A 223132-nucleotide genomic window follows, 5' to 3' on the forward strand; every position below is an offset into this window, starting at 1 on the left:
TCGCAGCAATTCCTCCCTTAAACCGGTCGAGTCTGCCCCACGCACAGTTCAATGAACTCTGCAAGGGCTGCTTGTGAGGAATTGAAGGAGCCGGATAGAGATGCTCGTTGGTGATCAATTATATCCATCAATCCATTCTCTGTACCGTTTACGTTTCATGTTAAACCCCCGAACTAAAAATTTTTTTTTAATTGCATTACCGTACACTTGCTCACTGGTGATGGAAGATGGAACACAAATCATGAATGCAATGGCGACAACAAACCTACCATACGATCAACTCACATTTCCTTGAATTAACATTTGCCCCCCCAAAAAAATAAAATAAAAATTGAGACAAGACCCCAAAGCCAATAAATTAAACTTGTTACAAGCCAGCAAATCACTAACGCAGTAGACTGATGACTCCTTGATATAAATCAATAACTCAAAGGGAGGGAAAAATTGTGATTGTTTGGATCAATATTTGTGCAAATATTGTGCTGGACCAATGCAAGACCTATTCATCATAATTTAGTGAAAGATGTGAAACACATAAAAAGAAAAATATCCAGAGAGTTTAGTATTCATTTTATAAGGGTTTGTTATGGAAATATAAAACAAATTATTACATAGAAGCATCATATGAGTTCAGTTACAAAAAAAAAAACATCGTCTTCAAGTACATCTTTCGAGATCATTTTTGAACTATTTGATAATATTTCATTATTTGAAGCATCATTAAGGATGTACACATTCCACGCATCACCAGGGGACTCCTAGCTAATGGTCTTAATGAGATGTGCATCTGGCACGCCTGCAAATTGCAACCATATTTCACAAAACTGCATTAGTGACACGGCGACGATATTAGTCCCATTTTCTCAAAGTCGTATACAACGAATAGCATCTGGTTTTGTGGAAGTAAGATTTGGATGCGCTCCCTCCAAGACTCGCCGGTCAAACAGCGACTGTATTGCCAAATAGCAAAACTAACAGGCAGTTCGTAATATCACATGTTGACAATTAGCACCTTGGATTTTGACCTCGCAACTGACCAAGCTTTGTAATGTCAGGACGACAGAAATGACATCAGGAATTATGAGAATTATTTTGTAGCTTCTCCGAACAACGACAACAAACCGCGAACAAACGAACGCTACGATGTTTCACGTGACAGTTGAAAAAGCGTAAAAAGCAATACTTAAGTGATTGAATTTCTCAAAAAGCACCACAAAAGAAAAAAACAAGAGTAACAGATGTCGGAAAGGAGGATGGTCATCGAAGACAAATGAGGCAGACGCTGTCCACCCTTCTCTTGCTTCCTGGATAAATATTTGATCAGCGCAACTCCGAATGGTATTGATTAGAGTTCTCATTCTCTCTTTTGATTGATCGCCATAGACTGTGATCACTGCTTATATGAACACATATAGATACTCGCCATTATAACCTCTGAATGTTAATTACAATTAACTCATTCATTGCCATTGACGGGTATAGATGTAAAAATATATATATATTTTGAACTATTTCTATTAGTTTAGCATTTTTTCCCCACTTTTGTTAACAAGATTATGAAAACCTTAAAAAAAATGTACATTTAGAACAGATGTAAAATTTGTGCTTAATTGCGAGTTAACTCATGAAGTCATGCGATTAATTACAATTTTAAAAAAAAATACTAATCAACTAACTAAACTAATGAACTGCATGACTTCAATAGTTAACTCACAATTAATCACAATTTTTTATATCTGTTCTAAATGTACAGTAATTTTTTTTCTAGGTTTTCATACTCTTGTTAACAAAAGTGGAAAAAATTATTTAACTAATAGAAATAGTTCAAATGAATTTTTGACGTCTATAGCCGTCAATGGCAGCGAATGAGTCTTTTTTTTATTCAATTCTCTGACATTTTGGGGAATTTCATGGACATTTTATATGGTCACTTTTTGGACATTTTTAGCTCATCTCGTCTTTTTCTGACAAAAATTTGGACTGACATTTTTTTTTTATATTTAACTATTCATTTGTATCAAATTTTTATTTGAAGAATATTTGATCTCTAAAATAAAAATAAAAACAAATTCTTTTTTTTCTTAGGGATCCACATTGGGCCACAGGAAAGGGACTAAAGAGCCACATGTGGCCCCAGAGCCGCAAGTTGCAGACCCCTGCACTACACCAAGACCTCGCCCCGCTAACGTCAGTGCACAGGTATAGAACCACTCATTTTAGATATCTGACCTCGGGAAAAGCCCGATCCCTGACCTGCCCGTCTGCTCCTGCCTCATCTTCCCCTTTTTGTGGTGAATTGCTGTTTTGTTGCTGTTGTCTGTGACGCAACGATGCTCTCTGTAATGTATACAGTCCGTGAAGAATGTATTTCCCCTACGGGGATCAATAAATCTAACCCGTAATCTCTAATTCAGTTGACAATGAACAAGCTCTTGCTTAAAAAATGGTTTCAAACAATCATCAGTTTTGGGAAGGTCAGGTAAGGTCACATCACGTCACGCGCTGATTAATTTGCGCTTCCCGAAGCGCAAGGCATCGATGATCACGTTGATCCCCTTGATCTTCGAGTTCTCATCTTGGAGATGGCGGAGGGGGGGTGGGACCAGGTGTTCGTAATCAAGGACCCTTTTCTCAATCTTTGACTTCAAGCAGGAGACCACAGTCTCAGTCCGGCAGCTGTGTCTATACCACGGCCTGGATCAATAACAGCAGAGAGCCTGTATTGATTATGTACGTAATTGATACGAGACTGGGGGGTGGGGGTTGTCATGGAAGAGAAGGAGAGGGGTCGCGAGTAGCTGCCCTGAATTTGTAATATAAATAAGCACGTGGTGACAGCTGGGAAGTCGTCTTCTCTCCGGTGGCGATCCACCAGGTCTGGATGATAAGAACGTGTATTGTAAGTATTGTAATGTCAAAGGTCATCTTAGGGCCAGTGAGAGTAAGTCTCTTGGAAGTAAATGAAAGTCGTTGTAAATCTGGAGACTCACGTTTGACCCTTGGCTGGTGGTCTCTGTCAAACCCTTGCAACAGATTCTCATTGCACCGCCTCCAACAAGACCTTGGACTAATTAGCAAAACCGAACACGTATTTACTGAGATGGTTTTGACACGCAGGCTCATCACAGCCGTGGTCGAGATTACTCTATCGATTCCCCCCGCTGCACACATGATGCAATATTCCCTTGTCTGATAGGAAGAACTGCAAAAAAAAGCGTAGCTTAGCATAGGGCTAGCTAGCTGCTAGAACAGACACGACACCGAAGACGCGTTCTGCCATTGGCCAAGTGTACGGCGTGGGACGTTAAAGTAAGTTATTTGAAACTAAAAAAGGGAAATCTTTCCGTAGGTGGATGCGGCCGCGTTAGCACGTCGGCCTAAAATGTACACTTCGATATGTGTGCTTTGGACGACATATCGTGTTGATATACGTGCTCTTTAATTATCATATGATTATTTTGTATTTTTCTTTTGGACTGTGATGTGTTTTTCCGGCAAAAGTGAAATTAGTAACCCATTCAAATGGATTCAGGATACGGTGGGTAAATGTAGACGAATATGCAAACGTGCATTTTGTGTGCATATATATATATATTAGGGGTGTGAATTGCCTAGTACCTGGCAATTCGATTCGTATCGCGATTCATAGGTCACGATTCGATTCGATACCGATTCATCTCGATGCGAATCTATAAATTGATTATTGCGATTTTTTTTTTTTACTCAAATTTTGAAAATATTAATCAGTAAACTTGTACATGTACACTGTAAGATTTGTATGAAATTTTATTTATCTAAAAATTCAGGTTGCAGTCTGTTTCATGTTTGAACAGCACTGAAATCAAATATTAAAGCTTAATGTTCCATTAATATAACATTCTTCCATGCTTAATGTGTAAATCCTAACCCTATGTAAGACGTTTTGTTGAATATTCCCATAAAAATTTTTTCGAGAAAACGCTGTAATATCGCGAAATATTGCAGAATCGATTTTTTCTAACACCCCTAATATATATATATATATATATATATATTTTTTTTTTTTTTTTGCTTTTTTTTCACATAAATGCTCCTAATATCTTTGTTGTGCCATTAGCAAGCCAAAAATCTTTCAATAATTGAAATTGATTGAGTGCTTGCTGCAGATAATGTCACATGAAAATCATGTGTTCTAATGCCAAGCTTAGTGGCCCCTGAGGAACCCAGCGACTCAATCACAGCACGTCTCCAGCACTATCCTGCAAAATAATACAGGGGCAACATCCGGCCACAATTTGCCGAGCCCAGAATGATCTCCTTCAATATGGCTTAATCTATTGTAATACAAATATCAAATATGCCACGGCATCAGCAAGAATAGGCCAATATTCAAATAAATATGGTAAAACTGCCAAGGTTATTGATAATTATTGAATATGTTGTAAACAAAATGCATAAAATGATTTGCTTTTGCCCGTGTTTGTCTTTTGAGATATTCATATTTATTCCAAACAGAAATGGAAGATTGTTCACATTTGCAAAAAACTAAAATGACAGAAACATGAAGCACTTGTTCCAGTCTTTACAAGCATCCAAAGCATATGCATTAATCAAGTTCGACACTTTGTCCTTAAAAGGAAGAAAACAACAGTATTCCTTCTGGTGCACAAAATTATAATTAGCTACTTTCCCACCTTTTGTTTTTTGTAGAAGCTATTTATCATCAAATAAAACACTACCTTGACTCCCTTCCAGCACACCGACTAGAAAGAGGATTCAGATGCAGAGAAGTGCCACAGTGGTGTCAGACGGGGACACGATTTTTGAAACAGGAAATCTTTGTCTGACTCATGGCTTCTTGTTAAACATGCTGAGAAACGCAGTGCTGGAAATTTGTTCTTTGGGTGCAGGAATCAGTAAAAAAAAAAAAAAAAAAAAAAGTTAGATGTTGCTATTGCACAGGAGATTAAAAGAGAGGAAGAGAGTGTGTGTTGAAATTGAAATCCAGTAGAGCTCTGAGATCTGCAGACTTGGGTCAAGTAGTGGAGCCCGGGTTTCAAAGCAAACACGGTGAAGCGGCTTTTAGCTGTTATGCTGCACGCAAATCCAATAAGTTGCCAGCAGAAATGAAATCAGCCACAAGTATAAATTAAATCCAAGTATTTAAAAAAAAAAGATGCTTTTTTTCCCCAGCATACCTTTAAGGTTTTTTTTTTAAATCATTTCTTTAAAACAAGAAGACTATATGGACTTTTAAATGTGTTTATTTACTTTTTTTTATTTTATTTTTATTATTATTATTATTATTGCTGTAAATGTGAATTGTCAACGTAGATTATTTTAATCATTTTAATTAGCTATTTTTGTCCTCATTGCTTTGCGAATATTATTATTATTAGTTTTCAGCTGTTTGAACACTTTTAAGTGTTGTGCTTTTAGCAGTGTAAAGCACATTGAGTTGCCTTGTGTATGAAATGTGCTATATAAAGTAAATAAAGTTGCCCTGCGTTGCCTTGAGGGGAGTAGATACATTGTTATGGGGTCACTCATCACTTTCGGCGCATAGAATTTCACTGTAATGTAACCTCGGGATAAAGATTAGCAGAAAAGTCACACAACAGCAACATTATTCCAACATGCAAAAGATGAATTCGAATCAAGCCTTGGCCATGCTGACATCAGGGCAGCGCTCATCATCAGCAATAAATGAAGTTGGAATTTAGATGTTCCTGGGGTTGGTGGCCCGGTGGGTGGTGGGTGGTGTCTGGTCGGTGCTGGATTTCACTTTCCTTTCTTTTCTTTGGTCCTTCCTCGGGTCTCCTGACGGCGGTGTTCGGTTTAGGTGAACGGTATGGGATTTTTTTAATAGGTTTTTGGTGAACTAATGAATACACACACACACACTCACACGCACGCACATTCAAAATAATAAAATATAAATAAATAAATAAAATAAAAAGAGAGAGCAATGATGATGACATGTCAAATCGGTAAAATTACCGAATGAACAATACTGAGCTCTTGAAAAAAAATTAGGAAAAAAAATTTGGGAAAAAAATTTGGAATTTTTTTTTGGAAAAATAAGCAATAAATGAAGAAAAAAATTTTGCAACTACACTAAACTGTGAGGATTCTCAATAGTCAAGCGTCTCCCTTAAACCGCATCGACACGGCTCATGCCGAACGGCCCTTACAGAGATTAAAATGTTGTCCGAGTCAGGACAGCCGGACCGTCGCACACCCTGCTGGGTGCATTGCTCACAGCACCATTTCTCTGCTCACACGGTACGCTGACGCATTGACAGGGACAGCACGTTAACATCCCAAACATTTACTACTGCCAGCAAGCGAGGTGTTCAAATAAAAATATTTTCCCAAATTCCAGAAATGACATTCCCTCAAGGATGTTGTGGAAATATGAGGATGTTAATTATTTACAATGTTTTAAACGTCTGAAAAAGGGCAAAGGGAATCTTAACGATACTATTAAAAAAATAATAATAATAACATAGATAAATACCAAATAAATATAAATCCTCAAAAGCATCCTCGCCGTCCCAGCCACCTGTCCTTCATCCTCCCTCAAGATGGCGATGGCCAGATGGCTTTTGAGGGCCAAGCAGCATCCTGACTACAGCCTCCTCCCCACCCCCAACTTCAGCGCTCCAACCGGGGTCCCACCTCCACCCACTGACCCTAGTCCCCAATCCAAAGCCCTGAGCCCCCAGCACTTGTCAGTGCTGCATGAATGGGCAGTCTTTGAGCAAAACAAATCCCCTCTCTCGTCTCTCTTTGCAGCTGCTTGCTTTGCAGGAAATGCTGAGACGGAGATTTAAGAAACTCTTGTTATGCAATTGTGATTTTAACCCAAAATTGACAAATGTGAGCACTCTCTAATGTGTTTTTAGATATATTTATTACAACCCTTCAAAAAGGCCAAAATCACAAACAAGTCATTGAATCCGATTTATTTGCCATTACGTTGAATTACTCTCAGATAGCAGCCGCGCCATCCTTGTGGCAAGGCAACCAATCGGGCCGGTCCCAATGACAAATTGTCAGCCCCCTCAACGCTCTCTCCAACTGGGCCGCAAGCCAACGAAACCCTGAAGCTGATAGAGGTCCAAATTTGGCCACGAATTGCGTGTCAATTCTCGCTGAAAATGTATGAAGCCAATCTGTTCAAGGAGCAAGCAAGATGAACGGATGAATGGGACGCCGAAGACGAGGACATCAAGCTCGGAAAAGTCAAAGAGATGGTAGGCACGCGTGTTTTTACGTTTAATCCACACAAGTCGGTAAACAGTTTGATGGAGGAATCATTTGACTCTTTTACGTCATCCCCAAAAATGCCAACCGAATTTCGAGCATTTTCACTCATCTTTCAAGGCAAACTGAATATTGTGTACTTTGAATACATAAACATGGCGGGCACCAAATGAAAGATCGCATTCCATTCTTTCATTATAAAACAAAGTATGTTTCTACCTTTCCATTCTGTTCTTTAGTCATTTGAAAATAGGTCATTTGGTGTGACATTGAGCGAAAATTGAAAACATAAGAACACAAGCTTTTTGTGAAAAGATACATTTTCTGCACGTTGACGCTAATATTTTTTTGTTTAAGACGCTGTGTGAATTAGATTTAATGTGACAAAGGCTTTGATCATTCACGTCATCCTTGAAAACGTTCTATTTCATCAGATTGGTCATGTTTCAGTGTAATTCCGTACGACTGGGAGCCCATCGGAAAGAGATACGATGCCGCCATCTGCTGGCCGTAGTTAGTGGGTGTTTGTGATTTCACAAGTCCATTGAGGAGGCAGACTTTCACTGCCCATTGAGAAAAAACAACGTAGTAAACGTCAATTAACGTTTTTGGCGGCATTTATGTGGATTTTAGTATACGTTATTAAACGTTTTTGGCGGTAAAAGAGTTAAGAGCCTGGAGTTAAAGAATAAACATATATAATAAATATAAAGAATGCCCCGTTTGTATTTACCTAACTTAAAGTGGAAGTCAACCGTAAACATTTCATGACAATGATATGTTATATGTGACCTCACTCGTCTAAATGTGATATTTGGGGCGGCCATTTTGCCACTTGCTTTCGACTGAAGATGACCTCACAGTTGCTCATGTCTCACGTAACAACCAATCACAGCTCAGCTTCAGAAAACAAGTGAGCTGTTATTTGGTCGTTGCCTGAGCAACATTGATGTCATCTTCAGTCGACAGCACGTGGCAAAATGGCCGCCCCCTGAGATGGATCAAAATGGCTGCATTTTGCTCCATAACTCTTATTCCACTATTAACCAGAATGCCATATCAAGACAAGTGGGGCTGCATAGAAAATATTATTGTCAAAAAAGATTTGAGGGGGTTTACTTGCCCATCTTTAATTCAATAAACAATTTAGCAAAGTCAAACAACCTCTCGAGAATTCCCTTGTTGACGAGCCACCGACCAATTATCATCAAAAGAGTAATTCGACACAAAAAATCAAGAATATTATAAAAGGGTATTCACAATCACAACTATATGAATGCTTCCTCGCATTTTTTTTTCATGAGAAGTACAATAGCCAAGCAGACAGCAGCACGCACAGCCACTGTACATCTCATTATCCTCTCGAACCTCGCCCAACCGTACCAAACAGCACTTAATGAGCAGTCCGTAATGACAAGAGGAAAAAAATTATAATTTCCAGTGGTTCTGATTGAACAATTACTGTCAAATGTTCTCTCCCCTCCTAATGAGATGAATCAATACGCCGTTCGATGTAAACATCTGGTTTGGTCTGCGCTAAGAGTACACTCAACCTGTACATGAACTCATTCACTGCCATTGACGGCTATAGACGTCAAAAATTCATTCGAACGATTTCTATTCGTTTAACACTTGTTTCCACTTTTGTTAACAAGAGTATGAAAACCTAGAAAAAAAATGTATTGAACATTTAGAACAGATATCAAATTTGTGATTAATCGTGAGTTAACTATTGAAGTCATGCGATTAATTACAATTACGCCCCTAATTTTTAATAATCTTTTCTTTTCTTTTTTTTTTTTAAATGTCTAGGTTTTCATACTCTTGATAACAAAAGTGGGAAAAAAAATGTTAAACTAATAAAAATAGTTCAAATGATTTTTTGACGTTTATAGGCGTCAATGGCAGTGAATGAGTTCAATATTTGATCTAAAGCGCATACAATAGTTACAATACAATTAACCATTATACACGGTTGATTTGTCATTTTAACTTTCCAACATTCTCTTCTTCAGCTTATCTGAAGAGGTTTTAAGAGGCTATTATCTCGTCGGATATTATCTCGAGCCTCGATTGTCATCCCGCGAGATTTTCCAACCTTCCTCTGCTTGTCCACGAACACCCGCCGTTGCTACTTAAAGAAAATGAATGTGCGGCGCAGCGGAGGCGTGAGAACATAAACCTACAAAATGAACTAAATCCAATTACCATGCGCAGGTGCCGGAATCACATATAGGATCTTGAACTCACACGGCGAAAGGTAATTGTCAGGGGATATGAAACCTTACAGCGCAAGCGCCCCCCTCCGTAATACGCCAACAATATAGAATCAGACGCGACGGCATCGGCTCTTTTTCGATTGACTCGGCTCAGCTAACGTCCGTGAAGACGGAAGGTGAGTATCGGCCTCGGTCCAATTCCCCGGAGAGCGGCTGGCCTCATCTCGTGTCTGATTCATGATGCCGACACGTTTGAGGCAGCCACGAGGCTTCCGAAAGGAATCGACACGTGTCGCCGCGGATAACTCATTGAGAATGCAACGGGGGGGCTAAATGTGGTCACCATAGCAACGACAAAGCAGTTTGGGTGGGATTACATAAATATCAAGCCTCGTAGAACGCTAGACAGAAATGCCGAGTCCTTCCGCAGAGGCTCCGCTTTTGAAAAACAGCAGCTGGGACATTGGTGGCGCCAATTAATATTCATGTTATGCATAATCCCAGGTGGCTAATTGAACACACCTGATCGAATCAATCATTTAAAAAGCACAGAATGCAAATGTGGCCGTTTTCAATGGAGACCCCGTGCAAGCATCTACAGAGGGACGCAAAAGTGGAAACTCACCACATAAGTTACCAAATTGTAAAGATGAAGTGAAAATGTGTGCATAGAGGCCACGCCCCAAATCAGAGCATCCACATTTTAAAAGGAAGACAAATACAGGAAGCCCCCCCCCAAGACAAAAAGACGAAGGACATGGATTACTGGAATCATGTCATGTGGTCTGATGAGACCAAGATCAACTTATTTCCTTCAGATGGTGTTAAGCGTGTGTGGCGGCAACCAGGTGAGGAAGGTCTGACAATATCAGTCGTTTTAATTTTTGCATTAAAGTGAAAAAGAAGAAGAAAAAAGAAAAAAAGAGAAAAACATTTTTTTTGCATTAAAGTGTATTACAAACCAACCAATGATCTGTGTTAATTTCGTACTTCACATAGGGATTAAAAAAAAGGGGGGGGGGGGGTTGATGTTGTACGATGTTACTGGTTCAGATGTTTGCAAATGTCCTATTTTGATTAAACACAGAAGATAATCTTCTTTCATGAAGGACTACAGAAATCAGTGAGCAATTACTGTTGATATGCTCAAATCAGAGGATTGGGACAGTTTTAAATTTAAAAAAAATGGCTCCAAACAATGACTCGATTATTAACATAGTTGTCACAATGAATTTGATCATCAATTACTTGTCGATTCATTTTGACAGCTTTCGATTCCAGTGGCGACCTGCGAAGCTCTGGTGAAATCCATGCTCCACAAAATATTGCCAGGTTGGCCATTTTCACTTAGGGGTGTACTCACTTTTGTTGCCGGGGGTTTTAATGGCTGCGTTTTGCGTTCTTTTGTCCAACTGTCATTTCTTCAGTGTTGTGCCATGAAAAGACAGAATTCAATATCTGCCGAAATGTCTAGCGTGTACTCGTTTTTGTGAGCTAGCGTACATTTCTAGCTGCGCGTGAAAAGAGGAAAAAAAAGAAAATGAATTTACAATTAATTCTGCATAAAATTGTTACTGAAGGGACCGCAACGGTCATATCAGCGAAACCCATGAGCAACGTGCATCCCATTCAACAGTCGAACCCCCGGCACGTGGAAAAAATGCCGAGCAAAGCTGAACAGGAGAAAACGAGCCAGTCCATTCGTCTTCGCGGCAGACGGGACGAGTAATCCGACACGACCGCGAAGCGTCGGAAGACTTCTTCGTGCTTTCGCCAACTCTTTGGCTTGTCATGCTTTCACCTCATTTGACTTTCTGATTCATGTCGTAGACTTCTTTAGGGAATATATTTTGTTACAAATACATTCACGGTGAGCCACAAAGATTTTTTTTTTTTTTTTTTTTTTTTTTTTTTGTGGGTATATGACACTTGACGGAACAAAAAAGCAAACTCACCCTTTTCTGGTCCTCCAAGCCGTGCTGCACAGGTCTCCTCTTGGGGTGCTGTTTTGCGCAAACCTCTGCTGCAGCCTCCATCTTCCCATTAAGCGGGCGAATATCCAGCAGCGACGGCAGGGATTGAAATGAAATACCCGCTCAAAGTATTTCAGTCCGCTTCCCCGCTCGATCCGTCGCGGCGAGGCGTGAACATCGATCCCAAAAAAAATGTCTGCCGTCCATCAACTTTGCCTCATCAAACAGGTGACGGCCAATCTCCGAGAGGGTCCCGCCTCGGCCGCGAGCCGCGATGCGCTCATAGCGTTTTTTCCCTCACGGGTTCTCGTCGCGGTTCTTGGCCACGGCCCCGGAGCGAGCGTCACGGCAGACGATGGAAATCAGACACCGGCCGGGTCCTCGTCTCGTCCAAAACCACCGGCACGGCCATAGAGACTTTGGAGGGTATTATTATCATAATCCTTTCTTTTGGACAACAGTCAGTTGATCATCCAGCGAGGAGCACACGGGCGGGCTGCGGATTATACACACCGCTTGGTCTTCCAAGTAGCATCCGCCGATTTAGGGATAAGAACAGCAACAGCGAGGAAAAGCTGCAAATGTCTGCTGTCCGGCAGTGAGCAGCTGCTTGTGTCGAGAAAGAAACACAAGATCGGTTCAATGAAAATGAGGCACCATAGAAACATCTTCGCAAGTTTGTGGACAAACATTTTCCTGCCTAAAGTGTTCTAGCCCAAAACCCATGGACATTTTTGGTCATCATTATTGGATGACTCCATTTTTTTAGGTCACCAACTGAGGCAACAGTAATATTGAAAAATGTTGTAACTTCTACATCAACATGTGAACCGGCACTAATATTTTAATGTTATCATTCTTATGTTGTGTGCACGAACCACGACATTAATTCTTATTCGCATCACGCATTTTTATATGTTTTGATATAAGCTTCCATCCTAGCACTGTGCGTAAAAATGACAAATTCTTTATTAGTGGCTATTTAAGATGACAAGAAAACGGAAATGTGTCTGATTACCTCAGGTGTAGCACGTTTTCCACCTGAAACATGTTAACGACTTTTAGCGATTCTAATCGTTCAACAATTTCACGTGAAATAGCCTGTAACAAGCTTCTCCTTAAAATACGGGGGTAACCAGAAGAAGAAAGGGGGGGGGGGATTTCAAAGTGTTCTGTCGAAGGTTTGAGCAACACTGCAGCATCCCTGCAGAAGATTCTGCGCCGAGCATGTTATAGTCTGGGCTGAGCTTTCTAGAAACTGCTCGAAAAAAAACTGCACACGTTGTACAAATTACGGAGACAAAATAACACCGGACAACATTATATTACTCTCATAAAAAATCACTCTTACCCAGAACTTCTGTGTTTGTTTCGTCCCCTCGTGGAGAAGGTGCCTTCTGCTTGATGCTGTTCTTTCCTCCGGTATGTGAACGAAGCCAGTGATGCGTTGACGTGCTGTCGGGAAATTTTGGGTGGGCAGGGCGGCCAAAAACTTACGGTGTTACTTTAGTTCAAATTTTGCACATGGTTGTGATGGTTTCTTCATTTTTATTCCAATTGTTCTGATTGATTGACCCATTGATTCCATTTTTATTCTATTTGTCTTGGTCGTGAGGGAGACGAAGCCTGCACCCCATCTGATTGGGCGAGGGGCGGGGTACATCCAAGATGGGTCGCTAACAAAGCGCATCCTGATACATTTCTTTAATTAAAAAACAAACGAAAGAAAAGAACTATGCTGTAGACTGGTTCCGTTTCTCATCTTATGCATGCAGATGCTTGTACTTAACTGTACGTACGCAGCCAATGCGAGTAATCAAATCTACCAAGCGTCCCTAAAGTATCCATCAGGGTCCCACACGTTGTGCCTCTCGCCCTGTAAAATGACGTCACTCGCTGCGTTCTCCCAACATCGTCGAAGACGCTCGTTCGTTTCCATGGCGACTTAACGTAAGCAGGCTTTTGGCGCCACTTAGCGTCCAAATGTGAGTAAATTAAGGAGAATTCAAAATCCAAAAAGGGAGAATTGGAGCCTTGGGGGCACCTGCACCTTTTCCACTTAACGCCTAAAATGGCGTTTTGTCATTTATGTATTTATTTTTGACCACGATAAAGTGACCGCTCAAGGACTATGAGACAAAAGCATTTAAAAGAATGATGGTGCAATCACATCACAAATTTTTTTATTATATAACCGTCAATATTGCACATTGACCCTATAAAACAATGATTCCTTCCTTGTACAATTAGGGAGTAGCCAGCAGCACACAAAGAGCAGTAGGCTGGACAATTCAGTCACTATCACCTTATTGGATGACCAAAACAACAAATCCAGTCAAATCTAATAAATACAGGGTGGCGAGGACATGCGACCATTTTCTCAAAGTTGACTAGCCAAAGATACTTCTCTTCTGCCACCACATTTTCAAGATGTCTATATTCACGGAAACAAGTGCACTTGCAGAAGTTGCCGCCTGCCTCTCCGAAGCCACAATCTGCTCGGGTGCCAACTGCCTTGTTACAACTGCTGACCCCAATGCAAAACTGATGCTGGCGGTGAGCATCTTGTTCAGCGTCATGCTGGCTGTGGTCATGTTTTCCATGGGCTGCGCTGTGGAGGCCGAAAAAATGTGGGGTTACCTGAAGAGACCCTGGGGCATTGCGATCGGTTTCCTCTGCCAATTTGGCGTCATGCCTCTTACCGCCTTTGTTTTATCAATGGCCTTCAACCTGCTGCCTATTCAGGCCATCGTCGTCATTATTTTGGGTTGCTGTCCCGGAGGCTCCACTTCCAATATTGTCTGCATCTGGCTGGATGGAGATATGGACTTAAGGTAAGTCGTGTCTGGCTCAGTTGATAATATAAGGTGAGTTGATGTATGGCAATGTGCGGATGTGTGAGCCCATTGTCATTGCATTCGTTATTGGGCCCAAAAAAAAAAACATCACCCAAGGTTTTGCAGCAGTTATTTTCTAGGGGAGTGCCCAAAAAATCGAATCTCATAAGAATCGCGATTCTCATTTAATAGGATTCAGAATTGATTTTATTTAAATTATTTCATACTGCCTTGCCTTTGTCTGTGTGCCTTTAATTGGAGCGCTGTTTATGTTGTGCCCTGTTTGGCCACTGAGGGGCAGTGTGGTTCCACGCGGTCTAATACACTGTTAAGTTGTAGCCACATGAGAGAGTAGAAGGAAAAAGTCACGATCAAGTTATTCCAACAAAAGTTGTTTTTTTTCTCAGCGTGGAGCCGTAACGAGTAGCGCGCTAATTAGCATTAGCGAGTCAGACTGGAGTAGATCATTACAATTCCTTGCACATCTACAGATTAAAGCAAAAATCATTGTCAATCAAAGCGTTTCGAATGAAAAATCGTTCTTAATCGAAAAAATCGATTCTGAATCGAATCGCAGGCCCAAAAAACGGAATCGATTTGTGAGACATTCAAAGATTCCCACCCCTATTAATTTCCTTCTTTCCAGTATCAGTATGACAACCTGTTCCACCATCCTGGCCTTGGGAATGATGCCACTATGTCTGCTCATCTACACTTCCATCTGGACTTCTTCGGACTACATCCAAATCCCATATGGAAAAATTTGTAAATATACAACTTGTGTTTATGACCGGCAGACAGATATCAAAATACCTTCTCGGAGATTCATTTTTTTTATGTGCACAAGATAATTACACTCACTTGACTTGAGATATATTATGGTCCGACTGAAATTGGGAGAGTTTAAAAAAAACAACAACAACAACATAGAATTTGGATTTCCGCAGGTGGCACTCTTGTGTCCATCGTTGTCCCAATCAGTGCAGGGATGTACATTAAACGTAGGTGGCCGCACTTGGCTAAAAAGATCCTCAAGGTAGGAATTTGCATTTGCTTTAATTGATATCATGTTTTCTTGGCCAAATATTGTATCTCTACAACGTTTACTGCATATTGTGTGTTTTCTTCCCAGGTTGGGACAATTGTAGGTTTTACTTCCTTTAAAATTATATCTGTGGTTGGGATCATTCTTTACCAGTCTTCGTGGATTATTGACCCTTCCCTTTGGATCATCGGCACCATCTACCCCTTTATTGGTTTTGGGACGGGTTTCCTTCTGGCCCGTCTCGTGGGTCTACCGTGGCATAGGTAAAAGTGACGGAAGGTGACGTTAACAGTTTCAAAATGTTGCAAAATATGCATTGTTTTTGTTCTCTTTTTTTGGGGGGGGGGGGGGGGGTCAGGTGTCGAACAATTGCTGTGGAGACCAGCTTTCAGAACGTCAACTTGTGCAACACCATAATCCAGCTGTCCTTCAGCCCAGCTGAGCTGGAGCTCATGTTTGCATTCCCCCTCATCTATAGCATCTTTCAGCTGCTGGCGACGGTCCTGTTTGTTGGAGGTGAGCTATATTAGAGTTGCCTTTGTGAGCCCTTGAGGAACTGTGATGTCATTCTCCATCGACAGCAAGAGGGCAAAATGGCCGCCCCCCCCCCCTGAGAACAGGTGGCTTTTGCTGCTCAGAATGCTGTGTTGAGACTCGCACGTGCAACTTTATTATAAAGAAAATGTTGTTTGTTTTGTATTTTGTTTGTTTTGTATTCTGTTTTAAATTGAATATATTTGTGAAATGGAAAACCACTGTGCCCTTAATGCAGAGCTACCGCGAGTCAGCTCTGTAGTATCATAAAATAATGAAAATGCAGAGAATAAAGGCGGCCACTTGGACAATGATCAGTGTTTACAACAATAAAATGTGCAATCCAGTAATTCGCGAGTATGATCAACATTCGCTGTACCTTCGCAAATGTTAGTTTTCGTTAACTATAATAACCTGGGTTCAAGGACGGGAGGTTCACAAGAAAAGCTCTTTTTGGTCACGATGGTAGAGGAACTATTCATTGCAGCTTTTTACAACTTAAGTCTTCAAGTTCTAATAAATGTAAGTTGATCGAAAATATAATGTTGAAATGATGATTGATTCCAAAATTCTTGCATTTTACTCTACAGGATACCAAGCCTATAAAAGGTGCCGTGGTCCGGGATCAACTGAAGCAGACGGTGAATCGCCGTCGCTGGAAGATGGCTGCAAAGAACAAGAAAACACAATGTAATGTCGAAAATAGTGCCTCTGAATTGAATGAGTGGTCAATAAAGGAAAAGAAGATTTCTTCAACAACAACAGCCAGCTCTGAGGTTATGGCTCTGCTCTGCCGACTTTGTTACGAATCTAAATGACCTCCACAAGAAGGGCAACGTTGTTGACAGCTTCAAAGTGTCAACGCACAGCGCACTCTGCAGGCTGGAGTTGTGTACAACAGTTTGACTCTTTTTTTAATTTGCCAGCCATTGCCACTAACGGGGTTACCTCAATGAATGGTGAATATAGTATTAATGTGGTTTTTTTGTTTTTTTTAATTATTTTATTTATTTATTTATTTTTTAGTTATTAGTATTAATGTTTTTATATGGGACGTTTTTCAAACTCAGCAAAAAAAAGAAAGAAAAGAAAGTGTGATAGTAATGAGCTTGCTATGAAATTCTAAATGTCCAAAATGCGATATATGCCAAATAAAAAAAATAATAAAAAAACATCTTTAGGCCATACTGAAATGTCATTCTATAAAGTGCTGACTGTTTAATTTGTTGAACTTGATCAGGCTGAGCCAGTTAACTCATTCACTGCCATAAATTCATAAAAAAAATATATATATATTAAAAATTAGGGGCAAGAGGCGATTACATTTTTTTTATTGTAATTAATTGCATGACTTCACTAGTTAACACGTGATTAATAAAACATTTTTTATCGGTTTAAATGTACAATTAAAAAAAATCTAGGTTTTCATACTCTTATTAACAAAAGTGGTAAAAAATGTTAAACTAAAATAAACTATTCAAATGAAATTTTGACGTTTATAGCCGTCAATGGCAGTGAATCAACATGATAAAAAATACATTTCTACAACTAAGTAAAGAAACTTGTCATCCTTTAAAAAACAACAACAACAAAAAACTAAATGGAATCAAAACAGCTGAATAGCATTTTGAAGAAAGAGCCCTTCAAATCTTTTTTTTTTTTTCAATTCTTTGATTCAGTAGTGCCTTAAATGATACTGTATATATATTTCTTAATAAATTGAGGGCTGACTTCAGGCTTACGTTTACGTGTTTTTTTCTGAGCAATATTTATTTGACTATATGCTTGCTATTACGACTGACAATATGGTTCTAGAAGTGGACTGAAAGCAAAAACAAATCTGATGATTCGATTTGAGATTGAATTTAAATAATAACAAATATACAGATAGCACATGACCAGGTGTTGTCATTATTATGGTGGTACCGTACCACGCCACATGGTGGCGCTTCTTTATTTGTTATGCCAATAAGTCACGCCTTCCTCGATCCGTTCATTACACTTTTTTTAAAGGCTGTGTCCGAATGTCCACCTTTATCCCCAAATGAGAGCGCCACTGCCTCCTACTGTAGTGGATTTGCAATAACACTTTATTCTAGTATGAGAAAAAAGAAAAATAAATGTTACCCTCGGGTGATTTTGCCAGTTCTTCTTCTTCTTCTTCTTCTTCTTCTTCTTCTTCTTCTTCTTCTTCTTCTTCTTCTTCTTCTTAGGATCACTGGGACACATAAACCACTCAAATACGATAAAGTGACAGCTCAGGTTGCAGTCGCTTTTAAATTCAGAACAAAATTAATCATATTTGTTTGACTTTCAATAACATTTTAAAAGGTAAAAAAAAATAAAAATAGGTAAAATAATGATGGTGCAACCACATACTAAAAATGATTCTTTTACAACCACGTGTTTTGAACATTGACCCTATAAAACATAACAATGGTTCCGTCCCAAAACGATTTGCCAATAAACATCAGAGCACGAAGAGCCGCGGGCTAGCCAGTGCGATACCTCATTGGACGACCAAAACAACAGTAAAAGGTTCAATCCAGTAAATTCTAACAAATACGGGCTGACAAGGACACGCAAACGTTCTCTCAACGTTAGCTAGCCAGAGATACTTCTCATCTGCCGCCACATTTTCAAAATGTCTATATTCACGGAAACAACTGCAGAAGTTGCCGCCTGCCTCTCCGAGGCCACAATCTGCTCGGGTGCCAACTGCCTTGTTGCAACTGCTAACTTCAATTCCAATTTGAGTCTAGCGTTGAGCATCATGCTCAGCGTCACGCTGGCTGCGATCATGTTGACCATGGGCTGCGCTGTGGAGGCCCAAAAGGTTTGGGGCCACCTGAAGAGACCCTGGGGCATTGTAATCGGTTTCCTCTGCCAAGCCGGCATCATGCCTTTTACCGCCTTTGCTTTATCAATGGCCTTCAACGTGCTGCCTATTCAGGCCATTGTCATCATTATTTTGAGTTGTTGTCCTGGAGGCGCCGCTTCCAATATTGTCTGCATTTTGCTGGACGGAGATATGGACCTAAGGTAAGAAATGTATGGTTCGTTTGATCATCTTAAGTAAACGGCTCATTTCACCTTTATGTACATGACTGCATGGCAATGTGCAGACGTGTGTGCTTATTCTCATTGCATTGATTATTGGGCCAAAAAACAACAACAATCACAATCACACTTTTTTGGTTCTAAAACAAAATGTCACGTGAGAAGTTTGCAGCTGTTAACTCATTCACTGCCATTGACGGCTATAGACGTCAAAAATTCATCTGAACTATTTCTATTAGTTTCACTTTTTTTTCACTTAAAAAGAGTATGAAAACCTAGAAAAAAATTATTTAGAACAGATATAAAATTTGGGATTAATTGTGAGTTAACTATTGAAGCCATGCGATTAATTACGATTAAAAACTTTAATTGCCTGACGCCCCGAATTTTTTATCTTTTTTTTTATTCATTCACTGACATAAATGTAAAAAATTCATTTGAACTATTTGTTTTAGTTTAAATTTTTTTCCTCACTTTTGTTAATAAGAGTATGAAAACCTATAGACAGATACAAAATTTGGGATTAATCGTGAGTTAACTACTTTAGTCATGCGATTAATAACAATAAAAAAAAATAATCGCCTGATTTTATATCTGTTCTAAATGTACAATAAAAAAAAAAAAAATTCATACTCGTGTTAACAAAAGTGGGAAAAATGTGAATCTAAGAGAAATAGTTCAAATTAATTTTTGACGTCTATAGCCGTCAATGGCGTTGAATGGGTTAATTTCCTTCTCTTTAGTATCAGTATGACAACCGGTTCCACCACGCTGGCCTTGGGAATGATGCCACTATGTCTGCTCATATACACCTCCACCTGGACTTCTTCGGACAATATCCAAATCCCATATAAGAAAATTGGTAAATATACAACTCGTGATTATTACTAGCCGACAGATATCAAAATATGTTCTTAGGGATTTTGTATTTATTTATTTGTTTTTATGTGCACAAAATGAGACAAGAGATCATCTTAAATCCATGCACTCGTTTATGCTATGTCACGCTTGAGTAATATTTCGGTCCGACATAAATTGAGAGAATAAAAATAAATGTCAAATTTGGTTTTTTTCTCAGGTCTCATTCTATTCACCATCCGTGTCCCAATCAGTGCAGGGATGTATATTAAACATAGATGGCCCCAATTGGCTAAAAAGATCCTCAAGGTAGGAATTTGCATCGTATTTGCCCAAATAACTCTACAAAGTGATGTTGACTGCATATTGTGTGTTTTCTTCTCAGGTTGGGACAATTATAGGTTTTTGTTCCTTTCTCGTCATTTCTGTGGTTGGGGTTGTTCTTTACCAGTCTTTGTGGATTATGAACCCTTCCCTATGGATAATCGGAGCTATCCACCCTTTTATTGGTTTTGGGATTGGTTTCCTTCTGGCCCGTCTCGTGGGTCAACCATGGTATAGGTAAAGTGGCAGTTGATGACATAAACAAACAATTTCAAAAATCTGCCAGCAAAGTGCAAACCTGTTCAGAGCATAAGCACATCATATTTGCTCAATCTAATTAATAAAATTTAAAATTTAAAATCATCACAAAATCTTTACTTAATTAATTTTGCTCAGCTCATATGCGCAATGTTTCTGTTATTCTTTGGATTTTGGGAGGCGGGCAGGTGTCAAACAATTGCTGTGGAAACCGGCTTTCAGAACGTCCAGTTGTGCAACGCCATAATCCAGCTGTCCTTCAGCCCAGTTGAGCTGGAGCAGATGTTTGCATTGCCCCTCATCTATGGCATCTTTCAGCTGCTGGCGACGGTCCTGTTTGTTGGAGGTGAGCTTGGTTAGTCAATAATGACCTAATGTGAGAATAATAAAGTCTGCCTGTGTGGAGAAGAAAAAATAATAATTTAAGAGGTGCCTCCACCAACTCACCAATTTTAAGGTTCAAGGACAGTGGTCTTTAACAGGTTATTAAGATTCACGAGAAAATCCCTCTTTTGAGTCACAGTGGTTGAACTATTGATAGCATCACGATGCTAGAGCTAATCATTGCACCTTTTACAACTTAAGTCTTCAAGTTTAAAATGTCAGGTGATTGAAAAGTTGATGTTAAGATGATGATTGATTCAGAATTCTTGCATTTTACTCCACAGGTTACCAAGCCTATAAAAAGTGCCGTGGTCTGGGATCAGCTGAAAGAGAATCTCCATCACTAGAAGATGGCAACGAAACAAAATAGACACACTATCGTGTTGAAAATAGTACTTCTGAATTGAATAATGACTGGTTAATAAAGAAAAAACAAAAACGAAAATTACCTTCACAAGCAGGGCAATTGTCAACAAACATCACAATGAAGGTTGAGTTTGTGTGTGCAACCGTTTTATTCTACTTTATTTTTTTTAAGATGCACCCAATAATAGGAGGTTGCAGTGAAAATAAGTGTTTTTATAGGAGTCATAAAAGGTAGTGGTGTGGTCATTGTTATCACTACTAGCATTTTAGAGGGGGGGGGGGAAAGAGCTTCTCAAATCGTTTCTTTTTCAGTTATTTGACTCGGTTGAGCTGTTCTTATTATTAAAGAACAATTGAGTGGTAAAAACACAACAAAGATAGCAAAATGAGGAATTATTATCTCAACTGTTTCTGTTGTTCACAGCGACACTTTCTGGTCACTTCAAGTACTGTTCATTATGAGCATCATTTCCGTGTTAAATTGTTTTATTCTTCGCATACAGCCTGTTAACCAAAAATACTTACATCTTACAAAGACGTCGATTAATTGGACTACTTGTGAGTTTTATGAAAATAAAGTTGGGCAACTGTCACATGACCAGCCCATGTATCGCCACAGGGAGGAAGTGTCGTCACTGTCAGTGCGCATGCGTGAACCGGCAGGGCCAACTGTTGAGTCACCCGTCTCACACAACTTTACTCCACTGAACAAAAAGTGGCGGCTAATTTGGATTTGGGATCTTAAACATATTTGCCGCACAGATTATTTTTTTTAATGTACACATAGTCTTTGAAGCCTTTGAAGTAGTGCTACACAGTCAACACGACAGATGACCAAGATGGGAGATTTCTTGTGACCGGGGTTTTGTAGAGTTTGGTAAGTCTTCTCCTTGCTTTTTATTTCATGAAACACGCCATTTGAATTTTAGTCGTTTGTTTTTAGCGGGAGCTGATCCAAGCATTTGTATTGTCGTTATGTAGCGCAGAATTTGTACTTGTAGTTCTCGCGCGATTCACGGCAAAATAGCGCTTTGTGGAGCGTTGCCGCTCACTTAGTATAGTAATCGAATTAATAACACGACCATTTGCGTTTTAAATTAATCGGATTTCATTTGTTGCGGGAATGTGCTGTTTTATATAAGTTTTGTAGCAGGGAGAGTTGGGGCGAAACAACACGTCAGCGCGCGTTCGGAAACATCAGACCGAGAGGTCGTAAGCCTTTACAACCCTCTCCTTACAACATGTAACAGTTTAAACAGGGCAATTATGTCATTGTGGTGATATATATTGAGCAATAATCGGTGAAATAGTGCGAGAGTTTCTGCATTTTGAGGCTGTGGACTCATTCCGCGCCAAGGATTTCAAAAAATGTTTACCTGCGCGGGACGCCCGTTTCACTTCCTGTTTGGCGCGTTCTCATTGGCTCGTTCGGACCAAAAGGGCGGGAGCGGGCCGTTGATTCGACGGATTGTCCGTCACTCACGGCCAACTTCAAAGCTGCCGTTTAGTTTGTCCTTTGATTTAAAAAAAAACCTTCTACTTTAAGTATCGTAAAAAAAACAGTAGTAGTGCTATTCTAATAGAGTTATGATGAGTTTTGCGCCTTTACATATTATTCTGGTCAAATACTACTTGCTTTGATTTTTATTTATTTATTTTGTGTTAGGGAAACCTCAACGCATTGAAATCTTAATTCCGCAGTCAGCACAATACATCTTCAAGCATGAATGATGATTAATTAAAATGTAAAATTTGCTTTCCTCTTTTATTCCAAGTTGGATGATGGCATTATAAGCACCTCTGCTTTTGTGAAGTCCTCGGAAACCAAGTGGGAAATACACACAGTGTATCATGGGCCCACTCACAACTCCTAAAAAAGCAGGACAAGCCGGGTCGGTTGATCCATGGACGCCAACTTCCAACCTCAAAATGCTCATCAGTGCTGCAAGTCCGGAGATTAGGAATCGGGAGAAGGAGCTGTGTCCGCGTACTGAATTACATGGAGTTCTTGACTCTGCACAGGTCTAGAATTTTATCATATAGGAATTGTACACTTGTATCAAGACTTCCATGTGCTTCCATGTCATCCGTTTGCTGTTATTCGTTTTGTAGGATGTTGAAAATGGAGATGAGTCTGAGAAAATGTTAAGCAGAAAAGAAAAGAGTTTGGGTTTGCTCTGCCATAAATTCCTCGCCCGATGTCCAGATTGGCCGAACCCGGCCGCCAACAATGAAATCTGCTTGGATGACGTGGCCACCGAACTCCGTATGTCAGCTATTTGTATTAATGTTCAACTAGAAGTCACACATTATTATTTTTTAAATGATGACTTCCATGGTTTCTGTCTGTTTTCCTGGCACAGATGTGGAGCGCCGCCGCATTTATGACATAATGAACGTGCTCGAAAGCCTGCACATGGTGAGCCGTTCTGCAAAGAACCGTTACACATGGCACGGTCGGACCAATCTGGCCCAGACGCTGGCCATTCTCCAGCAGGTGGGCGCGGAGCAAAAGTACTGCCAGCAGATGCAGCAGATCAAACAACGGCTCCTGGAGAAAGAATTTGACTTTGATAGCGACGAGAAGGAGAACCAAGAGTCGATGCAATCGGAGAGCAGCGAAAACGGACAAAAGGAGCTCTTTTTTGTGGAGCTTCCTGGAGTGGAGTTCAAAGCGGGTAAGGTTGGAGCAGTTATTCTTTTTTTTTTTTTTTTTCACCAAATCTTATAAGACTACAATCTGTTTATCGTTGTCCCCAGCCTCCGTTAATAGTCGGAAGGACAAATCTCTGAGAGTGATGAGCCAGAAGTTTGTCATGCTCTTCCTGGTTTCTAATCCTCCCGTGGTCAGTCTGGATGTGGCGGCCAAAATCCTGATTGGAGAGGACCCGAGCGCAGATCAGGATAAGAACAAATTCAAAAGTGAGTCCCGTTGGTCGAAATGAATATTCTGTGGCAGAGTCAAATCGTCGATGGCATTCGAGATATGTGAATTAGTCGTTAATAAGCCCGTGTGTCTGCCTTAATGTTTACAGCTAAAGTGCGACGCCTTTATGACATCGCTAATGTGCTGCGGAGCCTGAAACTTATCGAAAAGGTCCACGTGACGGAAGAGGGACTGAAGAAACCAGCATTCGAATGGGTCGGCCCAAATGAACTTCCTCATGTGAAAGGTATGAAGTAGAGAGGGATATGATTTTTTTTCAGGGCCGATACACATTATTAGTAGTCATGGAGGTCAATACTGATAATGATATTCACAGCCGATATTCACTTTCACTTAAAGGGAAAAAAATATTGCTGTCAAAGTATAAAAAAAATAAATACAACTCTTAACCCTTATTTGAAATGTCTTTAAGCATTGAACAACTTTTCAGATTTGAAAAATGTTTTTTTTTTATCTTAGACAATAGACATTTTTGTTTTAAAATATTATAATAATATAGTCTCAAAAGGTTCAATAAAAATGTAACCAAGTAAATAGCTCCCCATTGTTTTCTATTTCTAAAATTATTTCTAATTTTCTAAATATCTGCAATGTTAAAGTTTCACTTTTTATAAAAACAAAAACAGAAGGTGCCGAGAGTTCCCAGGGTCAGCGGCGTCTCTTGTAAAGTTAGGGTTAGGGTTACATTATCATTCAAATACAACAAACATAATCCAAATTTCAAATATTAGTAAAGGAAGACCTCGGTTCCTAATTTGTGTGTAGTCCAACAATAACATAAACTAATTTGTGATTACAGTAAATATTTTATATTAAATAAAAAAACCTTCGTATTCTTATACAAATGAGTTCATTGATCGCCATCTGGATGTCAGGACCTCCTGTCTAGCTAGTTAAGGTTACAAACTTTCAAATGACATAACATTTGTTTTCACCATTCGACTGTTTCAGATGTGACAAGTGGAACCTCCATGTGTCCACCCAGTAAGACAACGGCGATGGACTCCCGTTCCTCTGTGGAAAACTGTACCAAAAACCTCTTTTCATCACCGCCCGGCGTTAAGCGAAGCTTCACGCGACACCCTTCTCTCATGAAGCTTGCCAAGAGCATTCAGGATGACCGGCGCAAGATCAGCTCGGCCCCCAGCAGTCCTGCCAAGAGTGCCTTCAGTGAGACGTTTTTTGTTTTTATAACAAGACTGCTGTTTTGATTTGCGTATTAACTTTTTTTTTTTTTTTTTTTTTTTCCTTAAGATGACAGCGACTTCCCCAGCAAAATGGCCCAACTTGCTGCTATTTGCAAGATTCAGCTTGACCAGGAATCAGTGTAAGTTTGAGTGCATATGTTTATACACAGGGTTTCCGTGGGCCATTGAAAAGTGCTCAAATTAAGGCCTTAAAATGTATTTAAAAAAAAACATTAAATACAATGTCCGGAGGCATTGACAATTTAAATACAGATGATGTCAAAACATTGTTGTTCATGCTTTATTTAACATATAACATTGTACAAAGGAGTCACAATATCACAATTTAGCAATAATAAATGTGATAAAAATATATACTGAACTTCATGTTCCAAATACCAATTGCTCTGAATTTGAAAAGAACACCAACGTTCAACATAAAACATTAATGCCACCTAGTGGCAGAAAATTACCTCAATACAAATCTATGACTCAAGTAACTTACATTTTCTGTGAGTTGGGTTTAAAGCAACACTACAGAACTTTCAGTTTCTGTTGATTATGGTGGCGCCATATGGACAAAAGTGTATTGTTATGTCTGAAGGAAGACTACATTTCCCATGAGGACAAGCGCATTGCGTTGTTTTTTTTAAGATCACGGCAGCGAGTGAAATCCCGGCCGATGTTGATCCTTGACTTGTCTTTTTATCTGGGTAGCTTCCCATTTCTTCTTTTTGTTGTTGTCTCTACAGACAAAACTTTTCAGTTGTTTTGAAGCTCCTGCCATGAAAGCAGTAATCGTGCGTCAACATTTAAATTGACTTCGGTCTTTGTAACGAATGGGGAAAGGGAAGTGACGTATGCCATAAAGCAGTCAGCACATTTGTAAGTCCTTCCTACCATCCTCCTCAAAAATGCTTAGTGCCAGTAAAAATGATACAGACCCCCTCAGGCCATGGCAAAGTACGGTACGTTCAACTAGTTTTAAGTCGATGTTTCATTAGAAGAGTTATAACAATATTTGATCAAGGTTGAAAAGTTCCTTAGTGCTACTTTAAAGAACAGGATGGGCTATATGTGGTCCGCGGGCTGCTGTTTGCCCACCCTTGGTTAATAATATCGAGATTAGACTGAAATTCAAGCTCCAGCCAGCATCCTCGGCCTCGCGTGTTATTTATTATTCACTTTCTATTTGCACCTAATTGTGTTCCAGTACCAGAGGCAAAGATCCAAAGGCAGTTCCCGCTGAGCCAAACGCAACGGTTACGATGCTCCAGCCAACCGCCTCCATCTCAGCGGAACCGCCTCGGGCGTCATGCTTGACTCCAAACGCGGAGGCTGGCGGCAACGCAAATGTGCACGGCGCCCCGCCGGCCTCCCATTCCTCAGGCAGTGTTGCATACATCCCAGCGCAGTGCTCCCCCCTCATCCCCGTCATTTTACCGCAGCGGCCGGGCGGCGGGCCGTTCGCCGTCTATTTGCACCCGTCGTCCCTCAGGCCCAAAACGATAACCAGACCGCAGCCGACCAGTTATGCTGTACGCTCCATGACCTTTGAGGAAAAGACCGGACTGAGCCCCACTGCCACGTTAGCTGCTAAGCGCCAACCCGCGTCGGGCCTACCGGACCAGAGCCCCTTGTTCGTCAAACGGTTGTGTTTGGACTCAGCTGCAGAGAGGAGTCCTCCCAAAGCCAAACTGGCTGACTCCACCCTCAAGGTATTTGCACTACAGGGTTCACGCGGGTCATTTAAAAGCATTAGAAAAAAATGAAGGCCGTAGGCTGCCAGTTAGCAGTTAGCACCAAGCTAGGTTACCAAAGCTCTGAAAGGGATCTGCATGGGCACTCCCAGACCCCTTTGAGAGCCAAAAGCAGAGAGTGTGCCCGGCTTGTCACTTGATGTGACTCCAAATCACTTGTTCTTTTAGACTTGAGGCTTATTTTATTCAGCAACTCCCGAAGATAGCTCGTGTAACATCATCGGTGTTATTTCTGGCTCGTTGTACGAAAGCTGCGTCACTAATGACGTGTGTCAGTGTAAAACTCAACTAAATAAAGGCATACAACATTGTGCTAAGAAGTCACTATAATACAATTTACCAACAATAAATATGATAAAGATATATTTATATACTGTATATTTGTCGGGACTTGGGACTAGTTGTTATTTACGACAAACAAAATTTGCAGTAGTCCACAAAATGCTTCATGTTCCAATTAATTTGAAAAGAAAAACATACCGTTTCTGTCATCAACATCCAACATGAAACGCTAATGTCACCTAGTGGTGGAAAATTTTTACTCAATGTTTCATACTTCTCTTTACCGTATACTAGTATATCTTCAAAAAACATTATAAATGACTATGAAATTGCTGTATCAATGAATAAAAAAAAGAAAACCATATTTGTATTAGGTCAACTTATTTTTTTATGTTTGTTAATTAACAAGAATATGAAAAACGTATATAAAAAATAAAAATAAAAGCCAACTTTAAAAAAATCTATTTTATTGTACTGCCTATTAATTTGCTCCCAAAAACGTATAAATACATCCTATTTTCAATATTACCAGTGTTCCAAAGACGTATTTCTACGTTTTTTTTAAATGCTAGAGCATACAGAAGATATTGATGCAGCCTCTGAACCAAAGAGAAGGCTTGAAGCAATGATAGTTATTACAAAAACGGGCAGCAGTGTATAAGAGATCAACCAGGGCCATGTGGCAAAAAAAGCTCACCGTTTTAAACTGATTTGTGAATAATGATGAGACTTAGCTATGTTCTAATTCTAATTGCTGCAAAATGGAAACAGTTAGAAATATACTTTTTTTTTTTCTGATGAAAAGAGTTAATATTCATTACTTCCCATCTCCCATGCCTTCCCTTAGCAAAGCGGCGTCCCTCAAGCTCATCTGAAGACTCTGCGCAGCCGTCAGCTGTCCAGCCGGCCCTCCCCGCGCGCCCTCCACCTGGACCCCGAGTTCATCAACACCCCCGGCAGCGCGGCAGCGGCGCAGACGCTGGAGCAGAGCTTGGAGACCTTCCTGGACAGGGACGACAAGGCGGCGACATCTGACTGCGAGGCGGGTTTAACGCCCCTCAGAGCCGCCCCGATCACGCCCAGGCAAATCAACACGGAGGTAACTGACTACAAGACCACTACAGAAAAGCAATTTGGATCCAGACGATTGATTTCTCTGCCCATGTTAGACTTTAGTGCCAGCGGGATTCCTGATCCCGCTCTCCTCGCAGTCTGTTGTCACGTACAAGGAGAATCCGGGCTCAGCAGCAGAAAGCAACAAGCCATCGACTCCAACTTACGTCTACCAAACACCTACTGCCGGTAAATGTCCAAACATGATACTTTTATAAACTGTAAGCAAACATCTCATTATTTTACATACTGTATTGATTTGTAGAGATGGAACGATATCTAAACATCACGGTACGATAAATATCACAATGTGAGGAGCCTCATGATACGATAATTATCACGATATTGTGGGGAGGTTGGCGAAATAAAAAAACAAAACAAGATGCTGTATAAAACTCACGATATTGCCACACACAAAAAAACTAATATATATAAATAAATTTGCTGGTATGACTGATTTATATGAGGGATAATCACCGCAGTGGCCAAAACATTCCTAATTAAAATTAAACTGCACTAATAAACGAACCACCAGAGGGTGCTAGAACTACACAAATGGAATACAGCCTCACCTTGTGTGCTGTGTTTAGTATCGTGATATGATGACGACGATATTGTGGCAATTTCAATATTGCAATATCACGATATTGCAGTTGTCGTCACATCCAAGTCAAGTTTATTTATATAGCCCTTAATCACACAAGAGTCTCAAAGGGCTTCACATGCCCTCAGACATCCCCTAATCAAACCGCAAGAGGGCAAGGGAAAACTCAAAACCGCATCAGGCGAAAAATGAGAAACCTTGAGAAGGGACCGCATATGTGGTAATCCCCCTTCCAGGATGATCAGGCTGCAATGGATGCCGAATGGGCAACAATTTACGTAGTTTGTGATACTAAACAATATTAATTAGAATAGTGCAAAAGTCCATTGAAGAAAGTCTATTGATTTGATTTTGTAGACCAGGGGTCTGCAACCTGCGGCTCTGGAGCCACATGTGTCTCTTTAGTCCCTCTCCAGTGGCTCACTGTGGATCTCTCAAAATAAATTAGTAGTCATTAATAGTTTTATTTATTTGTATTTTTCTAGATAAAATATTATTTACATTATTTCATGATTAAATAAAAAAAATATTATTAAATATTCCCAAAAAATGTGAGAATCTAAATTTTTGACAGAAAAAAAGAGATGGAAGGTAGATAAAAACGTTTAAAAAATTGCCTGAAAATTTCCAAAAGGTGACTATAAAATGTCCATGAAATTGCCAAAAATGGCAGATATTTTTTATATTAAAAAAAGGCAGAAAAGAAAATGTCCAAAAACAAAAGAAAAGCTGAAAATTACCATAAAATAGCCATAAAATGTCCCAAAAGAGGAAGAGAGGCAGAAAATTATCATAAGTCCATAAAATGTCCAAAAATGGCTCTTTTGACAGTAAAGGTTGCTGACCCCTGTTGTAGACATTAGTGACTTAGATTTGCTCAAGCAAGACCTAAGAAACTCTGTTATGCCTGGAACAGGATCCAGACCACTCCCAGTCCAGGAAGTGACTCCCACCAGCTTCCGCCTTCACGGACCCGCCACAGTCACCTCCCCTCTCCTGACCCAGCAGGCGCAACGCGTGCACAGCCCCAGTCCCGCCATCCTCAACTTCACCCTTCAGAACCTGGGTCTGATTTCCGGCTCCAGCCCGGGAAACGCCTTTGCCTCGCCGCAGACCCCCGAGCGGCCCAACGCCGTGCTCAGCCCGCTGGCCCTGCAGCAGCGAGGGATGGTTTTCATCAAGCCGGTGACGCTCCAGCAGTCCCCGGTGGCTCTCATCAGTATTCAGCAGGTACGCAATTAGGTATAGGCCGATAATCGGCCCGGCAGATAATCGGCGCCGATTTTCAGCATTTCATGATCAGCATCGGCCTCTTTTTTTGTTTTGATATATTAAAAACGGTTATTTTTGCTCCGATGGGCACTTTTCTCCTACGTCTGCTCTGAGTCAGCGGCTGTTGACTCCCTGCAGCATTGGCCCGCCCACAACCCCATCTGATTGGTTGCTCGTGCAGCGCTAGCAGCCATTAGCGTTTATTAGCCCGCGAGCTATTAGCAGCTGTTTGGGAGTTAGCGTGCGAGTGAATGGTTAGCCCGCGAGCTAACCGTTAGCTCGCGAATTAGCGGCTATTAGCTCACGAACTAACCGGCTAGCTCTGCGTTAGCCCGTGAGCTAACGGTTAGCTCGCGCGCTAACCTAGTAACCGTTTTTTTAACGGCTATTTGGGAGTTATCTCGGGGTTAGCGTGTGGGTGAATGTTTAGCCCGTGAACTAACAGTTAGCTCCCGAATTAGTGGCTATTTGGGAGTTGGTATTATAGTTGGTGCAAAAGCTGATGGCAAACAAAAAACCTTTAACATGTTGCAAATCACAAAAGCTGTTTAATAAACATGTGCTTGAAGGCATTTAAGCAGTCAAATGCTGAAGTTTTTATTATTTAAAATTTTGATTTAAATTTTTCTCCTGAAAATGTATATCGGCTTCAAATATCGGTTATCTGAAAGCGGAGGAGCGGAGCTTTACGTCGAGAAAATCAAATAATAATAATAGTATGTAGGACCACCAAGAAGTACGGCCAGGTTCAGCTTGCTTGTGTTTCCGCCATGATGTGTGCACACTTAAATTCTTGGCTGTCATCTAAGTGTAAAAATAACATGGCCACTGTTAAGACCCCTTCTTACTTCACCAGTGTCTGCAAACAAAACAATTCACTTTGATATCAGTATGGTCAGTTAAGCTGGAGTCTCTCGTTTGGAATCGAATCCTCTTACGTCACGTAACTTGCACTTCTCGTCTTTGCTTTGGTTGGAGAAACAAACACATCAAAAGCAAAACACGCAACCATGAAACTAATTTAGTGCCCGGCTTAAGTCGAGTCTAACTGATTTATTTTGGTATTTTCTTAGACTAGATCAGGGGTCTGCAACCTGCGGCTCTGGAGCCACATGTGGCTCTTTAGTCCCTCTACAGTGGCTCCCTGTGGATCTCAAAATAAATTAGTTGTAATTAATATTTGTATTTTTCAGATAAAATATTCTTTACATGAATTAATGATGAAATAAAAAATATTAATTAAATATTTAAAAAATATATAATCCAAGTTTTTAAGTAAAGAAAAAAAGATGGGAGGTAGATGAAAACGTTTTAAAAAATTGCCTGAAAATGTCCAACAAGAAAGAGGAAAAGCATAAAATGTCCATGAAATTGCCAAAAATGCCAGATATTTTTTATTAAAAAAAAGGCAGAAAGGTAACTATAAAATGTGTAAAAACAAAAGAAATGCAGAAAATTACCATAAAATGTCAATAAAATTGCCAAAAATAGCCATAAAATATCCAAAAAAGGAAGAGAGGCAGAAAATTACCATATGTCCATAAAATTGCCCAAATTGTCAGAATTTTTACAGAAAAGCAGAAAAGTCTAAAAATGTATAAAAAAGAAAGTACGAAAAATTACAAAAAGGTTCATCACAATGATCGAATGTTTTGCGGCTCCAGGCAGATTTTTTGTTATTTATTTGGCCCAAAGTGGCTTCTTTGACAGTAAAGGTCGCTGACCCCTGGACTAGATAGAAGTGGGTGGGAATGCAGCCGACTCCCGGCTAATCGAAGCGGCTCCCCTCATCTCTTTTGTTGGCCGCTCACTTGGAGTCCGCATTCCACCCCCAATCTGTATTCGAGATGGATAGTGATCTCGCTGGCCATGAAAATGTCATTTCTCCATGTTTTCTCTGCCAAGTGAAAAGTGCCCCGTGATTGATTCCCAATGAAGCCCAACTAACATGGACATTGTCTGTTTTCTTCTTGCTCTTCTAGCCTGTAATGTCTTCCCCCAAAGGAACAGGACTCCCCCAGCACAGCTTCTTCCACACACCGGTCCCCCTCTCACCTCTGGCCACTGCAGCGGGCTCCCCCAGTGGACAGTCGGCCCCTAAAACCGTTTACATCCCTCAAAGGAAGCTGGACGTCAACGCTGAAGAAACACTTTGATGCGTGTACAATGTGTGTACGTGGGAGCACGGTTTTGTTTTTGTTTTGTTTTTCTTCCTCCATTTTTGTGTTTAGACTTGTACATATTATACACATTTACCTCTGGGGGAGGAAAAAAAAGAAAAACTGTGTAGGAGTACAAAAGAGATTTTAAAGCCATTCAGCTCGTGCCACTTAAGGACATTTTTATTTTCGCTGGTGTTATTGTGTGTGCTGCGATTAATTTTGTTTCTGAATTGTTTAATGAGGGAAGCTGACGTCTTAACTTGCGCCTTAATCAGATGGCTGTTTTTTGGTTTGACTGAAAGAGAAACTCGTCGATTGCTCTTTTCAATCCAAGTAATATTTAAAAAATAAAATAAAATAAAAATGAGGAAAACTTTGCACATATGTACATGTTTATGGTTACTTTGTCACAGTGGAATTAATGAGTACGAGAATATTTCTGTTGAATTCTATGTAAACTTAATCAGACATTTTGATTACTTGCTTAATTTATACAGAAAAAAAAGATCATTTCTGACATCCTGCTTTGTATATAAAATGCTAAATAACATATAAAGCATTAAAAAAATAACGTAAGATCATTTGAATTGTCATTTTTATTGTTGGCTGTTTACATAATTTCAATCTTCATGGGGGCGGCGCATCATCATGAATCATTTGAGTCGGGTGTGTCTTGACCTCCGCCGAACCCTTGGGGTTTGATCGAACCCAGGTTAAGAACTACTGCATTCAACTTTGACAAAATATCATTCTGCGGGCTAAATGGGCTTAAGGCAGCTGAATTCTTGTCAAAATTATTTATTGAGGCAATCATGCAGCGATGCCGTTGCCTCAGATTAACAGAAAATCGATGATGTCATAGGCCGGCTGTGCTTTGTTACTAACAACCCGAGGTCATATTTGCGGGCGTCATCATTACTCCAGCTTTGCGATTTCCCAAAAACTTATGAGGGAAACACAATTGTTACATCTGCGGCACCCATCATGGTGGACTAGTGGTTAGTACGTCTGCCTCACAGGTTCCGGATTCGAATCCCAGTTAAATTCATTCAAAGCTTCTGACGTCAAAATCGCATTGCGCTAACGCCCGTAGCTCATATTCAGTCAATTTCGCCCGTCCGGGAGTGCCCACGCTTTATTGTGTGTCGGTAATCCCTAACCCCGCGCGCAGCTGTGAGTCCTGGACAAATGTTTGCGTGGCTGACGGTCAAGGCCTCACTCAGCCTGTGATTGAAGGGGTCAGAGGGCTTGGCTCAGTCACAAGTTATTTTAGGAGGATACTTTCATTGCGGCGTCACCGCCGATGGCGAGATGGACCTTATTTAAGCCCGACTGGAACATACAAACGACGACACCGAGGGACGGACGTGAATCAAGGTAAGGATCGGATTTACTTTGTACAATCATTTATTGATTGATTTTTTTAACATCAGTCCTGTTCAAACTGATAGCAATAAGTAAATAAAACTATATAAGAGTTCATTGATTGGTCTTTTTCTCTGCCCATTAAATGTCAATGTCACATTTTTTTTTGTCATACTGGCATTACAGTCACCACTTGCATATTCAGTTACACATTAATGGCATTTAAAGTTGTAAAAAAAAGAAGAAGTGATTTTCATCTAATGTACGAGTGGTTTAATTCATGTAAAAGTTTCGCATGGACAAGTACAGTATATGAGTGATAGCGTTGGTATGCACCTCTTAATAAGTCCATTGACCTTTTGTATGTAAAAAAAAAGTCAAGACAGAAATGTTCCCAATACTTTTGTCCGTTTACGTGTGCGTTAACAGACGTGAACCGCATCCTCCAAAACAGTCCAATGACATTTATCATGTTTCACGTAGCTACTGTATGTGGTTTTGTTTGTTTGTTTGTTTTGACTTAAGATGCCAAACTGGGGAGGCGGTGCAAAGTGTGGCGCCTGTGACAAGACCGTCTATCATGCGGAGGAGATCCAGTGCAATGGGAGGAGCTTCCATAAAACCTGCTTTGTGTGCAGTAAGAACTTGCTCACTCGCCTCATCATCTGAATGAAATATTAAAAAAAAGAAAGAAAAAGGTCATTGTTCTGTTATGCTTAGGGTTGTTGCTAACTTTTATCACATCCACTCTGGTATAAGTATGTAAATGAAAAAGTGACTGCGTGTAAGTTATTAAGGCATAATCCAAAGAAAACCCTTGTTTTGGGAGTTAGTACAATTTTAAGAATAAATCCAATAGCATATTTGGAAACATGCTGTGAATGATCAAGAGATTCAAAACCAACTGATCGTCGAATCAACTCGGCAATAAACAATAGGAAGGTTGAGTCAGCCTGAGTGATATGGAAGTGATCGGATATATTACTAACGTCACGATGCCGCCATGTTTGGAGGTCACTTTACCAGTTGCAGCTGTCCTGTCCAGTCTTCATATACTTGCCCGTATTTGTTTATCTGCACAAGATTCGGTTGCAAGCACACACGGTTGTGATGACTGGTTTGTTCCACTGGGATGTCTGAAAGGCCTCCGAGATAAGCCCGTCCCCTCCGCACAGTGTTTGTCTTTTCTCCAAGCTTCACCTCGCACTTGCATCTCTTGCTATGAATAGAAATGCAACACATTTAAGTATGTGTAATGGCTTCTGCTGACTGATAAAAACCTGCTGGGTGCTGGCTTTGTTTCACCGGCACTCCAGTTTGACACCACCCTGTCCAGAGACCAGTTACACCGCTTTCAGAGTCAAAATGGCGGTCTTACTTTTGTGAATATGAGATTTTAAGACTATGGATCCTTGTAGTTTGTGAGGATTATTTTGACTTCAAAATGTGAAGAAATGTCATTTGACTACTATAACAATCTGCCTACAAAGGGGAAAGTGCAATCGAACAGAAATTGTACGTAATTGGTCTAAGTTAGATGAATGTTGCACATTTATTATTATATATTTTTGGGGGGCTTATGGTCTTATTGAACATGTCAACATAAATAAAACACAAAGCACATTAGAAGTATAAAATATAAGTTTAATTAAAAAAGAAAGAAGGAAGAAAGAAAAGAGTTTATATGTTCAAAAGTATTACTTTTGTTTAATGAAAGAGTCAAAACCGTGTATTAATACATTTTAGTTCTTAGGCCATCTGAAGATTGTACATTATGCTAATAAATGTAAAAACTTTTTCGAAAATGAAAACGTGTCAAAAGGCTAGCATGTGTCACGTTAGCTACTGCTAGCATGGAGCTGTGGTGGTTTGATTTCGGGTTGAGTTAGCCTGGCCAGCCGGTCTACACTTTTAATATTCTATACAAAGAGTAGAACATTTACGTCAATAATTTCAGTGATTTGAACGATTATAACGATGTTTTGCCTATTTTTATTTAGTCCACACCCTTAGGTTTTGCCTCCTGTTGCTTTAAAAAAAAAAACGGGTCAAGGAAACGTAGCTCAGAGGTAAGCGGGAGGAGCTTTATTCGGTTTAAATAGATAATTATGCCTAAAATATGTAAAAAACAAAATAATACAATTTATCACACTAATTCTTACCAGTTGGGAAGTGCTCACTACAAAGCACTGTGGTCAGGTCATGGTTAGCCTCCATTTCGAACCGTCCGGTTCCACTCTTTCATTGCATTTACACTTTTCTCTAACGTTCAAGGTTTATGGGAAAAACATGGAATGGTAATTAAGTTTCCTTCATAATGGTTGGAACATCCAACCGCGCAACAATTTTTAGGTTTGATTTTCTGATAACTTTGTATGCTAGTCACGGGCAAAAGCAATAATAATAATAACAATAAAAGGTTTTCCGGTGATCACTTTGTCCACTTGGTTTACTTGTATCAGTATCGGCGATACTGTCCCTGTATTTACTTGGTATTGGATCGATAACCAACAAAAAGCAGTATCACACCCCTGACAGTAGTGTATCGGTTTGTTCTGCACACAACAGTGAGCTGCAGGAAGGCACTGGACAGCACCACGGTAGCCGCGCACGAATCTGAGATCTACTGCAAATCTTGCTATGGCAAAAAATATGGGCCAAAAGGTTACGGATACGGGCAAGGTGCTGGAGCGCTCAGCTCTGACCCTATTGGAGAGCACGTCACCCTGCAGCCTGATGAGTATGACGATCACAATGCATTCCAGTTGCTCCATAGTTGTGACTCTTAGATATCTTATAAAATGAGCCATTATTTTGTCTTTTCTAGCACTAAACCACGGCAAACTTCCACAAACTCCACTTCGAACAAGTTTTCCCAGAAGTTCGGATGCTCGGATCGCTGCTCTCGCTGCTCCAAAGCTGTCTACGCAGCAGAGAAGGTGATGGGAGCGGGAAAGGTGAGCAGCGTGCAGCGATTTAATTCAAAATATAAGTCAGTCTCTGCATGCAAAATTATGTACCGTACCAAATGGGCGAAATTTCATCACTAGACGTTGTTTGTGTAAAAGAAAAATGTCAATTTATAGTGTACGTACTGTTTATTAATAACTTGTTTGTGTTCGCAGCCTTGGCATAAAACATGCTTCCGCTGTGCTATGTGCGGTAAAAGTCTGGAGTCAACCACGGTGACCGACAAGGATGGAGAGATCTACTGTAAAGGTACAAAGGTTCAAAATTTCGCATTTGAAAGCAGGCAGAAACACCAAAAACAAAACAACGGAATCCTAATTTTACTCTTCATTTCCCCCTTCCCCTCAGTTTGCTATGCCAAAAACTTTGGGCCAAAAGGATTTGGACTGGGGAATGCCGCCATGTTGGAAGAACGAGAGTGAACACTGGAAGTCGGGAGGATGAACCAGCCTTCAACTAACAATGTTACACCAGAGCAATAGCCTGGTTTGTTTGTAATAAACTACATTTGTACCAAAACGTCCACCTCTATCCGTTTGCGCGGAATTCCACAGAGAGCACACACCTGAATAAGAATACACAAGTTGTTTTATTGAAGTGGTTTTTCATTACGAAACGCATGCAATTCTTACAAAACTTGACTTAGCACGTAGAAAGATCTGAACTCTCCGAGAACACGTTTAAAAAATACGCTTGAGACGTGTGAAACGTAAACGTCAATAACAATTTTTACATTTCTGCAATACATTTGCAAGTGATTTGTTTGACCTCCACAGGTCAAAAAGGCAGCAGCAGGCTGTACAAAAAGCAAAAAATAGAAACACGTTGCTTTGTTTTTTTCCCGCCATCCACTGGAGTGGTTTCACTTCACAATGAGCCTTTAGATGGATTAGAAAAATAAATAATTGCACTGTTTGCACTTTTTGGTCCACATCCACTGCTAAGGTCTCCCCCCTGAGCGTTTACACCATGTCCGTGTGTCTGAACAAGCGCTGGTCCCGGCCTGGCGGGAACTGCTGCGTCCAGTCGATGATGGCCGGTTTGAAGAGGCCGCAGCATCGCAGTTGGAAGAAGGACGCCAGGTTCCTCACCACACCCAAACTAGTGAGAGATTTATGGGCATAAATCGCGACTGGCATGTGGTCAAAAATCGGTGAAAAGTCACATCACTTGCGACAACTCACTTGTATGGATTTTGAGACAAGGACAAGGATTGTCCGTGTTTTCTCGCGTGCATCGTCAAGCTTATCCTCTCGGCAGTGGTCAGTCCGAGGAAAGCGATCTGGCCCAAAAGGGATAGACGGTCAATTTCTGCGACGATGCCACGGCGCGCCGACGAGCGCCTCACCTGGTAGAGGTGCAGGAGCAGGATGAAGCTGGACCAGCAGGTGTGGTACAAGGCCAACAGGGAGATGCACAGCAGCCACGGGGAGCAGGTGACAACGGCAAAGGCCACTCCCACAAAACCTTGCTCCTCATAGTGTGGCATGCAATGTGTCGACCAGTCTGGAAACAGAAACATGTACACATCAAGTCTTTTGAGCGCTGTTGATTTGAATAGTCACCAATGGGAACCCTAACGAGGAGTGCCATTGACGGAAATTGTCGTCATTGTGATTACGACTCACGCGTGACGCAACCGTAGAACATCCAGACGCCCATGAGCGAGAGTGAGAGCAGGAAGAGGACAAAGTATCGATGGTTCCTGGCGCCTGCAACAAAACCAAAAAGGTTTCAAACTGAATTCACTTTTAAGAACCCACGTTAAACTCAACGCCGCTCGGAGAGAACAAAGGCAGACGCATTTTGTCAAATTACTACGGTGTTGATCAGTAACTAACATTGCTGTTCATTAATTATAAATTTCTCCTACAACTGGTTCATCAAAAATTGCTTTTATTAATTTTCTATAAAATCTGATGAAATAATTGGTTATTTATTTATTGTAAGTAATATAAGAAAAATCCTAGTTAAAACATACAGTGCACAAAAATATTTGATTAAATAATTGGTTGAAACTATACTGCTTATCCTCATTCGGAGTAGATTATTTTTATTATTAAAGTAATTTACATACAAATTTGTACATGTTTTCCCCTCTAACGCAGTGCCTCTCAATTATAATTATTTTATGTTCTGCCCCACCATAGAGAAGAAAATATTTCGCATCCCTCAACTCTCCGACACAACTATAAATAATATCATTTGACTGGAGAATTGTTTCAAGTACACCTCTGCACAGAAGCTAATATTCCCTGCGCACTTTGACAATGAAAGCACTACTGCCACCTACTGTAGTGGATGTGCAATTACACAGCAAAATAAAATTAAAATACAAACAAAATAATATTATTAATAAATTCTTGAGGTCACACGTGCCCTCAGCAGAGGCAATAATTGGAAACAGGTCAACACAATAGCCTTGGAAAAAGAAGACTTGGGTCCAAGTAGGCAGAAGTGTGTTTTACCGATGCAGCTGTTGGTCCAGATCGAGTGATGGTCCTGCTTGGCCACACACGCGTCACATCTCTGGCAGTGGCTCGCTCGAACTGGTTTCTTAATCTGAGGCAGATTCAAAGCATTGATAGCAGTTGCATGATAAACTGCTGCTGCTGTGATCAAGCTCTTTTTGCTGGAAGTCTCACCATGCAGGAAGTGCAGAATATACTGGGGTCCAGACAGCCAGCTTCAGCCAACAACAACACATTCTGTCCAGGCAAAGGAACAAAACATTTTTGTTCCGAATGTTTTCCTGACAATTGCAACAACAACCCCGCCCCCACAAAAAAAAAAATTCTGACCATTTTCTTCTCTTCTTCAGTCGCCTTTACAAAGCCAGGGTCAGTCTTGCAGGCACGGAGGTAGTAATAGAGCAGAGCAGTGCCATTGAGTGTGAAAAGAACCTGGACTGCGGCGCTGTGGCCATGTGGGGGCGCAAATGTTAAGAAAAAGTCAATCAGCCCAGCAGGCGAAAATGTAAATTGTGAAACCCGGACGACAATCAAGAACATATCAGCAGCTGATAATATAGAATATTAATGAGAAGTGAAGGCTGCTAAGCTAACTCTTGACGAAAACGAACGACACCCGCAAACGTTCCTTCAGCCAAAGGATATCTGGCAGGAACCAGAGGCACCAAGTGACAAGCATCCAGAAGATGGAGGCCATCAGAGTTGTAGCTGGTAAAAGTGGCTGAAACATGGCACTGGGGAAATTCCTGTTAAGACACGATGAGACACAATAAGTACGACTACTTTACAATTTAAAATAATATGACAAAAGCTATTGATGTGTTAATCCCATTTGTACTCAGCGTTTGTCAGAATTTCCTATCACGCTACATTTGAATATCTCACATAACCTGTTGATGACATCGGTTCTGTATCGAAAGGCACAATCTGTATCGTAGCTTATTGAAACAAAAGACATTTTAAAATAAGACAAATTAAGTATGTCCAAAAATAATAATCTACTCCCGATTTTATACTAATTTTCCACATTTTTGTGTATTAATTTGTTCTAGCTGTTAAATTATAAAAAAAAAAAACTTTATGGACACCCTGTAGATTATTTGACAAGAGCGAATTAACCTTGTGGCCAAACTGACTGCGGCGACCACGCATACGAGCAGGATCCCTTTGAGCAACCACGAGTCTGAATCCATATCCAATATGGCAGCCAAACAGCCAAACATGGCAGTGGTGAGCAAAAACTGAAGAAACACCTGAGTAAAAGAAAAAAAAATTAAGCACAAATGACATTATAAAGATGAAACGTAGTAAGCTTGAGAAAGATATTCGTCCGCGTACTTTGTATTTGGTGACGATTCGTAAACAGCGCGAGTTAGCGCGGGTCCTCTCCTGTTGGACTTGGTTGAGCATGTAGATGAGGAGGGGGCTGTGCACCTGGTGGGCGAGCTCGAGAGGTGTGTGGCCCTGAGAGGGGTCAAACAAAGGGAACAGCGATATGAAGCATATGTTGGTTCTATTTTGACTATCTTTTTGTGGTGTGTGTATCGCTTAAAAAAAAAAACATCTGTAAAGTAAAACGGTATATTTGCAATTTTAATTTTTTAATTTTTTAGAGGATCACTAAAAAAAACACATATTTTGAGGTGCTAGACGGCAAACAGCAACATAACGGATTCCAGTACAAGTCCGACAGTCAGATGAGGCTCCTTAACTCATTCACTGCCATTGACGCCTACAAAAGTCAAAAATTAATTTGAACTATTTCTATTAGCTTAACATTGTTTCCCCACTTTTGTTAACAAGAGTATGAAAACCTAAAAAAAAGAAAGAAGAAATTTTACATTTAGAACAGATATGAAATTTGTGATTAATCGCGAGTTAACTAGTGAAGTCATGCGATTAATTAGAATGAAAAATTTTAATCGCCCCAAATTTTTTTATAAAAAAAAGTTTTTTTTAATGAATTTATGGCAGTGAATGAGTTAATGGATTAACTCAGGAGAAAGCAGGCAAGTGAACTTTTTTTTTCTGCTTTACTGTACAGTAGATGATATGAGTGTGAGGCTTACGTTGATGTTTTCTAAATCCAAGCTGGCCCCGGCCTCCAGCAGGACGCACGCAGCGTCGACGTTGCCCGCCAGCACGGCGCAGTGAAGCGGAGTGTTCCTGTTCACTTTGTCCACGGCGCTCACGGAAGCGTTGTTTTTGATTAAGAAGTTTGTGGGCTCAGGCCTGCAATGCAAAAACATTTAGACAAAACAAGCATTTACATTTATGGACACTCTTAAGAGTCTTCAACGAAATGTACCCAATAATCTTCTGGGCCGCTAACATCAGAGGCGTCTGTCCATTGCAGTCAGGGCCGTCAACTTCCTGGAAGGCGAATGACAAAACGTCATGTAACAAAAAGAACAACCTATCGAGCGTGCCGGGGCGCTGACCTGTCCCTTGGCCATAAAATAAGCGGCGATGGCCATGTGCTGGAAGAGGATGGCCAGGTGAAGAGCGCGATAACCTTCTCCGTCCGCAATGGAGGGATCTGCTCCGTACCTTATCAGCTGAATGACCATGGGCAGGTGGCCCTGTCTGGTCGGACAAATGCAAACTGTGCTTTATTGAACAAAGACAATGAGATCTCCAGGCTGGACGATGTGCTACTAATTAGCATATCACTGATATTCATATTCATATTTGACTTTTAGAAACAGCTGTTAGCAATGACCGAGTAGAAGTAGATGCAAATGGTGTTGTCACCTTATGGCCCAATGAAGAGGTGTAGAGTTCAGGTCTCCTCCAAGCTGGTCAACTATTGCCCCTTTAGAAATGTAATACCTAAAAAAAAAAAAAAAAGCAAAGAAAATACATGTTATATGTAAAATTTACATATCCATGTTACCCAAATCCACCTGCTACAAATTAAGAATAAACCACCATGCTAATGTGCGCAATGATTTGGCATCTGTGATTAAATCTAAACAAATGTCAGCTCAATAAACACTCTAAAAACAGTTGGGTTAAAAGTAACCCAATTATGGATAAAAAATGAACCGATCCACTTTATGGGTCAATTTGACTCAACTTTCTGGTTTGTTTTATACAAAATGACCCAATTTTTTGACCAAAGTAAAGGATCTGACCAATATTATATTATTATATTTTTTACACTAAAAAAACAATTTCTTGACTCCAAAGTTGGGTCAAATTGATTGGTCTATTTTTATAATGCATCAGATTTATATAGCATTGTTCTAGACATTAAAAGACGCTTTACAATGGAATGGATACATCATTCATGCACTCACACATTCACATTGTGCTGGCAGTAAGCTACTTAAGTAGCCACAGCTGCCCTGTGGCAGGATGATGAAACATTCGCACCTTCCATACACCAGTGTGAGCAGCACTGGACGCAATGTGTGTCAAGTGCCTTGCCCAAGGACACGACGACACATGACTTGGGGAGAGCGGGGATCGAACAGCCGACCTTCTGGTTACTGAACGACCGTCTCTACACCCTGAGCCACGGCCGCCACATTTTTAACCCATCGTTGTTTTTTTTTTTTTTACCCAACTGTTTTCATCGTGAAGACAAACAAAAAAGACGATTGCACATGTTCGTACTTCACCAGCTCCAAGCGATTGTTGATGGCCGCCCAGTGCAACAGCGACACGTTCTCTTTGTCCAGCTGCCTGACGTCGTATCCAGCTTCCACCAGCTCCTTACAGCGATCTAAGATGCCAAACCTGCATGAAGTGCACAAAGTACTCATCAATGATATGCCGAAAACTGGTAACACACAAAACAGTGGGGAACATGCAGAAATCTCCTTCATTATTTCACATGGAACTCATTAGCAACATATGCTAAGCTATAACACTTGATCAACAACTGACCTAACATCATGTTGATGTGCTTCTGTAGGTGCTGCTGTTTTGGTTAGCAAAAGAGGTTTAACAGCTATTTAATATTCTAGTGAACAATAGCGTCGACTGACATTAGGGCTGAACAATTTACGTATACTTTTCTGATCAAAATCAGGATTTTTGACAATGCAATCACCACTCTTACCCCACCAAGCTCACCAATAAGAAGCAACATGCTCCTTGAATTGCTATCTAAACCAATCAGCTGCGAGCTGGTTTAAAAAAAAAAAGAAAAAAGAAGTGCATCCACGTCACACGACATTACAGGATACTCACCTACTTATTTACTATGTGTAGCAACATGTACAAACATGGCAGAAAATTACATCTTACCATCAACACATTCATTGTTATGACAGCAGTGAGACAAGAGAGAGGATCTTGTGTTTAGCACACAAAAAGGTGTGGTTCATCAGATAACCTCTCTCATACTTCCTTATTCCCACGAGAGGTGGCCTTTGCTCTACTTTGCTCCATTTACCTTGACTGCAAGAGTTGACTTTTTTTTTGTAGCTTTAAAAATCTCATAACAATTTATTACTCTAAAAAAACTGAACCTAAGGCAAGATTTATAGCACAATTCCTAAGTGAATACAATTGAACCAATTGTATTTACAAAAGTCTTACTGCGATGCCTTGACAATGTCCCAGCTGCTGCTGTCATCCAGGTGTGAGCGTTTCTTTGGCTGTTGACTGATATCCGACGCCTCATCTGCATTGTTGCCAAACTGTCCGTGAAAAGAGGGCACAAACGGGAGCCCCATCGCGCCAAACGCCGCCGCTCTCGGCCCATGACTGTGAGAATGACCCGAATGTCCATGGTGACAGCTGTCATGTGAATGACTGTGACTCTGCAACAATCCAAACAGAAAAGAAATGTGCAAAATCGTTATGTAATCAGCTTCACTGCAATAACCACTGAACATTTCCGTTACCAAGAGTCCTGTAATATTTGTTGCGTTTCCATTTTCCCTTTTTCTAAAACTGATTAATTAAAAAAAATGTTTTTACTCTGCTCATCTTATTAAATAACTGGTTGATTTAGTATAAATAAAATAAATTAGTGCGCTAAACACTTATCACTGACACTCATTTGCTCATGAAGAATATGACATGTGGCTTTGACAAGACTCACTTGCAGGAAACACTACCACTACATTTTAGATAGGTGAGTATGAGGAAGATGCTTCCTGTAATGATTGCACACTTTCATTTTCACTCCACTCATACCTCAGCCGAACCCGAATTTCCAACCCGCAAGGTGGGTGTCAACAGTCGCAATGAGGCACATATAACCACAAAAAGAGTCAAATGTCAGCTAACTAGCTAGCACACAGTTTACTATTGGGCTGCTAGCACGAGGCTAGCGAGCTGAAGCTAACAGTCTGACAGTTGAGTATCAGGAAGGACAGGTTATTGCGCTTTGAAGCAATTTGCAGGCAGACTGGCTCGCCAATTCTAGCAAACTGACAATACGTTCAAATGTGTTAAAACAAGTGACTTAGCAAAGCAAATAAAAAGGTCATACCTATTCATATTTATTATAAAAACAGACTTACATCGCTACCTTTGCTCCAATCCATTTTGTTGTGAAGGAATCAGGGAAAGTTGCTGCTAACGGAAAGGCCAGTGTCAAAATTCTACTTCCGCTACGTGCCTTTCAGAATAAAGGTATTTACTCTATATTAAAGTCGTACAAAGCTCTAAATATAGTCCATTTGAATTTAATAGCATAATTAAGTGTATGTTTTAACAGTCACATGTTTTAATATGTAGGACCATGATTACTATAATTATTATTAAATTAATGACACTTTATTTTGGAAGCAGGATAGTTTTGTTACTTTGATATACACTCCCTCACACCAACCCGCAAACTCTCGAACATCTTAAACCTCATGTATACAACAAATATGTCCACGGTATGTTAGACTCGTGTTATTTATCAAAATGAAGCAAACCAGTTTCTTGTCTTTTATATATTTTACCTAACGAAATCAGACAGCACACACAATATATATATATATATATATATATATATATATATATATATATATATATATATATATATATATATATATATATATATACAATGTGGCGATATAACGTGCCCCTACACGAATTAAATGACAAGGCATTAAAATACTTAAAATTTTAAATGAGAAAAAAAAATCTTCTGTAAAGGTGCATGTCTCCCCTCCCGAATGGAGATCAACAGCGAAAGGGGAGAATCAAAGGCAGTGTTACATTAATTATTGAATTAAGGGGAACACACAACAAGCAAAATTATTGTTCCACCTTTTACATTTTATATATATATGTATTATATTTAGATATTGGAGGCGTATTAAAAGAACACGTCAGGTAATCCGTTAACATTTGATATACGATATAAAAAATATATATATATATATATATATTTAAAACGACGTATTTTCTATTTTGAAGTTTTTAACCGACCCGGGCTGGTGCCCTACTTACATAAGTAGCCCATATATGTAGCCTCTGGGCTACGAATTGATGATGATGGAGGGAAAAGGGAATCGATAAACTCCTGCACTTCCACGTGAAGAGCAGCTGATGGCGCCATAATTCAATGAATGGAAACAAACGAGCCCACCTTTTGCAGTGGTCCCATGGGATTATGAAGGAATCCAGTTTCTACGGCGGCGACATAACCCCAATTTGTATTATTTTAAAAATAATGATAACCTGCCGTAACGTGGGTGAATAAGAAGGACGCAGTAATAAAAAATGAAAAAATAAATAAAGGTGCGTTGATATTAAATTTAGGGTACTTGATCATGATTTAAAAAAAAAAAAAAAAAAAAAAGGCTTGAAATGTTAACGCGTCTGTGCAATATGCCCATTTCGCAGATAGCCATGGAAATTGTAACGAATTAATCATTAATTTAATCTATACATTTTCTATAGCCAATCGCATCTGAAGGTACACCCTCATTGCAGATCATTTATTCATAATTCCAATCCCTTTGCGATGCGGCTCATTGATCCGATTCCTTATCAGTTCTCTTATTGACTCTCATTGGATGAGGGAAGACAAAATACGAATACGGTCAATATGGCGATATGCCCAACATACTAATTTCATATCCTGCTATGTCTCAATGTTGTATTATTCCTTAAAATGACAAGAATTCCATTTCCTCTGATCATGCACGCAAGCATGCGCACGCGCACGCGCACGCGCACATGTACAGATGCACAATACAGGATGAACAGTCAAAGGCGATTAAAAATAGAGGAAGCAGGGTCATCTAGTAAAAACATACAAGGTGATATCGGACAATAGAGAAAAGCTCCTATTCAAAACGGTGCGATTTATTAATGCTTAGAAGCCTCATTCACACTTCCATTTTAGCACATGGGAACACTTACTGGACAACATTTTTGAGTATGTTTCCAGTCTAGCGAACATTTACAGTACTGTAAATGCAAAAAGACTGCTACTTTGTCAAAGCCACCTGCTACATCTTGGTGAAAGGCTTTTTAAAGCTTGAGGCAGCACAAACTAATTTTTATTTTATTTTATCTATGAGCAGAAACTACGTTAACGTTACACAGTAAACACAGCAGCCTTGACATAAGAAAAATTAAATCCTCAATTGTTTTTAGGCACAGCTGGTAATAATAATAAAAATAAAAAAAAAGGTGTACATATACAACTGAACCCGACAGCTGACTGTTTGATCCTAATGAGAATTCTGGGTGCACTAATATGCACTGTTCACAGAACACTTAACTCAAACTCTCCTGAGATATAAACATATGAAAGTGAGAAGACCAGGGCTGATGCAAGTTAATTATGATAATAAAGTGTGTGTGTGCGCGCGTGCCAATAGGGCTGAATGCTGCTGCTGTCGGCCGTTGGAATCTCTTCAGTCACCACAGAAAGGGATCAAAAATTAGTTTCCTCTTTATTGCTAACAGATTGTTGGAAACGTTTCATATCCATGTTTCTATACACAACAAATTCTGTTCACATTTAGTTGAGAGTTCTTAAAGGGATTCATCCGCTGTCGTATAAAACTTTTTTGTTTTGTTTCGAGGAGCATAATCAGTCAACTTTCAATATTTACAGTTCATTTCTTCAGTTGAATCATTCATTATGATAATAAAGCTATGAAGTTCAAGGGCAAAATCTTTTTTTTTTTTTTTTAAAGGTATTCATTGTTCATGAAAATAATGAAGTTATCACATTAATTATAGACAAAACATTATCTTCTTACTGTTGAAAATGGCTCAATGAGTCAAGTATCCCTATAAAGTAAATCATCGTGAATATGAGTAATCGCGCTTCGAGAGGGACTGAGGACCACCTGCAAGGCCAGAGCTGATGAATGGTGCGAGATAAAGGCAGCTAAATTATGTCCTGGGTGAAGAAGACACTCAGATTGTCGGTCAGAGTTCAGGGAGGACAAGAGCTTCTTCATCTTCGGGGTTCAGGGACAGAGCCAAATTACAAGATCGGATTATTTTGTGCCTTCACAAAAGAGAGAGGATCGGTGGGGAGACATTACAATGTGACCCCCCCCGGCTGGTTTTGGAATCCAGGCTGCTGCTGCGGTAAAATCAACTGAGCTTGGCCAAAGGAATGGAAAAAGGTGAATCCAATTTTGTTCCTCTTCCTCTTGCCCGTGCGCGCTTAACATTGTCGCAATATGGGATAACATGATACAGTACAGCGGAGCTGACAAATTGCCTCAAAAGGAGGTACAAATTGCGGTTGTTTGGGAAGAATGTGCCACAAAAGTGACAACAAATGAGTCATCAAATGAATTCAAGTCAGGATTAATAAGAATTTTTAAAAAACTATTGCTTCAATTAAATGATATCACAACCAACCATGCTGAGTGCAAAATGTCAATACGATAATGTAGATATAACCTCAGAGCTGCTGGCTCTCGTAACTTGACATAATATTGCTATGCTGAAATCTTCGAAAATTGACTTCATTTGTATTAATGCGGGGTTAACCCTCTGTTTATAATTGGATGACAGCATGTCAAAATGTTCACCAAAAATGACAGTACCTGTAAAGTAAAAGGTTTTACAATGTTGACCGTTTTCACTCTGACAGCTCGATTGATATTGTTTACTTGGATGAGGCAATGGCGATACCAACATGGCCGTGAATTTCTGTCCCATCCTATTTTATCTCACCAGGCAGTTAATGCTAAAAAAAATTTTTTATTTGGCATCTGTCACTAACTGTTTTTTTCTTTTTTTTCAGGTGGTGTTTCAGGACTCAAGTGCAGGAACTCAGGGAAGCAAAACCAGGTAGCAGGAGTAATTGACAAAAACTTTTTTTTCTCCAAAATTACAGATGATGGTTAGATGGATGGATGGATTGACAAGCCCAAAAAAGTATTTGGAATGACCAAAAATATAAAATTATCAAAGTCCCAAAAAAAAACAAGCAAAAGTAGCAAACTTATACTGGAACAGAAGCAACAACAATGAACTAACAAAGACGGGGAAAAAAATGGCACACAAGGAAAAACATGACAAAACAAAACTAGCCTACTCTGGAAGAACACCTTCGCCCATTTTGAAGTGAGCAAGCCCATTTATTTATAAAATCAGACCCCCTTTGGACCTTGTTGGCTGGTTTTGCCTGAATTTGCATCTGAAAGACATTTGGTTTGATAAGTTGACGCTCACAATCATAAATCTTGTCAAACCAGCCTTCACACAGAACATGGAACTGGTCCTTCCTTCCTTCCTTCCTTCCAAAGCCTTGGCCAAGCCTCACATACTGGTTCAAATGTGCTCCCCCCTTTTAGCCTGTGGGCTTTTAGCTGTCCCATTACTCAGTGGACCTCGGCCATTTGGGTCACGTCTCATCCTTGTTCTGTCTCATGAATGCGTGAAAATCTTCTCTTGACTTCTCCATCATCAAGCTGAGTAAAGTATTCCAAGCATGTGAAATTCAGCAGGCAGATTCGCCTCCTGCTAATGGGAAATTGATTCGTTCTGGACTGCATTTCTCCAATGACGATGAAAGACGGTGGCTTCATTGCAAATCCTGTGAGAATATCAAGAATTCAAATTTGGGTAAGACTCGAGGAATTTGGAAGACTTAACAGGTTTCTTGGAGTCTTGTGACATTTTCTCAGAGATCAGCAACGCTAGAGATTCATTTTTGCCACATCCGTAGTCGTGTTCGCTGTTAATGTGGAGAAAGCATCACCATTACCTTTACCCAGGGTTCACTCTAAAAACAGTTGGGTCAAATATAACCAAAATTGGGTCAAAAACGTTGGCATCTGGGGGTGGGGACTAACCCAATTTATTGGGCTTTGAATGAAACACAAACATTTGGGTCAAAAATAACCCAAATTGCATAAAAATGGACCGATCCAACGTTTTGGTTTGTTTATTCAAACCAAAACGTTGGGTCAAATGAATAACCCACCAAACAAGTCAATCTTTAAAACTAAATAACTCAAATGTTTTGGGAAAACCCAAATTTATTGGGCTCTGCATGGAACACAAACATTTGGGTAAAAAATAACCCATATTGCGTCAAAAATGTACCAATCCAACGTTTTGGTTTGTTTATTCAAAACAAAAATTTGGGTCGGTCAATGAATAACCCACCAAACAACTACATTTCTTAAACAAAATAATTCAAATGTTTTGGGACTAATCCAATCTATTTGGTTCTGCATGAAAAACAATAATTTGGGTAAAAAAATACCAAGTTGGGTCTAAAAGGGATCGACCCAACATTTTGGTTTATTTATTTAAACCAAAAAGTTGGGCCAAATGAATAACCCACCAAACAACAACAACAAAAATTTAAACAAAACAAAAAATTGGGGGTGTGGACTAACCCAATTTATTGGGCTTTGAATGAAACACAAACATTTGGGTCAAAAATAACCCAAATTGCATAAAAATGGACCGATCCAACGTTTTGGTTTGTTTATTCAAACCAAAAAGTTGGTCTAATGAATAACCCACCAAGGTTATTTTTGACCCAACTGTTTTTAGCGTGTGTGTTTGGTTTAAATTTGCGTGAGAGCGCCCTCGCGTGTGGCCGTCAAAGTGGGCTACAGAGGTTAGCTACTCTGCTCTCAGTCTTCCAGAGAACGGCCTCTCTGTGTAGCAGTGCCAGGGCGGTGCAGAGCAGGGAGCAAAGGGGGTTGCTAGGGGAGGGGTCAGGGTGAGTTGGCGAGGGATGAACATCCCAACAACAAAGGCTAGTGGGGGTGATAATCCCACCTAATGCCCCCTGTCTGCACCATGTCTGCAGTGGCAGATTGAGTGCACTCATGCAAAAGGTTACTTGGTGATCAAGTGCTCTTGCCCGGGGGTGGGGGTGGGGGCGGGGGTGGGGTCACAGGCCACATGTCTTCGGTGGCCTCAGCGGGCCGTCGTCCGCGCAGATCAGCGGAGGCGGTGACGTTCCGCAGCAGCTAATTCGGCCCTGCGTGTCGTTGGCGGTCATGCATTATGCAAGAGGTCTCGTCATACACTGCTGCACTCGAGGACAACGTCGTGGCCAGTCAGGGGTGAGACCACATATTCTGGAATGGCGTCGACTTTTTCAAATTGTTTACCATCTTTTGGTACATTTACATCATGCATATCTCGTTCCATAGAAAAAGTTCCCTGCTCTCTCAAGACCTGTGAATGTTTCCGCTGTAATAAGTATGCCAGGCGATTTGTTGTCAGTGTTTGGAAAAGGGGAACACGATATTCACGTCCTTCTGGGTCTTATCCAGAAAGCGCTTTGGCCATTTTTACAGGTAACCTCTTCTAGGGTTAGGCTAGCCTCTAGGACAGGGTTCACCAATTCCGGTAGTTGAGGTGTTTTTAGATTTTTCCGCCCACTAGCACACCTGGTTCATATGATCAGCTCATCAACATGCCTGATACCGATCCTGATCTTTAGAATCAGGTGTGTTGGTAGGCGGAAACATCTAAAACCTGCAGCACTCCGGACCCCGAGGACCGGAATTGGTGAAACCTGCTCTAGAAATCTATCAAGTATTTTTTAGAATAGATTAATCCCTTGATTATTCAATCGATTAATTTACTACGGTAATCTGATTCAACTTAATTTTGCATTAAGTGTATTACAAAGCATGTTTTCCCCCTGATTAGCGTTTATTAACCAGTGATTAGTGTGTTGTTTTTTTTTCGTAAAAAGGGGATTGATATTGTTTGCAATGACCAGTTTGGTCATTGCTTTCCAAAGTAAAACAGATGTTTGCAAATGTCTTATTTTGATCAAACACATTAGTTTGTCTATGAATTGGTTAATTTTGACAGCTCCAGTCAGTACTAACGGATCTTGACATTCTGACAACTGCCCATTTTGCTGACGAATGACGATTACAGTTTGGTTCGTCTTGAAATATTGACGGATTAACCGATGACGGACTTTCAAAATTCGTTGACGCACTCACTTCTGCTCGTTTCTTTCTATATGTACGAAATTGTGGTTTACAGGTCTGCCTCACAATCCTAAACTTTTGAAATGTAGAATTTTTGCCTTAAAAATGTATAAATCAGAATCTAATAGCACTGCCTCGCCAGCCATCAGTGACATGCATGCAGTCAACAACCCTTTCAAATATTGCCGATATTCATAAATGTAGTCACATTAAAAACGCGATCGTGTTTTCTCCTTTGAGCAGAACATTGGTTTGTAATCTGAGCATGATCTATCCGCAAGGAATCTTGGCCTTTTGAGTACAGGAAGTACTTGTATGTGCAGCGCCCGGCGCGCAATCCACTGGAAATACACAAACAGAGGTAAACAAACAAACAGACGCAGCACAAAAACACCGGCTGCTGTATTAGTGCGGTGAGTGGCGTGAAAAATCACACGTTTTATTGATGGTAGAAAGTAAGAAACGTAATATTTGTGACGTGGCATCACCGTTTCGATGGGAATATTCTAATTGCTATGCAGCTGTACGGGAGTAACTTGATCCGCTCACACATATAAACGGGTTACCCTGAATGTTTCAGAAACTGGAATTTTGACTTTTACCCGAATATTGACAGCATATAAACGTAGTCTCTGGTGCCTTATGACTGGCTGACAAAATCGAAGGGTCGATGAATAGTTCGCTATACTTCATTTATCGTCTTTTATTCATTTGCAGAGACCCGAGTTGCAGTCATCCAGCCGGTGTTCAATTAATTTAACTTTCAGTAACAAGTTTCATGATGGCAATGATAAAATAAGTACAAGAGTCATCGAAAAGACTGAACTAAAAACCTAATTACAGTACGTGATTTCGCTACAAGGTCAACGCTATTCCATTCATCTGTCAATGCAAACTTAAGCAGCAATGCTCCCACTCGGGAAAGCGCCAATAGCTCATGAAGCAGCTGAAGATGAACTTTGACTGCAATGTTCTGTTAAAAAACACACAACACAAAATCCTTGATATTTATGTTGTGGGCTCATTAACACCACACCTTTGGATGAGCAAGATAAAAAATTATTTTCAGCACGCTGCACTTTAGTGAGCTTAGCTTTGTTTGGGGAGAATTTGAAGATATTTTCGTAAGTGCAATTTAAAAAGTATGAGCTCACGCATTGAGTTGGTGTTTAGACATGTAGAGTTGCGTTTGATTTCATTTAATTTTTCACACGACCTTCATTATGAGCCACTATACCAACGGCGACGTTCTTATTAGCAAACATGTTTAATTATCCATATGCTAAACTACAGATGATATTTAAATAGCTATGTAAATTAAGTTACCCAATTAGCAGGTAACGAGATGGTCTGGTTAAGGTCCCTGAACACACCTTTACTCAACTCATTCGCTGGCAGCCCAGTAAAAATGAATCTTTGACGTCCAAAAGCCGTCTATGGCGGTGAACGTGTTAACCGTGTGTATGACTAAGACGGGCCGAGGTTAAGCTGAGTTCTTGATGGCGAGCTCCTCTCCAGCTACACCAGTCCAGCATGCTGCGGCTCTTGATGTCAGATCGAAGGTGCTTGAGGGGAATGTGTTTACGGCTGCCGCACCTCTGACAAAGGGAGCCATACATAACGCAGAGTAATAGATGAGGACAAGCCAATCAATAGCCAGAGAGCCCGTTTGACCCACGCTTTAAAATGACAAATCTCCTGCCTTGCGTCACGGAGATTGTGTCTCTGCTTTGCACTGCAGCCAACAGCGGCCCGCAGGGACAGTCAGCCAAAAGAACAATGATGGCTAGGTCTGTCAGGTGGAAGACAACACACAGGTGATGTTCAGCTCTGCATGTGAGACGGAGTGTAAAAAACGCAAATCCTGTTTTTTTTGCTACGACGAAAGCCTTGGTGGGCTTTTTTTTTCTGAGAATTTGTTTCATCTCTGCGTCATCAAGGGTGTTTTGGTGAAGCGAGGGCATTTCCTTTGACGTGTACCTGGCTAAATGTTACGCCTACTGGAACATGTCTAACTATTGGCACAGGAAGTATATCGCGATTGTGGTGAATTTGATTGGGAACTAGGCACATATATTCTGAGTTTAGCTGATGCGTGGTCTATATCATCAAATTGAAAAAAGAAAGGCATACATTTTGGCATTTCCCCCTAAAAATTCCTATAACTTATTTGCTCCCAAAAACGTATAAATATGTTCTATTTTAAATATTACCATGGTCCCCAAAACGTATTTATATGTTTTTTATGTGTTTTTTTTTATGCTAGAGCATACAGAAGGCTTTGATGCAGCCTCTGAACTGAAGAGAATGCGTAAAGCAAAGGTAGTTATTACAAAAACAACCAGCAGGTGGCACAAGAGTAGAAGAGATCAACCAGGGCCATGTTGCAAAAAGCCCCCCCCCCCCCCAGTGTTTTAAACAGATTTGAGAATAATGATGAAACTTATATATATATTCTAATGCTAATTTCTACAAAACGGAAACAGATAGAAAAATACTTTTTTTTTTCCCTGATGAAAGAAGAGACTTATCTTTCTTTTGATAGGTTCCATGTTTTCATAGCAATAGAACACCATATTATGTGGGCCTTGCAAAATCAGACAAAATCCAGTAAAACAGCCGGGAGCAAAGGGGGTTGCTTCAGTGAAAAGGCCTGGGAGTGAATGAGTTAAAGTGAATGAGAGGAGCTTCTTTGATTGCTGGTGAATCAACTTGACTGTGTTCATCCCCGTAATGGGGCAAAACACGGTATTTTTGAAAATACAAAGACTTAGTCTAGCCAGCCTCTGCGTTGCTTTAGACCATGCCTTGTGCCAGACTTGCACTGGGCACGAAAATGTAGTCCTTTTCTTCACAAATTCCAAACTGGAACTTATGTAAGAACTGAGACTTCACTTATATTTTTGGATCTGTTTAGCTTACTCGCATTTTCACCTTTCTTTTACCTTGTCTTTTTTTCTGTAAGTCCCTCATGATAAAATGGCTACCTGACTCCTCACTGTAGAATGCATGTGGTCTGCGTTCTGCTTTCTCATTTCTTCCAACCTGCCTGAGCACACACGCTCTCACCTCTGTTATCATGAGTTTGTGCTATTTGTCTTCAAGTAGCTTGTCCTGTAAATTACTCTGGCCTCTGTCAGGCCGCGACCTCTCGGTCACGGAAATGTGTGCGTTTGTGTGTGCCTTCCTGAGGACAACCAACTCGATGGCAACAAGTAAAGGAAGAGGAGACTAAGTGTTATATTGGGGAAATGTTTGGTCAATTAGAATGAGACCTCAGAGTTTCATCATTCTGCTGCATTTTCATTTATTTGCGATATTAATCGTATAGCAAAAAAAAAAAGTGAAATACAGTGTTACCATTCAGTCTTTGCAGCAGCATTCTGTATTCTCGCTGCCCTCAGTCTGCTCTTGAATACAATTCGTATCCTGACTGTGGCCAAGAGGCACACGCTGAGACGTACATTTTCCATTGTTGGTTGTCAGCGGGTCTCGTTTTGCAGATTTCTGTGGTTCCATTTTTTTTTTCTTCAGGAAGCTGACCCATACTGAGGTGAATGCGCACAATGCGCAGTGGGGGAAAAAAAAGTGTTGGCTCACTAATTGGCAATTTCAAGCTACTGCCACACTTAATAGTTTAGCTTTTCTGGTTATAACACTGTGGTCTGAAATTCCGAATGACTCGCTCACAAAAATAGGCCGCTAACAAAAAATTTACTCGGTTGTTTAATTTCACACTTGATGGGCCGGCAGGCCCTCCAGAGAGTCGAGTATTTGCATACAAACAAATAAAAGTAAAAGTTCCATTACAGAATATGTCCTTTTTAAGATTGTTCTCACACCATTTAAAGTGTGTCTTCTCAAAAGTACAAAATGTATTTAGTGACCAGTAGAGCCTGGACTTGTACCCTAAATTAATGTTCACATATTCGTTCATCATTTATCAACCGAATCCTGAATCAATTTGAATGGGTCACTAATGGTCCCCAAAAAATTAAAATACAATTTGATCATAATGGTCAATAGTAAATGGAATGCACTTATATACTGTAGCGCTTTATCTACACCATATTTTGTCCAAAGAGCTTTACCAAACCTCATTTTCACTTATTTTTTCAGAAGTCAGCCCTACTCCTCAAAAAAAATATTGACAATAATATGTTGAGTGAAAACGACATCACAGTTACTCAAGTCTCAGCTAATCCCAGCTCAGCTTCAGAAAACAGGTGAGCTGTGATTGGTGGTTGCCTGAGCAACTGTGATGTCATTTTCCCTCTACAGCAAGTGGCAAAATGGCCGCCCGCTGAGATGGATGAAAACGTCTGGATTTTGCTGCAGAACTCATATTCCACAAATGTAATATTAATCAAAATGTCATGTTTATACTAGTGAGGTCACATAACATATTGTCAAGAAATGACTTCCCCTTTAAACTAGCTTACTTTAAAGCTGCTCTCTGTAACAATTTGGCCAAAAATATCTTTACAATAGCCTTATTTGACCCTTTATGACATAAACATTTTCTAATTAGTAGAATAACACCTTATCTGTTCACAATGGGTGCTCTTGCAAGCCTCTGGCCAATAATTTTCAGACAGATTTCGGGTTCGAATTTCCCGCCCTGTGTCTGCGGATGTAACATTATGTGTGCGTTGTGCAGTAAAAAAATTTGGTCACAGGTGGCAGTAGCGATTCAAAATTTAATTTTCTGCATCCAGTAGCTTTAACATCCAATGATGCTTTGTCATACACTAGAAAACATGAGAACCCAGAATGTTTATTTTTAAGTTGCTGCTGTTTTTAACGGCTAATTTGCATCTCAGTTCGAGTGACCAGCAGAAATCAGCAGTGTGTAGTGTAATGATTCCTTCTTCTTACATTTGAAAAAAAAAACACCTTTTTTTTTTGGGTACAGTGAAGACCACATATGGCCACAATCTTTACATTGATTGGACAAACAAGACAGCACCACGGCCATTGATTGCAAAATCCACTATTAATGACTTTGCTGGGCCGAGCAGACAATGTTTTCGAGTCACGAGAGGAAGAAGAATAAACATGCGCAAAGACTGGCTGCCTTCGGTGAGTTGAGTTACAATACAAATGTGTTATTCTAATAATAACATATACAGTCGTGTGACTTCAAGCTGGAGTCGCTCAATCACAGGTTGCATTGCTTGATACTGCGGGTGCTGTATGCAAATAGATGTGCTGGTGTTAATGCATATAGCATGCCAGAGTCCTGCTGTGTGATTTTGTTCTGGGGGATGGCGAGAGGGCGGAGGGGGGTGTGAAGGTGGCGGGCGGGCTGGACGGGGGCTCATTCATCAAGTCATTACGGGAGGTGGCTCTTGTGGTATTTCTGCCTGTCCATCAGTAGAGGAGGACGGGGAGACATTCCCAGAGGAGGACACAAGCCCCCCCCCCCCCCCCTGTCCATCTTTCTTCATCTATTCCCCACCTCCCCTTCCTCCCCCATCAAATGCCCCTGCCCTGTTTTTCCTCTGACAGCTCACCTTCTGACTGCTATTACCCCCCCTCCCTCCTCTCTTCCATCACACAGGCCCCCGCATTATCTGCCCCCTTCACTACATCTTCCGTCTCTCCTTTCGCAGCCCCTCCCTCCCTGCACGTTCCCGCTACTTCCTCGTCTTTTTTACATTTCTCCCGGGAGGCAGCCTCTGACTCTCAGATGTCCCCCGCATGCCAAAAATTACTATTGACATTTCAATTCAGTGGACTTTTTTCTCCCACTGCTCTCTGCTGATGCCTTATAGCAGGAGGACATTTACATGTCAATGGGCCAGACAAAAGGGAGGCAGAGTGTGCCCATCTCCATGTCCTTAAGACAGTGGCTGTAACTCCAAATTGATGGCTTCGCTGGTGATGAGAAACCTTTTGTGTTTGCTCAATAGATGAGTAAATGTCTTATTAAAATTGGCTGGCGTTGCCGCAGCAGGACTTGTTTGTGAATACTCCATTTGTGGATCGATGCACGAAAACACAAAAATATAAATCACAGAATAAAGCCAAGTATTGCAAAAGTAGGGGGAAAAAAACTGCTTTTGAGTCCTCATTCAACAGTTGTTGTCATGGACAAAGTTGCTCTTGCACACTTTTGAAACATAATTTTCGGCTGTATTTGTTGACTCAGAACAAGAAAATTGAGTTATTTGTTTTGCAGCTTTACTGAGTAGATATCAATGATTTTTTTTTTCAACTTGGGAGTGAGGAAAAATAAAACAAAGCAGTGTACTGTATGTATGGACGTGGCTTAATGCTGCTTTTATTCTCTGGTCTTTCTGTGCCTCCATGTTGGGGATTGAGTTTCCTGCAGCCAAATCTACACAAAACATTCCGCAGTACGGTGGTGACAGGTGAAAAATAAATGAAGGCTCGGGTCCTTTTAGGTGTATTTGGTCTTGCTGTTTCCTGGTATCAGTGCTGACAGATGGGATGAACAATGGGTCTTATTCATAAAAAAAAGAAAAAAATGTCGAAGTTTCAAGCAAACAAGTAAGAAAATGAGGCTCCTCCGTTCCTGACACCAGTGTGAACATTTCTGCAATTTTTTTTTTTTTTATCAAAACAGCTGAACCTAAGAGCAAATCTTACAAAAATATACAGGTGAATGAAACCCCCATGTTAGAATTGAAGTCATGCTTGAAAATGAGATCAGTGCAATATGAGGACCATTTATACATTTCTGTCGTATTTAACTTTTAAGTATGCTACATTTTAATTTGTTTTAGAACTGTTTGTTCTCAAACATTTATTTAGGTATGATTTTTATATTTGATACATTTTAATGAATCCTTATTTAAGTACAGATTCCTTTTTTCCTATATTTAAAAGCTGTCAGGTTTTGTACGGCGGTTGGCAAAACCTTCAAAAAGAAGTAATTTCATTTAACACAAACAAAAAAAAGCAAACAAGGTACTCGGAAATCCCAAAACACACAAAATCACAAAGTCCAAGAACAGAAGTCAAAGTAACAAACAACTAAACGGAGAACACGACGTGGCAAGGACATGAACATGACATCGACAATGAACCAACAACAAATGAACGGAAGCTGGGAACTAAATATACACATGCTAACGAGACAACGAGAGACACCTGGACAAGACACCGTGGCTGAGGGTGCTGATTGGATGACACAAGAGACCGAGGATGACAAGCACAGGTGGACACAATAAAACTTGACGAGGCAGACAACACAAGGAAAACATGACAACTAAAATCTAACCAAAACCCCAAAATGTGAAACAAGGCTTAACTCATTCACTGCCAATGACGGCTTTAGACGTCAAAGATCTATTTTAACAAGGCTTGCAGTGAATGAGTTGAGATGTAAATAAAATAAAAGTAAAAAAAATAAAAAAAGAGTCAACTTCTACTTTGTGGAAATTCACTTATTGCAAGGGGGCTTGGATCTTATCACCAGCAAAAAGTGAGGGAACACCGTATACTGTATTTGGATATGAATGTAGATAATTTGCATCTTCGTTTGCAAAAGGCTCGAGGTAGCGGTTGATATCACCACCTGACTAGTCCCACCGTGCCGAGGCTTCCCTCTCTCGCCGTAATTATCTTCAAGTAGCTGCATCGCATATGTAAGAGTCCTGTTTTGGAGAAGACTGGCGGCTGCTCATGGGAGGAAGGAAAAAAACAGCCTGGCAGCATTGATCTGCCCTTCTGCATTTAGCTTTAGCATGGGTTAAGTGTTTAGCTTTAATTGGGAGCAAATTCATGCAGGGGTTTGTGTAATTATGCCAAAGTCAATCCCCGTTCCTCCTTAGCGCTATCGAGCAGCTGCTCACTTCAATAAAAGCGGGTGTCAAATTGGCCAAGAGGAGCCGCGGTGTAGATATGTGCGCACCTTCCTGTTTGTGTAAATTATTTAAATCAATACACACAGGAAGGAGGCGTTTAAAACAGTAACTGGTTGGAGGGCAGCAAGAATGCCAAAATTCCCGCTCACCTCTAACAGCCTTCTCGAGCTTGTGTGTCCCTGTTGTTCTTTCATAATCACTTACATCATTATTGATATTAAGTCACAGTTCCTCCCCAAATTCCAGGAATTTTGAACACTTGGCACATGTAGTGCTATGGCGTTCACCGTGACTTATTTTTAGAATCGGTAAGAAGTTGTTTTTTTCCAGACATTTTTTTATGTGAAGACTGAAGAGATTTTTTTTTTTACCTTACTGACACTTTCAGCTGTCACTTCATTATATATCATATGGATTCACGATATTAATACTTCATCCACATTTTAAAAATATGTTTGATAATTGTATTCCAGCTAATGAAAACACCAAATTCGCCATCCCAAGAAATTAAAATATTCCTTGAGTACAAATTACAATTATTTTTATTGTAGAAAATGATCTATTAATATCTAAAAATATCTATAAAATGTAAAATGATTTTCCTATTATTCTCTCATGTGCAATGAATCTATATAATATATGCTCTTTTGTAATTAAACCTCTGAAATAAACCTTTCCACACTATTCACATTTTTTGAGATGCACATGAATGAAACATGAAAAGCCGAGTGAGACCTTGAAGGGCAAATATTTCTGCTGTTGGAAGAGAGTTGGACAAAGATTGCCAACCAATCTGCGTATTTTCCTGCATTTCATGACATTTTAATAAAATGGCCTCCAAATGGCATACTTTTACGTTGCCCTAAATTAGCCACTTTAACATCACGATTTGATTAGATAATTTTTAATCTTCAATTTATGGAATTGATTGCAAACTTGTCAGCGGCATTTTTTTCTTATGCACCATAAGAATATATTCTCTTTTCTACTAAAAGGCATGATTCCCTCAATGTTTAATAACTTTTGTTTTGACTCATAAAGAGTGAGTCTTTGACACATCGTGCCGCGGGAAAAGCAAAATGGGTCAAAGGCGCCATTGTTGCTGATTGAGATCAGCTGGTCACACGAATGAGCATCATCTTGATGTTTTGCTAGGACGGTGTTGCAGTAATTGTGACTTGTACAATGTGCTTTTTTCATCAAGACAGCCCCCTGGCGCACGCACACACACAATTTATTGTCTTCTCTTTTTACTGTGTGGATTTCACAGGTACTAAAACAGTCAAAAGCAAAACATTAAAAAAATAAATCTTTTTTTTCTGAGAATTTTATAGTGTTTTTTTTTTTTCATCTACAGAACCATCCAAAATGTTTCAACTATTAACTGGGGGATGCATGGTTTTGCTCTTATGGACTCGTGTGATCTTTCATGAGTTTATGAACATTTAGTCGGACCTTCTTGTGTAAAAGCCAAGTTGTAGCCTTCATATTTTTTGGGGGAGTTTTGCAGATTCTTGCATGTCTTTTACTGACATTTAGTGCTTGATTGGTTTTTCTCTCTTGGGCATGTGAACTAAGCTTCAGAAAATATGAAGTAAGTAGATTATGTTTGATGATCCACACTTCATTTTTTCAGGATTAGCAACTCCTGACTGTCTGGCTATATGGCTTTTTAATATAGACTTGAAGGATTCAGCCGAGTGACAGAAATGTTGTGTTCAACTCAAGCCAACTTTAGAGCACTTTAAAAAAACAACCATAGCTGCATACAAAGTGCTGTATAAAGTAAAAAAAAATAATAATAAATGCACATTCAAAATTAAATTAACCAAGTGCTCAATAGAAGATAAAATATAATAATTAATATAGTATGTATATAATATACCGTACATTAAGTTGGAATGAAGTGAATGGGATGAAAAATGTGGAAGAACATGTGAAATGTAGAATCTCCCATTAAGAATGAGTGGGGAAAAGTAGGGTACAAAATGGGGACTTGTGGGTAAGGCGTGAATCCTGGGAATGGAAAAAAAAAATAAAAGCGCCCATGGTGTGAATATTAGGAATAGTTTGAAATTGGAACGGAGTGAATGGGATGAAAAATGTGGAAGTAAATGTGAAATATAGAATCTCCCATTAAGAATGAGTAGAGGAAAGTAGGGTACAAAATGGGGAATGGTGGGAAGGCGTGAATTTTGGTACTGAAAGAAATGGAAGCGCTCATGGCGTAAATTGGTGGAATATATTAAAGTTGGAATAAAGTGAATGGGATGGAAAATGTGGAAGTAAATGCGAAATGTAGAATATCCCACTGAATGGGGAAAAATAAGGTACAAAATCGGGAATTGTGGGTAAGGTGTGAATATTAGGAATAAGAAAAATACACCCTAGAATGGCGAGAATTTTTGGAATATGTTAAAATTGGATTGAGGAGAATCGGATGAATTATGTGGAAGTAGATAGATGCCAAAAGAGTGGGAAGTTTAAAGTATAGGAATAACATATGTGTGAAGGCCACAGCCGTCGCACAATTAATAGATTCCTATTTAGGAATAGAACTGTTTGATGCGAGACTGCTGTCTGGCGTAATGTCAAGAAAGGTGTAGTTAGTGATTCACTTCTCGCTCAGTAAAGACACGAATGAGACACTTAGTAACTGACTGGGCAACATAATTGCGTGCATGAGTGGAGTTTTCTTTATTTCTTTTCTTTTTTGGGTATTTTCTATACAGGCGCATTTAGACATTGTATTTGTGCCGTTGTGGGACTGAACACAGTCGACTTGATTCCCAGCCAATCGAAGCGGTTCTCCTCATTCCCTTTAAATTATGCCAAGGAGAGGTATGTGGTCTACATGGCGGAAGCATAAGGGACTTGCTGGAATCCAAAGTATGTTCAAAGGGAACTGCAAGATCTGTAATTGGGAATAATATAAATCTGGACAAAGCGAGTGGGCATTTGGAGGCTGCCTTCCAACCCCGATCGTGCGCCGGGAGACGTGTAACAGAAAAAGCCCTTTTTTCTGGAATCAGGTAACAATCAATTATGGCTCACCTGTTTTCTGGGTTTGGTAATGTGACGTTCACAAGCTGAGCCCTTAAGCACTGTGAAGTCATTTTTAGTTGCCAGCAAGGCAAAATGGCTGCCCTGTGATTGATAAAAAACAGGTAGATTTTTCTGATGAATTCACATTGAATATTACTATTGTAGCTCTCCTAGTTGCACTTAATAGCCACAGACTCGAGTGTTTTTCTTTGACTTCCTCTACTCACTTACTCACTGACATCCACACATCCACCCCGCTACAGCTCCTTCTCTGGCGTGGGTGGCGACAAACACCCAAAAGCAAAGAAAACAAAATGCACAAAAATGACAATGTGGCAGTTACAATATTGGAAAGAAATATTTTGAGTTGACTTCCCCTTTACAGAACAGTTATGGATATGAACAAGTCAAGACGGGAGTCATTAGGCAGAAATAAGATCACGATAATGAATGCCAACTATAATCCGAGTCTTTCAAGGTCAGCACGAGAGCCTCGACCTTTTGTTGGCAAGCAGGAGGAGCAATTAGTTGACTTCCTCCATTCACCGTCCTTACATGAATGAGTGTTGCACGGCAACAAGGAATAATGATGAGTGCCCCTTTCCCAAAATATGCTACCGATTCCTCATACTGCTGTCGACTAAATCCTTCGTCGACGCCGTTCACCAACATCACAATTATCAGAGATTTAATTAGACGGGGAGCAAAGTCAACTTGACCTTTTGCTGCACCTTCAGAATTGCTGAACATCACTCATATTTGCCATCTGTTTGTCGTCCTTTGTCCCAGCGTGCAACTAGCAAGATCGCCGCAAAGCCGTTAATTAGCTACCTGATTGCAAAGACGCGCATTGTCTCAAGCATGTTTGGCGCGAGAGAGAAGCTTGCAACATTGTACGAGCGTCTGATGAGCATTGTGGCAGAGATGGGCACCGACGCGGAGATCCCCCGCCGCCTCCTTTGTGCGAACATAGACAATAATTACACAGACACGGACATTCAATTAAAAGAGGCCGTGCACCTACATGGCTTGTCACAGAAGGAAAAAAAACAGAAGAAGCGCGGTTAATTAAATGATTCAACCGGGGTCTCGAGGCCACGGCGCAGTCAGACCCACAGGGAGGAAACGCTGCGGGCGAGCTCCATCTCGCAGGTAAATAAAACAGAGAAGCCAATTAATAAAACATTTTCCAGGCTTGTGTTTAGTGAACAGATCATTTTTTAATAAGCTTAATTCACACGCGTTTGGAGGAGTCAAATGGCCGAGCCGGCTGCCGGGAGATTAATATGATGATGAAAAGGATCAAAGAGTGTTTTCGCAATGCAGGTCATGTCAGGGCATGTAATGAAGTTCTGAGGACTTTTGGTGTCAACGCATTTGAATTCAGTGTCAAGGATTGCACGGCGAAAGTGCTAACATAACAAAAATGTGGCCACAAGTGGGGCGAGAAATCAAAAGAAAAGAAAATACAGCATCAATAGCTGGAGCAACAACAAATAACCTCATGTGATAGTGGCAGCAAGGATCAGAACCGAAATTAAATGAAGCTTTTATTAATCCTGCAATGAGAAAATATGCAAAGTGCATTTTTTTAAAGTTATTTTTAACACCTGTTACAAGTGATGAGGAAAAAAGTTAGGGATTTTTCCTGATTTGTGTGTGGCCTACAGCCCTGTATCCCCCTGCCCTGAGCAGATCTCCACATTCAGAACCAAAGCAAGAGTAATCAGTAATAAGATGACAATGCTCTTAATCATCATTAATGTGATATGTTTACAAATTGTATCACAAATGAAGTATCTTCCTTCATGAGGAATTATAACGAGAAATGCTGTTACTATTTTAGTTTTGAGAGAGAGAGAGAGAGAGAGAGAGAGAGAGAGAGAGAGAGAGAGAGAGAGAGAGAGAGAGAGAGAGAGAGAGAGAGAGAGAGAGAGAAGCCATAAAATGGTTGGAGAGCCGCAAATGGCCCCGGACCATAGTTTGGACACCACTGCTTTAATGACCTCTCTTTAATGACAGAAATATGATTTATTTATGTATTTATTTATTTGTCAGCGTTCTATCCACCCTACTTGATTTTTTTTTAAACCTTTGGGCATCTACTTTGGATTAATACTACTACTACTACTACTTTATTTGGAGTAATTTAGCACACAAAAAAAACGTTCATCATGGCGGCTTTGTTCAGTAAATACTCATTATATAGAAATGAATATAATTATTTATATTCAAAAATATCAAATGTAAATGTAATGTGGCACTGGCAACTACATGGAAAAATAAAATACTATACTGTATAAGCAAATGCAATCTACATGACTAAATAAGTACAAGCATTTGAAGACCAACCGGCAGCAACAAAATATTTAAAAATAGATCATTATGACATTAATATTGCATGCGATGTGATGAAGGTATTTAACTTTATTCACTGAAAGGACACTGGAAGAGCGCATTGAAATTCACTGCTTGGCGTGGCAAGAGAGAGAGAGAGAGAGAGAGAGAGAGAGAGAGAGAAGGGTGTGTGGATAAACAAGAGTAACACGGGGGTTATGATACTCAATTAAGCTGCTATCAGTGAGATGGAAGCACCTCGTCTGTCGCGTGAAGGCAGAGGTGGCGAGAGAGAAGAGGCCGCCCTTCATGTCGAGTGACTGCTCTTAACTCTCGGGGCAAAAACTGCGACGTGTGTGCCAACTCCAACAGGTGGAGTGTCGGAGTGAGCCCGCGTGTGTGTGTGTGTGTGTGTGTGTGTGTGTGTGCCAGAGGGGGTTTGAGTCACTGGACGACGGGCAGAAAGACTGGCGCCAAATGAGCGTTTCACAGGAATTCCTCAGGATTAAATGCAAAGACCTCCACAGATACTCTTTCACTGTTAGATCTCTGCGGCTTTACTGTCATAAGCGGCTGCTCCGCGCTAAACTTCAGCTCATGTGTATCCAGTTGCGATTAATGATATAGTGGAATGCAGATTTTTGTATAATAGCCCATGAAGATTTGGATTTTTGGCTGGTTCTCCGGCTTATATTTTGGTGCGACGTGTAGCTCGGACTGGCAAACAAAATCCCCGTTCACTACTTAAGACATACTGTACAATACAAATACATTGCTCCTGGTAAAGGTACTACCTACAAAAATATTTACCAAAGTCGTCATGACAAGGCATCATGACATCTGTAAATATTACTGGATAGCCAATAGCCCATACACACCTGTGCAAGCCATTGAAGCCACAGGACGGCCATCTTACTTGTCCCATCTCGCGTACAGACTCCTGTATACGTACAGTTTAAACATATACAGCTTGTAGGCTCTTAGTATAGGGCCGGGGGGGGATTTGTGGCCGGGTAGTCACTATTTTTTAACAAGTAAATAAAAAATATTATATGTATCTATATCTATATATTTATTAAGAAGTGGACGGTATGTGCGAAGAAGAAGAAGAAGAAGAAGAAGGACCTTATCACCAGCAAAAAGTGAGGAAACACTGAAGAAGAAGAAGAAGAAATGTAATAGTCATGGCAATGACGTATCGTTAGCTTAGCATGCGGCTTCTTTATGCCACAATGAGGATTTACAGCACCAAAAGGCGCAATAACCAACCAGTCCACAATGCGACACAGGATTCCAGTTAATGTAAGTCACTTTAGATAAACGTCCATAGTTAGAAGCAGAAGTTTCAAATCCAACCAGAACTCATTTGATGCCGCACATTTGGAAATGGACTCTGAATGCCTTAACGCCACTGTTTCCATCTGTACTGGCTGACGCACTAAGCTCTGGCACTCCTTTTTTGGGAGAGTCTGAATGGCCAAACGGCACATTTGAACAAAGTTCTGAGTTTTCGAATGGTTGGAGTGAAACCGTGTACGCTCAAAGCGTATCTCCGAATGTACCCACAATTAAGCAACGGGTATTTTGAGGACGAGTCTAAGCTCTACGGTTCCTGGTATTTGTTTTTTTGTAGAGCAAATTTTACCCAACAATGCAATTTATAATGGTACGGTCCATGATAGTTTGTGCTCGTCATCCTTGACACCTCTACTCTAATCTGGGAGAGCAATGTTTATAAATGTGCGGGGGTAGATAAATACACACCAAATGAACCAAACCGAAGTCCACCACAAAACTCACACCCACTCCTACACACTCCGTATCTATCTCTGATCCCGGACGAGCGCCCATTTATGTTCCAACCCTTTTTGCATGATTACGACAAAGGGATTAACGTAGAAGTGACAGTCGGATGTGAATAAAAGTCGTATTGTAATCGGGTTTCCACCCGCAACACACACACACACATACAAAACGGCCACGAAAATATCATTGGCGGTAAAACCAGAGCAACTTAAATATGTCTTTCTTCTTCATTATGCTTTTTTTTGGGCCAATCACTAATTACAAACAATACCAGTATGCAAACATGATGTATTATGTATGCTGTTTTTTAAGTACAGTATATGAAGCAATTTATCTCCGACAGTAATCCACAACAATCTACAACATTTCCAGATCAGCCTCCAGCTAATGATGTAACTTGTCGTTTTTTTTCCCTTCATATCTGCGTCCGAACTCCGTGCCTCTCCCAGTGACCTCTTGGCCAATCCCATGTTTTCGTTCACTGGCGATGGCTGAGCCGCACCCAAGCCAACGCCGCCGTGACGCGTCCTCCATCTGGCATCCAGCATGTCCCGCTGAGGGACTCCCTCCTTCCCCTCCTATTAATATACGCGTTGTGTAAGAAAGGGCTGCACTGAATGAATCCGCTTGGCGACATTAATGAGACATTAATGAAGTATTGACCTCTGAGCCGCACTGCTGTTCCCTTCGTCTGTTTTCTGTTTGCCTGCTCATGTACAGTACGAGGCAGTGCTTATCAACAGGCGGCTTTAGTTTCTTGTTTTTGCGCCTATTCTTAACAATCGGCGGCTGATTGACATCTGAAGCTGCTGTGATGTTTTTCACATCATGTTAAAACTAGAACTAGTGATACATTTAGTGGACTGTGAGACTATTACAGACTATTTGCTGAAACATATTGCAGCAATTCAACTGGTCAATACATCAATTTCATTTCAGTTATTGTATAGTATGGTAAAGCAAGGAAGGTGGAATGTAACTTTCTTTCTTCATAGAAAACTTAAAGAATACAAAAGAGGAGAATAGAGTAAGCTATTATTTGTGCCACAATGGAGCTGTTCAGGATTTACGGCAACAAACCAGATTGTAGAATCTCAAGAGAATGTCAAAAATACTAATAAAATGACTCAAGGCTACAAGAATACAAAACTTGAGACTACTTTGTGATAATAATTTGTTCCAAGGTCAAACTGTCACCATCTTAAGACCTATATTGATACGTCTTAGGATGCCATTTTTAAGTAACGTTTTTAACCGTGTCAATCAAAACGGAATCTGAATCTAGAGGCAGAACATTTAATTATAAATAAAGTTGAGTATTAAACAACAAGCTTCTTCTATTACAACATTACATAGAAGTTAATTAGCAAAAGAGGAAAGCATAATGGAAATGTACTCATTTTGCTTTGGAATCGGCATTGTCAGGTAAACAATGTTCTAAATGAGTAAACAATAAGCCAATGTGGCCCATTAAATGTAATTACGGTTATTTTCTAAATGCCAAGTAAATAGAGAGAGCAAGCATGTGGAAGGAAGCCAATGTCAAAAGTGACGCTTTTGTCGGCGCTGATGTAAAGACACGAGGGAAGTACTCATCATTTGACGCAATTCGAGCGATCCACTTGTGATAATCACATATTGTTGGAGGGGTTAGGGGTCAATTCACTCCAAGTTCAATCAGCGCTCCTTTAGAAGTCGTAACGTAAGGAGAGGTGACGGCATCAATTCATTCGGTGGCGCAATAATTAATTTGAAAAATAATTAGCAAAGCCGCATCATTAGCCGGTGAACTTTCCATTCAATTCAATTAGGTTTTACGCTGGCGAGTGACTACATTAAACCTGAACGCCTCACTGATTTACACATGTCTTTATGTGCCCTGTAAATTCCCATTTATGTGTGTGCGGGGGCGCATTCAATTTGACGATGTTAATTTATTTTGCATGCCACGTAATTGATACAGAACAATGTAACAAATTTATATTCTGAGGGATCACACGGGAAGAATGAAGCTGCAGGATTGCAGGTTGACGAATTATTTCATACAGCCAAATGATTTCCAGATTACCGCGATGCACCTCGTCTACAAAAATTGTGTGATAGGGTCCAATTAACTGCCGCGAACGTGTTGATTAGTATCCATGAGCAGTACTTGTACCCAGTTGTGGAATTTTGCTTCAAGAGGCAAGAACACTCAGGAGCTGGTTTACGCCAAGTCGTTTAAGCAACCCCTCATCCTTACCTTGACTCATCAGACCGCATCTCTGCGATGCCAATACCAGCCCACAGATCCCTTCTGATTACAGAAAGAGCAACAGTGCAGCAGGTGAGGGTGTGGCCCGAGGATAGTATGTCAGCTCGACAGGACGTCTTTGCATGCACTGAATGGGTCACGTTCAAAGAGGCGACCGCCGCACACCCGCGCACGGACATGGAGGAATATGTTGCCGACGTGTCTCTGCATACATCAATTAATGTATGAGGGACCAGGACAAACAGCAGCGTGTGCAGCATGCTGAAGGCAAAGAATGCTACAACACCACAAACACCAGGAAGACGTGCCAAGGAATCCAGTCCATCATGAAATACACTTCCAAGAAAAACCGAAGAATCCCTTTGCATGGTTTGAGGTACTGAACAACACCCAGACAAGGAAGTCCTGATTTGAAGACCCTGAGTCATAAAGTAGCTGACGTCTGCCACTCAAGAGGGTCAACATCCAGAAAGAAGCAGGTCCTGATTTCTATAGGACTGGTGGAATGTGCTGACCAACTGGCCCAGGCACTTACGGAGGTTTTTAATCACCTTCCAGACCACGCCGTCGTTCCGGTTTGGTTTAAGACAGCTACTGTAATACTAATGCAGACAAAGTCCACCATTACCATCCTTAAGCCCAGTAGCACTGAGTCCTATCATGTTGAGAAGCTGGTGAAGGACCACATGACCTCCAGACTCTTCCATTCATATAAATACCCTTCAGTTTGCTTAGAGGTCCGACTGCTCCACAGAGGATGCCAAATCTTTCACTCAACATTTACTGTAATACAATCATCCCCCAGCGCCTGGTGAGCAAACTATCCTCCTTAGGTGTTAGCATCCCCCTGTGCAACTGGCTGTTAGAATTCCTCATGGCAGATGGCAGTGTGGGCGAGTAGGGAACAAATACTCCATCACGATCTCCCTGAGAACCGTCTCTCCTCCAGGATGCGTCTCGAGCCTACTATTGTTCAACTTGATTACTCATGACTGTCAGGTCAGATTAAGTAGGAACTACATCTTGAAGCATGTGGGTGACACAACAGTGATGGGCTTCTTCAGACACAACAAAATGGAGGTCTGGTGGAGGAACTTGTCGATCTCTGTTTGGTTTGCTGGCCACAAATTAAGCAATGGACCGCAGTGAAAATTTTTGTGACTTTTATTCCCCCCCTTTCAGAACATTGCAGACAAATGGTGTATGGCGCTAAATCTTTAAAGGCTTTTATTTTGGTTTGCTGATGGAATCGATTCGTCTAACATCATGTGTATATAAACATGACGAATTTGTTGGTTTAAAATGTGTGCTTATATACTAAATTACCGAACAGGAGTGACTTTCAATGACTTGTCATTGTTTTCCCTAACCAAACACAAATGTGTTTTAGATGCAAATGTGTGTGTTTTTTTTTAAATCTCCAGAGAAGACACACTTTTCATTAGGATGTCGAGTATGTACAAATTAGCTCTAAAGTTAGTTTTTCATCATTAACTTCAACCTAAAGAAGTTACAACTACTTCCTTTATATGTCCAAGTGATTGATATGTCCAAAATAAACAACCAAGTACATGTGAGCTGCCTAGTTCTGAAAACTGTGCCTGATGAATGGAGCGGCTAATTCACATAATGACCACCATATCAATTTTCTCAAAACCACGAAGATTCGCCATTGCTCACGCCTCACACACAGTCGAAAACACAATACCAAATCAAATTCAAAAACAGGTGGTTGGAAGAAATCTTCAAATGACACCCACGCTTCCTTTTCCTGTTAGCTAATGCTAACCTCCCGCCGGCTAACTTCTTGACGACTGTTAGCATGTTCATCTCGAGTCTTGACACCTTGAGTCAAGACCCTCAATTCTTATGCTTTATCACATAAGGACAATTTAAGAGCCTTAGATGAATCTAACCTGCGTGTTTTTAGAATAAATGCAAGAATAAGAAAACACATAAAAGCACAAGGAGAACATGCTAGTCTAGTATGGCGGATATGCTAACGACTTGTTTCACCCAAATCTGTTATCAATACCGCCACAAATACAGCAGTAGTATTCATAGTAGTATTAAAGCAGGTTCTTCAAGTCGGCAATCTGTCGTTGCCATGTCAATGACATACTGCGTTCTCATAAGAAGCCAGTTTTTCAAGCTATTTATATATGAAAAAGAACGTTCTAAATGCTCACACTGATATGTGTTCAGTGTGCATATATACAGCATAGCGTTTGGGTTGACAGACCGAGAAGAGCGCTGCCTTCCGTTAAAGGATCATGGCGCACGTGAGTATTTATTACATCCCCAATCCTACAGAGACCGCCTCTCAATGCAGACGAGACGTGCCTGTATGCAACCATGTCTCCCCCTGCTCATCTGCGGCCCGTGTTAATATGATTAGACTGGATTATGGTAATGTGCGGGGGGATCTGGTTGGGTGCGGGGCCATGCGTTGCCGCTCTTGTTTCGGGGAATAGCTAATTGGTTGGGCCGCTTTGATGTTGTGGTGACGAGAGATGGGGGTTGGTGGGGGGGAAGAAAAAAAAAAGGCTGGCAGAGGCGCCTCACAAGTCAAGTCTGTTTTATTTTTGGACTACACTAGATGTGTGGAAAGGAAGGAAACCTGATGAAATCTTTTGAGAAATGAGCTCCAATGATTTTATCTAGGCCTTATTTCTATGCTCTGGTTTGTGTTCTATTTTTTTCTTCTTCAAATGAATATCTCTAGAGGCTGAACAATGTGAAACGCTACATTACAAGCATCATTGCGGCATAGAGTGAAACCTCCATTAGTTGAGTGTCAAAATGTGTGTTTCTCGGGTTCAGTTACGTATGACAGGAAAAAAAAAAAAATAGGAATCAAAAGTTTCAACCAAACCTTGTAAGACTTCTGCAAGATGATTTCCACAAGTGTGTTAAATGCAGTGGCCACCTGTGGTCACTCTTTGGCCACCCCACATCTAGAGGAAAATTTGGATACCTGTGATTTTCACACATTTATGCTTTACCATTGTTATTGAGAATTTAACCTCTGAACTGGTTATTTAGGATGGAAGACTTACTGTATTGTTGGTCTACACTTCTCATGTTAGCAAGTTACTAACAGCCACTCACTCTACCAGTTAGCTATCAAGTACTGCTAATAAGTACAAACATCAGCCAAAACGAACATATAAGAGACATAAAGACTCATATTATCTTACTAAGCACAGATAAGAACGTATTAGCATGAATTAGAATTGGAACGAATTTGAATGGACACTCACTTCGTCATTTCCGACTGCACGCTACGAGCTGAAAGACGAACGGGGGACTGAAAACCGGAAACGGGAAGACGACGCGGTCTTTCAAATTAAAAGCATTCGTTTCAAAAGAAGATATATAAGTAAACATCGCAGATAAAGAATTCTTATCGGTCATTTATAAAAACTACATAATGGAAGAATAAATCCACAAATATGCAAACTCTTAAAGAATCTGCTTTTAGAAAAGGACGTTTGAGTCCTACATTCACACCATCCACAGATATGGTTTCATTAAATAATATGCACACATAATCAGAACCTTGCTCAACATGATTGTATATTGGATGGATTATTTCAAATATTATCAGAACGAAGTATGCAATAAAAATGTCTGAAAAAATGCTGTCAAAACTAACTTGTTACTGCAGTACATCCACTAAATGTGTGTGGCATTTAAAAATGTATCTTTGAGACCTTAACGACGCCAGCACTGCACGTCAACAGGGGCATTTAAAAGAAAGGCTGCATACCATTAAAAGCCGAGATAGTTTCATAAGTAAAAATCTGCAATTTTATTTGCATATAAAGGCAGCTAAATATATCACAATGAACTGAAAAGAGAGGACTAACATTTCCATACAATCAGAGAGCCAAAGAGAGAGAGAGAGGGGAAGAGAGCACGAAGAGCATTTACAGCAGCAAAGTCGAAACTACTATTGGCAACATTTTTATTTTTTTTGTGCTAGCAAGATTGCATTTACACAGTGCAAAATTAGAAAGAAAACAAAAGCAATAAAACACCAAAAACGATCAGATTGACACTTGAAAGGACAACATAAGCATGTTTAGGCAGGCGCATTGTTGGGAAGAAACAGCACCTGATGGATTGTGACTCTGAAACGTTTACTTTTCCTCTCATCCAAAATGAACATGAAAAAAAAAAACCCTGTCAAAGAAAGACCGCCAAAGAAAAAGTGAAATCAATCCTCTGCCCCTGTTAAACACAACTTTTAGTACAGAAATTTTACAACATGAATACTGTATATAATATATATTTTTATACATAAACTTTCCAAATTAGAAGAGGAGTCATTGAATGGGATGGAAGTAACCGTTTGGGCTGTAATTCAATAGCTTTCGGTCCCTGCGTGAGCTCGGTGTTGTCGAGCGGGAAAGTTGGACAATAAATAAGGACTTTTTTTTTTCTTCTCTCTGATCTCGCAGGGGGAAAAAAGTGGAGCTCTAGCTGAGAACATTAAAGCTAGTTTAAGGCAGCGTCCCTGTCAGCCAATAAGAAAAGCGCAACTGACGAGAAAAACTAACAAAAATAATAACTAAACCCAAAGCAGATGATACAACAACGAATAAAACATAAATGGCATCCATTGTCTGGTAAACATAAACCAAACAAAGAAATTGTACAAATTCACAAAGCATCATTTTATCTTACAGATCTGACCAATATTTATCAAGAGCAAGATTGTTTAATCACAAAATCCCCCCCCTGGAAAAGGAGAATACCGGTGTACCCCTCCCAAAATGCTTTCTGCATTTATTGTCAGCAGTGGTACAGAAGATGGATTCAAAATAAAAAAAATAAAAAATTCTTCCCTGTGATAAAAATCAACAAGCTGCAGTTCTGAGATGAAAAGTGACAACTGACAAGAACAATTTTAGAAAGTCTTGATGTGAAATCTGCCAAACATGTTGATTGTGAGTGGCAAATACAATCACAGAAGATCAACACTCCCCCAAAAAACACACACCGATATTCTCCTTTAAGTTTATCCCAAAACATCTCCAAGCCTTTTTGGAGAGGACCAACAGTTTTGCAAAGACACATTCTTATTTTTTATTTTTATTTTTTTATTGACATATTTATAGAAAAAAAATTTCTCATTTCCAAATAACGCCTGCCAACCCCCCCCCCCCCCCCCCCCCCCCCCCCTTTGCTCTGCTCTCAGGAGCTGGAAGGGTTGGGCAGGTCAAACACGATGGGAGGGTTGGTGGGCTGGAAGCTGACGGTGCAGGTGGACGCGTTGATGAACGTCGTGTAGCCGTCCGTCATGATGCCGTAGCCTGCAACGCAGCAACGTCAAAATATGGTCATGGAACGAGTCAAATCAATATTAAATGTGGCTAAATGTCCGTGAAAAGCAAAATGGCGGCCTACCTTCATGTATGCCTCCAAAGGCGTGGAGTTTGGGTCGCACCCTCTTCTGGACCGTGTTGAGGAGCTCCACACAGCCAACCCTCTGCAGCTCCTTAGGAACCCAGTCTCGGAAACCTGCGCACACACACACACACACACACACAAACACGCGGCCGATGAGGTGCAATTGCAGTGTGACAAGGAAGAAGACAGTAGAAGGCCATTGTTAAACGTTAGAATGTGCACTGCAGAACAGTGCGGTGAGTCTACAAGTTCCCGACAATGTGAAAGTAGCCTGAACGCACCGTGTTGCTTCCCTAATGCCTCGCAAGCGTGTATCATACGTAATTCTGCCATCCCTAAGCATCGTTTAAGATGTTTAATGACACCCAGTTGGAGTTTACTGTAAAAGTAATCACACAACAAGAAGAATTACATACATTGGGTATTTAAATACAAAACATTGCGAGTGCTAATGCTAAAGTCAATGGTAGACCCCATTGATATGCTAACAGCAAACGAGCATTGACTTCGATAGTGATATTCTTTCAAATAACGAATATTTACACACAAACACTATTGTAACACATACACGCAGGCAAGATAACACTACTAAAAGGCGCAAAATATTCCCATTCTGTGAAAAACGAGTTCTATTAATAGAACTCCATCGGTAATTTTTTCTCTCATTGTAAGTGCTTGCACGGCACCACACTGCCCCTAAGAGGCCAATATGCAGAACAGCTGATGATGCTATTATTTTAGTATATTCTGAAAATGACATCACAGTTGCTCTGGGCTCAGGTAACGACAAATCACGGCTCAGCTTGCGAATGTCACATGACATGATTGGTCGTTGCCTGATCCCTGAGCAACTGTGATGTCATTTTCAGTAGACAGCAAGTGGCAAAATGGCCGCACCTTGAGATGTGTAAAAAGGAGTGGATTTTGCTGCTTTTTTTCATACGCCACAAACATAGTATTAATTAAAAAATAGCATGTTATAACTAGTGGGGCTGCATAGAACATATTATTGTAAATATCTTTTGGGGGTTGACCCCTTTTAGCTATGTATGCAAATATTCACTTTCTCAGGCCAATTTTCTGGTGTTGATGTCATGGAAATGAATGAAATGAATCAAATGGAGCGCTCGACCATATTTTTCCATTTAGTGCCATTTAGAGAGGGCCCTTAATTGACAGTTAATTTCAAATATTACAATAAAAATAACGAGGACTCCCTATTAGAAAGAAAGCTACTAACCATTAGTGTTAACCTTATAGTTGAAATTTAGTCAAACCCCATTTTAATGTATTCAATGTATGATTAATATATTTTCCTCCAGACAAGCAGCATACAGTATTGATGTTTCTATTTGGTTAGCCAGCCTCCAACCAAAATCGGATCCCTGTGCTTGCTTTGTGGCATCTGTCACCGTGCAACAAAATGGAGTCTCCATGCAATCAAACCCAGAAACGGCAGCAGCAGCAGCAGCAGAAGCAGCCCCTCCGTAGGCCAGGGGGAAGGAAATCACTCAATAAAAGCAGATGGAGAACACAAAAAAAGGAAAGAAGAAAAAAAAACACCCAGAGAGAAAACACAATCAGTCTGTGGTGATAAAATCAACAATACGTGTTTGTTGCTTTCATAAAGTCAAGCAAATATTGAATCATGAAGTGTGTTCATGGTTGGCCGCTCTGCTACTGTTTCGCCAGCTGCGGCTCCTTCGCTTTTACATCCATGCAAATTCGGAACAATGAGGTACAAACCCATTAGACACGCTGGTGGGGGTGTGTGTGTGTGTGTGTGTGTGTGTGTGTGCTGTGATTGGTTAATTGGACTCACCCAGCGGAGGGCCGTGGGTCATCAGGATGTCGATGCCTTCCGGGACCAGGTTCCATTTATCCAGAAGCGACTGACCCCGAGGCAGATTGAAGCCCCAGCCGTTGAACCACGGAGACCTGCAAGACCGCATCGACATCATTACGGCAAAACGTCGGCACTTCATCGGCGCGTGTCCGTAAAAACACATAAAGACCGTACATGAAAAGACGCAAACTGGTAATCTTTCATCAGACAGAATACGGAGTGCGCTTCAAGGACACACGGCCGCCTTCCCAAAATAAAGAGGGAATATGTATAGAGCGGCGAGGTCTTGTCACGCGTCAACATCACACCCTCAGCACCAACCCCCCCCCCCCCCCCCCCATCCCCGCCCCCCCAGATTGATTGACAGCAGCCGGGCCACCTCCGGCGGCTTGGATCAGAGTGCGCAAGCTCCGGGGTGACAAGCTGTGTCTTCCCTGGCAGACACAAAGCGAGCCTCCATGTGGCTGAGTGGCAATGTGGGATGGATGGAAAGTGATCAACTGCAGCAAAAGCATGCAGAGGTTCGACGAGTAACTGAAACGGAGAAACTGAGTAGATGGGGCTTGATATATTGAGCCTTCATTTATCACAATAGTGCTAATGGCAATAGAGAGCTAAGGAAGATAGATGATCCACATGCAATACTACAGGGTGGGGGGGGGGGACTGCATAAAAGCGTGGGCTACACCATATTGATATTTTTCTGATATTTAACATGGACTTGAAGAAATGACACTTATTCTCTCATGAAAAAAAACATTTTCATACATAAAATATATTTTTTTAAATGGCATTTTTTCTAAATATTGCATGAAATTAATGGAAATTTTCTATTTTCTAACTCTTTTACTGCCAAACAACCTACAGTGCCAGCTGATTTCCAGCATTTTCACTCATGAAACTCACTCAAAGTATGTTTCTACCTTATTCCGTTCTTTAGTAATCACCATTTAAAAATAGTTAATTTGAATGACATCGAGCGTAAATGGAAAAAAGCAAGCTTTTTGTGAAAAGATACATTTGTCTTTGACACTAATATGTTTTGTTTAGTGACGCTCTGTGAATTAGATTCAATGTGACAAACGCTTTGATCATTCACGTCATCCTTGAAAACGTTTCCTAAGATCCGCCATGTTTTCATGTAATTTGATACCTGGGATCCCATTGAAAAGAGAAACAATGCTGCCATAGTTAGTGGGTGTTTTTGATTTCACAAGCCCATTGACTAGGCAGCGCTGCACAAGACGTTGCACTGCCTACCGAGAAAAAAAATATACAGTTGACGTCAATTGACGTTATTGGCGGTATACAGTGGGCGTGGACTTAACGTCAATTGACGTTTTTGACGGTAAAAGAGCTAATTTCTAGTTCTTAATCGTAAAACGGCTACAAGGTATCAACCGCCGTCTGTCAATGGATAGACCGATTAGCCAGGCCGATTATCAGCCGGCGCCAATATTCAGCATTTTGACAAATATCGGCATCGGCCTTTTTGAAGAATCATACGATCAATTTGAAACTGTGTTAAGTTCAGGGAACTACTTGTTTAAAATGTCAGTTAAGTTAATAAGAGATGTTGCTGACTGTGCACCTTCTGTTTTTGTTTGAAATTAAAATTTAAAATAAATAATAGATTTAAAAATGTTCCGATATTTTGAAATTTTGGAAAAATATTTACCGTAGAAATCAATAGGGAGCTAGTTACAATGTTTACGTTTTTATTTAACGTTAAAACATGCTAATGACTGGAAAGTCCTTAAACTTTTTGTTAGAATTTTTAAAGAAAGATAAATTTTGACTAAGATTCAAAATCTGAAAAAATAAATACATAAAACTCCAATATTTCGCAAATCATAAAAGCTGTTCAATAAACATATGCTTTCAAAAAAATCCTAAAGTTAAAAGTTATAGTTTGTATATATATTTTTTCAAAATGTTGACGCAAATACTTTTCCCTTTTAGCAAAAATTTATATCGGCTTCAAATATCGGCTACCTAATAGCGGCCTCCGTGGCTTAAAATAATCGGAATCGGCCCTGAAAAACAAAAAAATCTATCTATGTCTACTGTCACAAGTACCGATACGTTGAAATAAGGTTGGTATTGGTACTCTGCTATCCTTTGATTTGACTGCAACAGCCACTTAAAAGATTGCGCTATGTTTAGCATGAGCAGAATGGGAAATGAAGGCTCCGAAAGCATCAATAAGTCCAGTTCCAATGAAGGATGGGTCACCTGGCTGATCAATACTCACTGCAGCACAGAGCATTGTCCAAACAGACAAACTCGAGGTTGCAAAACGTGACATCAATATCTCTATGCAGCTCCTAAATTTAAAAGAACGCACTAAATTATTTAGACGTGTTGGAGGTGGTTCAGAAAGGAGCATGTCACAGCTCGGGTTTGGAAGAAGCGTGCTCGCGTGCGTGCTCGCGTGCGTGCGTGCTCGCGTGCGTGCGCCGGGAGACAAAGGCAGCCTCCCAAGCCCGCGCTTCGATGCGCTCGCTCAGTGGAGAGCTGAGAAATGAGGTTAAAAATTAAACGTGAGGAGCAAGGGGAGCGAAGACCGCAGACTCGACTGATTAATTAGAACTAATCACACAAATCAGAGCTAATGGAAGTCTAATGGATTACTGGGAGGACTAAGCACTTGTGCCCGGGAAATAGGGCGGCTGCTACTGCTGAGGCGGCGGCGGCGGCGGCAGCGGCGGCGGGAAGAATCTTCGAAAGCCGTGAATCAGAGCTGAGCTGACGTGCTCGCCTGGCTACACGCATAAAGACACCAGCGGAACATTTGTCTGACTAATAATAACAAGGCCAAGCTTTGAAAAATGGTGAAACACATTTATTTGCCCTCCGCATTCAGTACATCGTCGAAGAAAAACTTATGAAGAGGGAGATTGTTGCTGGGTCCTTCACATGCGCTGCGCTGTATAAACGCATTCATCTGGGAGATGAAACATAAGCCCCCGACATGAGCCGCGGATCCGGAGGCGAGCCAAAGGTCCTGACAGAATGCAGAGCAGGGCGCCGCAGCCGCCGCAGCCGCCGCCACAACGGCCCCATTGTCAGACGTCGGCATGTGAAATATACCTTCCGCGCAAGTGCATTTTTCAAGCCCCGGTCGAGATTAATGGCATCGCAGTCAAATAAAAGGGAGATGGTTTCCTGGTTCTTAGAATTGGATATACAGACTTATAGTGAAATAAGTCTGTGTCCATATTAGGGCTGGGGGGCGTTAGTGGATGAGGGATGCTGGACCCAAACGCAGGTAAACAGGAATCGAGTGCTATGCGTGCTACTTTTGTTAATCATAGTGAGAAAGGTGAGCAGACAATTATGACTGGATGGGACGTGACTGGACCGGTCGCCGTAACTGGACGGGACGCGAGTAGACTGGTCCTGATTTGCCTCGACTTGACTTGCTGTGGACTTGACTTGGCTGTGACGAGCACGGCTTGGCTAGCTGTGACGAGGACTACTTGGCGGTGACGAAGACTACTTGGCGATGACGAAGGTGACTTGGCTGTGACAAAAACTTGACGCACGAACTTCCACACATAACATAGGCAATGCACCCACACTGACGGGACAAACACAACGGACTAAAGGCACCAACACTAATGAGACACACCTGGGGAAGGGAGGACACACACAGGTGGACGTGGTTAGACATAATGAGACAAGGGAAGAAACTAACCACAGACACAAACAACAAGAACAAACAAAAACCCAACCCCTACAGAACCCAAACATGACACAGATAAATCGACTGAAAATGTCTGCCTCGAAGCTCCGCCGGAACCATGTTTGCGCCGCCGTCCATGTTTCTACGTGGACCTTTTTTGCAAACACACGCAGCGGACAGGAAGTTATTGAGCTCATTGTAGCTAACACAGGCACCTCCAGCCGTTTACTCGTGGACTATTGTTGAAGCAACATCTGTAAGTGACTTTTAAGACACTATTACAACCAGTGGAGGTTGGCGTGGATCTCACTCTGCTTCATCTATCCTTCCTTCCTTTAGTCTTTCCTCTGGTCTCTTGATGTCTCCCTAATCCTGTTGGAATTCAGATGTGCCTGGGATTGGTGAAGGATTCGGGATTTGTAAATACGTGGGTGGAGGTTGGTGTTGGATCTCACTCTTCCCTTCCTTTGAACCTTCCTCTGGTCTCCTGTCAACTTCGCAACTCAGGCAGGACTCCGAAGCATCCGGTTAAGGTGAAGCGCATTGGATTTGTAACAGGTTTCAGGTGAATTAAAGAGCACAACCTCGCACGTACGCACACACACAGTGTAGGGATCATATCCGACATATTTGACTATTTTAGAGCGTATCGGCGACGTCCAGGCTCACCCAACGCTTTTGCATCGTCGCTTTCCATCATTTTCAATGGATGTTCTCTACTTCCTGACCCCCAGTTGAATTGCGCGCGCCGCCTATCGAGATTGATGCCCGTTTAGCATAGGCTAATTTTGTTGGTGCTTACTAATGCTCATGCACAAAAGATAATAAATAATTAGTTATATTCGCTCAATTCAACTCATTTGATGGTTTTTTGAGGGGCGATTATGCGATAGAATAATCACATAAAAGATTCAATAATGAAAGCCCTAGTCCATATATGTCAAAGAGAGAGAATATTTAGAGCGCTGTCATGTCTTATTGACACTTGCCATCTGGATCTTGTTGCTATGGAAACAAAGCCACGGAAACAAAGCAAAAGCGTCCCCAAAAATTTAAAAAAACAAGTCCAAGTAAGAGAATAGAGAATAAAAGAGGATCTTCTATAACTCAAATCGCAGTATTTGGCTCAGACACACAAAGGCTGGTAACCGTGGTAACAGGCACATTTAATGATCCCCCGGGGAATCAAATGGCGGAAATGGGTTAAAAATCAGCCTGCAGCGGAGGTGATGCAGACAGAAGCAATTTAGTCCTCATGTGCAGAACGCCAATATTCAATTAAGCTGTTGGACATCATTAGGACGCCGCCGCTCTCGCAGGGCACGACTCCGCTGTTAACCTCTTTCTGGGTCCCGAGGCAGGCAACAATACCTTGCAACGCTTGGCACCGGAGGACCTTATTGTTTGATCAAAATGAGGCTACAAGGCCACAATGAATTGTAATTGAAAACCGTCATAACAGCAACAATAATGATAAAAAAGCTCAGGTGCTCCCAAGAGCATCGCAATCATTTTTGTTCACATTCTCGCTGAAGGCAGCTCATCCGAGCACGAACCTCACAAACATTTACCAATATGAGCCCAAGAGGACGAGGCTAATAAACAATTCAAAGTTGACTGCGTCTGAGGTGCCATGAAAATAAAAGTGACCTTAGTTAGGAAATCCCGACAACAAAGGCAATACTCATTCAACATGCAGCCATTTTCACTGAAGCAACCCCCTTTGCTCCCAGCTGTTTTACTGGATTTTGACTGTTTTTGCGAGGCCCACAGAATATGGTGTTCTATTGCTATAAAAATATGGAACCTACCAAAAGAAAGATTAGAGTCTCTTCTTTCATCAGAAAAAGAAAAAAAAAGTATATTACTATCCGTTTCCGTTTTGCAGCAGTTAGCATTAGAATATAGCTAAGTTTCATCATTATTCTCAAATCTGTTTAAAACACTGGGGGGGGGGGGGGGGGGGCGTTTTGCAACATGACCCTGGTTGATCTCTTCTACTCTGCTGCCACCTGCTGGTTGTTTTTGTAATAACTACCTTTGCTTTACGCATTCTCTTCAGTTCAGACGCTGCATCAAAGCCTTCTGTATGCTCTAGCATTAAAAAAAAAAACATAAAAAACATATAAATAAGTTTCTTCATGATTCACAAATCTGTTTAAAACAGTGGGGAAAGAGCTTTTTGCAACATGGTTGATCTCTTATACTCTGCTGCCACCTGCTGGCCGTTTTTGTAATAACTACCACTGCTTCAACCGTTCTCTTCAGTTCAGAGGCTGCATCAAAGCCTACTGTATGCTCTAGCAGAAAGAAAACACATAAAAAACGTATAAATACATCTTTGGGAGCATGGTGAGATTTAAAATAGAACATATTTACACGTTTTTGGGAGCAAATGAGTAAAGGATGTAAGGATTCATAGAACTCCAAATCAGATCATTTTGATATCTTGCCAAAAAGCTAAATTGCTAATAGCTAGTGGAGCCTTAAAGGTCGGAAACAATCCTTTATGAGGTACTGATGGAGTAATGGAAATTGATTAGTTCCCTCCAAGTCAAACTAGCGTTAACCACTGGAATACAATAGAAAAAGTATAGTCAAAGTTTCCTTGCTGATGACTCTTGAATATTTTTATTACCGTCATTTCCAGACTATTGAGTGCGCCTTAACCATAATTTTTATTTTATTTTATTATATTGCCATTGTATATTACCTGCTCCCCAAATCCTCCTTTTCTTATATTCATACATTTTTTCACGTTATACATTACACCTCTGCTTTTCTGTGCTGCAATTGAGACTGAGCACAGCCATGGTGTGAGCTCGACACGGGGGAGTCGCTTGATGACTGCATTCACTGACCGTCAAACTGGTCAAACCCACACACAAAAATGAACCCATGAAAATTTCTCTTTCAGGTTAGCTTTCTTGCACATTCCCTCTGTGTCTCTCTCTCACACACACACACACACTCACACACACAGGTGGACAAAACCTTATGGAAAGAAACAGAGGAGTGTGTGTGTGTGGGTGTGTGTGTGTGTGTGAGTGTGTGTGTGTGTGTGTGTGTGCTTGGGTCAAAACACAGATAAGATCAAAACAAGTGTCAGATACACTTAGATCCAGCACCTTTAAAAGCCAGAGACCTGCCGCACCATCGGGTATGACCGCGGTTGCTGGACACCGGAAGGTGTGAAAAATGCTGCATTGTGGCCAGATAACAAGGGTGAGGTGTGTGCGTGTGTGTATTGCGTGTGTAGGACCAGCGATCCATCGTGCCTGGCCCTCTTGAGTCCGTGAGGCCCTGAGGTCAGAGCGGGGGTGGGTTCTAATTGATCAACCTGTCAGAGCCAATGAGGAGGGTCATGTTAATGGGACTTTTATAAGCCTCATGGGGTGCACTACCTGACACTCAGTTGTATGAGTATGTGCAAAGCAGTCCGATGTGTGTGTGGGTGTGTGGGTGTGTGTGTGTGTGTGTGTGTGTGTGTAATCCCAGAGTCCAGGTAGCCTTATTAAAAGGAGCCAAGTGGAGGCTTTTGACAAATGGCCTCTCACCATTAAGGCCACCTTTGCAAACTTTGGGGACAAGGTGGAAAGTGAAGTCACAGGGGTGAAGGGTTTGTGTGTGCGTGTGTGTGTGTGTGTGTGTGTGCACTCTGTCCCTGCACTAATAACCTGTGCCTAGTGACTGATGGAGTGCGGAATGGATGAATCTTTCTGCAGTCATGCTGTCAAAGCCAAAGACGCAAAGGGTTGGCCACCAGACTTAGCCCGCTTAGGAAAAGGCTGCAACCATTAGGACATGTTGGCGCACACGCGCAAGTGCTCCCAGCCACCCCCCCCCCCTCCCCCAGGGTTTGTCTCCATGCTGAGATGAAGCCAGCTGCAGTTTGACCCGCAGACCGGCGACGTAAAACAACCGCTGTCTGAGCCAGCAGATGCTTCGTAGCAAACACAGCTGCTCTCACTGACCTGGCAGCTTCCAGTTATTCACAACGCACAGGTCTGGCGTTCTCTATGTGTGTGCGTGTGTGTGTGTGTGTGTGTGCGTGTCTATGAGGACGAGAAGAAGAGTGTTAGGTGTCCAATGATGTAGAAGGGAACTACAAACTTCAATATTATGCACGTGTAAATGCTAATGCTTCGTATTTAGGGTACATCAGAGCTTTCAGAGAGTGAAACTGCTTTAATGGAAGGCAAAAACAAACAAACATGTTTCTGGAGGTCACACGTGCCGTGCCCCCCCCCCCCCCTCCCGCCACACCCCACCACATTATTTGTGAGCTACTGACATACATCCAATTGTTAAGCAGGTGGGACATGTTTAATGAAGTATATGTAATGCAGTTGCTGGCTTCCCCAAAATTATTTATTTTCTGTAACTCAGTTCTATATATACTAGGGGTGTCAAAATGAGTGAGTTAATTTTGAGTTAATATAAAGTTCCTTTAACGCCACTAATATTTTTTTAACACGCGATTAAAGGAATTATTGTTTCCCACACCATGTTAATACTTGGGTAGGCCACCCAACTAAATTGGCCACCACCCAAGACGTTTTCAAGAAAATTTATGACAAATATATTTAAAAAGGAAAAAAAAAAACGTGTTTCGACAGGATATACCGCATGTAACGTTAGTTCGCCGTCACTCACTTGTGGCTCGCGAGGCTGGAGGACACGTAGTAACAGGTCTGAGACCCACCTCCCGTCCAACCCCCCTCCCATCCCCACCGCCGGAGTCCACCCACCCAAGTAGATTTTATACTTGACCCAATTCCATCACTGTAAACTTAATTTTGTTCTTGCAGTTCCCTTCAAATTATTCCATGGTGGAAGCCATCATTGCTAACCCAAAAAATAAAACCATCTTAACGTATTTGCTCCCAAAAACTTATAAATACTTTCTATTTTAAAGGTTTTAAGTGTCCCAAAGGATGTATATAGTTTTTTTATGTTTTTTTTTTAGAGAAGGCTTTAATGCACCCTTTCAACTGCACAGAACAATTGAAGAAATAGTAGTTACTACTAAAACGGCCAGCAGGTGGCAGCAGAGCAAAAGAGATCAAATAGGGCCATGTTGAAAAAAAACTAACTAAATTACTCCGAATTTAAATGGATTTGTGAATAATGATGAAACTTAGCTATATTCTAATGCTAAGAAGAGACTCTAATCTTTTTTTTTGGTAGGTTCCATGTTTTTATAGCAATAGAACACAATATTCTGCGGGCCTTGCAAAATCAGTTGAAATATAGTAAAACAGCCGGGAGTGAAGGGGATTGCTTCAGTGAAAATAGCTGGGAGTGAATGAGTTAAACACAGCAGTCGCCACCATTTTTAAACCTGTTACCAACTGCACTATTTGGGCTTTTAGTAAACCAAACCCTAAATGAAGCACAATGCTTATTATCATTATTTTAGCCCTTCATCCATGATAAAATGTTTGGCAAACTTTGTAGAAACACAGTATCTTCAAATCATAAACATAGTTATTTTCTTGTCTTCTTTACTATAATTACAAGTTACTCATATAAAAATTGGATTTTAAGGTACAAATAATTGCCGAGCTCTCGTCAATGGTGCAACTACGCCATCTGGCTAATTTAAAGCGTTTGCTTACATCTCACGATAGTTAAGATGACAGCCATAAATCTCTCGTGAAGTCTGATTTGTGGTGATTTTGTCAGGCAATATAACAATGAGCTGGTTAAGTTAATGGGATGCCATTAAAACACAATTTCCTCCTCACCGCATTGATTGACAACAACAACATAAAAATACGTGACTGAAAAGCAAGCGAGGCAGACGAGAGAGTGAATTGGGCTGCAATCAAGCGACCCAGTAAAAGTGATAACAGATAGCGGGCTTGCTATAAAATATAGATGGAACTAACGGCGTGTTCAGCAGAAGACTCACTGATGGCAGAAAACTATTTATGTGAAATATTTGTGTCTGGAGGCTTGTGAACCAAGTGTGATCTAATAAAATGGGGGCGTGTGGAGCACGAAGCTGCAATGTTGCCGGTGTGTGCCTGCTTGTGAACGTAGCAGGTGGAGCTCAGGAGGAGCAGTGAGGTGTTGTGGGAACACGGATATGAACATGGCAGGTCGACGGAAACTAGAAACCAGACGAATAAAAAGAGGAGGAATCTGGGTCCTATTCACCGAGCCCGTATGGGGGCCAGAGGGGGGGTGGCGGGGGCAGGGACCTATTCAACCTGCCCTGAGACACAGGGCCATGGGTCCCATTACCCTTCTCCAGCCCCGACCTCCGTGAACTTGATCCGGGAGAACAATGCGGAACAGGGGAGGGTGGCGGGGGCAAGTGGAGTGAAGGGAGGCAGCGAGGATAATATATCTGGGAAATGGGAGAGCAGGGAAATTCGCTGACAAAAACTGACGGGCCACATTTCATTCCCAGCTTGCCACTAAGGACCACGTTGAAGCCTTTTTTCCCCCCAGAGCAATGTAAATTTTGGAGGGGGGGGGGGGGGGGGTGATGGAATGCATGGGATTTAAAACTGTTTGTTTGAAAGATTCAAATAATATGAATTTAAATGACCTGCAAGGGAGGAGCCAGCAACTTTTCTAATTATTCTACACTGACGTTCAATTGTACACTCAAAAAAGAGTAGGGACAAAAATAACCCAATTATGGGTCAAAAATGGACTGATCTGGTACTTGAGTCAATTTGACCCAACTTTGAGTCAAGAAATTGGTCTTTCAGCGTAAAACAACTCATAAATATTGGTCAGATTCTTTATTTGGGTAAAAAAATGGGGTCATTTTGTATAAAACAACCCAGAAAGTTGTGTCAAATTGACCCATAAAGTGGATCGGTCCATTTTTGATCCATAATCGGGTTACTTTTGACCCAACTGTTTTTCGAGTGTAACTTCCAATTGATCGTATCAACAAAACAAACACTTTGTTCCACTCAATGCCTCTTTATTTTCTTCAATAAATTCCATCATCAATGTGCGTGATCAAAGACAGCTTGAGATGAAAACAATCATGCCTACCAATTTGATTACCCAATCAATCCACATCAGAAAAGCCCTTTTTACTGTAGTTACTGTATTTCTTCTACTTTCTTCTCAGCAGGTTTACAACTATTGATACAAAGAATCAATTGAAGTTCACTGCTTGTTGGGAATTGCAATGTGCCACGCGCAAAGCTTATCATTATCGATAAAGGTTACGACGAGATACAATCACTCACTTAACTTGTTAGTTCTCGTACTAGAAAGCAATGTTTGAAAGCCTGACCTTGTTCACAGCCAGTCACCACTAAAATGATGTAAACCCTCATTTAATTCTATGAGGAAAAAGCTCCAATGGTTTGAACTTTGCAAGCTTACATTTTTTAAGCAACGCTGATAGACCGACGCGACTAAACTAATTGGATGAATCTTTCCATTAGGTCTGTATCATACATCAAATCCAGCCAAATGAAAAGCAGGTTTATAATTAGGCTGCCACAAAGGATTATGTTGTTAGTCGACTAGTCAACGATAGTGGTCGCGATTAGTCGACTAATCAGATTGGATTTAAATCGCAGCTGCTCATATATGTGACCAGCTCTGGATTAAAAGGTCCTCATGGGTCAAAAAAAAAAGAAGAAAATTTTGATATTCATATACAGTATTCTAATTCTACATTTAACTCCCGTTATAATAATAAAAAAATGGTCGTACCAAAAACATTAACAAAGTTACAGCACATTCAAATGACCTTGGGAATGAGATATTGACCCTAAACTTTCAAAAACAGTAGAAAGACCACCGGGAAGTCAATTTCAAAAGGTATGGACATCATCCAAGATTTTAACCCTTTCACCTCTCAGTCGATGGAATCAGCCTCAACTTTCATCCCATCGCATTGAGCAACGTTACATCAAACACACGCCGCAACCTGTGTGCGCTAAGGCTAGCTTCCAGACTTGAGTGTCACCATGTCAGAAATGGAAACGGGCATCAGCCACAACATGCACGCTCCGAGCATATTTCCAAACGCACCCTGCATTAGCCACAGTGCTTCTGTTTGCATCACGGATGACCTGGATTACAGACAGGCAAAAACAAAAACCATCAACTATTGAACTAACTGTTGATCTTTTTTTTTTCTTTTTTTTTTCTCTCTTCTTCTTCTTTTTTTTTTCCTTTAAGAGCTCAGTATTGTTCATTCGGAAATGTCATCATCATTGCTCTTTTATTTATTTATTTATTTATATATATATATATATATATATATATATATATATATATATATATAATTATTATTATTATTATTTTTTTGGGTGTGTGCGTGTGGGTGAGTATGTGTATGTGCGTGCGTGCGTGCGTGCGTGCGTGCGTGTATTTGTTAGCTCACCAGACAACCTATTAGAAAAAATCTCATACCGTTCACCTAAACCGAACACCAGGAGACCCGAGGGGACCAAAGAAAACCAAGGAAGGTGAAATCCAGCACCGACCTGTTGATCATTTTAATCGTTGACGTAGTTGTGCTGACGACTAATCCCAGTAGTCTGGAAGAAAACCAACCCAAATTTACACCCTGCTAACCTTGTGTAACTTCATTATAAACAATAACTACTTTTTAATGTATGACCGCCTTAGTTTTTGTTTCTATAAGCTTTTACTTTTGCGTCAAGGACAAATGAAGCTACAGTGCAATTTTGCATATATCGTTTTTTTTTTTCTTCTTCTCTGTATTTTGAGCAACTTTCCTCTCGGGGAACGAAAGCCGCGGGCTGTCGTAGCGCTGAGAGCGCACCCTGCCTTGTACCAGCATAACAGGCTGACAGTCTTGGCTGTCGAGGTCAAAGATCGGCGGTGTGGGGAGCGGAGTGGGGTGTTGAAGGCAACAGGAAGGGCCGCCGGGTCAAAGTCGTGCAGATATATGCCACTCTGTCCGCAGCTATTGTCTTGACCTCACAACGAGTGGATGTTGGTGAGGGCACTGAGACGCAAGTAGCAACAATAGGCACAGGAAAGCACACAAACTGGTATTGTTGGTCTCCAGGGTTTGTATACAACAAGCTGGGACGCAGACTACACACAGCAGAATGGAGAGCGGATACAAAGACCTAAGTATTGCGATGCAAGCCAATAACAGCTAATTACTCATGTAAAATTCAGATGGGAACTTTCACCGGTTCTTTTAAACTTTAAGGTTTGCCATACTAATAATGACAACCAGGAGACTGCATACTCTCAGTTGGGACGGTTCGGCCTAGCCCAGAGGTGGGCACACTCGGTCCTCGAGGGCCGGAGTCCTGCAGGTTTTGGAGGTTTCCCTTCTCCAACACAGCTGATATATGATCAGCTCATCAGCAAGCTCTGCATAAGCTTGGTAACAATCCTGTTGATTGGAATCAGCTGCGTTGCAGCAAGGAAAACCTCCAAAACCTGCAGTACGCCGGCCCTCGAGGACCGAGTTTGCCCACCACTGGCCCTAGCCCATGTGAAAATGTGTGACCTGATGGTCTTAACTGGTTTCAACTGGATAAGTGCGCCAGTGTGCAGATAGAATATAGAAGTTAAGTAGAAGATAGGAAGACGCCAAGCCAGGACAGGTCACAGCGACACAATGGCCTTGCTCAAGTCTATCTAATTATTAAGAGGTCTAATCTTACAATCACAAGTTGGACTATACCTCTAAATTCCCAATGGATATTACTTCTTGATCTTGCCAAGTCATGGACCATGTCTGCCCTCAACTGGGAATAGTTTGGGGGGAGGGGGGGGGGGGGGCTTTTGCTTCCAGCACAACTGGGTCTCAGTGTATGGCAGCTACGGTGGTTGAGTTTGGTGTGAAAGAACCTCATAGCGGTAACCTGAACCAACCCAATCCTGAAATATCTTTGGGATAAACTACAACAGAAAGCTATGAAAGGGAGATCAAACAGCCAGGTGTGGCCAGGGGTCCCAATATGACCAAATGGAGTATGGTGACCTCCACATATTACCCTATTTTGGACTCGGTTTGAGAACCTATGCCATACACCTGCTCGCTCGCTCACTCCACTCTATCAAATCTATCAGATTTGTGATTGGATAAGCGAGAGTGGAAAGGAAGATGGCGGCGCCCAGGTTTGCTGTGGCTGCTTTGGCTCACTCTAGTTTCGCCAAACTAGGGCTAAACACAGCATCAAAACTGGTGGAATCGTTGACAAAACGCTCAGAAGAACTTCGCAAAAGATATCTATGACCGGCAGTTTGTGTTGTCACTGTGTGGGTTCCAGTTTGGGTCAGTAAACAGGTTAAGAGGTTCTACACAACCTAGGGAGTGCCGTTTAGCACCAAATATTTGCAGAAATATGCTACTTGTGGCGGGAGTCCGCTGTTTCTACTGGCATCTAATTTTGCCACTGACACTTTGGTCTGGCTGCCATCAACGCTGGGGGGTCCAAACCTGAGCAAATTGAGATAAGCAATGTCCTGCTCTTGCCGCGGAGAGCTGTGACGGGGGGTCAGCAGGAAGGAAAGGAAGTGCACCAGGATGATGTTAATGGTATCACAAGTGAGCAGAAGGCTGCAGGTAGACCACCTCTTTGTTTATGAAGCTGTTTTTACCGCTGTGATTGATAGATCACGACACACAATCCACATCTACCTCGTAAGTCTGCAACGCTGTTAGCGTTTTAGCATACTTGCTTGCACGCACAGTAGTTTGTCAAAATAAACCCAACCAGTGATAGGCAAAGTAATATATTATGGATAGATTAATTAATAAAACATGAATCAATCAAAAATAAACGATTTTCAAATTGTCAAAACATCAACACAAAAATATCCGGCGATTTTAAGTCAGCAAAAAAAAAAACATTCTTAGTCAAGTTGTTTTCCACCTTTAATAGCACCATATCAAACCCACGTCTCCGTTTTAAAATCATTGACTGTATGTGGGACTTGATGGCTGTGTTCAGCCTGGTTGTTGCTGAATGCATTACTTATTTATCTGATTCTTTCACTTGCGCAGGAAAACAATAGCGCCAGCGCTCGGTTGGTAACCCGTCACACCGGCATCAAAGAGATCAACGGCCTATCCAGTGACACGCGCACATAACATCAAATCTGTGTTTCAGCACGTAAAAAAAAAAAAAAGTCATAACAATTAAGGTTCATGCGAGACGGCCACACATCAGGGCTTCCTCTGCTGTTCAAATATTTATCCACTCAAATCAGGAGACGCAGCGTGGGACACAAAACAAGATGGCGCCCTATTGAGCCCGGGATTTGCCAGCGCACATCACGACCAAACAGATGGTCCGATTCAGACGCCGCACACAAACACACTGCCCCACAACTTGATTGCTTCTTAGCAAGACTTTTTAGCATCTTTTGTCTGAAACGAGTCGCTATCCGGAGGTCGGGTTGTGGGTGAGAGGTGAGACTCATTGCCATGTACTCCCCCCCCCCCCCCCCCCGGCTGCTAACTGAGCCCGTCTTGGGCTCGCTTCCAGGGGATTGTGATTGCTTTTTATGGCCCGGAGAAGCGTGCCCATGCCATGTATCCGTCCTCATGTTGAAGACATCTGGCTGGCTCTGGGCTACTGTAGTTTAGTTCCCCCCCCCTGCTTCCTCACAGTGCTCCATCTTTTGTTTAAGCACGAATTGCTCGTAATCACAACCAGAGCTCTCCTTCCAAATCGTCAAATGTCTGCACAACGTATACAGAGCGGAGAGACAATGGCTAAATTAGGAAAAATGGGAGACATCATCGCAGAAGGACAGGAGGGAGAAATAGAAGAAACCACCGCCATATTTCTCAAACCCACGCACTCAGCCAAACTGTGAAAAGTTGCGATTGATAAGACATCCAAATCTAAGTGGAAGGTTTGTGAACATTATGGCACAAACTGAGTCTGCATTGTTTCCACTAAGAATACCGAAGAATACTTTTACACACTCAGTGAGACGCAGCACAATTTTGACTGACAATGCCAGAGGTATGAATTCAAAATGTGGTATGTTCCCTCGGACCCTCCACACCCGGGTCACTGCCTCTTCCAGCGTCTCCCCTAGGTAAACACTAACACACTTTATATACTAAAACCAGCCGACATTCCAATAGCTTCTTCCCCCTTGCCATCAATTCCCTAAACTGTTGACTCAAAATTTCAGACTGGCACTTTGCAATTTGGTTATCTGCATCATCTGCACTACTGGTCACTTTATCTTTGCACCATGACCCTCTGCATCATTTGCACAGCTGTCATTGGTTGGTACTACAACGCTAAGGGTACCCTTACATTATGTAAAGACTCTGTACTTATAAATTTGCTTATCATAGTTGCTCGTTACTGCAATATTAGCGTAGCTCATGCTACTGGGGACAAATTCCTTGTTTCTGATTATTGCTTGTGATGTGACTGGAGTAAGTTTGTAGCTGTATACAGCAGTGCATTATACTGAGAGCTCTTTCACAGTACTTTAATAAGCAAGTTGAAAAGGGTAAGTCAAATGTAGCAATTCTTTTTTTTTTTCTTTCTTTTCTTCTTTTTTTTAATTTTTTTTTCTTTTTTTCTTCTTTTTTTTTTTCTTTAAGAGCTCAGTATTGTTCATTCGGAAATGTCATCATCATTGCTCTTTTATTTTTATTTTTATTTTTATTTTTTTGTGTGTGTGTGTGTGGGTGAGTATGTGTATGTGCGTGCGTGCGTGCGTGCGTGCGTGCGTGTATTTGTTAGCTCACCAGAAAACCTATTAGAAAAAATCTCATACCGTTCACCTAAACCGAACACCAGGAGACCCGAGGGGACCAAAGAAAACCAAGGAAGGTGAAATCCAGCACCGACCAGACACCCCGCACCAGAACTCCTCCCCAGCCCAAGAAACATCCAGACCCCAACAAATCCAAAAAAACATAAGATCAGGGAGGCCTCAAGAGACCAAAGGAGAGACCGAGAAAAGGAAGGAAGGACAGACGAAGCCGTGTGAGATCCGCAGACACCAGCCTCCACCGATTCAATAACCTGAGGAGGAAACAGATTGTGTCTGAGTTTCGGTAGATGCTGGTGTGGTGGATCTGGCATGCATGAAAATCTCCACCAAAGAGGGGAGCCGGGACAGAGCAAGCGCAACACCTCAGGGCCCCCCAGGCCGCGGCAGCGCCAAAGGACGACCCCCGGGCCCCGCCAGGGCCACCGGCCGGAGAGCAAACCCATGTAGCAATTCTCAATGAAGTGGTCAAGCTCCAAAACCATTGAAAACATGAAAGTAAAGAAATCAGTTCTAAAGCCTCTCCAAGAGTGTCAACACCAAATCTCAAGTAGTCTCAAGTTACAAAACTATTTATTTATTATTAAGGTGAAAAACCTGCATGCTCGTTAGCAGTAAAGCTATCCATATCCTTTTAGTTCGCACAGGTATTCAGTTAAAGGGCATCGAGCCATTAATTGTGCAGGTACACAAAGAGGCGTGACCCTTTTACAAAGAGCCGCAGAGGCGGTGCCCTCATCATCACACACCGACCTCATGTTTTATGGGCTTACAGGCAAAAGAGACTTACAGTGTGTTTACACAGTGGCATCTCTGAACTAGTATTAATGATAGAGCCACTTAGCATTCCGAAGCGTTGGTCTCAGCCACGCTGTTTGTTTCACAGGTCATTAAATTTATGCCGCAGCCCTAATGTTCATTACAGCAGCAAGCTGGCCAGGAGTCTGTAACGCTCGCTCACTGTCTTTAATCCCCCCCCCACTGTATTCCTCCTGCTGGCTTTCTTTTCGTCTCTCGCTCAGTACATTTGCTTGACAACAATTATTTCCCGTTTTAATTAAAAGAATTGCTGCAGTGGTTCCAGGTCTGCGGCACCAATACTATTTTTCATCCAATTCCTGGTAAAAGTGTGGAAGATTGTTGACACATTTAAGGAAAACTGTACGTTTGAAGCACATTGTTCTTCTGAATGCAGCTTATGCCAAACACGCGTCTGTAGCGCCTTTTTGCGATGCTAATTGGAAGTAGTTAATTCCATTTCTGCAAAAGAAATGAAAGAAAAATAAATGAAAGAAAAAATAAATGGCTTTAACACATTGGGGCGCAAGAAAAAACAAACATGCTGATGAAATCACCAAACAGACCACATTTATACATCAAAAATCCAAGTAGTGTTAAATATTAAATCATATCCACAATATTTGTGTCCTTTTCAATTTTGTCGTCCTTCATCAGGTGCCACCTTGTTACAGTCTCCATAGCATAGGCTGTCAAAGGTGTACGTTCTTTTATCGTTGCTTCGAGCCAGCAATCTACAACCGGTCCTCCAGGAGAAAACAAACCGTTTAAGCAGCAATAATCAAATTAATCCTCTTGTAAATGTAGTGCACTTTGAAGGGCAAGTAAAGACGCTGGAGACAACGTAAAACACTACAAGACCTTAAAAAAGAAAAAAGCCAACGTTATCTGCCTACTTTGAGTTGTGGAATATTGCAGATCAGAGGGGGGGAGGGGGGGGGGAAACTACAGACCAATAAGCCAATTAAAATCTATAAATATTTTGTATTTTTCAGAGGTCATCAACTTGAAACTTTGGACATTGCATTCATCGGGTTGTCCCTTCTGTTCGCACTCTGACCTCGTCTGAATCTCTGCAGAAACTTTTGCATTACATAATAACCACAAACTTGTCATCTGTTCATCGCCTTCAATTTAAAGGTTGTCTTTTTAAGAATTCAAATGCTTCATCAGATACTCTACGGAAAACTCACACTCCAGAGACCTTTGAACATTGCCAACTGTGAAGGTTTCGGCCAGTGAGAGGTCAAACGTGTCACAGGAAAAAATAAATACTGGAGAAGGAGAAGTGAACTTCCTTTTGCATCTGACAGATGAATGATCTGCAGTTCACCAGGACAAAAGGCACATCATTGACCTTTGTCTGTTCTTTTAGAGCAAAGGGCACTTGGACTTCTTTTTTTTTTGTGGGTTTAGGTTTTTTTTTGCTGTGGGAATAAAGGCCGTCAAGGATGATGATTTTGTGCCAAAGGGAGAACCCGCACTGAATAAAGCCATTCACTACACTCAAAAAGGGGAAATGTTACAACCAAGGCTGGCTAAGTAAAAGTGAAGCAAACTTATACAGATGTCATGAAATGTCAGACTGCAACTCATTGACCCAATACGTCGGACATGACAGTCTGCAGAGGTCAATTTTATAATTTACATATAACACATATGCATATATATATATATATATATATATATATATATATATATATATATATATATATATATATATATATATATATATATATATATATATATATATATATAAAACACATCTCGCGATTCGATTCCGAATTTTGTGTCTGCGATTTTTGATTCAAAATGATTTGATTGACAATGATTTCTGCATCAATTCAAATGTGCAAATAATTGTCATGATCTACTCCAGCCTAATTCGCTAATGCTAATTAGCGCGCTACTCGTGTCACTTTTATCAGTCAAAAGAAGGGCTATTCATACAAAAACGCTTCAGGAATGTACGCAGAGAAGCATGTTAACATTACTCACCGGCATATGCTTTTCCTACGCTGCAAAAAACAACTTTTATCGGTATAACTTTTTCCTTCTACTCTCTAATTTGGCTCCAACTTAACAGTGCATCAGAACGCGCTGAACCACACTGCCCCTTAGTGGCCAAATCGTGTACAACAAGAACAACGCTCCCAATAAAGGCACACACAAACAAGGGCAAGACAGTATAAAATAATTTAAATAAAATCGATTTGGGGACATTTAAAAATCGATGCTGAACCGTACTAAATAAGAATCGCGATTCCTATGAGAATCGATTTTTTTTGGCACACCCCTTATATTCAGCTCAACAATCAGAAGAATTTGGCTGTGTCAGCCCTTTCCCATGTTCAAATATGTGATGGAGCTGTCGTCCGTGTGGTGTGGCAGACCGCTGCCTCGCTGCTTGGTGACTGATGTGCACAAGGCCACTGAGGAGAGCTTTATTAGGCGCTGCCGAGGACTCATCACTCTCCCTTTGACATATTTGGGGCTTACCTTGGTGTGGGGGTGGGGGTGGGGGTGGGGTTGGGGGGGGGCATTCAGTGAGCACCCAGTGAGATGTGAAACAGGCCGTACAGGGCACAACAGCCAAGTGAGGAACAGGTCGGCTTGTGTATGTGCGGCTCTAAGTCGTCACTCTGCAAAAAGTGAGGGCGCCATCACAAATCCATCACTTAACCCTCGCATTCACTCAGCTGACACACAGGTGAAAAAGCTTACGCACACACAACCGTGTTCTCCGGCCTCACTGCGAAAGAAGCAGCACACATGGGCGGGCCGGGCGCGCACAGCAACAGAGAGAAAGAGAAAGCATCGCGCCATATTCAAGCGGCAGCAGCTTCCACCGCAATCCATCCTTGTCAACAGTTGTTTCACCATTTTATGCTCCATTAAATATAAATTCATATTCAACGTCAATAAATCATTATCTCATTAATTCTGAAATACTGCTCAAATTAACATGGCACTGCTGTCAACGGAAAATTAATTTCAGAAAAGTTCAGCAAACTGCAGCGCAGCAGTACATTTCTCTTGTAGGGATACTCATCAACGTTCACAATTAATATCGCTTTTGGTCCCAATTTTTAGGTGGCACACGACAGCCCACGTTAAGTTGAAGACTATTTAACAATTTAAAAAGAATTTAAAGTGAAAATGGCATTAGAACTAAAACATAAACAAATAAATAAATAAATAAATACAATTAAGTTGATAATAAAAACCTAAAAGTCGGCAATATTGGCTGATTAGGGGCCACGTGGGCGTTGTCGGCACCAACCTAAATGCACACTTTGGTGACACAAAATACAGCAGAAATTTGAGGAATTGAGTTACGAATGATCTGGTTTACAAAACAAATTGTAGGGGTGCCGTGTAGGGCTGGGTTTAAAAAAATCAAATAATCAATATCAAATGAAAACCATGAATCGATTATTTTAATATTTCTCTTTTTCCCATACATTAATAAGAAAATGTAATTTTAAAGGCTAATTTTTTTGGGTATCTTTTACTCTTTTTTTTTATTTACCATTTACATGAATTTAAAAGTATTTTCTTACATTTATGAAAGACCTGACTTATTACACTTTAAGACAATTCAGATTAGAATCTGTTTAATTTATATTTACAATTATTGAATAGAAAAATGTCATCATGAAGAATTGATGTTCCAAAATGAATCGAAGCGAATCAAATCGAATCAGGAAATTAGCATCGATACCCAGCCCTGTTATGGTGAGGATTCAATACTTGAGTACCCATACAGGTATCTATCTGAAAAAAAGTGGTATCAAACATCCCTAGAATTTTTTTCTCATGTAAAATATGCACCTTGGCTCAATAAAGTTTGAAAAACATTGCTAGTTTAGACAATATGGTAGATAAATAGTCTGCAAGGGCGGTCGAAACATATAAAATATGAACGCCGCAACGACTAAACAATACGCTATGATTGCTAGCTTTCTGGTGCCAATTTTTCACTCTTTTTCTCCCAAGAATACAGTACATTCACATTCCCGCGCGCACACTCACACACTTACACACAGCTGACCTTTACAGCAAAAAATGAATACATGAATAACACTAAAATCTGCAAATGACAAATCTGCATTTGGCCCTCCAGTATCCCCCGAGGTGAGCTTCAAAGAGCAAATGAGGGCAGTTGAATTTAATCTGCTGCCTTTGGGACACACACACGCACGCACGCACGCACGCACGCACGCACACACACACTCGAGCATTTTTACAATGATGTCGGACAACTTCCAATCTATATCATATTTTGATGTAAAACAAGAGTACAAGTTCTTCATTTATTTGGACCTTATACATTCTGAAGTCTCTCTTTTTTTTTTGTCCTTTTTTGCTGTACTCTGATTAAATGTTGCTAGAGAAAATGCCAGATACCAGAAGTATGACTCACTAATAGTGCTAATAGCAGTAATATTCAAATGTGACTGCAGGCTGATTAGAACTGCCCAAATACTTTTTTTACAGCTAATGTCATTCAAAGTCACATTTTTGTGGAGTTTTGAAGTAAAAGAAACACAAGCCATATTTATTGTAAAAAAAGAGAAAAAAAGCTGCGGTGCGGGGGGGGGGGTGAAGGGGGGCGCACCATTAACAGTTTGATCTTGGATCTGAGAGTTAAACTGTGGTCAAGGCCAGAATCACACAATACATAATCTCTTCAGAGAGAAAGCAAGCGGTTTCTCCCATACTTGTACGCCTGCATTATGATTCAGACAGCAGCAGAACGAGCAGGATTCCTCACATACCTGTGACCGCCATAATGCGCAAGGATTATTTTACAAGACAATTAAAGAAAGACTTGGCTGTGATTACTATTGTTGTTATTGTATTTAAACTGTGGAAATAATGTTTTAAAATAGAAATGTTCTACCCAATCTATGACGTTTACCTTCATCTGTAAGATAGCTTTGTGACATGTGAAGCTAAGCTAGTTAGGCTAGCTTGACTTGTGACGCTAACCTAGCTATCATCTAGCTGTCTTCAATGTATGTTGTGAATGAGCGAGATTGTATGACTTGACTTACGACTTGCTTAAAAAATCGAATGAAATTTGGTGGCGACTTGACTGGCTTGATTTTTTTCCAAAGTAACTTTGGACTTGAGGTTCTTGACTTGAGATTTTATTGTGTACTTGCAAAAATGGGACTTTTTTACATTTCTAACTGAATTTTACCCAATTCATCAGATTTCAATAGACAGAAAATATGACACACCCAAAAAAATCGATTTTTGTCCAAAAGATTGTTGCCCGAAGCTGTCAAAAAAAAAAATTATTTGAATAAACCATCAACTGTCCAGCTACAACAGACCTTCAGCTTCACATGAAGAGGTTTGCTCGACAAGGTCATCTACTGCGTGTATGCGTGCGTGCGTAGAAGTGAGCAAGCCTGGCGAAAAGAGGTTGAGGTATTTGGTCTGGTAAGCATCTGTCCATAAACAGTGTGTGTTGTGTATCTTTCATGGCCGACTGCGTCTACATCAGCACATCTATTTTCTGAGGAAAGAATCGAGCCAAAACAAGGACTGATTTGAATGTTTACAATAGCAAATGGTCTTGAGCTATACAATATATACTATTGATTGTTCTATGAACCTTCGCTGTCAAAACTACTCAGAAACATTAGTTTACCTTAAAACAACCGCTGCTGTTTTCTTAAGATGAAAGCATTATGGAAACAACACAGGCCCCAGAACGGAACCCTGTGGAACACCATACATTCCGTTATATAAAAATTCAAGCATGTTTTATAGTTCTAAAACAAATTCAACCCGTATTTCTTTATTGCATCCCTTGATTCTTCCCAATGCAAACAGCGTTCATTAGGGAGGACATGGACATGTACTGCACACACGTCTCACCTAAACAGGCTGTTGCACGCAAAACACGTACCGTTGCACACGACCCAAGAACTGCTCCCACAAAAACCAACAGCTCATCAAGTCACAGGTACAGAACCATTCCCTGGAAACAAGCATGCTACTTACTCTATAATGGGTGAAATCATGTGATTAACTACGATTAAAAAATGTAATCGACTGACACCTCTAGTTTAAATATAAAAAGCAAATAAAAAATATTAACACACAAATCAAATTCTTTGAAACGCTATAATTATGCAAGTTCCTTTTGGATGAAACAAAATGTATTAAATTTGCTATTTTAACATTTTAAAAAGGTGCAAAAGTGTCAATTAAAAAAACTCACAAATTAGTATGAATCTTTTTGTTGTTGTGGAACGTAATAATTGAAATTGTAATTGAATTTCGATTAATGGCACAGCCCTAATGTTGGGTGTTATAACTGCAATTCTATCAAAGAAAGCCACAGTTATTTTAATTTCGATAAAATCTAGGCTTACGGCACATACAACAATTATGCAATAAGAATTTTTTTTTTTTTTTTTTTTTTTTACGTAGCAGCGGCTGAGTTGATACCTGCACACTGTGTATATTACACACTAGACTTCCCGAGCGGTGTTGAATGAACTTGGCTAGCAGCGGAGGACCTCATAGGTCAAGTTGGTGCTCGGCCACCCAGGCGGTGATATGGTGAGCTGCTGATGAAGCGAAGGGTCACTACGTGGCTAAGTGAGACCTCACACCGGACAAGCAGGCCAGACCTCAGACCACGGTGGCATATGGGTGCGAAGGAGGTGTGGAGGCTGAGGAGGGGTAAGCAGGGGGTGGCCAAGCTGTCCGCTACGCCTCTCACGAGACCCCCAGCTGTCACAACAGACACTTACCAGCCCTCACACTAAACAGCCACCAGGGAGGAAAGGCGGCATCCTTCCTTTCAAACGCAAGGAAAGAAAGGTGGAAGGAAGGAGAATAAGAGGAGTATAAGTCGCTTCTTCCTGTTCCTGTGATGTTAGCGAAAGACTAGGATATGACCCACCCCTCAACTAAATACTCCGTTATTTCTCAGGCGAGGCTCCAACCCTGCTAATTATAACTGCAAAAGGATGACCTACATGATTATTTTAAGCCTGGACCAGACTTGTGAGAACCACTGAGCAGACGGTGCCAAAGCCTCGAACACAACACAGAGCAGCACTGCAGGTGCAAAATGAACCTTCTTTCATCTTGATAATAAACAATAAGTGCATCACACATAAACATACGGTAAAAACAAGCAAATGCAACACTTTCCATCCACCTATTTTTATTCGAATTTTCAAGTATTGTGCAAACAAGCCTGAATGGATTGGAAAGGTGAGAAATGTTTTTGGGGGGGGGGGGGGGGGGGGGGGGGGGTTGGGGGGGTGGTTGGGCGGGGGGCAAAAGGCCTTAAATTTGCCAAAAAGTTTTTACACTTGGTGGGGGTGGATTTTTCAGCATTACGATAAAAGAAAAATGCTAATTTTGGCTACAAAAACAAATGTGAATAAACGGTCACAGGACCAGATACCGCGTTGCGCATTTTACGTCTCACGGACATTTTGTAGTCACAAAAAATGGCGGCGGATGATAAAGTAAGGTATGTTTGAAGCCGATGAATAAATTGAAATCTTTCTGAGTGTCTTGAGGCATATGACATCGTCTTATGGTGCATGTCTACTCTGCTCTCAATATTGGCAAAAATAATAATAACAAATGGAAACAGACATAAGTCACGTGGGATTTGGGCATTTTCACTAAATGTACTTTTGTCATTTCAAAACATTTGAGTCAAAATCACATTTTATGTATCATACACATCAAACTCCAACATTTGCCCAGCAATAATATTGTAGGTGCATTATTTAAAAAAAAAAAGATTACTATTTTATTACATTATTTGTTATATATAAACCATTAATACAAGGCAGCTACACTCTAACAAGAGAATTAAGGTTTCAAATTGAATTGTTGACCAACTTGAAAAAATTACTTCAATTGGTAACACATGGCTGAATGAAGTTAGTCAACAATTCAATTTGTAATCTTAAATTGGTTTAACAATTCTCTTTTTTAGAGTGTAGATGGAAGCGGAACATCGCAAACAAATGACAGCGGGCGATTGATGCCAGTGATGTTACGCTGCTTTGTTTCGCGTGTGCGTGGCTTTTGCAGGACCTTCCATTTATGAGTTATTTGCCCCTCTGCAGTTTACTGTAATAGTGGGGTATCATTGGAAGAAATAAAAATCATTTGCCCCATTTTAAACAGTGAAATTAGGTGATTAACATAATAAGCACATTTTGTTTGCGCCGGGGGCAATGCCTCTGTTTGTATTTTGGTTCTATTGCCATACCACCCTCAATGTAGCGGTGATCTCATCCATGTGGATAGTAAACACTTTCCCTTCACAAACACTTCTTATTTTTAACACGCTCCCCAATAACCTGTGTCTGCCGAATGCTGCCTCCAACATTCCCCCAACAATCACACTGCCCTCCAACAAGTTCTTTCCACATGAGAGCCGATTGACGGTGTGCCCCAGTACCGCGCGTATCACTTAACCCCAGTGTCAAAACACAGGTGCAACGTAAGCCCCGGGTGCGGGTGAAGGTCCTGCGCTCATAAAGGAATGCACAAGCTGGGAATAGCATCTTGCATGTAAGCGAGGCCCCCTGACAAGAGCGCACAGAAGTGAGCTGCAGGGAGGGGAAGCTGGAACACGGCCAAACGCTGACAGAAAGGAGGGCACCCCTCCCACTTTAGGGATTTAGAACACAACGGGAAGTAAATGTGACTCAGCGACGATGAAAGGAAGAAGCGGCGAGGATGGCTTTGGGGCCACTAACAAAAGGTTTAGAGTCTTTGGTCTTACCATGGTGTGCCGTATATCCGGAATCCCTTGATGGTGACGTCCGAGTCCTGCAGGTACACACAGTTTGTAAGGAGCGACTGGACATTGTCAAAGTCCTCCGGTTTGAGTTTGGAGACTGAGGGGAAACGGTAGTAATCCTGCTTGACCAGCTCAGCCATAAAGTCCTTATCGAAGGTCAACTCGTGGTTCCCGGCGATTACCACTTTAAACTCATAAGGGAGGCCACCTGGGACAAGAACAAAACAGGGAGATTGGTGAGCCTTAAATGGTAGTATAAGTCATAGTTGAAGCCCGTATCCCACTGAGGGGTGAATGTTTGTGAGTGTTGGCAAGGTTCACAAAGATCGTCAAAACGTTCACCGACAGAACGACAAGACGAAGCAAAACTGTTTAGAGAACCATTAAAACTGTTAAGGGAGCGTTTAGGAAAATGTGAAACCAACATTCGCTGCTAGAGTGGCAATAGTTCACCCTCAGTGAGATTCGGGCTTTAAGATTGAACATGTCACACATAATGTACTTGTATATTCATTTGTAACAATACTGTGCTAAGGAGAATTGTTTGTTTTTTTAGCATCCAATAAAATCAAATAAAAAGCTGTCCAAAATTGGCATTTCAATCAGGGTTTTGCGAAATGCTTTTATAAGCCTTGCATTGACGAACAACAAATAGTTACCCAAGACAGACTTAGGACCACCCCCTCATTTGAATAACTTTTCCTTACTCATTTTATGCTGACATTGTCTACAGCATTAAATAAATAAATATGAGCAGAGCCTTTTATTTATTAATTTATATTTATTTATATTTATATTTATTTACACATATTTTGTATTTATTCTTTTTTTATTATTATATTAATTTTTACTTTTATTTATCTATGTATATGTTTTTTGTTGTTTTTATTTCCATTTATATATATATTTTTTTAATTACATTTTTGAATTATATTTTTTTTATATGCGTTTTTACTTTCACTTTTATTTATTTTCTACTTCTGCAGTTTTGGTCCTTCATGTGCACATGCATGTTGTTTCTGGTGTTATGTAGCTAAATGATATTGGATGTAATTAAAGCAATATGACAAACATACGGCCCGCGAGCCGGATCAGGCCAGCAAAGGGGTTTAATTTGGCCCACGAGCTGATTTTGTAAAGTAAAAAATGTAGTTATGTCGGACCAATTAATCAGCCGGGCCACAATCAAAACATAAAAATTCGTAATTTCACAAGCAATCATCAGAATTTGTACACTGAATTGCTTTAGACGCCATTATTTTACACACAACTTAAAGTTACGGTTTGTTGAAAAAACACACACACAAAAACCATAGACCAACATAAATCGAACATAAACGTGTTGAATACGACACACAAACAACTACTGGTAACACAAATACATATGACAAGAATTTGCGTCCTTATAACTTCATTAACTGCAACAATATATATACAAAACTAGTAGATATAACACGCTCGGAACTCATACGGGCAAAGTGTTGCCGCGTTTCATTTTAGGGACAATATATTTACAGTTGCGCCCCACAATTTAGAGCGTGGCAATATATTTTCCTTCACGTGGCCCCTGAGCTAATATTAATTTGACACCCCTGAATTAAAGGGTAATGGTATTCTGCTGATTATTCAAACGAGTACAGATAGAAAAAAAGAGAGAAAAAAAGCAGTTCATGTGGAAAGCAGCCCACATACCAGTTGCCGTATGACTTCCTTGTGAACAATCCGTCTGTCCCCGTTAACTCCAAACAGAGCCATAGAGGTTACGAGCGCATCTGATGGTTCTGCTTGACCACAGCAGACCACCATCCATCTCAGCAGACACTGGGCGGCTGGAAACGCGTGAACCTGAACTTCATAGCGATGAACATCTATTACTATTCTCATCCCCTCATCATTCAATGTCTCCAGTGACCTTTTTGTGCTTCTCTGTCTGGGTGATTTGTCCACCCGCTCCCTCTCGGCAGCACAAAACTAACTTAATACTTTATTCTAGCCGATTGAGCACTCAACCAAAGGGTCTGGCCTTTATCACCCTTTTGTTCTCCCTTCTCTACATTTCTTTTTCAAGGGACTCCTTTTTTCTTTTCTTCCAACCTTCTTCATGTTTTCTTTTTAGCTTGCTCTGCAAGTATGTGCAATGTGATTTCCTAAACGGGGCTAAAAGTACAAGTCATCTTTAACATCATGTGGTACATTATTTTATGCCGTAACAATGCATATTACCAATGAAACGTAAACATTTATTTATGTAGCAAAATTAGAACCCACTAATTCAGCTTTGAAGCCGTCTTGACGTTAACAGCGCACGATGAGTTTTCTAATAGTCAAATTTGAAGAATTTCCTATTCTGTTTAATACCAGCTGCTCTTAATGAGCCCTTCTCACATCTCCGCATCATAAATTCCCGTCTAAACTTATATGTGAGCTCCATCTTCCGAGTCTCCCAACTCTCCAAGTGGATCACACCTCCACTTAGAAATACACAAACACACAAGCAAATCTCGTCTCCTCACTACATTCCCCAGCCACCACACGGGAAAAGGTGGGGAAACATAATTACCATCAAAGAAATCTCCAACACAACTGGGAATTTGCTCTGCTTTTCATTGCTACCATAATACATCTTACTAAGCGTAAGAACTGTGATACACCTAGACTTGTTTTTTTTATATTCCCTAATAAACTGTAAGATTTATGAAAAAAACAAAACAGCGCAATCTACAATACAGGGAGAAGTGTGTTTTGTTGTTCTATTTAAAATAATAAAAATAATCTAAAAAAAGTTAAATGTATGTAAGAAATGTGATACACCGAGACTTAAAAAAATAAATAAAAATCCTTAATAAACTGTAAGATTTATGAAAAAAACAAAACTGTGATACACCTAGACTTTTTTTTATTTAAATTCCTTAATAAACTAAGATTTATGAAAAAAAAAAAAACAGTAGTGCAATATACAATACAGGGAGAAATATGTTTTGTTGTTCTACTTAAAATAATAAAAATCGTCTAAAAAAAGTTCAATGTATTATTTCGGGGTCACGTGTTATTTGTGACGTTATTTGTATATTTTTATATTGTTGTAATGAGGAATTATTTTTCTACACAAAACATTTGTTTGAACAAATTGCTTCAACATTGTAAATATTGAAATATTGTATTGATATTTTGCCTAAATTGATTTTACTTTACATTATAAGTCTTACAAATGTATAAATGTTCAGTGTACACGTAAATATATTCATAAAAATGCGGTAGACACTTAAAGAGCACTTAATTTCCAAATGTTTTTGTTGGGTCAGAGATGTGAACATTCATCATAAATCATTCATAATGGAAAACAAAACAAAAAACAAAAACAAATAACATTTCGTGTGTGTCAAAGAAAACAAAAGCAATATGTGCACTTGCTCATTTTCTCCATTTGGAGCGGTGAAAACCTGAACATATATGTGTGTTCATTTAAAAACAATTCTAAGGGATGATTTACATTTGCATGCACGATCTAACATGGAGTGCGTTCAAACGCGCACACTGATTTCCTCAGCATGTGGTCTGAGACAAAGGTCAAATGTTAACTGATCCAGGGTGTTAGGTCGCAAAGGTTAAACTGGACACTTAAGCACAGCAGTCGTGAGGTCACGCAGGATGGGAGGAGATTCATTGTGTGGTCCATGCTTGTTAGGTGTGCAATGTGTCTCAAGCCTGTGCCACTACATGTGTGTGTGTGTGTGTGTGTGTGTGTGTGTGTGTGTGTGTGTGTGTGTGTGTGTGTGTGTGTGTGTGTGTGTATATATATATATTAATATATATATATATATATATATATATATTAATATATATATATATATATATATATATATATATATATATTAATATATATATATATATATATATATATATATATATATATATATATATATAATATATATATATATATATATTAATATATATATATATATATATATTAATATATTAATATATATATATATATATATATATATATTAAATCGAGACAAAAACTCAGGGCTAAAATAAATGCATATATGCCAATGAATAAAGGGCATTTAAGCAGCTTAGTACCTAGCCAGTCGTTGAACTTCTTGACCTCGGAGGGCAGGCCCAGCTCCGTGAAGTCGCCCATGTGAAGCAGCACATCGCCGTAGGGCATCTGGATGCCGTCTGTACGCGAGTGTGTGTCTGATACGCACACAAATCTGGTGTGGCCGGCTGGCTTTGCAGTGTCATAGGGAATTGGATCCACCCTGAAAGCACACAGAGTTGTGAATGTCCAAGAATGTCACTTAAAAAGGTGCTGTAACAAACCAGTGAACCAATCGTATCCAATTTTATGCACCTCGGTTGTTGTTGTGTGGAATGTGGATGTTTAGCTATATCAAAAATACAGAAATGATGCCCTAAATAATGTTAATTTCGTCAACGAAAACTAAACAAAAATAATTTCGGCAACACACATTTTTCACTGGACTAAAGCTAGGCTAGACTAGACTAAAACCCTCATTAAGTGGGACGAAATCAGTATGCATTTTCATCGATTTAAGAAGACGAGACGAAAATGTACTTCACTTAATAAAAACTGGACTAAAAAGTCTTGTCTCTGCTAATCTGTCACTGTAAAACTGTCATTTGACACACACACTTTCAAATCTGCAGCGAGTGAGTGCAACATGCTAACTAATGCTGGCTAACTTACTAGCTCATAGCCACATTAGCCACTTGTTGATATACTGTAATTGTGCGTGAAGTTGTTTTTCATCAAAAAGATGAGAGAAAATTTCATGTGAAATAGTTTTCGATTTGAAACATTCTGGTGACAAAAAAATATACAGGAGTAAAACAATTGTCCTGACTAAAACTAGACTAAAACTACAACTAGACGAATACAATGATGTTTTCTTGGACTAAAACAAAGACTAAAATGCTGGATTTATACTCGACTAAAAATGGACTAAATATAATCGTGATGAGGTTGACTAACTATGATGAAAACTAACAAGCGTGATTGAAACTGGACTAAAACTGAGACTAAATTTTAAAATGGCGGATAAAATTAACATTAGCCATTTTAACATCTGTAGACTTTTATTGTAGAAAAATACACATATTTGAAAAAAAGAGGCATAGGTATAAATAGCAAGGAGCTTAAAGAATTTGGTGTACAACACACATAACTCTGGACTACAGAATAATAGATGCGGCCGAGCAAAAAAGACATCTGAAAGAAAGGTGGCTTTACAACAGTGAAAAATGTGTCATTTGCCCTGGAAGACAAGCAACCATTGCGTTGATTGGTGCACAAAAGGAGGGCAACGGCTGCTTTGTGGTAGGACGGCTAAAGTGCTGGTGCATTAATGTCCTTTCAATCCATTTACTAAGAAAAAAAAACACTTAGCCTGAAGTGTGCCTGGAAAAAAAAAATGCTTTTATTCAGAATTTTTTGTTCAATGCGGGCACATCCTTTAAAAAGAAATGAAAAAAAAAAAACATTTTTCCCCCCTTATTAAATGGAAAGAAAATCACAGTGAGTGTAATTGACGTCTCCAATGTGCAATGCTCCAGCACTCTGCCACTAGACCATTATTTCATTAGGAGGGATGTCACTCTGTTGACAACATCAGACACATAATCAACGCTGCAGTCTTCAAGCTGACAAGCGCATGTGTGCGCACACAGGCAGTTAACATGCATGTGAGCACAAACATGGCATGGAAATCGGCGACGGAGGCTGATGAAATCAAAAGGCTGGAGTAGATGTGATTAGCAGAGATGGAAAGCAAACACCGCTACACAAAAGAATTTTTTTTTGCAGGAAAGAGGCGACGGCATTTCTAAGGGTCTAATCAGAGATCCTGTTTTGTGTGGAGCGGAATACGACATGTTGAAGGGCATCACAAATTGCCTGGAATCTGTTGTTGTTCTGCTTTTCAGCTGAACAGTCATCTGCTAGGTCATGTTAATAGTAGTGCAACAGAGGACAAACTGGCCTCCGTCTGCAGTGTGTGAAGCAAACGTGGCGGCTGTAGACACCATCTGTGGATCACATTTTGTGTTTATATGCATAAAATAGCACTTTATTTCAAATTTAAAAAATCTTTGAAAAAAAATCTCCTTTTATTTTACAATACAGAAGGGTTCGGTGAATGCGCATAGGAAACTGGTGGGGTTCAGTGCCTTCAACAAGGTTAAGAACCACTGCTTTACAACATGACTGTTTTACGGCTGGTCTTATCTACAGGTAGTCCCAAAAAATAACTGAAGTAAATATGTTCAATTTACGATAAGGTCATACTAATTCAGTGGGGGGGGGGGGGGGGGGGGTATTACATGTACAGTGGTACCTCAGAGTTTGAATTCGTTCCTGTGAAGTGTTAAAAGTCCTAATTGTTCAACCGCCGGAAAAAAATTCCCATAGGAAATAATGTAAATGCCATTAATCCGTTCCCGAGCTCCCAAAACAGATTTTAGTTTATATTAATTTATATTTATGTTTTTTTACATTTACACCCTGTACAGTATTTAAACAATAAAAAAATACCTTACCTTTTCTGTTGTGGTGTGATGGCATCAGTGGTTGATAAATGCTATGTTAATGCTTGCTTTAGTTCAGTGCTGAGTTTGTGTATTTTACATTGGGCATATTCTTAGACTACTAAGCGGTCTTTGCAAGGGTTGTTTAATGTCAGACACGTTGTTGAACAGCTAAGGGGGGTCCTCGTGCCAGTATTTACAGAAGTAGTCACGGTAGTTACAACTGCGCGATAATCTCCTTTCTAATTCCACTGTGGTTCGTAGCACTGTATGTTTTTCTTTGCTTCCACTGACACTGTTGTCTTTCTTTGGGCCCATGGCGAAGAAAATTGTTGTGGAAAAATCAAAATCTCGAGTTTGGAGCACCTCCGGGAGTATTTACGATCTGACTGGAAATGAGCAGTACATCGTCTCAACTAGCGCAACGTGAGCATTCGGTTTCGCTCGGCTGCCCGTTTTTAAGGTACATTCGTCTTAGCTTGCTTTGCTTGGGTGTTCAAACTCCGAAAATGAGTTCAAACTCCCGAGGCATTTTTTTCTCCGATTTTTTTGGTTGAAGTCCGATTTGTACGAGTTACGAGACGTTCAAACTCCGAGGTTCCACTGTATTGTAAAACTGTTGCATGTAGGAATTTGCTAATCTGTTTGTTGCCCCCCCCACCCCCCCTATTTTTTTCTGTTATCTTCTGGTATAATCCGGTATAGTGGAATTCAAAGGGTTTTAATCTACAGATTAGCATTAGCATTAGTATCTTGTACACACTGTTTAGTAACCCGAACAAACACACACACACATTCTACAGTTTCTCTACGTCCTGGCCATTATAACACCTTGGTGAAGTCAACTACTGTGTTCGATATTGAATATACGGTCCCAGAACATGAAAAGCATGAAAAAAGGGAATTCAAAGTTAATGATATTTTTACTTGACTTGCACAGTAAATTAAGTGGGTGTACTCCAGAATACACACTTAAATACATGCCAAGCCAGCAGAGCAGCAAATGGTATTGGAGTGTTAGCTGCTGATTAGATACGGCACTCTGTGGTGCTTGAACGTCATGCAGTTTTACAGGATTCAACAGTGCTGTTATGGAAGAAAGCTAAATGCAGAAAAGCATGGGATGACGAAACCCCCACATAGTGTTTGCATCCATTTATGTGCAAAGAAAAACAACCTGCGAGGAAAAATAGCCATATTCAATTTCCTCTTTCCTTTGATAAATAACCCATCTTGAGAATGTAAGTAAATACCAAGCAGCCCCTATCAATTAAAGCAGGTCTGAGCCAAGAAAGCGCCAAATTAGTGTTGCAGAGGTTTCACAGCCATCGCAAAGGGAGGGATCGAATACATTGCAATACTGCACAAATCCAGAGGTTTATAATGCAGCACAAATGTCTGGTCGATTATAAACTGATGTCTTGCGGCTCTCGAGCACCAGGTGAAAGAATATTACCCTGTGAAAGACGGAAGTATGTTTGCATGACGCTTTGCGTTAGCATGTCTCAACCTCAGCATGACATCAGAGAAAAGCTTGCAAAGGGGAAAGAGCCGGGAAGAGGAGAAATGCAAATGCTTTCGAGGAGGGCAGTAGCACACTCTTTAATCCAGCATGACATTGGATCTGACAAAAACCCAGAAAGGTCTGTGGCTCCACAAATGCCGACACAATGAAGAAATGTTTGGGAGCCTTCATCAATGAAACGTTCAAGAGCCCACATATCCTCACTTGGAGTAAAAACATTACAATGAAAATTGGCTGATACTCAAAAAATAAATTTGTTACGATTATGAAAAACGTGAATTAATTATCATGCTAAATCCATGCTGGGTTTTTTTTTGTTCCCACAAAATTTGCATTAGTATTAGTAGCTGTAGACAATTTAAGATGAAAATTGTGTGAATATGTGTAGAAATTATTTTATAATTAGTAGTTTAATTAACTTTCATTATTATTAATTAACTTTCATCGTTAACTCAATCACTCCTAGTCATTTTCACTGAAGCGACCCCCTTCGCTCCTGGCTGTTTTAATGGATTTTGACTGATTTTGCAAGGCCGACAGAACATTGTGTTCTATTATTATAAAAACGAGGAACCTACCAAAAGAAAGTTTAGAGTCTCTTCTTTCATCAGGAAAAAAGTATATATCTGTTTCCGTTCTACAGCAATTAGCATTAGAATATAGCTGAGTTTCATCGTTATTCACAAATTGTTTAAAATACTGGGTAAAAGAGTTTTTTTGCAACATGGCCCTGGTTGATCTCTTATACTCTGCGACCTCTTCAGGTCAGAGGCTGCATCAAAGTCTTCTTCTGTATGCGAACATACATTTTGGGGACCAAGGCAATATTTAAAATAGAACGTTTTTATGCGTTTTTGGGAGTAAATGAGTTAAATAGGAAGCAGTAATTAATGTGACAACAATTATTAAGCCTGGCAAGCCAACGGGTGCGTGATTTTAAACTAAACTTTCAACTGAATCATTGAAAAGTGAAAAGAACTGAAAAGGACTGAACTGAAGAGACCATTGTTTTGGTTCCATATATCAGCCGGTAATACAGGCAGAAACCCAAGGAAAGGGAGGTTGGGAGTAGCGCTTTCCACTGTCTGTAGGGGGATATTTAATTTGACTGAGCACACTTGGCTCTCTGGCCTTTAGAAAAATACACAAGCAAACAAGGTCAAAGTTCAGCGTGAGCTCGCTCCTTAAAATGTGACATTAAACTGGCAGCAGATAAGGAGGTCACCGTCTCTGTCGCTCTCTGAGTCGCTGAGCTCAATGTAGAAGCCACATAAGCACTATGATTGATTGCGCTGCTTTGCCATGCGCAAGTTTTGCTGATCAGCCTCCACAGTCTTCATGCAGCTCCGGCTAGACACTGGCCGCTTGCTCACTGACTCTATATTGCGCATATGTGTTTAAGCTGCAACCTCCAGGTCATGTGAAAAAAAGGAAGCTCAAGATTGTCTAAAAAAGAAAAACCTGCCCCAATCCACATCCAGTCCATCCTTCCAACTCGAGCATCTTCACACGCTCAGTCTCCTCATGCTAATGGAGTCATCCTTCTAATGATTTCTTATCAATAAGCTAACCAGACTCCTAAAACCTCTGAGGTCAAAGGGGGGGGGGATGTGAAAATATACTGCTAATCAACTAAAGCTGACCCTTTCATGCATGATAAATAGGATCAAGGCTTGTACACTGACTGGTTCACAGGCCATCACAGAAACAAAAGCATGGAGTGACATGAATATGTAGTTTGGCATTTTTTAAACACAGGCAATCTTACAAATATGTTACTGTTGCTACTTTGGTGAATGACATTTTTAGCAACCGATTGGCTAAATGTGAGATGCAGGTTATACGAATTAAAATGCTGAAAATTTGGTATGGCCTGAAATAACAAGAATTTATTGATAGTTGTGTTCAAAATAATACAGTAGGGGGGTTAAAAAACGTAAATCTTAAAATCCATAGTAAATAATTGTATTTACATAAATTGGGAAAACTTAAAACCCCAAATCAAAACATGAAGAAAAATTAATTATTTTTTTAATTACAGCAAAACAATTTATATGGGGTTATTTAAATAACTTTACAATGTCTAGCATTCCTGTGAATCACTAAATTCATTTTTAATTGTATAACCACTGATTCTGGGAACGATTTCATATCTGTGTTGCATGTTGTTGACCAACGTCTTGCACCCGTGATAAGGATGATTTGACAACATGCCACAATTCTTCCGCAGTTCTTGGTTTTGTTTCATAGACATTTTGTGATATCACCGCACAGGTTTTCTATAAGATTATAATCAAATTATGTGTTTTCATCATTATATAATCATCATATTTGATATCGAAATGTATTCGAAGAAAATATCCAAATTTGCATTATGAAGATATTTGTCAAATTTTATAACTACGAGATGAATGGTCAATAAGTTATGGCTAATTTGCCATGGAGACATTTTAGTCAAGGGGAGGGATTTCCTTTTTTCAAAATGTGTATGCTTCTACGTATACCTACAATGGTGTAGGAGGAGAAGTGATTAAAATATCAGAGGAGGGGGAGAAAGAGGATGTGGAAAAGAAGAGTTTCTGGTCAGTGTACACATCTTGAAAGATGTAAAGTCCAACCTAAAAATGACAACTGGGTAAAAGTGTTTGTCCTCAAAAGCACAATAAATTACATACAGTACATATAGTATACACAGCGGACCCCCATTATTCGCTGGGGATAGCAAAAATTTATGTATAATTGATGCCCAGTGAAATGCATAAAAAGGAGAGGGGGAAAAAAACTCCCCCCAAAAAATGTAAAAAAAAAAAACACTGATAAAATGTTAATATGCATTTTTGATGAAAAAACAGGGGTTACTCCCAAAAGAAAAAATATATCTGTAAAAAAATTTTTTTTAATATATGACTGACTTCAGACTTTCTTTATCACTTGTTCAGTGGAATCGTCAAATCCCAATGTTTCCCATTCCCTGCATCTATAACCTCCGCATCAGTTCCCCTCCCCCTCCAACAGACTCAAACACGCCGCTCACTCATCCACGGTGCAATACCATTTCTCAGAGAGAAGCACAGAGCGCGCCGCTCTTATCTTCTGCGTTTCAGCTGTCTGAGCTAATTCAATAAACTTCAGAGGAACAAAATGAACACAGGAATAACGGATAGGGGATGGCAACTGGGGGAGGGCGTGCACAAGGGAACAGAAAGCGCCAAAGGTGGCAGGCGAGCGAGAACAAGCAAAACAAGAAAACTGGGCAGGAGGAGTGAAAAGTAGATGCAGGCCAGGGTGATTCCAAAAAATGGCTCCGTACACACACAGGTAAATTGCAAAAATCTTTTGATGTTTTAAGGAGAATATGATGCCACTCCGCCGTCCTATTCTTCATTTGTTCAGCCAGCATGAGTTGCCCACATGCCTCCCGTTATTCCTGCTATTATGAACAAGTGTAGCACACAAAGCGCCCCAATGTTGGTAAATCGGCACTAGGAAAACCTTCCGGCACTACGTTGGGAAATAAATTGCTTCTGCTAATGCTCCTTTCATTACGGCACAGGCCTTAATTGTGCTGCTGACACTCTGCGTGGCTGCAGGGCTGATGGGAGGAATGTTGTGAAGACAAGCATGACGTGAACGGTACAGCTGAGCACCGAGAAATAAGACTAGCACCAATAAACTAGTGACAAAGAGAATAACAAAGCTATAAAATATGATCTGAAACGAATATTAATGCAATCACAGCGATAAAGCAAGTTTCACATTTTAGCGAGTTGACAAAACCCTTCTTACATGTTATACAAAACGTGTGGCACAACATGACATTTTGACAAAGTATGACCTCCCTACAAAGCTAATTAAATAAAAAGGAAAATTAGTCAGGCTCCACATACGTTAATGACAACATGTGATGACAAAGTCTTGCATTTTTTTATGTTCGGTTATGGGCAAGCTGTCAAAAGGAAGGTCTTTGGGAAAACTACATCCCAACTTTGTGAACGTTACATTACAATATGGTGCTAAATAGGATTCATGAGACCAGTAGTGGGTATCATTAAATAGTAAATGTTACTCCATTTATATAGCACTTTTCCACCTTACAAGGCCCTCAAAGCGCTTTACATTCGGCTACTCCTTCACCTACCGATGACGCAGCATCAAGAGCAACTGATGGCTCAGTATCTGTCACGGCATGGGATCGAACCCACAAACTCTGGGTTGCGAGACTATACCACTGACCCACGTCGCCCCCAAAATTTATATTTTAACTCATTTACTCCCAAACACATATAAATACGTTCTATTTTAAATATTACTATGCTCCCAAAGACGCATTTATACGTAAAAAAAAAAAAAAAAAAAAAAATATATATATATATATATATATATATATATATATATGCTAAAGCATACAGAAGGCTTTGATGCAGCCTCTGAACTGAAGAGAACGCTTGAAGCAATGGTAGTTATTACAAAAACGGCCAGCAGGTGGCAGCAGAGTATAGGAAATCAACCAGGGCCATGTTGCAAAAAGCCATTTCCCCTTCTGAATATTCACCGATTTGTGAAGAATGATGAAACTTAGCTATCTTCTAATGCTAATTGCTGCAAAACGGAAATAGATGGAAATGGATATTTTTTCCTGATGAAAGAAGAGACTCTAATCTAATCTTTTTATAGCAATAGAACACAATATTCCGTGGGCCTTGCAAAATCAGTCAAAATCCAATAAAACAGCAGGGAGCAAAGGGGGTTGCTTCGGTGAAAATGGCTGCGTGTGAATGAGTTAATGAAACTACTACTACTACAAGGCATGTTTCAAATACTTGTCACACAGCGAGTAGCATGGTGCCTTCCATGCATGACATAACTTACTAATAAACAAGTACAGAGGATCAACATTAGAAAACACTTTAAACTGCCATGGAGCCATGTGGGGAAGTTCCTGGCTTGGGCCACATCATTTCAGTCAAAAGGCGACTTCATCGGGAAATGGTGCCCAGTAATGCTGGGCACCAAGAAAAAGGTTTTTCATTCTCAAAACACAGACCTGTACAATGTCAACTGTCACTTAACCCCACCCACCACCACCATCTCCAATTCCACAACCATTTTGCTGGGCTACCGAAGCAGGTCAGGTGTGAAGGGGGGGGGGGGGGGTGACTTAATCAAGGGTTCTCTTGTTACAAAAGACCCTCCACACACTATGAGCAGCAACATGCTTGTAAAAACAATGGATCATAAAACAGGAATGTCCGACTTAACTTCTACAATGTTTTACCTAAATTCGATTTTTAAGAGGCATCAAAATGATCAGTTCATGTCATGACACTTTCTTACATTGCCTGGCGACTCATGTGCATAGCAACACAGCAACTCCAGACAGCCACTTCCAAGGCCACTCTGTGCTTCATTAGCAATGGAGAGGAGCACTTAACCATCGCTCCACTGGAAACGCACAAAATGACGACGCTTGCTAAATGTGAAGCTAACAAGAGGACAGAGCCATCCACAGCCTGCCTCTGGCCATCTTGTTTTGCACTGTATAGACAGTCAAGAATGGAAAAATGAATTAAGTAATTCAAGTTGTATTAAATCGTTGGCGTTGGGCCAAAACCTTGTACCTCCAAAATGGTGACTTTTCAGGAGACTGCACGGGCATAAGTCACATGTCCGTTTTGCGCCTTTTCAGTAAATTCGCTTAAAAAAAAAATCAAAACAATTGGATGGAAACCTGACTAATGACATCCACACGTGTGGACTAGAAGTATGAAATTTACCAAATTGTGACTTCTGACATTTTGGGAAATAGGTATACTAAATTAGGACTAATGTTGGCCAGAATCGTGAATTTGCAATTACAGTATAAATACAAAAACAGGTGTATTCAAGGATCTTCTCGAAAAGTAGTAGCCAAACGTCCGTTTGCCACTTTTTTTTTTTTAAATGCGTATGCGGAAGACCATCCTACCAGCTCTCTTGCTCATCCGGGGGAAACGCCTACACTGTAAAAATGCAGTGATATTTAATTGGAAAAACCTAGTAAAAGTTGAAGTCGTTGAACTAGAAAATGTACTCGATTTTTTCAAGTCAATCCCGTCGGGAACGTGCAGGCTCATCTTTATCAGTCTTTAAAAAAAATAATAATAATAAATAAAAAAATAAAAAGTATTTGCAGCCGGCCTCACTTGATCGACGGAGGTCCTGTTGCGGCTCTCAGACATTGTCAAAGTACGCGGGGTGAGATCGGTTCGAGCTGCAACGACGAACAGCTGAATCGGAAGCTCAGTGGCTACATGCTACAAAACGCGTGCGCAGTTAGGAACGAGCGTGCACGGGTCATTACGGCAGATAGGTTGGCGGGATCGAGAAACAATCGTTAAGATGATCCACCCGGAAGACGCGGCGACATCCTTGAACACGCCTTTAATTAAAACTATTTCTTCAGCCTTCAAGTTAATGCAAGTTAAGTGATACTTGGCTGTCAAATTCCTCAAGACGGCTATAATAATTTATGCACAGAAATTTAAAGATGACACTGCATTTTTTTTTTTGCCTAAAATAATTGATGCAAGGTGCACTCCTGTTCTCAATGACGCAACCATTTTGGAGTCGGATCCCATTTGGGATGCGGAGAGGGGAAGCATCAAAAGCATGGTATGAAATATATGATGACATTATTTGCATTTCTCTTTGCCAGAGGGCACACGAAAGATGAGATGTAAAGATAACCCAGTAGTGAAAATAACTTTCCCACAGCAGAGTTTGTTCAAGAGCTATCATTTTTACTGCAATCACCTAACGGTAGGATGGAAAGCACAAAATTAAATTGGTTCAAACCTATTTACAGGAAGAGTCGGACCAGAGTGCCGCGGCATTAACAATGACACGTTTAATACAGTGCGCATTTCTTATCAGAGGCAGCCATGCAGAGTAGGAGAATATTTCCATTAGAAAAATGATTCAGGCAACTGTTCAAGCGAAAACTCATCTCTTTTCAGCCCTTTTAGGTTCATTGTAAATGTGCACGGAATCAAGTTAACATAATCCATTCATTGTAAACGTGTGGAATGCGAATGCAGTCTTGTAATCCTGACCTGTAAATGCAGTGTTATACTAATATTATATTAAGAAAAAAAGTATTTTCCAAAACAGTCCTACCAATGCATTGCTCGGATGATACTGGAGTTAGGAAGGAATCCAGCCATGCATCATGCATTTCTGCAGCGTCTGTTACTTTTGTTTTGAAAGAGCACAAAATTGTCTTCTTAATCACTTAACGGGAGACCATTTTGCCATTTTTGCCTTTTTCATTGTCTTTTTGCTCACCCATTGTCAGGAGATAATCACAAAGCGAGTGAGGAGAGATCGTCCGTTAGCCAAACAATCGGGCAAATCAAAAATGAAAGGTAGGCGTGTCTAACTGGGTCAAGAACATAGTAGCCGGACATTATTAGACCTGAGAAAATGTACATGTAAAGTTGACATTCAGTGGTCAGAAAAATTAGATACAGCTGCACAATCGAAAATAAAAGCTGTGCCACAAATGCTCTTTTTACAAGGACAGAAAAGTTTTGCCACGACGACGGACAGTTTAATTGCTTGTAAATAAATAGCTGAGTCTCTGGAGGACGTGTCCAATCATCACGTGTGAACTGAACAATCAAGTAAACCTCGTGTTATCTATTTCTGAAAAGGTGACTGTGAGCAAATTGTATCACATTGAATTAGCCTCCATGCCGAGTTTCTCACCCTCGTCTTTACTTTTCTCACCATACTCTGGTCTTCGCTTCAGAAGTAGAATCTGCTTGCCTGGTTCAAACTACCAGCTCTGCCCTTGGTCACCATGGTAACAAAAGACGAACTTAGGATTGCTTGGTGAGCTGTGACTCATTTTCACGAGACAGTACCGCCCCCTCAAAACAGCTACATTACAGGAAGACTTAAAAGGTGCTTTGGGGAGTTTGTCACTTTTTCACTCGCAACTGCCACCTCTGGCCGAAAGCGTAACTGCGCCTCAAATAAACTTCGTCTGATCTCAAATTTGGGTTGTGCTCAAAGCTGGCCTTTTGTTTTGTTTTGGGCTTTGTTTGTACAATGGTCATCAGTTTTGATTTATGATTAAATATGTCAGTTTACAATATATAACTTTACTAAACTTTAATACTAAGGATCTGAAAAAAAAAAAAAAATCCAACATAAAGTCCATCTTTGCTATTTTTTGTGTCACATGCCTGCCTTGCTTTTTTTTCGTCTCTGTTTGTATTTTGGGCTTTCAGTCTGGCCCACATTCTACTGAAATTGGATTGGAAGCCATTAGTGTCCCAACTCGAAGCATATGTTCCAAGTTGTTGAGCATTTCATTTCACGAGACGATGGCGAGGGGGCTGAAGCAAGAAGAAAACACACACGCACGCACGCACGCACGCGCGCACGCAGACACACTCACACATTGAGTCTGCGCAGAAAAATAAACCAGACCTGGACTCAGTCTGCCGCTCACTTCCAGACACAGACAGGCGTCCCATGATGCCGGCCGGGAACGACCATGAACTTCAGGGTCACATTACAAAGCATTATTGCCACTACTACTGTGACATGCGTGTTTTCATATGTAGCTCATAGAGTGATACCTTCTGTATTGAACAAAAGGCACTGCTGTACTCCATCACAAAATGTAAATACTCCCTCTCGGAAAAGGAGCGGGGGGGGGGGGGGGTGGGCATACGAGGAGATTGTATTTCAAAAGAGAAGCAACCGGCTCGTGACTCTTGAGTTTTAGCCACAACTTTATCCGCAAATACTTTGGATGCACCGAGAGAGGAACCTCGAGCAAGTCGGATCATTATCTCTCAAATATAAACAAACCTTTACTTTTCCAGAGCAGTGTGTGTATTCTATAAGCATTTAAACACGGCGGGGGGAGCGGGTGGGGGGTGGGGGTTGTCTGCGTGTGTGCGTGCACGATCCTGAGGTTCCCAGTCTGAGTTTTAGGATGACGACGTAAAACACTGCTGGCTCTGTGGAAGCCAGGAAACAGCCTAATGCATTTATCCAAACACATATCTCGAGAGAGGCCCCCGTGCCTCATCACATCCCTTTCTAACGGGAAGCTTCACCTTTGCAAAATAAAGCAGAAAAAACGTCAATAAACACAATCTGAATGGTGCTCGTTTGAGACACATTTCGAAAACTGCGTTGAAGTAATTAAAAAAAAGGACACAACAAATAAGCTTGTATTTCCCCCTCGTCCACAAAAAAAAAAAAACATTATCCACACGTTTGCTTTCATTCAAGTCGTCATCCATTTTTCTTTGCATCCATTCAAACGTACGGTCAACTGGTGCGACGCTGCCATTAAAAAAACCTTACATGAAACACACCACGGCACCATAAAGAAACTGCGACAAAACCTGCCACGTTCAATCGCAAAGGTATGAAACTCAACTCTCGAGGGACATAAATTGTGTGAGCCAGCTCAGACGTCCCACCAGAATGTGTCCTGTGCTGTCCGGCACGGTTAGCCTTAATTCAAATGGAGGTATTTGGCCTGATTTATTGCCGCCTGTGCCAGCCATTAAAATGAACTGACATAACATAAACTGCGAGGTGACCTTGTCTCCTTTTCCACATTGGAGGGAGCAACAATCGCTGCTGTGCCGCCAACCTTTCTCACAGCTCACAGGAATTCCAAAACAATACGGCGGGAGCGGTTTGTGAACACTAGCAACACTGGGCACAAGGTAACTGTCCTATTTTTAATCCTGAAATTTAACTACCTTCAGCTTGCTATGGTACGGCTTAAATGTCTTGCATGCTTCAAGTTGAACTGCACTAGCTGTCAAAATTAATCAACAAGTAATCAATTATCAGATTAATCGACAACTTTAATAATCGAGTAATCGTTTGGATCTACAAATTGTCCAAATCCTCTGATTTCAGCATACCAAGAGTATTTTCTGTAGTCCTTCATGAAAGAAGTTCTATGTTTAATCAAAATAAGACATTTGCAAACATCATCAATCCCCCCCTTTTTTTAATCATTATACAAATACGAAGTCAAAATAACCACCAATGATGTTGATAAACAGTAATCAAATGGGGAAAAAATGCTTTAGCAATACACTTGAATGCAAAATTAAAATGAATCCGATTAGTCGATGAATCGATTGAATAATCGATAGATGAATCGATTCTAAAAATATTTGAAAGTGACCTCACTATACTGTACTTGTTTAAATTTGAACCCAATATAAAGCTTCTTTGTACAAAATAAATAAATACTAATCTGCAACCAATATAGTATTTAACGCCAAATGCACCTTCAAAATATAATGATTTTCAAATGTAGTTTTTGGTAAAACACTAAAATGCTAAAGAAGAAAGAGAATCTCGATTTAAGCAGTACATTTTAATCAGTTGCGAAACTTTAAACTTTAAAAACTCTAAGCAGTTTTTACTGTCACAAAAATGATTGCACCAGACCACAATATCAAAAGATTAATAAAACGAGTGCACCTTTCAATGTTTATATTTCCCCCCCCCCAAACTTTAAGTCATATAAATATGACACATTAAGACCGAGCCTCATCTTCAAGCTCCTGACAGGTGTGTCACAATGCACGCGTGTCACGCTTGCACTCACATGTGGACGTGCGGAGGTTGGAAGCGGCTCTGGTTGATGTTGTAGTGCGTGAAGGCCTGTGTCGGGTTGGAGCTGTACTCGTCCACCGCGATGGTCACTTTGCCATGAGCCATCCTTTCCGACGTGTGGACATGAGACGCCGTTCGTTCACCGGGATTCAGCAGCGACGCGTGCAGCGGACATCCTTTGGTGCGGCTCACAAAAAGCCCAGGAAGTCAGTCACCCGCCAGCCGCAGCAGCAGCAGCAGCAGCCACAGCAAACGCCCGGCCCGGCTCACCGACCCAGCACTCGGAACGGCTGCACGGAGAAGAGAAATGACTTTAGCCACATGACACAGGAAGGACAAAATAAAACAACGGTATTTCTTACAGTGAAGTTAAACCCCGAACTGATATGTTGTACTTTATATCATATTCTATTTTTAGTTTTCGGAAACCACAACTGCTTGATAGAAGGTCAAAAGTTCAGTTTTGGAAGTTTGCATCAACCTATTTAGAGAGCTCTTTATAAACGCAAAGACTGTCCAAATGCGCGTGTGACTAACGCACTTTCAAACAATAACAAACTGAAAAAATAATAAGAGTAAAAAAAAAATAATCAGTAAAGAACATTTATCAGTAGCCATTGACATTTAATAAAGCATAAAGCGACTGTGCCATTTCATGACGACAATAAAATCAAGCAACATCCACACAGACCAGCTGAAACTGCCCGAGATAACACAAAAATAAAACTTTCTAAAATCATCCTGTTTCATTGAATCCCATTTAGGAAGCCCTCGACAATTCTTGCATAACTGTAACAGTTTTTTAAAGAATTTTAAAAAATCAATTATTAACGCGTATGAAGAAAAGCAGCTAAAAGAAGCGTGTCCGTGCATCATCAGCACTCACTCACCGCGACAGTTGTGTCTGCTTGGACCCTGAGCCTCCCTCCTTGTCTGACCTCCCTGACTGGTCGTAAAGTGCCCGCTTCAGGCTTTGACACGTGTTTTATACCACAGTCCCTGATGCATACACATCAGTATTAAAGGGGTTGGGAAAATATAAAAAGAAGATTGCCCTCAATTTACAGTCTGTCATCCTTTTTGGAGGGAAATCAACAGCTGCAGAGTTGATTTAATGCTTGCATGCAGTTAGTGAATACGTTAAAGCAAACTGCATGCCAATTCCAACAACAAAAAGATCTGTCCCAAGTCCACAATAAACATTAATGTACGCCGTTAATTCAGGTTCAGCCGAGGATGTGTTTTATGAATTTGGGTTACTATGACATATGCAAGCTCAGTTCTGGCAAAAGACACATTTTTTTCCCCAGTGGCCATTTCATGCCAAGAACAGACTTTTACCCTTCCAGATAGCGTAGTAATAATCAAACCCCAAAACAAAATGTGCAAATTATATATTATTTCTTTATCAACAATACTGCCTCATGAGTATCTCGTGAAATCCTGTCTCCATCGATCCTTCCTGGCCTGAAACGTTTCCATTAATGTCAATACAATTAGATGCACACATCTTATTTTACTTTCTTATTTATAAATGCTAAATACACCACTTTATGTATGTATTTATTTTTGCACAGTCAAGCCAAGTAATTGTGCTTGAACGCGCGTGTGCATTCATGCATGTGTGTGTGTGTGCGCGCGCGCGATCTCGCTGCTCCAACTATCTCTATATTACAATTATATGGCTACTGTAGCAGCGACTAGCCTCTAGCCTAGCGTGCTAAACCTTCTCCGACAGTCCCTTTTCTCGATTTGAATTCTGTTGCCTCGCAGCTCCTCCTCACTCAAACCGCTTAGCCGTGACGCCGGTGCGCGCACATTTTTGTGTCCGTGAAGTGTGCACCGCAAACCGCATCGGGTTCAACTTTCCGGTTGGAAATCACCCCGGAAAAGCAAAAAAAAAAAAAAAAAAGGGGGGGGGGGGTTGACGGCGGCGGCGGATAAATTGACCCTTTCAGTCAGGCACCGCGCGGAACACACTCGCGATGTGTGTGTGTGTGCTATGTGCGGCTACACACGACAGAAAGGTCCGTGTAGTCCACAACTCGGGTCCTGGTCTCCTAAAAAGCAGCCAAAGGAGGTCAGTGGCAAGTCAGCCTCGCGCTAACCTCTTGTTCCGCCGCGGAAATGACAAGCCACCTCAAAACGGCGGCTTTGTAACGCTAACAGCACATTGTGTCGCTCCTCTCCCCTCACTGCCCTTCCTCCCTCTTTCGTTGCTTTCGAAGGCGAGCGGAAAGGATCCGATACCTTCGTCGTGCGGGGTTTTGTGCGTTTTGCGGTGCCAAGCCGGAGGGAGAGCGTCGGGTCGGGGTCGCCCTCTACGCGGCGGAGAGGCAGGGGTCCATGCGGCAGCGGAGAAGAAGAGCAGGCGGGGTAGAGCAAGAGCACGGCGGAAGGTCCGGGCTGGCAGAGGTATTGTGCAGGTAGGGCAGAACCTTCGACCCGGTGGGACCTCGGCTGGCTTCTGTGCAAAGAAACCAGACAAGAGAGCGAGGGGGAGGCGGACGAGAGACGCTGACAGACAAGCGGGAGGGGAGAGGGAGTCAGAAGAGAGCAGCCTCCCACCGACGGTGCAGAGTGTAGTGAATCGCAGTTGCCACTGGGGTCAGAGAGCAGAGAAGAGCAGAAGCGAGCACAACCCCCAGCCACCTCCCGTGCGCGCGCCCTCACCGGCGGGCACACGCGCGCGGTTGCGCGGGAGGGAGGGAGGGAGGGAGAGCGCACAGGAGCGAGTCCCGCGCTTCCCTCGTGCTGCCTTCACTTACAGTCGGAAATCAGAAAGACCTGGTAAAAAGATGATAGATAGATAGATAGATAGTAGGGGTGTGAATTTGTATCACGATTCATAGGTCACGATTCGATACGATTATACGAATCTATAAATTGACCATTGCGATTTTTTTTAAACTCAAATTTGGAAAATAAGAATCAGTAAACGTGTACATATACACTGTAAGAATTGTATGAAAATGTATTTATTTATCTGAAAATTCAGGCTTATAACTGAGCCACTGCCTTTAACAAACAGGTTGCAGTCTGTTTCATGTTTGAACAGCACTGAAATAAAATATTATGGTTTAATGTTCTATTAATATAACATTCTTCCATGCTTAATGTGTAAATCCTAACCCTAAGTAAGACGTTTTGTTGAATCTTTCCATAGAAAAATGTATGTTTAAAAATCGATTCGGCCACTTTTGGAATCGATTTGAGAATTGCTCACTGTAATATCGCGATATATTGCCGAATACATTTTTTTCTAACACCCCTAATAGATAGATGGCAAAAGCATACAGACGTAATATAATGTTATGAAGAAACGGTCCCATTGCAAATATTGTTTATGTTACATTAGGTAGACATCAGCACATACAGGCTGAAATCTGATTGGACATAACATACACACACACCGGAATCAGGGCAGCCAAGAGAAATGCTATGAAATCAAGAGGCTATTAATAAATTAATACAATTCGAACTTTGGTTGTAAATGGGGGTCAGGGTTTCTGATAGTGTTATTTTAGTTTAGGCTTGTACAGAATACCTTGATGGCTCTGACGGTCTACGACTGCTATACAGTGACTGAGTAGCAAAAAATATGCAAGTATGCCCACTCTAAAAATCCTTATAACTGCTTATAGAAAATATACCCCAAACTAACCATCCATCCATTTTCTTATACTGCTTGTTCTTACTAAGGTCTCAGCTGAGCTGGTGCCTATCCTGGCTGACTTTGGGGCGAAAGGTTGGTTGCACCCTGGCCTGCAGGTTGTCAGCCTATCTTATCTCGGTCTAACCAATTGCTACATTCCTATCAGTTGGGGCGTCACACCAAAATCTGGGCCCCCATAATTAATTGTCACAATGCCAGCGCTTCTGCATTTAACCCTACTCAGTTAACACAGCAAGCAAGCACACATTCTCAGCTTTTCAGTGCCCCAGAAAAAGTTAAGCCTTGCTCAAGGGCACCTCAGCCGTGACATTGTGGATACCCAGGAGGAGAAGGGACATTCCCTCCCCCAACCCATATCGCTGTGCCAGTCAGGGAAATCAAACCTGGGGCACTTTGGTCTCAGACCACATTACCACTCCGCATAGCTGCCAATAGAGATATAGATCATGCAAATCAGCTGTGAAAGAGAGCAGTGGCTTGAGGACAAAAAAACGGTTTGAATATGTGGTGCTTTTGGTGCGCGGGTTCTCTTGCACCTCCAGTGGGACTGCGCTAGTTCAGTTTCTCAAAAATGTATTGAATTATTTTAGTGCATCACATATTTTGGGGGGGGGGGAGAATGGAGAAAGTAGCCAATGCTCTTGCCCCTGTGTGGTTTGAATCTTGACAAGGGGGGTTTAAATGTGATAGGCCTCCTCAAGGTTGTAAAACTTTATGACATGGCTTATTAAGCAGGCTATTGATTTTTATCGCATCTAATCTTGTGCAGTATTCAATTATTTTAGTTGCTTAAACACGTTTGTGCTTAGCAGCAACGGAGACCCCTTTCGGCTTCGTGGTCAATAAAGGCACCGATAGCTAAATTAAGTTTCAGTCATGTATTGCCAAATGTATGACTTTATATGTTTAGGACCAACATTTGTCAAGTTAAATGTGACTCGGTGATTGTACGATAATCAATATGGAGGGAGTTGCAGAGCATTATATGGGAGAGAGTGCGACACGTTAGCATGATTTTGTACTTAAACAGTCCTATGAATATTAAAATATAAGGATGGAGTAGTGGAAAGATGATTTTGATGCATCATGGGAAATCCCCTGGACGTTTTTGGCCTTGGACAGCGTAACTCATGGATTCTTAAAGACCAGCATGAGCCAACCATATTGCGGTACAGGTTTTTAGCAAAGATGAACTTTAAAAAAAACTTCTGAGACTAGATCTGGAAGATGCTTCTGCAGGAGAGTGGCTTGATAGCAAGGCTTTGTTTTATGTTTTTCTTTTTGAAGAATCTATCAACAACAAGTTGTGGACTATGGTTCTATGAGTTCATTAAGATAGAACAGTGCTTCATCAGATTTCTAAAGCTGAGAAAAATGATTTTAAATTATAGATTTTACAAGCAGTTATTGCATTAAAACTTGTGACAATCTGCAGTGTGGCACCGCGCCACAGGGTGGCGCCTCCCTTGTTTTTGTTGTGCCTATGCAACACTTTTTTTTGTTTTGGCTATCAATGTATTTGATGCCACGGACGTGTATGCGTATTGTGACGCGTGGTCACGCCAAGAAGCCGACCGTTTTTGTTCCTAGTAATAAAGTAAGCCTGTGGACTTCCTGTTCCTTTTTTGCTATCCAGTTGCGTCGCTCATGGCTGATCAGCAACTGCGCATTACAAACTAGTGTTAAAAATGTGTTCCAGTATTTATTTTTGAGGGTCACCAAACTGCTACCTACCATTGTTTATTTGTCAACCACAACTGGGCACCTCGAGAGACTGCACATTCTCCTCAGTGCAAATGTTGATGTGGAAGATTTCTTCATGAGTTTACAGATACTGTATGTGGGAAAATTCTTCCAAGGCATAGAAGGTGTTATCAGATCTATGATTAGAAGAGAACATGGCTCCATTGGGTTCACAAGTAAACAATACTAATGAGCACCTGTGGGAGTCCTTCACACAACATGAAATGGGCCAACTCTGTCTCTAGACTGCGCCAGAACGCTGCCACTAGGTTTGGGGTAGAAACGGGAAGGTTGCTTCAGGGAGGGAGGGGGGGGGGGGGGGGGGGGTGATAAATGGTTAATTATCAATTCATTCAATTATATATAAATTCTTAGATATCTGACCTTGTTTTGTTAGTTGGATTGCTGAATCACTTTTAAATGAAGCTTGGCCTTAGTTTGTCAAGAGCTGCTTTTTCTGTGATGAAATGATGGTTGTCGGATGTATTAATGAATTGTCCCCCGAAGATCATTTAGTCAAAAATAATGCCTGTTATGTTTGATACAAAAATCACACTTAAGTATCAAAATGAACGATGTTCTCTCCTTTTGTATATTTTCTTCCGGCGGACAGTTTAATTGAATTGCTAGCCATCGCAGAGTTCAACAGAGATTCACATCAGCAAGGGGGGAAAAAAATGAAAGAATTAATTTGTCGGTGCCAAGGCTATACTATTTTTTTTGTAATACACTGATGGGGTTTTTGATGAAAAGAGGCTGCCCAGGACAATCCATAATGGACTCATCTCGGGGGTCTGCCACATTTACATGTCTGCCAGTTCAAGCAGAGCTGCGTTTTTGTAATTTTACTGACAAGCTTCAATTTCCCCGGCCCGTCTCCACACTCGACACCGCCACAACGGACCCGCTAGTCATTTCCATTTGACTTTTCTCTTATCTGCACACACACACACACACACAAAAAGCATTTCCATCAACTAGCCAGCGGGTGTTAATGTGAAAACGGGTTTTAAATTTTATGTAGCGAGGCTACATTTAAACATTTGACCAGCTTCCCCCACTCCCCTGCATATAGAAAACTGATGAGAGATAGGGTGACCAAATGTCACGTACGAAATGGCTTTTGCCATGAATGTTTTATTCAGCCCCGTGTCGCTTTGATCACATTAATACAATACAAAATGTAAATGTTATGCCGAGTGTTTATAATAATAAAAAATAAAAAAACCACTATATATTTTATGACCTTCTCATAAAGGAAGGTAAAATGACTTTCTGTCCAAATAAGGCGAAATGAAACACATATTTAATGGTAGCGGGAAATAGAAGGGTGAGCACTTTCAGCAGGCAGAGGGTGATATTCACTTAACCCACCGGCTGTGTCATTTAACAGCACCAACCCTCACAGATTTATGCCTGTCTGTTTAGCTGATGTCTTCCCCCTATCTGCCATGTAGACAAATAGAATGGAGGCCTTTTTTTTCCTCTCTGAGAGCCCCATCCACTGACGGGTAGGAGTTTGGTTTTTTTAAATGTTAATGCCATTCAGATTTATGGGAGGCAGCGAGATTGCCACTGAGGGTATGCGGGAGCTAGATATACTGTTTATTTCATTGCAAAGCACACAGGCTAAAATGTTTGCCCCGGAGCCTTTGCAGCACTCTAAAAACCAAACCGCTGCTGGCACCAGGCGTAGGTTATGAAATGAGCTGAAAATTCAATAGTCAATACACCATGTAATGGGGCAAGGTGAAAAAAAAATAACCATGCTTGGAAGTTAATTTTATTAGCACACAAAAGTGCTTTTGTCTCGTGGAGCCCAAGGAGGGAAAAAAAGAGAGCGTTTGAGAGAAGAAAAGAGAAGAGTGAGAGAGCCCACCGATAGCCAAGAGTAGTACTTCTCCTCCCATTCTCCTGCTGTGTTGTGATAGACAGACTAATATGCAGGCTCACTTTCGATGCCAAAGGCTAGACCAAGGCCCACAAGAGACAAGTCCCTCTCCGATACGCTTTCTCCCCCTCATGCTTTCCAGCCCTTTTAACTGGAGCAGTGTATAAAGACAACAATATATCCACCTTATTACCCTAGAGATGGAGATTTTGCCTCAAACATTACAAACAATCTGGCTGGCCTTGCTCCCCGCTCCCTTTGTGCATCTGTGCGAAACAATCAATAGTGTATAAATTCGAAGAACACTGAGCCTCGCTTGCTTTCCATGCGCAGTGGCTGCGTATTAAATCACACCAATTGACTAGCTGAAGTTCACGTGAGGACAACGCTTGGAATTGGAGTGAGTCCTCGGCATCTCTGTTAGTGTCTCCTCCTCACTACTGGGGACGACCTCTGCACCTAAGATGGTAATTAAACCGCTGTCGACATCCAATGTACACACTAAAAAAAAATGCTGGATTTTTTTTCCTAACCAACTCGCTAGTTAATTGTTTTGGTGCAGCAGATTGGGTTGAAGACTGGATTTGGGCAGGCTGAGGAACTGAAGCCGGTCGCCATTTGCCTACTGAAGTTGAAATACATTTATTGTGACATTCTTAGAAGATGTTGGTGTCGGTTGGATGAATGACTGGGTTGTGTCAGGAAGGGCATCTGGTGTAAGAACTGTGCCAAACCACTGAATTGCTGTGGCGAGCCTGAAACGGCAAAGTTGTGTTTTTGTCTCATAAAACGACTATTTTATCTGTAACCACAGCTACACTGATAACCTGGCGAACCATTTTTTTTGCAGCTTTAACTCATCTGTATGGAGAGTTTTGACTGCTTGTTGGATCCAAATCTTCACGCAACATGCTTGGTCAAATCCTCAACCCGATGTGTTGGGTATAAATAAACCAGCGTTGGCTCAGTCGAGGGACGGTCTGGTAACAAAATTCAGCCCGGGAAAATTTGTCGATGGGGGGGGGGGGGGGGGGGGTGAGGTTGGACGGCTGCCGACATCCAACAATTACAATTCATCGTTCCTCATCGGCCATTTACGGCAATGAATATTTATTGACCAGGAAACTCCCAAAAACAATTTAGAAAAAAAAAAACATGGATTGGATGTTCTTAATACTGTGCAAGTTGTTACATGTTCTATCTTCTAGAACACTGGTTCTCACCCCCGGTCCTTGAGTGCCCCTATCCAGCCTGTTTTCCACGTCTCCCATAGCCAACACAGCTGAGGATTGTTATCTGGCTTCATGCGGAGCTTGCTAATTAGCTGATCATTTGAAACACCTGTGTTGGCTGTGGGAGACATGGAAAACCACGGTTGAGAAACACTGTTCTAGAACATAAACCGAACATTTCCATAAAAGTTGTTTGCTGCGTTTGAGTTCAGTCTGTATTTAGTTGTCGTGACTTGGTTCTTGTGTTGGTGTTTGTGTTGGTCCGACAGCGGCTTGAGCGCAATAGAGAAGTTAAAACAATGGCACAAAAAGCATGTCAGCAGGTCAGCTGGCAGGGCGGCAAGGGTTGAACTTCCAATCACTGAACCACACTTCGGAAAGAGAGTGACAGAAAGAGGGCACAGACACAGGGTAAAAAGAAATGAACTCGATAAGCGCTGTGAGAGGAGGGAGACAGCCGAGAGAGACACTCAGTGGAACGCAAACCTAAGTAAGTCCCGGGCTGTAGCGTTGGGATCGAACAGGAACATGCAGTTATTTTCCTTCACTTAAGGAAAAAGCAAAGGGCAAACAGCACAAAGTCATTCGACTTCATTTTCATATGAGTGTTCAAGAGTATAAATCGACCTCACAGAAGACAATAGACTCAACATAGCATGGGTGTTAGCATAGCATAGCATGGATGCTAGCATGCTCTCCTGTGAATCTTTGGGTTTTCTCTTGGTACTATGGGTTCTGTGTCAATAGTACTATAATGGTAGGCAGCATCGGACCATAAAAAAAAAAAGTATTTCTTTTACAGTTTTGTTTTTTATTGTTTTTAACTGTCTTATTAACTCCATTGGGTATTAAAACTAACACAGTGCAATTTGTTAAATAAAAAAAGTATTAACTAATAACATGTTAAATAATGAAGAGTTTTCAATAAATTTGACAAATTAATGAAAGTTCAATTTACTGTAATAAAGAGTATTTGTTTAACTCAAACTGAGTTGATTTGAACTCTCAGGCGGTTTATTCTTGAGACGACTCGCTGCATGTACGGCCTTTAAGGCGAATGATAAATTCTTTCGTCTTTGGGGGAAAATGTTTACATGCACTTTACGACATTTTCTCTCCTCAGCACTACAAATTATTTCTGATCAAATGCAAATAAATTTAAATTGCCTACTATCGGTTTCTGTATTACGGCATACTATGTCAATGACTGCTGTGGAAAAAGGTCATTACAACTGCAGCAGTCTAAATGACCTGTGTAATACTCTCCACTGATAATATGTGAGATTTCAATCAATGCTACAAGATATTACTGCAAAATGCTTGGCCCCTCGCACCTCACATCTCTGTGTGGCACGCCACCATGTTGGCTGATTATCACCTACTACCTCTCAGAGTAAATAACTGCATGTGTGCTGGTGTGTGTGCGTGCGCGCGTGTGCTCGCCAGGGCGGAACTACAATCTAGGATGTGTTTCGTTATTCTGTTCCCTGCTGTGGAAGTTGATGGGTTTTCCCACAGAGGACGTGCAAAAATGATCCTGGCAAGTGATTTGCAAGTGTGTGCGTGAAACGGAAGCAGAATTGGCCGTGTGATCTGACGTTGTGTGTCTGTTGGGTGTGTGTGTTACAGGAGTGCTTGAACAGGTGAGGGAGGAAGTGATTCTGATTGAAAACCCAGGCGACACGATCTCACGCTGCGGCTGTTGTTTTGCCTCGAAACTGCCTTCAAACTCATTTTACTCTGGCAGTGTGAGTCGTTTTAATATCTGCCAATTTCACCAACACGATTTCGTCTCTTGCACGTAAGAGAGCTGGACAAATTGTGTTTTTCGTTGAAAAGAAAATAGCGCACAATGTCACCATGAAGAATGAGGCAACGAGTGAGAGCACATCACTTTTATTTTACAATTGTCACTGTTTGTTTCAGATGAAATCATGCGGTCGTTTTTATTCTAATCATCTTGATTGTTAGTGGAGAGAGAACAGAAACTAGATGCAGAGTGGGAAGGGTCTGAAAACCCGTTTTGGAATGTTAAGTGTTTCTCTACCATTAAATATTCATGGTCATCCTGTATACGCAGTAATCAAAGTTAAAGTTTGGCGGGGAAAACATTACGATTAAAAATTCAACGGTCACAACTTCCATTCCTTTGCTTCACTGGGACTTTTTTTATCAGGGTGAAGCTTGTTGAATCGTTCCAGTGGTGTCAACACAAGCAAGGAACGAACACATTTCAGAATATTCCGATTATTCAAATTGTATGATGACATTATCGTCATCTCTTATTTCCTTCAAACCACGGGACGACGCCACATAAAGATTTATATGGCCAAGGGACAGATAAGCTTCTGAGCTCTAAACATAAACGTGTGGACTTTCATTAAGGCAACATCCATTCATGGATGTTTTTCGTATTGTTATCAAAAGCAGTTTATGCATTTATAAATTCCTGATCACAATGTAAATGTATTCGTAATGCTTAATATACAATGTTTCTGGCAATCATTCTTATTAGCGGTAAAAGAAATGACAGATTTATTTCATTTTAAAAAACAGTAAAATGCTGGCAAGCGCAGCAGTCTGTGGTTTACTGTCACTTTACAGCAACATTTCCTTGAACAAGAAGAACAACAACATCAGCAACATTAGTCTAAATGGGAACAGTTTGCTTTCTGCAAGTGCACCCGAAAGCTCTCAGTGGAGCGCAGACTTCTGCCAATGTGGAAAGATTGTGGTCTGCATATCAACACAAAGGAGCCCCAACAAAGAACAATTTAAAGGAGTTATATTGTGCCTTTTCCCCACAATTGAAAATGACACGGTTGTCTTAATCATATGTCTAATACCGCAAGGATCGAGAAATATAGTACATTTAACATCCACTTTTTAAAACCATGGTTCTGTTTCATGGAAATGAGACACATCTCACCCCATCCCCTCTATTGCTGGACAAATGTTCTGAGTAGGGGGGGAGATGCTGGACTGGGGTGAGGGGTTTCTTGTTGTGCCCCAAAGACATCATTGATGGCATTTCCACTATTTGAATCAGTATTTCAACACCAATTACTTTAATCTAAGTGCGCACATCCATATATGTGGCACATACAGCAGACGTATCGCCCAAACGAAAATACTGTCAAGAGTGTTGCGGAGTTTGTGGCAGGTAGAAACACTCAAAAAAGTGGAGGGGGAAAAAGCAAACAGTGACTAGACGAAATCAATTCCTATATCAACATTTAAATTTGTTACTATGCATTATACACGATTTAGAAAAGACTACGAACCTTGTGCTACTCACTATAGCGTTAAAACTTCTTCCTTTCTTTTTTTTTTTAACCATTTCAAGTTTTGCTGATATTTTAGGCTTTCCTAAAATCACACCACGAGATGAACTTGAATCTGTCATGATTCTCCCATCCCCCACTATATCAAACTTGAGTGCCTTAATCACTGGTTAGCCAACACAGCTGTGAGTTACAGTACTTGACCATTTGCATGCAGTTAGCTCGCTAGCTATGGCGCCACTCTCAAAATACATCTTCCCTGGATTCCGCAATTTACAAAACAGCTCGGTGTCTTTATCAAACTTTGCGGACGAGCCCACAGCACAGCATGCACAGAGAACGAGGATCTCCGAAGCCTGTTAGCTCGCAAACTAGCTGGGGGCTAGCACTTTATGTTACTGCGCGGAAAGAACTGTGGGATGTGTAGGCTGAAAAAACGCGGGGACCATGGCATGATTTTTCTCCTTTTTTTTGAAGGGGAAGACTCGCCATTCTCAACTATAAGACTTAACATACTGAAACATCGTATTTACTTACGGTAGGCTACACCCTCTTCTGCTCTGTTTACATGCGTTCTTGCATTCCTTTCCACAAATCTTAGAAACAAGAGATGATTCACGTGCAAATGAAATTGTCAGCTCCATGGAGAGCGTGAGCTTTTCATAAGCATAACCACTGTCAGAATATTTTCAGACAAAGCAGGAGAGCTGGTGGAGGTACTCGGGGAGGAGAGTCCACCTGCCTCTGCATGTTTTATCATCCGTCACATGAGCTCGGCAGTCCGCCTCCCAATGATTTACTGTCTTGCGGAGGCATCGTCACACCACTGTGGAAGTGTGTGTCTGTATATGTGAATCACATGAAAAGGATCTCGGCAATAGAAGGACGCACCAAACTGTATGAATCTTTAGCCCTCATTGGGTCACAAGTGAGCAGGAGTCTATCTCAGCTGATTTTTTTTTAGAAGGGGCCCACCTCCTGGATGCCAGACAATCACAGCAAACAATACAGTATTGTGATTTATTTATTTATTAAAAAAGATAGTATCATAATTTGGCAATAAAACCTTCTTCGGAATTCTTGAGTGTCATTTCTAGCGGAAATGCTGTTCCAAACCTTTGTGAATTTGAGCCAATTTGACCTGAAAAGCAGGAATGAGGTTGTAGATGCAAAGCAGCCTTGGAGCTCCTTCCTGTGTGATTGTTTGTTTTTTTTCCTTCCTTTTTTTTTTTCCTAAGAGCTCAGTATTGTTCATTCGGTAATTTCACCGATTTGACATGTCATCATCATCATTGCTCTCTTTTTTTATTTTGTGTTATTTTTTATTTTATTTTATTTTATATTTTGTAATTTTTTATTTTATTTTATATTTTGTAATTTTTTATTTTATTTTATTTTATATTTTGTAATTTTTTATTTTATTTTATTTTATATTTTGTAATTTTTTATTTTATTTTATTTTATATTTTGTAATTTTTTATTTTATTAAAATTTTGTATGTGGGTGAGTATGTGTGTGCGTGCGTGCGTGTGAGTGTGTGTATATTCATTAGTTCACCAAAAACCTATAAAAAAGATCCCATACCGTTCACCTAAACCGAACACCGCCCGAGGAAGGACCAAAGAAAAGTGATTGGTGGTTTTAATATAAACAACATTAATAAAAGGGCAGTTGAAGAGGCTAAGTGAAGAAACACATTCAAAGGAGATGTCAAGTCTAAAATGATATGCAGCCTCACTAGTCTAAGCACAGTATTCTGATTACTGTTATATTGCTGTTTGTGGAATATATGAATTAAGCAGCAAAATCGACCCGTTTTTTTTTTTCATCTCAGGGGACTTAAAATATAAAGTGGCAAGTTTTGCCACTTGCTGTTGGCTGAAAATGACATCACGGCTCAGCTTGAGAACATCACATGACCAAACTCAGAAAACAGGTGAGCCGTGATTGGTTGTTACCTGCGCCCTTGAGCAACTCTGATGTCATTTTCAGTCGACGGCAAGTGGCAAAATGGCCGCCCGTGGGTGTATTTTGCTGTTTAATTTCGAATTCCATAAACAAAATATTATTTAGAATGCTGTGTTTAGACTAGTGGGCGCGCATACTAGAATAGAAATTATTACTGTAAAGAAAATTTTGGACTTTATTTCCTCTTTCTGCATGCATGTAAATTGCATTAGATTAGAAATTTGAACATTGGCAAAGTTAAGAATGCGATCGTTCAAACATGTAAATGTGAATCTTCTTAGATGCGAAGGTGCACTTCATGTATGGTCTGGCATGTCTGTTGCGCACAGAATGCAAATGTCTCATGTGGTACTGTAACTGTGTCCAGGTTTCCTCTCACCCACTCACAACATCAACGTATGTTTGGCATACAAAGGCAACTCTTCCTCCCTGGTGTCCACTGAATCAGATAGGCAGCCCAGCCCCCAAGAAGGAGATTACACAAATGTATGCAAAGCCTGTAAATGATTTATATTGCAGTGCACAACAAAGGGCTTTATATATATATATATATATTATATATATATATATATATATATACACACACACACACACAAGACCGCTGAGAGAAAATGAGAGCGAGATCCTGACATCTATAGTAATCCTCACATTCACATAGATCTTACCTTGCCACCCTCAAAAGATGAAGTAATGCAACATTCTGGAATGTGAGAATTTTTCTGATAACAAAACTGAAAACAGAAACTCCACTGAGGAAAGCAGCAGTCGTTGTTTGGCCTTGTTTAGACCGAGCTTTTTAAGCGCTTTGGCTTGTGTTCACCGGGGAGGGAAAAAAGGTATTGTGCGCATTTGTGTGTGAATGCTGAGATACTCTACGTGTGTACAAGTGGAAGTTCTTTATCTGGGGATAAAAAGCAGGAACACATTTGAGCTCATTGTACCGCCTCGACACCCTTTACTGCACTCCTTGCACCAAGGATGCACAGTGTGCCCTAACAAAACACAAGGGTAAAAAATCAATCCGTGACATAAACATAAGACTGTATCTTTGTTATGTTTGTTCAATGTTAAGTTTCTAGTTTGTCTTTGAAAGTTATTTACAAAGACCTGTGGTAGATCCCAGCAGTTTATTCTTTTCATCTGGTTGCATTTCCCTTCGCTGTGCTGCTTTCAAGGACTGATACTGTGCACATTTAAAGCGGGACTTTGATAGGCCAAAATAGAAGAATACTACTCTATGAAAATGCAAGGTGTGAGACTGCCAGACATCATTCAATATCAAGGACTAAAGAGAGTTGAAAGAGACTCATCTGTTATTCTAGACTTAGATTTTTTTTCTTTTTCTAATACTCAGGAAGTGCACCCCCAATGACACCTGCTGTTTCATGGACTACATGTGAAATGCTTCCTCAGGTCAGTGGTTCTCACCATGTTTCTCTGTGGTTAGATGCCATTGGTAACTGATGGACTGTGACGACCCCCCCCCACCCCCCCTACCCCCCCCCACCCCCCACATCCATGCAGTGTTACCAGGTGCTGAAGCCATGCTGCCCCCCCCCCCTTATTTTTTCAACCCTGCTCTCCCTACCTCCCCCCTTAACCCTGCCCTTCAGACAGCATTGTCTCGATCAACAATAGAGCCATTGTTACCTCAAGGTGGCGTATTGTGTGGGGTGTTCACCAGACACTGCAGAGGTGACCCTGACAGTGTAGCTCAGCGGGATCCCCTGCCCCAACACACACACACACACACACACATAGACACGCTGTGGTTACCAAACTTTGACACTCGTGGGGCCTACATGGTTCGTTTGTAATTGTATATTTTATTTAATTCATGCATCCATCCATTTTCTATAGTGTTTGTCCTCATTAGGGTTGCAGGTGAGACGGAGCATATCCAAGCTGAATTTGGGGCGAGAGGCGGGATACACCCTGCTCTCATCGCCAGCCAATTGCTGTGTTCTATTTGCACAGTCGTTCAATGTTCGCACTTATACAGTGCTTTTTTTAATATTTTGGCGTCTCAATTCCAAAAGTGAAAGTGGGAGCAGCATTGCCCTGATTATTGATGGACATTTAACTGAATTTCCTTGAACGTTAACGAGCTATTCATAATTTTTTGGTTCTTTTTTTTCTTTTTCTTTTTTTATCTTAAAGAGCTCAGTATTGTTCATTCGGTAATGTCATCATCATTGCTCCTTTTTTTTTTTTTTTGTATGTGGTTGTGAATTTTTTTGGTTCTTAATGGGATGGGTGTAGGGCTGTCACTATCGAATATTTTTTCAAATCGATTATCCTATCGATTATTCCATCGAATAACCGCCAGCCCCCATAACATTTTATTATTATTATTATTTATTTATTTTATTTTGTATCCACTATGCTTGACCGCGAGTTGAATTGAATGGATATAACTACTCGTTATCTTCTGTACATATGCATTATTGAACACCAACAAAATTAGCCTATGCTAAATGGTTAGCAATCACAATTAGCAGTAGCGCACTAGCAATTACATCAAAGGTAAACAAACACGAACCGCTATTTAGTTGATACATACATCAGTATGTATACATGAGCTGAATTGAGGGGATACAACTACTAATTTACTTTTGTGCATGAGCATTATTGAACGCCAACAAAATTAGCCTATGCTAAAAGGTTAGCAATCACAATTAGCATTAGTGCGTTAGCAATTACTATTTAAGGGTAACAAACATCACATTTTCTGCACTTGCTGAAAATTACCCCAATGATGAACAGAAAAAGTCACCTGAAGATTAAGGTCTACCTTTTTAAAATGGGAGGGGGACACTCCTGTGTGAATTTGTACCAAGACAATAATGTGCAGTTTCCATATCCTGTATCATTAATCGAAACGGCAGAATTGACCAAATGTTACGTAACAATCTGTCCACGAACTGATGATGAAGGCATGAAGCCCAAGCTGGCGCTATACTGCTGTCATGGTGTTCATCAAATTTGACTCAGTCACGGGAAGACTGACTTTATTGGATTTGCTTGCGCATTAATGCTCATAAAGCACGGTTTAAAACACCTGCACAATCCACTGACATCAGTGATGTTTACATTTGTTTACATCTGCTAAAATAATGCATGCGATTTTAATTTACAGTCCAAAACCATTGCGAACTACAACCACATAAAAAAACAAACTACAAAACATCCATCCATCCATCCATCTTCTATTTACCTTTGTTATCCCACGTAGTTGTTCAATTTCTTGTGGCCTTGTAGCTGCAGCCTGAGTTTCAAAGACAGCTGCACTGGATGTGCTTCTTTTAGATCAAAAGACAAAAGGAGTGACAGAGGGAAAGGAGGTGAATGTGCAGTGCACAGCTGTTAGTGCTTCTGTTGTTTAAACAGTGACACCTTATGACCCACCGGTTCTGACTCCGACAAAGCCTTGCAAGTGGTTGAATGAATTGGTTTAGATGCCAAGCATATTTGGTAGCTCGCCGCTATGACGGACACGGCGCGGAAGGATTTGCCATAAAATGAAAAATAATAATAGTTCTCGTTAGCAAGATATAGCACTGCAAGTTCCTCCGCGGTTGCCGCCACTGCGCTTACAGCGAACTGATCTATAGCTATTTTCAAAAAGTGCATCCTTGCTTTTGCAATTAGCTTAATTTTAGTGGCACTAATAAACTGCTGATTTTGTTTTTTTAAATAGGTGTCAATACTTGCATTTCAACCCACTTGTCTCTTTAAATGGCTTTCCGACTTTTCAACCTCAATTCCCTAATCTGCTTAATGCAATGGAGGATGGACAAGAGATTTTTCAGTTAGTCACCGTTGTTCAATATGTTTAATTGCACAGGCTTTGAAGAGAAGTTGTCATTATTCAGCATGATATTTTGCCTCGCTGCTCCATTTGGTCTAAATGAGAGCCAATAAAGTGAAAGAGTGATGTTTCCAAAATGTATTCTGTACCTGTTTAATGTGGCGTTAGTTTGTCCTGACAATGATGTTAGCAAGTCATAGACAAATATATATATATATATATATATTTTTTTTTAAAGCCGTGATTGGATTTCAACAGGCTTATGACCTCACCAAAGGGGTCAGAGGGGTCAAAATGGGTGTAAAGGGTGATGTGGGAGGAGATGAGGTCAATGGCTCATTAGAGCTCTAAAACACAGAGCGGGTCAAAAGGCCAGCAGTAGGTCAGATGACATCAGCAAGACATGTCAATGTATTGTAAAGAGGCAACTATTTTAAGTGGACTTCACTATACTGCCGACCTTTGACCCGGGGAAAACACAAAAAGTGATTAGTTAATGTATATACGGTGACATTTGGATGTTATTGTCCTACCGTGGAAAAACAGTAAATATGTTTTAAATGATGCTTTAACGTCGTTATGGGAACATAGCACTCATTAAATAAACACTCCTTTTATAGCATGCCAAGGAGAAAGTGTATTTTTTTTGTCTGTATTCTTTTAAGAATGTTCCTATTAAATTTTGCAAGTTGTTCTTTTCGCACTTAGAATTTTTTTTTAATTTTTTTATTTTTTTGCTGTTTGAGTGTTCTTTTTTAGAATTACATACGCAAAGTTTACACAAAATGCAGTCTAAGCTATTTCATTTTTTAACTAATACAACCACACACGGAGGCCCCTCGCTCAAAATCCAGGCGGGCTTAGTTAGGGCATTCTCACTCTTACCCGTGAGACTCTTTAGTTGCCTGTTGTGGCATCCCTTTGTCCGCGAAGGGAAGAGATATATCGTGAGACTGTAACACTATCAAAGAACAGGAAAGTACCAGCGTAATCCAAGTCACAGAGATAAATTGTCAATGTAGTGCGAGGCAGCCTGCCCGCTTGCAGCTGCTGAGTCGCTGGCAGCCCAGTCAGCAGAGTTGGGATCACCCTGGACAGCAGCGCTGCCATCATTTATATCTGTGCTTTGCGAGATGGATATTGTGACCTGCAAGGAATGGTTCTTTGTTCAGTATTGTAGCAGAAAGTAAGTAACATTTCTAAACGTTAATAGATCACTATAACTTAGCATACTGATTGAATTGATTTTTTTTTTTTTTAAATATTCCGAAGATAATGGCAGGAAATGAAGACTACAGATTGTTTAATTGTCCATTAAGGCATGCTGCTGGCTTATAAATATCAAATTCTAAAAACAAAGCATAATTGGCCATGCTTTGCACGGGGCCCGGGAGAAAGAGAAGACGTGATATATGGACAGATTTTCACTACAGTGCATCGAAGTTTAAGGGGGAAGGAAAGCAGGCATGAGGTTGCTGGGGGGACAAAAACACAACAAAACAGAAGCGACACGTCACACTTCACCACAAAGATATCGTAGGAAGTTAACAAAAGATTTGGTGGTGGTTGTTTATAACGTTAACTTTAAACCAACAGCTATAATGTTACAACAATAACATTAAACCGACCGCAAGCGCAAACTAATGCGGCTAAATTACTAGCTTGTAGCATGTAGCGATAGTAGCTAACCTCGCAAGCCAGATTGATAAATTGTAATTCACTGCAGATCTGTTTGGGAAAGGAGGGACTTGCTGTACAATACTTCAAGCTGATTGGACGACGCGGCATCTTTTTTTGCACATTTGTTTTGACCAATCAACGCAACCCATAAAAATGTCATCTTCCGTCTCGTCTTGGAAAGGGGGGGGGGGGGGGCACGAACATCTTTGTCAGATAAAAATGCACGTACCGCCTCTCGCTGTTCAAATTCAGCAAGGAAACGGTGAGTAATTCTGCGAGAACAGAATTAATTGCTGCGTCCATAGTTAACAAAAATTACCTGGGCAAGCTACACATGGACGTAAACTAAAATTAAAACAAACTATAACAATTAATCTAGATAAAATAAAATACACATCATTTTAAAAAAATGTAGAAGGGTAAAATAATAGTCCTGATGTTTTGTTGACTAAAACTAGACAAATACAATTATTTTTCTTAGACTAAAGTGCTCGAGTAATAGTCGGCTAAAACTTGACCAAATAAAAACAGGATGACTTTGAAGGAATGTGATAAAAACTAACAAGCTTGTTTGAAACTGTACTAAAGCAGATACAAAATTTAAGAATAGCTTATAAAATGAACGCTAGGCCAGAGCCCGAATTTGAACCCCTAACTTCAGAACTATAAGGCGGACGTGCTAACGGCTTCTCCACCGCACCTGATGTTTTTAATATGATTCAAATAAATCAAATCCAATTCATCCTAAATTCCCAAAGAAATTTGTGAATGAGAATCGCTTTAAAGTACAGTTGACCCCCTAAGGACAGCGGATCACACGCGCGCGCACGCCCCCCCCCCCCCCCCCCCCCCACACACACACACTAGGAGCTCTCATGATTACTAAAGCATTTAATAGTATCTGAGCAGCGGGACTGTTTAACAAAGCAGATCTGTGTAGGATGTGGCCTTTGTACAATAGCTCGACTCCCCCGGGTAATGAGGACCCCATCTTTGGTCTGATTCACATTAATTCTATTATTCCCACAGTCTCTTGGATGGCAGGCAGAATAGAGAAACAATAATAATTGCCTGATTACATTTGGGTCTCTTTGGTCCTGTTGACTTCAGATGTGTGTGTGTGTGTGTGTGTGTGTGTGTGTGTGTGTGTGTGTGTGTGTGTGTGTGTGTGTGTGTGTGTGTGTGTGTGTGTGTGTGTGTGTGTGTGTGTGTGTGTGTGTGTGTGTGTGTGTGTGAAAGAGTCACTTTTTTTTCCTCCTTGGCCTTTCAGTGTGTGATTATGTGAGAATGAATGAATCCAGAATACAATTAAATGTGGAACAGTGGCAAAAAATTAAAATAAACAATGATAATGAGTCGAAATCATTGATTACGTGCAATATTTTATTTGATTTTTTTGGGTACCGCGTATATCTATGGGTATTCGGCTTTCCCTCAAATACACACACATATAATGTCTTATTATGTGTGCAGCCATCAAGGTCACCACCACTATTTAGTGCGAGTTTATGGAGGCAAGCCCTTCAGGATAGACACGCTCCCACAATGATGTTATGAATACTACCTGTAACCACTAAACATTACAAATATTATGTAAACACTCATGCATAGGTCTGTTGCATCATTTTAGCAATTAAATTTCTGACCACACGTAACTAGAATCTCACACAGCGGAGTGCAACCTCCTCCAAGGCTGAACTGTTAATAAAAATGAAAAGAAAATGCCCCATTTTATGACCTGAGCGTTAGTTAGAAGGCTGCTTCTTGCTTCATTGAGAGCAGTTTTATGGATCACGGTGACAAAAAATGTTAAAGATAAATTTTTGTTTCTGAAGTGTTATCCTTGATTTAAATTGAATGATCCCTTTCCTTAGTCCCGCCATTCTTCAAGGTTTTGCTGCTAACCCTTTATTGTGTCAAAATGACTCTTTTGAAAAAGGTCGTTTAATTAACAAAGCCAGTAGTGCCTCGAGACCTGCACACTGTATAGGGATAGCCTGGTTGCTAATGTGTCCGCCTCACAATTCAGAGATTTGTGGCAGGTTTGTTCCCACTTTCCATTAACATGCTTCTTAGATTAATTAAAGGCTCTAATTCCATAGGAGAATATATGAGAGCGAATGTTTTTATGTCAACCTTTTTGAAACGTAGAGCTACCTCTTTGGGCTACCAGTTTGACACACACTTCTGAAATAACAAATTTGTCCAAGTTATGTTTAATCTAGATGTTACGCAATCAAGTTTTTTCGAGTGATCAGCGAGTTTGAAAAAAAAAAAAAAACGATAATCAATCACCATGATATCTATTTAAACAACTTTTATATTTAGTCTGCAGTTGAGTGGGGGATCTCGACTGGCCCGGCCCACGATTAGTGAAAACCCACGTATAATTGACACCAATTGAAATGCATGGGGGGGGCAAATGAATCCCAACATTTCTTCAAAAAAACACATGTAATGTCTTAGAGTATTTTGTAGAGCCGATAAATGACGTAATTGGTTGATTGGGCAAATTAAGACATTTCAACCCATCACGGATTTTGCATAAAAATGCAAAATGTTGGTCGATCCAGTCTAGTTGAATAAAATAAAAAAATTTAGGGCTGCGGAAAAAAATCGGCTAAATCGACCACAAAAGTCGACAAAAAATGTCTGCCTCAAAACAGGAGGCAGGGCGATTACCTGAGTAGTCGACGGAGTAATCGATAAATCTATTTAAAAAAGATTTGTTAGTGACAGTCCTATTAGTAATAATTAATCATTGATGTGAAAACACTTACACTTCTATAAATCTTTTCCATTGTTTACATTTTCAAATGTACTAAAAAATGACAATTCTAAATCACGTTACTCAAAGTATTGTAACAAATTCCGTATGTGTTTTTACATATTTGGTGAATGAAGTTGACTTTTATAAGTTGAACTTACAAAACTTCTGTTTTAGAGAATAAAAAATGGAAAATGTAGTTCAATGGCTGGAGAAACAACATAAACCTGAGTTGTCATTGTAAAATCTGCACAGTTACAATAGTGTCCTAAGCCAGTCAATGTAAAAATGAGGATCATAGGACGTATATGAAATGATGATGGTTATGGGAAGCTGCTGTGATTTAGCATGTATTATTCTGCCATTATTATTCATTGTATGCATATAGGGTATGGATGAATTTCAACATGGACTAAAAAAATGAGAAAAAGGATTGCGCTTCATTTCACATTTCTTCAAATTTTCTTAGAGCTACTGTACACTCCACACCCGCCTTTAATTACGCGCCGGACACCGCAGGCCTCGTGCCAGCTTGTGATCAACTCCCCAACGGCCGACGCTAATCACGTCTGGTTCGCGAGCCGCAGAATCTGCAACCAGATTCCCCATATGCCCTGCTACTGCCTTGACCTCACTGGCTGGCCTTTGACCAAAGCCGCATGATAAGTGTCTGTGACCTTTGACCTGTTTGGATAATTAAAGAGTTGTGACCTCGGGCAGATTGGATTGGAAATCTGTCATTGATGATTAGTGAGTTGGTCTTAGGTAAGAGGGCACGGATGAAGGCATTTACTATTTTCAGGAGTGCTCGGTTGTGAGTGTATGATTTCTTATTGAAGGGAAGCTCTTGCTCTGTGTTATTTACAGTTAAAATGCACTCTATTCCACTGTAATAAAAATTGCCTGAAGGTGAGGAAATATATATTTAAAAAAAAAAAAGACAATTAAACTATGCTATAAAGGTACTTACAAACTTAGTTTGCGCCCCTTCCTGTGTGCAAGCCAATCATAGGAGTAAACGAATTGTTCTCATTTTTCAATTGGATTATTTTGTATTGATGGCCTACAGGTGTGTTGTCATACAAATGCAGCTCACCGTGACCCTGAACAGGATAAACGGCAGAAAATAGATGTAGCAAGCAGAATGATTTTTGTGATTCAACAAATTGACAAAATTGTACATTCTTCACTGAATTTTAATATAATCTATCTTTTTCGAGTTTTAATGTCCGTCAGACTTGATTCCGGCAGTGACGTGAGTGACATTCCCATTATTGTGTGTATGATAATGTGGCTAATGTCATCCGCATTACTGAACAAAAGACGCCGTTGCACACAGGCTGAGCCGGAAAGACGATCAGCAACGAGCGGCTCCGGCAGAAAGAATTGACATTCCGCACTACTCCGCTTCACGTGGTTACTGTTGCTAGGGATGAAAAACTTTATTCAGAACGACCAGTAGCAGAAAGACACCATGCGGAAGCTTTAAATTCTGAATGAATACTTTTGTTGGGAGGAAGTGTGCAGCTAATAAATGTAATCTCATGTAAAACATATCTAATATAAATTTAGTTTCAAATTCTCCTTTTGATCTATTAAATATAATTTCTATACCATACAAGTATATGGGTTCGGTTAATGCCAAAATTTGATTCATGACATATTGAAAACACAACATTTCAATGACTCCATTTAAGATATGCAGCTTATTTCCAATAATATCCATCGGTGTCGTGTTAAATGACGGTTGAGATGAGTTCACTTCCCACTAGCACCCTTTGGAGGACCAAGTTCAAATCAACTGATTCAGAGTAAAAAAAAAATGTGAATGTGGAATTCCATTTATATTTTTCTTATCCATAACAATCACCCGTAACATTTGGCTTGTGCTTGCCTTGAACTGTTTTTGTTCTCCCGCTCTCCATCTGTGCCCTTTTACTACATGCCATTCATGCATGTTGTTGCCTCAGCTTCTTCTCACACTGTAGTTTTGTCACCTCTCCATGTTGTTATTTCGTCCTCGAGGCATACCGCACATATTCTCTATTGATAGCACTGAACAATGACTGTGTCTTTAGTATTAAAATATTTATTGTCCAGTTCCACTCCTTTGCTGCACAGATGTGCCAGCGCTGTAGGCTCATTGAAATATGTTGCATTCTCTGTCAATATAGTGTGAATATGACAGATCTTATCCATAGAAGTACAACTGTATTGTAATTTTAATGTGTTTTGAAGGACGCTGACTGGAAAATACGGAAACGTGGAGGCAGTCCTCCAATAAATACGACCACATAGGTCGCTTTGAAAAGGTGCCAAATTACGACCAAGTGTTACGTGTCGTAGTTTAGCGACATCTATCGGCCATGTTAAATAGCGCAAAAATACTAAAGTGAGACTCGAACCCGATCCGCCTCATGCTAACCCCAACCATTAGTCCATGGCGGCGAATTGACATACATTTTAACATTGGACTGTTAGCTCAGTAAGTTAGACGTTAGTCTCCCGACCAGACGATCCGCGTTCGGGACTCAGTTTTGTAATTTTTCGCTATTGAACATGGCCAATAGAGGTCGCTAAACTACAATACGTGATACTTGGTCGTATTATGGTGCATGGTAAAACGACCAATATGGTCGTTATTGTTGGAGGACTTGTTGGAAGCGTGGAGCTACCAATGTGGAGTAAAACAAATTTTGGCTGCCGAATAAGTTTGAGTGTGTATGCATGTTCGAACGAACTCGCAAGTATGTTCGAATGTACTTGTAGGCTAAATGCTAAAAACGTAGCATATTTTTTTGTAATGCCATTAAAGATATTGTGAAAAATGTTAATTTTTCTAAGCATTTGGCCCACTTTATACCAATACATTCAAAAATTAAGTAAAAAACATTGTTCATTCATAACCTTTATGATTTTTTATTGTGTCTGCAATGCATTATTTAGATTCTGTTTTGTTTTTTCTTCCCCATAATGCAACGGGATATTAACCTGCAAATACGCACACCCCTTATGGAAGGAGGCAGAGCTCTGGGTGCTGAGACAGCTGACCCCACACTAGCTCCTGCACTGGTCGACATGTTAGTGGAAGCCATATTCAGAATTTGCATGAGACAGAAGCGCCTCCCCAAAACGGTGCGATTTGAACCACAGTATGACAAGTGGATGTAAAATGTGCTATAATTCAGTTTCCTGTGTCTTGACAGGAGAATGTCAGAGAGAAAAATACTTATGGCACGAAAACTTTACTTTCTCAGATAGTTTTGGATGAGCTTAAGAGTTGACCACATCGCCACGTACACCTCAGTGGGCTCTAATTCATTTGACATTTTCCTGTGGGCTAATTGCTATTCGTTGTATAAAAGAGCGCATTGTGCTCATAATGGCAGGAAATGTCAAGTCGGCATTTAAAGGGGAGGATCCCTCCAAATTGCTTTGCTTCTTAGATGAAAATATAACCCTGCGTCCCGAGAAGCGGCCTTGAGCAACGTGGTGGCACTGTTGACATGTATGATTTGAAAGCTGATGAGGTTAAGCTACTGTTGGTTTCTTCGTGACATTTAACGTGAACTCGCAGTGCCTCGAAACGCGCATAATTTACCTGACACGCCCATTTGAAGGCAAGCGCCGCTTAATAACGAACGATTGAGGGGAAACTTTCATTCTTCCCAAACTTGTCAACCTTTTATTAAACTTGACATACAAAGATGGAGATGACTAACATAACACGTGTAGCTTACTTGAGGTCTTTTATTATTTGTCCATTTGTGCATGTCTTGTGTTTGTTTGTTTGGACCCTCAAAAAGTTTTGATGCTGTTTTGAGTGATGTGAATTTATGCTCTCACATTTGAAAAAATATGAGATGCTTGTTAGTAATAAAAAAAAAAGAAGAGGATTTACTGCTATCTTTTCTATTTATCAAACCCCTTGACGAACAGATGGGAAGTAGTCAAAGTCACGTTAAGATAACCTTGACAGCTAAGAAACCAGAAAAAAAAAGCACTAAACACAAAAAGCACCTGGTGGAAGGATGATGAGAGGGACATAAAGAAGAAGAGGAGACTGGGGACGAAGGAGGAGGGGGGAAAGGAGAGGAGAAGTAGGTGGAAGGAGAATGAATGACATTCGACTTGGTGGCCCACCTTGGTAACCTGATTGTTCCTAAATGGAAGCAATGCTCAAGAATGAAAAGATAGAAGCGGGGAGAAAAATCAATATTTTGCAATTAAATACAAAGCCCTGCTGCAGTGGATCTGAGGAGAATTTGTTATTTATTAAATTCACTCCTCCTCCGCCTCCGCCTCCGCCTCCGCCTCCTCCTCCTCCTCCTCCTCCTCCTCCCCAAGCCCCGTAATTTGTGTCGGTCTTTAATGCATGTGATTCTCTCGCCCTCCTTCTCTCTTCTGCCGTCCCCCTCTTCAAGTGATATGACCTTTGTGGCTCAGAGAAGGCCACGGCGTTATGAGAGAGAAGACCGAGGAAGTCACAAACGTTCTCACCTATTGATTTAAGACCCGTCACCTTTGCGACAGCAGCGCTGGTTTTTGAAAGAAAAGGTAAGTCACTTCACAGCTTGTCTGTGTTTGCACGACGGAGTCTTGATGTGTTCGCCGCAACCTTGAATGCGCTAAAGCAAGTACCTTGAAAAGTTTACGCAAATGACAAAGGCGCCACCCACTTTTGTGTGGAGTCTGCACTCTTTGAAACTCCCTTCAGTGATTAAGTCTCTTTGTTTTCATCCCAGTTCGCCATGTTGGAGTGACATCTTTTTTTTTTTCAGGTAATACAAATGTTACCTTGGTTGTTGAGGAACCTTTCCAACTCCATCTAACAACAAAGACATAATCACAGTTCAGCCTCTGAAAGTTCTTTGAACGATGTATACTTCAGCTTGACACCACCTGATTCGTACCATTACCAATAATTGATCGTTCCAAATTCCCTCCTTCCAAACAAACTCTCGTGTTAACTCATCCACTCACAGCCATTGTCACTGAAGCGACCCCCTTTGCTCCCGCCTGTTTTACTGGATTTTGACCGATTTTGCAAGGCCCACAGAATGTTGTGTTGTATTGCTATAAAAATATGGAACATACCAAAAGAAAAATTGAAGCCTCTTCTTTCATCAGGAAAAAAAAGTATATTTGTATCTGTTTACGTTTCTCAGCAATTAGCATTAGAATATAGCTAAATTTCATCAATATTCAAATTCATGGTGAAAACACTGGCCCTGGCTTTCTTATACTCTGCTGTCACCTGCTGGCCGTTTTTTGTCATCACTGCCATTGCTTTAAGCCACCTCTTCATGTTAGAAGCTGCATCAAAGCCTTCTGTGTGCTCTTGCATTAAAAAACATAAAGGACATATAACGTTTTGTGGAGTGAAGGACAAAGTATTTGTTTTAAAACATATTGACATGTTTTTGGGTTTGAATGAGTTCATTATCTTTGATGATACATTTTATTCACAAGGAAAAGATATAAAAATAGGTATGTAACTTAAATGTCAGATTTCAAAAGCAGGTCAAAGTGGCCTAAATTACATACACAACTTTTGGCCTAAATTACATACACAACTTTTGGCAAAACTGAACTAAAGTGCTTATCTTGAGGAAATGCTTTTATATACACAAGATTAAGATTAAGACTGCCGTATGCTTCCTGATGGACCCACGGGAAAAACAGTCTCGCGCTGAGGATGATGAATATAGTTCTTCGATTGTGAGACTTCAACACCTACTCAGCAGTTTAACAGTCAGTTAATCAGTGTTCCCCACTTGAAAATGATCCTGCACTCTGGCCGAAACATTCACCAGACATGGAGTGCTGTTCAATTGTGCAGACGTTCAAGGACAGACTAATTAAATAACCGATAATTCAATTTACTAAAAATTACTAATATATGCTACATCCACCATATTTTGATTTACAAAAAGAAGACACTCGACCCAGCTTCTGATGATGATCAAATGATACTTGAGGTTCACTTAAAGATTCCATACTTTATTTGAACGTATGCCTCCTCTGTATGTAACCTTTTTAGCACCAAGATCTGCGGTCTGCCAGTTGCCCCGGTCTTGAAATTATGGCACCAGTCGCAGTTACACAGTGTACTTCACCTTCTATTAGTCACGCAATGCCAACCGGACATTTTCATAAATGTATTAAAAAAAATTTTTAAAAAAACAGAACGTAAGAAAATGTCGTGTCCTCCCAAAAGAGAGCATGGTCACCCTAAATTGGACATTGTTATGAATTTATAGTTGTGGTGTTCTGGTTGTTTTTAGTGTTTGTATAACATGTCCCACAACTCATTCACCATGATAAAAATGACAAGGGGACAAATTTGCAACTGTAATGTAGCTACCAGGTAGGCTAAGAGTTAGCTTAGCCTAGTTTAGCTTCTTCTTCTTCTTCTTCTTCTAGGAATACGTCTACTACTTTTACTACTTCTACTACTACTGAAAGACTTGAAGGAATTGTTACTTTTTGTTCATATCAGGACTCCAAGCCTCCTTACAGCTGAGCTACCGTTGATCCAATTATTATTGAAAATTTACAAATGGAGTCTCTCAAAATTATTCTTAGCTGCACCCTTCTTTTGTTAGAAGTTACCTCCAGCTTGTTTAAGGTTTAACAGCAGGTTAATCTGCCACAATAAAAAAAATATATATATTTGTCTGCAGTGATCCCTCACTCCCTCGCATAGTAATAATCAATGCAGTCCAAAGAGCTGCTCCTTGAGTGCAGAAAATATGCTTCCCGACTCTGAATTGAAGTCTGCAAACAGGCTGCAATGGCGATGCGAAGTATTATTGATGCTGCACTGCTGTAGGTAGAAAAAGCTGATCTTGATTTCAACTGTAAACGGGAGATGAAGTTTAACAGGTAAACATTACCGTGGCGTGTAAAGGTCTTGGGTCACTACATATGGGAAAATACATACAGGAAACGTTTATTTGACCAAATGTCGTAAAAATTTGAAAAACAATCCGTTGTCATGAAGTGCTTGGGTGGATGCTCTCTATTTCATGGAGCTCTCAATGTTGTATGTTTTTGAACAGGAATGAGTAGCGCCCATTGCTCAATAGGATTTCCTATTTTAACCAAGCATAAGTATATAAAAAAAAACATTAATTACATATATATATATAACTTTACTAGGGCCCAACCTATATGCATTTTTTTATGCCGATACTGATTTTTGGCAGAAAAAATACCAATTAACGATTAATCTGTCGATTATTTGAAATCACATATAATAAGAATAAACTAAAATAATAAGTGAAAAAACACTAAAAACAAATACTGACTGTTGCATTTTGGCCTCTTGGAGGCAGTGTGGTGCCGTGCATCCATGGCATACACACTTAAATTGAGTACAGAAGAAAGTTGTGATTTTAATTCTATTTAAATAACTCGTTTTTCACACATTGGGAAGAATTTGTGCCCTTACGTAGCGTTATCTCACCTGTGTGTATGTGTTCCCACAGCATTTGTGTGTGGATATTCGTTATTTGAAGGTAAAAACTATCCTCCTGTTAGCATTTGAATGGGATCCTCCCTTTGCTTTTAGCATTGGCGCTAAGCTAGTGATGTTTTAAAAATCAAGCATGTTTTGTATTTAAATATACAGCGGATGTAATTCTTAACGTTTTGTGTGTTTAGTTTTACAGTTAACTCCAACTGAGGTGTCATTAAACAGCTTAAAGGACGCTTGGGGAGACATCAGAATAACCAGAATAACATACGCTACACACTTGCTAGTTGCTACACAAGCAAAATGGTGCATTCATGGTACTTTCACAGCGTCGGAAACTTCGGTTTTCTTCAATAACGTTTTAAGGGGAAAATAATCGGCCATTTGGCCCTCTTGGCCGATTGTTTTGGCCAATGTTTGAAGGCCAATATTTACCCACACACTTACACATGTGACCTCCACAAGCCACAACTCCAGAGCATCAGCTTCCTACAGACCTCCCTCACTAAACCCAAAGGAAATTAGGGGGCTTGTGTTGTTGTTTTTAGTGGAGCTTTTTTTCCTCTTTTTTTTTTTCACCCCTTATTTTCCTCTTTCTGCCTCCTGTTGGTGTATGTGATCCTGACCCGGGATGGCGAAGCAGGTTGAGTAAATGAAATATTGATCCACAGTAGCGTGGCCTTGCCTTCACCTTGTCCCGCACGCTGAATTACTGACTCTTCCGTTCTGCTTGTAATAGGAATTATTACAGCAGGCCGGGGCAAGTAATTACTCGGCATGGCAGAGAGGGCAATGGGGGAGGGGCTGCCTTATATTTCTTTTGAAGAAGTTATTTACTGTGCTTACTTACCCCGGCCCCATCGCTTCCCCTTTCCACTCCTGCCAGCCATGTCTTAAAAATTAATACAGTTTGCTTGACCGTCGTCATGAATCATTGAAGGAGTCAAAACGTTGAAACTAAATGCTGTGATGCAATAGTTTGCGGGCTGTTGAAACTTCCAAACAGCAAAGTAACATTAAGAGATGTGAGAAAACCTCACATTTTGCAAAATTGCACAGATTTCGCAGGCTCTTTCTCCTTTCTTCCACTATTCCGGAAAGACTTTCTATGTGTGAGCTCATCACCTACGCACATTTTTAAGTAAATATGAGTGGCGATGAAAACATTTGTCTCTGACCCGCAGCTGCACCTGTGTTTGATATATGCCCATTTCACTTCATGACGAAGTGGCCGTTTGTTTGGTTGATCTATTTGAGCTACTTGCGTCCTTGCCTTTGCAGCGGTCCGTCTGCTGCTGCCAAGCGGGATGACATCCTACTGCATCAGAATCCCTCTGAAGGTCATCGCTGATGAGACGAAGGAACTCGCGGCGATCCATCCAGCAATGGGACACGCCGACTTAAGAGGTTAGGGGATGGGTGCACAAAAAGTCAACCCGCAGCTTTCATTTACTTTGGACAGGTGGATGTTGAACTCACGGGTGCTTTTCGAGTTGATTAAATCGAACTTGAACTTTGTTAGTAGGGATTCTCCTATTATATTATATTATATTATATTATATTATATTATATTATATTATATTATATTATATTATATTATATTATATTATATTATATTATATTATATTATATAAATAGCCAACATTGTACATTCTTCCCTCAGTTGACCACATTTCTAAAGGAAAATTAACTCTTTATAGTATTAATGTAAGAAATGTGCTGTTTATTATCTCTGCCAAGCTTGAAGATCATGAGGCGGTTGTCTTATTGACGTCTCCACAAATGTTTTGCTTTTAGCTTTGGTGCGTTGTGGAATTTCTGAAATGGAGAAATAATGACATTAGAATGGAATTTGTCCATTGTTATCTTTGTTCTAGGACAGTGATAATTCCGTAGGCACATTTTCGTCACAAAATAAATTTTTCAGACGAAAGTGAAACGAAAACTAAAATAGAAGCCATTCATTGAGACGATAACGATAACTAAAATTGGCTGACAATTTCGTCAATGACTAAAAACGAAAATGGAAACAACACAGTGATGAAAATTCACACAATCCAATCAGAAGGAATGAAACGCGGGTTGGAGAAAATAACCACTGCACTTTATTTAATGTTCAAACATGTTTACATTCATTGTGCGGCTGTAAGATTAACCTCAAGCAATTATGCACTTTTTTATTTAGGTGAAAACTAAGTTTTATTATTGTCAGTTCAACATGTTTCATTGAAACAAATCATAAAGACGCCGTTGTATTAAATGTGTCTTGCGTGTTAAACTACAGTTACAAATTAGGTGTGTTATAATTTTCTGAATAAAAGTTTAAATGTATGCTGGAGGATGCTGTCAATTTTGTCAACTAAAATTGCTCTTTATTTTTGTCGACTAAAATTGGATTAAAACTAAAATACAATCAGATAATAATAAGATAAATTATGACTAAAACTTTAATTAATTTTAGTCAAAAGACTAACTAAAACTAAATTACAAATTCTTGTCAAAATTAACATTGAACATTATTAAAAAAAATTAAAAAATAAAATCCTCTCTAGGTATAACTTTAGATCATAACATTTACACTCATGTTCCCTCCAAAAGTATTGTAATGGCAATTCTTGTACACTGAAGACATTTGGGTTTCAGATCAAAAGATGAATCCTAGACAGAAGTTCAGAATTCCAGCTTTTATTTCATGGTATTTACATTGAGATGTGGTAAACAACTCACGGCAGAGCACCTTTTGTTTGAGCCCACCCACTTTTCAAGCAAGCAGAATTATTCTAACATATTTCTAGTTGCCTTTTAGATTGATTGCTTAAACATTACATAATGCTTTGGGTGATACTTGTAAAAACTGCATTTGCTGTTAAGTAGCTGGTGTCAACGACGTTTACTTATTTCATAAGCCCCTTTATTGAATACACCATCGCTTGTAATATTATACACGGTTTCTGTTGAAAAAGGTTGTTGACAAGAAGTGGACCTTGAGCCAAACACTTTGAAGTCACTTACAAGGTGTCTTGTACTTCAATTACATTTAGCAAACTTTTATTCTGCTGCTAGAAACTTTTGACCACAAGTCTCGTCATATATCCTATTGAAAGGCTCTTTACGTCATCTTCAAATATGTCATCGAAGGGTATTTACTAAAACAAGACCTCCATCCGCGCTGTGGCTGCCTCGAGATCTCGACTGAGCCAATCGTGCCCGACCCATTCTAACAAGATCAGACCCAGCCCTCATAGATTCTATTATCCCACCACTCTATGACATTACATCTCCATTTACCAACCTTAAGCAGCTCCAAGCATAGCTAGGGCATCGACCTTGTCAAAGAGGAGAAACTCCGACCAGAGAGAGAAAGGATAAAAGAGAGAGAGAGAGAGACCATGGGATGAAAAGAACTCCGTCACACGGGCCCAACTGTAGGAAGTGTGCTTGAGCTGATGGCAGGAGATGCGGGACACGGGGGGAAGAGGGAGGGGACAAAAGAGAAAATAGAAAATCGATATTGTGGGGAGAGCAAGAGGATGAAGATTGAAGGATGACGTGGGAGGGATCTCAGGGACGGGGACGACAGTTTAGAGCTGAAACAGAATTATGAGCAAATCCCAGGGGTGACCAAGTTGTCTTCTGAGATATTTGGGGGTCGTCCTGTCCATTTTCTCATTCCTATGGCCTGAAATCTTCCATTTTAATCCATAGACCTCAAGAAGTCAGACAAAAGATCTAATTCTCGATGTGTCTTCAATGTCGTGTTGGCTAAGAATAAAACAAATTGATCACACAGTCGCTCTTCCTGGTCTTGCGTACTTGCGTGTATTGGGAATCATTTCTTAATCGAGCGGAAACATTTTGTTTGCTGCAGGTCATGGATTTACTGGATCTGGTGTGAGGCACGGCGTCAATTTGCGCAGGGGCAGAATAGACAAGGTTTAGGTATTTTTGCAGACCCGTGCAAACCAATCCAGCATGGAGCATTGTAAAACATTTTGCCCAGTTGTGGACCCACTCTGGAAAAATCACCAGCCAATTGCAGGGCACTTAAAGACAAGCAAGCATTCACGCAATTTACAGTCATCTGTGAAAGGCTGGCAACCAGTTTAGGGTGATCCCTGCCTCTTACCCAGTCAGCCATGACCCTAGTGGGGATAAGCAGTTACAAATAATAGATGTATAAATAAATAACCTAGCATGTATTTTTTCTGGAATGTGGTAGCGAGTAAATAAAAAAAATAATTAAAATAAAAACACAAACACCAGAAGAATATGCAAGTTCCGCACCGGGAAGGTCAGCAACCGGATTAGAGCCTTCAACCTCAAATTTAACTAATAACCACTCACCCTCTGCCCTGCCTTTGTCAAAACAATTGTTTTCAAAGATATGAGTGGCATAACAAGCAGACACCCGAGTATGTGGCCTTGTGAGCCTCACGGCTGGAGCACAAGACAATTTACTAATATGTGACCTTGTGAACCTTGAGGTTGGAGCATCAGTAAAACATCCATCCATTCTCTGTATGGCTTGCAATTAGAGTCACGGATGAGCTATAGCCTTTCCCAGCTGACCGGTCGCCGGCCAATCCACATACACACATTCACATATGGACAAACCATTTATTCATACTCCAATTCACACCTTGGGACAATTTAGATTCTTCACATAACCTAACATGCATGTTTTTGAAAAGTGAGAGAAAGATAGAACCCAGGTTGGAACCATGAGACGGACATGTTAACCACTATCACACTGCGCTGGCTAAAAATAAAGTAAAATCCGTGCAATTACTACAGTAAAGTAAAGTTCTATACTGTAATAAATTATATAAATAATATTACATGAACTCTTTTGCTGCCAAACGTTATCCAAAAAACAACCCCTGCGGTGCTGGCCGATTTCGAGCATTTTCACTCATATTTCAAAGCAAACAGAATATTGTGTGCTATGACTACATAAACATGGTGAAAAGAATGTTTCTACCTTATTCGGCCCTTTGGGAATCACCGTTTGACACTAGGTCATTTGAGTGACAAAGCGAAAATGGAAAAAACAAGGAGAAAACAAGCTTTTTTTGTGAAAAGAAAAATGTTCTGCAAGTGTGTGTTTAGTGACGCTGTGTGAATTAAATTTAATGTGACAAAGGCTTTGATCATTCACGTCATCCTCACGTTCTATTTCCTAAGATCTGCCATGTTTTCATGTAATTTGATACCCGGGAGCCCATTAAAAAAAAGATACAATGCTGCCATCTGCTGGCCATAGTTAGTGGGTGTTCTTGGATTTTCACAACCCCATTCACGTTATTTGACGTTATTGGCAGCATTCATTGGGATTTTAGTATTCGTCAATAAACACTATTGGTGGTAAAATAGTTTTTTTTTTTAAACAATAGATTTTTTTATTCTGTCCTAAATGGCCAGGGTAAACAGATTAGTAATCTAATTACTCCGGATTAGTATCCTCCTTGTCAGATGAAATAAACTACAGAGTATATCCCTTCCAACATGCTTGATTGATTTCATTTGACGCACATTTCACCAGATTTTCCTCACTGCTAATCAGTAATCACTGAGCGACTGCACAAGGTTGTCTGCTTCAGTTTTTTAGTATAAGCACCGCTTGGTGTTGGATCACTAATGTAATAATACGGTGGGATTTTCGGGGGGTTCCGTTTCACGTTTTGCTTCACGTTGATTACAATCCGATTTTTGCCCAGTAACCATCATCCCTTCTCGCTGCCATCACTCTTTGCTGTGGAGATGATCAGAAGACTGGAGAGAATTTTGTGGCGGGAACGAATGCGGTGCAGATGCCAAAATACTGTATTTGCTCTCTGGTCTCTCAGCCCTTTCATGTGTCTTGCATCTTCCCTCCAAGGAACCGGGCTGAGGGAAAAAGAGACGCGGGCTTGTGTTTGTTTTACACTCGCCCTCTCAAAGGGAAATATTCATTAAGTCCTCCTTGGAAAGAGAGCTGAGGGGTAGAGAGAGACAAGTAGGCAGACAAGAGGAAGTGCTGTCGGTGTGTGTAAATATGCGGCTGTTTATTTGGCCGCACATTCCAAAGTCTCACCAAACATTATGAAAGAAAATGCGATGGAGTAGAGGACAACACGAGGACGTGGTGAGAGTGGGCGAATACATCAGGTTGGCACTTGCGCGCTTGCCACTGACAGAACACAAAAGGAGAGTTATGATCATTGCACTCACCAAGGGAAGGGGGGAATGCATCATAACTGATGAATGTTGGGCTAATAACCGCTTATTCAATTCAATTTGTGCTGTATTATTGCCGATCTAATCTCATTGCAATGATTGGAGACAACTGTTCATGGTGGTGATGCTTTCTGGTACAACCCAAATCTAAACACATGTAAAGTGGATGGACAAGTCAATACGATTGACACCGTCTTTTATTAGAACTTTAAAAATATATATATATATATATTTATTTATTTTATATTTTATATAAGGCTCTACTGTACAAGTTGCCAGGTATGATAACGATAACCAAACTCGCCTTGTCTAATTTTCTTGAGATAAGATTCCCCACTCAAACAGGCTTTTTTCAGCAAGGTGTTAAATAGGAGGTGTAAAGTGTGCTGTGATTTTTAATCCTTTGATTAAATGTGTGTCACAGACATGTTAAGACCCAAAGGAAGTGTTTTGATTTGCGGAAGAAAATATGTATATTTTTTCCTTTATTGCCTGTCAAGGTTATTTTAGTTAACGAAAAAACTAAATCTAAAATTCAAAAACAATTTCAATAACTTAATAAAAACGAAAATGCTTCTTAAAAAACAAAAACTAACTGAAACTACATTTTATGTTTACAAAGCTAACTAAAACTAACTATAATTATAGCGAATATGTCCTTTGTTTTAGTCTTTGGTAATTAATTTAATGCATGAGTCTTTGGGGATGATTTTAAATATGATTTTAAGTATATTTATTTCAATATTAACTGAAATAAGGACATTTGAAAGTGACACTGAAGTGATGTTTTCATTTTACCATGGCGTTTATTAAATATTGTGCACAAGTAGTATACATTTAGATAAATAAAAATAAAAACTAACTAAAACTAAACTAAATATAAGCATTTTTTTTTAAAAACTAAAACTAATAACAACTAACAAACCATCCTGAAAACTACTTAAAACCAACTAACTAAATAACAAAACTCAAAACTAAAACTCTAATAACCCTCTATAAGTTTAAATCTAGAGTGCTGAAAAGTGCAGTGGCAAATCTATTAAAAATCGATGTGTGACTGAGAAACAATATAAGAAAAAAAAAGTGAAAATAGACTTAAAACCTCAAACTTCAACAGACTCCAGGTGGTCTTGGTGCATACTGAGCATTGACGTGTTGAATTCATTGATCTGTTTTAAAGATTATTCTCTGTAGCTCTTTTGTTGAGTCTCAAACTACCCATTTCTCTTTTTCCTAGAACACAAATGTTCACCAGCTGGTCAGGAGTGGTCTATTGGACTCATCCTTCCAAGACAAATAAAACGAGAGGTAAGAAAAAAAAAAAAAAAGCCAAATGGTGCCATGGTTTGCCATCTCATTAGACACATGCAAGCAGCTGAGGTCTTTGAGAAAGAATGAGAAGATGTCAATATATCGGCATGTGGTGTATGTAATTAACGGGGGAAGTCGATTAAAAAAAATGTATTTACAATAATAAGTTCTTTGCAGCCCCACTAGTCTAAACAAAGAATGCTGATTTGTGGAATGTGAGTTAAGAAGCAAAATCCACATGTTTTTATCCATCTTGGGGGGGCGGCCATTTTGTTGCTTGCTGTTGATTAAAAATGACATCGCGGTGCATAAGGTGCCTTTTTGCTAAAATTTTCAACAAAAATTCAACAAAGTAGGAACAAAATAAATATAAGTAAGCAACAATTAATCCCTATAAATCTCTGCAAATGTTTGTATTTTCAAATAATCACTTCTACAACATTTTTAGGATACCAAGTACCGATTCTACTAGAAATTCTGATGCGTAAATCGTGCCCCCCTTGAAAAAAATAAAATTATTTTAAGGAAAGACCCATATATCCCAATATAGCATTTTTCCTCCCAATACTATTATCGGTTGCCATGGCGACACCTAAAAATAAGGCCAGCTACTGATACCTGGTATTGGTAGTCATCTATCCCTAATATATATTAGAGAATTATGTGACATTAATTATAAATAATACAAAGAAAACACGTGAATGAATTATTTCATACTTAAAACAAACAATTTAACATATTTTACTGTTATTTTCATACTTACTCATGAAGTCACCTATCTGGCAAATAGTATGCTCATCTCTGCTTGAGGTGAGGCTGCAACCGAACATTTGTATTTCCCGTTACAATGCAGAGCATTGGGGGTGCTTGTCTACAAGCATTTTAAAATAGCTGAAGAAAAATGGCAAGAGCTATGAAAGATTTATGTCTCCCATTTCCAAAAATGAGATGGCGTGTGTAGTTTTGGACTTTTGAAATCTAAGGGGTGTCTACTGCGAGCGAGCGGGCGGGCGGGCGGGCGGGTAAGCCCGGTGTATCAACGCTGATCAAAAGGCGCGCCAGCAAGAGCTTACTCAAAGAAGGAAAACTGCAGCCTGTGCTTGTTGTGGGCACAGATGGCACGCGGCGAGCCTGGAGGCCCCGGGCTGAAGATGGTGCGCAATATCAGAGAGCGAGAGAGAGATGTGTGCATGGTGCCGGGGCTGTCTGGAGAGGAGAGCCCCCCTGGCCAATTACAGTCCATCCAAATGAAGGCAATCTCACAACCCCTCCAGGGAATGTTTTGCAAATGTATACCCGCTCTCTCCTCACTACCGGTGCACATCCATCTCTCATGTACGAATAAAGCCGGATAGTCTGCTGCTTGTGGTGGTGCTGGATGGAGGAAGCAGGAGGAGGAGGAGGAGGAAGGAGAGGGAATGAGGAAGACGAGGCAGGCAATCTGTGTGTGTCCTTTGAAGCTTGTCTTATGGCTTTTCTCTGTCAGGTCTCTCTCCGGGGACGGGCTCTGGCTCGAGGAGGCTTCCGTATACTGAAAAACAGAGTTTGAGCATCCAACCTGAAATGTCTCGGCTTATATGTAATCAGAGTATGTGGTATGTAGACCTTGGAAAATACAGACAAACATGGTATGCTATCAACTAGCTAAACACTTCATTAGGTACACCTGCAGTGTCGAATCTAATGATTCTGAACAAAGAGTGATTGCAGCTGTATTGTGAATGGGATAAGAAAGTCCGTCTGTCTGAAAGTGTGTCTGTCTGTCTGAATATCCACAACTGCAGCAGACCCAAAACATTTGTTTCCTCTGTCTTTTTCGGGTTCCTGGATGTCAGACTAGCTAGCTAGCTCCCTAAAAGGTAAACAAGTACCTGGGGAGCTAGCTAGCTAGCACCTGGGGCTAAAGCCAAACTGTGGCAGGGTTTTTACTTTCTGGACCTGGATTTGCCACCTCTGATTCTATTAGGCCCTCAATTGTTTCAAAACATCACAGTCATTGTTACAGAAAGTAGTAAACATGTTTACTTTTCTAAAATTTCAATACTTTGTATTGCTGACTGCTCAAGTGTCGAGTACTCGTGCTGGTATTTGTCTGAAAAAAAGTATGAACATCCCTATTAGCAAATAGTGTGTGTGTCTGCTTCATACTTCCGGTTAAAGTGAAAGTCAACCTAAAACATTTCTTGACAATAATATGTTATACGTGACCTCACTAGTCTAAACATGACATTCTGATTAATATTACATTTGTGGAATATGAGTTATGAAGCAAAATCCAGCCATTTTTATCCATCTCAGCAGGTGGCCATTTTGCCACTTGCTGTCAACTGAAGATGACATCACAGTTGCTCGGGGCTCAGGCTGAGCTGTGATTGGTTGTTACCGGAGACCTGAACAACATTGATGTCATCTTCAGTCGCCAGCAAGTGGCAAAATGGCCGCCTGCTGAGATGGATAAATATGGCTGGATTTTGCTGCTTAACTCACTCATATTCAATATTACCATGATCAGAATACCAAATTTAGACCAGTGGGGCTTCATAGAACATATTATTGTCAAAAATGAATTTGTTCTTTTCTGTAAATAAAAACTTTTAAGATACATAATTTTTTACAAAATCCCTTTTTACCATAAAATGGACAATAGTTGTATATTTAAATATTTGTTTTCCACTGATGCCCTCACCACTATAAACCGTTGCTATTGTGCACAACAGCATCCAGCAAAACAACAGCAAAATGTCTATGCAAATGTGGTCTTTAACAAACAAACAAACAAACAAACAAACAAAACTTCTCTTCATGTGCAGTCTTTTCTGCTGAGGTCATTGGTCAAATGCTCATCTTTAACCAGCTGTATGACTGTGGCAGAACTCTGTAGGCCGTGTTTAGTCCCCCAGTGCAGAACTAATCTGCTTCAGATCAATAGTAGCTCACAGGCAGGGCTGATATGTGCACAACAACAAGAAGAAATGAGGCTGCTCTGCTCTTTTTCCAACACCATTTTTAGCTTCACTCTTCTCCACAATGTGAGGAGTCAAACTGTTTTATTTTTATTTTGGGGTTATTTTGTCTTTATTATTTTAATCTGTTGTTTATTATTGTGTTTGTGCATACAAGAGAGACACGTACACACTCAGATGCCTCTTGGGTGGCATCTCATCCATCCATATATCATGGCTGGCGGAGGGAATGAAACATTTGGGCTCTTGTGTCGCAGAGTGCATTCTTAAAGCTGCACTTTGTAACAATTTGCCCAAAAATGTCTTTACAAAGCCTTTTTATTTGAGCATTTATGACAGATTTTTTTTTTTAATTAGGAGATTAACACCTTAGCTGTTCATAATGGGAACTCCTGCAAGCCTCTGGCCATTAGTTTTCAAACTGGATTCAGGTTCGAATTTCCCACCCTCTGCCTGCGGATGTGACGTCATGTGAGCGTTGTGTACGTAAAGAAGGGAAAATGCAGTTTCATTTTCTGGCCACAGGTGGCAGTAGCGATTCAAAATTAAATGTTCTGCGTTCGGTAGCTTTAAGTGCTCATCCTCACTGAGGCAAAAAAAAAAAAAAAAAGGAGAGAGAAGTGGGGCACCAGACACTTAAGGGGCCTTCATACCAGGACAGTAACTCTCACTTGAAAAGATTGATGTGCATGTCGGCAGTCTTTTCACTCCCCCATTGACGAAGACTGACTAGCGATGAAATTTGGTGAAATTACAGCGCCCCGCTTTTTCATTTTGAAAATCTGGTCACCCGAGGTGTGCTATGAGATTTTCCTCATGTAGAATGTTTGCCTTATTGGCTCAAAAAAGGTTTGGAAACAGCAATATTGATACGAATTTCAATCTTCCAGTAACGGCCACTCGACTGTTTAATGACACTTCTGCGTGGTAACAGCAACAGGAAGTCAGACATTTTCATATTTATTGTACTTTATATTAAATATGAATTATATATTCTACAGCAAGTCTCCACTGCATCCATGGTAATAAAGGCGATTAGTAGATTCATGCACTTTTTTTTATTAGTGCTGTCTGATTCAGCGTGTCTTATTTTTACTCACATGGCCTCATCGCTTTTTTTGCGTTTTATATTTGTCCTTTCATTTTCTCCCCGTCCAATCAAATGTGCCATTTTTTCCCGCCTGGTCACGACTAAATGGCCTTATCTGAGCGCGCCCCGGTGCCTTATGTACGACATGTCAGAGATGATTGTTTTCACATGGCAGGCAGATAGGCAGACACTGCCCTGTGCCGACTCCTTGTCAATTCCCCGAGTGGCAGCATGCGCGTTCACTTTGTGTTATCAGCGGGGGGAGATTGATTTCTGTGTCCATCTTGTTTGCCCTTCCCTTTGTGCTTTAAAGCTCAATTTAGAGGGGCCTGTGATGTATTGACGCGCATTGCTGCAAATTACCCTGCTAAAAGATGCAAGCGCACAAAGCACCAGGCTGAAATGGATAGCGTCTGTCCTTCCATTTGTGCGACGGCGCACCGTTGCCGTTCAGGGGCACGTCCTCGTTGCGAGACGGCGTGCGATGCGGCGCGCGGATGAGGCTAATGTTTGACAGTCAAAACAGCGGCGGCAGCGGCAAAATAGGACGTCAGTGGTGAGTAATATGGGCAAACTATTTTCCTTGTGGCAAAGATTTTCTTTTCAGTCCTATTCGTCTTGAGCTGAGTAACAATAGACTAAGAAAAAAAACAACCATCGCTCTCTATAGCAGAACCCCGCCTCTCCCTCCACACACGCACATGCACGCACACACTTTCTTCCCAAACCCATTCCTTTTCTTTATTACCGCGACAGGCTGTTTGTACACCCTAAACCTAATTAACAATCTTGCTTAATTAAAAAAAAAAGAGGCAATCAGTCTTTACAAGCATAGAAAAAATAATGAGCGTGTCACTGCGGGATGCAGCGAAGTCCAAATAAAAATACTTTTGCAGTGATGTGAGGAAAGTGCCGGCACGCCGAGCTAACCGCGTGTTGTGGTGCGGTCAAAAGGACAAATGAGTTACTGTATTAAACGTGGCTGTAAAAGCGAGCAAGCCTGTATTGGCTTGACTCCCTCACCCGTCAAAACGAAGAGCACAATATGAGCAGCCAGAGGGCTTCGAGGAGACCAGACACGTCTCCGGCATACAGAGGAGCTCGCCGCTAAATGCCAGTCGGCTGGAGTCATTTATCCCCCCTGTAATGTTTCAGCGCCGTTATTACACTCATTCACTCACTGTGAAGTGCGGAGCTGCGAGTTCAGCGGTGTCAGGGGCTTCCAACGCTGTTAAGTGTTGAGTTTTTCATGCTAATTGCCAAACATTTAACCCCCGCTCCTCTAAAGCTGAAAAGACATTTAAAAGGCCCTTTAAAAAAAAAAAAAAAGATGTTTTAATGACTGATTTTGAATGGACTCTGATCTCGGGAAGTTGAAGTCCTCGTGAAGATGTCAAACGTCTCGTCCCGGGAGGATGACAACACGGTGTAATGCTCGGTACCAGCTGAACTTTTGCTATCTATTGAGGGGGCTTCGAAGCTGCCAGCAGAATTCTTGTGTTTTCACATGGAGTGTCCTCAATGTTGACGCTTAGCTAAAAACTTGAGCTCGGACTCGCACCCAAAATCAGCATTTGCTATCAGTGTTGACTTCATGGAACAAGTTCCGAATCAACTTCAACAGGTTACTCATTGTACTTTTGCTGAAAAACACATCATAATCCAACAAATAAAAAAATCCCGTGCATTTATATAGGTGCTTTTTTCACCATGTTGTCCATCGCGCTTTACAAAGCCTCAAATTCACTTATTTGAAAATGTATTGGAGAGTAGGCTACATTAGTTTCCATCTGTCTACTGTAGATGGCGGTATACACCATAGAGATGTGATCCACCAGTAATTTAAAAGAAGAACAGGAAGCGACTGCGCCGTGCGATGACGTCGTGTGAGTTTTCTTTTGTAATTCTTGATAAACCGTAGCGTTTCTTTGCTGTTTTCCATCTAAAATTGCATTAATTAGGAATGTCCCGATCACACTTTTTTGGGTCTGCATTTTATTAAGAGGAGAAAAAAATTATTATTTTTTAATTATTTTAATTATTTAAAAAAAAAATTTTTTTTTAATTATTTTAATTAGTATTATTTTTTTTTTTAACTATCCCAACACCTTTTATATGGTGAGTGGACAGTGGTTAAACTAAGTAAAACATTTCAACCCCCCTTTTTTTAGCACATCTATGAGTTACTAAAAGGGCTATTATTAACCAGTATATTAATTAAATTTTTCACAAGAGCTTTATTTTCGAGAACCTACTGGAGCCGTTTTGAAGCGTGAAACAAACCAACTTCACAACAAACAAACGGCTGCAGTTGAAGAGCAAGCAAGCAAAATGTAGTTAATCGAACCTTATCCTGACTGGTCTGGACTCGCACCAGGCTAGACTGTCGGCTCGGGGGGGGATTTAGCGACCCCGCGAACCCCGCGAAGGACGTCAGACCCTGCTGATTCGCGCTAGGCTAGGCTAAACTAGGCTTGGCGCTGGGGTCCCCCCTCCGACGCTACTGCAGAGTCCCGGCGGGCGCCTCAGCTGCGCGGGGAGCAAACGGAAGGTCTGCAGCCGGATCCGCGGGGAGGACTCGAAGCACGTCCGTAGTATCGGTCGCAAAGTGCGGCACAGCGGCAGGAAGCGTGCAACGCATCTACTGTGTATCCTTTCCGCAATACGAAATGCTCACTTTCCACATTAAAGATGATAATAGCTTATTGTCATCTACTTCCAAATACCTTGGCGCTAATTCCTTGCTTAGCCCCGCCGCTCGATGGCATTAAGCACATCCTGTCGCTGTTGCAAAGTGACGCCATGCCGAAAAAAAAATGAAGTCTCACTCTGTGCCACTGCACAACTCCAGATCTAATAAAAAAGTTATTTAAAAAATAAATAAAAAACTCATATATTTATCCGAGTCCTGATCGGGAGACGACATCCGATTCCAATCGAGTCAGCGACCACGTGATCGGATTGGGACATCCCTAGGATTGATATTCGAATCAATTCTTTAATTAATTCCAAAAAGATTTCAATTTCGTCGTCCTCCCAAACATACCTTACTTTATTGTCCGCCATTGCGTTGTGACTACAAATGTACGTGCGACGCGTATCCGGTCTTGCCAGCAGTTATTCGCAAAACCTATGTAAGTGTAAAAACATTTTTGCAAATTTTGGGCCCTTTTTTGAATTTCTAACGTTTCCACATTCAGTTTTATTTTCGCATTTCTTGAAAATTTGAATAAAAATGGGTGGATGGAAACTCCACTGTCGGCGAGTTGACATGCAACGTGTTAACCCATGCCAATTTGTCCTTTTTAGTTCTTGAAATAACTTACTTTAACTTTCAGGAAAACCCTGGCCAACGCCCCCCCCCCCCCAATTAAAAAAAAATGTAAGCAAAAAACAGCTAACATTGTGTTCTATGTGTGTTTTTCTTAATTGTGAAATGTTCATATAATTAAAACAATATCACACACGTTCTCGCATTAACTGGGCTTGTTAATTACTATGCAGACAACCAAAAACCTAATGTAGCCTCAACGTTATATATCTGTGGATGTAAGAAGACGCCTACATTGAAGCCTTTTACTGCTCAGCGATTCGAAGGAGGACTTACAAAGACGATGTAGTGATTAGTTTGGAAGTCATGTAAATACGGATTCTACCAGAATAACACATTTTCAAAAGCGAAAAAGACCGTGTGAGATTACGAAAGTCGTAACATTCTAAGACATACATGTGAGAAAATGTTTGATGATGATGATGATGATGATGATGATGATGGAGGGTTGGTTCCCAGTCTGTCTCTTTAGATGTGGCTACTCCGCCTCTGTGATCCCCGCTGCTGAATTATTTACGATATCCACTCGATTTATCCTCCTCACTCCATACGTTCCGCTTTATTAATTTGAATTTCCTGAAGGGACAAAAAGCATCAACCCTTTTGGGTAATGTAAGGGTAGTGCAACCTGATTCTGGTTTTCATCCTGGTTTCAAATTTCCATCGTCATCTTGAATCCTGGTGGCAAGATTGTCAAATGTCTGTCCTAAAAAAAAAAAACATGCAGGCTTTATCCAGTCTCCTTTCTTCTTTTCCATTTTTCATCGTCAGTTACTGTAGCAACAGCGGCCAGGGCAATCCGCTCTTTCCTTGACAAAACATTTAAGAACTCCTCAGACTGCATTTTTTTTGTAGCAACGAGTTAGCGCTCGACTGTCAGTCGCCAACTGTAATTTGTTTGTGGTTATCCACTTTCATATAGTTCAGCTCTGTCACTCGCTGTGCGGCTGGCTTCCGTAAATAACGCAAAAAAAACCGTTTTTTTTTTTAACGCCCCTGTATCTGCACCCACTGCTATTATTACACGGTGGCAGAATAGTGTCATGCCATCTCATGATAATTAATGTGACTTTATCTAGAAAACAACTTGAGGTGCCTTAAAGGAAAGTCATAGCAACGTTGCAGCTCTGTGCAATGTGACGCAAGTAGCATACATAGTGGCTCGCGAATGCATGTAAATACCTTCATGAATGCAAATGGCACATTTGCAATACAAAGCAACGAGCTGAAGAAGGTGACGGCGCCTGAACGTCGCGCGCATGCCACATAACAGATGGCCACGCGCCGCCGTAAATCTCCTCACCCAAGGCCAGCAACTCTGCCACGATGTCACCCACTCGGTCACGAAAACAGAGAGAAGGATGATGTGAGAGCGAAGTCAAGGATGAGAGTGCTCCAGGCTCAGTTCGGGTCCAACTGTGATTGATGGACGCGGGTTCGACAGCCTTATTTGTTGCTGTAGTCATAATCAATGCGTTCCTATCAGTGTGAGGCAGAGTATCCATGAGCCCCCGCGGGGATCAACACCATCCCTCACTGCTGCTGCCTAAAATGGCAGGAAAGGTCACAAGCGTCTACGCTAGGGGTGGGATTCTTTGAATGTCTCATGATTCGATTTCGATTTTTGGGTTTCCGATTCGATTAAGAATCGATTTTCGGTTGATAATGATTTTTGATTCAAAATGATTTGATTGACAATGATTTTTGCTTCAGTCTATAGATGTGCAAGGAATCGTAATGATCTACTCCAGTCTGACTCGCTAATGCTAATTAGCTCGCTGCACACGGCACTTTTATCACTCAAAAGAACGGCTCCACGCTGCAAAAAAAACTAACTTTTATTAGAATAACTTAATCGTGACTTTTTCCTTCTACTCTCTAATGTGGCTACAACTTAACAGTGTATCAGACCGCATGGAACCACACTGCCCCTAAGTGGCCAAATCGAGTACCTCATGAACAGCGTTCCAAATAAAGGCACACACAGACAAAGGCAAGACAGTATAAAATAATTTAAATTAAAATCAATTTTGGGACATTTAAAATCGATACTGAATCATACTAAATGAGAATAGATTTTTGGGCACACCCTTAGTCTACGCCAATCAACAAGTGCCAATCAACATATGAACCAAATCATCTCCTGTGTCATTTAGACGGACACGAAAGAAGAAGTGCATTAAGCCCTTTTCACACTGCACTCACTCAGGGTGAAAGAATCGTATGACAACTGCCATAGCAACTAACCAGGAAGTAAAAACACAGATTTTGCTGCTGGTCTGACCACAACTAGACAAGATGTATCGTTCATTGTTGCAAACGAAAGCAATGACTTTGCTCATTTTAAGAAGGGGCAGCAGAGAAAAACTAGTGGCTCGGCGGGAACTTTTCGAGTGTACCGTAAACAAATACCGGTTTTCCAAGCTAACAAACAAAAGACATCATCTCACAATATACATCAATTGTCACTTTGTGTCGGTGTAAAAAGCGGGATTACAAATGATGTACCTGTAATAATTTTCAACAAAAATTAGGCTGTGCTGAAATTATTTTCATTCGTGTACTGGTTCCTCATAGAATTTTGTAGTGTGCTATAACAAAAGCCATATTTTTTTGTATATATTTGTCTTTGATACAGATGTGTATGTTTGGGGAAAAAAAGAAAAGAAATACAGTACTTCCTGTTTTGTTGTTCTTTTTTCAAATTCACACCATCTCAAACTAAATTGTATTCTGCCATCTAGTGGTTAACAGTGGAATTACACCCGATGTAAATAAGAGTTAGACCTAAATTGTGTTATATCTGTACAGGAAAGAAATGTGCAAAATGGCATGACTGCAAACACTCTTCATAAACACGTCCCGTTTCTTGCATCCTCATCCAGCATTTGTGGCAGCCCGACTGCAAGTCTTGATCGTGACACGTGTTCCCCACAAGCGAGGACAGCGTACTCACTGAGGCTCGGATAGAAAAAGGAATCACACATCATATTTTTTTGTTTGTTTGTTTTGGTTTTTAATTCGTGTTCATTTCACATTGGCCAACTTTGTTTTGAAACCGATCGGGATGTTACTATTTCTGTCAGTGATGCTACAGCAAGCCAGTTTTCTTTTCTTTTGGTTTTGTGCCTTTGTTTGCATGGCTAAAACAAAGTTGTTATTATTATTATTATTATTATTATATCATTGCAGTGAATAGGTTACATTTTTAAATAATATTGTTCGCTCCTCCAGTCATCAAATGAAAAATGGGTAACTATTGAATTCAAATGTGGACCAAAAAGAAATGAAGTTCCACAAAACTGTAGGTTTACTTTCCATCTTAAAATGTTCAATTATTCAACCAATATTTTTCTCTGGTTTAGGTATGAGTTCTTCTTGATTGGTCAAAACAGAACCTTTTTTGAAAATTGAGAGCGACTTCGTGGCCAAAGCCAATAAAAGCTTCGCAACTCGACTTGGCCGTCATCACTTGAAAGCGACTCTGGATCTTCGCCCAGCCTATCTGCTCATGTCATGGGCCAAGAAACTTGGAGATCAAAGTAGCCTATTTGCATACAAGCGATTTTAAAAGTCAATTTTCCATAATGTGTCCCCGTCAAATGTAAGCATGAGCAAGTGTTGTTTTCTCTGGCCTATTGTTAAAAATCAATAGCCTCAGCAGGCTTTGCTTAACACATTATTGGATGGGGCTCGCATTAAAGACGTCTATCCCGGCCCTCAAATAGCCTGCGTCGCGTTCCCCCGTTATAAACGCGATCGCACGGCGCTCCCGCGGCAGAGTCTCAATGACGTTAATGGGTTTGTGAGTGCTGTTTTAATTTCCCAAGCGAAGGCGGGGAGAGCCCGTCCTCGTGACCCCGCCGTGTGTTGAACAGCCCTTCTTGAGCTCGACGGAGAAAAACGGCCTTATTAGCCCAGTTCATTAAAATCATTAATAGTCATGAAATGAGAGGCACCGGAGTCCAAAAGGCTTAATGCTTCATCCATATTAATTAGACGCTCCCACAAATCTGAAGTGAGGGAAAGCAGGCTGCTGCAGCTTCAGATACACGCACACACACACACACACACACACACCTGCCTGCAGTGGCGTGACCTCCTCACATCCCTCCCTCGACTGTCACCACTACTAGCCTCCTGTTACCGCTCCCGATTAAATTCCCTTTTAATTAAAAGTGATCACATTAAGAAACTGATGTGCTTAATTAACCGGACTCCGGTGGAAGCGTGTGACGGCTGCAATGTAAAACAGGCAGGAAGAGGCGTTATTTCGCAATCCCCCCCCACCCCACCCCCGCCCTGGCCCCCCTTTTCATCTTTACACAACCCACGTTTCCTTTCCGAGGAACAGCAAATCGATTCCGTTTTTACATGTTTAGTGGTTTTCTGGTCAGATTATTCTGATCAATTTAGTCTCTTTAGTTACATCTAGTGTCAACTGCAGGAAACTACAGGTCTAAATTGCCTCCCAATCTGCCTTAACCTTTAACTCATTCACTGCCATTGCTATAAACGTCAAAAATTCATTTGAACTATTTCTGTTAGTTTAACATTTTTTTCCACTTTTGTTAACAAGAGTATGAAAACCTAGATTTTTTTATTTATTGTACATTTAGAACAGATATAAAAGTTGTGATTAATCGTGAGTTAATAAATCATGGGATTAATTATGATTAACGGCCCTAATTTTTTATATTTTCTTTTTCTTTAAAAAAAAAAAAAGAAAAAATATATTTTTTTTTAATTAAAAACTTTTTTTTTTTAAGAAAAGATTATTAAAAATGAGCGTAGGCGGTTAATTTTTTTTTGAATTAATCACATGACTTCACTAGTTAACTCACAACTGTTCTTAATGTACAATATTATTTTTTTTAGGTTTTCATACTCTTGTTAACAAAAGTGGGGAAAAAAATGTTCAACTAATAGAAATAGTTCAAAGGAATTTTTGACGTCTGTCGACGTCAATGGCAGTGAATGAGTTAATAACCTTCATACCCTAACCTGTTTCCCAGCTCTGGAAGAGGGATCTCCGTCACCGTCACTTTTTGGCCAGCTTCTCTGCGTCCACCAGAGCTGCGTCATTCTGATCCCTTGCCATGCGTGTCCTCCAGTAATGAATTAAGCTTTAATGTTGATTCCTCTGCCAAGAAGCATCGTCTTCAAGGCCAGCAAACGTCCACCTGAGGCCTCCACTCCTTTTTTTTTTTTTCTTCCTATGCAGGTTGTCTGATAAGCCGGTATCTTCTTGGCACTCGTGGGTAAGCAGCCTGTTGCAACGCAATTTATTTATTTTTTCCGTTTCTTTCTCTGTTCTTGTATTCCCCCAATGCACACACAATTGCATTTTTTATTTTTTTATTTGTTCAAGACGTATTGTAGGAGAATATTTTTGATGCTATCTGACTCTCTCTTGTTGACAATGCTTCACTCATAACTTGGGCTGTAACCAATTTGTTCCCTCTAATTTTCCATGCGTCTGATCATTCATAAAAAAAAACTCCATGAGCATTCCTTGGACCATTGGGCCACCTTTCTTTTCACCTTTACCCCCACCTAACCTTTCCCTTTCCCCCCTGACACCCATCCTCTTTTGCTTTCCCTCCTCTCTTTCCCTCCGTTCTCTTGTTCCCTCGTCCTCTGACTGCCCTGCGCTCTCGCTAGCGCTTACAAGTTATGGTTTGTGGCTGCTGAGCTGACAGCGGCAGCACAGGACACGATAAGGCTGTGACCTCTCTGGCCGGAGAGGATGAGATGAATACATTTATGTGCGATGGGAGGTTGCGAGGGGGTGGGCCGCTTGGAAGTCCAACTAAATCGGCTAGATCTGTAACAAGCGATGCGGTGGCGAGAAGGAAGAATTTCCAGTAACAACAGCATGTCCGCAATTTCAACATTTTAAACATGAAACCCAAATTGCATAATTACTTCATAATAAATAGATATGTGTGTGTGTGTGTGTGCGTGGATGTACTACATGAGCTTGAGGGCACTGACCTTTGTGAGGTACATTTACACGATGTATTGAACTCCAATACAAGAGTTGTAGCAAACGATTTGACCGAAGATACAGTTTTGACCAAACGGCATGGAATGTGGCTCATTTAGCCTCGTGACAGGGGTAGACGATGGATGGATGGATGGATGGATGGATGGATGGATGGATATACTAATGTGGCTAGCTAGCTCTTAGACAGGTAGACTGACAGCTCGCTATATAGATGCTAGCTAGTGTAAGGTATTTGGATGGATGGATAGATAGAGAGATAGATAGATAGATAGATAGATAGATAGATAGATAGCGATACTAATAATGTGGCTAGCTAGCTCTTAGACAGGTAAACTGACAGCTCGCTATGTAGCTATATAGATGCTACCTAGTGTAAGGTATATAGATAGATAGATAGATAGATAGATAGATAGATAGATAGATAGATAGATAGATAGATAGATAGATAGATAGATAGATAGATAGATAGATAGATAGATAGATAGATAGATAGATAGATAGATAGATAGATAGATAGATAGATAGATAGATAGATAGATAGATAGATAGATAGATAGATAGATAGATAGATAGATAGATAGATAGATAGACTAATAATGTGGCTAGCTAGCTCTTAGACAGGTAAACTGACAGCTCGCTATGTAGCTATATAGATGCTAGCTAGTGTAAGGTATGTGGATGGATGGATGGATGGATGGATAGATAGAGAGATAAATAGATAGATAGAGATACTAATAATGTGGCTAGCGAGCTCTTAGACAGGTAAACTGACAGCTCGCTATATAGCTAAATAGATGCTAGCTAGTGTAAGGTATATGGATGGATAGATGGATGGATGGATAGATAGATAGATAGATAGATAGATAGATAGATAGATAGATAGATAGATAGATAGATAGATAGATAGATAGATAGATAGATAGATAGATAGATAGATAGATAGATAGATAGATAGATAGATAGATAGATAGATAGATAGATAGATAGATAGATAGATAGATAGATAGATAGATAGATAGATAGATAGATAGATAGATAGATGAGACGTTAAAAACTAAGAGACAATTTCAGAAGTGTAATCAACTCATGATAAACATGACTGTAAAAATAAAAGAAGAAAGATTGAATTTGCTCCTTTTCTGTCTTGTCTCGAGTGTTTGTGTTTCGCTTTGCACTTGTGTGTCCACCAAGGGCATCATTTATCCAGCAGGCAAGAGGTATTAAAAAAAACCTGCTGCCAGGCATTGATGGGTCCACCCGCTGTACCTGTGTGGATTGGGTTCAAAGGTCAGCAGTCACAGGCAATCAGGAGTAAATGGAGCCTGTGTAACTCTAAAAAAAAAAAAAAGAGCTTTAGAACAAAGCCAAGGCCGCCGTTTTGTGTGTGCGCGCGTGTGTGTGTTATCTCTGGACACCCCTATTTCACTCAACCTTATCCAACGTAACAGGATTTATTCTTGTTGATTTCCAAACGTCCGACCTTGCTGACAATCGTTATTTCTCCACCAGATGGCAACCCTCCCCAAAAAGACGCACTTTTTGGTTTTAAATGAAATACTTTGTATGATCGCACTCAGCGGGCACGCTGCCGAGCCTTCTCTACCCTCGTCATAATTGCTCAACATCCCATGTTCATCTGCCGGCTAATCCGCCACTGTTTCGGTATCCTATTGTCTCCCAGCCTGAATGATGACAATCATCATGACATGCGGAACGCCAGCTAAGGAGTTTAGCATCCGGGCGCAGGCCGAGCCTTATTCCAAGAGGAGGGCACCTATCAGAGAGGTATTAAATGCGCTGATCCGCCGAGCTTTAACTCTCTTGCTTCATCGTAAAGCATCATCCAATTTACCAGCTCTGTCAGAGAGAGCAACCAAAGTGCATTTGCATAATGCAGTGTCCTCGCTATGTTAATTCGGCCTCCACTCAGCCGGCTATGAGGATTGTTTTCGACGTGTCCTGTCTCTCTCGCCGTACATTGTGTGCATGAGCGTGTTCCGCTATGCCAGCATGTCAATGACTGTGGGCGATTATGGAGGTAAATGAGGCTCTCCAAAGCCCTCCATAGCGAGCTGCAATAGTCGGCGATACCGCAGGGCATCACAGGAGGAGCAATAGAAGTGCATTACTGCCAAAATCTCATTGCTATCCTCTAGTGAGGGGTGTAAGTTACCGGGGAAAATGTATGGCGAGGTGGTGGGAATAAGGATAAGCCCCTCTGCAATTTCCTTTGACACATGTGATCTCTTTAATTTTCCAGCTGGGTGAAAAATGGAAGACGACTTGATTAAATTCCGCCCCGGTTGGATTCTGATGCAAAGTGGCACACGACTGCACTTTTTTTTAGATGCCTTTGTACCAAGTTTGAATGTGTAAAAGGAGGAAAACTCTTCCTTGGATCCCGCAAAACCGCCGTAGCTCATCAATCATTTAGTGTTCTGTCATGCAGGGCCACGTCAGCGGAAGCCGGCTTTCATCAACGCCGGCACGACATCACCGACTTGACTGCCGGTGCTCCTTTACGTTTGGGAAATATCATTATTTGATCCCGTGATGATTTGATACCTTCCTTGTGGAATGGGGATGATCGTGAGAAAGGCAACAACATATACAACCGACAACTGATATTCTCCCCAAACAATTCCAGGTATATGGCTTTGTGTGTCAAGTATGATGTTTTTCATTTTTGATGAGGCAATTCTTAGGTTAAAGGTTATTAGGCCTCATTTGTTCACAAGCAGGAAATCAAACATGTATGTATGTGCTTATTTTAAATACATAATACAGTGTGTACAGTTTATACAGCTAACCCCAAAGTCATAAAATTTTAAGTAAATATCAATTCAATTTTGAGAATTTGTTGGATGGAAATGACTCAAGAGTGGCAAAAGACTGAAAAATGTTATGTTATGTCATATCATGCTATTGCTATTTTTACATCTTGAAAACCCTTGTCAGAAAATGTTGAGAAAGCACAATTCTTTGCAACATCCTCAATAACCTCATTAGCATACAGTGTTGCAAAAGTTACATAGGCTGGAGCAGTGGACCTCAACTGTTGTCATCACGAGACCAGCATTTTCCTATTGTCACTAAGTTGAGATCCACAAGTACAATATTTAAATAATAAAATCCTATCTATTTGTATAAAAACATGAATTTAAACAATTCATTGAAAAGCTGTGTGTTGTATGTCGGTACCATCATAAAACAAAGACTTTCCATAATTTGTGACTACTCATAATGAATTTGTGACCCAATTATGGGTCCCGACCATTCCAATTCACAATTCGTATTCCAATTTACAATGAGACAATTGGATTTCAATATATTGAGAGAGAGTAGGAAACATTTTAGACATGGATTATTATTTTTTTGTCAAAGTCTCCAGCTTAGCTAACAAGAAAGCTTAGCTAAGAAAAAAAGGTCAAGTACATAGCAGTACCGTACTGTAAAAAGGTTTTCTAAACGAAATCATCAAGTAGAAAAGGCTTTTACTGCCATCTAGTGGAGAATCAGGCTCATCGCCTTTGAAGGCAGTGAGGAAGCTGTAATACTGGTTGTGGTGTGCTGAGGTCACTATTGGCCTTGTGGGAAGGCGGCGGTGGGAACCAATAGGGCCACTTTGAGTAGTTATCTAATTACTAAACACTTTTAGTCGAAGAATATGTATTTTTTTCGAATATTAAAACAGTATATTTTAATTAATAGTTCAATTAAAACAAAAATATTAATACTTTAAATATTATTCAGCAAGCAATAGAGTTCCCGGTTTACAAAAGGAATTACCTTGGACCGTGTCAATCAAAACTGTATAATATTAATATTAAAAAAAACAAAAAAAACGAGTACAGGTTTTGTATTTCATTGGACTGTGCCGGCACGTCACATGTATCAAGATAAAGCACCACATCTTGCCATCTTCTTAAAAAGTGATGGAGGTCGAGTTCACTTTAAGAAGTTTTTTTTTTGGGGGGGGGGGGGGGGGGCACGTGGATGCATCTGTCTCGGTGGTGGTTGTGGTACTGACAGCAGAAGGCAAGACGCGTTTTTCGCCGTCAGCCTTCCAACTTCAAATAGACGCCAGGTGCTGTTTCTGTTTGGAGACGGACAGCTCACCTCACGTATGAACAAACGACGGCAGGTAAGTATACTGCAAGATCGTTTTCCTACCACCATCATCATCATCATCATCATCGTCGTCAATCTTTCACGGGGTGTTTACCGCCATCGGCGTCGCGACCGTCTCGGAATCCTCATAGTTTGGATGCTTGCTATATTGCTGAGCTGAAAAACAAGCGGCCTGTTTTTTTTTTTTGCGTGGTGATGCTATGAGCCTTGTTTGCAAACATCTGCCGCGCAGCTGTCTCCCTGGCCCTGCACCAAGGACACGCAGCTCAGGAGGCTGTTGCGTCGTTTGAAACCAGACTCTTCAGGAACACATATATATATATATATATATATATATATATATATATATATATATATATATATATATATATATATATATATATATATATATATATATGTGTGTCACTCTTTCATAGCAAGTGTATGTTGTTGTCCGGTGAAACTATTTCCGACTTTATTTTTATGTCCTGCTTGTCTTGATGGGCATGCCACAATATTGACTGCATGCATTGTAAAGCTGAGTTGGATGTCCTTCTGAATACCCTGGACAGAATCATCTGTTCTATATATATATATCTATATCTATATATATACACCAGGCAGCAGGGAGATCACTGTGCACTTCTCATCCTTTCTTCTTAATAGGATGTCACTCTCTAATGAAATGGTGTCTTCAAAAAAATTAAAAAACTCTTTAATAGAAAAACGTATTACAGATTTTCAGGATTTTTATTTGGTCCTAAAATGTGTGTTACTAGTAACGTTTGGTTTTAGATGACCAATATTTGCAGTTGTGTAGCGGTCCCTGGAGAAGTGGGCATGCTCTTTTTTTTTTCTTCTTCTTCTTAAAGTTCAGAAAGTGTCCTGTTTTAGAAACGGTGACATGAGAAAAAAAATCATAAAATGATCATGACTTGATTAAGTGCAGTTTGTAGTTATTACTGATAACGAAAGCAGCCTAATATATATATTATATATTTTTTCTAACACCCCTAATATATATATATATATATATATTAGGGGTGTTAGAAAAAATAGATTCTGCAATATATCGTGATATTACAGCACGCAATTCTCAAATCGATTCAATATGCGATTTATGTTTAATCGATTTTTAAAGATACATTTTTTATGGAAATATTCAACAAAACGTCTTACATAGGATTAGGATTCATACATTAAGCATGGAAGAATGTTATATTAATGGAACATTAAGCCTTAATATTTTATGTCAGTGCTGTTCAAACATGAAACAGACTGCAACCTGTTTGTTAAATGCAGTGGCTCAGTTATAAGCCTGAATTTTCAGATAAATAAATACATTTTCATACAAATCTTACAGTGTACATGTTTACTGATTTCTATTTTCTAAATTTGAGTTTTTAAAAAAAATCGCAATAATCAATTTATAGATTTGTATCGCGACTAATCGAATCGAATCGCCAGAATTCACACACACACAAATATATATATATATATATAGTAAATCATTTAAAAAAAACTGTCTGGTTAGACTTCAATATTGTTTTATTAAAAACAATTCCCTATTTTTGTGCTTTGACTATAAAAGTAAACTAGATCATGTAGTAGGTAACTGGCGGCGGGATCGAACCCCCATTGCAATCAAGTCTCCAGTGTATCAGCGCAGAGCGCTTCCCCTGAGCTAAAATTCTGAGCTGCCGTCACAGCTCCAGACACTATCGAAAGGATTATTTTCCCTGGCACGACCCGCCCTACTCTGTCTCTGATTGGGTCAGGTAATCGTTTTTTTTTTTTTCTTATCAAAGCTAACAAACTTCTTTGCTGTGAAGCAGGCTTGGTGAATAAAATATAATCAAATTGACTAAAAGGTTGTCTTTCTTTTACAGGATCTGAAAATGGCTGCCAAAGTCGTGTACTTAACGATTGTGATTTCCACATTCTTCAACGCCTTACTTGGATGTCCAACAGTTTGCACCTGCTCAATCAAATTTGGATATTATTTTGCGGAATGCACCTACAGAGACTTGGTTGAAATCCCAACAGGCTTGCCTCGTAATATCGACACTGTTAGTTGCTCAGCGAACAAGATCAGTTTGGTACCGCGAGGCGTTTTTGACAACGTCACCCGGATGACGTCGCTATGGATGGCCCACAATGAAATCGTCTCCGTCGAGCCCGGAAGCCTCGCGCCCATGTTTCTTCTCCGTAACTTGGACATCAGCCATAATAAAATGGCGGACTTTCCATGGGGGGATCTGCAGAATCTCACCGACTTGCAGTTGCTGAAGATGAACCACAATGAGTTGGTCAGTCTGCCCCGAGATGCCTTCATTCGTCTAAAAAAACTGAGATCCCTCCGTCTTAACAATAACAAGTTCTTGACTATCTCTGAGGGGACGTTTGATGCTTTGATTTCGCTGTCCCATTTACAGATCTTCAGCAATCCTTTCGCATGCACTTGTCACATGGACTGGTTTCGAGATTGGCTGTCAGCGACGACCATCTCCGTCCCCGAAAAGGACTTGATCAGTTGCGCTACTCCGGCAACATTTCAGGGAGAAACGATAATGAACTCGCCGGCTCTAAAATGCGCAAAGCCGAACGTCACGATATGGAGCCAACCAAATGTTGACTCCACAGCGTTGTTCGAGGGCGACGCTTTGGTCTTAAATTGTGAGCATAACGGAAATCCAGAGCCACTGGTCACGTGGAGTATTCGCAGTCCAGCACAAGAACTGAACATGTCTTTTACAGCGGATGGCTCAGCTCAGTCAAGTGACAGGTCCTTATTGCCAAACAATTCAGTCCAGATCTTTAATAACGGAACCCTGATCATCTCACACCTCAGCACGGACCTTGAAGGCAACTACAGCTGCTCTGCCTCAAATGAACTCGGCGCTGCGGCAGACTCGCTTTTTGTCCAAGTGGTGTCTTCGTCAGAAGAAACGTCCGCAACGGACGAGATCACAACAGCTCCCGACAATGCGGCACAACAACCGATTCAGTCAATAACTGGAATGTCTGTTTTGGATTCCGTATCTGACCCGGATTTGCCCCGCGCCGAGACCACCCCTCAGTCTTTTAACGCGTTATTAGGCACATCTAAATGCGGATCGAAAGCTAAAAAAATACACATCTCAAGCCGTGCCTTGAACGGGAGCTCGGACGACACGAATCGCTACGCGTTTGACTTTGGCGTCATCGCCCTGTGGGTGTCAGAAACGGAGGCGACCGTCCGACTCAACCCGCTTCTCATAACCAGAGGCAAGCGGGCAAACCGGACCGCTTTGGAAAACCTCCGCAACGCCACCGCAATCGCTTCGCGGGGATTGTATCTATGTGTCACCACTGACCACAAGGACTCTCCCGTGCTGTGGTCTCTGGTTAAAGAGGGTCTCAGCACTTACCTTCTCAGGGATTTGCGGCCTGGGACGAACTACTCCCTGTGTTTGACCTACAAAGGGGAAGACTGTGAGGTGCAAGTGTTGTTCACCACCAAAAAGAAAGTCCCTAATCTGATCATCATCATCTCAGTCAGCATCTGCCTTCTGACCGTGTCCACTGTTCCGCTTCTCGGAGCGATGTGCTTCCACCTGGTGTACAAATACCGCAGCAAGACGTACAAGTTGATCCTAAAGGCCAGAGACCAGTACCAAACGGAGAGGAACCGGGCCGCCAACATCAACGCCACACCGCTGACGGAGTCTCGGAGGGATATGAACGTCGAGCAACTGGATGAAGGAGAAGACGATGGGGCGACTGAGAGTCTGGACGGGGAGAAGGAAGCAGATACGGAAGAAAGCGTCATCACCGAGACCGCCACTTTGTCTCAGTCGAGAGGGAATTTGGACGACTGCGAGGTTGGATCAGACTTCAGCGATAGACTTCCTTTGGGGGCCGAGGCTGTTAATATCACCAGCAATTAGAAACATCCATCCATCCATCCATCCATTTTCTGTACCGCTTGTCCTCACAAGGGTCGCGGGGGGTTGCTGGAGCCTATCCCAGCTGGCTTCGGGCAGTAGGCGGGGTACACCCTGAACTGGTTGCCAGCCAATCGCAGCAATTAGAAACAGTTAAAAGGAACCCGCGACTGTCATGACAAGTTTGCGCTATATTATTTATTTGGTTGTTACCAACATAACTATGAGATGCATTTTTCAAAAAGCATTTTTAATTCAATACATTTTGTTGAAACTTTAACTCTTTGACTGCCAGACGTTTTCAGAAAAGGGATGCCGCCAGTGCCAGCCGATTTAAGCATTTTGACTGATTTTCAAGGTCCACAGAAAATGTTCTGTATGGACTATGGAAACACACGTACTACCAAATGAAAGATTGGACTTTCATCTTTCATCAGAAAAAAAGAGTTTGTTTCTACCTTATTCCGTTCTTTAGTAATCAACAATAGAAAATGGTTAGTTTGACCCAATTTCGCCTGTGTTGGACCAAAATACGGAGAAATCAAGCTTTTAGTGAAACGATATTATTTCATGCATTCTAGTGAATTTGACACTTCTTTTTGTCCATGAATGATGCCACAAACACCTAAATAGTGCTTTACTTCTATAAAACACTACCACCAAGAATGAAAAAGTGTTTTTTGATAGCAAAATACGTTTATTTACATTCAACAGTGTAACAATTTGACAACAATTTGGCAAACTATTTACAAATGTGTGCAACTGTGGTGCTATTTACAAATATGTGGATGTTTCAACGACAGTTTTTCTTTTTGTAACACTCTCCTGCGTGCAAGGAGACGCAACAGCATTTGCACAAGATTGCCTCTTCGCGTGCGCCACTTTCTTGCCGGCCGTTTTTTTCCGGGGAATAGCAAGTATATACTGCAGTGTCATCAAGTCTAATATCAGGATCATGCTACGGTTACGTTACGGTGGTGTTACGTCTCGCTTCCCCGTGTCCTTCAGTTGCTATACCGGGTTGGTAGGAGATGTCCTGATCCATTTTATCCACTCCATTCATGGTGGCATCGTAGTCCAGAAACAGTGTCTTCTCCGTGATCAGACTGTACCCGCTCCTCCGATGAATATGCATTGGACTCGGGGTACTCTTCATTGTCCGATCGAATGTCCGCTTGTGCAGCTCCGCGTTTTCCGGCGTTAGCAGCGCTAGCCGGTGAGGCTTTATGACGACAGAATAACGGCCGCGTATAGCTTCCAACTCCGGCGAGGTTGACCATCATCATCATCATCAATGTGCATTGGTCGATGCTTTTCGACTACTCTCCATCGCCCGATCGAATGTCCGCTTGTGCAGAAGTACCCGGCCGGCTATTGTGCGCGTTTTCCGGCCTTAGCAGCGCTAGCCGCGCGTAGCCGGTGAGGCTTACTACGTGATAGTAACAGGCCAAAGCTTCCAACTTTGGCGTAGAGCTCGTTGTCATCATCATCGTTGACATCAATCTGCATTGGTCGATGCCAACTCTCCATCGCCCGATCGAATGTCCGCTTGTGCAGAAGTACCCGGCCGGCTATTGTGCGCGTTTTCCGGCCTTAGCAGCGCTAGCCGCGCTAGCCGCGCGTAGCCGGTGAGGCTTACTACGTGATAGTAACAGGCAAAAGCTTCCAACTTTGGCGTAGAGCTCGTTGTCATCATCATCGTTGACATCAATGCGCTTTTTAGTATTGATTGATGCTTTCCGTCTTTGAAAAAAATGCTCAAGCTGAGCTGCTTGTAACCGGTTGCTTGGTCAAGCCATTGTGGCTTGGATCAGCCATTGTCTCCTCAACACTCTAGCTCCGCCTCACGTCTTCTACTGACGCCCACGGTGGGCGGCCCATCCAACCTTGTGCAAAGAGAGTCATCGCTGCCCTCTAGGGGCCAAAACGAGTCTTTGACTAATCAGATCAGCCTGATTCTTTCAGCACAGCTGCCCAAGGCTTTCCTGCACCCGTTTTTGAAAAAAAAAAAAAAAAACATAGGGGACGTCTTTTAACGTCCTCGGCGCCCTTCCCTAGGTTTATGCTAAACGTTTTATAACGTTTATGGCAGTCAAAGAGTTAATATATACGTATGCCGCCATTGTTTTTTTTTTTTTTTACGTCGCAACGCATTCATTGCGTAGTGACGTAGAATGGCGGCGGCTTTCTGCCGAGCAATGTGAAACACCTGTAAAGAAAGAAAGGTAAGCCTCCGTAGCGTTCCTAAAGGAACGATCGAAACTCTTGAATGCGTCTGGGGAATGACGAGAACACGCATGCCGTTTCTTTAGGAACGCTACGGAGGCTTGCCTTTCTTTATAGGAATTTCACATTGCTCGGCACAGAGCCTGCCGCCATTCTACGTCGCCACGCACTGAATGCCTTGCGACTTAAATAACAATGGCGGCGTACGTCTAAATACAGTTTCTACGAAATGTATTAAACTGGAAATTATTTTTGAAAAATGAATCTCATAGTTATATCAGTAACAACCAAATAAATAATATAGAGCAAACTTGTCATTCCAGTCGGGGTTCCTTTTAAGTAAACAATGTACGTTGCTGTTATAAAAAGTGCACTTGGTCAAATAATGCTGCTGTTGTTCCACTTTGTGCCAGTGATGTTAGCGACGTTAGCGTGTTGTGTTATGTGGATGTACTCGAGTCTTATCTGAGGGACCAAGACACTCGTAAACTTGCCAAGCAACTAACTAACTAACTAACTAACTAACGCACTCACTCACTAATTAGACAATCAGGCAGTCTTTGGTGAATGTAGTAGACAGTTAAAATTATACAGTATTTCATGAAAGGAGATTCAAAAAAAGATGGTGTATTATGGCAGTTGTCATTGCTAAGACGCTAATGCTAATATAGTTAAAGTAGTATATGTCACTAAGTGGCGAGTGTTAGCCAACATAGTGAATTATGTTGTTTTTGTTTGTCCAGGGTTCATTAGGAGGTTCGTTAAAGGTTGCGACCGTTTGCTACCTTTAACGAACCCTGACGAAAAACCCACATGCGCTACGTTCGCAAACACTCGCAAGCCTTCGCCGCTCAGTGACCTTCTACCTTTAAAGATAACAAACAAAAGTGGGCTATGTTACGTAACAATAAATGATGTAGCAAATAACTAAATGGCAGTAAAATGATAATGTACTACACGTAATCCATGTATGCGCTATAAGGATATAAGCATTTTACAGCCATCGACAGTGCATACCGCTGTGGCACAATGTTTGTGTGTGACTTCAAAAACATACAGTGGTGTTCAGAATAACAGCACCGTGCTTACAAATATTGAACAAAGCTCAAAATCATTACAATATAAAAAAATAAAAATTCTCACGAGACCTGTGGTATCGGGAAAAAAAAAATGCTGTTTCTTAGGCAAAACCAAGAAATGCCAAGAATACCAGTTAATCATTACCAGAAGTTGGTTGACTATTCTCAGAAAAAAAAAACTGGCTATACAAAAATATCACACAAAAAACTTGTTCAACCAGTTTTCAGTTTTTCAGTGAATCTTTTTGAAAATGAGTTTTTGCTGATGCTGCTATTATTTTTTTCTTTTTTTTTTCTTAGACGTATACACCTTTGAGTAAGTTACATTTTTACCTCCTCACATTTTTTTCAACACACGGCAATTATTCTGAACACAACTCAAATGTACCGTGACCTAATTCAATGCTGAGTTGCTATATGTTCTTGAACTAAATGGCTGTTCAAAACATGCTTTGTTGACTTGACTTATATGTGGGAAAAGTGGATCATTTACTGCAATTATTTTTACTACACCAACATTGTATAAAAACAGTGAATATGTGTTCGGTCGAGTTTTAAATTGTTTCTTACAACCTGCGTTTCAGTATTGTGAATTTACTCTATTTTGCTCAAAAGGTAATTTTGGTCATGGTTTTTTTTAACTGCCTCCTATCGTCTTCCTTAAACTGTCAATTCAGGCATTCAAAAATAACACTTGTGTTTACTTTTATACTCAAACACTTTATCTCAGTAAAAGTTGAACATTGGTTGCTTCTGGAACACGTGTTCGCTTTTTAGTCAATAACAAGGAATTATATCTGTTGCTTAACAATGTACAGTAATGCGAATGTGAAGTGTGCAGATATATTGTACTTTGAACCACTTGGTTTTAACATGCCGTGTTTCACCAAATTGGAACTCTGACCTCATTCCTCCTATTGTCACGCTGCAATTGATCAGTCCTGATCAATATGTGTGTGTCAATATAGAACAACAAAGGGCCTGTGGACTTCTGCACTTTTAGTAGTTTGTTAAGTTGTACCAAGGCCGACTTGTGTATCTCATACATATGACCATCTCATATGTACGACCATGGGTTTACTGTGGAGGCACCGAATGTGGTAACCACAGCAACATTCACTTTCCTGAAGATGAACGATGAATCATCAGAAGCAGAGAAAAGGAGAAAGGGGCATCTGACAGACATATTTCAACATTGTAGTTGCGACATGTTAGTGAATGACAAAGATGGAAAAAAACAAACAATGTGAGAGCAACATTTTATTGTGACAATAGAAGAAAACAAGTTAATAATACATTTCATCTAAATGATCGATGTTGGCTAAAGACATTTGATATTACTGTTTGTAAAGTACAATACAATGTAAGGTTACAGATAAGCAAGCTTGGGGAGTAACGGAATCAGATTAAACAATTTTTTTTAACATTACAGTTACAGGAAAAAAAACATGTAATCGGATTACAGGTACATTTATTAAAAATGGGGATTACTTCGAGGGATTACTATTTCTACGATGAGAGAGAGAGAGACAGAGTGAGAGAGAGAGAGAGCGCGTGCACGCCCGTGCGAGTGGGACCGTTGCCACATGTCGGGGATGTGGGAACGAACTGACTAGTCGTGTTCTCCACACGCGGGAAGTTGGAAAAAGCTTCACGGACGGGAGGAGGAAATGGTGACCGGTATTCACTGGAACTCGGAGCGAAAATTTTGAGCTAAGGGTCCAGCGGCATGCTACGCGCTGTAGCTTCTTGCTAGCTAGCCCGCTAGCCTATAACCATAATGTGAGTTACACCTTCCAAACAAATCTTCATCACATCAATTCACTATTTAAACATCATGCACAACATATACACGGCTAAACTTGTGACTGGGATAAAAGTTCATTTTGCGGTTCTATCTATCTATCTATCTATCTATCTATCTATCTATCTATCTATCTATCTATCTATCTATCTATCTATCTATCTATCTATCTATCTATCTATCTATCTATCTATCTATCTATCTATCTATCAAACTGTGAGGTGCGGTTGCATTCAGTGACAGTTCGAAAACAGCAAATGGCCTTCAATCAATCAATAGCCTATTACACTATAATATGTGCGGGATTATAAATCACGGTTGGTGATTGTAGCACAGTAATCAGTGCCAGTGTGTTCTTGATCAGTTAAATTAACCTTCTCTTTAAAAAAAAATTAAAAAAAAATAATCTAGGGGCCTCAATTCCTCCTGACATTTCCACAATAATTTGCGGCATAAAAGCAACATGTGATGAATTTATTTTTTTAGAACACTGCAAACTGTTCTCAACTCAATCAGTTTTGTCTTGATTCTCGCTGGATGGAGCAGGCTCAGCGGATGACGCCTTGCTGGCTTCCCTCTTGCTGCTTGTCTGCTTGCTGCGTTTCTGGCTGCCGTTTAGGATGCTCTCCAAACTCTGAGTTGTCTGGAAGTGCTTCCTGGAGCCCAGGAGGGAAGGATTGTTGACCAGTGTGTACACCAACTGCCAGCGAGAGCGAATCCTACGACTGCTGCTCGACCTGCTCCGAGAACTCTCCTGGATCCCTGCAAACATGAACGCGTCACGTGACGTCACTCTTGCGCGCTTGCGATATGACTACGCAGTACAGTATGATGTATTCTTACTGTTGTGTCTATATCATCCTGCATACTGTTTCTATGTAGCTAAATAAGGTCACCAAAATTTTAGAACGCTTTTTGTTGGGTAGTTTTTAGTGACCAAATTATAAATTCCCAGAGACAAAAAATGTTGTTGTTTTTTTGGGGGACAACGTTTACATATATTAGTCCATAGTTTATATGGACATTATAGAAGGTGGACAATTAGCATTAATCTAAAACTGATGCCCAAATGTTGCCACTACACATTAGTGTGACATAAGAGATCATCAAGTGTACAATGGAAAATTATTCATTTCCACTTAAAAAGTATGGAAATTATTTATAAACTACAGATAATGCATCTTTGTACACACAAAAAGAAAAAGAAAAAAAAAGTAATATTTACTTTGGGGGAAAAACTGGGAACGTTTTTTCACTAAAAAATTCTAAGTAAACTTTACAAGAAGAGTTTTGTGAACATTTTACTTGTTCATATAAAAAAAAAAGGCACTCTACCACCTAAGCCATGCTTGACTAGCTTTATATTTGGGGGAGGCGGGGGGGGGGGGGGGTTGTTGTTTTTTTTTTACAAACTGGCCAAATGTACTCAAAATTCTCCTTGTAAAATTTACTTTGAATTAGATTTTTTTTTTCAAGTAAATATCACTCCCCATTTTTTTAAACTATCTATGCCAGCGACGAATGACAGGCTAAGCAATTAAAAGCTCTTCCACTAGATGGCAGATGGTACATAAATAACCTGTGTGTCCGCTTTTTGTGACATTTTTGTTTGATGCTCGGCCTATACAGTGATCTTTTTTTCTTTCCGTGATGTAAATATATGTCCATTATATACACTAGGAAACACTAATCTAAAACAGGTGAAAGGTGAGTATGCGTATGGATAATAGTCAACAATCAACATTAAGTCTGTATTTTTAAGTGAAACAAAATGCATAAAAAACATTGCCAAGATTCATACACTCATTATGGGCATGAGAGATTTTATACAAGAGTTGGGAATCTATTTGTATTTTGTGAGGCAGATGTGCTAACCACTATTTCAACGTGCTGCTCTCTTTCTGCATGCCAGGCACAAATATTAGCGATGAACATAGTGAAGATGTGCGTGCTATTTGTTAGGATCCGGCCAGGTTGAGAATACAATTGCAAAAGTGCTCCCATTTACGGAATGTAAAAAAAGAAAACAAGGCAAATTGGAATCATCAAAACTAAACTACGTTAAATTAATTACAAAAAGCTGATATAAAACAACAAACAAAACAGTTCCACAAAATTCAGCAATGATCCAACAAAGACTGACAAGAAATGATGAAATGCGTACCTTCCTCTGCATCTCGTATTTTTTGGCCCACTCGTCCCCCTTCCCGCGATATGTCCAGCAGCAACCCGCAGAAAGCTTTCATCACCGGGTGCGTCTGGCTCACCTCCACCTTCAGAAAGTGTGTGTAGTAGTGGTATGCTGGTGGGGTCCAAAACACACATGGACGCCAATTCAACCATTTAAATCTATATTCGTCTATCAATTGTGCTGTTGTTATTGTTAAGTTATTAACATTGTTTTTCAGTTTCAATTGATATTTTAGCCGTTTTGGATTTAGTTATAGCTGTGTAGCTCAATGAATGGGATTGTCTATTGTATCTGTCTCACTCTCCTGAGAAAATAAGGGAGTGTATGTAGTCTGGTACCTGTCTCTGTCGGAAGAGACAGGCTGATGTATGATTGTTTTTCTCTAATCTGATTTATACCTATGGGAACTCGGAGAGGGAGTAGACTGGTATTCACTGAGTTGTAAACAAATGTACTGTGGGCTGATGGGAGGAGACTTTTCGTATTCACCCACTTTTCAATAAATAATAATGTGCCGGAGTAGAGAGACACAATCTGATGGAACACGGCTTCAGTGTCGTCAGTTTTTGTCATCAGAAGCTTCTGATAATTATAATACCTTTGCAAAGGGACTTCTTCACCAGAATCTCACCATTCAGTTAATTGAACACGCAAAGAGTACAATACAAATATTATCTACTCTAACATTATCAATGAAATGTTTTGCTGATAATGGTTTCTACCTGGGTCGTAGGCTTCTGCAGTGCGGTGCAGCAGACTGATATCGACGCGGCCGAGATGCACGATGTTGTACAACGCTGCGATGACCATTCGCCATATCGCCACAATCAGCCCCACCACGGTGTTGATGAGAAACAGCAGGTATGTCAGAAGGAACAAACTCTCCCTGGCAACACAACAAACACGTTCAGTTTAGTGCTTCCCTTTCTAGCGGAAAATATGGAGCGTGAGGATTCCCTCGAAATGAGCGACACGTGTTGTACCTGTTATTTAAATCTCTGGTGCCAGCATCTTTTTTGACAAAGGCAAATTTAGCAGCGACGTGTTGAAGCAAAGTGACCAGGATGACAGTAACCCACGCAGGCCTGATGAATGTGAAAATGCGTTAAATGTTTGCGCATTGAGAATGAAAACACAACAAATGGATGCATTTTTGCCGACTGACCAAGCCTTGCCAGCAATCTCGAAGACCATTAGGTTCCGCCTGTGAAAGATGGGGATGATGATAAGGAAGACCAGGAACAAAAAGCAGATGAAAAACACCACAGTCTGGATCACCATACCTGCCAAGATATCAGGAGAGAAAAAAACAAACATTTATTTTTGCAGGTCTTTAACATGCAGAGTATAAAACACATTTCAGTACAGTGAACTTCTATACTACTAAGACTACAAAACAAGAGTTGCTCACATATCGTAATAAACAGATTAATATATTTCAAAATGGGAAATAAATCAGATGTTCACTGTAGTAATTGTCATTTGCGCTTCAATGCATATTCGTCGTGAAGTACTGTCAGTCAAATAATGGACTAAGTTTAGGTAAAATGATCAAACATCTGAACTCAGTCCACTACTGATCGTTTGATGAAAACATCTTTAGTCCTGTCTGGTCTTGAAGAGACAATGCGCATTAATCAATGTCGTGCAATGTCCAATGTTGTTTATATGCCCGGTGAGCAACATAAAGCTAATTTTCATTGCCAGTCCCTTGGGCAGATCTAAGAGCCAACCTAAAATGAGACTTCTACAAAAATGCATCAGAAAATACATCAATATTACAAAAATAAATTTCCTGTGCAAGTGATTGTGCTCACAAATCTGTCTCATTCAATGAGAGCAAATTTGGCCTGACTTCAGCCACTGTTTGTGCAGAGGTCTAAGGGCCATTGCTTTTGTTCAAAGCAAACATGGTGAAGCAGCATTTAGTTGTTATGCTGCACAGAAATGGAATAAGTTAAATCAGCCTTGAGTGTCTGATTAAGGTATTTTAAACATTTTAAAATCAGTTTCACAGTATGCTCGTTTGATACTTTTAGAAACGTATTTGATTTATTTACTTTTTAAATGTATTTAAGGACTATTTATGTGTTTAAAGTAGCACTAAGGAACTTTTCAACCTTAATCAAATATGTTCATAACTCTTCTGATGAAACATCGACTTAAAACGAGTTGAATGGTACCCTTCATGTCCTGAGGGGACATGAAGGGTACCATTCAACTGGTTATCATTTTTACTGGCAATAAGCAAGTTTGAGGAGGATGGTAGGAACACTGCCACATAAAAAACTACAAATGTGCTGACTGCTTTATGGGATACGTCACTTCCCCCTTTCCCCATTCGTTACAAAGACAGAAGTCAATTTGAATGTCAACGTTCGCTGGCGTGAGTTAAAAAAGTTACGCAATGCGCTTATCTTCATGGGAAATGCGGTCTTCTTTCAGGCATAACAGTACCGCTTTTGTCCATATGGCGTCGCCATAATCAACGTAAACTGAAAGTTCCTTACACTCTAAAAACAGTTGGGTCAAAAATAACCCAAATATGGATAACAAATTGACCAATCCACTTCATGGGTCAATTTGACCCAACTTTCTGGGTTGTTTTATACAAAATGACCCAATTTTTTGAGCCAAGTAAAGGATCTGACCAATATTTACGAGTTGTTTTACACTAAAAGACCTAATTCTTGACTCAAACTTGGGTCACATTGACCCAAGTAGAGGATTGGTCCATTTTTTTCCCATCATTGGGTTATTTTTGACCCAACTGTTTTTAGAGTGTAGTGTTGCTTAAAATGTTGACTTGTAGTCATTTTGGCAAGATCTGCTCCTGAATATTATTAGCGGTTGTGTTTGTAAATGCTTTAAGGTGTTGTGTCTGCTTCTGTAAAGCACATTGAGTTGCCTTGTGTTTAAAATATTTGGGCTTTATGACACTGTAATAACATTGCAATTACAAAGGTGAAATATTTTGGATCTTTACCCAAACAGACGATTGCCGCTTGGTATCCAGTCAAGCCCATCCAACAGACAACACCCGATTTCGATGGACGAAGGCTCTTCTGGCTGTTGTAGAGGTTGTAAACTTCTCCCTTGTACAGTCCACGCAGATTTAACCTGAAGCACAGAGCACAACGATAGGAAGGGTCATTTTTATATAATCATTCATCCACTTTCTAAAGTGTGTTTCCTCATAGGGTCACAGAGGTGGAGCTAATCCCAGCTAACATTAGCAAGAGGCGGGGTCAATTCCGGAGTGGTCACAGGAAAAGTAGAGACAAACAACCATTCACTATTACATTTACACTTACGGACAATTTCGTCATGAAAGAAACTATCTTACTGTTATGTTTGGGAGCTAGAAAACTAGAGAATCGACACAGCAAGGCCAGAGTTAAGATCTGAACTCTGGTGAAGGAGCCGACATGCTAACCACTAGCCACCATGTTGCTAAGCTACAATACAAACATTTCTTGGTAGCTACAGACTACAATTGCAAGACCTGTGGAGCACCATGGTCCTCATGAGCATAACCAGACTGACCACACAAGACAGAGTCATTGCGCAGAGGTAGCAGACTGAAGAAGAAAGAAAAACACAGCAAAGTTATATAGAATCTCTACCAATCCAAATGCCTTTTTATTAGAATGTCCCAAACCTTCCAGAAGCCAAGTGTAGAAAGTGACGATTTTGACAACCTCCATTCTGTCATCGGAGAGGATGATCCCAAATCCCAGTAAGAGGAAGGCGATGTTCTCATCAATACCGGCACGGACAATATGGAGAGTTGGGACAACCAATACAACTAACAACAAGGCTGTCTGAAAGACAAAAATGCACATGATCCGCTGTGTAAAGACCTAAATATTCATTAATTTATGTCTTCTTCTTTTTTAACACCAGATTCGTGTTACTTGTTTATTTATCCATGTAATCAAGACAGTATATGTAAGTGTTAAAGGTCACTTACATGGTATATCGCCACCAAAGCCACAAATACTGATACAGCCAGCTTTAGAGGGAAATGAAACACTAAAAGAGGAAAGAGAAAAAAAAAAAGGTTGAGGGGATTTGAGAATTAATATTTTTTAAGTAAAAGGCACACACCCTTTTCCGGAATATAAATATAATTCTTAGGCACTTCCAGTAGTCTCTCCATCAATGTTGGTTTGCCAGACGTGGAGGAACTGCAACAAACAAAAACAACCAGTCACGGCTCACTAAGGTTTTAATCAGCAATTCATAACTTTAGAAGTACATTTAAGAATATGAGAGTTGGTTTTATTTGGCGCTTAAAACACATACATTGCCTTCAGCTGATTTAATTGGATTAGTACTAAACAAGTTTCCAGTCACCTAATTGCTGATGGCTTCTTCTTTTTGAGAAGGCATTTTACATAGTCGCTGTAGTAGGAGCTGTCGAGATCCTGGGAGAAAAATCATTCAGACCTTAGTCAAATGTTTTGTTAAGGAATACAGACAAAACAATCTATTTTCTATAACTGTTCTCACCACTGCATGTTTATCTAAACTTCTTATATTTAGATTTATATTGTTCCCACATGTATTTGATATTAATTTATAGTGCAGCCCATGTTCAGAGGGTGGTCATTTTGTTGTATTGCTTAATAGTTGAGATTGTGATTAGATACTATTCTATAAGGAGGTTGTAATTACTAACGCCGACCAGCAGAGGGCAGCGTTCGCTACTTAGTGTGCATGGTGGAAGGGGAGCGTCACATTCTAAATCAAAGAAGAGCCACACACAAGGTGAAAACATTCGTGTATGTATGCTAACCTTATGGATAAAACATCACATTTTGTGTTTTTCAGAAAATCAAAATAAAAACAATTAAAAATGAAATGGGTAGCTACAGACTGCATTCTGTACCACGCTACTCTGATGTCAAAATAAGACCTTGTATGTATTTGTATTTTTGTGCATGTAAAGAAGATAAAAAAAACAAAAAAAAACATCATAGGTCTTGTACAATCCGCTCAAAAATGTTGAGTTATGTCCACCCTGCTCACAAAAAGCTATTTTATTGTAATCATGAATGTTGTTCCAATATATGTTGTTCAGTGTCAGTGATTCAATGTTTTATATGAGCTCATGTTCTCAGTGGACAAAGAGAAGGTGAGGTGAGCGACAAGCATTTCTCACCTCTTCTGACTTTGTTCCTCTGAAAAACAGCAAAGGGAACTGGACGCAAAGATACACCAGGCAGGCCAGCTGAGGCAAACTCGCAAGCAAGGAGTAGAACTTATACAGCTGTGAAAAAAATGGGTCAGATGTGCTATTAAGATGTTGGACCTAACAGAAGAAACTAAACACATACACTTAATGTCAATAATGTGTTACCTCCGGAGTCTTTGGGCAGTCCAACTTCTGCCACAGCTGCACAGCAAAATGGCTGACGGAGAGCAGAGTTCCAAATACATAACCGGCCTTGTGCTGCAGCGTGCTACAAACCATCAGAGGGTAGTAGAGAACTGGATAGTAGAAGATGGCCGTTATCTTCATGAACTCTAAACAAAACATGGACATAACATTAATGTTTCATTTCTTGTCGTTTCTTTATTTATAGAGCACTTTAAAACAGCCGTTGAATACAAAGTGGTAGGCCTACATGGGGTAAAAATGAGCCTAGATTACAATAACAAATAGTTTAAAAAACTAAATAAAACAAGGAAGAGTTTCATGCTGAGCTAAAAGCCATGGGATAAAATGAGAGACATATTTTCTTTGCACTCCAAATGTGCACCTTTGATTTCAGCTGGAGTGTCTTTGGAGAAAGGCAGTGGATCAGGTGCGATCACCAACATGGCCAGCTTGCTGAACAGCAGTCCAAACACAGCCATCGCCACACCTTTCTTCTGTGTCTGATCCAGGAAGTTGCTGGGACTGGGAGATCAAACAGGAGCATCAAAACGCGTCTCACAGACATAATCGGTAAGCAGAAATCAAGCATACCTTAAGATGCTGGAGGATCCTCTTGTAAATCCTTGGCAGAGTTTATTTCTCCTGCTTAGAACTGCCAGAATGAGCATAATCACCAGCTAGAAGCAAAACAAAAACGAAAATTTTACACTATTATTATTATTTTTTTAAATTAATGAGTTGATGGGACTGTAAATCATGGATTTCATCCCATTTGTGGCATGGTGTTTTTTTTTTTTAAATTTTTTTTTATATACAGCTGTCATAATTTGCAATTTTTTTTATTACTCGGTTCACAACATTAGCAAAGCTTTGCGAACGTGCTTTGTGTACTTTTACTTAACTGACTCATTATTTCTACTTTAACTCATTTGCTCCCCCAAAACGTATAAATACGTTCTATTTCAAATATTACCATGCTCCCAAAGACGTGTTTTTATGTTTGTTATGTTTTTTTTTAATGCAAAGAGCATACGGAAGGCTTTAATGCAGCCCGTGAACTGAAGAGAATGCTGGAAGCAATGGCAGTTATTACAAAAACGACCAACAGGTGGCAGCAGAGTTTAAGAGATCAACCAGGGCCATCTTGCAAAAAGTTATTTTACCCATTCTTTTAAACAGATTTCTGAATAATGATGAAACTTAATTATATTCTAATGCTAATTGTTGCAAAACGAAAACAGATAGAACTTTTTTTTTCTTTTTCTTTAAAAAAAAAAAATTCCCAATGAAAGAAGAGACTCTAATATTTCTTTTGGCAGGTTCCATATTTTTATAGCAATAGAACACAATATTCCGTGGGCCTTGCAAAGTCAGTCAAAATCCAGTAAAACAGCCGTGAGCAAAGGGGGTCGCTTCAGTAAAAATGTCTGGGAGTGAAATTAACAGTGTCATTTTCATACACACGTATCTTTACAGATTATGGGTAAAATTGCCAGATCGTCTTTTTCATTGTGTACTTACCGATATAGAGAGTATGCACATGTGAAATATTGCATCATTCGCTGTTGGGTCACACGGTAAAATGACTCTGCAAAAGAAATGTGTATGCAAATCAACTAAGCAAAACTGTAGCTAGCAATTAACTACTATTGATCAAATGGTAGTACAAAATTACAGGACGATTGAGACAAGGAATTTCTTGGCCGATACTTACTCTTTGGGAGGCTTTGTAGGCTCCGGGTTATTGGAGTACCAGTCAGAGTAATCATAGTAGGAATATTCAATAGGTTCAAATTCATCCTTGCTGTTGTTCATCATGCCTGCTTGGTGAAGTCCAACTGGCGACGCAGGACAAACGAAACCTCTTCCTCCTCTCGTTCCGCCTTCAATTCAGGTAACACGGGCCCGAGCCGCTGGTGCTGATGCGATGGTGGGACCAAACGGCGCAACGCATTCCAGTAAGTGTTAAGAATTAAACACAGTAGATTAGCTGCTGCACATGGGGGGCGTGGAAGAACATTTTGACCTAAAGTGAACCCTGATTCCCAGTCTCGATTAACGGCGCTGTTCAACCTATCTCTCAAGGTTGAACAGTGTACCGCTGCAAATTTACGGATCAACATTAGCTGATTCAAATAGGCGCTGATTAAAAAATAAAATAAAATGAATAATAAATCTGGAACCTATCTTGTTTTATTGGCTAAAACCTCCATCCACTGTTTTTGGTGCCATCTTGTGTTATCCTGGTGTTGAAGTGAGTTGCAGAACTTCATAAAGTCACTTCTTTACAAAATTACTCCATATCATTTAACAGCACATAAACATCCAACAATATCTTGAAATATTCTGTATGTGAAAACCAGTTAACGTCATTTTCATGCTGCAATGTGGATTTAACCTTCATGCCTCGCTCTGCCTGTTACTGAAGAGACTAATCCCATTACAAGATGAAAATCTCGGGCCTAAACAAAGAAAGTTTTGTTTGCGGCCACCTTGGGAATTTGTTTTGAACTCTTTCTAAAGTTAGAGATGTGAAAATGGCGCTGTTGTAGATTCGTTCATTCATTTGTCTAACAAGACGGAGGTATTCAGTTAGCACTTTCAAATGATGCGCCGAAGTGCACCTCTGATTATATACATATCAGTAGTCACATTTTCACACGCTCAAAGACAAACTTGCTGACAATTTTAAAGTAGTGTGTGAGCTCCTTCATATGACAGAAGCTATGAGGCCCAACTGAGATTTTCAGTTGCAAGAGAATCATGCTAAGCTGCTGCTATTGCAACATGAACAAGAGACTAAAACACTACAGATGTGGAAAAAAAACGTTTGTTTGCTATATTTGGCTGAGAACAAACACATTAAAAGCATTATGGCAATTTCTTTTTTCCTTTGCTTTTTAGATCTTGGTGCAATGCAAAGGTGCGAAAGGTTTAAAAATAAAATATTTTGCTTCTAATGGCCATAGAATTACGCTAAAGTTACAAGTTAGAAGTATCTTGCTGCTATTTTTTTCTTAGTTTATTTCTAAACTGTACTCAGCTATCAAGCCTATAATGAATTGTCCAAATTTAGCCAAATTAAAAATATTGTGAATTTTCACATTTTTACTTAGACGTGAGGTGCAGTGATTGATATTTTTTTCTTTATTTTAATTGCAGAAATAACTTTTGGCTGTCATATCTTTGATTGCCACTGGAGGCAGCAGAGGCCAGTTGTTGACTGTAAGCTCCACGTTTGTGTAACGTGTACCTTTACACTCGCTAGGAAAACACACACAAGCGTGCTCACACACACACTGCATGGCTGGCTGGCCATAATTGTACATGTTCATTAGTACTTTATACAAACTAGGGATTCATACTAATTATTAATTGGCAATTTTTTTTTAAAGCACATGTAAATATAGAATATTATAGAATTAATGCAGGCCACTTATAAATTGCTACACTTAATTAATATGTAATGAGGTTTTTTTTTTTTATTACGGAAAGCCATAAAATAAGAAACCAAATTGAAAATGTTTCTGCTTCTTTATCAAGACAATGACAACATGAATACACACTCATGCTGATGACATTCCATCGATCAAATTGTGCAATTTAATATTCGGTGGATGAAGAAGACAGAAAATTGCAGACGACTGTGACACTGAGCTACTTAATACAAAAATCAAATTGTTAACAATATACAAGCAAAACGAAATATAATAATTACCAGGCGTGGCAACAGCAAACACAAAGTGACCATACAATTAAGATTAACCTTAAAAGAGTTAACAAAGCAGCAATCTGCCAATCCACTGTCCTCCACACTGGCTGAAGACTGCACGTTTTTCCAGTTAGCAGAATCAGTTTTTAAACATGTCGCACAGCAGTTTCTCCATCGGAGTGTTTCCGATGGTCCGGTGGAAGAACAGCAGCTCGATGCGCTCGGAATTCACAAAACGTAACGACGGCAGAAGAAGCAGCAGCTTTCCGAACCTAAACAAACAAAAGTCCATATCATTGCTACATTCTTATCATTATGAACGATGACGAGATGTGATTGTTTGTTACCTGGCGGGTTGACCCGGGTAGTGAGAACGAATATGTTGTCCCAGCATCACGTGCGACTGATCCTGAAGGTTCTCCACTTGTTCTGGATCTTTTAGACCACGAGTCTCTGACGATAACAAGGAGTGAAGTGAGTGAGAAAAATGAATAAATAATGTGATTTGGTGGTGTATGTTCAACCTTTTTATACAGCCACCGCAATTTATAACAATATCTGGTAACTTATATGGCATACATGTGCAAATGTCTGCCACGTGCCATTATTATTTTAAACAATGATTACGTATTTTAAGTATTGTGAGTGTATAAACATTTCATCATTCCGATGTCATAAATACATGCATCAATTTTTATTTTTATTCTTTAATTTACCCTCTGATGATATCGAATGGGGTTTAAAGATTGTTTTTGACAATATAAATTAATAATAATAATTAATTTTTATAAATTTATTTTATTAATAGTGGTATCAAGCAATTACATTTTTAATCGTAATTAATTGGATGACTTCAATAGTTAACTCAGGATTAATCACAAATTTTATATCGGTCCTAAATGTAAAATATTTAAGTTTTCATACTCTTGTTAACATAAAAGTGGTAAAATATGTTAAACTAATAAAAATATGGCTGCATCTTTTAGTCATTGATAAAGTCATTTCATAATAATTCATAAAATTTAGTTAAAATTAAAAATATGTACTTACTGTAAAAAAACGAGTGTGATGTTGATTTGTGTTTAGGTCATTTTTCTGCCACTTGAAAGCGTTATTGCATTTGTAAGATGTTGGTGACAGCTTAGTGCATTTTTCTTTTCATATTAAGAATCTAGCTAATCTTTAATATGAAGTCACTTGTGAAAGTCTGCACATTTTTAACCCCAGTTTCCACATATTGCATTATTATGAAATGTATTACTGCTAAATTTTGACGTGTAGGTGTATGCTGTCCCCCAGTGTAGGCTTTCCAAGTAAAGGGGCGGTCATTAATTGCGCGTAAAAAAGAATTTGTTGCATTAAAGGAACTTTAAATTAACTAAATATTGACACACTAATTTTTACACCCCTAATTAGAAATTTATATTAATATTAATTTATTTATATTACTTTACTGAATAAAAAAAATAAACCTCCTCACCAGGCTTAAAGAGCACAATGGCTTTGAGGCAGGCGAACTCCGTGGGGTCGACGGCGAGGGCCTTAAAGCGGCTGAAGACCTCCTGCAGGAGTCTCAGGTCCAGGCTGGTGTAGCTGGTCTTGCCCTGCATGCCTGGGCACAGGTCTGACAGGGAGAGCAGGGGGCAGCTGTCCAGCGGCAGAGACCACTGGATGGCGCACAAGAGGAAGAGCTCGCTCCATGCCTCCTCAAGTAGGATCACCTGCAGGGACACCAAAAGGTTGAAACCTAGACCAGCGCTGTGATACATTCTTCAGATGACAGTTTCAAACTGGCAGTCCATCAAATATTTATCCAGTAAATCCTCAGAGTGAATGTGTCACTGAGCACCTGCTGTGCAGGAATTCTCACCTGGTCCCTGAAGGGCAGGTTGGAAAATACCGGCAGGTTTTTAGCCCACTTGACCGACATAAAGAGGAGCCTCGCCGAGGTCTCGTACACGTTTTCCGAGGTGGACGGGTAAAGTGCCATGTGGTATTCCGACGACGCTCGCTCGGGCTCGTTGCCGGTCACGTCGATGTTCTCGTCAACTGGAACGGAGGAGGAAATGTTACAGGGATGGCTTCTACTGATGATGATTGTGGTAGTGTGTTTTTAGGTTCTCTGAGTAATATTTGTAAAATCAAGTAATCAGTAAAGTAACTAGGTTACTTTTAAAATCAAGTCATCGATAAAGAAACTAGGCTATTTTTAAAAGCAGGTATTTAAAAAAGTAATTAAGTTACTTTTAAAAATCAAGCAAGCCCTAAAGTAACTAAATTAGTTTAAAAAATCAAGTAATAATTAAAATAGCTAAGTTACTTTTTCAAGGTAACTGTGGCAAAACTGGACTAAACAAAAACTAATTTTCCAGGGGCAACAAGCAACCTCTTATTATCGACTTTTACAATAAAATAAAAATCAGGTAATCAGTTAAGTAACTTGGTTACTTTTAAAATCAAGTTATTAGTAAAGTACCGGTAACTAAAGTTACTTTAAAAATAAAGTTATCGATAAAGGAACTATGGTTTTAAAAGCAGGTATTTAGAAAAGTAATCAAATTACTTTTAAAATCAAGCAATCACTAATGTAACTAAGTTGCTTTTAAAATCAAGTAATCAATAAAGTAGCTAAATTACTTTTTCAAGGTGACTATGCCAAAACTGGACAAAGCAAAATACTTACTTACAAGTAGCAGACTTTTAAAATCAAGTAATCAGTAAAGTAATGGGGTTACTTTTCAAATTAATTAATTAGTAAAGTAACTACGTTACTTTTAAAATCAAGTAATCCCTAAATTAATAAAGTTATTTTTTTTAAATCAAGTAATCAGTAAAATAATTAAGTTACTTTTAAAACCAAGTAACTTCAAGGTACCTGGGGCAAAGCTTGACGAAAATCATGCACACTTTCCGTGTGCAACAAGCAGCCGCCTCTAATTATCGACAAGTTGATGCCAAAGGTCACGTGAAAACAAAACATTTTGGGCTCTTAAGTGCAGCAAAGTGAAAATACCGTCAACCTTGGGCCCTTGGAATCATCATCGCACTAATACCATGTAAGCGTGGTTCTGTTTTCTCCCATTTTGTGCCCTTTCAAAAATATTTATGAAAGTAAAAGACTCCTCACCATCCTCAGGCTCCAGCTTGGCGCAGGTCTCGGCCGTCATGAGGCTGGCCATGAAGCGGTGGTTGTTCTGCGGGCTGACGCAGCGCTGGGGGGCCACAGAGGAGGTGATGGCTACGGACGAGGTGATGTGGGGCCATGTGATGACGGAACCATTGGAGGAAGAGGATGAAGAGGACGAGGAGGTGGGCTCCCGTGTGGTTGCCAGGTGCTCCTTCTCATGGTCCACATCGATGGAGTCCAGACGCACCTGAGCTGTGCTGCGGGGCTGCCGCTCGTTCTGCACAGCTGCGATTCGCATGGAAACAGCAGGATGGGAGAAATTGATTGGCTTGCAGTATGTCAATCATCATGTAAGTTCACACGCTTCTAAATGCTACACACTGGCCCTTTAAATGGAATCCCCCACACACACATTTACCATCTTTATTCATGCCCGCCTGCAGGCACTTTTTCAGCCGGCACGCTTGGCACTGGTTGCGATGAGCTTTGTCCACTGGACACATGCCGGTACCCGCCTGACACCTACAAAAAAACAAAAAACAAATTTGTTGTCACTAATCAAGCTTAATATAACTCCACACATCAAATAGCTTTGTTTGACACGGAAGTCACTTGAACAAAACTTGTTTTCAAAAATCATGTGGTGACGTTGAGTACACTGTCCTACCTGTAAATGAGTCTCCTCCTCACACTGCGTTTGAAGAAGCCGCTGCAGCCGTTGCAGGCATAAATGCCGTAGTGTTTTCCGCTGCTGGTGTCGCCGCACACTTTGCAGACCAGAGCAGGGCTGAGGGCTTTGCCAGGGGCCGGACTCTTGGCTGAGGGCCAAAGACAAATCGGTTAGTAGCGTTCATCCAGCGATGAATTGTGTCATACATGGTAGGCCTGCCATCTGTGGGGGTGTGAGCCGAGTGTGCATGAAGCTGGCAGTGTGACAAGACGCAACGGCTTATTTAGTGGATAATTGTGAAGTTAAAGCAATGAATGAATAGAGGCAAATAAGTTACACAAACTGAAATGAATCCAAACAAGGAAATTCAATGGGTTATTATTATTATTATTATTATTATTATTATTATTATTATTATTATTATTATTATTGTTATCTCTCTGTAGCAATTTTTTTCAAACAGCTGAGTGTGAATGAAGCTGGTGAGACCATTATTTAGTGGGTAATTTTGAAGTTAAAACAATGAATGAATAGTGACAAATAAGTTACAGAAACTGAAATTAATTCCAACAATGAAATTAAATGAGTTAATAATAATCATCATCATCATCATTATAATAATAATAATTATTATTATTATGATTATTATATTATAATATAAATATTATATTATTATAAAAAATAATATAATATTTTTGAAAATAATATTATTATTACATACATAATAGCAATAATAATAATAATTATTATTATTATTATTGCTATTATGTATGTAATAATATTATTTTCAAAAATATTATATTATTTTTTTATTATTCATCAACATTGTAATAATAATAATAATAATATTGATAAAATAATTAAAATAATAATAATAATTTATTATTATTATTATCATCTCTCTCTGTAGCAACTGTTGATGGTCTTTCCTTTCACCTGTTGCTCCTGAAGCTGAACTACGGCTCTCACCTCCTCTGCTGTCATCCGTCCCGCCGCTCCCAGTCGACTCAGCGGGCGAACAGGATGGCGCCATGGGTATCTTTGTCAGGTGATCCTCCATCATTTTTGCTGAAAATGTCTTTTTTTTTCTAAATGATGATTGACAAAGGGGAAATAACCGTCCCCCAATCTTGAAACAGTGTCAGGTATCCAAGACAAAAAAAAATAATAGGGGGCCCGCTACAGCTCCCAATGTGCGGATGGCAACCTGAGTCCCCTGCAGAGCCCGTCTACTAGCTTCTGGTGTGGAGATGCAGATTTAAACCCACACTTGCTGCACAGGTTGTACGTCCTCCCACCGACCATCCGGGTCCGTCACTGTCTGTGGGTGCTCCTCGGTGGCACCTCCTCAAAAGGGAGCCGAGGGGGGGGGGTGGGCGCTGGGGATTAGCCCCAAGTGCTGTGTAAGCAGCATGCTTATTTGTCATCCTCTTAATCTTTACTGTTCATCGAGTGGATCAATCAGTCACATTGCCTGTACATTGGTGATGCTAAGTCTGAGAAAATGTGATGACCTCTGGAAGAGTTGTAACTTAAAGTCTTTAGAGTCTCGTCAGTGTGTCCGTCAACACTGCTCTTCAATTCCTGCATTTATCGGGGCGGGGGCTCGTGTAATTATATTTACATGTCTCTTCAATTTGAGTGAGACACATCATATGTTTAATCTGTGTGATTGCCTCACATTCAAAATGAATGCTCGTGTTTGCTCAGGAGCTGCCCGTTAACTTCCATTTTGCTCTTTTGGACAAAATGCATATCACCTGCTTCCCCTTGGTACCAGGGTGAGGGGTTATAGGGGGGTTAATAAAAATTGGAATATCTAATGTGGTGGTCGACATCAGTATACCTCATAGAGCTGCTCTATTTATTACTATAGAGTTGGAATTGTTGTGCATGTGCCATTCAGTGGCGAAATTTGAATAAGAGACTCAGTCAATACGCTCATGGAGATCATGTCAAGAAAAAAATACTTCTTGTTTTCCTATACCACTTGTGCTAATCAGGGTTGTGGATGAGCTGTAGCCTTTCCCATGCAGCAAACCTTGGGGCGAGGACTGGTCCTCAGCCAATCACATCGCACATATTGACAAACAACTATACAGACTTGTTCTATATGTAAAGTTGTCAAACTTTTTACACCAAGTATCACCACAAAAAATTTTATAAAATTGTGTTTCCAAGTACCACCATCATGACCAAAATTTAAATACAGTAGTGTGTTATGCCTAAGTCTTGGAGTTTTTTTTCCTTAAAATAAATAAATATTATGCCCCAGTAACAATGTGTTCAATTTGAACATTAACAGCCACTGTAAAAGTATGCAGTTAAAACATTTAATTCAGTGATTCTTTCACATACCACTAGAGGGAGCCCACCTACCACTAGTGGTACAAGTCACTAGACAATCCGAAAGATTGGGTTTCCTCATAATTTTTCCGGGGGCGGGGGGGTCTTAACACCGATTCTTCCAGTGCGACTTTATGGTAACATTCCCATAAAAAATAAATCCATTCCACAAGTAATAGTTCACTTTAACTCAAAATTGGTATAAATAAGTTTAGTATTAACTGCAAATAAATCCAATTTACAAAGGGGGTTGCTGGGAAACTTTGGGTGCAGTTGTAAATGACACTACTAGACTTGGCTTTGCACAAATATTTTTTTCGATTGCCCCCTCCCATCACCCACCCCCAACTATACAGATTAAATCTTCAGAACTTTTCATCTCATGAAATCAGGCTGTTCCCTAAATTCACTAGAGACATAATCAATAACTGCCTGCGTGTGGCCACCATACTTGTTAACTTTCAAATTATTGATTGGTGCCGCTTTAATTCATGTTTACATTGACAGCAAAACCCATGCCTATGATTATTTAGAAACCAAATCTGTGCCTATGACTCAAATCATCACGTATGCATAAAAACCTGCATTGCAGAGCAACTTTAGTGTTGATGTCAGCTTGTTTCAAAAGACACAACAACAAGGCTGGAATAAAATGGCAAAAACAAGGTGGAAAGCAGTTAAGTAGATTAAGGTTTGGCCACATTTTGTCTGCCCCGAACACCAGTCACAGTCAATAGAAGACGGGGGGGAAGAGACACAATTAGCTCAAAAGATTAAAAGAGCAGCGAAGACACACTTCTTGAGGGCATCTTTCGCCATATGGTGACTACTCTTTTCATCCTTGGCCGCCACAATGTTGACCTTTGTAAGATTTACCGGTTAATTAGTCCTCGGAGGTCAGCATTCTAAAGACTTTCTGCTTGGATTCACATAATCGCACACTGATTACCTGTATATGGAATCATTCACGTTTTGGGGGGAAAATTGTATCCCAATATATACATCGCTTTGAGAAACAATTTTATAGAGAGTCCAAAACTGTCACACATTAATGAATAGACATCTTTTGGCAAAGTTTTTTTCTTGTGGGATTTTTTTTTTTTTTTTTTTTTTTTTTTTACAGAACATACAGAACTAGACATTTGCAGTTTCTGGAGAAATTGTGTGTGAAAGCTGAACATTTGAATGATTTAGAATGATGTGAAAAGATATTGAATGTTGTTGTTTTTTTTATGTGCCATTGGGAATGAATGATACATTTTTTGTTGGCCGTGGAAATGTTGAAATTGTTACCAAGGTGAATTGAATGCAGATTTGGAAGCGGAATGATGTGAATCTGCTTTGTTAAATGTGCCATTGTGAATGAATAAGGTTTTTTTGTGGGAATTTTTGTGTTAAATATTTGGTGCATGAGAATTTTTGGCATGTTGAAAAATCCTTCCCAATGTGAACTGAATGAGATGAATGTTTTGAATTTCAAATGAAAACAATGTGAATATGTAATGCTGAATTTCCAATTGGAAAACAATGGGGAATTTTTGGCTGAAAATGTAAAATTTGGGAGAAACTGAATTTTTTAAATGAGAAAAATAATACCCCTTTTTTTTTTAATATGTTGAAATTGGAATGATGTGAATCGGGTGATTTATGTGGAAGGAGATGCATGTCAAAAAAGTGCGGAATAAAAAAATATGAATAGGCCTTCAGCCTTCACACAATGGCAAAAAGAAATCATGAAAACTTTTTTGTCGATAACTGCAGTCTAACATTAACATGCAATTAAATAGAAAAAGAGGCCATCATTTCTTTCCAGCAGTTTTTCACCATCAAAATAAAGTCTCTGGGGTCATGTATTATGCAGCAATATCCATCTATCCATCAATTTTCTTAACCGCTTGTCCTGACAAGGGTTGCGGGGGGGCTGGAGCCAATCTGAGCAATCATTTACCTAATATTTACTGGCCACGCTTTTTAATATCCTACCCACGGGATCTCATGAATGATCAAAGAACTGCTTTAATATTCATTAAAATCACCTTTATTATCCTTTCAAGTATAATATGAGCTTTGGAATCATTTGTTTGAAGATACCAAATGGGCATCCATAGAATAAATCACTGGACCACAAGCATGACACATGGAAACCTCAAACTGTTGGTGTGCTTACTTAAAAAATAAAATAAATAAATAATCCATATTTTTAGTATGACAGCAGACATGAATGCAGTGTCCACATTAACGATATAATACGTTTTAGGTGAAGACATGCTTACATGCGCAGGCCATAGATTATGCCAAGACAAATAGATTAGCATGGGAGCAGTCTAATATTAGGATTCAAAGAATGATTAGAGGAACTGTGTTATGTAATGATGAAGGATACATATCCGACTTTGAAAACAGCACCAATAATCGCCAGCAACCTTTTTGTCTGCCAATCCTGGCGCTTCCCTCATATTTTTTCCTCAAGTTTTGAGACCTTTTTTTTTTAAATCAAATATCTCCCATTTGTTTTCTAATCAGTGGTTTGTGTCCACGGCTGCCCACATTTATCCATTTTGTAGACTGAGCAGACCAATCACTTCGCACAGAACCTACACATTCATAGCTCGGTCATTTCACGTAACATATGTCTTTCCAACAGACTTTGTCGAACCTCGTGCACAGGACTGTTGCCGTGGCTCATGGAGGGAATTCAAGGATGATTGTGTGGAGATGAAGGGGTGGGGGTGTTAAATCTGATCTGAGCAGTGCTGACGGCAGCATCCTCCCATCAGCCTTGCCTCATGTGTGTACGCGTCTGTGTGTGCGTGTTATATAACACGATGATAAATCTGCCTTTGGGATCTGACTGTGGAAACTGAGCCTCTTACCTGTACGTCAGGTGTGTCTGACAGCAGATCAGTCGACTCATGTGCATGTTGACATGAACAGAGACACACGCAGGTTTTGTTTTATTTTGTTAGTTTATTATGCGCACTATAGTCCCTCAAAGGGTAATCAAACTCCAATGAGTAAAGTTTTAAATCCATCCTTGTGCTGGCGTACCAGTTAGCTAGCTAGCTGAGGCTAACCCGGGAGGATCCCTGGTTTCCTCCCACGTTCCGAATACATGCATGTTAGGTTAACTGAAGTTGTTTTTTTGTTTTTTTTGCATACTATTGAAATAAACCGTCTTTTTTATAAAAGTTCTAGTTCACCACTAGATGGCGCTAGGGATCACTGAATGTCCCTTCAACTCATTTACTGCCATTGACGCCTATAAAAATTAATTTTCAGTTCTATTTCTATTAGTTTAACTTTTTTCCCCACTTTCGTTAACAAGAGTATAAAAACGTAGAATTTTTTTTAGTAATCTTTTTTTTAAGGAAAAAAAAGAAAAGATTATTAAAAATTAGGGGCGTCAGGCGATTAAAATTTTTAATTGTAATTAATCGCATGACTTCAATAGTCAATAGTAAATTTGACTATTGTGTTCTAAATGTACAATATTTTCTTTTCTAGGTTTTCATACTCTTGTTAACAAAAGTGGGAAAAAAATGTTAAACTAATAGAAATAGTTCAAATGAATTTTTGACGTCTATAGCCGTCAATGGCACCGAATGAGTTAAGGTTCATTGTACTTCGCATATGTTGAGGAACTGATGAGTATATGATGATGAATATTTTAGAGCACTGGAAAGACGGTTATGTCATTCAGTGTGTCGCGATTGAAGCAATTAAGCATCTTGTTTGTTTAATGCGTATAATCCCTGTAACGTTCCATGGCTCATTTCCATCTCTGGACCTCACGATCACCAAGTGGTCCACAAAAGTGCCAGATGAAGCGGGCCTGCCTGCCTGCCTGCCTGCCTGCCTTTTGCGACCCACTCTCCCTGTCCTGACCTAGATCTCTGACAGCGAACAGCTGCTTCCTAAAGCGACGTCGCGCTGCCATCAGCAGAACAGCCAGGAGAGATAAACGTCAGATTGGACCTTAGCTGAGCCTCTTGATGCAGCTCAGTGCCCTGTGGTTTGTTTAGGCCATCCCCAAACATTTGGCAGCCAACTACTGCTGCTGTTGTGGGAGTTTTTATTTTATTATTTTTTTAAAGCTTGTTTTAAAGAACTGCGTGAAATTAGCACCTACAATAGACTGCTGGAATTGTAGGAGCTTCATAATGCTAACTGGTGAGAGTCACGACACTATACGCCATAAAGACCAAATTGTAGTCCGACTTGGAACTTAAATTTCTTCGTCACCCTCTTAAACTAATTGCTCAAGTCATTTTTTTGCCTAAATTAAGCTCATGATGGAATTTTTCTTGTGTCTCCTGAAAAAATGGCTTAGGCGATCTGTGCCTTGTGATTGGTTGATAAGCAGTACGCCAGCTTTCATCCAAAACTCCTCCACAATCCCTATGAGGACAAGCGGCATAAAGAAAGTAGACTGGTTGGATTTCACGCAAAGTAATTCTTCCATGCCCATCATAATAAATTGTCTGACCCCTTAACTCATTGTTGAATGTGTAGTAATCTAAATAATAAATCAGGCCAGGTACGCAAATACATCCATAACTTGTCGTGAATTTTCATCCACACTGCACGTGTGTTAAATCCTCTGAGTGGTTAGAATGTCAATCATCCTAAATCGGTTTAGATAATCCTTTGAATGTCAAGTGTTGGCAAAGAGTAGGATTATGACCGCTAGGTATGGTTATACCTCTGCCAAGGAGATCATGTTTATGATTGTCTTTAAAAAAATATATATGTTATTATATCTTTTGTTGCGTCTGCTTGATGGAATCATTCATGAGAGCGAATGTAAAGACAGCAGCATCAAGAAAGTATCAAATAATGTAAATTTGGTTTCTTCTTCACTTGTTTGGCAGTTGCAGACAAGGTTATCGCCAACTACAGGACAAGAATGGAACAGTATCACCATTCCAACTGACAACCAGGTTGAATTAACCATAAACAGTAGTTTGGTCCGACAAAACGCCGCTAGGTAGTGTCTGTCCTCAACTCAAGATGAGACATGAAATATTGACGCTAGGTGTCCTTTTGTGTCATAGTTTTAGGAAATAAGCAATTCCTTGTGTTTAAATTGACACCTATCTACATGATAGACGAGTAAGACAAACCAATTAACCACACGTCTGGCAGATGGCTATCACTCCAAGACCTAATTTACCTCGGCCAGCGCCACCGCTGTTGCTGCGGAGGATTAGCACCCGTGACTTTAGATTAGATTGGGGGCCCCGTGGAAATGCAGTGGAAGCAAGAAGATTATGACAAATGAGGTAACTCAAGTGAACCATTGTTACGTTTCTGTAAAAATACAGAAATGTTTCTGTCAATCTGCTTTGTTTCAACAGATGGGAGAACTTCAGGGAGCGCTATACTGCTAACTAGTGTGTCTTTCAGTATTTTGGGATTAAGGGTGTGTGGGGCCGCATTTACATCGGCCATTTTGGGGAATTTTAAATGTTTAGATTCATGTGAGGAAAAAACAAGATAATTTGTCATTTACAAAAATTTCACTTTATGTTAGAGCTGTGAAACGACGACATTTTTAAATCAGATTAATAGTCACATTTGAGAATTTTGATTAATCATTTATAAATAAAAAGGGGTTTCACCAACATTTTTTGCTTGCCAAATTTGAAGAGCACCTGAGATATGTAAATTATTTTTACATTTAATTATGTTTATTTATTAGGATGTCGTCCACATTTTTTGATCGGCTGACACGCTCATCCTCCTCTTCTTCAAATAATTTATTTGCATAATTAGACATTTAAAAAAATGACATCAATATTTTGACCAGAACACATATTCTGAATCTCACACGCAAACATTTATTAAATGCTTTACTTGAATGCATGCAGTCATATTTATTGCTCAGACACAACCTGTGCTACCTTTAATGTAACCATCTGCTGTCAAGCTAAAGGATCAAAATTATTTGTGTGATTAATCAGCATTAATACATGATTAATACAATATTTTTTGTGATTAATCAATGAGTTAACGCTTTAACTTTGACAGCACTTTGTGTATTTTATATACACACTTACATTTTGCTCATGAGCGTCGTTGGGCGAACTAATAACAATAATAGATTTTATTTGTAACGCACTTTACTTTAACTCATTCACTGCCATTGACGTCAAAAATTCATTTGAACTATTTCTATTAGTTAAAAAAAATTCCACTTTTTTTAACAAGAGTATTAAAACCTAAAATTGTTTTTATTGTATATTTAGAACAGATATAGAATCTGTGATTAATCGTGAGTTAACTAGTGAAGTCATGCAATTAATTACGATTAGAAATTTTAATCGCCTGACGCCCCTAATTTTTAATATTTTTTTTTTATCACGTCACGCGATTAAAAATTTGAATTGTAATTAATCGCATGACTTCAATTGTTAACTCACGATTAATCATAAATTTTATATCTGTTCTAAATGTAAAATCAAATACAAAATTCTAGTTTTTCATACTCTTGTTACCAAAAGTGGAACAAATTTAAAATTACTAGAAATAGTTTAAATGAATTTTTGACATCTATAGCCGTCAATGACAGTGAATGAGTTAAACAAAACAAAACTCAAGCATAGAAATCAACCACAAAAAGCTTTTTTTTGTCTTTTTTTTTTTAAAGTAAGGTTTTGGATGAGAGATGTAAACCCCGGACTGATGGCTGTATAGACATATACGTACATATAGTACATATTTACACTGATTCATGTCATATGGACAATTTTTAATCTTCAATGAAGCAAACCTGCATTTTTTTTGGAGTGTTGGAGGACACCATAGAGTAATTGGACATAATCCACGCAAGTATAGCCTATAAATGAACCGGAATTATGAATTAATAATGCATATTTATTAAGAGTGTGTATTTTTGTTATCAGAACAGTGTATGTAAGTGTTTTCCATGCATTCTCTTCTCAACAATGAGAACCACTTGGCTTCAGTCGTGCTCTAATACCCGTCCACCTGACCCCCCACCCCCACCCCCACCTCACCCCTCTGGCTCATCTAGTGACTGCTGACACAGCCATTACTCGCCCGTTTAAAGCAGCTCTTTGGCTGTGCAGCTCAGCCGCTTCCTTAAGGTTTTTGGGGAGGGGCTGAGTGCAAAGGGTCAGGCCATTGGGCATCTGGGATTACCACCCGCCCACCATCTGCCATTCACATAATAATAATCAGAGTGAGGAAATCAATTGCCATAGCCATTGGAAGAGCGGTTAGCTACTTTTATGTTTGTACACTCAATTATAGCCGATCAATGAGGTTAATGTATCATGAAACAGCTTTTTACTAGCTAGTACTCAACTACAGATGGAATGTGTTGACAGTGATGAAGACAAGATTTTTTTTTTTGTCAAAATGATTTAAAATCAAAGCAGTATTTTGATTGCTAGATATATTATGCTAGAAAATATATGTGATTTTTTTTTAACCCTTTTGACAAGCTTTTATTAGATTTTTTTTCAATCACTATAAAACTTTGTTGATAAATAAAAAGTAATCAGGACCAAATTATGAGGATTTCGTCCAAAATAAACTTTATAATTGATGTATAATAGTTGTTACTGTAGATCCCAGGGGGATAATCCTCCTCAAATCAATATAAGATTACATTTTATTAGATTAGGCTCTAAAGAGTGTTTCATCATTCATGGTCGAGTGCCCAATATGATCCAAAATGGTCAGATGTGCTTTAGCAGCAGGCAGGCAGATGCTGCTCCATATGACTCCGTAGTTTACAACAACTAATTGAAACAGATGCTCTGCGTGGGCACACTTTTCCCGCTTTTTTTTTTTTTTTTTTTTTTTTTTTTTAACAAATGCATTACATTGTTAAATAATCGGCTCAGCCTTAATTATGACAGTATTCACATCCTCTCTTTTTGTCTTCTACTCAAATCTCCAACCGTCCTAATCCTGAAGGAAAAAAAACATGCATTATGACAAAAGTCTGTTTATATGCTTTACAATCTGCTCACAGAAAGCAACTCCGATATATTTTGCACAATGTATCACGTGAGTATGGCCACCCACAGACAGTTAAGATCCCCAGCGGCCCGTCCGAGGTCATTGCAGCGGTCATTTATTGTTCCGTTGCGGAGTGTAATACTCCACAGAGGCGTCAGTGAGGGATTAGCAAGTAGCGGCACATGTCAGGGAGTGAGAGTGTGGGCCCGAGCGTGTGCGACAGACCCCTCGTCATTGAGCTCAGGGCTGGTGACACACGTCCAAGCACGCCCTCGATTATCGCAACACAGACAGATTACGATTCCAGACACATTAAATGCTCACCTGCAAGCATGTGATGGCTAAATGATGACTTAGTAAACAACAATGAAGCTAATCAACCAGAGGACATTTTAAAAATGGACAATGGGACACATGGCTCAATATTCATTAAGTAGCGAGTCTCAAGTTAATGTTTCTCTATTTGCGTGACTCACAAATTGATTTTAAAATCACTTTTCATGAAGTGAGTGAGATAACTTTTTCGGTTTCAATGACGTATTTCAGGACCTCTTCCGTAAACTGCATTAGATATTCTTCATCGTCTTTGTCCAGAGAAGTCAATTGGCCAAGGTTCAGAGACTTGTTTAATTTCACACCATGATTTGTAACAAACCAGTGACCAAAGAGTGTGTTTAATTTGTTATTTCTGGTCATCTATCCTCAAATCGTTATGCTAAAAGCTAGCTAGCTTTAGACTCTCCAATCACAATCACAGACCAAGGTTATTTTATTTAAGTAATCATGTGAGGATTCGTAGGTGGTTAATGGGACACTGTTTATAAAATGAAAAGGCAGGATGGAGACGGATTCATTCTTAAATTTAAACTTTACTCGTCATTCACCGCAGCTAAAGCGACACACTTCCTGATCCCCTATCAGCTGACTAACACTAACCAATCAGAAGCAAGCACACTTTAGGTAAATGCAAGTGAATGACGGAGAGCAGCAGATTCGACACATTAATTTAGATACTTGAACAAAAATAAATAAATGTATGAACGTGTAAATAATAATTCTGGAAACGTAATTGTACAAGTAAATATACATTTTAACAAATGAACTTAAATGTTTGATCGGACGGGTGTGGACCTTTGCAAAGTGAGGCGTCTTTGTCGCGGCCAGCGGCCATACACAACGCTTCAAAGAGCGAATGCTTCACATCATAAAACCCGACCGAAAAGTATTGGCACAAACAGTCAAGTAGTACGTTACGTGTAGTTCTCGTTTTTTTCGCAAATCTGCCACTTTATAAAGTCACAAATTTACTAGGTTTTTTTCTCGCAAATTTGCCATTTTATAAATTAGCAAATTTGCCACTTTCTTTTTGGGGATATGACCCCTGCCCTCTAAAAATATATATATTTAGACGTGGCCCTAATACGCCGCAAAACTAAGCATTTTTTTTAAAATAACTAAAACTAATAAAAAACTAACAGAATCGCCTTGAAAACGAATACAAACTAATTAAATTTCAAAAAACAAAAGTCAAAACGAAATAACTCAAATGAAAATTCCAAAACTATAATAACTCTCATTGTGATGGAGAACTTTAATCCCAATCTCAGTGTCAATTGTGAAACAACACAGGACAATCCAAAGTAACCTCAAATAAAGTTTGAAGTTCTTGTCCAACTTCCCTTTCTCTTGAATTTCATTTTATATATATATATATATATATATATATATATTTTTTTTTTAGCAAGCAATGTCCTCAGCTGGTGAGCAGGCAAGCAGGAGGGCGAGCTGCTGCCATGTAATCGGGTAGGGAACCTGAGCTGTCTCTCACCAGCTCGCCGTGGCCCCGCTCATTATCTTATCTGCTATTGTAACCTGCTGTAATTCCCCCGCTCATGATTGATGATGTCGCTGTCTGATTACACCAAGACAAAACACCGCCAAGATCACCTTTCGGCCTTGCGTCCAACTCCGCATGCGGACTCCGTGAGGTCCGCAGTGGGAGGCTGATGGGCTTCTGACACGGGCACACCGGCAAGGAAACCAAAGTGGTCACAAACTTAGCTTTAAGACAAATTGAGTGAGGTGTGCAAAGAGGGGACGGTTACAGTATACGAATTAAATTTACTCAGCTGTACATAATCTTTGTTGAACACCACACTCATACGCATACGTAAAAAGGTTACATTTACTACTTAAATATAGCAAGAGGCTCTGAAATAAATCATTTAGTCCGAGTGTCTTTTTAGCCGACAAATCAGGCAAGTAACTTGTGCTCTTTTTCCATTGAAACAGTGTGCCTCACTTCTCTATGAAGTACATGAAGACAGATGCCTCATTATCCATTCCAAACGAGACAAAACAAGTCCTGGGCCTGATGCCCCCCCAACCCCGCTGCCGGCATTTGGTTTCAAGCGCGCCAACACAAGGCAACCTGCACCAACGCCAGGCCCGGGGCTCATCTCTGACCTCGGAGCGCAGGTCGCTCGCAGAGTCACATTAAACATTGAGTGGATCCAAAGGTCCCCACCAGCAGCGTTAACAGCAGTATTGTCCTTCCTCCCCCCTGATATAACTCATGTGTAACAAGGCACCCCCTCCTCTGGTCAGGGCCACCCCACTGGATAGATACAGTGACACCCTTCAAATCTATTCACAACTACGGTGAGTCGGTGAAGCTGATAGAAACTAACAATTGAATAACATAGCCAGCATTTTTTTTTTTTTTTAAGGAAAACGTCTTGGACTCAAGTCCTCATTCAACATTTACTTGAACTACTCCTAGGAACATTTATTCAGCTTAAAATGACATGCTCCTTGGTAGCAGGAGTTCAGAATATTCAGAGATGCTGTCAATTTAATAATAACATTATTCTTCTTTTTTTTCACATTTTCCCCAGTGCCAATCAAGAAAAGATCTTTAAAAGCCTCTCCCTAATGGAACTACATCACACTAGTGACATCTGTTTCAAACAATAACTCTGACACCGCTGACCCCCTACTGTTAAAATACTGTAATACAATAATTATCTTGGATTGGTTGCATTATTGTTAAATAAGAGTCTTTTGGAGAAACAATGAGACACCTGCTCCAGATTGTATGACATCATTTCAGCATGCTGCAGTTTGGGCAACTAAATGTGTTGAATTGTAAATCAGATAGAACATGGATAATACCGTGTAAAGTATTAACTCCAAATTTCATCAGTACATGTGTTGGTTTGTTGACACGTTCTTGTGTATGCAGTAAATAGACAGTATATCAGTCTATAAATAAATAAATAAAATTTAAGTGTGGTTTGAAACAAATGTAAATGGGGCAAGAAGCTAGAATGTGAGATTTTTTTTTCTGATCCAGATTGCATGCAAGGGGTGTGCTCATCCGTTATTAAATATTGTCTTTCTAATTTTTGTCCCATCAACATTTATCTCTGCTTAAGCCACTGATTATGGCCCTATATCAATTGTACTGAACACGTTTTATGATCAAGGTCAGACCAAACAGATGAATGGAATATCTGCTGCTATCTAGTGGTACATTCCGGAATTTCACTGGTCTGATGTGCAAATTCTCGACACTTCAAAAAAGAAAGAAAAGATGTTAACATGTGAATTAAAAAAATATTGAATCAGTGTGTCAGATTTGGTCTCCACATTGAGTTGATGTCAGTGATTTTTCATCATTAGTAAATAAAGTGGAACTAGTGTAAATAGAGTAGACAATCTTAATGTTATCTAATAACATCTTGAATCTAAATATTAAAGTAATGTGTAAAAGCCCCGATTGTATTGTATCATAGCTGCATTTCAAATGTTTGTAGCACCAAACCGATTCGCGTCAAAATCGGTAAAGCATTCAATGAGTTGGCCGGGTGCTCCCGGTTAAAGATGGCGGTGACGTCTGCATACCCTCAACCAGTAAATACTTCCTCTAGTGGTTATATCTCTATGGTCCACCAATCATGTTGGATGGAAATCTCGCGAGATGGTGACGCTGTCGCTACAACCGCGCGCGTTTAGGTAAGGAAATGTGATAGTGTCCTTTCATGGAAAGTCAGACTTGGACCTATGGCGGCACATTTAAAGGTAAAATACACGCATACTTGTACTTTCTAATATCACTGACATGACGGTGGAGTTTGGTTAAGCTTCACTGGTTCGCTAGGTTGCTAGAGTTTGAGTGTCAGTACGTGCTACCTACACGAGTGTCAACATCTATCACAATGTTGGGCATAGTAAGCGCACAGTTAGTACAGTAATGTGCCAGTGGCAGTTATCATAATTTTTTAATAGTTGTAATAATTACACTCTCTACAAACGTAGAAGTACAGATATATTTCGGAGGGGAAAGTACAGGATATTGATTTAATTTAAAAGGTAAAATGTACAGCCTCTTATTTATTATAGTAATAATGATACTTTATTTAACAAAACTTTTTTCGACACACAAAATAATTCCCATCTTATTAACTGGGTGTTCCCACACCCTATCAACTAACGTTGTGAATTTGCTTAATTAGCAAATGACAGCTGATGATAAAATACACTTTGTAATTGAACATGTAAAGCTGCTGTTTTGTAGGCTGTCACAAGACACAACGCATTTGCCATTGAATCAAGCTATTTGTGGCTGTCTCAGTTTTTTTTTTTTTTGCCTTGATACTCCACAATATTTCAATCAATCAAGCTCAAAACTGGGGTTGACTATCCCTATTTAGGTCTCTTTTGTGTGTGTGTGTGGGGGGGGGGGGGTGTCCTCATTCACTGAGCGTGATTTTATTTTGGCAAAGTAATCAGTAGAAAGTGTTGGGGGTAAAAGCAAAAGGTTGTCAGAAAACTCAAGTACAGATACCTGTAAAAACTACTTATGTACAGAAACAAAGTGTTTTGTACTTCATAAACCAGAACTGTCCACTTAATGTATATTAAATTCCGATTACAGGTCAAATGACAGGAGCGTATTTAAGCAGAATATTTCTTAAATAATGTAGTCTGTTGATGTCAATTGTAGACTTTTATGTTTGTGTGATCTTTTTCTCCTGTCTGTGAACAGAAGCAGCTCAAAGAGGCGGTGAAGATCATCAGCTCGGGTAGCTTCCTCTTTGCCTCCTACCTCACAGTGGTGGGAGATGAGCGTTTCTATGCCAACCAGCTGATACCCCTGCTACAAAGGGTAGCAGGTGCAGAGACGGCCCACATACTCGCAGTAAAAATGATTAGTCTGGGTTTGGTTCCTCTCAACCGCTACCAGGACCCCGAGTCACTGGTGAGTGGTTTTATCTTAAAATCTCCCTTGAAGACACAATTGTGTCCTCTTGGACTGTGTGCTTTGTGTGTCCTCTGATGTGTGCAGGGAGTTCACGTCCTGGGCTTAAAGTTCAAAAACCCCGTTGGCATCGCGGCTGGCTTCGATAAGCACGGAGAAGCGGTGGACGGTTTGTACAAGATAGGCTTTGGCTTTGTCGAAGTTGGGACCATCACTCCCAAACCGCAAGACGGCAACCCTAAACCGCGTGTGTTCCGACTAGCAGCAGACCGTGCCATCATCAACAGGTACGTTTGGCGACAAATCACGAGGATCACCTCTTGTGGCTTTCATAGTCATTAAATTTTACTGTCGTTTATAAGAAATTTCAAGAAACCAAAGCTCGTCATCAGACTTTTTGACGTATCTGCTGCTTCACAAGTTACTAGTGATGGAAAAATTCCCGCTAGTAGTTTTGCTTATGGGTTTTCATCCGCTTTATGGCGCCATCAAGTAGTCAAGAAGACAACAGCATTGAGAATGTTAATCATGGCAATTTGAATAAGAAAATAATGTAAATATGTTACTTGGAGCAAAATTCAACAAGTTCACAAAGGATAATTTTTTAAAATTCATTTTAAGTAATAGCTTCTCCACGGGTATCTATTTTTCTTTCTTTTTTTGTGAACAGTGACAAAGACAACCATGAACCACATGATATTTTAAGTACAAATTTTATTAATAGATTAGTATGAGTTTAAAACCGTCAACATCTATTAAGGGACTCGAACCTGTGATGCTGACTGAAGTGCAGCACCGTAACAACTGCGTCAGCCCAGCATGGGTGTATGTTCGTCTGCAAAATGCACACATTAAAGGGATACTTGACTCATTTTCCATTATTCAGCTACAAGAAATTAATATTTTGCCTTATAATTAATGTGATAACTTCATTATTTTTCATTTACCATAAAATACCTTTAAAACACATTTAGCCACTCGCTGTCACCTGAAAATGACATCACATGTTCTCAGTGCTGAGGTAACGACCGATCATGGCTCAGTTTGCTTACATCACATGAGCAAACCCAGGAAACAGGCGAGCTGTGATTGGTCGGTTCCAATCGTTTACTTAGTTTGTACTTGTACAAAAAGGGTGATTGTTTTTTGCTGATTCGTTCCTTGTGAGGATGCCCTCAACGTTGTGGGTGAATTTGACTGAATTCATTCTACTAATAATGTATTAATTTCCCCTCTATAAATATGTGATGTTTTGGTACTTTTGTTTAGTTTTAAGAATGTAAAAATTGTATGTGTGCTTCTGCCTAGATATGGTTTCAACAGCTGTGGTGTTCTAGAAGCTCAACAGAGGTTGAAGGTTCGAGAGGGAGTTCAACAAGAGCAAACAAAAGGTTTGTTTTTACTTGCTTTGTGTGCACCTTTTATGGATTTATTGGCTTATTTTTTTTATATACATTCTTGACTTTTACCTCACTTATTATTTCACCACATCTGCTTAACGCAGGATTTTTTTCCCCCTTTGGCCTCATTAGTCTGTGCCCTTGTTGAGTCACGTTTGTGATCATGCAGTTTGTTGTTTTTCTGTCTTTTTCTTTCTAAGCCGGCCTTCCCCTGGGCATCAACCTGGGGAAGAACAAGCAGTCCCAGGATGCGAGGGCAGATTACTTGGAGGGGATGAGAGTGCTGGGCCCGCTGGCTGACTACCTTGTGGTAAATGTCAGCAGTCCCAATACGCCAGGTCTACGCGACCTGCAAGGCAAAGCTGAGCTGCGCCGGCTCCTGCATGCGGTATGCACTCGAAACATCACCTAATTACGTGACTTCATCTAAGACGGTTTCACCTCCCAAGAGATTTTATTTTAGAATATAAATCTTTGATTTACCTACACAGGAGATGTTTGATGCTAGAACAAAGATGGTCAAAGAGTTTTTTTTTTTCACGTTTTCTCAAAACAACCCAACATTTCTTCTTATTGTTCTTATAATCAAGAAATGTTTCCTGTTCCCATTAATGCGCTCTAGTTTTCAAGTTTGCCCTCACTGTCAACTCATCTAACATTTGTTAGACAAAAGTTTTACAGGTTCATATGTACAACGCAATCTTTTTGAATCATTCATTACCATTTGTTTCTGCCGCCTCTTCTTCTCATCTCCTTGCTACGACCTCAAATAATGGCAGGTGTTGACGGAGCGGGAGGCGATGCAGGGAACACGCAAGCCTCCTGTCCTGGTCAAGATCGCTCCTGATCTCAGCGCACAGGACAAACAGGACATTGCTGACGTCGTTACTGAGGTTGGAAGTTTGATTTCTGTCTAATCTTGATGAGATGTTGCTTTCAGGTCTTAGCATTCATTTCCAGTTTTATGTTTGCTGGTTTGTTTTAGCCGTTTGATTGTTCCAAATCCTTAAATGGGAAATCAACCCCCAAATTTTCCTGACAATAATACGTCATATGTGCCCAAGCTAGTCTGAACACAAACTTATAAGGCGCACCTGACTATAAGCCGCGCTAGCTAAATTTGGGTTACACATAGAAGCCGCACCCGACTGTAAGCCGTTGGTGTTTTAATGTTACCGCACCGGGGCTTCCCGCTACTTTTTTTTTTCCATAATGAGGGCGCAAATTGTCTCGCTCTCGTTTTGTCTTTCCTACTGTATTTGGGCTCACTTGGTTTGTTTTGCTCTGCCTGACGCTCTTGCGCTTCCTTTATAGTGCGCCCCCTTGTGATCTGATGGATAAGCCGCACCTTTGTATTAGCCGCAGGGTCGAATGCAAGTGACAAAAGTAGCGGCGTATAGTCTAGAAATTACTGTAATATTGCGTTTGTGGAATATGAATTACGCAGCACAAGCCACCTGTTTTCATCCATCTCAGGGGCGGCCATTTTTCCACTTGCTGTCAACTGAAAATGACAACATAGTTGCTCAGGGCTCAGGTAACGGCCAATCATGGCTCAGCTTTAGAAAACGGGTGAGTCGTGATTGGTCACTACCTGAGCTCTGATAACTGTGATGTCATTTTCTGTCAACAGCAAGTGACAAAATGGCCGCCCCCAGAGATGGATAAAAATGGGTGATTTTTGCTGCTTAACTCATTTACCTCAAATGCAGTATTAATCAGAATACCGTGTTTAGACTAGTAGGGATGCATAGAAAATGTTGGGGTTGACGGTCCCTTTAAGAAGTCTTAAATGGTATTGAATCCAGGAATATATAAACAAGGCTTTATTGGCATTAAAATGTCTTAAATACAACTTTCAAAAGTCTTAAGTGTTTTAAGTGTCTTAAATTAACATTCTTTTAAAAAAGAATTTACTGACTGACTCTCGTGGTAACGCAATCACGTTAGCGGAACCATTAAAACAGTGATGTGGTTTTAATGGGGACTCTTAAGAGCAGATGCACGTCATTTATGTACTGGAGCAACTTTGGGCAACACGGAACATTGGAAGTTGGTCATAAATGTAATTTCAAATGCAATTAAAACATCTTGAATTGATCTTGCCTTAAATTGTAGAAACCCTGTATATGTACTGTGGCATAATATTATGTAGCTCCATGCTAAGTAAACATTTTACTATATGGCTGCTTGATTATGAAGAAAATAGTAATCACGATTAATTTGTTAATAATTGAAATTGGTACAGAACAAGGACATGTTTAAACATGTAAAAAAAATAAAAATAAATTAAGACAAATAATTTTCTTTGAAACACTATAATTATGCAAGTTCCTCTTGGACCGAACAAGATTTATGAAATTTGTCATTTTGAAATAAAAAAAAAAGTGCAAATAAATTTAAACAACTCAAAATTAGTATTAGTGTTTTTTATTTATTTTTATTTTTTACCATAATGCTAATTTTGTAATTGTGGAGTGTAATAAATGAAATTGTAATTAATTGTAAATAGGGCACAGCCCTATTTTACTCCTCGTCAGTACATTCAAGTGCTACAGATTTGCATCCTTCATTTCATTTAAATAAAAGAATGATTCCAAATCCTTTTGTTTAAACTGTAGAGGCTTTAAATTTTAAAGCGTCGACGTTGCCCTTTCCACTGTGACCTCATCGCTACTTGTGGAGGTTGTTTTTAGAAAGTACACTGCGGTGTTCTTGTGTTCAGTGGAGCGAGCAGCAGACAAACCTTAATGGAAGAGGCTTTAAGAAGGGCAAATATTTTTACAACCATCTTTTTCGGGATCGCGGACGCGTTTGTCACCCGCTCGCCTCTCAGACGCACACGGTCGCATTTGTCTTTCGTTTTCCCAGCTTGGAGTGGACGGCTTAATGGTGTCCAACACCACCGTGTCCCGGCCAGAGGTGCTACAAGACCCTCAAAGGTGCCAGACTGGCGGTCTGAGTGGGCAGCCTCTCAAGGACATGTCCACAAACACTGTCAGGGAAATGTACAGACTCACGAAAGGTACAGTATGTGCCTTTATTTATTTTTTCTTCTGCAAGTGACTGCCAGTATAAATGTGCCGATGTCGTCCTAGGCAAAGTGACAATCATTGGAATTGGCGGCGTGGCCAGCGGACAGGACGCGATGGATAAAATCCGTGCTGGTGCATCATTGGTGCAGCTTTACACAGCTTTGGCCTACCAGGGTCCGCCTGTGGTGACCAAGATAAAGCGGGAGTTGGAACTGCTTCTCAAGTGAGTGTTGGTCCTCGTTCATCGCTTGCTGACGTTGACGGAAATAGAGATGACTCGTTTGTCATGGTGGAGTTGGGCTTGGATCAGCGGGAGTGCAACCTGATGCAGGGTTGGCAAACGCATTTTCATCCCACACACGTCAGCTTTATATTCTCTCCGAGAACTGGTTTTCATTTGAAATCCATCTACACTATCTGATATTGACCTGAAGTGGGAAGATCTGCATTCATTGCAATCCTACATACTGAAAAGTGTTTCTCATAATAGGATCTGTATTTTTCTTATTATTTTTCTGATTTGTGCTTTTACTTCCTACATGATATTGTCACTTTTTAACTCTTGACTTGATTAAAATTAGGGGTGTCAAGCGATTAACATTTTTAGTCGTAATTAATTGCATGACTTCAATAGTTAACTCATGATTAATCGCAACTTTTATATCTGTTCTAAATGTACAATACAAGTTTTCATGCTCTTGTTAACATAAAAGTTGAAAAAAAAGTTAAACTAATAAAAATATGGCTGCATCTTTTAGTCATTGATGCAGTAATTTAATAATTCATAAAATTTAGTTAAAATTAAGAAAGATGTAGTGTACGGTGTGATATTGATTTGTGTTGAGGTAATTTTTCTTTTTTAATTGCATTTGTAAGACGTTGGTGACAGCTCAGTGCATTTTTCTTTTCATATTAAAAGCTATCTAATCTTTAACATTAAGTAACTTGTGGAATTCTGCACATTTTTAAAATTGTAAAATACAATTTGACCCCAGTCTTCATGAATATATGCATTATTATTCAATTTATTACTGCTAAATTTTGACGTGGACGTGTCTGCTGCGTTTCGACTGAAATTCTCCCAGTACATGCTTTCCAAGTAAGGGGCAGTCATTAATCGCGCGTTTAAAAAAAAATTTGTGGCGTTTAAGTAACTTTAACTTAAATCAAAATGAACGCACACATTTTGACACCCCTATTTATTTATTTTTTTGCAGAGAACAAGGATTTGGCAGTGTTTCTGAGGCCGTCGGAGCAGACCACAGAGGATAGGACGGCTCGACTCGCTAGCAAAGGATTGTTGACACCAGCTGATGTCTCCGCAGCAGTTTTTCCTCCAGCTGGAGCAGCAGGATTTTTTCTTTTGTTACAGCAAAGTGCAGCAACTCTTTTTTTTTTATTATTATTATTTTTATTTTTTTTAATTTTTTTTAGCAACTCTTAAAGGCTCCTTGTTTTTTTTTTTTTTTTTTTCAAATGCATAATCGGACATTCTGCCTGTCTGGTGTCTTGTAGGCATCCATCCATTTTCTATTCCCCTGTTCAGGGTCACCGGGAACCAGGTGACTTTGGATCCGAGGCGCGGTACGCTCAAACCCGTCACCTGTCAATTACAGTGTTGACACGTCGATACAAGACGGCCGCTGACCCTCGTGTCTTTTGCCCGTGGAGAACATACCAACTCAACACGCGAAGGCTTCAGGTGCTCTTCAAATACCTCCTTGTTGTGAGACATGAATGATAATGCTCTTGGCATTGATATATACTGTACATATTTTACTTTTTAGGTTTGTTTAAGCAATTAAGTCGTATGCAAAAAAGCTGTAAGTGTGACTTTGCTTGACAAATGTGAGCTGCTGCAGTTTCCCGTCATCTTAAGGCACTGACAAAATACAGAGCTTAATTTGACATGTACTGTAGCAATGTAAATGAGAAATGCAAATACACTATAATATTCTCGTTTAGTCAACTGCAACTGGGTCCGGTTTCTTTCCAAGCACATTGAATGGTTCTGTTACAATTTGAAGTTGTTTTAAGGAAAATGCCAGCTTTTTAAAAGCAGCTGTACTGTGACATTCAAAATTACTGCAAGAGGCTAAAGATAACGCGACTGCTGAGCTTAATCTGGAATCTGTTTTAAGAGTGAATTAGATTGAAAGTAATATTACGGAATTGAGAATAAATTACTTGATTAGTTATACTAGGCATGCATTATTCATTTAATCACACGCACAGACTTCCCATCTGAAGCTAATGAAGAGGTTGCAATCATGCGTGATGTACTGAGGCAACGAAAGCGCTTTGATTTGCACGCATTTAAGATAAGGTGCAAGACAAATAAAGTTGAGTTGAGTAATCTGACAGTTCCCCCCTCCCCATCAGACACAAATAATGACTTGCAACCCCTGAAAAAACGTTTTAAACTATCTTTAGGTTTTGAAAGCATGGCTTTAAACAAGGGTTAAGGTTTCAAATGAGGCTTCTAAACTAGCGTCTGTTGGTTTTTCTAATTAAAATTTTAAACTTGCCTTCATGTTTCAAAGTGAGGTTGTGGTTTCAAATTAAGTTTTTTAACTAATGAGGGTTTTAAAATAGGGTTAGGGTTTCAAATTAGGGTTATAAACTAGGCTCAATGTTTCTAATGAGGGTTTTTAAATAGTGTTGTTCCGATACCGGTATCGGGAGAGGCCGGGCCCGATACTGCATTAAAACAGTGGTATCGGCAAGTACTAACAAGTAACATGCCTTTACCATTATTTACGACGCTAATATAGGATTTTGGATGCAGCATCTTGTGTTTCGCTTGTGCACGACATTCACTGATGTGTGACGTGTTCGTGGCCAAGATTTCCTGTTGGCCCTTGAATGCTCTGAACCAATGGCAGGGCAGCTTTTTCGTGTATTGGAACAACACTAGTTTTAAACTAGGGTTTGGGTTTCAAAGTAGGGTTTTAAACTCAAGTTAGTGTTTCAAATTAGTGTTTCAAATTGAGGTTTAAGTTTCAAAGTGGTGTCAGGTTCAAACTACATCAACTTAAATTTGGCTTAACCGTATATTTCAGGTGTGCAAGTAAAAAATTCAAGAGGCAGCGCACGCTAAGTATAAAAGACTTAACATTCACATCTCCTGATTTTTTTTTCATTATGTAACTGATAAATGGGCTGAAGTGGAGCAGAAGTTTGTTAGCAACAAAAAATATATCATACTAAAAATACGGACAGAATTGTCTTTTTTTTATTACTGATTCTGCCGATCACTTCTGCATCATTTTATTGCTCGATAATGACCACAAAGGTCTTTTATGCAGCGTCGCCGTTGTTGTTGTGTGATACTGATAAATATTCCAGTATGCACGTCTCCCTGCAGACGTGCTGCGAAGGCCACTCAAGTTAAGTGCAAGAGTGCAAGTTTGAATTGAAGAGACATTCGGATGAACTGAGCAGATGCATTTATTTATATAAAAAAAGAAAAACAACGTCAGCAGGGACTTCGAATGCTGCGCACCTGATTCAAGCACACATCAGACGGGTGGACAG

General features: G+C 40.2%; 9 protein-coding genes, 3 long non-coding RNA genes and 1 pseudogene across 21 annotated transcripts; 8 read left to right on the forward strand and 5 right to left on the reverse strand.

Moving 5' to 3' along the window:
• The first annotated feature begins 13870 nt into the window (after positions 1-13870).
• Positions 13871-16631, forward strand: LOC147176691 (ileal sodium/bile acid cotransporter-like; annotated as a pseudogene). The gene is made up of 6 exons (XR_015094417.1): positions 13871-14274; positions 14924-15042; positions 15225-15313; positions 15410-15585; positions 15681-15838; positions 16447-16631. The product of XR_015094417.1 is annotated as an ileal sodium/bile acid cotransporter-like (transcript).
• A 1869-nt stretch (positions 16632-18500) lies between these two features.
• Positions 18501-21110, forward strand: LOC147176692 (ileal sodium/bile acid cotransporter-like). Its single transcript, XM_086071338.1, has 6 exons — positions 18501-18898; positions 19660-19778; positions 19995-20083; positions 20160-20335; positions 20545-20702; positions 21025-21110. Exons 1-6 carry the CDS (start codon positions 18501-18503, stop codon positions 21108-21110), a joined length of 1026 nt encoding a protein of 341 aa, XP_085927464.1.
• A 651-nt stretch (positions 21111-21761) lies between these two features.
• Positions 21762-32989, forward strand: e2f8 (E2F transcription factor 8). Its single transcript, XM_086072478.1, has 13 exons — positions 21762-21983; positions 22882-23128; positions 23219-23372; positions 23470-23784; positions 23867-24028; positions 24142-24279; positions 25005-25223; positions 25308-25380; positions 26454-26958; positions 28130-28381; positions 28452-28584; positions 29916-30229; positions 32254-32989. Exons 2-13 carry the CDS (start codon positions 22958-22960, stop codon positions 32425-32427), a joined length of 2610 nt encoding a protein of 869 aa, XP_085928604.1. The 5' UTR covers positions 21762-21983; positions 22882-22957; the 3' UTR covers positions 32428-32989.
• A 432-nt stretch (positions 32990-33421) lies between these two features.
• Positions 33422-37287, forward strand: csrp3 (cysteine and glycine-rich protein 3 (cardiac LIM protein)). The gene is made up of 6 exons (XM_086071760.1): positions 33422-33810; positions 34324-34435; positions 36367-36538; positions 36626-36755; positions 36924-37017; positions 37117-37287. Exons 2-6 carry the CDS (start codon positions 34324-34326, stop codon positions 37188-37190), a joined length of 582 nt encoding a protein of 193 aa, XP_085927886.1. The 5' UTR covers positions 33422-33810; the 3' UTR covers positions 37191-37287.
• Positions 33828-36427, reverse strand: LOC147176695 (uncharacterized). Its single transcript, XR_015094404.1, has 3 exons — positions 35961-36427; positions 34822-35017; positions 33828-34463 (listed from the first exon to the last, which is right to left on the reverse strand). It is a non-coding gene; the product is annotated as an uncharacterized LOC147176695 (long non-coding RNA).
• Positions 37288-37336: 49 nt separating the features above from the next.
• On the reverse strand, positions 37337-72164 carry zdhhc13 (zDHHC palmitoyltransferase 13). Of its 3 annotated transcripts, XM_086071758.1 has the most exons (18): positions 72133-72164; positions 71745-71826; positions 43791-44014; positions 42861-42983; positions 41994-42071; positions 41681-41825; positions 41548-41612; positions 41309-41471; positions 40578-40703; positions 40359-40492; positions 39883-39985; positions 39570-39692; positions 39414-39476; positions 39237-39330; positions 38397-38480; positions 38117-38274; positions 37953-38050; positions 37337-37869 (listed from the first exon to the last, which is right to left on the reverse strand). In XM_086071758.1, the coding sequence occupies exons 3-18, from the start codon at positions 43925-43927 to the stop codon at positions 37731-37733; spliced, it is 1833 nt and encodes a 610-aa protein (XP_085927884.1). In that variant the 5' UTR covers positions 43928-44014; positions 71745-71826; positions 72133-72164; the 3' UTR covers positions 37337-37730. The 3 variants fall into 3 exon arrangements, with proteins under 3 accessions (XP_085927884.1, XP_085927883.1, XP_085927885.1); XM_086071757.1 differs by lacking the exons at positions 71745-71826; positions 72133-72164 and adding an exon at positions 44723-44883; XM_086071759.1 differs by lacking the exons at positions 71745-71826; positions 72133-72164 and adding an exon at positions 44731-44805.
• Positions 72165-74039: 1875 nt separating this feature from the next.
• On the reverse strand, positions 74040-123560 carry mpped2a (metallophosphoesterase domain containing 2a). 3 transcript variants are annotated; one of them, XM_086071513.1, is made up of 7 exons: positions 123126-123560; positions 120868-121165; positions 106238-106419; positions 102137-102362; positions 76110-76225; positions 74285-74398; positions 74040-74190 (listed from the first exon to the last, which is right to left on the reverse strand). In XM_086071513.1, the coding sequence occupies exons 2-7, from the start codon at positions 120978-120980 to the stop codon at positions 74072-74074; spliced, it is 870 nt and encodes a 289-aa protein (XP_085927639.1). In that variant the 5' UTR covers positions 120981-121165; positions 123126-123560; the 3' UTR covers positions 74040-74071. The 3 variants fall into 3 exon arrangements, with proteins under 3 accessions (XP_085927639.1, XP_085927640.1, XP_085927641.1); XM_086071514.1 differs by lacking the exon at positions 123126-123560 and adding an exon at positions 122984-123123; XM_086071515.1 differs by lacking the exon at positions 123126-123560 and adding an exon at positions 121766-122778.
• LOC147176698 (uncharacterized) lies at positions 122810-159731 on the forward strand. 3 transcript variants are annotated; one of them, XR_015094384.1, is made up of 8 exons: positions 122810-122955; positions 123104-123301; positions 135037-135155; positions 136024-136082; positions 147352-147484; positions 151689-151814; positions 157861-157931; positions 159421-159731. It is a non-coding gene; the product is annotated as an uncharacterized LOC147176698 (long non-coding RNA). The 3 variants fall into 3 exon arrangements; XR_015094382.1 differs by lacking the exon at positions 135037-135155; XR_015094383.1 differs by lacking the exons at positions 122810-122955; positions 123104-123301; positions 135037-135155; positions 136024-136082; positions 147352-147484 and adding an exon at positions 150322-150450.
• A 15595-nt stretch (positions 159732-175326) lies between these two features.
• On the forward strand, positions 175327-181477 carry LOC147176699 (immunoglobulin superfamily containing leucine-rich repeat protein 2-like). Its single transcript, XM_086071512.1, has 2 exons — positions 175327-175472; positions 177328-181477. Exons 1-2 carry the CDS (start codon positions 175455-175457, stop codon positions 179365-179367), a joined length of 2058 nt encoding a protein of 685 aa, XP_085927638.1. The 5' UTR covers positions 175327-175454; the 3' UTR covers positions 179368-181477.
• Positions 181478-183916: 2439 nt separating this feature from the next.
• On the reverse strand, positions 183917-194001 carry LOC147176700 (receptor for retinol uptake stra6-like). Its single transcript, XM_086072344.1, has 17 exons — positions 193765-194001; positions 193572-193638; positions 192642-192727; positions 192433-192572; positions 192030-192196; positions 191832-191939; positions 191024-191094; positions 190775-190854; positions 190638-190699; positions 190326-190488; positions 190170-190245; positions 189651-189784; positions 187830-187947; positions 187648-187749; positions 187387-187550; positions 186638-186775; positions 183917-185235 (listed from the first exon to the last, which is right to left on the reverse strand). Exons 1-17 carry the CDS (start codon positions 193866-193868, stop codon positions 184982-184984), a joined length of 2034 nt encoding a protein of 677 aa, XP_085928470.1. The 5' UTR covers positions 193869-194001; the 3' UTR covers positions 183917-184981.
• On the forward strand, positions 191426-194008 carry LOC147176701 (uncharacterized). Its single transcript, XR_015094458.1, has 3 exons — positions 191426-191451; positions 192445-192620; positions 193945-194008. It is a non-coding gene; the product is annotated as an uncharacterized LOC147176701 (long non-coding RNA).
• Positions 194009-195565: 1557 nt separating this feature from the next.
• nr2e3 (nuclear receptor subfamily 2, group E, member 3) lies at positions 195566-200867 on the reverse strand. 2 transcript variants are annotated; one of them, XM_086072254.1, is made up of 8 exons: positions 200529-200867; positions 199557-199707; positions 199302-199411; positions 198890-199174; positions 197633-197811; positions 197243-197483; positions 196110-196215; positions 195566-196034 (listed from the first exon to the last, which is right to left on the reverse strand). In XM_086072254.1, exons 1-8 carry the CDS (start codon positions 200620-200622, stop codon positions 195902-195904), a joined length of 1299 nt encoding a protein of 432 aa, XP_085928380.1. In that variant the 5' UTR covers positions 200623-200867; the 3' UTR covers positions 195566-195901. The 2 variants fall into 2 exon arrangements, with proteins under 2 accessions (XP_085928380.1, XP_085928379.1); XM_086072253.1 differs by having other exon boundaries at positions 199308-199411; positions 200529-200637.
• Positions 200868-213892: 13025 nt separating this feature from the next.
• Positions 213893-221564, forward strand: dhodh (dihydroorotate dehydrogenase). Of its 2 annotated transcripts, XR_015094419.1 has the most exons (10): positions 213893-213980; positions 214948-215160; positions 215248-215447; positions 216469-216551; positions 216761-216948; positions 217340-217453; positions 219432-219585; positions 219659-219818; positions 220813-220975; positions 221028-221564. XR_015094419.1 is itself a non-coding variant. In XM_086071905.1 (9 exons), exons 1-9 carry the CDS (start codon positions 213963-213965, stop codon positions 220865-220867), a joined length of 1185 nt encoding a protein of 394 aa, XP_085928031.1. In that variant the 5' UTR covers positions 213893-213962; the 3' UTR covers positions 220868-221564. The 2 variants fall into 2 exon arrangements, 1 of the variants encoding a protein (XP_085928031.1); XM_086071905.1 differs by having other exon boundaries at positions 220813-221564.
• The last annotated feature ends 1568 nt before the right edge of the window (positions 221565-223132 follow it).

This window comes from Leptonotus elevatus, chromosome 3 (assembly GCF_054856555.1).
Source record: "Leptonotus elevatus isolate MCC_2025b chromosome 3, RoL_Lele_1.0, whole genome shotgun sequence".
NCBI lineage: Eukaryota > Metazoa > Chordata > Actinopteri > Syngnathiformes > Syngnathidae > Leptonotus > Leptonotus elevatus.

Excerpts from the sequence above, each read along its gene's own strand:
- nr2e3 (XM_086072254.1), bottom strand. The coding sequence starts at position 200,622 with ATGATGGAGGATCACCTGACAAAGATACCCATGGCGCCATCCTGTTCG. Across the intron at positions 197,812-198,889 it reads CAAGCTGGAGCCTGAGGATG|TTGACGAGAACATCGACGTG; the intron begins GTGAGGAGTCTT and ends CCTCCGTTCCAG. Across the intron at positions 196,035-196,109 it reads TACCCGGGTCAACCCGCCAG|GTTCGGAAAGCTGCTGCTTC; the intron begins GTAACAAACAAT and ends TTGTTTGTTTAG.
- LOC147176692 (XM_086071338.1), top strand. The coding sequence starts at position 18,501 with ATGTCTATATTCACGGAAACAACTGCAGAAGTTGCCGCCTGCCTCTCC. Across the intron at positions 18,899-19,659 it reads GACGGAGATATGGACCTAAG|TATCAGTATGACAACCGGTT; the intron begins GTAAGAAATGTA and ends CCTTCTCTTTAG. Across the intron at positions 20,084-20,159 it reads TGGCTAAAAAGATCCTCAAG|GTTGGGACAATTATAGGTTT; the intron begins GTAGGAATTTGC and ends TTTTCTTCTCAG.
- e2f8 (XM_086072478.1), top strand. The coding sequence starts at position 22,958 with ATGGGCCCACTCACAACTCCTAAAAAAGCAGGACAAGCCGGGTCGGTT. Across the intron at positions 23,785-23,866 it reads TGGAGTGGAGTTCAAAGCGG|CCTCCGTTAATAGTCGGAAG; the intron begins GTAAGGTTGGAG and ends CGTTGTCCCCAG. Across the intron at positions 26,959-28,129 it reads TGGCTGACTCCACCCTCAAG|CAAAGCGGCGTCCCTCAAGC; the intron begins GTATTTGCACTA and ends GCCTTCCCTTAG.
- mpped2a (XM_086071513.1), bottom strand. The coding sequence starts at position 120,980 with ATGGCTCATGGCAAAGTGACCATCGCGGTGGACGAGTACAGCTCCAAC. Across the intron at positions 102,363-106,237 it reads GAAGTTCAACGACTGGCTAG|GTGGCCTCCCTTATGAGTTT; the intron begins GTACTAAGCTGC and ends TTCTTGTCCCAG. Across the intron at positions 74,191-74,284 it reads CTTTGGAGGCATACATGAAG|GCTACGGCATCATGACGGAC; the intron begins GTAGGCCGCCAT and ends GCTGCGTTGCAG.
- zdhhc13 (XM_086071757.1), bottom strand. The coding sequence starts at position 44,746 with ATGGATTGGAGCAAAGGTAGCGAT. Across the intron at positions 39,986-40,358 it reads GCAGTCAGTTTGGCCACAAG|GAATTTCCCCAGTGCCATGT; the intron begins GTTAATTCGCTC and ends GTGTCTTAACAG. Across the intron at positions 38,051-38,116 it reads TGCTCCTGCACCTCTACCAG|ATCGCTTTCCTCGGACTGAC; the intron begins GTGAGGCGCTCG and ends CTTTTGGGCCAG.
- dhodh (XM_086071905.1), top strand. Across the intron at positions 215,161-215,247 it reads ACCAGGACCCCGAGTCACTG|GGAGTTCACGTCCTGGGCTT; the intron begins GTGAGTGGTTTT and ends TGATGTGTGCAG. Across the intron at positions 215,448-216,468 it reads GACCGTGCCATCATCAACAG|ATATGGTTTCAACAGCTGTG; the intron begins GTACGTTTGGCG and ends GCTTCTGCCTAG.
- LOC147176700 (XM_086072344.1), bottom strand. The coding sequence starts at position 193,868 with ATGATGAACAACAGCAAGGATGAATTTGAACCTATTGAATATTCCTAC. Across the intron at positions 190,246-190,325 it reads CTACACTTGGCTTCTGGAAG|TCTGCTACCTCTGCGCAATG; the intron begins GTTTGGGACATT and ends TTTCTTCTTCAG. Across the intron at positions 185,236-186,637 it reads AATACGAGATGCAGAGGAAG|GGATCCAGGAGAGTTCTCGG; the intron begins GTACGCATTTCA and ends TCATGTTTGCAG.
- csrp3 (XM_086071760.1), top strand. The coding sequence starts at position 34,324 with ATGCCAAACTGGGGAGGCGGTGCAAAGTGTGGCGCCTGTGACAAGACC. Across the intron at positions 36,539-36,625 it reads GTCACCCTGCAGCCTGATGA|CACTAAACCACGGCAAACTT; the intron begins GTATGACGATCA and ends TGTCTTTTCTAG. Across the intron at positions 36,756-36,923 it reads AGGTGATGGGAGCGGGAAAG|CCTTGGCATAAAACATGCTT; the intron begins GTGAGCAGCGTG and ends TTGTGTTCGCAG.